Source organism: Rattus norvegicus, chromosome 19, assembly GCF_021556685.1.
Source record: "Rattus norvegicus strain SHRSP/BbbUtx chromosome 19, alternate assembly SHRSP_T2T, whole genome shotgun sequence".
Lineage (NCBI taxonomy): Eukaryota > Metazoa > Chordata > Mammalia > Rodentia > Muridae > Rattus > Rattus norvegicus.
This window is the reverse complement of record NC_141552.1, coordinates 14,467,075-14,755,432: the sequence shown is the minus strand read 5'-3', so window position 1 is coordinate 14,755,432 and position 288,358 is coordinate 14,467,075. Positions and strand designations below refer to the sequence as shown.

Sequence of the window (288,358 nt, the reverse complement as noted above, 5' to 3'; positions counted from 1 at the left end):
TTTGTATTCTAAGGACCTTGATCTGTCTTTCCTTAGGTCCACGTTAAGAACAAATGAAATGGGTATCACCATCTGAACAACTTAGTATCACCTACTCAGCATTTCTAGCCTAATCCTGTGCCTATGGCAATCTCAAGCTTCCCTGAGTGTTGCTGCCCCAGCAAGAAGAATAAAGAACTGAGGTCAAACCCCAGTGAACCATTCATGGGTTAGAAGAAAGCCATCAGAGATACTGCACTTCTTTGTCCTTAGATTAAATCAAGATGATACAACGTGAATCTATTGGGCTATTCAACTATACATCTTCCTCACAAACCCACCTATCTGAGTTCATTGCTTGGCAGAATTCATGCCCCACCATCCTAGATATTTCTTGATTCATTGCTGCCAAGGGCCAGGTTTCCTGAGTTTTGTTTTTTATAGAATTGGGTGTAGTCAATCATAGTTGCCCTCTGTAAGAAATGACAAATATCTATAATAACTGACCACACTGTACTTGTGTATACAAGTACAGTAGTGGAAAATTCAGCATAACTGAGGAGTGGTAAATCACCACTGTGTCCTGGCCTTTCTCTGCCCATATCACAGCTCACAGGCGGCTGGGGCAAACCTTGAGTTCCTCTGTAGAAACAGAGTGAGGTTGAATGGACACTGAGCAGGCAGAGCAACACAGCTGAGGCAACTCAATTCCAGCAACAAATGCATTATTTGTTTCCCATCTTAACAGCTCCTTTTGAGGACTTGTCCCCACACCTAGCTTAAACACAGCATTTTCATACATGCCCGCCTGCTATTTCATATTGTTGCTGTAATATGCCTCCACATCATAGATTTCAAAAAAATATATACCTAACACTGAGAAGGGTGATGCTTGTCAACAGCTAGTGCATTGGGGGCCCAGGTACGGTCACAAATAACCAGGACACAGGGGATGCAGAGCAAAGGCAGATGCAACTGCATGCAGCTACAAGCTTATTAACCCTTATATAGGCATGAATATGCATTACCTCACATTCCCTTTTGGCAAGATATAATAAGGTCGTTATTCCCATGATACCAGGAACGACTGAGGCAAGACTAGGCAAAGAAGTGAGAGTAAGCTAAGGCTTCTCCTTAAAATATCTGTATAGCAAATCACCCCTCTTCCTAGTATCACAATCTACTTGTCATAACCCAGAGAGCATGAGAGCTGCTTCCACAAAAAACAGACACAGTACAGCATAGTGTAAGGTAAAGTGAGAAAAACATTTCCTTCTCAAGGGCAGCGTTCCAGCCCCTGCTTGCATCTCTCAGCCATCTTTCCTTGATCCTGTCTGGGAAGTGTATCTCAGTGACTCCACAATTTCTCTCTTTGTCCTTTTGTTTTAAAAGTAACACTTTCTATAACATAGCTAATTGTCCTTGAAGGGGTTTAATCATGCAAAAAGAAAGCAATATAATATATAATGTATGCAACCTTTAATGAGTGTATCTATTTTCTTAGGGGTATTATTCAGATACCTTCCCAGATCTGGATTTAACTTTGGTAATTGTTATCTGTCTACAAAATCAACAATATCGAATAAATATTCCAGTTTTCTGGCGTAAAGTCCTCGGGAGTAAGAACTAATGATTTTGGAATTTGCTCGGTGTCTATTGTTATGTCCCTCATTTCATTTCTGATTTTTAATTCATGTATTGTCTCTCTTGTGCATTGTTAGTTTGAGGAAGGGGTTGTCTCTCTTGTGGATCTTCTCAAAAAAAAAAAAAGAGGAAGAAAAGAAAAAGACAGCTCTTGCTTTCCTTGACTTTGTATTTTTCTCTTTGTTTCTAAAGGCTTGATTTCAACCCTGAGTTTACTCCTTTCATCAGATCCTACCAGACTCTCTATGGGATGAGGCTTTGCCTCACTTGGTAACAGCAGCATGGAAAAAATGAAGCTTCTGCTGATCTCTGTTGTGGTGTTGCACATCACAATCTCACCGAAAACCATGCATAGCCTGGTTTTAGGCTCTATTAAAGCAGCCCAGTATTTCAGTGTTACCTGCAAGGTGCCATGGAACGGTAGTAACATAATTCTGCATGCACATCGACAGGTTTCTCCACGGTCTTCTGGGTCATTTGATAATAATTTATAGTGAGTTCATGGATGAACACACACACACACACACACACACACACACACACACACACACACTTTACTTACATGGTGCATATTCTTTGCACACCAAAAAGAAAGTGAGAATTACTGAAAATGCACCAATAGTGCAATCGATGCAGGGAGCTGTGGGGAAGCTGGGGCTTAGAGTTACTTAAAAGACTGGATGCAGATTCTCCTTCTATTGGAGGAGAAACTTGATAGACAATGTGGTTCTTTATTTTCTTTCTCTAGAGCACACAGGACTAGGGTGGCAGCTAGGGCTTTGAGCATGTTTGGCAAGTACTGTAGCACTGAATTAAATCCTAGGGCTGGAACCCTATTAATCATCTACAACAATTACAGGGCAGGCTGGATGACGACACTCAGCTGACAATGTGGACATCTCAACACAGTCACTGGACAATGGCTGACACACTTGTCTGAAGACTGGAAATGTTTCTCGATCTTGGAGAGGAAAGAAGGACCCTCCAACTACACAGTCCTCTAAGGAAGTTTATTCAGGTGAGGGATGACAGGGACTGTTTTGTCTCATGTCACACATGTCAGTAGAAAATATCCTAGGTATTGGATGCCGCTGTTAGCATTAACAGAACAAAGCCCATAGTGTTGGGAAGGATAATAAATTATGAGTAGGATTAGAAAACCCCAAGCCTCTTCCAGGTTCTAGGAGAGCAAAAAAAAAAAAAAAATACCACGAAATACAGCATTAATGTGATAGTTTGGTTAAATCTAGTTACTAGTTTCTATTGTGATACCTATTGTCAGTGCCTGTGCCAACAGTGTGTGAATATCAGGTGTAGGTTTGTGGGGTTGAAAGAAAACACTTACACGGGTCACCCCTTTTTAGCGAGTGCCACCAAGGCTTTACTGAGATCTCCTTATATACCAAAGGCAAAAGCCGTGGAAAATCAACAAGGCAGGTGAAAATCCCCAAACAGGAAAATAGGACAAGTCTGTGTGGTGAAAGTTCCAGCCCAATCAGGGGCATAAACAGCTTCTTAAAAACAAGAAGCAGGAAAGCTCAGTGGGGAGGAAGGGTGCCATGGAAAATCCCAGCCCCAAATCAGGGGCTAAGAGCAGCTGTCAAAGGTGTAAACAATTTCTTCCTATAGCAGGCTGAAAGGCTCAGTGAGGGGGGAGGGAAACACCAAGGTAGGGCCCAACAGGAGCCTTCACTGGTGGCTCTAATGTTTCACTTTCCTCTGCCAACTGGCCTCCACACTGTTTCTAGCACCATAATGATTTCAAGTCTTCCTCCTAAGGAATTTTGTGGCAACCGTTGAATGCTAAGCACAAGGCTTCATGAGTGTTCCCCTAACACACACCCATGTTGCAACCTTCCATGCAGGCTATTTCTTGATGTGATTTCAAGCACCTGTACATAATAAGACAGGAGAACATTTTGACTGCATATTCAAACTGGTATTATTTCTCAGGAATTTTTAATGGCTAATATTGGTGAAGAAGGATAATTTGAGTTAGGATGAGACATTTTTGGGCAGGATTTGGAAGGAAACATTCATTTAGATGCATAGGAATTACTAAGGTTTTTATAATCAAGCCTAGAGGAAAATTTGGCTTTGGAAGCAGGAGGTGTTCAGTGGCTCTGCCCCGGGAAAGTCTCCTGGAAAGGGCACCTCAGCTTATGCTCAGTACAGGGAGAACATTAGCAGGGAGGCAAAGTCCTCTCCCCATGACATCTGCTGTCCCTTCTTGGACATTCTATTGTCTCCTAGAGAGTTCTGGCATCCTCTGCTATGTCACCAATGTTGTAGTGACAACCAGTGCCCTAGTTTCTCTCAGTCCGAGTCTGGCAGATACATCCTAAGACATGTTTTCCAGTCTTAGAAGTGTTTTGGGAGGGGCGAATGTCAATTGTGGAGAGACTAGGGTGAAGGAGTCTGACCTTTCGTCTCAAGGAAATGATGGACAAAGAAAGTGGTTCTGGGAATGTGGAGTAAGTTCTGGGCAGTGTCTTTTGAGCTTTCTGTGGAGGTGGGGTGGGGGGAGGGATGGTGGGCGTCCTGCAAGCTTAAGCTGACCTTTCTAGCAATTGGCCACAACAACTGGAGCATCTGCAAAGGAATTGAATTTCAATGAATATCACAATTCCTGAAAGTCATGGATTTCAGAACATTAATTTTCCTATCCCCAAAGAAAGGATATGGTAAGGCCAATGCTACTATTCTGTGAACTTCTGGCCTTTACTTTTAAAGTGGATTGGTGGCTTGTTTTTTGTTTGTTTATTTATTTATTTAGTGGGTAATATTATTTATTGCCAAAGTCAAACATCTGGGTTACATCCTGGGACCCACATGACAGAAGGAGAGAAATGGCTCCTGAAAGTTGTTTGGTCATGTACTGCACACACACACACACACACACACACACACACACACACACACACACACTCACACACACACACAGACACTCACACTCATACACACACAAACTTTTACGCAATAGTAATTTTTCTTAGAGTCTGATATAATTGGTTCTAATACAAAGACAGCCTGAGTGTAGTTACTATATGATTAAATAGTACTCATGCTCTCAGGAACAGAGTTTAAAGTTTATAGGTACCTAATAAACTTGCATTGGGACATATAAAGAACATTTAAATGTTCAGCAGAAATACAAAGAACAACTAATTTAATTTGTTAAAAGTGAAAGCTTATACAATTCTGAAGGTTTTTATGCTGGTTTTATTATACATGTAACTATGAAAAGAAAACATACATACTTGATCAATGAAATGAGGAAGAGTGATTTAATGAACAGAAAAATGGATGGTACTTCAAAATTTCCATGATTACATATTATCTATTTAATTCCCTCCACAACAGCAAGAAACGGACATTATTATTTATGCGACATTACAGATACATAAACCGAGAAAATATTGTTTGGCCTGATTTTCTGAGCTTCCTTAAAGGTTTAGTTAATTGACAGAACTGTCCTTTAAAATTAGGGTCCATATTCTTCTGTTTTAAATGTGTGACACTTTTATCTTTTTTTCTCCATCTTTATTAAATTGGGTATTTCTTATTTATATTTCAATTGTTATTACCTTTCTGGGTTTCCAGGCAAACATCCCCCTTACCCCTCCCCCTCCCCTTCTCTATTGGTGTCCCCTCCCCATCCTCCTCCCATTACCACCCTCCCCCCAACAATCCCTTTCACTGGGGGTTCAGTCTTGGCAGGACCAAGGGCTTCCCTTTTATTTCTAGTGGGTGCTGCTCTCCCTGCTCCGTGGGAAGTGGATGGGGGAAGGCCCGGGCCTGAGCTGAGTTGGAACTGGGGTAGAAAGGCATAGGGCCTCCTAGGTGAGAATGCCAAACCACCACTGCTGCTGCAGCCACCATGGAGAAGCCCTTGTTCCTGCTGCAGGGAGGAGAGTCTGGTGCCCACAAGATGGCTGAAGGGGAGCTGAGAGTGGACAGCTTCATCACCCGCCTGCTGGAGGTATGAGGATATCGTCCGGGAAAAATTGTGCAGATGACTGAAGCAGAAGTCCAAGGGCTGTGTATCACGTCTCGTGAAATCTTTCTTAGCCAGCCAACAGCTGTGAACACAGGTTTCTTTTGGAGAGCAGGCCTGTGCAGGCCCAGAACCCAGGTGGGACAGTTCAAGCTACCCTTTTTCCATGGCCAATCTCAGATCATATTCAGAAAGTATTTCTTGGGCTAAAGAGATGGCTTAGTGGTTAAGAGCACTGACTGCTCTTCCAGAGGTCCTGAGTTCAAATCCCAGCAACCACATGATGGCTCACAACCATCTCTAATGAGATCTGATGCCCTCTTCTGGTGTGTCTAAAGACAGTCACGGTGTACTTGTATATAATAAATAAATAAATAAATAAATAAATAAATAAATAAATAAATCTTAAAAAAAAAGAGTATTTCTTCCAGGTGATGGATTTCCAATTTATGGAATTGAACTAACTTACTCATGGTGGAAGTGACACAGAGAGTTAAAGTACAGAAGGAATAATCCAGAATGTCCACCAACAGTTGCTGTCACACCAGGACTTTTAAAAGCTCAGCTGCTAGAGAAGCAATGTAGTCTTTGGTTATTCTCAAGCTTAGGTCTTCTAGTCATTATAAGCTGACCATGACACAAAAAGAGTCATCTATATCAAAATAGAGAATAGTAACTAGATTCACACCACACTATCACATCACTACTGTATTTGAGGTTCTCAGTTAATATCTAAGAACCTGGAAGAGGCCTGGGTCTTGCTACACATACTCATAATTTATGTCCCCATTGTCAACTGAGATTCTTCATGCAGCCTGGGGTCAAGGAGGTCATCCCACAAAGCACAAAACACCCATCTCAGATAAACATGTATGGTTTATTGAATCCAAAACATCCATGAATTTCAGGACACAATTAAATGTTGAAACCTAAGGATAATAGATAGAGAAGAGAATTAAGATTTCTAGTTCATAGATCCAGTAAACACCTTCAACAAATCATAGCAGCAAACTTCCATAAGGTAAAGAAAGAAAAGGCCATAAAGGTACAACAAGCCTACAGAACATCAAACTAATTGTACCAGAAAAATTCCTCCATTCACATAATAATTAAAACGCTAAATGCACAGATCAAGAAAGAACATTAAAAGGGGTAAGGTATAAATATCTAGTAACAAATAAATTCAGACGTATCTGAATTACACCAGACTTCTCAACAGAGATTCTAAAAGTCAGAAAATCTTGGGCAGATGTAATGCAGACACAGGCTCCTATATCCAGCATAATCCTCAATCACCATAAAAGGAGGAACCAGGATATTTCATGACAAAACCAAATTTAAACAATTCTTTTCTGTAAGAAAGCACAACTGAGGCTAATAGGAGGAAAACTCCAAGACAATGAACTAAACTATACCCAAGAAAAACCAAGAAATTAATCTTCTCTCAATAATTTAAAAAAAGAGAAGCACACAAACATAATTTCACCTATAACCAGAAAAAGAAGAGAAAGCAGCAATCATTGGCTTTAATATCTGACCAGATCCTCTTTCCCTAATCCCCAAGCTCCCAGGGGCCAAACTGCCAGCCAATGTGTATGCAAGGATGCTCTATAGTTCAAGGTGAGGCCTGTTGCCCACCAAAGGCAGATCCTAGAGGTGTGAGGTGGGAATGGATATGTGTGGGTGGGGGAGCACTGTCACATAGGCAAAGCTGAGCAGAAATGGGATGTAAATTTGAAGAGGGGAGTCTGGAAAGCAGGACAACAGTTGAAATGTAAATAAATAAAATAACCGATTAATAATAATAGCCAAAAATAAAATAACAAGTAAAAAGGTAAATGAAAATTAAACCAAACCAACCAAACAAACAAACAAAAATCCCTGTAGTGTATTGGTCTAATTCTGCTTGTATTTTAATGCTAATTTGTGGAACTCAGGACTGGTTAACCCCAAATAACTGACCCTGATCCAGTTAACTGTGATTATAAAGAAGCCAACAGCCAACAGCTACACAGCAGAGAGATGGGGGAGGTGAGCTTTGAGGGCTTTGCTAGAGAAGATCATGAGGAGGGAAGAAGGAAGAAGAAGCTGCCATAGAATAAAGGAAGAACGTGTGATGGAGAGGAGAGAGGAAGAGGACAGCAGCCATGGTTAAGGGAGAGGAGATCCTGGTCCTGAGGGCTGTCCAAGTGGAACAAAGAGCAGCCAAGATGCTACACAGCCTGTAAGAGTTAGCGTTATTGTTTGGAAAGTAGATCTGATACCATGGAGGGCAGGCAGCTGCCCAGCTACTGTGCTGACTAATGCACACTAAAATAAATTTAACACAATATGTATAACCAGTAAGACAGCTCTCTAGAGGATCCTAAAAGGAATACTTTAGTTTGAAGGGAAGGACAAAATACCAGAGAACACTAAACTCAATATCTAGGGTGGTGGGGCATGAATTCTGCCATGGTCTGAACTCAGAAAGGTGGGGTGGGAGAAACATATCTGGTTAAATAGTCCACCCACATTGTGTCAATGTGATTTAATCTAAGGACAAAGAAGTGGAGCATCTCTCACGGCTTTCTTCTAACCCCTTGAAAGGATCACTGGGGTGTGGCCTCAGTACTTCATACTTCTTGCTAGGTCAGGGAAACTCAGGGAAGCTTGAGATTGTCATAGCACAGCATTAGGCTAGATATACTGAGTAGATGATACTAAGTTGTTCAGATGGTGATATCCATTTGCATGTGTTCTTAATGTGGACCTAAGGAAAGAGAGATCAAGGTCCTTAGAATAGAAGGAACATTCCCAGTCCTTTTCTACCATTCCAGACTGAAAGGCTGGTAGGGAGAAAGTGGTAAATAATAAAGAATTAATAGATGATGCTTTGAATGAAGGGTTGGTTTTTGTGCTGGTTTTAGACAGGGTCTCACGTATCCATGTTGCCCTCACCCTGGCTGGCCCGGTTCACTTTGAAGTCAGTGCTTCCATTTCCAATAGACAGTCTTACAAGAGGGGCCTCCGAGGTCTCTGAGGACAGCATTAGCCTTTGACAGTTGAGGTGTGTAACCCACAACTATAGTTTTAGCCACTTTGTTCCATGTCTACCAGCTATTTCAGATTGTTGCTGTTCTATGCCTGACAATCAAGGACACATAAAAATAACCTGATAGAGAGCAAGGACATGGTGATCACATCCTTGCCTCTGCTGTATGTTCTGGATGAGGTTTGTTAAAATTCCAATATTGCAAAAAGCTTTATATAGGGCCCATCACATTAAGGGTCACTATGCACTGTTTCATCTAAAATGGCCTAATCAGAACTGACCGCCAGACAACACTTCCTGCGAAGTTCCTATGAGAAGCTTAAGTTTTTTGTGTTTTTTCTTCTTCCTTCCTTCCTTTCTTTCTTTCCTTCTTTCTTTCTTTCTTTCTTTCTTTCTTTCTTTCTTTCTTTCTTTCTTTCTTTGCTTTATAGGTTTAGAGGAATGTATTTTGGGCCACGGATCTGCCCCTAGTATCTTAGCTATGGATGTGATCAATCAGTGTTAGTGTATGCATTCAATAAAATGTCCATTTTTGACTAAGGTAGATGCTTCTGTGTTTTGTGGGGTGACCCATTGTCAATGTGTAGTGAGTTGGGGCCCTGGGTATGGTCGCATACCCCCAGGACACAGGGGGTGCAGAGCAAAGGCAGAAGAAACTGCACGCAGTTGCAAGCTTTATTAATCCTTATTAAGCTAAGAATATGCATTACTACAATTTTCATTGTGTCAAGATACCATAAGATTATTATTCCCAGGATACCAGGAACAATGAGGGAAGATTAAACAAAGAAAGACGAATAAACGAAAGCTTCTCCTAAAGATATTCATATAACAAATAACCTCTCTTATTATAATCAAAATATACTCACCATTACCAAGAGAGCGTTAGAACCACTTCCACAAAACGGGACACAGCAGAACATAATTTAAGGCCAAGTGAGAAAAACATTTTCTTTTCCAGGGCGGCATTCCAGACCCTACTTGAATCTGGCACCAGGCCTTTCTTGACCCTGCCTGGGAGCTGCATCTCTATGTCTTAACAATTCCTTCTTTTTTCTTTTGTTTTAAAGTAACACTTTACATAACATAGCTAAAGGTCCTTGTAGGGGTTTAGTCATGTAAAAATAAAGCAACATAATACATAATGTACATAAGATTATGGCAAAACTAGCTCCTCCCATGCTATGGAAAATCCTTTGAAGCCAAGCCTTGGGATCTAATCCTGTCAATTGATCAGCCAATAATTTCGCTATTTCCATAGGGGTAGTATCTTCTAGCTGTTTACCAAAAGACATTCGAACATCATATTTCAAGGCATTAATTACTTTTGAAGCACTTTCATTACCCTCTAAATAGGCTTGAATTAACTTCCAATCATGTTCTGTGTCATTATCCATATATTTACTAACACAAAATTGGTAGGATTTCATCATGATAAGCAATATAAACCCGATAACTGGCATTGGCTGCAGCAGAAGAAACCATGAGTAAAACACACATTGCTGAGAATAAGTGCTCAGCAGTAAAGGACTTTCCTGAAGGAGACAAAATTATTCCTTTCAGTGCTTAATCGCTTCACCTGACCCCACATAGGTAATAGGGTTGTCACTGCACGGATCCTTATCCATTGTTGTTTGTGGACACTAAGAGAAGCCAGGGCCTCAGTAATGGAGGACACCTCCTCATCTCCTGAGAACATCCATCAGGAGAAAATGTAGCTGGTTTAACTGGATTCCTTTGAGGGTAGGGAGCAGTTCTTATTATTCTGTGCTTGGATCCATCTCCCGGGTAACCAGAATAGTCTCCCATCCTGTAATGAGACAAAACCCTCTCCCCTACATACAATGATGTCCCTTCCTGTCATTCAGCATCCCGGGCAATTTTTATCCATACTGTCTGTTCCATGCCTTCTGGGGGGAAGTTCAACAAAGTGTCTATCTGCTCTTGATATAACTTCACCTTGTGGTAAATTAAGAAAATTAATAACGTATAATGCTTGTGCCATATAGCTCTGGGACTGCTCTGCAAACTCCATTCAGGTTGCATAAGGCCATCTCTTTTCCCCCGTTTTAATTTTATAATTTGTCATTTCAGGGTATGGTGAATTCTTTCAACAAAAGCTTGTCCTTGTGTATTGTGTTCTGTACCAGTAATATGTACAATATGATATCATTGACAAAATTGTTTATATTGATAAGAAATATATGTTGGTCCATTATCAATTTTAATTTTAGAAGGCAGTCCCATAACAGCAGAAGTTTCCAATAGATGCTGTATAACATGAGCAGTGCGTACTCCTGGCAATGGTGTAGCCCACACAAATTTTGAAAAATTATCTATGATTACATCTATATGTGAAAGGCGACCAAACTCAGAAATATGGGTTTTATCGATCTGACACGATGTATTAAGTTGCATCCTTCTGGGATTAATTTGAGATGGAACACATTTTATACGTGAAGACTGACACATAGGACAATTAGCAATAATTTGTTTGGCTTGAGAATAGGGAAGCTTATATTTAATATGTAAATATCCTGTATTGGCATGATTATGACTGTGTTCTTCTGGGGTAGCAAATGCCACTAATTGATCTACCATATGATTGCCAAGTGTTAAAGATTCTGGAAATTTTGAATGTGATCTAGTATGTGTAATGAATATTCTAGAGTTTCATAATAACAATAGTCCTTTAATATGTGAGAATAACATTTAATATAGGCTTAGATGTAGAAACAACAGCAGTCGCAATATTCTGTACTACTCCTACAACATAAGCGGACTCAGCTATAATATTTTTACGGCATGAGTAAAATCCTGGAATACATTAATTACCGCTAATAATTCATTTTGTTGTACTGACCCAAAAGAAGATTCTTGTCCCCAAAATTAATCTTTGGTCCAATAAGCCATCTTGGTGTTAGAGCCATCTGTAAACACAGTAAAGGCTGATGGTAATGGATCAACAGAAATTAGTGTATTTATCAATTTTTTTTTGTTTTTTAAAGCAATCCCACAATTTACTATGGGGAGGATGAAATTCAATATTTCCAGTGTAAGAAATCATGGCTAATTGAAAAACCTCAGACATCTGCATTAAATATTCCACTTTATCTTTGCTTAATGGGAAAACAATAGCAGCACAATCATATCCCCACAGAGTAACAGGTCTGTGTATGCCTTGCTGAATAATTAAAGAAATTTGTTCCTCATAATTTGTTAATGTTTGGTTAAAGTTTTATTTAATATATATCCATTCTAAAGGCAACTCATCCTGAGCGAAAGTGCCTGTAGGATATTCAAGAGTATTTAAACATATAATTTAATAACTCTATCTGGATCAATATGTGCCAACTATCCATCTTTCCATTTTCAGAAAAGATACCCTTGCATGCCTTCATATAAGCATTAATATCCCCAGCCTCCTTTATAAGTAATAACGCTCTCCTGTACTCTTCATTAGCATTTTCAAAAGCAAGCATTTGCAGCAGTTGTCCTCCAGCTTCCTCTCCTACCACTGTTCTTTCCAATATTAATTTTAATATACATAAAAACTTAATATATGGTTCATAGAAAGCTACTACCTTTTTCAACCAACCAGTATCATCCTTTATAATAAGTCGGTTGGGCCACACCTTGAATCGATGCTGGCCTAATTATAGGAAAAGAAAAAGCAGGTGAATTCGTCATTATCATCGTGTGAATCTAATGGTCAACATGCCATCCTCGGGAAAAGACTTAGAAAAACCTGCTTCAGGCAGTGGTGCAGAGGGCAAAACTTTTACTTTCGTTTTGTCTTAATGAAGCTGTAGCTTCTTGTTCTGTATCGTTATTACCCTGTCTGCATCCATGGCCTTGAACACAGTAAAAATTACAGCCCAAAGAGACCAGAAATTGGAATCTTTTTGCCCTGCCTGACAGCCTTTTTCTCCTTAACTTTCACTTTGACCCAGATATCAGAATCCCTGGAACCCTCATAAGGGAACCAAGGAGTGTACTCTTGCTGTCTCTAAACACTTTTCTAAACCAGACTGATAGACATGAATTCCCTGCACTCTTAAAGATGCTTAAGCATAGCCAGATGAAGAGAAGATTTATCTTGTCCCATTTCCTTGTAATAAAATGTACTTACCTTATCTGACTGTCCAGACTTACCTTCAGGGACCCTGTTCCAGTGCCATAGGTCGACGTCTAGGGTGTTGGGAGCCCTGCGTCCGGTCGCATTCCTTTCTGTGTTTCCTGATGCTCAGTGGCCATGCCACTCCAGCATGCTTTGAAATGAACCAGTCCGCAACCACCACCACCACCACCACCACCACCACCACCAGCACCACCACCACCACCACCACCACCACCACCACCAGCACCACCACCACCACCACCACCAGCACCACCACTAATTTGGTTTTGTAAATAAAGTTTTATTGACATCGCTATACTCAGCATTTACATCCTGTTCAGTGCTGCTTCTGGCTGCAGCTGCAGGGCTTAGGAACCACAGAGCCCTTTAAGCTCCCAGAGCTGAGAGCATTGACCTTTTGCCTTGTTTGTGAAAGAGGTGACTGACCCCTGTGCTCGAGGTTGCCTTTCCGTGCCCCTTAACCCATAGCATAGGTCTCTGTGCCATCCTCTCCCTTTGCTATGGTGTGCACTTCCTGGTACATTTCCATTAGCTCTTGACATTTCCAGAGCATTGGGTCTTGCAAATTGAATTTGCATGGCACCAGGAATAGACCTGATGGCAGGGTGTGGGACACTCCCTATGGGGACCCTGCCCAGGGGCATAGGCTTACTTTTCCAGTCAACTCCCTGAACAGTGAGCCTTTGTGGGACAAGGTACTTCACGACATGACTTGACCTCTCTGCAGTGCACCCAATCCCTGCTTGGCTCAGATGTCCCCCAGAGAGGTTGTGTGAGTGTCCCCAGTAGAGGCAGCACTCTGTGTGGTGGCATTGACATGGCATCCAGGAAAGTCAAAACCAGAGAGACATGTCGGGCAGTTGGAAGCAGATGTCTGCGTCCATGGAGAGAAGGATGGACTAGACACTCCTACAGGGGGTGAGCTGAGAAGCACTTCCTTGGCTTTTTCACAGCCGTGTAGGCTGCATGCCATGCTGTGTACCCATGCTGTGCTGAAGCCCCAGACTTTGAGTCTCCCACAGCTGCTGTGTCCTGGGGCCATGGTAGGATTAAGCAGACTTCAGCAGGAGAAAGGTGAAAACCCTGGTTGCAGGGTGGGGATGGCACAGTCATAACACTCCTGCACATGAGGCCCCTGACTTAGAGCCGTATAGCAGCTGTGACAAGCCAGCTCTGGTGACACTCATCTGCAATGCCATGCCATGGGGGGTAGAGGCAGTAGGATCAGTTGTTTAATTATCCTTGGCTACACGGCAAGTTCGAGGCCAGCCTGGGCAACATTGTCTATGAAAATAAGACAAAACTAGGTCTTGACTCTGAGCATCACTGCCTGTACCTGGCACGGTTGCCCCACCCCAGGTAAGAAACCCCTCTGTCCAGAGGCCATAACTGCAGGAGACTCCCTGTCCAAGTGTCTATACAGCGCCCTGCTTGACTGTTCTGTGCTGAGGCCCAACCACACTCTCCTCAACTGGAAGGACATGGGAGAGGCTGTTTCTGTGAGGTCCCGGGCCCTGAGACGGCCAAGAATAAACCCTGTCCTTGGGAAAGCCATGGAGACTAGGAAGCCACGGGATCTCTGCAAACACCAGGGCTGGCAGGGGACTCTCATCCTCTACAGCAGCTGCTCTCAATCTGTGGGTTCTACATCAGCGCTCCTGCACACCAGACATTTACACTACAGTTCCTCACAGTAACAAAGTGACACTCATGAAGTAGCTCTCCAATAAGTTTATGTTGGGATGACAACGACATGAGGAACTGAAATAAAGTGTCACAATTTTAGGAACGATAAGAACTGCCATTCTATAGGAACCCAGGCATCTGCACTCGGTATCTGGAAGTGTGATAGACTAGGCTTCACCCTCAGCGATGCCAGCATGTGGGCACCAAGCCCAGGTTCCACCCCAATGCTTCCTGGATATGTGCAGGCCTGGTTCCATCAAGAAGTAATAAAGGAACCCTTGGCAAAAAACACTGGGTACCAAACAGGTCAGGAAAAGACATCCCCTCTTCTGCAACTCCTCTCAGGACGGCTAGTCTTCCCAGGAGGCCCTGGCTATAACCAAACCTTGTCTCCCAGTGCTTGCCCATTGGTGTCTTGGCCATATTCAGATTTGAAGACTTTGAACAGAATAGCTTCCAGCAGATTTGCATCAATGAATCCAACAAGCAGTTGCAGTCGTACTTCACCCAGCACATCTTCAAGCTGGAGCAGGTGAGAGTGGACACCTATTCCCCAGCCCAGCCCAGCCATAACCCTGAATGTCAGCTGTGTCCCTCAGTATCAGCGGGATGGGGCCAGGGCACCCTAAGTTCCCCAGGACCTAAAGCTATGTCCTTGAACTCAGTGCCATGCTCAGCCCTTCCCGCCTCTTTCAACCCTTCTGGAAGCTCAACTGCTCCTGCAGCAAGGCAGCAGTGTGCACATTCTGTCACGTCATTTGTGTGTGTCTACAGGAGGTCAGAGCCTGTCCCCTCTGTTCCATTATTTTGCTTTATTTGCCTTTCTGAGGAGGCAGCACCCACAGGTATGGGAGGCAGCCACATGCATATTCTGCAGCCATGTCTGATTCCTCTGAGGCTCAGTCCCACTTACACACCTACCCTCCAACCTCCCCACCCCGTGTCACCCCTGGGGCTCTGTAAACCTTCCTGCTTTCTGTCTTTATATAATTGGTGACACTGCTGCCCTCAGTGGTGTCATACAGTATTAGTTTGTTTTTGCACTGCCTAGAGGTCTGACTTAGGAGAATGGCTACCATTCTCATTCCTGTTCAAGGGTCAAAATCTGAATCCTATGTAAGGCTGAATAATATTCCAGCACATGGCTGGGCCATGTTGAATTCACACAGTCACCTATGGATTTTATGTTTTGGCTTGTAAACACACACGTATAAGACTCAAGTGACACCCAAGTGGAGAATTGCTGGAGTCCTCCATGGCTTTCTGAACCGTCTGAGAGACCATCCTGTCCACAGTGTATAGGGCACCATCTACTCATAGCTCACACAGCATGAGGAGATTAGTGAGGGTTAACCTGGCTTCTCTGTCTCCTACTTTCTGCCACACTAGCCCTAGCATCTTTCTGTATTGCAGTGAATGTTTAGAACCCAGGAGGATGGCAGCTTCCTTGCTCAAATATAGCAAGTTCCTCCTTGCCTGCTTTGAGACTGAGTCTCATGCAGCCCAGGCTGGCTTTGAACTCACCATTAGTTAAGATGGCCATGAACTCCTGGTTCTTGGGCGTCAGACGTCTCTGAGTGCTGGGTGACAGGTATGCACCACTCTTAAGTCCTGCCACTGGGACAAGAGTGAGCAGAGCCAGCTCTGAAGCACACACTTTGCTGGTGTCAGTGATGACTGACTTATGATCCTGTCTTCCTTGCCCATGGACCTTCTCCTTGGTGCATGCCATCCTTCCTCCCTGTGACTCATGGGGACACCAAGCCTGAGGATGTCAGGAAGAAGTTTACTTACTTCACTGGTTTGGAGGCTGTTAGGTTCCTGCGTCAGTAGGTGAGATTCAAGCTAGAAGGTTTGTGGCATGAGAAACTGGAACAGAACTGGAATGGCAGGAACAATCGTCGCCTGGCTCTGAGAAGACCAGGTGGGCAGAAACTCATTGTTGGGCAGGTAGTGAGCTCAAGTCCAGGCTGGGCATTGCTCAGCACATGTGAACAGGTGTGCTTACATGGACATGTGTTTCCCCCACATGGTCACCACTTATCCAGGCACGGTGAATACTCCAAGGAGCTTTTTATGTTTTAACATTGTGTGTGTTTGTGTGTCCATACATACATATACACACATACATTCGTACATATACACGAATACACATACCTGAAAACACATGCATATACATGACCTTACACATTCATGCTCACACACACATATATACACACCTACATGCATACACACACATACACACATATACACACATACACACATACATGCATACACTCATACACATATACATACACACACACACACATACAATACATATACACACATACAAATACACCTATACACACATATAGACAGACATATACACACATATACATATACACGTATACACATACATGCATACACACATTCATATCCACACGTACATACAGACATATACATATATACTCACATACATGTAAGCACATGAGTGGAAGCCAGAGGACAGCTTGTCCCTTGGTTCTCTCCTTTTTACCACGTGGGTCCTGGGGATTGAGTCAAGCTCATCAGACTTGACAGCAAGCCCCTTTAACTGTAGAGCCCTCTTGTTGGCTGCCAGTCACCTCTTTCCACAAATTCTATCCATGGTGGGATGTTTAGAGTTGTTATTCTCATGATTCCTTCAGCAATAGCGCAGACATCATTTACACTGCATTAGGAGTTATAATTCATGTAGATGTCAGGAGAGCTGGAGGCGTGGATCAAGAAGAGAGCCCACTTTCAATGTCATTATGTGGTATTGCCTTAGGCCCTTTTATACACTCCCCTGGCTTTGTCTGAGTATATGTTTGAGGGCTCTCTATGACTGTGCAAAGAAGTAAGAGCTAGGGCTGGGCCACAAAATAGGAAAGTACTTGTTCATCCAAAAACAAAAACAAAAAACAAACAAACAAACAAACAAACAAAAATAGCTTAGGGGTGAAATATTGGTGCTAGTGCTGAACTACACAGCCAGTAGGTATTTTTCTAAGTAAATAACACAATATTAGGGATGACAATATGATCAAATATCCTACAACTTAAGTTTGCAATGTTACCTACATTTTATAAATCAAGTCTGACCACCGTTTTGGTTGTTTCCAATCATGTCTGAGTGCATCATCACGGGAATCCCAAGGAAAATCAGAAATGGGTTCTTGAAGCTGTTGCACAGGGCCAGTATAGACCTGAATACCACAGAGGAAACCTTGATTCTTATCACAAGGGATCATTCACCATCCCTCTTGTCACACAACTTATGACAAGACGTCACCTTTCCTAAACTTAGCCTTTTTCCCACGTGCTGCAGAAGGGAAGATCTGGTGTCAAGGGGTCTGGACTCAAACCACAGGAACACTGAATTCATTTAAATAGGTGTAGTTTATTAATGCAGGGAACCCTGAAATGGTGGCTACTTTAATACAGCCTAAACCGGGTGTGCATGGTTTCTGTAAGGTCACCACTACAGAGAGCGGGAAAAGCTTCAGTAGTCACATGGATGTGATCAATCAGTGTTAGTCATGCCCTTCCAGCATGGTAGACTGCAGGTTGTCTGTCCCCATCACTTTGCTCTCTTGTGCCCAAACAATGCCAAGGTCAGGGCCGTTGAGCCGTGAGGCAGAGGCTCACCACCCTCAGTGCTGCCTACGACCCCTAAGACTGTCTCTTTCGGGTGTGTGCGTGCTGGACACTCATGGATCCTGAGATCTCCGCAGCTGAGGGGAAACAGTACCGGAGCCATTGCAATGTGGGCACACATTTGGTTGTGGAGCTGGGCCACTCTTTGACTTTTGGTGAGTGGAGAGACAACTGTTGGCTGAGCCTTTGGTGAACCGGATGGCCCCTGGCCACGTCAGGAGTCAGCAGTATCAAAGCTGGCCAACCAGTGTTTTATGTTCCATTTTGTCATCGCTGTACAGTGTTCTGATGCCACAGCACATGGCTGGTCTCAATCTCCCCATGTGGCCACAATCCCGAATTGATATGGCCTCCACTTCCCAAGTGCCACTGGGATTTCTGTAGAACCCCTAAGGCAGCAGCAAGCAGGAGCTCCTGACTATTCCCTCCCTGCTCTCTGGATCTGCAAGTCGTTCTGTGTACATATGGCTATGTCCTCATATACTCTTGATGCCATGATACCTTAATAAACACTTGAATCATGCCCTGATGGCATGATGGCAGTTTTCAACTGCTACCTGACACCATCTATAATCGCCTGGGAAATGAGGGACTGTGTGGATCAGACTGGCCTTTGAGCATGACTATGCGTGACTGTCTTCGTTGCTGTGGGAGATGCCAGGCAACCTCTTTTCTGATCCTAGAGTCCCTATACCCAGCCACTTGTCCCCTCTACAGCCAGACCCTACTTCTGCTCCTAGGCACTGTCTTGGACTTCCTTCCCTCAGGTGGCTTCTCTCCTTTGGTTGCTACAGAAACCTGTTATGAGGAAAGGAACAGGGAGTTAAGAGTTCAAAGCCATCTTCCCACTGATGTTCTTTCTCAGAGGTCAGTGGGACACTTAAAGAGTTTTGTGTATACATTTTATTAAGCAAGGGACAATCATGCATCAGACACAGGAAACTAACAGCACATCTACCGGACCTCCTTCAACACCTGGGCATCTCTTCTGGCCTGTGCTTCTGTGTGCTGAAACCTGGGGACCAACTTCCTGTGGTGTTTCCCAGGATGACTATGCACATTACTACACTGGCGTAAATCCTCAAAACTCACAAACAGCAACAGGACCGCCACAGGAACGGTTCTACATCAACAGATACCACAGACCAGCAAGCAGAAGCATGGGAGGGTGGTGCTGTGGTTCACACACTTCTCTTTCATCACTAGGGCAGGTGACCCGCTGAAGAAACAAGGAGGCAGCAGGATGGAAGAGGAGAATTAAAACCCAGTCCTTGCATTAAACACTCAAGCACATTTAGACTAGAAGAGAGAAGTTTGCCAAGAATGAGGGCCACTTTGGACATCCATCATCAATAGCCCTGGCTGTCTAGGCCAGCATCAGATACAGCAGTCTCCAGGCAGCTTTCCGCCAGGCCCTCAAGGGCACTAAGAGCATTAACCATGAAAAATAGAACAAGATCTCTGCCTCTTGCCTGCCTGACAGCCAAGCATGTGTATGCCCTGGCTATGCTCACGCTGGGACCCCTGCTACATATTAAGATATAGAGACCTGATAGTTGATTAGGACCCTGTTCCAAAAGGAAGTCACCGGATATTTCCCTCTGGCATCCATATGTGCATGCATGGTTGTACAAGCTGGTAGAATCTCTCTCTCTCTCTCTCTCTCTCTCTCTCTCTCTCTCTCTCTCTCTCTCTCTCTCTCTCTCACACACACACACACACACACATTCAAGTTTTGAAGCACAGCAGAAGAATCTCTGGGACTCTAAGCCTGACCAGCCTCATCTGTGAGCCACAGCTTCTGTGTGAGTGCTCCTTTGTGTGAGAGGCATAGGGTGACTGAGGAAGGTTGCTGGTGTCCATCCCTGGCCTGCATGTGCATGCATACAGAGACATGGACACATGCACATGCTGAGTTCCCCTCATCCAATCCTGAAATCTGAAAACACTGAATTTCAAATCCAGGCATTCTCCTAACCTACACCTTCCCTCAGGAATTGGAGATGAGGCCTTGCAAGAATCCTCAACCAGTGAGACTGGCCCAGACCTTCTGAGATCCATTCTGCCCCAGGAGAACACAGCAGGTGGTATCAGGACAACACAGAAACTCAAGACTCCAGCCTGCTGCAGGGACCGCCTGCTGGGTTAGGAGAAGACTCAGCATCAGGTTCCTGAACGAAAACATCACCTCTGAACACACGGGGTCGCTGTGGTTATGCCTTCAAGGCATCTTCAGCAGCAGCTTAAATGGACTAGGGATGACTATGGGAATCTGCCTGCAGGGTGATGTGGGAATCCTTTTGCTAAGGCTTGATCGCTAGATGTTGCCACAGAAACCCTTGAACTCTTCTTGGAGTACAGTCCAGGCAGAGGCTGATCACAAAACATTCTGATTATGAACGGAGTTTAACAGATAATCTGGAACCTGAAGGCCACAGGCCCAAAGGTCTGCACTGCAGGGGTGAGGCATCACTGCAGGGATGACCACACAGTGCAGGGGTGAGGTGTCACTGCAGGAATGACCACACACTGCAGGAGTGAGGTGTCACTGCAGGAATGACCACACAGTGCAGGGGTGAGGTGTCACCGCAGGGATGACCACACACTGCAGGGGTGAGGCGTCACTCAGGGGATGACCACCCACTGTAGGGGTGAGGTGTCACTGCAGAGGTGACCACACACTGCAGGGGTGAGGTGTCACTGCGGGGATGACCACACACTGCAGTGGTGAGGTGTCACTGTGGGGATGACCACACTGCAGGGGTGAGGTGTCCCTGCAGGGATGACCAGGAAGCTGACTGAGCTCCTCAGGGCTCTCCCTGTCCTGAATGTGCTTCCCTTCTAGGTGAGCACTGCAGCTTTCAGGGAGCTGGAGGCCTGTGTGGGCAGCAGTAGAAACTGCTAGCCTTGTTATTCACAGCTGAAACTATCACACAGGACATTCCAGAAGTGAACGCCACCAAAGTGGGGCCTTTCACAGCATTCTGGGTAGGATGGCAAAAGCCCCATGACAATTTCGCCTGTGATCCATACCAAATGTCTGCTGTCAGTGCCTGTCTCTTGGGAGCCACTGGATGATTCAGGGGATGGTCCTGAAGAAAAGGCTTGGCAAAATTGAGGTCTCCAAAGCAAGAGGAGCAGTGAAGAGGTGCAGGGGCCGTAGACCATGGAGACTGACATAGGCTGATGCTAGATACCCAGACTCATCCCTGTGTCCAAGCCTGGATGTCACAGAGGCACCTGGTAAAGGCCCCAACAGTGTCCTCCAGGATTCCACTGTCTCCCTACTTGCCCTTCACCTCACCCACTTCCTGTGGTTCTGGGAGTCAAGGACTTCATCACCTTTTTCGTTTTCTTGTCATATTGCAGGTACTGTGACTCGACCACTCTTCCTCCTGCAGGAGACACATCGTGTGTCATAGGATACGACTGCTGCACCAGGAAGACCCATAGCATAACCAGGACCCTGCAGTGAAAAGCAGGACTGGCCCTTCATGCTGAATGACAGGAAAAGCACCCGGCCTTCTCTTTGTTGCAGACTGGATTCCTCAGCCTTCCTGTTATGAACAGGGCACTAGTACCCTTCACAGGATACTTAGTGTTTATAAGACATTTATAGAATTCATCTTGTATATAGGCCATTGGGCTAGGAGCCAGCATCAAGGCATCAAGTAGGAGGAAATACAGAAACATTCTAGGAAGGGAAAGCCAGGGGCCAGTGGAATGGCTCAGTGATTGAGGACCAGAGTTCAGATCCCAGCACATGGATGTTCACAGTCATCTGCAGAATCAGATCTAGGGGGTCCCATGACCTCCCCAGCTCCCAAGCAGCTACATGTGTGCGTCTTAGACACTTCTCACTCACCGTGAAACAACCTAAGCCACAAAACATCCCACACCTTCTTGGATGGGCCCATCCCTGGGGGAGTCTTGTGTGTTCTGGGCTTCAACTCTAGGAAGGCTTGGCCTTGTTTTATAGGATGTCTTATTCCTTATATCAGCAGAGAAAGAAAAAAAAAGATCCAGTCCTGGAACCCTAGAGGACACTGCCATGATGTCACTGCTGTGCTGGCATAGGCTTAGAGATCTCTCCATGATCCATCCGAGTCACCTAGAGCTCAGGGAATGATGGAAAAGTCCATGTGAGTTCGCCCAGAGCTTGCAACCATGAGAAAGCTTGGAAAACACAGGGCACATGTGGTGTTTGATCCTGGGTCAGTTCAACCCTCTTGAGCCTGCAGCTAAGACAAACAGTTACACGGGCCTGAGTGCACAGGCCAGATCTCAGAACCTGTTTGCCAACCATGGAACACTCTGGATCCCTCCTCTCAGCTGGACCTTCTTCCTCTACACCTCATCCACCCAAGCTTCTCAAGAAATGAAGCTACCAAGTTAATACAACAACTAACTGAAGGCAACAAGAGACTTCAGCCGCCCTGTGGCAATGAGGTCAGTCCATAGGTCTCCTGTCCCTGCACCATCAGTACCTGTGAGACCCATGGCCACCTATTCCCTTCCGAGGTGAGAACAATTATACCCACAACCTTGCTTTCAACAAATCCTGCCTTGGCCATTGGTGGGACCCTCATGAGACTCAATCTGATGCAGGCCTCCTCAGACACTTTGGCTTCCTTTCTGGCTGCTGGAGCTTCGGCCCTCTGGCCTGGCCTAATGTAGGATCAGCAACATCCAACTCTGTCGGGCCTCAGCCATCCCACATTGGGGGCCCTGCTTCACTCCTAGGTGCATTCTTTTCCCACATCTCTCCAGTCTCTCCCTCATCCCTAATTCCCCTCTCAGGCCCAGCCCTTCAGTCTCTGATGGAGACTGTCCTGGAGAGACAGGAGCCCCTCCCCGGAGATATTCCCCTACCCCATGCTGCTGGTCTCTGAAAACTCCTCCCTTGGGCTGACTATCTCTACAGGCACAGCCTGCTACTCCCCTGCCCCTGCAACCCATTTCCTAGCTCTGCTTCACACAAACACTCTGAGATCTTTACACTGGCTTCCCATTCTATTTTGCTCCCTCTCTGTCCTCCAGAAGTTCTGCTGCTCTCTCTCACCACAGCAGGACCCACCAAGACACTGCTCCTGACCCCAGCAGCCACCAGCAGCCCAGGTCATGGGGCTACTAACAGCTTTGGCCCAGGACTCAGGGCTCCTTCCTTCTTCAGTATCGAGTCCAGGCTGAGACCATCTGGCCTGCTGCTGGGTCCTTGAAACCCTCAGTCTCACAGCCTCTGGGCACTCTGAGCCCTAGTCCTTATGGCTAACAAGTAGCTGCCCAGTCAAGCAACATGGGCCTCACTGGCTTCCTGGTGTGCCATGATGCTTTCCCTGCATGGCCGGGGATGACTGCATGCTAGGATTATGTCTGGAACTAGACCTGCAGGTAACACCTGATGGGTTGGCCAGGCTGTCCTCCTACTCCTGTTCTCAGGAGATTCTCCTGACTAAGCCTCCCAAGTGTTGGGATGAGAAGTATGTGCCACCATGCCAGCTAGGGGTCTTCAGGTGTGATGAAAGACTGGGATCTGTGGTCCTGGTTACTTCCAACAGTGGGGACACCAGTGTTCTGAGCATTCTGTCATCTAGGACTTATATTCCATGTACTTCACACGAACACTGTGAGACTTCTGCACTGGTTACCTGTTCTCTTTGAAACCTGTCTTCAGGTATCTGACAGTGGGAGTCTCCATGAAGTTTTTGTCACCCTGAGGATGTGGCTATATTAATAAGCTCAGGCAGCATGCAAACACAGCAGAGGTTACAAAGATGACTACCAGGCTGGGGCCACTAAGTCATAGAGTGCTCCTTTGGCATGGTGAGGGCCCAAGTTCTCTTGCAACCAACATCTGCTGGGGATGTAGCTCAGTGATTAGGCACTTGCCTAGCATATGTGAGGTCCTGGGCTCCATCCCTAGGACTAAACCCTCATCCCCTACCCTGAACGCACCAGGTCCAGGCATCACTGTCAATCCTGAGAGCTTGAGTTTGATCCTCAGGCCCTCTCTGATACAAAAAGAGAAAAAACTCCCTTGATTTGTGTTTGACCCCCACATGTGTCATGCCCGCCCCACTTCGAGTGTACAATTAAGGAAAGCATGAGTAAGTGGTTGAGAGGCACTCACTGCCCTTGCAGGAGACCCCAGTTTGCTTCTCAGCACAACCTGCATGTGACTCAGCAGGTCTCAGGGTGGAACTGGATATGTGACCCTGTGCTATAGCACTGTCCAGAGTGGGGACTGCAGCTTCTGAAGAGGAATGCAGGCCTGGCCTCCAGACCTCCACCTTCAAGTCCTGTCTGGAGAACCTGATGCCCTGGCCAAAGAGACTCCATCTCTCCAGAGGAGTACTGCACTCAAATGACACCTCAGTGATGAAAACTATCTGTCCCCAAAGGCATGCCACTGAGCAGAGATAGCCTCAGTCATGCACCTCTGCCCATCCCCAGTTCCTCATGTCAATAACTCAACCTTTCATGAAGTAGATGGCAATGCTTGAGGTAGGATGATCAGTAGTTTACTGGCCAGTCTGGGCTCTATGAGATGCTCTCCCTGAAATCAGAGCCAGCAAGAAATTCAGCATGAAAGCTCTTTGTAAAGAAGCTCAATGACCCAGTTCAGAGCCTGGGACCCCGCATGGTAGGATAAAGTGACTCCCATGCTTTTTCTTCTACCTTCAACACTCATGCTTTGGAATGCACACCCCTACAATGAGATCAATACACATGGAATAAAAAATTAAACAGAAACATTAATGAAGACAATACATACAATGTTTTAAAGGATCCCGGGAACCCTCACTTAGCACTTTCCTTTCCTTTGTCTTGGGAACAGCACCTGCACCAGAGACTGGAGACTTCCTGCAAGAGAGAGAGGAGAGATGCACTGTTCATTCAGCTAGAGAGCTGTGCAAAGACCAGAGCCACCCTCCTTTTTCTGACACTGGGAGCTGGGCCCAAGTGTGGGCTGCTCCTACTAGAGGCACCACAAGAAGAGGACCACCTTCCTCAAACCTTCCTGGAAGTCAGAGCACTGGCTATGGACATCCCTCAATCCTCAGAGGACTCTCTTTCAGCGATGGCTCAGAGACTGTTAGGACAGAGAGGGACCAGAGCTTCCCCCCAAAGCAAGATCCCTGTCTCATCTGACAGGTATGAGAGCTTAGGGATGGGACAGAGGATGTGACAAGGTTACATGTAGCACAGGGCTAGGTTAGTAAGGCAATCAAAGAGGAAAGAATCCTGGAACATTCCTCATCTGTTCTTTTTGCTCTGTTCGTAGGGATGAGGGGCAGTGTGGGGTAGAGGACTAGGACACAGCACAGCCTTCTCTGCACATGGTGAGCTTTCTAGGCTGCCTGATCACTGTGACCAGCAACTTTTCAACTGTGCCATTCTACAACCAGGCTGACACAACTGGTGGACCATGTAGCAATAGGACTTTACTGACTTAGCGACATTTGGAATCACACAATGATCATGTGTCACAGAAGAGTTTTTTTTTTTTTTTAAGAAAAGGATTTTAAAAAACTATTTATTTTGTCCATCTGAGTACGCTGTCCCTGTTTTCAGACACAACAGTAGAGGGTAGTATATGAGAGTAGAAATGGTTAAGAGACACAATGCGTGGTTGCTGGGGATTGAACTCAGATCCTCTGGAAGAGCAGTCAGTGGTCTTAACCACTGAGCCATCCCTCCAGCCCCAGTATATTGTATTTTCAATGTTGTTTGTTTTTATTTCCTTTTTCACGTATGTCTGTATGGCGTTTCTGTGAGTACAGGTGCTCATGTGCCTGTGTAAAGGTCAGGGACAACCTGAGCACAGGTCCTCACCTTCTACCTTTCCTCCATGGCTGTGTATGCTAGGCTAGCCCTTCCCCCTAATCCTAGAGACTGTCCACTTTAGGCTCCTATCTCCCTGTGGGAAGTGCTGGATGACAGACACTACTGCATCCAGGTTTACGTGGCTTCTAGGGACCTAAACTGTTGTTGGGCTTGTTCAGCATGAAAATAAACACCATTTCACAGCCCTGGCTGGGCCAGGCAGCGCACAGGTCTTTGCTGCTCTTGCAGAAGACTTGAGTTCAGTCTCCAGCACCCGGGTCAGGTGGCTCACAACCACCTGAGACTCCAGGTCCAGGGACTTCCAAGCTCTTCTGGATAAAGTTACATGGCAAAAGCAGGGTTGGGAGCTGGAGGCTTCTGGTGTTGGCTTCTCCCTGCAGTAGGGGGCAAATCATGGGCATGTGAGGTAACATGGAACCCTGTAATTCTACAAAGTGCAGAAGCTCCTGATGTCCCTCATGGTACCCTAGAGCCTGCTCACCACTCATGGAGGCTTCAGGAACATGGCCTTTTCCTGACCTGTGTGCACTGTGCATCCTCACTCTCTACCCCCTGCTTTTGGGGGTTGGAAGTCTCAGGTGTAGGAGGCGCCTACCATAGGCCTCTTCTCTCAGCATTTCAGCATTTTACCCACTTGACCTTCACCAGGCATCCTCTGCTCTACACAGTTACCTCAGCCTGTGACCCTCATCCTCCAGACTCTTGTGAAGCAAACACCCATGGGTGTGCAGCTCTCATAGTTAGCCAGGCTAAAGGGGAAGGCAGCAAATCCTTCATGAACTCTACAGCTCCTGAGGCCTAGGAAAATGTCTATACCGGGGCTAAACTCATGCTGCCCTGTAAGACTACATTTTTCCTTTAAACAGAAGGATGTGTGGTGGTGGTGGCACAGGCCTTTGATCCTAACACTTGGGAGGCAGAGGCAGACAGATTTCTGAATTCTAGGCCAGCTTCCTCTACAGAGCTAATTCCAGGTCAGCTACACAAAAAACAACACTGTCTCCAAGAATAAAACAAAAAGAGAAAGGAAGAAAGAAAGAAAGAAAGAAAGAAAGAAAGAAAGAGAAGAAAAGGAAAGGAAAGAAAGAAAGAAAGAAAGAAAGAAAGAAAGGAGTGAAAGAAAGAAAGGAAGGAAGGAAGGATTCATATTTTGTATACAATGAGATGCCTGCCTGTCTATACCTGAACCACCATGTTAACTATAACTCTTGTCACATCTGTATTAATTCAAATACTGAAGGCCAAATGGTTAAATCTTAATGACCATACAATTGGGGGGTGGTGCTGAAGAGATGGTTGGTTTAGTGGCTAAGAGCAGAAGACCAAGGTTCAGTTCCCAGTGTCCACATGGTGGCTCCTATTAACCTGTAATTGCAATTCTAGGGAATCACTCTGGACTTCACGGGCACCAGACATACCACATGGTGCACAAGCATTTATTAGGTGAAACACTCAGGCCCATAAAAATAAGTAAATAAAATATATGGTTAACAGACACTGTGATTCAGGAAGTTCTTAGTGACTTTGGTTATCATTTCTCTCTCCCAGAGACCTGTCTTCCTCATGCTCAGCCTCCCTGGCTTCTAGGACATTTCCTAGCTCTGTGGAGCATGAAGTACTCAACACCATAAGCCAAGCGTTGCAAAGCCATCTGCACCTTCACTGCTACACCTTCTCCATGGCTGTGTCTAAAGGGAGACACTTGGAATCTCACAGATGCAAGGCCAAACCTGTTGGGCTATGTGAGCCCAGCCACCCAATAGTCAGATCTATTCCTGTCCTTGGCTATGGCATGAGGCTCTTAAGACAAATTAATCTGAAGGATCTCAACAGCTATGCTGTTAGACCTCTCATTGCTCTGCCCAACCTACAAGCTCCTTTACTGGCTCAAATTCACACCTGAACTCCTCTCCTGCCTCAGCCACCATCAGCTCTTCTACTCCTCTCCAGCTGTGCTCTGAATAATCCACACTAAGGTGGACGTTAACCTCTTGTGGACCTCCAGACATATGCTTGTGATTACTCTTCATTGGCTGTTTTGTATAGGTAGGCAGGTTCTTCTAGTCTCATGCAGAACACTGCTCACACATTTTGGATCTTACAACACCCTCTTGATTGAGAATCCTGACTAATGACTGACTGAGCCTTCCATGCCTGAAGTCACCCTCTGTCTCCCAGTCCAAGATGAGAATCCCCACCCTAACCCCATGGTGTCCAGTTTCATCTCAGAAGCTAGACTCTGCACTGCCCATTACCTTTTGGTTCTCTGCCTCTAATTCTGTTAAATAGTTCCTCTCTTCTTTAAAACAAATTCATTTTGTTGTTTATTTTTTGAGACAGGGTTTCTCTGTTTGGCCCTGGCTATTCTGACATGCTCTCTGTAGATCAGACTTGTCAGGAAGCCAGATATCTGCCTGCCTCGGCCTCTTAAGCACTGGGATTACTGGATTGTGCCAGCATGTTTAATTAAAAATTAATTAGTGGCAGTGCATGTTGGCACATGCCTTTAATTCCATCCCTTGGGAGGTAGAGGCATTGTGATTTCCAGGACAGCCAGGGCTATAAATTAACACCTTGTCTCAAAGAAAACAAGCCAAAAGTGAAACAAAAGTATTGCAATATTGTCTTAGGTATGTAACTGTGTCTGTTCTTGAACTCTGAATCCTCCCACTTTCACTCAGGTGCTAATCAGCAGGCTTCTGTCTTGACTTTCACTGAGCACTCAGGGCTGCCAGGACTGTTACCTCTCCCAGTGTAACTCCTGACTCTCTCATCAGCATCATCACAAAACTCCTGCTAAGAATTAAGGAAACCTGAATTCTAAGGAACAGTCGGAGCTCCAGTATTTCCAAAGCTCACTCTAATACAGATGGATCCTATGCTGCAGTAAAATGGTCACAGCTGGAGGTCTTAATTCCAGGACTTGGGACAGAGGGGTTGGAGGATCTTGAACTCAAGGTTATTTTTATGTTACATTGTTGCTCAAAGCGAGTTGGGCTGCTACAAGATACCCTGTCTCAAAACTATACCAAACACACCTAAAATGAAACAGAGGAGTTTGAGTGGGCACAGATGGGAAAGCTCGGCACTTTATGGCTAAGCCACCTGCTGCCAGCACCAAAGTCCATGCACAGCCCCAATTCTGAGCTGTGTCTGGGACCCCACTTAGGAGCACGCACCAAAGTAGCTCAGATCCAGGGCTTTTGGTCTAAGAGGAATTCAGGCAGTCACACTTTGGATGCCAGTTCTCCAGCTCAACTGCCTGTCAGCCCAGGATCTGGTCTTAGTCATGGCTTGGCATCCCTAAATTCCTCCCAGCTGTGCTCTGAACTCACCCTGTGCCCCGTTCTGATGAATCTGCCATTCTCCATGGGAGTAGCCTCAAGAAGTCCCTCACATCTGAAGCAACACTCTGAGTGCACTAAATACTGCAGGGGAGGGGCGTGGCCAGCAGAGCACCCACCCCTTTCAGCTGTAGAACATTTAGCTCTAGAGTGAGCACTGCTGTGCATTGTGGAACTTAAGCAGTATCCCAGCCTTGGCCTGGGAAGAGCCGTTGACACCCACACTTTCTGGAGTGACATTGTCTCCTGAGGATAGAGTCAGATCAGGAGCAGCAACTGATGTTCACGAGAGACAAACTTTCTTCACCACCTGCCCATGCTGACATCTGGGCTTTTTGGGTGACATGAATGCTGAGCCCCCCAGGTAGATGGGTTTTCAGGGGTCAGTTGGTTATTGTCACCAAAGGTATCCACAAGGATAAGTCATACTGTACTAATTCCCATATTAGATCCCTTCTCACGGGTCACAGAGGCCGTGCTGGGTCCTAAATGTGGACCCAGGTTCCTGCGCACTTTTGAGGAGACTGGTCAGTGCGCAGGCTTCAAGACATTTTGTTTGAATTATTTTGGGGGATTTTATTTTTACTGTTGGGGACAAACCTAGGGCTGCCATGTGCTGGGAAAAGGCTTTGCCACAGCTGTAGATCATCCCTAATCATAAACTCCTAAATTCTCCCAATCCTGGAACTTTCTAGGTCCTTCACATGATGCAACCTTTGGGGGATTCCTCACATAGAATCATGGGGTGGATTGCATCCCAAAGAGAGACAGTGGGAAATGTTCCCCAGTGTCTGCCTGTGGCTGTGGTGATGAGAGTGCTGACCAGTGGATGGCAAGGCCCATGTGAAACCCTTTTGTTTTCTACTTGAGTGGAATCTTCACCATGCCTTTTTTTTTTCTTGAAACACAGGTTGCCCTGGAACTTACAGTCTTCCATCACCCTGACTCAGTTTCCCATGACTGGGATCACTGGCTTAAATTATTATGCCCATCTTTCTTTTTTTGTATTTATAAATCTTCTAAAAGCCAGGAGGATCTAGAATTTAAAAATTTGCGGTCCAAGGCATTTCCAACAGGGGATTCTTGACCTAGGAGTATTCAGTCCAGTTTTTATTGTGTGGGCACTTCATTCCCATAACAGCTTATGCTTGACAAAGAGTTCCAAGGTGTGATGTCACTGGGCATCAGGCGGTGTCCCAAATAGCAGCACCGACTCAGGTTGTAATTTAGGCTGCAGAAACTTACTAGGACCCTGGTAATCCTAGCACCCTGGGGCCTTAGATGTCTTAGTCTGATCTAGCGATGAATCAACTGCTCTTGAGGGTGGATTGGAATTCTAGTCACTGTGAGGCAGGAGCATTAGGACCCTACGGCCACTCTGGGCTCCATAGGAAGATCCTGTTTCAATAGTAAAAGGTGTCACCTGCGACTTCTTACTGTCTTCCCTGAGGCCTTTCTGCTGGAGTTAGAATAGCTGTCTCACCAAGTTGAAGTAGAGGGCAGAATGTTGGTGCCTTCTATAATGAGGACTAATGACAGATAGTCTATGGAAATTCTAGAAAGATCTACAGGTATTTATGTCCTGTGCATGGGAATTGCTGGCTTCCCTGTGTCCTTTGCCTTTAATTTGCAGTCCATGGGGCACCTGGGAATGTCCCAAAACCAGGCTGCACACAGGGCTTGTCCCATGATTCTGACTTACACCAGTGCCTGCCTGATTGTCATAAGTCTCACAGAGCCACTGTATGCTCTCCTGACACCTGCAGAGAGCACTATATGGGACCCTACCATCCCCACACTGCCCATCAGGGTCTACAATGTCCCTATATGGCACTGAGATGGTCTAAGCTCCTTCCCGCCTATATGGTACATCAGAATCTGACCATTCCTAATTTCCTCCTCTCACACCCACACAAGAAGCCCTGTACCCACACTAGCCCCAGCTGGCCTGTTGCCTACTGACATCTCATGGACTCTGTCCCAATCCCCTGCCCTGCCCCGCCCCGCCCCGCCCCGCCCCAATGCCCTGCCCCGCCCCAATGCCCTGCCCTGCCCTGCCCTGCCCCGCCCCAATGCCCTGCCCCAATGCCCTGCCCTGCCCCGCCCCAATGCTCTGCCCCGCCCCAATGCTCTGCCCCAATGCCCTGCTGTGCCCTGCCCCAAACCCCTGCCCTGCCCCAAACCACTGCCCAGTCCTGCCCTGCCCTCCCCCAATCCCCTGCCCTGCCCTGCCCTGCCCTGCCCTCACTCAGCTGACATTGTGGACATCTCTAGACAGTCACTGGACAATGGCTGACACACTTGTCTGAAGACTGGAAATGTTTCTCGATCTTGGAGAGGAAAGAAGGACCCTCCAACTACACTGTCCGCTAAGGAAGTTTATTCAGGTGAGGGATGACAGGGACTGTTTTGTCTCACGTCACACATGTCAGTAGAAAATATCCTAGGTATTGGATGCCGCTGTTAGCATTAACAGAACAAAGCACATAGTGTTGGGAAGATTAAAAAATTATGAGTAGGATTAGAAAACCCCAAGCCTCTTCCAGGTCCTAAGAGGGCAAAAAATACCACCAAACATAGCATTAATGTGATAGTTTGGTTAAATCTAGTTACTAGTTTCTATTGTGATACCTGTTGTCAGTGCCTGCGCCGACAGTGTGTGAATATTGGGTGTAGGTTTGTGGGGTTGAAAGAAAACACGTACACGGGTCACCCCTTTTTAGCCAGTGCCACCAAGGCTTTACTGAGATCTCCTTATATACCAGAGGCAAAAGCTGTGGAAAAACAACAAGGCAGGTGAAAATCCCCAACCAGGAAAATAGGACAAGTCTGTGTGGTGAAAATTCCAGCCCAATCAGGGGCATAAACAGCTTCTTAAAAATAAGAAGCAGGAAAGCTCAGTGGGGAGGAAGGGTGCCATGGAAAATCCCAGCCCCAAATCAGGGGCTAAGAGCAGCTGTCAAAGGTGTAAACAATTTCTTGCTATAGCAGGCTGAAAGGCTCAGCGAGGCTGGAGGGAAACACCAAGGTAGGGCCCAACAGGAGCCTTCACTGGTGGCTCTAATGTTTCACTTTCCTCTGCCAACTGGCCTCCACACTGTTTCTAGCACCATAATGATTTCAAGTCTTCCTCCTAAGGAATTTTGTGGCAACCGTTGAATGCTAAGCACAAGGCTTCATGAGTGTTCCCCTAACACACACCCATATTGCAACCTTCCATGCAGTCTATTTCTTGATGTGATTTCAAGCACCTGTACATAATAAGACAGGAGAACATTTTGACTGCATATTCAAACTGGTATTATTTCTCAGGAATTTTTAATGGCTAATATTGGTGAAGGAGGATAATTTGAGTTAGGATGAGACATTTTTGGGCAGGATTTGGAAGGAAACATTCATTTAGATGCATAGGAATTACTAAGGTTTTTATAATCAAGCCTTGAGGAAAATTTGGCTTTGGAAGCAGGAGATGCTCAGTGGCTCTGCCCCGGGAAAGTCTCCTGGAAAGGACACCTCAGCTTATGCTCAGTACAGGGAGAACATTAGCAGGGAGGCAAAGTCTGCTCCCCGTGACATCAGCTGTCCCTTCTATGACACTCTATTGTCTCCTAGAGAGTTCTGGCATCCTCTGTGATGTCACCAGTGTTGTAGTGACAACCAGTGCCCTAGTTTGTCTCAGCCCGAGTCTGGCAGATACATCCTAAGACATGTTTTCCAGTCTTAGAAGTGTTTTGGGAGGGGGGATGTCGATTGTGGAGAGACTAGGGTGAAGGAGTCTGACCTTTCATCTCAAAGAAATGATGGACAAAGAAAGTGGTTCTCAGGAATGTGGAGTAAGTTCTGGGCAGTGTCTTTTGAGCTTTCTGTGGAGGCGGGGGGAGGGATGGTGGGGGTCCTGCAAGCTTAAGTTGACCTTTCTAGCAATTGGCCACAACAACTGAAGCATCTGCAAAGGAATTGAATTTCCATGAATATCACAATTCCTGAAAGTCATGGATTTCAGAACATTAATTTTCCCATCCCCAAAGAAAGGATATGGTAAGGCCAATGCTACTATTCTGTGAACTTCTGGCCTTTACTTTTAAAGTTGATTGGTGGCTTGTTTTTTGTTTGTTTATTTATTTATTTAGTTGGTAATATTATTTATTGCCAAAGTCAAACATCTGGGTTACATCCTGGGACCCACATGACAGAAGGAGAGAAATGGCTCCTGAAAGTTGTTTGGTCATGTGCTGCACACACACACACACACACACACAGACACACACACTCACACACACACAGACACTCACACTCATACACACACAAACTTTTACGCAATAGTAATTTTTCTTAGAGTCTGTTATAATTGGTTCTAATACAAAGACAGCCTGAATGTAGTTACTATATAATTAAATAGTACTCCTGCTCTCAGGCAAAGAGTTTAAAGTTTATAGGTACCTAATAAACTCGCATTGGGACATATAAAGAACATTTAAATGTTCAGCAGAAATACAAAGAAGAACTAATTTAATTTGTTAAAGTGAAAGCTTATACAATTCTGAAGGTTTTTATGCTGGTTTTATTATACATGTAATTATGAAAAGAAAACATACATACTTGATCAATGAAATGAGGAAGATTGATTTAATGAACAGAAAAATGGATGGTACTTGAAAATTTCCATGATTACATATTAACTATTTAACTCCCCCCACAATAGCAAGAAACGAAGATTATTATTTATGTGACATTACAGATACATAAACCGAGAAAATATTGTTTGGCCTGATTTTCTGAGCTTCCTTAAAGATATAGTTAATTGACAGAGCTGTGCTTTAAAATTAGGGTCCATATTCTTCTGTTTTAAATGTGTGACACTTTTCTCTTTTTTCTCCATCTTTATTAAATGGGTATTTCTTATTTACATTTCAATTGTTATTACCTTTCTGGGTTTCCAGGGAAACATCCCCCTAACCCCCCCTCCCCTTCTCTATGGGTGTTCCCCTCCTCATCCTCCTCCCATTACCGCCCTCCCCCCACAATCCCTTTCACTGGGGGTTCACTCTTGGCAGGACCAAGGGCTTCCCATTTATTTCTAGTGGGTGCTTCTCTCCCTGCTCCGTGGGAAGTGGATGGGGGGAAGGCCCGGGCCTGAGGTGAGTTGGAACTGGGGTAGAAAGGCATAGGCTCTCCTAGGTGAGAATGTCAAACCACCACTGCTGCTAATTTGTAAAACCAAGACTGGTTAACCCCAAATAACTGACCCTGCTCCCAGTTAACTGTGATTATAAAGAAGCCAAAGCCAACAGCTGCACAGCAGAGAGATGGGGGAGGTGAGTTTCTGAGGGCTTTGCTAGAGAGGATCATGAGGAGGGAAGAAGGAGGAAGAAGCTACCAGAGAATAAAGGAAGAACGTGTGTGATGGAGAGGAGAGAGGAAGAGGACAGCAGCCATGGTTAAGGGAGAGGAGAGCCTGGTCCTGAGGGCTGTCCAAGGGGAACAAAGAGCAGCCAAGATGCTACACAGCCTGTAAGAGTTAGCGTTATTGTTTGGAAAGTAGATCTGGTACCATGGAGGGCAGGCAGCTGCACAGCTACTGTGCTGACTAATGCACACTAAAAATAAATTTAACAAAATATGAGTAACCAGTAAGACAGCTCTGTAGAGGATCCTAAAAGGAATACTTTAGTTTGAAGGGAAGGACAAAATACCAGAGAACACAGGGGATAAATTAATAAAACTTGGAAAGTTAATCAAAGAAGACTGTGAAAACCACAAAAATTAACAAAATGACAAAATTTAATACATAGGTTTAAATAATAATTACATATCACTAAACTCAATATCTAGGTTGGTGGGGCATGAATTCTGCCATGATCTGAACTCAGAAAGGTGGGGTTGGGAGAAACATGTCTGGTTAAATAGTCCACCCACATTGTGACAATGTGATTTAATCTAAGGACAAAGAAGTGGAGCATCTCTCATGGCTTTCTTCTAACCCCTTGAAAGGATCACTGGGGTTGGCCTCAGTACTTCATACTTCTTGCTAGGTCAGCGAAACTCAAGGAAGCTTGAGATTGTCATAGCACAGTGTTAGGCTAGATATACTGAGTAGATGATACTAAGTTGTTCATATGGTGATACCCATTTGCATGTGTTCTTAATGTGGACCTAAGGAAAGAGAGATCAAGGTCCTTAGAATAGAAGGAACATTCCCAGTCCTTTTCTACCATTCCAGACTGAAAGGCTGGTAGGGAGAAAGTGGTAAATAATAAAGAATTAATAGATGATGCTTTGAATGAAGGGTTGGTTTTTGTGCTGGTTTTAGACAGGGTTTCACGTATCCATGTTGCCCTCTCCCTGGCTGGCCCGGTTCACTTTGAAGTCAGTGCTTCCATTTCCAATAGACAGTCTTACAAGAGGGGCCTCCGAGGTCTCTAGGACAGCATTAGCCATTGACAGTTGAGGTGTGCAACCCACAACTATAGTTTTAGCCACTTTGTTCCATGTCTACCAGCTATTTCAGATTGTTGCTGTCTATGCCTGACAATCAAGGACACAGAAAAATAACCTGATAGAGAGCAAGGACATGGTGATCACATCCTTGCCTCTGCTGTATGTTCTGGATGAGGTTTGTTAAAATTCCAATATTGCAAAAAGCTTTATATAGGGCCCATCACATTAAGGGTCACTATGCACTGTTTCATCTAAAATGGCCTAATCAGAACTGACCGCCAGACAACACTTCCTGCGAAGTTCCTATAAGAAGCTTAAGTTTTTTGTGTTTTTTCTTCTTCCTTCCTTTCTTTCTTTCTTTCTTTCTTTCTTTCTTTCTTTCTTTCTTTCTTTCTTTATAGGTTTAGAGGAATGTGTTTTGGGCCACGGATCTGCCCCTAGTACCTTAGCTATGGATGTGATCAATCAGTGTTAGTGTATGCATTCAATAAAATGTCCATTTTTGACTAAGGTAGATGCTTCTGTGTTTTGTGGGGTGACCCATTGTCAATGTCTAGTGAGTTGGGGCCCTGGGTATGGTCGCATACCCCCAGGACAGGGGGTGCAGAGCAAAGGCAGAAGAAACTACACGCAGTTGCAAGCTTTATCAATCCTTATTAAGCTAAGAATATGCATTACTACAATTTTCATTGTGTCAAGATACCATAAGATCATTATTCCCAGGATACCAGGAAAAATGAGGGAAGATTAAACAAAGAAAGATGAATAAACAAAAGCTTCTTCTCAAAATATTCATATAACAAATCACCTCTCTAATTATAATCAAAATATACTCACCATTACCAAGAGAGCATTAAAACCACTTCCACAGAAACGGGACACAGCAGAACATAATTTAAGGCCAAGTGAGAAAAACATTTTCTTCTCCAGGGCGGCATTCCAGCCCCTACTTGAATCTGTCACCAGGCCTTTCTTGACCCTGCCTGGGAGCTGCATCTCTATGTATTAACAATTCCTTCTTTTTTCTTTTGTTTTAAAGTAACACTTTACATAACATAGCTAAAGGTCCTTGTAGGACCTCATGTAAAAATAAAGCAACATAATACATAATGTACATAAGATTATGGCAAAACTAGCTCCTCCCATGCTATGGAAAATCCTTTGAAGCCAAGCCTTGGGATCTAATCCTGTCAATTGATCAGCCAATAATTTCGCTATTTCCATAGGGGTAGTATCTTCTAGCTGTTTACCAAAAGACATTCGAACATCATATTTCAAGGCATTAATTACTTTTGAAGCACTTCATTACCCTCTAAATAGGCTTGAATTAACTTCCAATCATGTTCTGTGTCATTTTCCATATATTTACTAACACAAAAGTAGTAGGATTTCATCATGATAAGCAATATAAGCCCGATAACTGGCATTGGCCGCAGCAGAAGAAACCATGAGTAAAACACACATTGCTAAGAATAAGTGCTCAGCAGTAAAGGACTTTCCTGAAGGGGACAAAATTATTCCTTTCAGTGCTTAATCGCTTCACCTGACCCCACAGGTAATAGGGTTGTCACTGCACAGATCCTTATCCATTGTTGTTTGTGGACACTAAGAGAAGCCAGGGCCTCAGTAATGGAGGACACCTCCTCATCTCCTGAGAACATCCATCAGGAGAAAATGTAGCTGGTTTAACTGGATTCCTTTGAGGGTAGGGAGCAGTTCTTATTATTCTGTGCTTGGATCCATCTCCCGGGTAACCAGAATAGTCTCCCATCCTGTAATGAGACAAAACCCTCTCCCCTATATACAATGATGTCCCTTCCTGCCATTCAGCATCCCGGACAATTTTTATCCATACTGTCTGTTCCATGCCTTCTGGGGGGAAGTTCAACAAAGTGTCTATCGGCTATTGATATAACTTCACCTTGTGGTAAATTAAGAAAATTAATAACGTATAATGCTTGTGCCAATATAGCTCTGGGACTGGTCTGCAAACTCCATTCAGGTTGAATAAGGCCATCTCTTTTCCCCCTTTTTAATTTTATAATTTGTCATTTCAGGGTATGGTGAATTCTTTCAACAAAAGCTTGTCCTTGTGTATTGTGTTCTGTACCAGTAATATGTACAATATGATATCATTGACAAAATTGTTTATATTGATAAGAAATATATGTTGGTCCATTATCAATTTTAATTTTAGAAGGCGGTCCCATAACAGCAGACGTTTCCAATAGATGCTGTATAACATGAGCAGTGCGTACTCCTGGCAATGGTGTAGCCCACACAAATTTTGAAAAATTATCTATGCTTACATCTATATGTGAAAGGCGACCAAACTCAGAAATATGGGTTATATCGATCTGACAAGATGTATTAAGTTGCATCCTTCTGGGATTAATTTGAGATGGAATACATTTTATACGTGAAGACTGACACATAGGACAATTAGCAATAATTTGTTTGGCTTGAGAATAGGGAAGCTTATATTTAATATGTAAATATCCTGTATTGGCATGATTATGACTGTGTTCTTCTAGGGTAGCAAATGCCACTAATTGATCTACCATATGATTGCCAAGTGTTAAAGATTCTGGAAATTTTGAATGTGATCTAGTATGTGTAATGAATATTCTAGAGTTTCATAATAACAATAGGCCTTTAATATGTGAGAATAAGATTTAATATAGGCTTAGATGTAGAAACAATAGCAGTCTCAATATTCTGTACTACTCCTACAACATAAGCGGACTCAGCTATAATATTTTTACATCATGAGTAAAATCCTGGAATACATTAATTACCGCTAATAATTCATTTTGTTGTACTGACCCAAAAGAAGATTCTTGTCCCCAAAATTAATCTTTGGTCCAATAAGCCATCTTGGTCTTAGAGCCGTCTGTAAACACAGTAAAGGCTGATGGTAATGGATCAACAGAAATTAGTGTATTTATCAAAATTTTTTTTTGTTTTTTAAAGCAATCCCACAATTTACTATGGGGAGGATGAAATTCAATATTTCCAGTGTAAGAAATCATGGCTAATTGAAAAACCTCAGACATCTGCATTAAATATTCCCCTTTATCTTTGCTTAATGGGAAAACAATAGCAGCACAATCATATCCCCACAGAGTAACAGGTCTTTGTATGCCTTGCTGAATAATTAAAGAAATTTGTTCCTCATAATTTGTTAATGTTTGGTTAAAGTTTTATTTAATATAAACCCATTCTAAAGGCAACTCATCCTGAGCGAAAGTGCCTGTAGGATATTCAAGAGTATTTAAACATAATTTAATAACTCTATCTGGATCAATACATGCCAAATATGCATCTTTCCATTTTCAGAAAAGATACCCTTGCATGCTTTCATATAAGCATTAATATCCCCAGCCTCCTTTATAGGTAATAATGCTCTCCTGTACTCTTCATTAGCATTTTCAAAAGCAAGCATTTGCAGCAGTTGTCCTCCAGCTTCCTCTCCTACCATTGTTCTTTCCAATGTTAATTTTAATATACATAAAAACTTAATACATGGTTCATAGAAAGCTACTACCTTTTTCAACCAACCAGTATCATCCTTTATAATAAGTCGGTTGGGCCACACCTTGAATCGATGCTAGCCTAAGTATAGGAAAAGAAAAAGCAGGTGAATTTGTCATCATCATCGTGTGAATCTAATGGTCAACATGCCATCCTCAGGAAACGACTTAGAAAAACCTGCTTCAGGCAGTGGTGCAGAGGGCAAAACTTTTACTTTCGTTTTGTCTTAATGAAGCTCTAGCTTCTTGTTCTGTTTTCGTTATTACCCTGTGTGCATTCATGGCCTTGAACACAGTAAAAATTAAAGCCCAAAGAGACCAGAAATTGGAATCTTTTTGCCCTGCCTGACAGCCTTTTTCACCTTAACTTTCACTTTGACCCAGATATCAGAATCCCTGGAACCCTCGTCAGGGAACCAAGGAGTGTACTCTTGCTGTCTCTAAACACTTTTCTAAACCAGACTGATAGACATGAATTCCCTGCACTCTTAAAGATGCTTAAGCATAGCAAGATGAAAAGAAGATTTATCTTGTCCCATTTCCTTGTAATAAAATGTACTTACCTTATCTGACTGTCCAGACTTACCTTCAGGGACCCTGTTCCAGTGCCAAAGGTCAACGTCCAGTGTGTTGGGAGCCCTTCGTCCGGTCGCATTCCTTTCTGTGTTTCCCGATGCTCAGTGGCCATGCCACTCCAGCATGCTTTGAAATGAACCAGTCCGCAACCACCACCACCACCACCACCACCACCACCACCACCACCACCACCACCACCAGCACCACCACCAATTTGGTTTTGTAAATAAAGTTTTATTGACATCGCCATCCTCAGCATTTACATCCTGTTCAGTGCTGCTTCTGGCTGCAGCTGCAGGGCTTAGGAGCCACAGAGCCCTTTAGGCTCCCAGAGCTGAGAGCATTGACCTTTTGCCTTGTTTGTGAAAGAGGTGACTGACCCCTGTGCTCGAGGTGGCCTTTCTGTGCCCCTTAACCCATAGCATAGGTCTCTGTGCCATCCTCTCCCTTTGCTATGGTGTGCACTTCCTGGTACATTTCCGTTAGCTCTTGACATTTCCAGAGCATTGGGTCTTGCAAATTGAATTTGCATGGCACCAGGAATAGACCTGATAGCAGGGTGTGGGACACTCCCTATGGGGACCCTGCCCAGGGGCATAAGCTTACTTTTCCAGTCAACTCACTGAACAGTGAGCCTTTGTGGGACAAGGTACTTCATGACATGACTTGACCTCTCTGCAGTGCACCCAATCCCTGCTTGGCTCAGATGTCCCCCAGAGAGGTTGTGTGAGTGTCCCCAGTAGAGGCAGCACTCTGTGTGGTGGCATTGACATGGCATCCAGGAAAGTCAAAACCAGAGAGACATGTCGGGCAGTTGGAAGCAGATGTCTGTGTCCATGGAGAGAAGGATGGACTAGACACTCCTGCAGGGGGTGAGCTGAGAAGCACTTCCTTGGCTTTTTCACAACCATACATCCTGCATGCCATGCTGTGTACCCATGCTGAGCTGAAGCCCCAGGCTTTGAGTCTCCCACAGCTGCTGTGTCCTGGGTCCAGGGTAGGATTAAGCAGACTTCAGCAGGAGAAAGGTGAAAACCCTGGTTGCGGGGTGGGGATAGCACAGTCATAACACACCTGCGCATGAGGCCCCTGACTTAGAGCCGTATAGCAGCTGTGACAAGCCATCTCTGGTGACACTCATCTGCAATCTCAGCCCATGGTGGGTAGAGGCAGTAGGATCAGTTGTTTAATTATCCTTGGCTACACGGCAAGTTCGAGGCCAGCCTGGGCAACTTTGTCTATGAAAATAAGACAAAATGAGGTCTTGACTCTGAGCATCACAGTCTGTACCTGGCACAGTTGCCCCACCCAGGTAAGAAACCCCTCTGTCCAGAGGCCATAACTGCAGGAGACCCCTGGCCAAGTGTCTATACAGGGCCCTGTTTGACTGGACTGTGCTGAGGACCAACCACGCTCTCCTCAACAGGAAGGACATGGGAGAGGCTGTTACTGTGAGATTCCGGGCCCTGAGAAGGCCAATAATAAACCCTGTCCTTGGGAAAAGCCATGGAGACTGGGAACCCACGGGATCTCTGCAAACACCAGGGCTGGCAGAGAACTCTGATCCTCTACGGCAGCTGCTCTCAATCTGTGGGTTCTACATCAGAGCTCCTGCACACCAGACATTTACACTACAGTTCCTCACAGTAACAAAGTTACACTCATGAAGTAGCTCTCCAATAAGTTTATGTTGGGATGACAACGACATGAGGAACTGAAATAAAGAGTCACAGTGTTAGGAAGGGTAAGAACCGCCATTCTATAGGAACCCAGGCATCTGCACTCGGTGTCTGGAAGTGTGGTAGGCTAGGCTTCACCCTCAGCGATGCCAGCATGTGGGCACCAAGCCCAGGTTCCACCCCAATGCTTCCTGGATATGTGCAGGCCTGGTTCCATCAAGAAGTAATAAAGGGACCCTTGGCAAAAAAACACTGGGTACCAAACAGGTCAGGAAAACACACCCCCTCTTCTGCAACTCCTCTCAGGAGGGCTGGTCTTCCCAGGAGGCCCCGGCTATAACCAAACCTTGTCTCACAGTGCTTGCCCATTGGTGTCTTGGCCATACTCAGATTTGAGGACTTTGAACAGAATAGCTTCCAGCAGATTTGCATCAATGAATCCAACAAGTAGTTGCAGTCCTACTTCACCCAGCGCATCTTCAAGCTGAGGCAGGTGAGAGTGGACACCTATTCCCCAGCCCAGCCCAGCCATCACCATGTATGTGAGCTGTGTCCCTCAGTATCAGCAGGATGGGGCCTGGGCTCCGTAGGTTCCCCAGGACCTAAAGCTATGTCCTTGAACTCAGTGCCATGCTCAGCCCTTCCAGCCTCTTTCAACCCTTCTGGAAGCTCAACTGCTCCTGCAGCAAGGCAGCAGTGTGCACATTCTGTCACGTCATTTGTGTGTGTCTACAGGAGGTCAGAGCCTGTCCCCTCTGGTCCTTTCTTTTGCTGTATTTGCCTTTCTGAGGAGGCAGGACCCACAGGTATGGGAGGCAGCCACATGCATATTCTCCAGCCATGTCTGATTCCTCTGAGGCTCAGTCCCACTTACACACCTACCCTCCAACCTCCCAACCCCCTGTCACCCCTGGAGCTCTATAGACCTTCCTGCTTTCTGTTTTTATATAATTGGTGACACGGCAGCCCTCAGTGGTGTCATACAGTGTTAGTTTGTCTTTGCACTGCCTGGAGGTCTGACTTAGGAGAATGGCTACCATTCTCATTCCTGTTCAAGTGTCAGAATCTGAATCCTATGTAAGGCTGAATAATACTCCAGCACATGGCTGGACCATGTTGAATTTACACAGTCACCTATGGATTTTATATTTTGGCTTGTAAACACACATGTATAATACTCAAGTCACACCCAAGTGGAGAATTGCTGGAGGCCACCATTGCTTTCTGAACCGTCTGAGAGACCATCCTGTCCACAGTGTATAGGGCACCTTCTCCTCATTGCTCACACAGCATGAGGAGAATAGTGGGGGTTAACCTGGCTTCTCTGTCTCCTACTTTCTGCCACACTAGCCCTAGCATCTTTCTTTGAGACTGAGTCTCATGCAGCCCAGGCTGGCTTTGATCTCACCATTAGTTAAGATGGCCATGAACTCCTGGTTCTCATGCCTCAGACGTCTCTGAGTGCTGGGTGACAGGTATGCACCACTCTTAAGTCCTGCCACTGGGACAAGAATGAGCAGAGCCAGCTCTGAAGCACACACTTTGCTGGTGTCAGTGATGACTGACTTATGATCCTGTCTTCCTTGCCCATGGCCCTTCTCCTTGGTGCATGCCATCCTTCCTCCCTGTGACTCATGGGGACACCAAGCCTGAGGATGTCAGGAAGAAGTTTACTTACTTCACTGGGTTGGAGGCTGTTAGGTTCCTGCATCAGTAGGTGAGATTCAAGCTAGAAGGTTTGCGGCATGAGAAACTGGAACAGAACTGGAATGGCAGGAACAATCGTCGCCTGGCTCTGAGAAGACCAGGTGGGCAGAAACTCATTGTTGGGCAGGTAGTGAGCTCAAGACCAGGCTGGGCATTGCTCAGCGCATGTGAACAGGTGTGCTTACATGGACATGTGTTTCCCCCACATGGTCACCACTTATCCAGGCACGGTGAATACTCCAAGGAGCTTTTTATGTTTTAACATTGTGTGTGTTTGTGTGTCTATACATACATATACACACATACATTCGTACATAAACACGAATACACGTACATGAAAACACATGCATATACATGACTATACATTCATGCTCACATACACATATATACACACCTACATGCATACACACATACACACACATACACACACATACACACATACATGCATACACACATACACATATACATACACACATACACACACATACAATACATATACACACATACAAATACACCTATACACACATATAGACAGACATATACACACATATACATATACACGTATACACATACATGCATACACACATTCATATCCACACGTACATAAGACATATACATACATACTCACATACATGTAAGCACATGAGTGGAAGCCAGAGGACAGCTTGGCCCTTGGTTCTCTCCTTTTTACCACGTGGGTCCTGGTGATTGAGTCAAGCTCATCACATTTGACAGCAAGCCCCTTTAACTGTAGAGCCCTCTTGTTGGCTGCCAGTCACCTCTTTCCACAAATTCTATCCATGGTGGAATGTTTACAGTTGTTATTCTCATGATTCCTTCAGCAATAGCGCAGACATCATTTACACTGCATTAGGAGTTATAATTCATGTAGATGTCAGGAGAGCTGGAGGCGTGGATCAAGAAGAGAGCCCACTTTCAATGTCATTATGTGGTATTGCCTTAGGCCCTTTTATACACTCCCCTGGCTTTGTCTGAGTATATGTTTGAGGGCTCTCTATGACTGTGCAAAGAAGTAAGAGCTAGGGCTGGGCCACAAAATAGGAAAGTACTTGTTCATCCAAAAACAAAAACAAAAAACAAACAAACAAACAAAAATAGCTCTAGGGTGAAATATTGGTGCTAGTGCTGAACTACACAGCCAGAAGGTATTTTTCTAAGTAAATAACACAATATTGGGGATGACAATATGATCAAATATCCTACAACATAAGTTTGCAATGTTACCTACATTTTATAAATCAAGTCTGACCACCGTTTTGGTTGTTTCCAATCATGTCTGAGTGCATCATCACGGGAATCCCAAGGAAAATCAGAAATGGGTTCTTGAAGCTGTTGCACAGGGCCAGTATAGACCTAAATACCACAGAGGAAACCTTGATTCTTATCTCAAGGGATCATTCACCATCCCTCTTGTCACATAACTTATGACAAGACGTCACCTTTCCTAAACTTAGCCTTTTTCCCAAGTGCTACAGAAGGGAAGATCTGGTGTCAAGGGGTCTAGATTCAAACTACAGGAACACTGAATTCATTTAAATAGGTGTAGTTTATTAACGCACACACCAATACAGTTCAACCAGAGCAACAGCTCACAACTGTGTACTGGACATTGCTAGGCCCAGCTCATTGCAAAATCCACATGGGCTCATGCACAAGTGTTGGAAATGTTTCGGTCTATGGGCCCTGACTCAGGCCATTTTACACATAATTGTTCCTATTTTCCTTGAATCTATTGGGTCCTATGTGAAGAATACACTTGGGGAACTTGTTAAGATTAACAAACCTCATAACATACAGAACATAACAGGGTATGTGACCAGCACCACACAGTTCAACGTCAGAGTTTTTTGTTCTTTGTTAGTGTTTTTCTTGGCATCCATGATGTGGAGGCGTATTACAGAGCAATAGGAAAGAGCTGGCTGCTGTGTAACAAATTCGCTGCTATTAAGGTAGGTACAGGGGCAAGACCTCAGCAGTAGCCCTTAAGATGGGAAGGAGATGATGTGTTTGATAACTGAAAGGAGCTGCCTCAGCTGTGTTTCTCTGCCTGCTCATTGCCCATTCAACATCACTCTGTCCCTTCAGAGGAACTCAAGGTCTGTCCCCTGCTGCCTGTGAGCCAGGAAGAGGCACAGAAAGGCAAGGTCACAGCACTGGTTTCCAATCCCTCAGTAATGCTGGATTTCCAATAATGTACTTGTATACACAAATACACTGTGGTAAGTTGCAATAGATACTAATCATTTCTCACATAGGGCAGCAGTTGATTGACTACAACTAATTCTATTAAAAAAAAAGAAACCTGGCTCTTGTAGAAATATACAAAGAAATATATAGGATGGTGGAGGATGAATTCTGCCATGGACTGAACTCAGAAAAGAGGGGTTGGGAGAAAGATGCATGGTTAAATAGCCCACCAGGTTCACATTGTGTCAACTTGATTTAATCTAAGGACAAAGAAGTGGAGTATCTCTGATGGCTTTCTTCTAGTCCCTTTAAAGCATCACTGGGGTTTGAACTCAGAACTTCACACTTCTTGATGGGGCAACTACACTCAAGGAAGCTTAAGACTGTCATAGGCACAGTATTATGCTATATATACAGAGTAGATAATACTAAGATGTTCAGATGGTGATGTCCATTTGTATGCACTCTTAATGTGCACCTAAAAAAAGAGAGATCAAGGTCCTTAAAATAGAAAGATCAGTTCCAGTTGTTTTCTACCATTCCAAACAGAACGACTGGTAGGGAGAGAATGGTAAATAATCGAGAATTCGTAGATGATGCTTTGAATGAAGTGTGGATTTCTGTGCTCCTTTAAAACAGGGTCTCAAGTATCACATGTTGCCCTCTACCTGGCTGGCCAGGATCACTTTGAGCTCAGATAAACCTCCTTTCACTTTGTAATTAATAGGCTTAAAAGAGTGGCCTCCAAGGACTGTGCAGACAGCATTAGCCTTTCACAGTTGAGGTGTGTAACCCACAACTATAGTTTTAGCCATGTTTTTCCATGTCTACCAGCTATTTCCGATTGTTGCTGTTATATGCCTGACAATCAAGGATGCAGAAAAATAACCTGATACAGAGTAAGGACATGGTGATCACATGCTGATCACATGGTGCCTCTTCCGTACATTCTGGATGAGGTTTGTTAAAATTCCAATATTGCAAAAAGCTTTATATAGGGCCCATCACAGTAAGGGTCACTATGCACTGGTCCATCTAAAATGGCCTAATCAGAACTGACTCCCATATAACACTTCCTGCAATCCTCATATGAGAAGCTTGAGCTTTTAGTTTCGACTTTTTCTTTTCTCGTTCTTTCTTATTTTTTGCTATATAAGTTGAGACAAAGATAGTTAAGGCCATGAATTTGCCCCCAAAATTTGAACTACAGATGTGATCAATCAGTGTTAGTGGGTGCATTCTATAAAGTATTCATTTTTTACTATGATAGATGCTTTTGTGTTTGGTGGGGTGGCCATTTCCCAGTGTACAGGTGCTGGGACCTTGCTCTATACACTTAATGATGTTTATAGCCTCATTTTAGACGTTTCTGTGCCACCCTCTATATCTCTTGTGTATTTTATTTCTCTGATAAAAGCTCATGGTATATATTACTCAGGCCTGTGAGCAGTGCTCCTTTGGCGACATTGGTGCAAAGAGCAGCACCCCACAAGCAGCATGAGGTTCCCTTCACTGGTGTCTCCAATATTGCATTTTCCTCTGCCAACTGGTCTCCACACTTTTCCTAGCACCATAAAGACTTCAACTCTTTCTCCTAAGGAATTTTCTGGCAATTGTCGACTGCTAAGCACACGACTTCATGAGTGTTCCCCTAATACACACGCATGTTGTAACCTACCATGCAGACTATTTCTTGATGTGATATAAAGCACCTGTACATAATGAGACAGGAGAACTTTTGACTGCATATTCAAGCTGGTATGAAATCTCAGGAAGTTTTAATGGCTAACATTGGTGAATGTGGACAATTTGAGTTAGGATGAGACATTTTTTGGGCAAGATTTGAAAGGAAACATTCATTTAGATGCATAGGAATTACTAAGGTTTTTTATAATCAAGCCTTGAGGAAAATTTGGCTTTGGAAGCAGGAGATGCTCAGTGGCTCTGCCCCAGGAAAGTCTCCTGGAAAGGGCACCTCTGCTTATGCTCAGTACAGGGAGAACATTAGCAGGGATGCAAAGTCTGCTCCCCATGACATCTGCTGTCCCTTCTTGGACATTCTATTGTCTCCTAGAGAGTTCTGGCATCCTCTGTGATGTCACCAGTGTTGTCGTGACAACCAGTGCCCTAGTTTCTCTCAGTCTGAGTCTGGCTGTTACAAGCTAAGACATGTTTTCCCATCTTCGCAAGCGTTTTGGGAGGGGGAACGTCGATTCTGGAGAGACTAGAGTGAAGGAGTCTGGCCTTTCGTCTCAAAGTAATGATGGAGAAAGACAGCACTTCTAGGGAATGTGGAGTAAGTTCTGGGCAGTGTATTTTGAGCTTCCTGCCAGGGTGGCTGAAGGCTTAAGCTGACCTTTCTAGCAATGGGCCACAGCAACTGGAGCATCTGAAAAGGAATTGAATATCCACGAATATCACAATTCCTTAAAGTCAGGATTTCAGAACTTTAGTTTCCCCATCCCCACTGGGAGGATATGGTAAGGCCAATGCTATTATACTGTGAACTTCTGGTCTTTACTTTTCAGTTCATTTGTTCTGTTACATTGATATAATAACACCATCAGTAGTCATGGAGGGTCCAAATTTTCTGAGTTTAGACAGGGCAGCAATGTATTTCACTATCATTGCTTCTTTAAATACAGTGGATATCTGACAGTAGTAACAGGGAGAGATTGTGCTCCAGGCAATAACCTTATGTTCTTAGACCTTCTCCGATTTCTTCTAACTGGCAGGGTCATCGTTTGCTTTATATATTAGAGGTTGTATGTTACAAAAATTTTTCTACAATACCAAAACTATTTGGAAAGTGTAGAACAAGATTCAGCCTGTAACCTATTCGCACTTCTGGGGCATTTGGTATTTCACATAGCGACACTGATAAGTCTGTTGAACATATCCTCCCTGGAAATGCGTTTTAAATCCAAAGTTGTTGGCTTAGAGTATCAGGGTCGGACATCTGAGTGTCTCCAATCACTCAAGTTTTGTGGATGGTGAATTTATCATCTGAGTTCTGAAGCCACAGGGGTGAGGGTCCTGAAACCAAGCTGTACCCTGTTCAGCTGATAATAATCCTGGAGAAGCCATCTCCGTGGTACATGTAAGCACGTGATGTCCGGCATAGGGAACACATGGCTGCTTACATCTCTTGGTCTCTATAGAGTAGTGGGAGAACTGAGATCCACTGAGGAGGCCTCTTAAGCATAGACCAATCGCCTAGCAGTGACACTGGGTTCCTGGCTTGTTCTCCTGTTTAGGCCTCACTGAGGTCTATGAACACTCTATGCATTCTCCCCATGCAGGTTCACTTGTGTTCTTCTACCTACAGACGTTGGGAGAGAAACATCATCCCCTGGCACTGACCTAAGCAAGAATCAGGCCATGAAGGAAAAGGAGAGGCTGATTAAAGAGCTGCAGCTCATTACCGAGGAGAGAAATGACCTGAGAGATCGCCTGAAGTTTCTAACCGAGAGATCCATGAAGAACAGGTATGAATCGCTCCAAATGCTCCTGTTTCATTCCTGGGTCTGCAAAGTCACCTTCTTCTTATCCTATTAAGGTTTTGGGTTCTAGAAAGCTGTGCCTCCCGAACCACCCTGTGCTAAACCTCACCTCCCATATAGTGGAGATTCAGAACCTGACCCTTCCTGAGGAGTGAGATTGAAAATGGACTCATCTGCTTCCATTTATTGAAAAGCAGAACTTGTGGTCTGAATAAAGAATTCAGGGATAAAGTCAGGGAGAGTGAGTTCCCAGTGTGCATTTGCAAAGCCCTTGACAGCTGGTGGCTTTGCAAGATTGTAATTGCAGTGAGTTTATGGTGAGTCTCTGTACTTGCTAGGCAGGGGACTGAGTGCTGGAAGATCCAGGCAGCAGCCTGGGGTAATATAGGACCCACCCTGAGTTCATATATTCCTAAATGCCGATGTTCATTGTATTCTATCATTTGGGGCCAGGCCACACTTCAGGCCAAATCCATATTATGAAGACCTGGAGAGAATGGAGGAGGCGGTCATATCAATTCTGCACAACTTAGAGATGGAGAACACTGAGGTCCATGAGAACAACCATAAGCTGAAGAAGGAGATGACCTTCTCTAGGTAAGTCCTGGTCAGAAAGGCTATCACTTGTGGAATGGCCATTTCTGACTTTCTTTGTTCTGGATTGGACGGTCTTCAGCTCTGGTTCTATCTCTTGTGCTATTTACCCATCAGTGTGCCAGGGTCATTAGGACTCAGTTTTCAGTTCCACAAAAGACTGTTACTCATCCCAGGATTGTCTAGGCATCTTCAGAAGGCTCTAGAGAGAACAGTACTGATTGAAGTCAGCAGAAGGTTATTAGGCTGACCTGGACCTATGGTGTCACACCAGGTTTTACAAAACTCAGTGCGTGGACCACATGGTTAGCATGACCTTCTCTTGGTTCTACTGACCTCCTTTGAGGGTCTTGGCCCACTACTAATTGATGTTGGCCCCATGCATTGGGCTTTCATGGATAGTTGTAGATCCATGTTCTTTCTCAGAGGTGTGGACACTAATTGGTGTCAGGCCAAGCAAACAATTTATTCTTCCCCGAATTAACTCTTTATGGTTTGTGCAGCAGCCTTATATGTATCAAGATGCATTTTATTAAGTCTTCCTGGGTATCTGGGACCTGGTAGAGTTAGTGGGACTTGGGAGTAGGAATGGGAGAAAGGGGCAGCATGATCTTACTATGCAGACTGTATTTCCAGAAACCTGCTCAGCCAGCTCCTGATGGAGAACACATGTAGGAAGAAGTTGTTCCCACTGAAGGAGGAGAGCAAGGAGGTACATCTTGATTGTGCACTGAACCAGAAATATTTGGTTTACTTCAACAAGAAAGATAAAGACCATCAACGGCCAGAACCAGCATTATCAGGTAGGGACGAGCAGATGTGTTAGATTAACAATATCTGATAAAATTTGCCAATTTGATACATCTTTGCTTCTCTTACCACCTTTCTAATTTACACTCACAACCAGCCAACCACCTCATGTAGTGGAATTGTTCATTGCTCTGCCTATGCACAAGTATTCTGGGAAGTTAACCACTTTTCAGAAACTGAATTATTGTGCAAGCATATTTTGCTGCTCTTTTTGAAGCTGCAGTCTAGAAATGGTGACAGATGAATAACATACCTCATTATTGCATATCCATGTGATACATTGGATCCTATGTAGAGTTTTGAACAATTTCTTGGTTCTTTGACAAATGACACTCTGTGGTCATGTGACCTCTTGTGTAGGAAGCACCTTTGGGATAAGAACCAAGTGCAAATGTCAAATTAGTACTTGTCATTGGCTTTATCCTTGTTGACATATGGACATCTCCTTTCTTCCTGCAACCCGATGAGGTCTCTTGCCATTGCCCTGTTCTTGGTTTGCACTGGTATAAGTCTGGTCCCATATTGGCAGCCCACATTACTGTGAGGCTCTCTGGAGATTTTGCCCTGCCCACAGAGTTAGCAAAAATGATATCACTTAAACTGTCCATGTCGACTGTCCAATAGAACTGAGGTGGTAGAAGGCAGCATTCTGACAGCTGGCTTGCATTTCCCCACCAAATCAGTGTCTGAAAAACTCCCTTCCTCTCCCAGGTCTCAGAAAGTGCAAGAGAGCTGGAATTGGACACACCCCAGTAAGAGAGCTTCCTGAAGAATAAGTTGCTTTCTCAGGAGTCCCTGATGACAAATATCCTGAATGGTAACAACATTTTTTGGATGAGTATTCTTCCTCAGAGTTAATTTGTCATTTCTTAGAGACCCTAAGTTTATATACCACTAAGCCAGCCTGACTGATTGAGGTCTTACTTTCTTCTCAGAAAACAGCACTTGAGAGACAACTTGGGGGACCGCCTTTCATTATGTGTGCTAGAGGAGAAACAGCAATATGTCTGTGCTTCTAAATGTTCGTTAAGAATATGCTTTTAGAAATATTTTTGTTATGATTTTAATTGAAGTTTTCTTTTTGTTGTTTCATATTTATATGTTCTTGTTACTATTTTTACTTTCAAATATTTTTAAATATTTTTATTCATTTTAATCCTGTTTTGTTGTAAAAATGTATTTGTTATGAATAAAAATTGAATTCTATCTCTTGACTCTTAAGACCATCATTCTTACACAAGGGTTCTGTCCCTTCCTGTGGACCTAGAACTGACAGCTACAGATGGATCTCTGCATGTTCCATGGAGCCTGGGCTAATAAGTGAATTCAAAGTCACCAAGGGGTACCCAGTGTGATAGTGTCTTTTGTGTGGAGAATGTGGCTGTGTCTCGGACACACAATTTGTGATATAATCACTGACACACTTTACCCAATTATTAGGGTCCATGTGGTTCTTCTGAGAGAGCAGCAGATGCTCTACCCTGTGAGTCATCACCACAGCTCCTGCAGGTGGCTTTTGTTATTCCACATGATGTGCTGTATTAGGTGGACAGGATCACCTCCAATTAAATAGAGAGATCTCAGGAGATGTGTATTCACAGGTAACTTACTGAGCCGCGCGTGCTCAATGTGTTAGCTTGCCAGGCATCCCTACAGGGCTCTGGTGTTCCCACTGCTCAGTGTGGGTCAGGATCATCCTCCAGCATCACTTAGTGTCCCTATTAGAGCAGAACTTTCACCTAATATCAATGATGACCATATGTATTATACACATCTGATAAAATACAGAATAGAAACTAGCTTCTTGTAGGCCAAATTGGCATAATCAGTTTTTTGATTGCTAGCAAGAAAATTATTTTAATCTAAGCAGTTTAGGAAGGAACCTCCAGAGCATCCATAGTAAATGTACCCTGCAGCTGTGAACACAGGTTTCTTTTGGAGAGCAGGCCTGTGCAATCCCAGAACCTAGGTGGGACAGTTCACGCTACCCTTTTTCCATGGCCAATCTGGGATCGTATTGAGAATGTATTTTTTCCAGGTGACTGATTTCCAATTTGTCGAATTGATCTAACCTGCTGAGAGTGGAGGTGACTCAGAGAGTTAAAGTACAGAAGGACCAATCCAGAATGTCCACAAAAGCTTGCTGTCACCCCAGGGCTTTTAAAAGCTTAGCAGCTTGAGAAGCAATGTAGTCTTTGCTTATTCTCAAGCTTAGGTATAGTCATTCATTATAAGCTGACCATGACACAAAAAGTGTCATCTGTGTCACAATAGAAACTAGTTGTAACTAGATTTACACCACACTATCACATCACTACCGCATTTGAGGTTCTCAGTTACTATCTAAGACCCTGGAAGAGGCCTGGGTCTTGCTACACAAACTCATGATTTATGTCTTCATGACACTGTGTGCTTTGTTCTGTTAATGCTACCATTGGCATACAATACCTTGGATACTTTGTGCTGACATCTGTCACATGAGACAATAGTTCATGTCATCCTAACCTGAATAAACTGTCCTTAGAGTACAGTGTTGTAGGAGGGGCCTTCTTTTCCTATGAGATAGCAAAACATTTCCAGCCTTCAGTCAAGTCTGTCAGCCATTGTCAGTGCCTGTCTTGAGATGTCCACCTTTTCAGCTGAGAGTCTTCATCCAGGCTGCTCTATAATTCTGTAGAAGATTAATAGGTTCCAGCCCTAGGATTTAATTCAGTGTGACTGCACTTGCCAAACATGCTCAAAGCCCTATGTTTCACCCTAGCCCTCTGTGCTTTAGAGAAAGAAAATAAAGAACCACATTGCACTTGAAGTTTCTCCTCCAACAAAAGGAGAGCCTGCACAGGGCCTTTAAGTAACTCTAAGCCCCAGCTTCCCCACAACTCCCTCCATCAATTCCATTATTGGTGTGTTTTCATTACTACTCACTTTCTTCTTTGTGTGCAAAGAATGTGCACCATGTCAGTAAAGTGTGTGTGTGTGTGTGTGTGTGTGTGTGTGTGTGTGTGTGTGTGTACTCCCTAGTGAAAACTGTCCAGGTGCATGCAGACTCATGCTACTACTGTCCCATAGCACCTTGCGGGGAACACTGAATTGGTGGGCTACTTTATGACAGCCTAAACCAGGCTATGCATGGTTTTCAGTAAGATTTTGATGTCATCACCACTACAGAGAGCAGAAACAGCTCAGCAGTTACACGTTGCTGTTAACAAGATGAGGCCAAACCTCATCCCATAGAATGTCAGGTACGACTTAATGGCAGGAAATTAACTCAGGGCTCAAATCAAATCATTCAATTACAAATAAAATGAAAAATACAAAGAGTCAAGAGAACCAAGTCCTGTGTGTTGGGTTTTTTGTTTGTTTTATTTTTTTTGTTTCTTTTTTTGTATTTTTGTTCAGAAGATCCACCAGAGAGGCAACCCCTTCCTCAAACAAACTGCACACCAGAGACAATACCTAAATTGACACAACTAGAAATGAATGGGGGAATCTAACATGAGGCAATGAACAAATTCAACAACCATTAGGTCTTACCTCAGAGGCCTTTACTCCAGAAAACTGAAAATCTATTTGATATTGGTATTTTCTAGACAGATAACAATTACCAACATAAACACAGATCTGGGAAGGTACATGGATAATTCTCAGAAGAAAATAGGTACTGTCAGTATAGTTTGCCCCTCCCAAAATTAAAAAGCAAAATTTCTGGGCCATATGGCTTTAACGCAGAATGCTATCAGACTTTTAATGAAGACCTAATAACAATAGTGCTTCAATTATTCCACTATATTGGACGAGATGGAACATTGTTAGACTCCTTCTCTGAGGCCGTAATCAACCTGGTGTCTAAACCACACAAGGAGCTCCCTACAGAGAGTGTAAGCCAGCCAGGGGGCCAGGGTGAGTGCTCATGGTGGGAGGGACTAGCAGAGGTGCTGTGGCCTTGGTGTGCACAGGCTTAGGGCTGGGGCAGGGTGCGTGGTGAGTGTCTGTGGCCACTTGAGCTGGGTCCCAGTGGGTGCCCAGGGAGGTCACAGGCCAGTTGTGCATCTTCTACCTGTCTGCGGGGCTTCTGGCCCAGCCAAGCAGAGCCTTCATCCTGGACATCCACAAGGACAATGAAATCAGGAAATGGGGGGATCCCCTAAGCATCTCTGGCTTCTTTCGCCCTGCACTTGCAGTTGCAGCCAGAGGAAAAGCAGCTGTGAGTTCCCCAACTCTTCCCAACCACTCAGGTCTCCATGCCTTCCCACTCCAGAGAGGAGGAGGGCAGGGCGAGCTCTGCTGCTGCCTGTTCCATGGATCCAAAGCCTATCTTTTGGCTGGAGGTCACAGCTTGCCCCTGACCCTGCCCCTGACCATGAACTTACCCCTCCCCCTTCTCCTGACCCTGCCTCTGCCCTAGGCACCTAGGGGAAGTGAGGAGAGCCTAAGGGACAGATTCCAGGCCAGGACCCCCAGACGCTTGTGTCTCCCTTTTCCTAGAAGTGTTATCCTCAATTCTCCAGACTGGGTTTCATTTGCAGGGAACTGGCAGGTGGAGGGCTTTGCTGAGCCTGGGATAGTGGTGGGACTTATGATTGAGGGAAGTCTTTCAGGGAGATGGAGGCCTTTCTCAAACTCTCTGAAATCAGGTACCCTCCCTGGTTTGAGAGCCCTGGGAAAGTTGGGAAGCCACTTTTCCCTGTCCTGTGTGACTTTCCCTGCAGGGTGGGCTCTCCTGCAGGAGATACTTTCACATGCTTCTTTAAAAGCACCTGTTCCTCAGATCTAGCTCAGCTGCGAAAACAGGCTTCTTCAAGTCAGGGTGAGACCTGCCCCTCCCAGCTCAGAGCTACAACTCCATAGGATCCTCCAGTCACAATGCTGGGTGGGTACCAAGGAGGAGTTAGAGCAAAGTGCCCCTTCTGAGAGGTGACTTTGGAGAAGAACAGACCAGAGAGAACAGGGGGCATCCCAGGGGCGAAAAGAGGCCTGAATGATTTTAAATTGGAGAAAACCCCATATCCACCATCTGACAACGTTAGGGTTTGTGCATGTGTGGACTTCAGAACCTTAAGGTCAGATTTTCTGATAACAGCTGCTAGGTGAAGCTGAAGTCTGCTGTGGGTGGGATTGTCCCAGGCAGGGAGGGGATCTGACTCTGCAGGCCTGGCCAGCTTCTTCATTCTCCTGAAACTAAGTGTTGGTCAGCTGTAAATCTGAAGTGAGAGTTGGTTTTTGTCAAGTCAAATGGATAACATTTCAAGTATCACACATTATGTGAGACACACATTTACCCACAGGGGATTTGAACTTACTTCTATAGAAGTGACTGGGAGCCAACAGAGGGAAAACATTCTTGCCTTTAGCATTCTGTCTGTATTAGAGGCTACGGGGACTGGCTTCCTGGACAGACATGGCCAAGCAGACACACTGTATAATGGGGAAAACTGAGGTAAGAAATGTCCTGGGGACAGTGATTTCAGATTGTGCCTTTAGCCAGGAATCTCTGTTGCCATTAAGGCAAGTGGCCTTGGGCCTCCTAACTTGTCACTACGTCAGGGTGTCTCTGCTCATACACCTGCATCAGGACCTTCTTAGATGAAGGCCTCACTTTAAAAAAATAAATAAATAAAAGTGTATATAATGCAATGTTTCTCAAACTCTGGGCCACGACCACTCACAAAGATTGTATATCAGATACCTTGCATATTATGACTTATAAGAGTAGCAATATTAGTTATGAAGTAGTACTGAAATAATTTTATGGTGGGAGTCATCACAGCATGAAGCGCTGTATTACAGGTGTGCAGCAGTAGAAGTGTTGAGAACCACTGCCATAGAATCTGACAGATGGGAGCAGACCAGAAAATATTCCTCCATTCACATAATAATTAAAACCCTAAATGCACAGATCAAAGAAAGAATATTAAAAGGGGTAAGGTATAAATATGCAGTAACAAATGAATTCAGACCTATCTGAATTACACCAGACTTCTCAACAGAGACTCCAAAAGCCAGGAAATCCTGGACAGATGTAATGCAGACCCAGGATCCTATACCCAGCATAATTCTCAATCATCATGAATGGAGAAACCAAGATATTTCATGACAAATCCAAATTTAAACAATATTTTTCTCTAAGACACCATAACAGATGATAATAGGAGGAAAACTCAAAGACAATGAGCTAAACTATACCCCCAAAAAGCAAGAAATTAATCACCTCGAAATAATTTCAAAAAGAAAAAAAGACAAGCACACAAACATAATTTCACCCACAATCAGAAAAAGAAGGGAAAGCAGCAATCATTGGTCTTTAATATTTAACTAGTCTGTCTGTCACCAATCCCCCAGCTCCTAGGGACCACTTTTGCCAGCCAAAGTGTATACAAGGATGGGTCTATGGTTCTAGGTCACTGTGTAGAAGAGGATTGATTGACTTCCCTGGCATTAATGCAGTGGTAGGCCCTTGGCTCTTGTGAAACCTGTTGCCCACCAAATAGGGATCCTAGAGGTGTGAGGTGGGAATGGATATGTGTGGTCGGGGAGCACTGTCACATAGGCAAAGCTGAGCAGAAATGGGAAGTACGGTTTGATGAGGGGATACTGGAAAGGGGGCCACAGTTGAAATATAAGTAAATAAAATAACAAATTAATAAAATAGCCAAAAATAAAATAAATAGTAAAAAGGTAAAAGAAAAATTAAACCAAAACAAAACAAAAGAATCCCCTGTAGTGTATTGGCCTAATTCTTGTATTTTAATTCTAATTTGGAGAACTCACTACTGGCTAACCCCCCAAAACTGACCCTGCTCCCGGTTAACTGTGATTATAAAGAAGCCAACAGCCAACAGCTGCACAGCAGAGATGGGGGAGGTGAGCTTTGAGGGCTTTGCTAGAGAGGATCATGAGGAGGGAAGAAGGAGGAAGAAGCTGCCAGAGAATAAAGGAAGAACATGTGTGATGGAGAGGAGAGAGGAAGAGGACAGCAGCCATGGTTAAGGGAGAGGAGAGCCTGGTCCTGAGGGCTGTCCAAGGGGAACAAAGAGCAGCCAAGATGCTACAGTCAGTAAGAGTTGAGTGCTATTGTTTGGAAAGTAGATCTGATACCATGGAGGGCAGGCAGCTGCCCAGCTACTGTGCTGACTAATGCATACTAAAAATAAATTTAACAAAATATGTATAACCAGTAAGGCAGCTCTGTAGAGAATCCTAAAAGGAATACTTTAGTTTGAAGGGAAGGATAAAATACCACAGAACACAGGAGATAAATTAATAAAACTAGGAAAGTTAATCAAAGAAGACTGTGAAAACCACAAAAATTAACAAAATTACAAAATTTAATACATAGGTTTAAATAATAATTACATATCACTAAACTCAATATCTAGGGTGGTGTGGCATGAATTCTGCCATGGTGTGAACTCAGAAAGGTGGGGTTGGGAGAAAGATGTCTGGTTAAATAGTCCACCCACATTGTGTCAATGTGATTTAATCTAAGGACAAAGAAGTGGAGCATCTCTCATGGCTTTCTTCTAACCCCTTGAAAGGATCCCTGGGGTGTGACCTCAGTACTTCATACTTCTTGCTAGGTCAGCGAAACTCAAGGAAGCTTGAGATTGTCATAGCACAGTGTTAGGCTAGATATACTGAGTAGATGATACTAAGTTGTTCAGATGGTGATACCCGTTTGCATGCATTCTTAATGTGCACCTAAGGAAAGAGAGATCAAGGTCATTAGAATTGAAAATCATTCCCAGTTCTTTTCTACCATTCCAGACCGAAAGACTGGTAGGGAGAAAGTGGTAAATAATAAAGAATTAATAGATGATGCTTTGAATGAAGGGTTGGTTTTTATGCTGGTTTAAGAGAGGGTCTCAAGTATCCCATGTTGCCCTCTCCCTGGCTGGCCAGGTTCACCTTGAGCTCAGATAAACCTGCTTCCACTTTCCAATAGATAGGCTTATAAGAGGAGCCTCCGAGGACTCTGAGGACAGCATTAGCCATTGTTGAGGTGTGTAACCCACAACTATAATTTTAGTCAATTTTTTCCATGTCTACCAGCTATTTCAGATTGTTGCTGTTCTATGCCGGACAATCATGGACACAGAAAAATAACCTGATAGAGAGGAAGGACATGGTGATCACATCCTTTCCTGTTCTCTGTGTTCTGTATGAGTTTCATTAAAATTCCTATATTGCAGAAAGCTTTCTATAGGACCCAACATATTAAGTGTCACTATGCACTGTTCTATCTAAAATGGCCCAATCAGAACTGATCACCAGACAACACTTCCTGTGAAGTTCCTATGAGAAGCTAAAGTTTTTTGTGTTTTTTCTTTTTCTTTTCTCTTTCTTTCTTCGTTTCTTCCTTTCTTCCTTCCTTTCTTTCTTTCTCTCGCTTTATAAGTTTAGAGGAATGTACTTTGGGCCACAGTTTTGCCCATAATATCTTAGCTATGGATATGATCAATCAGTATTAGTGTATGCATTCAATAAAATGTACATTTTTGACTAAGGTAGATGCTTCTGTGTTTTGTGGGGTGACCCATTGTCAATGTGTAGTGAGTTGGGGCCCTGGGTATGGTCGCATACCCCCAGGACACAGGGGGTGCAGAGCAAAGGCATAAGAAACTGCACGCAGTTGCAAGCTTTATTAATCCTTATAAAGCTAGGAATATGAATAACTACTATTTTCATCTTGCCAAGATACCATAAGATCATTATTCCCAGGATAACAGGAACAACTGAGGGAAGATTAAACAAAGAAATACGAATAAACAAAAGCTTCTTCTCAAAATATTCATATAACAAATCACCTCTCTTATTATAATCAAAATATACTCACCATTACCAAGACAGCGTTAAAACCACTTGCACAGAAACAGGACACAGCAGAACATAGCTTAAGTCCAAGTGAGAGAAACATTTTCTTCTCTAGGGCGGCATTCCAGCCCCTACTTGCACCTGTCTCCAGGCCTTTCTTGACCCTGCCTGGGAGCTGCATCTCTATGTCTTAACAATTCCTTCTTTTTTCTTTTGTTTTAAAGTAACACTTTCCATAACATAGCCAAATGTCCTTGTAGGGGTTTAATCATGTAAAAATAAAGCAACATAATACATAATGTACATAAGATTATGGCAAAACTAGCTCCTCCCAAGCTATGGAAAATCCTTTGAAGCCAAGCCTTGGGATCTAATCCTGTCAATTGATCAGCCAATAATTTAGCTATTTCCATAGGTGTAGTATCTTCTAGCTGTTTACCAAAAGACATTCGCACATCATATTTCAAGGCATTACTTACTTTTGTAGCACTTTCATTACCTTCTATATAGGCTTGAATTCACTTCCAATCATGTTCTGTATCATTATCCATATATTTATTGACACAAAAGTAGTGGAATTTCAATCATATCTTAAATCCTCATATTTTTCAATAGATAACATCATTCGACCCAGCCATTCTACTGTTTGTTTTGAAGCATCTACTTGATGTGGAAGTCTAGTATCAATTTTAGTTTGCTCTATCCATAACTCATGTGAATCTTTAAGCCAGTCTTCAACAAAACGCTTTGTCTCAATAAGTGTTTTTAATGCTATGCTGGAAATCGCTGCCAAAGTAGCAACAGAAATAAGGCTTAAAATAGTCGCTACAATGACTCCAAGAATTCTTTTACTTCTCTTCAGCAGATTATTAAAAAAAAAAATAATCACATGATTAAGAGGCTCTTGAGACCAATGACGTCCCAAATTAACAGGCATCCATAGATATATTTTTGTTGCATATATTAATAGAATTTTGTTTCATGTTAAACTGAACAGATGAATTAATACATGAATACAAATGACAGTTAATATAAGGAAATCCATTATTAAAATTAAATCTACCTATTAAAAACAAATATGGCATAGGAATACAAGTAGTAACCTTTTCTTTCTTAAACATCATAAAATTATACTGAGAGGCAGATTGAGCAGTCCCAGAAAAGCTTTCATTAGCAACACAACTTCTTTTAATGCAGTGGCAGTCTTCCACAAATGAACTTGAAACGCAGTAGGATCTTCCACAGAGGCCAGTCGGTTATCACCAATGCCTCCATCTCCACATTCCATCAGCAAGCATCCATTAAGGCGTTCATTCTCCTCTCAGTTCATCCTGGTAACATTTGACAAATCACAAGTGGTAACATTCCATTCTGAACATGTATTAATAATTGGCCATAAGGACCCCAATTTATTCATTTATCTTGAATAATTTTTCGAAATATGCCAGGGCAGTATTTCCAATTGCATGGGAGATATTTTAAGCCTACATAAGTAAACCAAGCACAAATAGGATATACTGGCTCGCTAACAAATGTAATGTTATTCCAATTTTGGTTATAGACCAAGCTGTCAATCCTGGAGACTGTAACAATTATTCCTGGTAATCGCCAATTTTAATAACCCATTTGTAGGCCTGGTCTCTTTCCTAAACACAAAGGCATCTTTAATCCAGCATAAGGAAAATTATACAAAGCTCCATCACGTCTATTCAAAAGGTCAAATTATTCCAAAGAGATGATAAAATGCTTGGGGTGGTGTATAAAACCACATCTGTTTCCCCGCCAAGTAGCAGGTTCAAATAAAGGTGGACAAGGATTATAAGCCTGAAAACTCGCATTGGCCGCAACAGAAGAAACCGTGAGTAAAGCACACACTGCTAAGAATACGTGCTCAGCAGTAAAGGACTTCCTGTAGGAGACAACATAGTTTTCCTTTCAGTACTTAATTGCCTCACCTAGGTAATGGGGTTGTCACTGCATCGATCCTTCTCCGTTGTCGTAGGTCGACACTAAGAGAAGCCAGGGCCTCAGTAATGGAGGACACCTCCTTCATCTCCGGAGAACATCCATCAGGAGAAAATGTAGCTGGTTTAACTGGATTCCTCTGAGGGTAGGGAGCGGTTCTTATCATTCTGTGCTTGGATCTGTCTCCCGGGTAACCAGAATAGTCTCCCATCCTGTAAGGAGACAAAACCCTCTCCCCTACATACAGTAATGTCCCTTCCTGTCATTCAGCATCTCGGGCAATTTTTATCCATATTGTCTGTTCCATGCCTTCAGAGAGAAGTCCAATAAAGAGTCTATCTGCTCTGCATATAACTTCACCTTGTGGTAAATTAAGAAGATTAATAAAAAATAATGCTTATGCCAATATTACTCTGGGACTGGTATGCCAACTCCATTCAGGCTGTGTAAGGTCATCTCTTTTCCTCCTTTTTAATTTTATAATTTGTCATTTCAGGGTATGGTGAACTCTTTCAACAAAAGCTTGTCCTTGTGCATGGCGTTCTATGCCAGTAATATGTACAGTATGATATCATTGACAAAATGGTTTTTTTTTTTTTGCTCTGATTGGTATTTTATTTCTCCTTTACAAGTTCCACATAATAGACAAAGGCTTTTTGATAACATTGTTATCTTTGCTGGAAATGATCATATAATCATTTTAAAAAGCACAAATGTGCACATACAGGACTGAGGTTTCTACAGCCTGTAAACACCTCTGTGGGTTTAACAAGGAAAAAAAGCAATATACTGACAATTCAACTGTAACTCTTAGAAAAACACCGGTTTCCTTACCAAGCACGAGTGTCCTGTACAGGGACCTATCATCCCAGATGGCAATGAGTTCAAGCCTAGGGCAGCCAGGAGCAGTTCCCCACACCAGCTCAGAAGACCCTCCCCACCCAGCACTTCTTCCAAGTGCTCCTTAACCTCATCACAGGTGACAGCAGTCGCCCCAAGAGAGGACAGAGCAGCAGACACAGTGGTGGTGGTTCCCGAGTGTTGTTTGCGGCATTTCACATCCAGTGTCTCAGGAATGTGTCCATGCAAGCATGCGTACCATTCTTTAGACTGTTCCCCTCATTTCTCGAGTGAGGGGACCAGGCCTTCCTAATTCACTTTAGGTGCCTGGGATAACAAAGTATTTCACCAGAAGGGGTGTAAGCAGTACTATCTGATAAGAATACGAAGAAGGAAAAAGCAGATATCTTAAAGAAAACGTGTGTTCTACTCACACTAAAATATCAGACCAATGCACAATATACTGCAAAACTGTAACACAATACGGCCAAACACAATGTTCAAATATTGAACTGTTCAAGCATGTGAAGATCATCTTCTGAAAGACAAACTGGGTTCTTATTTTGTAGCTACCTTTGTGTAACTTGAACTACTGTCCCTCAACAAGGTCTGACACTCTTGGTACTTGTTAGGAAGTTTGATGAGACAATGTAAGCTCAACAGTCAACTCCCGGGATCTCCCAGCGCTCATTTTCAGCATTCGTCCGAGGACTGGGCATCATCTTCATCCCTCACTTCTCGGTATCTCCCTGAAGACTCCCCTTCTGGATTGTAGCTCTGGATTGTAATATTCAGTCTCTCGGATAGTTTCTGTGCTGCGAGCTTTGCCCGCATCTCCTCATAAATCTGCTTCTGCACTTTCTGCAGAGCCAGCTACTCTTCTACGGAGAGCAGCTGTGCAGGCAGGTGGTGGAGCAGAAGAAGGCGAGCTGCTGTGACATCATCAAGATGCTGCCTACCCCTGTGTCGCTGCTCTTCTGAGGAAGCAGGAGACTGAGCCCTCTGACAATGACTTGGTGAGTCACTCTGTTGTGTGGGTAACACATTGGTCTTAAACTTATGAGGAGGGGGCACTGGGTTTCTAGCTCGCATTTCTATCACTGTCATGTAATGAGGCTTCTTAGGAGTCTCACTCTGCAGTTCTGGAAAGTTCTCAGTGCTGGTGTTTTCTTCTGAGGGTTCAGTCTGGTCTGCAGTTGTGATCTTTTGCAATTTAGTGATAAACAGACTGTTGACGCTGCTGGAAACCTCTTCCGCTTGACTTGAATGCTGGGGGAGATGTTCATTAACTTCAGATGGGGGAGCCTGGGCTGTGATGCGGACAGATGGGCTGGTACTCACTGTGCAGCTAGTCTCCAAAGTCTCTTCATTGCCTTTGTGAGTGAGCTGTGTAGGTTCCTGTGTTTCTGAGGTTGTTTTAGATGATTCAATGTCTACTGACAAACATTCAGGAACTAATGATGAAGTATCAAGCATCAGGTCAGAATTCTGGGCCTTGTCTATGTCGGTATCAACTCTTGTGGATGCTTTATGCCTTAGCTTACAGTCAACACTGACGGGATGAAGTAGTTCCGTTCTCCCTCTGACCTCTTCACTTTCTGAAATGGCAGCTTTCAGTTTGGCAGTGGTGTCTGAGATCTTTTTACCTTTGTCGGGCAATTTGCAAATGAATTTTTCTTTGCCCAAAAGTCTCTCCTGGCGCCTCAACCTCTCCCACAGCTCCGCCAAACTCTGCCGCCCCACGTCCTCAGGAACTGGGGGCTCAAAGCCACGGGGCAGGGAGCACATTGTGCATGGGCTGAGGCTGGCCCCGCAGGCAGGGTTCCCCAGCAGGGCCCATGGAGGTCGCAGGCTCCATGGAGGCAGCAACTCTGGAGCACCTGCAGGAGTCGCCATTTTCCCGGAAGAGCCGACAAAATTGTTTAAATTGATAAGAAATATATGTTGGTCCATAATCAGTTTTAATTTTAGAAGGCGGTCCCATAACAGCAGAAGTTTCCAATAGATGCTGTATAACATGAGTAGTGCGTACTCCTGGCAATGGTGTAGCCCATACAAATTTTGAAAAATTATCTATGCTTACATGTATATATGAAAGGCGACCAAACTCAGAAATATGGGTTCCATCCATCTGCCACGATGTATTAGGTTGCATTCTTCTGGGATTAATTTCAGATGCAATACATTTTATAAGTGAAGGCTTACAAATAAGACAATTAGCAGTAATTTGTTTGGCTTCAGAATAGGGAACCTTATATTTAATATGCAAATATCCTGTATTGGCATGATTATGACTGTTTTCTTCTGGGGTAGCAAATGCCACTAATTGATCTACCATATGATTGCCATGTGTTAAAGATGCTGGCAATCTTGAATGTGATCTAATATGTGTAAAAAATATTCTGGAGCTTCAGAATAACAATAGTCCTTTAATATGTGAGAATAACATTTAATATAGGCTTAGATGTAGAAACAACAGCAGTTGCAATATTCTGTACTACTCCTACAACATAAGCTGACTCGGCTATAATATTTTTACATCATGAGTAAAATCCGGCAATACATTACTTACTGCTAATACTTCATTTTGTTGTACTGACCCAAAAGAAGATTCTTGTCCCCAAAATTAATCTTTGGTCCAATAAGCCATCTGTCTTAGATCTTTGGTCTTGGAGCCATCTGTAAACACAGTAAGGGCAGATGGTAATGGGTCAACAGAAATTAGTGTATTTATCACATTTTTTTTTGTTTTCTTAAGCAATCCCAGAATTTACTATGGGGAAAATGAAATTCAGTATTTCTAGTGTAAGAAATCATGGCTAATTGAAAAACTTCAGACGTCTGCATTAAATATTCCACTTTATTTTTGCTTAATGAGAAAACAAAAGCAGCACAATCATATCCCCACATTGTAACAGGTCTTTGTATGCCTTGCTGAATAATTAAAGAAATTTGTTCCTCATATGTTGTTAATGTTTTGTTAAAGTTAAATTTAATATATATCCATTCTAAAGGCAGCTCATCTTGAGCTAAAGTGCCTATAGGATATTCAAGAGTATTTCAATATATAATTTAATAACTCTATCTGGATCAATACGTGCCAAAAATGCATCTTTCCATTTTCAGAGAAGATATACTTACATGCCTTCATATAAGCATTAATATCCCCAGTCTCCTTTATAGGTAATTATGCTCTCCTATACTCTTTATTAGCATTTTCAAAAGCAAGCATTTTCAGCAGTTGTCCTCTAGCTTCCACTCCTACCACTGTTCTTTCCATTGTTAATTTTAGTATACATAAAAACTTAATATATGGTTCATAGAAAGTTACTGCCTTTTTCAACCAACCACTATCATCCTTTATAATAAGTTGGTTGGGCCACACCTTGAACCGATGATAGACATTGTCCCAGGATAGACATTCTTTATCAGCAGGTCTCAGGGTAGAACTGGATATGTGACCCTGTGCTATAGCACTGTCCAGAGTGGTAAATGCAGCTTCTGAAGAGGAATGCAGGCCTGGCCTCTAGACCTCCACCTTCCAGGCCTGTCTGGAGAGCCTGATGCCCTGGCAAAAGAGACTCCTTCTCTCCAGAGGAGCATTGCAGTCAAATGACATCTCAGTGATGAAAACTATCAGTCCCCAAAGGCATGCCACTGAGCAGAGATAGCCTCAGTCATGCACCTCGGGCCATCCCCAGTTCCTCATGTCAATAACTCAACCTTTCATGAACTAGATGGCAATGCTTGAGGCAGGATGATCAGTAGTTTACTGGCCAATCTGGTCTCTATGACACACTCTCCCTGAAATCGGAGCCAGTAGGAAATTCAGTATGAAAGCTCTTTGTAGCCAAGCTCAACAACCCGGTTCAGAGCCTGGGACCCCACACGGTAGGATAAAGTGACTCCCATGCTTTTTCCTCTACCTTCAATATTCATGCTTTGGAATGCACACCCCTACAATGAGATCAATACACATGGAATAAAAATTAAACATAAAAATTAATGAAGACAATGCAGACAAGGTTTAAAGGATCCTGGGAGTCCTCACTCTGCACTTCCCTTTCCTTTGCCTTGGGAACAGCACCTGCACCAGAGACTGGAGACTTCCTCCAAGAGAGAGAGGAGAGATGCACTGTTCATTCAGCTGGAGAGCTGTGCAAATACCAGAGCCACCCACCTTTTCCTGACAGTGGGAGCTGGGCCCAAGTGTGGGCTGCTCCTACTAGAGGCACCACAAGAAGAGGACCACCTTCCTCAAACCTTCCTGGAAGTCAGAGCACTGGCTATGGACTTCCCTCAATCCTCAGAGGACTCTCTTTCAGCGATGGCTCAGAGCCTCTTAGGACAGAGAGGGACCAGAGCTTCCCCCCAAAGCAAGATCCCTGTCTTATCTGACAGGTATGAGGGCTTAGGAATGGGACAGAAGATGTGACAAGGTTACATGTAGCACAGGGGCTAGGTTAATAAAGAAATCAAAGAGGAAAGAAACCTGGACGATTCCTCATCTGTTCTTTATTGCTCTATTCATAGGGATGAGGTGGCAGTGTGGGGTAGAGGACTTGGACACAGCACAGCCTTCTCTGCTCATTGTTAGCTTTGTAGGCTGCCTGGTCACTGTGACCAGCATATTTTCAACTGTGCCATTCTACTACCAAGACTGACACAACTGGTGACCATGTAGCAATAGTACTGTACTGACTTAGGGACATTTGGAATCACACAATGATCATGTGTCACAGATGGGTTTCTTTTTTTAGAAAAGGATTAAAACAAAAACTATTTATTTTGTCCATATGAGTGAGTACACTGTCCCTGTTTTCAGACACAACAGTAGAGGGTAGAAGATGAGATTAGAAATGGTTATAAGACACAGTGTTGTTGCTGGGAATTGAACTCAGATCCCCTGGAAGAGCAGTCAGTGGTCTTAACCACTGAGCCATCCCTCCAGCCCCAGTATATTGTATTTTCAATATTGTTTGTTTTTATTTCTTTTCTCACCTATGACTGTATGGCGTTTCTGTGAGTACAGGTACTCATGTGCTTGTGTAAAGGTCAGGGACAACCTGAGCACAAGTCCTCACCTTCTACCTCTCGTCCATGGCTGTGTATGCTAGGCTAGCCCTTCCCCCTAACCCTAGAGACTGTCCACTTTAGGCTCCTATCTCCCTGTGGGAAGTGCTGGATGACAGACACTACTGCATCCAGGTTTATGTGGCTTCTAGGGACCTAAACTGTTGTTGGGCTTGTTCAGATGAAAATAAACACCATTTCACAGCCCTGGCTGGGCCAGGCAGCGCACGGGTCTTTGCTGCTCTTGCAGAAGACTTGAGTTCAGTCTCCAGCACCAGGGTCAGGTGGCTCACAACCACCTGAGACTCCAGGTCCAGGGACTTCCAAGCTCTTCTGGATCAACCTACATGGCAAAAGCAGGGCTGGGAGCTGGAGGCTTCTGGTGTTGGCTTCTCCCTGCAGTAGGGGGCAAATCATGGGCATGTGAGGTAACATGGAACCCTGTAATTCTACAAAGTCCAGAGGCTCCTGATTTCCCTCATGGTGCCCCAGAGCCTGCTCACCACACATGGAGGCTTCAGTAACATGGCCTTGTCCTGACCTGTGTGCACTCTGCATCCTCACTCTCTACCCCCTGCTTTTCGTGGTTGGAAGTCTCAGGAGTAGGAGGTGCCTACCATAGGCCTCTTCTCTCAGCATTTCAGCATTTTACATTTTATGTAGTTTGTGGTGTTCCTGTGCCATGATATGCACATGGAGAGCAGAGGACACAATGTGGACTCAGTTCTCTGCTTTCACCCATGATCAAACTGAGGCCATGAGGCTGGGTGGCAGAGCATCTACCTGCTGATCTGTACCCACTTGACCTTCACCAAGCATCCTTTGCTGTACACAGATATATCAGCCTGTGACCCTCATCATCCAGACTCTTATGAAGCAAACCCCAGAGGTGTGGAGCTCTCACAGTTAGCCAGGGCTAAAGGGGAAGGCAGCAAGCCCTTCAGGAACTCTAGAAAAATGTCTATACTGGGACTAAACTCGTGCTGCCATGTAGGGCTACATTTTTCCTTTAAAACAGAAGGATGTGTGATGGTGGTGGCACAGGCCTTTGATCCTAACACTTGGGAGGCAGAGGCAGACAGATCTCTGTGAATTCTAGGCCAGCTCCCTCTACAGAGCTAGTTCCAGGTCAGCTACACAAAAGAAACCCTGTTTCCAAGAGTAAAACAAAGAAAGATAAAGAAAGAAAGAAGGGAAGAAAGAAAGAAAGAATTTATATTTTGTATACAATGAGATGCCTGCCTGTCTATGCCTGAACCATCATGGTAACTATAACTCTTGTCACATCTTCATTAATTCAAATACTGAAGGCCAAATGGTTAAATCTTAATGACAATACAATGAGGTGGGGGTGCTGAAGAGATGGTTGGTTTAGTGGCTAAGAGCAGAAGACCAGGGTTCAGTTCCCAGTGCCCACATGGTGGCTCCTATTAGCCTGTAATTGCAGTTCAATGGAACGTTCTGGACTTCATGGGCACCAGACATACCACATGGTGCACAAGCATGTATTAGGTGAAACACTCAGGCCCATAAAAATAAGTAAATAAAATATATGGTTAACAGACACTGTGATTCAGGAAATTCTTAGTGACTTTGGTTATCATTTCTCTCTCCTGGAGACCTGTCCTAATCATGGCTCAGCCTCCCTGGCTTCTAGGACATTTCCTAGCTCTGTGGAGCATGAAGTACTCAACACCATAAGCCAAGCATTGCAAATTCACTGCTACACCTTCTCCATGGCTGTGTCTAAAGGGAGAGACTTGGAATCCCACAGATGCAAGGCCAAACCTGTTGGGCTATGTGAGCCCAGCCACCCAATAGTCAGATCTACTCCTGTCCTTGGCTATGGCATGAGGATCTTAAGACAAATTAATCTGAAGGATCTCAACAGCTATGCTGTTACACCTCTCATTGCTCTGCCCAACCTACAAGCTCCTTTACTGGCTCAAATTCACACCCGAACTCCTCTCCTGCCTCAGCCACCATCAGCTCTTCTACTCCTCTCCACCTGTGCTCTGAATAATCCACACTAAGGTGGACCATAACCTCTTGTGGACTTCCAGACGTATAGTTGTGATTACTCTTCATTTGCTGTTTTGTATGGGTAGGCGGGTTCCTCTAGTCTCATGCAGAAGAACACTGCTCACACATTTTGGATCTTACAACACCCTCTTGATTGAGAATCCTGACTAATGATTGACTGAGCCTTCCATGCCTGAAGTCACCCTCTGTCTCCCAGTCCAAGATGAGAATCCCCACCCTAATCCCATTGTGTCCAGTTTCATCTCAGAAGCTAGGCTCTGCACTACTCAATATCATTTGTATCTTTGTCTCTAATTTTCTGTTAAATCGTTCCTCTCTTCTTTAAAACAAGTTCATTTTGTTGTTTATTTTTTGAGAAAGGGTTTCTCTGTTTGGCCCTGGCTATTCTGACATACTCTCTGTAGATCAGACTTGTCAGGAAACCATATATCTGCCTGCCTCGGCCTCTTAAGCACTGGGATTACTGGATTGTGCCAGCATGTTTAATTAAAAATTAATTAGTGGCAGTGCATGTTGGCACATGCCTTTAATTCCATCCGTTGGGATGGTAGAGGCATTGTGAGTTCCAGGACAGCCAGGGCTATAAATTAACACCTTGTCTCAAAGAAAACAAGCCAAAAATGAAACAAAAATGTTGCAATATGGTCTTCAGTATGTAACTGAGTCTGTTCTTGAACTCTGAATCCTCCCACTTTCACTCAGGTGCTAATCAGCAGGCTTCTGTCTTGACTTTCACTGCGCACTCAGGGCTGCCAGGACTGTTACCTCTCCCAGTCTAACTCCTGACTCTCTCATCAGCATCATCACAAAACTCCTGCTAAGAATTAAGGAAACCTGAATTCTAAGGAACAGTCGGAGCTCCAGTATTTCCAAAGCTCACTCTAATAGAGATGGATCCTATGCTACAGTAAAATGGTCATAGCTGGAGGTCTTAATTCCAGGACTTGGGACAGAGGGGTCGGAGGATCTTGAATTCAAGGTTATTTTTCTGTTACATTGTTGCTCAAAGCGAGTTGGGCTGCTACAAGATAACCTGTCTCAAAACTATACCAAACACACCTAAAATGAAACAGAGGAGTTTGAGTGGGCACAGATGGGAAAGCTCCGCACTTTATGGCTAAGCCACCTGCTGCCAGCACCAAAGTCCATGCACAGCCCCGATTCTGAGCTGCCTCTGGGACCCTGCTCAGGAGAATGCACCAAAGTAGCTCAGATCCAGGGCTTTTGGTCTAAGAGGAATTCAGGCAGTCACACTTTGGATGCCAGTTCTCCAGCTCAACTGCCTGTCAGCCCAGGATCTGGTCTTAGTCATGGCTTGGCACCCCTAAATTCCTCCCAGCTGTGCTCTGAACTCACCCTGTGCCCCGTTCTGATGAATCTGCCATTCTCCATGGGAGTAGCCTCAAGAAGTCCCTCACATCTGAAGCACCACTCTGAGTGCACTAAATACTGCAGGGGAGGGGTGTGGCCAGCAGAGCACCCAACCCTTTCAGCTGTAGAACATTTAGAGTTCTAGAGTGAGCACTGCTGTGCATTGTGGAACTTAAGCAGTATCCCAGCCTTGGCCTGGGAAGAGCCGCTGACACCCACACTTTCTGGAGTGACATTGTCTCCTGAGGATAGAGTCAGATCAGGAGCAGCAACTGATGTTCACCAGAGACAAACTTTCTTCACCACCTGCCCATGCTGGCCCTAGGATCTGGGCTTTTTGGCTGACATGAGTGCTGAGCCCCCCAGGTAGATGGGTTTTCAGGGGTCAGGTGGTTATTGTCACCAAAGGTATCCACAAGGATAAGTCATACTGTACTAATTCCCATATTAGATCCCTTCTCACGGGTCACAGAGGCCGTGCTGGGTCCTAATTGTGGACCCAGGTTCCTGCGCACTTTTGAGGAGACTGGTCAGGGAGCAGGCTTCATGACATTTTGTTTGAATTATTTTGGGGGATTTTATTTTTACTGTTGGGGACAAACCTAGGGCTGCCATGTGCTGGGAAAAGACTTTGCCACAGCTGTAGATCATCCCTAATTATAAACTCCTAAATTCTCCCAATCCTGGAACTTTCTAGGTCCCTCACATGATGTAACCTTTGGGGGATTCCTCACATAGAATCATGGGGTGGATTGCATCCCAAAGAGAGACAGTGGGAAATGTTCCCCAGTGTCTGCCTGTGGCTGTGGTGATGAGAGTGCTGACCAGTGGATGGCAGGGCCCATGTGAAACCCTTTTGGTTTCCACTTGAGTGGAATTTTCACCATGCTTTTTTTTTTTTTCTTGAAACACAGGTTGCCCTGGAACTTACAGTCTTCCATCACTCTGACTCAGTTTCCCATGACTGGGCTCACGGGCTTAAATTACTATGCCCATCTTTGTTTTTTTTTGTTTTTTTTTTTTTGTATTTATAAATCTTCTAAAAGCCAGAAGGATCTAGAATTTAAAATTTTGCGGTCCAAGGCATTTCCAACAGGGGATTCTTGACCTAGGAGTATCCAGACCAGTTTTTATTGTGTGGGTACTTCATTCCCAGAACAGCTTATGTTTGACAAAGAGTTCCAAGGTGTGATGTCAGTGGGCATCAGGCGGTGTACCAAAGAGCAGCACCAACTCAGGTTGTAATTCAGGCTGGAGAAACTTACTAGGACCCTGGTAATCCTAGCACCCTGGGGCCTCACATGTCCTTAATCAGATCTGGCTATGAATCAACTGCTCTTGAGGGTGGATTGGAATTCTAGTCACTGTGAGGCAAGAGCATTAGGATCCTACAGCCACTCTAGGCTCCATAGGAAGACCCTGTTTCAATAGTAAAAGGGGTCACCTGCGAGTTCTTACTGTCTTCCCTGAGGCCTTCCTACTGGAGTTAGAATAGCTGTCTCACCAAGTTGAAGTAGAGGGCAGAATGTTGGTGCCTTCTATAATGAGGACTAGTGACAGATAGTCTATGGAAATTCTAGAAAGATCTACAGGTATTTATGTCCTGTGCATGGGAATTGCTGGCTTCCCTGTGTCCTTTGCCTTTACTTTGCAGTCCATGGGGCACCTGGGAATGTCCCAAAACCAGGCTGCACACAGGGCTTGTCCCATGATTCTCACTTGCACCCAGTGCCTGCCTGATTGTCATAAGTCTGACAGAGCCACTGTATGCTCTCCTGACACCTGCAGAGAGCAGTATATGGGACCCTACAATCCCCACACTGCCCATCAGTGTCTACAATGTCCCTATATGGCACTGAGATGGTCTAAGCTCCTTCCCGCCTATATGCTGCATCAGAATCTGACCATTCCTAATTTCCTCCTCTCACACCCACACTAGAAGCCCTGTACCCACACTAGCCCCAGCTGGCCTGTTGCCTACTGACATCTCATGGACTCTGTCCCAATCCCCTGCCCAGCCCTGACCTGCCCTGCCCCAGTCCCCTGCCCAGCCCTGCCCTGCCCTCACTCAGCTGACATTGTGGAAATCTCAAGACAGTCACTGGACAATGGCTGACACACTTGTCTGAAGACTGGAAATGTTTCTCGATCTTGGAGAGGAAAGAAGGACCCTCCAACTACACTGAACTCTAAGGAAGTTTATTCAGGTGAGGGATGACAGGGACTGTTTTGTCTCATGTCACACATGACAGTAGAAAATATCCTAGGTATTGGATGCCGCTGTTAGCATTAACAGAACAAAACACATAGTGTTGAGTAGGATAATAAATTATGAGTAGGATTAGAAAACCCCAAGCCTCTTCCAGGTCCTAAGAGGGCAAAAACTACCACCAAACATAGCATTAATGGGATAGGTTGGTTAAATCTAGTTACTAGATTCTAGTGTGATACCTATGACCCTTTTTGTGTCATGCTCAGCTTACAATGACTAGAGGACCTAAGCCTGAGAGTCACCAATGCCTCTCCCTTGCTTCTCCAGCTGCTGAGCATTGAAAAGCCCTAATGGGACAGCATCTGTTTGCAGACATACTGGATTATTCTTCTTCACTTTATCTCTCTGAGTCACCTCCACTCACAGTAAGTATGTTTAATTCCATAAATTGGAAATGAGGCACGTGGAACATATACTTTCTCAATACAATCACAGATTTCCATGTAAAAGGTGAAACTGAACTGTCCCACCTAAGTCCTGGGCTTGCACAGACCTGCTCTGGAAAAGAAACATGTGGTCACAGCTGCAGTCTGCATTCACTATGGATGGTCTTGAGGTCCTCCCTAAGCTGCATAGATTGAGATAATTATCTTGCTTTCTATCAAAAGAATTCATTATGCCAAGTTGGCCTGTAGAAGGATGCTAGTCTCTTCTGTATTTCAAGAGATGTGCTTAATGTATATAATCATCGATAGTAAGTGAAAGATCAGTTTGGAATTGAAACCGAGTGATGCTGGAGGGTGATCCTGAATGCACAATGAGCAGTGGAGGCACCAGAGCCCGGTGTGGATGCCTAGCAGGCTGCCACATTGAGCAGGCACTGCTCAACCACCTGTACATACACATCTCCTGAGATCTCTCTCCTTAATTGAAGGTGATCGTGTCCATCTAGTATAGCACATGCCCTGGACGGACAAAAGCTACCTACAGGAGCTGTGGTGATGAATCACAGGTTAGAGCATCTGCTGCTCTCTCAGAAGAACCACATGGTCCCTAACAATCATCTACAATGGGGAATGCTATTCCCTCTTTTGGATCATAAGGGAAATGCACTCAGGAGTGGCCCAGACATACATTTGAAAAAAAAAAGATCCATTGAGTTAAATGATAAAAATAAATATAATCAGCAACAATAAAAAACACAGCATATGAATGATCAAGTGAAACAGCACCTATAAAAACCTATTTCCCAAAATGACGTTGATGGTCATTATCTTTGTGGTTTAATACTAATGCTGTATTGTAAGAAAAACTGAGGCACATGGTTCTCCATTAGGATTATTCTATATTCCTTTGTGAAAGTTGTCATTTTTCTGCAGCTCTACAGGCATGAGTGTGTGTTACTCAATATCTGGTGCACACAGTCAATAAGGAATGTGTGTTGTAGACTGATATAGACTAGGATGAGCAGAAGACATGACAGCATGGATGCAGTATGGCAGTGATTACATCATAAAGTGTGTGTCCATAAAAAAAGTCACATTATCCACACAAAAGACACTATCACACTGTGTACCCCTTGGTGGCTTTGAATTCACTGGACCATGTAAAGTTCTATATATATAGCTGTTAGTTCTAAGTCTACAGGAGGGGAAAGGACCCTTGAATAAGATGGTCTTAAGAGTCAAGAGTTACAAATCAATTTTTATTCATAAGGAATACATTTAACAAAAAACAGGCATAAAATGAACAACTAAAATGGTATAAAAATGAAAAACAGTAACAAGAATATATAACTATGAAATAACAAAAAGAAAACTTCAATGAAAATCATAACCAAAAACATTTCTTAACAGCATTTTCTTAATGAACATTTAGAAACACAGTTGTAGTGCTGTTTCTCCTCTAGGACGTGAGATGTCCAGGTAGTCCCCTCAGTTGTCTCTCAAATGGTGTTGTCGGTATGAGAAAGGAGAAAGACCTCAAGGAGATAGGCTGGCATACGGATACATAAATTTAGGGTCTCTATACATTGAGGAAATTATCTGAGAAGAAGAATATTCCCCCAAAAAGTCTTTGACTGTGAGGATTGTCGTCACAGGGAACTCTTGAGAGAGAAACTCATTCCTCAGGGGGCTGTCTTCCTGGGATCCATGCTATGCCATGTCTCCTGCAGTTCCTGAGACCTGGGAGGAGAAGGCAGCTATTAAGACACTGATTTGGTGGGGACATGCATACCAGCTGTCAAGTTGCTGCCTTCTGTCCCCTCAGCTGCATTGGACAGACAGCACTGATCTTTTCACTGAAATCATTGCTGATATCTCTGCAGGCTGAGGAACATCACCAGCAACCCTCACAGCACTGTGGGAGAACAAGCTGCTCCTCAGACTCTACCAGTGCAAACCAAGAATGGGGAAATGGGGAGAGACCTAATTGGGGTGCAGGAAGAAAGGAGATGGCCACATGATACCCAGATCAAAGCCAATGACCAGGACTCATTTGCCATTTGCACTTGGTTCTTATCCCTACAAGGTGCTTCCAACCATCACATGACCCCTGTATGACCTTTGTCACACGACCAAGAACTCGTTCAAAACTCTTCATAGCATCCAATCTGTGATAGGGAGATGCAGTCATGTGATATGTTATTCCTCTGTCACCATTTCTGGACTGCAGTTTCAAAAAGGGCAGAGAAGTATAATTGCCCATAATTCAGTTTCTGAAGAGTGGTTAACATCCCAGAATACTTGTGCATAGACAGAGCAATGAATAACTCTATCACATGAGGTGGGTGACTGACTGGGTGTGGGGAGATTAGAAAGGTGATAGGGGAAGCAAAGATGTATCCAATAGGCAAATGGTATCAGACATTGTTAATCTGACTCAGCTGCTTGTTCCTACCACATTTTGCTGGGTCTGGAGGTTGCTGGTCTTCTCCTGTTCGTCTTCATCATTCGGGTTCAACTCAAACAAATATCGCTGTACCTCCTTGCTCTCCTGCTTCAATGTGACCAACTTCTTCTTCATACATGCCTGGTCCATCAGGAGCCGGCTGTGCAGGTTGCTGGAAACACACTCTGCATAGTAAGATACTGAAGCCTCTTCCTCCCATTCCAACTGCCAAATCCCACAAACTCCACCAGGACCCAGATTCCCATAAAGACTTCATAGAATACATCTCCATACATGTAAGGCTGCTGCACAAACAGCAAACGGCCAATCCAGGGAAGAATAAATTGTTTCTGTGACCCAAGCACGAATAAGAGTCCATGTCTGTCCAAAAGAACAAGGGATCTACAACTACCCATGAGAGCCCAATGCATCGGGACAGCATCAATTAGTAGGCAGTAAACAACCACAAGAGGACAGTAGAACCAAGGGAGGTCATGCAAACCATGTGGTCCCCACATTGAGCTTTGTTAAACCTGGTATGACCCCAGAGGCCCAGGTTGGCCTAATAACACTCTGATGCCTGAATCTGTGTAGTTCTATCCAGAGCCTTCTAAAGATGCATAGACACTGTGGTGATAAATGACAGTCTCATATGGAACTGAAACTGAGTCCAAAAGACCCACGGCACAGTGATATTTAAACAGCAGAAGAGATGGGCCCAGAGCTGCAGACCCCCCGGTCCAGAACAAAGAGAGGCAGACATGGCCATTCCACAAGTGATGGGCCCTTCTGACCAGTACTTACCGATAGAAGTTAATCTCCTTCTTGAGCTCCTGAAATTTCTCACGATGTTCAATATTCTTTGTGTCTAAGTTGTGCAGTAATGACATGACCTCTTTCTCCTTTATCTTCAAGTTTTCATAAAATGGATTTGGCCTGAAGTAGGGGCTGGCCCCAGGAAGATAGAACCCAATGAACATCGAGGTTTAGGATTATATGAACTCAGGCTGTGTCCTGTACTACCCCAGCCCTGGAAGGACACTTTCTGAATTCTACATATTTGGATCTTCTTCAGCTTCAGAAACTTGGAATTGTGTGCCCAGGACAACAGAAGCTAAGCACCCAGATAAAGGGTTCCCTGGCTCACTTTTTTCAATCAGGAGGGCTGGATCTGCATTCAAACCTGTTATGCGGTCAAGAGCCTAGGCCACAGAGCTTACCCAACCACACACACACACACATACATCCAGAAACCTCTGATTTCATTTTTCCTGTTTTGACAAGTGGAATGCTACAAGCCGAATAACTAATATTCTAGAGGCAGACAGTAATCATAATTCTGGAGATGAGACCAGATATTGCCACAAACTTATAATCTGCTCAAGGCATACAAATGTATAGACAAATGTGACCACACAGGCAAAGAACTGTACTGTTGAAAGTGGGGCTTCCAAAATAACGCACTTACACCTCCATGAAACTATTATAAAGGTAAATCCTGAGGTCAAAAAACAGACCCCTAAATTCCAAGTGTGCAGGGACATAGAAACATATAAAAGTTGTACATAGGCATGCAGACCTGTGCACACACAGACACACAAACTGGGACACACCCACAAGAAAAGAAAATTAAACAGACTCAGAGAATGAGAAAGAGAGACAAATATGGAAAGAGCACAATGAGAATCATTAGAAATGTATGCACCATTACTGTCTCAGTGTTTAAGGCACACAGACAAGAAGGAACAGGCCAGAGCCTCAGGCCTTCTAGTTAAGCATGGAGATGAACAATGTGGGACCTGTTACCTAAGGGTGCTGCCATGAGATGATAGCGTTCAGTCACCTTCCTAGCAAGTACAAACACTCTCCACAAACTCACAACACCTAGAACCTTGCAAAGCTACCACCTGTCAAGGGCTATCAAATTGTACACTGGGAACTCATGCTCCAGTGACTTTATCCCTGAAATCTTCACTCAGATCACAAGTTCAGATTTTCAACAGGCTGAATCAGAGAGTCCATTTTCAATCTCACTCCTCAGTAAGGGTCAGGTTCTGAATCTCCTCTCTATGGGAGATGAGGTTTAGAACAAGGTCTTTGTTTGGAGCAATGCATACCTCTTACTCATGGATCCCCCTGTCACATAAAGGAGGCGATCTGTCAGCTCATTTCTCTCCTTGGTAGTTAGCTCCAGTTCTCTATTCAGCCTCTCCTCTTCCTCGTTGGCCTGCACCTTGTTTAGGACATTTTCAGGGGATGACGTCTGTCTGCGGGCCTCTGTAGGTAGAAGAACACAAGTGAACCCGCATGGGGCGAATGCATAGAGCATACACAGACCACAGTGAGGTCCAAACAGGAGAACATGCTTGGAAGCCAGTGTCACTGCAAGGAGTTTGGTCTATGTGTAAGAGGCATCCTAAGTGGATCACAGTTCCCCCACTACTATATAGAGACCAAGAGATGTAAGCAGCCAGGTGTTCCCCATGCCTGTCCACACAGGCTTACAAGTACCAGAGAGATGCCTTCTCCAGGATTATTATCAGGTAAGCAGGCTACAACCTGGTTTCAGGACCCTCACCCCTCTGGTTTCAGAAGTCAGATCATCAATTCAGCATCCACAATGACTTGATTGATCAGGGATACTCAGATATCCTACACTGTTACTCTAGTCCAATAACTTTGCATTAAAAAGTCATGTAGGGGGAGGACATGGTCAACAGACTTATTAATTCCCCCTACTGAAATGACAAATGCCCCAGAAGTGCCAATAGGTTACAGGCTCTTTCTCTACCTGCTCCATATAGTTTGGCTACTGTAGAAAAATATCTGCCACACAGAACCTCTATTATATGAAGGTAAGATTGGCCCCGTCACCCGGAGGTATTCAGAGGAGTTCTAAGAATATAAGGTCATGCCAGGAGCACAGTTCTCTCCCTCTTACGACTGTCAGATATTCACTGAATTTAAAGAAGCAATGAAAGTGAAGTACATTGATGCCCTGTTTAATTCAGAAAAGTTATACCCTCCATGCCTCCTGATGGTGTTATTATATCAATTTAACATACCAAATGCACTGTAAAAGTAAAGACTAGAAGTTCACCCAATAATAGCATAGGCATTGCCATATCCTCCATGTGGTTATGGAGAAACTAATGATGTGAAAACCTTGACTTTCAGGAATTGTGATAATCATGGAATTCAATATCTGTGGAGATGTTCCAGTGGTTGTGGCCCATTACTAAGAAGGCCAGCAGAAGACCCCCACACACACCCCTGACAGGAAGCTCAACATACACTGCCCAGAACTTACTCCACATTCCCCATGTCCTGTGTCCATCATTACCTTTAGGTTTCGTTTGCTTCACTCTAGACTCTTCTCTATCAACATCAACTCTCCCAAAGTGCCTACAAAGACGGGCAAACATGTCTGTGGATATATCCTTTGGACACTAAGAGAAAAAGTAGGGAATTGGTTGTCACAACAATACTGGTGACATCACAGGGATTCCAAGAAGTCTCTAGGAGACAATAGAATGTCCACGAAGGGACGGCTGATGTCATGGATAAGAGACTTTGCCTTCTTGCTAATGTTCTCCCTGTACTGAGCAAAAGCTGATGTGCCCTTTTCAGGGGACTTCCCTGTGGCATAGCCACTGAGCACCACATGATTCCAAAGCCAAATTTGGCTCTAGGCTTGATTGGAAAAACCTAAGTCATTGCTATGTATCTAAATGAGTGCTTCCTCCCCAATCCCTGCACAGAAATGTTTCATCCTACCTCAAATTCTCCTCAGTCAGCAATATTACCCATTAATGATTACTGAGAAATCACACCAGTTCCTATAAGTAGTCAAAGAGGTCTCCTGTCTCATCATGTGCAGGTGCATGAAATCAAACCCAGAAATAGCCTGTAGGGTAGGTTGTAATGTGGGTGTGTGTTATAGGTACAACCTGAAGCCTTGTGCTTAACATTTGACAGTTGCCACCAGATTCTTCAGGAGAAAGAATTGCATTCATTATGGTCCTGGCAACAATGTGGTGATCTGTTAGGAGAGGAAACTGAAATATTGGATCCACCAGTGAATGCACCCTCAGGCTGAGTGTGGGGCTCTCCTCTTTGCACTTAAGTTACCAAAGTAGGATTGCTTACAGGCCTCTCTAAGCTATAACGTGTGATTTCATCTGAAAAATAAAAAGGTCAGCAGATGTGTGGGGGGGGATGCAGCCAAAGGAGTAGGACAAGCCTAGAGACATAACTCAGTGGACAGAGTAAGAAACAAGCATCTTCACTCCTGTTTCATGGATCACCCCACAAAACACAAAAGCATCTATCGTACTAAAAAAAAAAACCAGTTATTTTATTGAATGCATACACTAATACTGTTTACAGTATTAGTAGCAAAGCTCAGATTTTGGGGGCAGATCCATGACTTGAACTATCTTCCGGAAAACATATAAAGCAATAAATAAATAAATAAATAAATAAATAAATAAGAAAAAAACAGAAAAATAAAAAAACACAAAAAGCACAAGCCTCTCATGTGAAGTTACAGAAGAGTGATCCAGTGGTCGCTTCTGACCAGGCCATTTTAGCTATGACAGTGCATAGTGACCCTTAATTTGATGGGTCTTATATAAAGCTTTGTGCAATATTGTCATTTTAACAAACCTCATCCAGAACATACATAACGACACAGGATATGATTGCCATGTCCTTGCTGTGTATCAAGTTATTTTTCTGTGTCCTTGATTGTCAGGCATATTACAGCAACAATCTGAGATGGCTGGTAGACTTGGAAGAAAGTGGATATGAAAGATCCCCGTTTGATATCAGTACAGCCATTTCTTAAGAATGAGAATCCTTTAAGCTGGCCCTCACTTAGCCCCGTGACATTAGACAATAGACCAGAAAGTACAGAAAGCACATTCCCACCCACTCTCTAGGAAGCTGCCCGACCATAAGAACAGAGGGTACAGAACATATTTACTGCAGGGCAATTACAAGACAGGAAACATCTCTGGGAAGCTGACTGACCACTATAGAAGTAAGATGTCCTTGGTACTGAATGCAGCTGTGCTATAGGCTGACATCGCTATAACCTTGTCCTGGGAACTCCAGAAGAGAAACACCTGCCAAGACAGATATCCTTGATCCTTGTCCTGGGAACCCCAGGATAAGAAAACATATATCAAGTCAGACGTCCTTCCTACAGAAATAGCTACATTGATGTGGTTAAGGCCTTATCCCAGGAATTCCAGTATGAGAAACATCTGCCTAGTTATCCTTGGCACCGAAATAGCTGAGCTAATGAAACTGTGTGATCGTAAATGACTGTTTAAGCTGTACATTTCTGTTGTTCGAGGCTCCTCACATCCCTCCTGCGTGTGGACCGTGTCGAGCCCCAGTGCATTGGTATCCCAAAGTAAACCTCTTGTTTTTACATCAAGACTGAGTCCTGTGTGTTCATGGGGTGGTGATTGTCCTCAGGACTGGAGCGAGAGTCTCCTCTGTCTGAGGGTCTTTCAGATAAAGCTATAGTTGTGGGTTACACACCTCAGCTCTCATTGGCTAATGCTGTCCTCACAGTCCTTGGAGGCCCCTTTGTAAGACGACCTGTTGGAAAGTGGAAGCAGCTTTATTTGAGCTCAAAGTGAACCTGACGAGCAACGTAGAGAACAAGATGGGGTAACTGAGAACCTGTCTAAAACCAGCACAGAAACCCACCCTTCATTCAAAGCATCATCTACCAATTCTTGAATTTTTACCATTCTCTGCCAACCAGTCTTTCATTCAGGAAAGGTAGAAAAGAACTGGAAATGATCTTTGTATTCTAAGGACCTCGATCTGTCTTTCCTTAGGTCCACGTTAAGAACAAATGAAATGGGTATCACCATCTGAATAACTTAGTATCACCTACTCAGCATTTCTAGCCTAATACTGTGCCTATGGCAATCTCAAGCTTCCCTGAGTGTTGCTGCCCCAGCAAGAAGAATGAAGAACTGAGGTCAAACCCCAGTGAACCTTTCAAGGGGTTAGAAGAAAGCCATCAGAGATACTGCACTTCTTTGTCCTTAGATTAAATCAAGATGATACAACGTGAATCTATTGGGCTATTCAACCATACATCTTCCTCACAACCCCACCTATCTGAGTTCATTGCTTGGCAGAATTCATGCCCCACCATCCTAGATATTTCTTGATTCATTGCTGCCAAGGGCCAGGTTTCCTGAGTTTTGTTTTTTATAGAATTGGGTGTAGGCAATCATAGTTGCCCTCTGTAAGAAATGACAAATATCTATAATAACTGACCACACTGGACTTGTGTATACAAGTACAGTAGTGGAAAATTCAGCATAACTGAGGAGTGGGAAATCACCACTGTGTCCTGGCCTTTCTCTGCCCATATCACAGCTCACAGGCAGCTGGGGCAAACCTTGAGTTCCTCTGTAGAAACAGAGTGATGTTGAATGGACACTGAGCAGGCAGAGCAACACAGCTGAGGCAACTCAATTCCAGCAACAAATGCATTATTTGTTTCCCATCTTAACAGCTCCCTTTGAGGACTTGTCCCCACACCTAGCTTAAACACAGCAATTTTCATACATGCCCGCCTGCTATTTCATATTGTTGCTGTAATACGCCTCCACATCATAGATTCCAAAAAAGAAAGAAAATAAACCTGACACTGAGAAGGGTGATGCGTGTCAACATCTAGTGTGTTGGGGGCCCAGGTACGGTCACAAATAACCAGGACACAGGGGATGCAGAGCAAAGGCAGATGCAACTGCATGCAGCTGCAAGCTTATTAACCCTTATATAGGCATGAATATGCATTACCTCACTTTCCCTTTTGGCAAGATATAATAAGTTCGTTATTCCCATGATACCAGGAACGACTGAGGCAAGACTAGGCAAAGAAGTGAGACTAAGCAAAGGCTTCTCCTTAAAATATCTGTATAGCAAATCACCCCTCTTCCTAGTATCACAATATACTTGTCATAACCCAGAGAGCATGAGAGCCGCTTCCACAAAAAACGGACACAGTACAGCATAGAGTAAGGTAAAGTGAGAAAAACATTTCCTTCTCAAGGGCAGCATTGCAGCCCCTGCTTGCATCTCTCAGCCGTCTTTCCTTGATCCTGTCTGGGAAGTGTCTCTCAGTGACTCCTCAATTTCACTCTTTGTCCTTTTGTTTTAAAAGTAACACTTTCTATAACATAGCTAAATGTCCTTGAAGGGGTTTAATCATGCAAAAAGAAAGCAATATAATATATAATGTATGCAACCTTTAATGAGTGTATCTATTTTCTTAGGGGTATTTTTCAGATACCTTCCCAGATCTGGATTTAAATTTGGTAATTGTTATCTGGAATATATATTGGTTATATATTCCAGTTTTCTGGCGTAAAGTCCTCGGGAGTAAGAACTAATGATTTTGGAATTTGCTCGGTGTCTATTGTTATGGCCCTCATTTCATTTCTGATTTTTAAGTCATGTATTGTCTCTCTTGTGCATTGTTAGTTTGAGGAAGGGGTTGTCTCTCTTGTGGATCTTCTCAAAAAAAAAAGAGGAAGAAAAGAAAAAGACAGCTCTTGCTTTCCTTGACTTTGTATTTTTCTCTTTGTTTCTAAAGGCTTGATTTCAACCCTGAGTTTATTGCCCTTCATCAGATCCTACCAGACTGTCTATGGGATGAGGCTTTGCCTCCTCTTGGTAACAGCAGCATGGAATAAATGAAGCTTCTGCTGATCTCTGTTGTGGTGTTGCACATCACAATCTCACCGAAAACCATGCATAGCCTGGTTTTAGGCTCTATTAAAGCAGCCAACTAATTCAGTGTTCCCTGCAAGGTGCCATGGAACAGTAGTAACATAATTCTGCATGCACATCGACAGGTTTCTCCACGGTCTTCTGGGTCATCTGATAATAATTTATAGTGAGTTCATGGATGAACACACACACAAACATACACACACACTTTAATGACATGGTGCATATTCTTTGCACACCAAAAATAAAGTGAGCGTTACTGAAAATGCACCAATAATGGAATCGATGGAGGGAGCTGTGGGGAAGCTGGGGCTTAGAGTTACTTAAAAGACCAGATGCAGATTCGCAGATTCTCCTTCTATTGGAGGAGAAACTTGATAGACAATGTGGTTCTTTATTTTCTTTCTCTAGAGCACACAGGACTAGGGTGGCAGCTAGGGCTTTGAGCATGTTTGGCAAGTACTGTAGCACTGAATTAAATCCTAGGGCTGGAACCCTATTAATCGTCTACAACAATTACAGGGCAGGCTAGATGACGACACTCAGCTGACAATGTGGACATCTCAAGACAGTCACTGGACAATGGCTGACACACTTGTCTGAAGACTGGAAATGTTTCTCGATCTTGGAGAGGAAAGAAGGACCCTCCAACTACACTGTCCTCTAAGGAAGTTTATTCAGGTGAGGGATGACAGGGACTGTTTTGTCTCACGTCACACATGTCAGTAGAAAATATCCTAGGTATTGGATGCCGCTGTTAGCATTAACAGAACAAAGCCCATAGTGTTGGGAAGATTAATAAATTATGAGTAGGATTAGAAAACCCCAAGCCTCTTCCAGGTTCTAGGAGAGCAAAAAAAAAAAAAAATACCACGAAATACGGCATTAATGTGATAGTTTGGTTAAATCTAGTTACTAGTTTCTATTGTGATACCTATTGTCAGTGCCTGCGCTGACAGTGTGTGAATATCGGGTGTAGGTTTGTGGGGTTGAAAGAAAACACGTACACGGGTCACCCCTTTTTAGCGAGTGCCACCAAGGCTTTACTGAGATCTCCTTATATACCAGAGGCAAAAGCCATGGAAAAACAACAAGGCAGGTGAAAATCCCCAACCAGGAAATTAGGACAAGTCTGTGAGGTGAAAGTTCCAGCCCAATCAGGGGCATAAACAGCTTCTTAAAAACAAGAAGCAAGAAAGCTCAGTGGGGAGGAAGGGTGCCATGGAAAATCCCAGCCCCAAATCAGGGGCTAAAAGCAGCTGTCAAAGGTGTAAACAATTTCTTGCTATAGCAGGCTGAAAGGCTCAGCGAGGGGGGAGGGAAACACCAAGGTAGAGCCCAACAGGAGCCTTCACTGGTGGCTCTAATGTTTCACTTTCCTCTGCCAACTGGCCTCCACACTGTTTCTAGGACCATAATGATTGCAAGTCTTCCTCCTAAGGAATTTTGTGTCAACCATTGAATGCTAAGCACAAGGCTTCATGGGTGTTCCCCTAACACACACCCATGTTGCAACCTTCCATGCAGGCTATTTCTTGATGTGATTTCAAGCACCTGTACATAATAAGACAGGAGAACATTTTGACTGCATATTCAAACTCGTATTATTTCTCAGGAATTTTTAATGGCTAATATTGGTGAAGAAGGATAATTTGAGTTAGGATGAGACATTTTTTGGGCAGGATTTGGAAGGAAACATTCATTTAGATGCATAGGAATTACTAAGGTTTTTATAATCAACCCTTGAGGAAAATTTGGCTTCGGAAGCAGGAGGTGCTCAGTGGCTCTGCCCCGGGAAAGTCTCCTGGTAAGGCCACCTCAGCTTATGCTCAGTACAGGGAGAACATTAGCAGGGAGGCAAAGTCTGCTCCCCACGACATCAGCTGTCCCTTCTTGGACATTCTATTGTCTCCTAGAGAGTTCTTGGCGTCCTGTGCTATGTCACCAATGTTGTAGTGACAACCAGTGCCCTAGATTGTCTCAGTCCGAGTCTGGCAGATACATCCTAAGACATATTTTCCAGTCTTAGAAGTGTTTTGGGAGGGGGGATGTCGATTGTGGAGAGACTAGGGTGAAGGAGTCTGACCTTTCATCTCAAAGAAATGATGGACATAGAAAGTGGTTCTGGGGAATGTGGAGTAAGTTCTGGGCAGTGTCTTTTGAGCATCTGTGGAGGCGGGGGGGAGGGATGGTTGGGGTCCTGCAAGCTTAAGCTGACCTTTCTAGCAATTGGCCATAACAACTGGAGCATCTGCAAAGGAATTGAATTTCCATGAATATCACAATTCCTGAAAGTCATGGATTTCAGAACATTAATTTTCCCATCCCCAAAGAAAGGATATGGTAAGGCCAATGCTACTATTCTGTGAACTTCTGGCCTTTACTTTTAAAGTGGATTGGTGGCTTGCTTTTTGTTTGTTTATTTATTTATTTAGTTGGTAATATTATTTATTGCCAAAGTCAAACATCTGGGTTACATCCTGGGACCCACATGACAGAAGGAGAGAAATGGCTCCTGAAAGTTGTTTGGTCATGTGCTGCACACACACACACACACACACACAGACACACACACACACACACACACACTCACACACACACACTCACACACACACAGACACTCACACTCATCACACACAAACTTTTACGCAATAGTAATTTTTCTTAGAGTCTGATATAATTGGTTCTAATACAAAGACAGCCTGAGTGTAGTTACTATATAATTAAATTGTACTCATGCTCTCAGGCAAAGAGTTTAAAGTTTATAGGTACCTAATAAACTCGCATTGGGACATATAAAGAACATTTAAATGTTCAGCAGAAATACAAAGAACAACTAATTTAATTTGTTAAAAGTGAAAGCTTATACAATTCTGAAGGTTTTTATGCTGGTTTTATTATACATGTAATTATGAAAAGAAAACATACATACTTGATCAATGAAATGAGGAAGATTGATTTAATGAACAGAAAAATGGATGGTACTTCAAAATTTCCATGATTACATATTAACTATTTAATTCCCTCCACAATAGCAAGAAACGGACATTATTATTTATGCGACATTACAGATACATAAACCGAGAAAATATTGTTTGGCCTGATTTTCTGAGTTTTTTAAAGGTTTAGTTAATTGACAGAGCTGTGCTTTAAAATTAGGGTCCATATTCTTCTGTTTTAAATGTGTGACACTTTTCTCTTTTTTTCTCCATCTTTATTAAATGGGTATTTCTTATTTACATTTCAATTGTTATTACCTTTCTGGGTTTCCAGGCAAACATCCCCCTAACCCCCCCTCCCCTTCTCTATTGGTGTTCCCTCCCCATCCTCCTCCCATTACCGTCCTCCCCCCAACAATCCCTTTCACTGGGGGTTCACTCTTGGCAAGACCAAGGGCTTCCCTTTTATTTCTAGTGGGTGCTGCTCTCCCTGCTCCGTGGGAAGTGGATGGGGGGAAGGCCCGGGCCTGAGGTGAGTTGGAACTGGGGTAGAAAGGCATAGGGCCTCCTAGGTGAGAATGCCAAACCACCACTGCTGCTGCAGCCACCATGGAGAAGCCCTTGTTCCTGCTGCAGGGAGGAGAGTCTGGTGGCCACAAGATGGCTGAAGGGGAGCTGAGAGTGGACAGTTTCATCACCCGCCTGCTGGAGGTATGAGGATATCGTCCGGGAAAAATTGTGCAGATGACTGGAGCAGAAGTCCGAGGGCTGTGTATCACGTCTCGTGAAATCTTTCTTAGCCAGCCAACAGCTGTGAACACAGGTTTCTTTTGGAGAGCAGGCCTGTGCAGGCCCAGAACCTAGGTGGGACAGTTCAAGCTACCCTTTTTCCATGGCCAATCTCAGATCATATTCAGAAAGTATTTCTTGGGCTAAAGAGATGGCTTAGTGGTTAAGAGCACTGACAGCTCTTCCAGAGGTCCTGAGTTCAAATCCCAGCAACCACATGGTGGCTCACAACCATCTGTAATGAGATCTGATGCCCTCTTCTGGTGTGTCTGAAGACAGTCACGGTGTACTTGTATATAATAAATGAATAAATAAATCTTTAAAAAAAAAAGAGTATTTCTTCCAGGTTTTGGATTTCCAATTTATGGAATTGAACTAACTTAGTGATGGTGGAAGTGACACAGAGAGTTAAAGTACAGAAGGAATAATCCAGAATGTCCACCAACAGTTGCTGTCACACCAGGGCTTTTAAAAGCTCAGTTGCTAGAGAAGCAATGTAGTCTTTGGTTATTCTCAAGCTTAGGTCTTCTAGTCATTATAAGCTGACCATGACACAAAAAGAGTCATCTATATCAAAATAGAGAATAGTAACTAGATTCACACCACACTATCACATTACTACTGTATTTGACGTTCTCTTTTAATATCTAAGAACCCGGAAGAGGCCTGGGTCTTGCTACACATACTTATAATTTATGTCCCCACTGTCAGCTGAGATTCTTCATGCAGCCTGGGGTCAAGGAGGTCATCCCACAAAGCACAAAACACCCATCTCAGATAAACATGTATGGTTTATTGAATCCAAAACATCCAAGAATTTCAGGACACAATTAAATGTTGAAACCTAAGGATAATAGATAGAGAAGAGAATTAAGATTTCTAGTTCATAGATCCAGTAAACATCTTCAACAAATCATAGCAGCAAACTTCCATAAGGTAAAGAAAGAAAAGGCCATAAAGGTACAACAAGCCTACAGAACATCAAACTAATTGTACCAGAAAAATTCCTCCATTCACGTAATAATTAAAACGCTAAAAGCACAGATCAAGAAAGAACATTAAAAGGGGTAAGGTATAAATATCTAGTAACAAATAAATTCAGACGTATCTGAATTACACCAGACTTCTCAACAGAGATTCTAAAAGTCAGAAAATCTTGGGCAGATGTAATGCAGACACAGGCCCCTATATCCAGCATAATCCTCCATCATCATAAAAGGAAGAACCAGGATATTTCATGAGAAAACCAAATTTAAACAATTCTTTTCTGTAAGAAAGCACAACAGAGGCTAATAGGAGGAAAACTCCAAGACAATGAACTAAACTATAACCAAGAAAAACCAAGACATTAATCTTCTCTCAATAATTTATAAAAAGATAAGCACACAAACATAATTTCACCTATAACCAGAAAAAGAAGAGAAAGCAGCAATCGTTGGATTTAATATCTGACCAGATCTTCTTTCCCTAATCCCAAAGCTCCCAGGGGCCAAACTGCCAGCCAAAGTGTATGCAAGGATGCTCTATGGTTCAAGGTGAGGCCTATTGCCCCACCAAATGCAGATCCTAGAGGTGTGAGGTGGGGATGGATATGTGTGGGTGCAGGAGCACTGTCACATAGGCAAAGCTGAGCAGAAATGGGATGTAAGGTTTGATGAGGGGAGTGTGGAAAGCAGGACAACAGTTGAAATGTAAATAAATAAAATAACCGATTAATAAAAAATAGCGAAAAATAAAATTTCAAGTAAAAAGGTAAATGAAAATTAAACCAAACCAAACAAACAAACAAACAAAAACCCCTGTAGTGTATTGGCCTAATGCTGCTTGTATTTTAATGCTAATTTGTTGAACTCAACACTGGTTAACCCTGAAAAACTGACCCTGCTCCCAGTTAACTGTGATTATAAAGAAGCCAACAGCCAACAGCTGCACAGCAGAGAGATGGGGGAGGGGAGCTTTGAGGGCTTTGCTAGAGAGGATCATGAGGAGGGAAGAAGGAGGAAGAAGCTGCCAGAGAATAAAGGAAGAACATGTGTGATGGAGAGGAGAGAGGAAGAGGACAGCAGCCATGGTTAAGGGAGAGGAGCGCCTGGTCCTGAGGGCTGTCCAAGGGGAACAAAGAGCAGCCAAGATGCTACACAGTCAGTAAGAGCAGCTCTCAGGCGAGCAGAGATCAGCAGAGACCCCAGACCAACAAGCTACGCAAGCATAACTCCATCCAAACTCCCTCTCAATATCCCGTGTCCTCCGTGGGCCTGGCCTCAGCGTGTGTCCTGTGTCAGCACATGTGTCTGTCTCAGCTGACATCACTCTGTCCATCAGCACGAGTCCAAGGAAACAGTGAGAAACTACACAGCCCACCAGAAGGGTTTTTGCTGTGGTTCTATGAAGTCCCAACAAATGCAGCTCAACTACAGAATGCAAGGCAGACCAATGCATGTGTGTTCTTAGTGCAGAACCCTTCATCACGTGTCCTTTCACATGTGTGCTTTAGCAGAACATCCTTTTACCTGCGTCTGCCTCAGTGAAACGTTCCTTCACACATCTGCCTTAGCCTTTCACCTGTGTCCACTTCAGAGAACCAATCCTTCAGGTGTAGAATTTCTCTAGATTAGCAAACCGCATACAGAACATTCAGAACAAAACAAGGTGTGTGGTCAGCATGTCCTTGAGCCAAGTCCCTTCTCCTCGTCAGTGACAGCAGGCGTGTTACAGCAACAATATGAAATGGCTGGCAGGCATGGAACAAAATGGCAAAGGTATTCTGGGGGATGTCACACCGTACCAGCCAGCAGCTCAACTGAATTTTTAAGTTTTGATGGTACAAGTGAATATACTTGACCTTCAAACGCTGAGAGAGCCCATCATAATATGAACTATATAATCTGGGCCAAGACCGCCTCTAGGGCAAAGGCCCTCAGCCTGGGGGTCGTGACCCACACAGGGTCTCCTATCAAATAGTTTACACTACAATAAAGATTCATTACAGTAGCAAATTTACAGTTGTGAAGTAGCGACAAAATAATTTGTAGTTGGGGGTCACCACAGCTTGAGGAACTGTTCTAAAGGGTTGAGGCCATAGGAAGGTTGAGAAACACTGCTCTAGGAATTTATGTTTTCTTTCTCTTTCATATTTTTCAGACAGAATCTCAAACTGTAGCTGAGATTGGCTTGGCTTGGAACACGTGTGTAGTTCATGCTGGCATCAGACTTATGGCAATTCTCCTGCTTCAGCCTCCTACTCAGGAGCCTACCAGGGTGAGATCACAACCACGTAATGGGATTGCTGTTCTTGGTTGTCAACTTGAGTGTACCTGGAATTAACTAATGCCAAATGGCTTGACGCCCTGTGAGGGGGATCTCTCTCTCTCTCTCTCTCTCTCTCTCTCTCTCTCTCTCTCTCTCTCTCTCCCCTCTCTCTCTCTCCTTCCTTCTTTCTGTTTTCCTCTCTTCAACCCCCTCCTCTTGGTCCTCCTCCTCTTCTTTGGTTTTTTTGAGACAGGGTTTCCCTGTGTAGCTCTGGCTGTCCTAGAATTCATATTGTAGACCAGGCTGGCCTTGAACTCAGAGATCCACCTGCCTCTACCTCCTGGATGCTGAGGCTAAAGGCATTAGCACCATTGGATTTTTTTTTCTTAATTAAATTTTCTGAAGCAAGAAGACCTACTTGTAATCCAAATCTTGGAGATCAGAAGATAAATCTTTAATTCAGATCTTTTGAGATGGAAAGGCCCACCTCTAATCTGGACCACACCTTCTTTTTTCTTTTTATTTTTTTTTCATCTTTATTAACTTGAGTATTTCTTATTTACATTTCGATTGTTATTCCCCTTCCCGATTTCCAGGCCAAAATCCCTCAACCCTTTCCCCTCCCCTTCTATTTGGGTGATCCCCTCCTCATCCTTCCCCGATAAGCGCCCTCCCCCCAACAATCATGATCACTGGGGGTTCAGTCTTGGCAGGACCAAGGGTTTCCCTTTCCGCTGGTGTTCTTACTAGGCTATTCATTGCTACGTATGCAGTTGGAGTCCACCGTCAGTCCATGTATAGTCTTTGGGTAGTGGCTTAGTCCCTGGAAGCTCTGGTTGGTTGGAATTCTTGTTCATATGGGGTCTCAACCCCCTTCAAGCTCTTCCAGTCCTTTCTCTGATTACATCAACGGGGGCCCAGTTCTCAGTTCAGTGGTTTAATGATGGCATTCGGCTACGTATTTGCTGTATTCTGGCTGTGTCTCTCAGGAGAGATCTACATCCAGTTCCTGTCGGCTTGCACTTCTTTGCTTCATCCATCTTATCTAATATCTGTATAGGTATGGACCACATGTGGGGCAGGCTCTGAATCGGTGTTCCTTCTGCCTCTGTTCTAAACTTTGCCTCCCTATTCCCTGCCAAGGGTATTCTTGTTCCCCTTTTAAAGAAGGAGTGAAGCATCTGCATTTTGGTCATCCTTCTTGATTTTCATGTGTTCTGTGCATCTAGGGTAATTCGAGCATTTGGGCTAATATCCACTTATCAATGAGTGCATACCATGTGTGTTTTCCTGTGATTGGGTTACCTCACACAGGATGATATTTTCTAGTTCCATCCATTTGCCTATGAATTTCATAAAGTCATTGTTTTTGATAGCTGATTAATATACATTGTGTAGACGTACCACATTTTCTGTATCCATTCCTCTCTTTAAGGGCATCTGGGTTCTTTCCAGCTTCTGGCTATTATAAATAAGGCTGCTATGAACATAGTGGAGCATGTGTCTTTGTTATATGTTGGGGCGTCTTTTGGGTATATGCCCAAGAGAGGTATAGCTGGATCCTCAGGTAGTTCAATGTCCAATTTTCTGAGGAATCTCCAGACTGATTTCCAGAATGGTTGTACCAGTCTGCAATCCCACCAACAATGGAGGAGTGTTCCTCTTTCTCTACATCCTCTCCAGCATTTGCTGTCACCTGAGTTTTTGATCTTAGCCATTCTGACTGGTGTGAGGTGAAATCTAAGGGTTGTTTTGATTTGCATTTCCCTTGTGACTAAAGATGTTGAGCATTTCTTTTGGTGTTTCTCAGCCATTCGGCATTCCTCAGCTGTGAATTCTTTGTTTACCTCTGAGCCCCATTTTTTAAATAGGGTTATTTGTCTCCCTGCGGTCTAACTTCTTGAGTTCGGTGTATATTTTGGATATAAGCCCTCTATCTGTTGTAGGATTGATAAAGATCTTTACCCAATCCGTTGGTTGTTGTTTAGACCACACCTTCTGCTGGCAGCTCATATCAAGGACATGGAAGAAGGAAGTTTGCTTTATTAATTTGCCTACTTCTTCAGGATTCCTGCATGTACTGAAGAGCAGCTGAAATATCCAGCCTTATGGACAAAACCGTTGGGGTCCAGGAGTTGCCCCATAAACCACACAAACTCTGACCTCACTTAGAGAGGGATGGTTTTTTGAATGCCCACCCTAAGACTGATCATCAGAGACGTAGCTGAGAATTTGTCAGGCTAGGACCCTGGACATTTTTCTATGTCAGTTTATAAAGCCTAAAACTGTGAGCTCATAGGCAGGTGCTGGAAGGGCTGTCTGTTTGTCAGCCCTGACTCAAGCCATTTTAGACAACAAAGGTTCATACTGACTTTTTATCTGTTTAAAGATTTATTTATTTATATATAAGTACACTGTAGCTGTCTGCAGACACACCAGAAGAGGGCATCAGGTCTCATTACAGATGGTTGTGAGCCACCACGTGGTTGCTGGGATTTGAACTCAGGACCTCTGGAAGAGCAGTCAGTGCTCTTAACCATGGAGCCATCTCTGCAGCCCTCATATTGACCTTTAATTTTTTGGTCCTACATGAAGCTTATAATTATGAAATTTAAGATTAAGAAACCTGACAACATAAAGTATTTCCTTCCAGTATTTCGGGAATGGGTGGGTGGGGGAGCACCCTCGAGGAGGCTGGGGAAGGGGGTGGAATGCAGGGTTATTGTAGGGGAAACTGGAAAGGGGTTAACATTTGAAATATAAATAAACAAAATAACCGATAAAAAAAAAACATACACAAGTTATGTGATCATTCCTGACCCTGCTGTGTTAAATTATTTTCAGACAACAATGATATGTGACATATTACAGCAAGAATATGAAGTATCTAGCCGGCATGGAACAAAATGGCTACAGCTATGCTAGGGGGATTGGCTTCAACAGGGGTAACTACTGCGTTTTAGACCTTCCATTCCTTGTTGAATTAGCTGTACCACAGCCTATAAGCCATTCTAATAAATTTTCTTTCTCTATATACAGAATCATTCTAGGAGGGATGATTGGTTATGCATTGTTAAATGCAATGCTGATCACGAAACCCCATCACTTCCACAGCAATATGCAAGTGTATGTAAGTTACTGAACAATTGAACAGAAATTAAAATTTACTGCATTTATTGCGTGTGTCAGCAGGCATAGGGAACACCTGGCTGCTTACATCTCTGGGTCTCTATAGAGTAGAGGGAGAACTGAGACCCACTGAGGAGGTCTCTTAAGCGAAGACCAAACTCCTTGCAGTGACACTGGATTCCAGGCTTGTTGTCCTCTTTAGGCCTCACTGTGGTCTATGTACACTCTATGCATTCTCCGCATGCAGGTTCACATGGACTGAATTCAGAAAGGTGGGGTTGGCAGAAAGATGCATGGTTAAATAGCCCACCAGGTTCACATTGTATCAGCTTGATTTAATCTAAGGACAAAGAAGTGGAGTTTCTCTGATGGCTTTCTTCTAAACCCTTGAAAGGATCACTGGGGTTTGACCTCAGTACTTCATACTTCTTGCTGGGTCAGCAAAACTCAAGGAAGCTTGAGATTGCCATAGGCACAGTATTATGCTGGATATACTGAGTAGATGATACTAAGATGTTCAGATAGTCATACCCATTTGCATGAGTTCTTAATGTGCACCTAAGGAAAGAGAGATCAAGGTCTTCAGAATAGGAAGATCATTTCCAGTTCTTTTCTACAATTCCAGTCTGAAAGACTGGTAGGGAGAGAATGGTAGATAATCAAGAATTCATAGATGATGCTTTGAAGGAAGTGTGGGTTTCTGTGCTGGTTTAGACAGGGTCTCAAGTATCCCATGTTGCCCTCTTCCTACCTGGCCAGGTTCACTTTGAGCTCAGATAAACCTGCTTCTACTTTCCAGTAGACAGTCTTACAAGAGGGGCCTCCAGGGACTGTGAGGACAGCATTAGCCTTTGACAGTTGAGGTGTGTAACCCACAACTATAGTTTTAGCCACGTTTTCCCATGTCTACCAGCTATTTCAGATTGTTGCTGTCTATGGCTGACAATCACGGACACAGAAAAATAACCTGATAGAGAGCAAGGACATGGTGATCACATCCTTTCCTGTTCTGTATGTTCTGGATGAGGCTTGTTAAAATTCCAATATTGCAGAAAGCTTTATATAGGACCCATCACATTAAGCATCACTGTGCACTGTTCTATCTAAAATGGCCTAATCAGAACTGACCACCAGATCACACTTCCTGCAATCCTCATATGAGAAGCTTGAGCTTTTTGTTTTGACTTTTTCTTTCTTTCTTATTTTTTGCTGTATAAGTTGAGAGGAAGATATTTGGGGCCATGGATCTGCCCCCAAAATCTGGGGTATGGATCTGATCAATCAGTGTTAGTGTGTGCACTCAATACAGTATCCATTTTTTACTGTGACAGATGCTTTTGTGTTTGTGGGGAAGCCCATGACCCAGAGCACAAGTGCTGGGTCCTTGCTCTATCCACGTAGTGATATGTATAGCCTCGTCCTACACCTTTATCTGCACCCCCTATATCTCTTGACTATTTTATTTTTCTGATAGAAGCTCAGCTTCTGATAGAAGGCCTGTCAGCAGTGCTCCTTTGGCGACATTGGCGCAGAGATGAGAACCCCACAAGCAGCATGAGGTTCCCTTCATTGGTGGGTCCAATATTGCACTTTCCTCTGCCAACTGGTCTCCACACTGTTCCTAGCACCGTAAAGACTTCAACTCTTTCAACTAAGGAATTTTCTGGCAATTGTCAATTGCTAAGCACATGACTTCATGAGTGTTCCCCTAACACACGCCCATGTTGTAACCTACCATGCAGACTATTTCTTGATGTGATATAAAGCACCCGTACATAATGAGACAAGAGAACTTTTGACTGCATATTCAAACTGGTGTGAAATCTCAGGAAGGTTTAATGGCTAACATTGGTGAATGAAGACAATTTGAGTTAGGATGAGACATTTTGGGGCAAGATATGGAAGGAACCATTCATTTAGATGCATAAGAATTACTAAGGTTTTATAATCAAGCCTTGAGGAAAATTTGGCTTTGGAAGCAGGAGATGCTCAGTGGCTCTGCCCCAGGAAAGTCTCCTGGAAAGGGCACCTCTGCTTATGCTCAGTACAGGGAGAACATTAGCAGGGAGGCAAAGTCTGCTCTCCATGACATCTGCTGTCCCTTCTTGGACATTCTATTGTCTCCTAGAGAGTTCTGGCATCCTCTGTGATGTCACCAGTGTTGTAGTGACAACCAGTGCCCTAGTTTCTCTCAGTCTGAGTCTGGCGGTTACAAGCTAAGACATGTTTTCCCGTCTTCGCAAGCATTTTGGGAAGGGGAACGTCGATTCTGGAGAGACTAAAGTGAAGGAGTCTAGCCTTTCGTCTCAAAGTAATGATGGACAAAGACAGCACTTCTGGGGAATATTGAGTAAGTTCTGGGTAGTGTATTTTGAGCTTCCTGCCAGGGGGGCTGCAGGCTTAAGCTGACCTTTCTAGCAATGGGCCACAACAACTGGAGCATCTGAAAAGAAATTGAATTTCCATGAATATCACAATTCCTGAAAGTCAGGATTTCAGAACTTTAGTTTCCCCATCCCCACTGGGAGGATATGGTAAGGCCAATGCTATTATTCTGTGAACTTCTGGTCCTTACTTTTACAGTGCATTTGTTATGTTACATTGTATAATAACACCATCAGGAGTCATGGAGGGTCAACCTTTTCTGAGTTTAGACAGGGCAGCAATGTACTTCACTATCATTGCTTCTTTAAATACAGTGGATATCTGACAGTAGGAACAGGGGGAGAATTGTGCTCCAGGCAATAACCTTATGTTCTTCGACCTCCTCTGATTTCTTCTAACTGGCAGGGTCATCGTTAGCTTTATATATTAGAGGTTGTGTGTTACAAACATGTTTCTAAAATACCAAAAGTATTTGGAACATGTGGACCAAGATTCATCCTGTAACCTATTGGAACTTCTCGGGCATTTGGTATTTCAAATAGGGGAACTGATAAGTCTGTTGAACATGTCCTCCATGGAAATGTGTTTTTAATCCAAAGTTGTTGGCCTAGAGTATCAGGGTAGGTCATCTGAGTGTCTCCAATCACTCAAGTCTTGTGGATGGTGAATTTATCATCTGAGTTCGAACCCACAGGGGTGAGGGTCCTGAAACCAAGCTGTACCCTGTTCAGCTGATGATAATCCTGGAGAAGCCATCTCCGTGGTCCATGTAAGCACCTGATGTCCGGAATAGGGAACACCTGGATGCTTACATCTCTTGGTCTCTATAGAGTAGTGGGAGAACTATGATCCACTGAGGAGGCCTCTTAAGCATAGACCAATCGCCTAGCAGTGACACTGGGTCCAGGCTTGTTCTCCTGTTTAGGCCTAACTGTGGTCTATGTACACTCTATGCATTCTCCCCATGCAGGTTCACTTGTGTTCTTCTACCTACAGACGCTGGGAGAGAAACATCATCCCCTGGCACTGAACTAAGCGAGAATCAGGCCAAGAAGGAAAAGGAGAAGCTGATTAAAGAGCTGCAGCTCATTACCGAGGAGAGAAATGACCTGAGAGATCGCCTGAGGTTTCTGACAGAGAGATCCATGAAGAACAGGTATGAATCGCTCCAAATGCTCTTGTTTCATTCCTGGGCCTGCAAGGTCACCTTCTTCTTATCCTATTAAGGTTTTGGGTTCTAGAAAGCTGTGCCTCCCTAACCACCCTGTGCTAAACCTCACCTCCCATATAGAGGAGATTCAGAACCTTGACCCTTCCTGAGGAGCAAGATGGAAAATGGACTCATCTGCTTAATTTATTGAAAAGCAGATCTTGTGGTCTGAATGAAGAATTCGGGGATAAAGTCAGGGAGAGTGAGTGTCTAGTGTGCATTTGCAAAGTCCTTGACAGATGGTGGCTTTGCAAGATTGTAATTGCAGTGAGTTTATGGTGAGTCTCTGTACTTGCTAGGCAGGGGACTGAGTGCTGGAAGATCCAGGCAGCAGCCCGAGGGGCCTGTTCCCAAACTGTTCATCTCAATGCTTGACTAGAAGGTCTCAGGCTCAGGCCTGTTTGTTATTGTCTGTGTGTCTTGCACTTTGAGACAGCAATGGTGCATGCATTTCTCCTGGTTCTCACAGTACTCTCTGTTTCCATATTTGTTTTTCTCTTTCTCTGATTCTGTTAACTTTTCTCTTTTTTTTGTGGGTGTGTCTCAGTCTGTGAGTCTGTGTGTGCATACATCCAAATGCATATGCACAACTTTTATATGTTTATATTTCCCTCCACACATGGAATATAGGGGTCTATGTCTTGGCCTGAGTATTTACCTGTAACACTTTCATGGTCATGTGAATGCTTTGTTCTGGGAGCCCCACTGTCAACAGTACAGTTCTTTGCCTATGTGGACACGTTTGTCTGTATATTTGTATACCTTGTGCAGATTATAATTTTGTGTTGATATGTGGTCTCTTGTCAAAACAGGAGAAAAGAAATCACAGGTTTCTGGCTGTGTTGGGTGGGGGAGCATGGAGATGTGTGGCCTAGGCTCTTGATAGCTCAACTGGCTTGACTGCAGATTTCCTCTTGATTGAACAAAGGGAGCCAGGGAAGCCTCCATCTGGATGCCGAGATTCTGGTGTCCTGGACGCAGAAAAACACGTTTCTGAAGCTGAAGAAGATCCAATATGTAGAATTCAGAAGGTGTCCTTCCAGGACTGGGGTAGTACAGGACCCACCCTGAGCTCATATATTCCTAAATGCTGATGTTCATTGTATTCTATCATTTGGGGCCAGGCCACACTTCAGGCCAAATCCATATTATGAAGACCTGGAGAGAATGGAGGAGGCGGTCATGTCAATTCTGCACAACTTAGAGATGGAGAACACTGAGATCCATGAGAACAGCCATAAGCTGAAGAAGGAGATTACCTTCTCTAGGTAAGTCCTGGTCAGAAATGCTATCACCTGTGGAATGGCCATTTCTGACTTTCTTTGTTCTGGATTGGACGGTCTTCAGCTCTGGTTCTATCTCTTGTGCTGTTTACACATCAGTGTGCCAGGATCATTAGGACTCAGTTTTCAGTTCCACAAAAGACTGTTACTCATCCCAGGATTGTCTAGGCATCTTCAGAAGGCTCTAGATAGAACAGCACTGATTGAAGTCAGCAGGTTATTAGGCTGACCTGGACCTATGGTGTCATACCAGGTTTTACAAAACTCAGTGTGTGGACCACATGGTTAGCATGACCTTCTCTTGGTTCTACTGACCTCCTTTGAGGGTGTTTGCCCACTACTAATTGATGTTGCCCCCATGCATTGGGCTTTCATGGATAGTTGTAGATCCATGTTCTTTTTGAGAGATGTGGACACTAATTGGTGCTCGGGCCAAACAAACAATTTATTCTTCCCGGAATTTACTCTTTGTGGTTTGTGCAGCAGCCTTATATGTATCGAAATGAATTCTGTTAAGTCTTCATGGGTATCTGGGTCCTGGTGGAGTTAGTGGCACTCGGGAGTGGGAATGGGAGAAAGGGGCAGCATGATCTTACTATGCAGACTGTATTTCCAGAAACCTGCTCAGCCAGCTCCTGATGGAGAACACATGTATGAAGAAGTTGTTCCCACTGAAGCAGGAGAGCAAGGAGGTACATCTTGATTGTGCACTGAACCAGAAAAATTTGGTTGACTTCAACAAGAAAGATAAAGACCAGCAACGTCCAGACCCAGCATCATCTGGTAGGGTTGAACAGCTGTGTTAGCTTAAAAATATCTGATAAAGTTTGCCAATTTGATACATCTTTGCTCTCTCCTACCACCTTTCTAATTTACACTCACAACCAGCCAACCACCTCATGTAATGGAATTGTTCATTGCTCTGCCTATGCACAAGTATTCTGGGAAGCCAACCACTTTTCAGAAACTGAATTATTGTGCAAGCATATTTTGCTGCTCTTTTTGAAGCTGCAGTATAGAAATGGTGACAGATTAATAACATACCTCATTATTGCATATCCACGTGATAGATTGGATGCTCTGTAGAGTTTTGAACAAGTTCTTGGTTCTTTGACAAATGACACTCTGTGGTCATGTGACTTCTTGTGTGGGAAGCACCTTTGCGGGATAAGAAAAAAGTGCAAATGTCAAATTAGAACTTGTCATTGGTTTTAACCTTGGTGACATATGGACATCTACTTTCTTCCTGCAACCCAATGAGGTTCCTTCCATTGCCCTGTTCTTGGTTTGCACTGGTATAAGTCTGGGTCCCATATTGGCAGCCCATATTACTTTGAGGCTCTCTGGAGATTTTGCCCTTCCCAAAGAGTAGCAACAATGATATCAGTTAAAAGGTCCATGTTGACTGTCCAATAGAACTGAGATGGTAGAAGGCAGCCTTCCGACAGCTGCCTTGCATTTCACCACCAAATCAGTGTCTGAAAAACTGCCTTCCTCTCCCAGGTCTCAGAAAGTGCAAGAGAGCTGGAATTGGACACACAGCAGTAAGAGAGCTTCCTGAAGAATAAGTTGCTTTCTCAGGAGTCCCTGATGACAAACATCCTGAATGGTAACAAATTTTTTGGATGAGTATTCTTCCTCAGAGTTAATTTGTCATTGCTTAGAGACCCTAAATTTATATAACACTAAGCCAGCCAAACTGATTGAGGTCTTACTTTCTTCTCAGAAAAAAGCACCTGAGAGACAACTTGGGGGACCGCCTTTCATTATGTGTGCAAGAGGAGAAACAGTAATACATCTGTGCTTCCAAATGTTCGTTAAGATTGTGGTGTTTAGAAATATTTTTGTTATGATTTTAATTGAAATTTTCTTTTTGTTGTTTCATATTTATATGTTCTTGTTACTGTTTTTATCTTTTCAAATATTTTTAAATATTTTAATTTATTTGTTTTAATCCTGTTTTGTTGTAAAAATGAATTCCTTATGAATAAAAATTGAATTCTATCTCTTGACTCTTAAGACCATCATTCTTATTCAAGGGTTCTGTCCCCTCCTGTGGACTTAGAACTGACAGGTGGAGATGGATCTCTGCATGTTCCATGGATCCTGGGCTAATAAGTGAATTCAAAGTCACCAAGGGGTACCCAGTGTGACAGTGTCTTTTGTGTGGAAAATGTGGCTGTTTCTCGGACACACACTTTATGAAGTAATCACTGACATGCTTTACCCAATTGTTAGGGTCCATGTGGTTCTTCTGAGAGAGTAGCAGATGCTCTATCCTGTGAGTCATCACCACAGCTCCTGCAGGTGCTTTTGTCCTTCCACATCATGTACTGTATTAGGTGGACAGGATCACCTCCAATCAAATAGAGAGATCTCAGGAGATGAGTATTCACAGGAAATTTACTGAGCTGTGCATGCTCAATGTGTTAGCTTGCCAGCCATCCCTACAGGGCTCTGGTGTTCCCACTCCTCATTGTGGGTCAGGATCATCCTCCAGTACCACTTAGTGTCCATATTAGAGCAGATCTTTCACCTATTATCAATGATGACCATATGTATTCTGCACATCTGACAAAATACAGAATAGAAATTAGCTTCCTGTTGGCCAGATTGGCATAATGAGTTTTTTGATTGTTAGCATGAAAATTATTTTAATCTAGGCAGTTTAGGGAAGAACCTCAAGGACACCCATAGTGAATGCAGCCTGCAGCTGTGAACACAGGTTTCTGTTGGAGAGCAGGCCTGTGCAGGCCCAGAACCTAGGTGGGACAGTTCAAGCTACCCTTTTTCCATGGCCAATCTGGGATCATATTGAGAATGTATTTTTTCCAGGTGACTGATTTCCAATTTATGGAATTGAACTAACTTACTGAGAGTGGAGGTGACTCAGAGAGTTAAAGTACACAAGGACCAATCCAGTATGTCCACAAAAGCTTGCTGTCACCCCAGGGCTTTAAAAGCTCAGCAGCTAGAGAAGCAATGTAGTATTTGGTTATTCTCATGCTTAGGTCTAGTCATTCATTATAAGCTGACCATGACACAAAAAGAGTCATCTGTGTCACAATAGAAGCTAGTTGTAACTAGATTCACCCCCACACTATCACATCACTACCGTATTTGAGGTTCTCAGTTACTATCTAAGAACCTGGAAGAGGCCTGGGTCTTGCTACACAAACTCATAATTTATGTCTTCATGACACTGTGTGCTTTGTTCTGTTGATGCTACCATTGGCATACAATACCTTGGATACTTTGTGCTGACATCTGTCACATGAGACAATAGTTCATGCCATGCCTAACCTGCATAAACTGTCCTTAGAGTACGGTGTAGTCAGAGGGTCCTTTTTTTTCTCTCTGAATTTTCAAAATATTTCCAGTCTTCAGACAAGTCTTCAGCCATTGTCCAGTGCCTGTCTTGAGATGTCCACCTTTTCAGCTGAGTGTCTTCATCCAGGCTGCTCTGTAATTCTGTAGAAGATTAATAGGGTTCCAGCCCTAGGATTTAATTCAGTGTGATTGTACTTTCCAAACATGCTCAAAGCCCTACATTCCACCATAGCCTGTGTGCTTTAGAGATAGAAAATAAAGAACCACATTGCACTTGCAATTTCTCCTCCAACAGAAGGAGAGCCTGCATAGGGCCTTTAAGTAACTCTAAGTCCCAGCTTCCGCATAACTCCCTTCATCGACTCCATTATTGGTGTATTTTCATTACTGCTCACTTTATTTTTGGTGTGCAAAGAATGTGTACCATGTCAGTAAAGTGTGTGTGTGTGTGTGTGAGAGAGAGAGAGAGAGAGAGAGAGAGAGAGAGAGAGAGAGAGAGAGAGAGAGAGAGAGTTTGTGTTTGTTTGTGTTTCTGTGCAGGTGTTTGTGTATGTTCATCCATGAACTCACTATCAATTTTCATAAAATGACTTAGAAGACTGTAATGAAAACTGTCGAGGTGCATGCAGACGTGTGTTACTAGTGTCCCACGGCACCTGGCAGGTAACACTGAAATGGTGGTCTACTATAATACAGCCTAAAAACAGGCTGTGGATGGTTTACACAGAGATTGTGACGTCATCACCACTAGAGAGAGCAGCAAAAGCTTCATTTATCACATGCTGCTGTTACCAAGATGAGGCAAAGCCTTATCCTACAGAGAGTCTGGTATGATTTGATGGCAGGAAATAAACTTAGTACTAAAATCATTCAATTACAAACAAAGAGGATAATACAAAGAGTCATAAGATTATTCTCATAAGAAAATAGATAGTATTTAGACGATGCCACTACAAAAATTAAAAAATATATATGAGGGCCACTAGGCTTTAATGCAGCCTTTCTACCAGAAGTTTAATGACGACCTAATAACAATAGTGCTTCAATTATTCCTCTGATTTGAAAGAGAAGGAACATTGCCAAACCCCTTCTCTGAGTTTCTCTTTTTACCTAGAATTCCTGAGTCTGTTGCTTCTTCCATTGTCACCCCATCAATAGAGCTGCAGGGCGAGTCTGTCCAGCCCCAGAGTCTTTCTGCCAGCTGACAGGGCTGGGTTTTGCTCTGCTTGCCCCTGCTCCTGCCCCCGCCCCTGCTCTTGCCCCTGCCCACGCCCCCGCCTCACACTCGCACTCGACATCGCCTCCGACCCATCCCCCCCTCCCAGTCCCACCACCGCCCTCGACTCAGACCCGTCCCAACCCCCGCCCCCAGCCTGCCCTCGCCCCTACCCTGCCCCCGCCCCGACCCCCCCACACCCGTCCTCTCCTTCGCCCCCCCCCCTCCGCCTGTGCCCTCACCGCTGCTGCTTGCGTTGCTAGCATTCTGTCTTCGACTCCCCTGTCGACCCCACCGCCACTGCTGCTACCTTCTCCCACTTCTTCAGCCCAAGACTTTGAGATCAGGGCTTGCAGCACTCTGCACTAGGAGGCTAATGGAGGTGAGGAGAGCCTAAGGGACAGACCCCAGGCCTGGCCCCAGAGACTTGTGTCTCCCCCTCCCCGGAAGTGCTTTCCCGCAGTTCTCCATTCTGGGTTCAGTTTGTGGGGACCCCAGCAGGTGGCAGGCTTTGCTGATCCTCAGGTGTGAGTCTGGGACAGTGGTGGGACTTATGGTTGAGGGAAGTCTTTCAGGCAAATGCAGGCTTTTCTCAAACTCTTGGACCATCTGGTGCCCTCCCTGGGGTCACAGGACCTGTGGACATTGGGAAGCCACTTTTCCCTGTCCTGTGTGACTTTCCCTGCAGAGTGAGCTCTCCTGCAGGAGGTACTCTCACATGCTTCTTTAAAAGCACTTGCTCCTCAGATCCAGATCAGTTGTGAAAACAGGCTTCTCCCTGTCAGTGTGCCAGCTCCCCCTCCCAGCTCAGAGCAGCCACACCTAAGGATCCTCCAGCCCCAGGACTGGTTGGGTCTCATGGAGGAGTTAGAGCAAAGTGCCCCTTCTGAGAAGTGACTCAGAACAGAAGGTTCCTACAACCCAATGAGGTCTCTTCCAGTTGCCCTGTTCTTGGATTGCACTGGTATAATTCTGAGTCCCAGATTGGCAGCCCACATTGCTGGGAGGGTTGCTGGAGATTTTGCCCTGCCCACAGAACAGAAGGTTCAGAAGAAAGGCCAGTTTGGCATAATGAATTCTTTTGATAGATGGCAACAAAATTATCTTAATCTAAGCAGTTTAGGGAGGAACCTCAAGAGCATCCATAGTGAATGCAGCCTGCAGCTGTGAACACACGTTTCTTTTGGAGAGCAGGCCTGTGCAAGCCCAGGACCTAGGTGGGACAGTTCAAGCTGCCCTTTTTCCATGGCCAATCTGTGTTTGTATTGAGAAAGTATTTTTTTTCCAGTTGACTGATTTCCAACTTATGGAATGGAACTGACTTACTCAGAGTGGGGTTGACTTAGAGAGTTAAAGTACAGAAGGAATAATCCAGATGTCCACAAAAGCTTGCTGTCATACCAGGGCTTTTAAAAGCTCAGCAGCTAGAGAAGCAATGTAGTATTTGGTTATTCTCATGCTTAGGTCTAGTCATTCATTATAAGCTGACCATGACACAAAAAGAGTCATCTGTGTCACAATAGAAACTAGTTGTAACTAGACTTATACCACATTATCACATTATTACTATATTTGAGGTTCTCAGGTATGATCTTAGAAACTAGAAGAGGCCTGGTTCTTGCTACATATAGTCATATTCTATATCTTCACAGCACTGTGTGATTTGTTCTGTTAATGCTACCATTGGCATACAATACCTAGGATATTTTGTGCTGACATCTGTGACATGAGACAATAGTTCATGTCATCCCTTACCTGAATAAACTGTCCTTAGAGTACAGTGTAGTCGGAGGGGCCTTCTTTTCCTCTGAGATAGCAAAACATTTCCAGTCTTCATACAAGTCTGTCAGCCATTGTCCAGTGCCTGTCTTGAGATGTCCACATTGTCAGCTGAGAGTCTTCATCCAGCCTGCCCTGTAATTCTGTAGAACATTAATAGGGTTCCAGCCCTAGGAATTAATTCAGTGTTCTAGTACTTGCCAAATATGCTCAAAAACTAGTTTCCACCCTAGCTCTGTGTGCTATACAGAAAGAAAATAAAGAACCCCATTGCACTTGAAGTTTAGCCTCCAACAGAAGGAGAGCCTGCACAGGGCCTTTAAATAACTCTAAGCCCCAGCTTCCCCACAACCCCGTCCATCGATTCCTTTATTGGTGTGTTTTCATTAATACTCACTTTCTTCTTTGTGTGGAAAGAATGTGCACCATGCCAGTAAAGTGTGTGTGTGCGTTTGTGTTTGTGCATGTTCATCCATGAACTCACTATAAATTTTCATAAAATCACTTAGAAGTCCCTAGTGAAAACTGTCGAGGTGCAGGCAGACTCATGTTACTACTGTCTCATGGCACCTTGCAGGGAGCACTGAAATCGTGGGCTACTTTAATACAGTCTAAAACGAGGCTGTGCATGGTTTTCAGTGAAATTGTGACGTCGTCCCCACTACAGAGAGCAGCAAAAGCTTCATGTATCACATGCTGCTGTTACCAAGGTGAGGCAAAGCCTCATCCCATAGAGAGTCTGGTAGGATTTGATGGCAGGAAATAAACTCAGAACTAAAATCAATCAATTACAAACAAAGAGAATGATACAAAGAGCCAAGCAAAGCAAGAGCTGGCTTTTTTTTTTTTTTTTTTTTTTTTTGAGAAGATCCACAAGACAGACAAACCACAGAGCCTATATCTAAAGTACCAAATCAGAAATGAAAAGGGGGATATAACAAAGGACACTGAGTGAATTCAACAATCATTAGGGCTTACTTCAGAGGCCTTTACTACAGAAAAGTGAAAAATCTATTTGATACTGGTGATTTTTCTAACAGATAACAAATACCAAGTTAAATACAGATCTGGGAAGGTAATGAATAATTCCCATAAGAAAATAGATACAGTCATTAAAGGCTGCCACTCCAAAAATTAAAAATAATAATAATCAGGGCCACATGGCTTTAATGCATCCTTTCTACCAGACTTTTAATGAAGACCCAATAACAATAGTGCTTCAATTATTCCACTGAATTGAAAGAGAAGGAACATTGCCAAACTCCTTCCCTGAGTTTCTACCTTTACCTAGAATTCCTGAGTCTGTTGCTTCTTCCATTGTCATCCCATCAATAGAACCATTTAAAATGGGATGTAATCGATGTCTGGAGCCTCATTCTTTCCCTTGACCTCCATGCGGTGTCCAGAAGGCATGCCTGTTCTCATGGACATGGACTCATCTCTTTTTGCTGCAGCAAGAAGAAAGCCAGCAGAGAGGGCAGGAGCTTACAAAGAATCAGTAGGATTTCTAGAAAAGAAGCCATCCAGATGTCCATTCTCAGAAAACCCCTGGCTTGCTCTCATGTGACTGGGTCCTCAGACACCAGCAGCCTTAGATGAGACCAAGGAAAGCTGTGCAGAGTCCTGGGTCCCCAGGTTCTTGACCTCCTGAGTGACAGCTGTAGACACGTCCTCCAGGGAATCCTTACAGCTGGTGACATCTGGACAAGGTGAACCAGATGCCAAAATGAGACATGGGAGAGAAATCCTAGGCTGTTTGGAAGGAATCAGTCTCTGCTATTGCTTCTGTCTCTGTGTGCCCTGCTGCTATGATGTTCATGAGGAGCTCTCATGCCAGTGGGTCTCCTCCTAATGTGTTTGTTGTTGCAGATGTCCTGGATGTTCTGGACCCCATCAGAACTCAGCCCGTGCTCAGTCACGGAGGTCAGCACCTTCCTGTCCATCAGGTCATGAGACCTGAGACAGTTGAGGTAACGGCAGTTGGCCTGGGTGAAGTGCTCACAGACTTGGACTCTCTTGCATGGCTGTGGCTTCAAGCAGATCTGTTTGTGGCTGTCTCCTTTGTAGTAACTTTTGCAGGAGAAAAGCATCCCCCTGTACCAGGAAGAAGGCCGGCTCCTCTTGGTTAAGCCCAGAAAGCTCATGATTCTTCAGGACCTGGAAGCTCTGTTCCTAAAAACTTGGTGTGGATATTTGCAGAGGTTTCTCTGGGATTTTGCATAATGACTCTGTCCCAGAAGTTTGAGCTTGCAGAGGCTTGGGCAATCTGTAGCATGGTCCCTGGATGCACTTGAGATTGAAGCCACAGGCTTCAGTAGTAGCCGCCACCTACAGCGTGATCCCTGCCTGATCTCCAGTCTCCAATAGGAATAAGCAGTCTTGCCCAGCAGCTCATAGAGCTCTGCCTCTGGAGCCTGCTCCTACTCTGCAGTTCCTTTAAGGTCATGCAGCCCCTGTGGGTCCACAGGATCTTGGTGATGAAACAGTCTGCCCCAGGATCCCCCATGGTGCACTATGGCTGCAGCTGCTCAGGCTTGTGAGCTGGACTCTGCTTCGTGGAGAAAGGAAACTGGAAAAGGGGATAACACATGAAATGGAAATGAAGAAAATAACCAGTAAAAATTAAAAGAATTAAAGTCATCATCTCAGGAGAATGAGTGGGAAGCCAGGTCCTTAAGCAGGCAGGTTCTCCACAACAATGCATGCTGGGTTCAAGACTGGACATGAGGTGCCCTGAGCTTGGGACTGCCAGGCTCCTACTGGGAAGAGAGCTTTCTTCTTCATTTCCGTAAGTCTCTCTAGTTTTCTTTTAAGGCTTTCATCTCATCATTGACTTTCCCAATGACCTTTTATGACAAGCCATTATGGTTAACAAGAATTAAGTAAGGGCTCATTGAGCTGTTGGTAGTTGGAGGTCTGGGGGAAGCCCTGGACAGAGAGATCTTGCCTGCCAGGGGTGGGATGTGCATGGTGGGAGGGACTAGTGGAGTGTCATTGGCCTCAGTATGCACAGGCTTGGGGCTGGTGCCTGGCTGCCTGGTGCGCCTCTGTGGCTACTTGGCCTGGGTCCCACCGCAGATGCCCATGGTGGTTGCTGGCCAGTTGTGCTTGCTCTCCCTGTCCTCGGGGCTTCTGGCGGGGCTGACCACAGCCTTGAACATGGACAACCATGGACAAAGTGGGCCGGAAATCGGAGGATCATGGGAGCATCTTCAACTTCCCCCTCCCCAAGCACTGGCAGTTGCAGCTGGAGGACAAGCCACTGTGAGTTTCCCCACATCCAGGCAGGTGTTCTGCACCACCAGGAGAGCAAGGGCAAGCACTGCTGCCACCAGTCCCACATGCGCAAGGCCTATTTGCTGACTGGCAGGGCTTCACTTTGCTCTGCCTGGCTCTGCTTTGCCTTGCTCTGCCCTGTGGGCTCTCACTTCTTTGGCCAAAGACTGTTGAGATCCCGGCTTGCCTCACCTTTCAATAGGCACCTCTGTGAAGTGAGGAGAACCAAAGGGACAGAAGGCTGACCTGGCCCTGGAGACTTGTGTCTCCCCCTCCACCAAAGTGCTTTCCTCAGTTCTCCACTGTGGTTTTAATTTGCAGGGATCCCAGCAGGTGGCAGGCTTTGCTGAGCCTCCCCTGTGAGAAGGGGACAGTGGTGGGACTTATGGTTGTGGGAAGTCTTTCAGGGAGATGCAGGCTTTCTCAAACTCTCTGACCATCCATCCAGTGCCCTCCCTGGTTCCCATTCCCTGTGTTTGTTGCGAAGTCACTTTTCACTGTCCTGTGTGACTTTCCCTGCAGACTGGGCTGTCCTGCAGGAGATACTCTCACATGCTTCTTTAAAAGCCCCTGTTCCTCAGATCTAGATCAGCTGTGAAAACAGGCTTCTCCATGCCAGGGTGAGAGCTACCCCTCCCAGCTCAGAGCTGCAACACCATAGGATCCTCAGGCCCCAGTGCTGGGTGGGTCCCATGGAAGAGTTAGAGGAAAGCTTCCCTTCTGAGAAGTGACTTAACACAGAAGGTTCACAAGTGACAGTCAACCCCCAAGTATTTCTTCCAGGAGAAAGCACTCAGCTCTCCCCTTTAAACAGTTTAGGCTCCCACATGGCCCAGTTTTGTGATTGGGGAAGATTTTCTGGAGCTTAGTTGGCCAGTCAGAGTGGGGCTACATTCTTTTTTTTTTTTTTTTCTTTATTAACTTGAGTATTTCTTATTTACATTTTGATTGTATGCTCTTTCCCGGTTTCCGGGCCAACATCCTCCTAACCCCTCCTCTTCTATATGGCTGTTCCCCTCCCCATCCTCCCTCCATTACCACCCTCCCCCTAACAATCACGTTCACTGGGGGTTCAGTCTTGGCAGGACCAAGGGCTTCCCCTTCCACTGGTGCTCTGACTAGGCTATTCATTGCTACGTATGCAGTTGGAGCCCAGGGTCAGTCTTTGGGTAGTGGCTTAGTCCCTGGAAGCTCTGGTTGGTTGGAATTGTTTTTCATATGCGGTCTTAACCCCCTTGAGCTCTTTCAGTCCTTTCTAAGATTCCTTCAACGGGGTTCCTATTCTCAGTTCAGTGGTTTGCTGCTGGCATTCGCCTCTGTATTTGCTGTATTCTGGCTGTGTCTCTCAGGAGCAATCTACATCCGGCTCCTGTCAGCCTGCACTTCTTTGCTTCATCCATCTTATCTAATTGGGTGGCTGTATATGTATGGGCCACATGTGGGGCAGGCTCTGAATGGGTGTTCCTTCTGCCTCTGTTTTAATCTTTGCCTCTCTATTCCCTGCCAAGGGTATTCTTGTTCCTCTTTTAAAGAAGGAGTGAAGCATCTGCATTTTGGTCATCCTTCTTGATTTTCATGTGTTCTGTGCATCTAGGGTAATTCAAGCATTTGGGCTAATAGCCACTTATCAATGAATGCATACCATGTGTGTTTTTCTGTGATTGGGTTACCTCACTCTGGATGATATTTTCCAGTTCCATCCATTTGCCTATGAATTTCATAAAATCATTGTTTTTGATAGCCGAGTAATATTCCATTGTGTAGATGTACCACATTTTCTGTATCCATTCCTCTGTTGGGTTCTTTCCAGCTTCTGGCTATTATAAGTAAGGCTGCTATGAACATAGTGGAGCACGTGTCTTTTTTATATGTTGGGGCATCTTTTGGGTATATGCCCAAGAGAGGTATAGCTCAGTCCTCAGGTAGTTCAATATCCAATTTTCTGAGAAACCTCCAACTGATTTCCAGAATGGTTGTACCAGTCTGCCGCCCACCAACATTGGAGGAGTGTTCCTCTTTCTCCACATCCTGGCCAGCATTTGCTGTCACCTGAGTTCTTGATCTTAGCCATTCTCACTGGTGTGAGTTGAAATATCAGGGTTGTTTTGATTTGCATTTCCCTTATGACTAAAGATGTTGAACATTTCTTTCGGTGTTTCTCAGCCATTCGGCATTCCTCAGCTGTGAATTCTTTGTTTACCTCTGAACTCCATTTTTTAATAGGGTTATTTGACTCCCTGCGGTCTAACTTCTTGAGTTCTTTGTATATTTTGGATATAAGCCCTCTATCTGTTGTAGAATTGGTAAAGATCTTTTCCCAATCTGTTGGTGGGGCTACATTCTTAATCCATACTCATTCACACAACAGAACATCTTCCTCCCCACCCACGAGGCCTTGACTTGAACCCAGGTCCTTCCAGGATCAACAGACCTGAGAGAACAGATTGCAGCACAAGAGAGAAAAGAAGCCAGAATAGTTTAAACTGGAGAAAACCCCCATATAGGCCGTTTATCAACTTTAGGGGTTTGCATATTGTGGACTTCAGAATCTTACGGTCAGATTTTTCTGATTACACCTTATAGGTGAAGCTGAAGTCTACTGAGGGTGGGATCATCCCAGGCAGGGAGGGGATCTGACTCTGCAGGCCTGGCCACCCTCTGCATTCTCCCAAAAATAATTTTTAGTCAGCTGTAAATCTGAAGTGAAATTTGTTTTTTTTCAACTCAAACGGTTGACATTTCAAGTCTCACACACCATGTGAGAGACACACATTTATCCACAGGGGATTTGAACTTACTTCTATAGAAATGACTGTGGGCCAACAGAGGGAAAGCATTCTTGCCTTTAGCATTCTGTCTGTATCAGAGACTACATGGACTGGCTTCCTGGACAGACATGTCCAAGCAGACAGACATTGTAATGAGGGAAAACTTAGGCAAGAAATGACCTGGGGACAGTGATTTCAGATTGTGCCTTTAGCCAGGAATCTCTGTTGTCATTAAGGCAAGCAGTCTTGGGCCTGCCAAAACTTGTCAGTATTTCAGGGCTCTTACAACTGCTCCAGGTACTTCTGAGGTGAAAGCCTTTCATTAAAAAAAAAAAGTTTATAGAGCAATATTTCTCCACCTGTGGGTGGCAACTGCTTCACAGAGATTGCATATCAGATACCTTGTACATTATGACTCATAAGAGTAGCAATATTATTTATGAAGTAGCAATGAAATAATTTTATGGAGGGGATCATCACAGTATGAAGAGTTGTATTAAAGGGTTGCAGCAGTAGGACTGTTGAGAACCACTGCCATAGAAGCTGACAGATGGGAGCAGACTCCTCAGCTGAGTAGAGACCCACGACAAGGGATACTGTGTCCCACCCTAGAACCCAGAGGCAGAATCTATCCCGGGAATCTGTGGGTCACCTTGTCTTAAATTCTCCCAGGGTCAAGAATAGCATTGATCATCTCAGCAGAATCAGCTTGCACAGCCACATCAGGCCCATGGCTTCCCTGTACAGAGAAGGATGTGGGTCTGAGTGACAGTCAGTGAGACTGAGGGGACCCTGATACTCATTTGCTTTGAGCTGTGGTTTCTTCACCTGTAAACTGGAGGTGTTTCTGCTGAATTGGGTTGTAGTGGAGATTAACAGAACATACAACCTGCTCAGTGTCTGCCTGGCATGGACCCTGCTGGTTAAATGGAAGCTGTTGATGCTGACGAGATTAAAAGTAGAATTTCTAGCCAGATAGTGTTAGTTGTGGGGCGCCATACAAGTGTTCTAAGCATTTTCTGATTCTAAGACCGCCTCACCTTACAACCTAAGGCTCTTGATTTAAATTTTAAAAAAAGAATAAATATAAAATACCAATATGAAAAAATCATAATCAGAAATGAGCTAATTCCTGTGAAGTCATTTAGCTTTACATTTTCTGCTTCTATTTCCAAGGCATCTAGAGTAGCACTATCCGAGATCCTAAAGCCTTCTATTATGGTGCTACCCATTCATTCCTCTCTCCTTGAGGACTTCTCAGGTGACTTACTAGAATCAGATGGCTTTTAAGATTGTTCCCATCAGGTGCGATCTCTCTGTCCATGGGCCTTGCCCAAAGCTGCAGGGCCAACCTGTTGTTTTACAATCCAAAATTCCAGACATTAATTTTACCAATGAAGTTTCAGGAGTCAGATGCTGAAGTCAAGTAAAGCTCCCAACTGTCTTTCCTGATTCACTGACCTCCCAGAAGAAGAGCAGTCCTGTTCCCTCTGAACACTTTCTTAAAAATCCTTTAACTCAAAAACTTTCCATTGGTTTAGTTATCTAGATTTCCTTTCACGTTGTGTCTTGATCTGCTGGACCTAAGTGCACTTTTTACCTTTGCCATAAATGTGTGTGGTAGGTGAGCCATACCGTAATTAAGTCCATGTTTACATGAATAAACAACTCTTGCTTTAAATGTCTGTGCCATGGCCCTGCTATACCACACACTAGTTTTTCAGTAAATAATACATTCTTGGAGATCACAGTGTGATCAAATATTTTGTAACATGACTTAGTAACGTTCCCTCGATTTTATAAATCGATTTCTTTGACGAGGATTCTGGGTGTTGTCTGTCAGGTCTGAGTGCATCATCTTGGGAATCCCAAGGAACATCAAACTTGGGCTTTTGAAACTGTTGCATATGGCCAACCCGGAGCAAAAACCACCCAGGAATCTACTGATACTTGACACACATTCATTCACCTGCCTTTTTCATATAGTTTATGGCAAGAGGTCACCATTCTTGACCTTGTTTCACTATAAAACGTGGTGCTAAGTGTAAGAGTTGGGGTCAAGGAGATCACCCCACAAATCACAAAATACCCATCTCAGATAACCATGTATGGTTTATTGAATACAAAACATCCATGAATTTCAGGACAGAATTAAAAGTCCAAACCTAAGGATAATAGAATAGAAGAGAATTTAGATTTCCAGTTCACAGGTCCAGTAAGCATATTCAGTAAATCATAGCAGAAAACATCCATAAGGTAAGGGAAGAAAAGGCCATGAAGGTACAACAAGCCTACAGAACGCCAATTTAATCATACCAGAAAAAATTCCTCCATTAACATAATAATTAAAACACTGAATGCACAGATCAAAGAAAGATCATTAAAAGGGGTAAGGTACAAATAACCAGTAACAAATAAGTTCAGACTCATCTGAATTACACCAGACTTCTCAACAGAGACTCCAAAAGCCAGAAAATCTTGGGCAGATGTAATGCGGACCAAGGATCCTATACCCAGCATAATTCTCAATCACCATAAATGGAGAAACCAAAATATTTCATGACAAAACCAAATTTAAACAATATTTTTCTCTAAGAAAGCACAACAGAGGATTGTAGTAGGGAAACTCCAAGACAATGAGCTAAACTATACCCAAGAAAAACCAAGAAATAAATCATCTCTCAATAATTTCAAAAAATGAAGCACACAATCACCATTTCACCCATAACCAGAAAAAGAAGAGAAAGCAGCAACTATTGGTCTTTAATATCTAACCAGACCCTCTGTCACCAATCCCCCAGCTCCTAAGGAATAAACTGCCAGCCAAAGTATATACAGGGTCTATGGTTCTAGGTAACTGTGTAGAAGGGAACTAATTTAAGTGGCACCCATGTGGCGGGAGGCCATTGTCTACGCTGAGGCCTGATGCCCAACAAAAGTAGATGCTGGAGTTGTGAGGTAGGAATGGATATGTGTAGGTGGGGGAACACTGTCATATAGGCAAAGCTGAGCAGAAATGGGATGTAAGATATGATGATGGGAGTGTGGAAAGCAGGACAACAGTTGAAATGTAAATAAATAAAATAACCAATTAATAAAAAAATAGCCAAAAATAAAATAAAAAGTGAAAAGGTAAAAGAAAACTTACACCAAAACAAAACAAAAGAAATCCTTGTAGTGGATTGGCCTAATTCTGCTTGTATTTTAATGCTAATATGTAGAACTCAAGACTGGTTAACCTCCAAAAACTGACCCTGCTCCCAGTTAACTGTGATTATAAAGAAGCCAACAGCCAACAGCTGCACAGCAGAGAGATGGGGGAGGTGAGCTTTGAGGGCTTTGCTAGAGAGGATCATGAGGAGGGAAGAAGGAGGAAGAAGCTGCCAGAGAATAAAGGAAGAACATGTGTGATGGAGAGGAGAGAGGAAGAGGACAGCAGCCATGGTTAAGGGAGAGGAGAGCCTGGTCCTGAGGGCTGTCCAAGTGCAACAAAGAGCAGCCAAGATGCTACACAGTCAGTAAGAGTTGAGCGTTATTGTTTGGAAAGTAGATCTGATGCCATGGAGGGCAGGCAGCTGCCCAGCTACTGTGCTGATTAAGGCATATGATGAATAAATTTACAAAATATGTATAACCAGTAAGGAGCTCTATAGAGGATCCTAAAAGGAATACTTTAGTTTGAAGAGAAGGATAAAATACCAGAGGAAACAGGAAATAATTTAACAAAACTAGAACAGTCAATCAAAAGAAGACAATAAAACCCACAAAAATTAACAAAATTAAATACATAGGTTTAAATAATATTTGCACGTCACTAAACTCAATTCCCCAGTGAACAGACATTATTTAGCCAGAAACAGGATCACCATCATGAGATGTAGAGGATATACTAGGGAAACAGACCTAAGACACAGGTCCCTATCGCAATTCTATGCAGTTTCTCTATCCAGCTGACAGAATAGATTTCAAACCAATCCTGTCCCGAAGATGTAAGGACATTCATTTCATATTTTGCAATTACCAAAAGATACTACAATTCTAAATATATACATATTAAACACTGCAGTCACAAATTTAAATATATAATTATCACATAGTTGTGAAATTACCCATTAGCTATAATAGTGGTTGTGATTGTTTTTAATAGTCTATTCTGACCACTTGGCAGATCACATGCAAATAAACAAAAGAGGAGGAGCAGAATTCAGTGACATCATCAGTCAAATGGACCTAACAAACTACACTGAACTATACATATATTTTCTATCAGCCTGTGGATCTGTATCCAAAATTGACCACGGATTAGGACACAGAAGAGCCCTCAGGAAAGATAAGAAAGCTGAAGTAGTGTCACGCATTCTATCTAAGCACAAAGGAATCAAACTGGTATCACACAATAGAAAGTGCAGTCAGGACACACTCTCGTGGAAGGTCAGCAACACAAACAACACACTACTGAAAGGGCCAAGGGAGAAACACATAAGGAAAAATTAAAATTCCTAGAAATGAGTGACAATGAAAACACATCCACCACAGATCTATGCGATACAACATAGTTTTAGGATTTATGTTGCAGTCAGTAAAGCCAGAGCAGTGGACCCATCTAATCCCTTTGTCATGCATCAGAAGTAGAGAATGTGGACTGTGCCCTGTTGGGTTAATGCCTTGAACTGGCTCACCACATTCCCAATTTCCCTTTGCAATGATAACATATTTTTGGCATTACACATTGGATGTATGCAATTTGCCTTTTGATTTCATAGGGGAATAATTAAGGGACTTCCTGGAGGGTCGAAAAGCACTGTGGATAAACTGTGTAGAGACTGAAAGACTACAGGGGTTTTGGAAGCTGAGCTAATGTATTTTTATTATGATATGTTTAAGAACCTATGGGGAATTGGGAGTGGAATATGGTGATTTGAATGATAATGGCCCCCATAAACTCACATATATGAATGTTTGTTGCTGGTTAGTGGAAATATTCGGGAAGAATTATAAGATACGGATTTGTTGGAGGAGTGTATGGGATTGGGCTTTGAGGTTTCCAAATTCAACACCATCTATAGTTAACACTAACTTTCTCTGTCTCTGACTTGCACATATGATGTAAGCTCTCAGCCAGTTCTCTAGAAACATGGTGTCCTACCTGCTGCCGTGTACCCCAGCATAATATTCATAGACTCATGATCCTTGAAACTGTAAGCTGAAATAAACTCTTTCTTCTACAAGTTCCCTTGCTCATGGTGTCTCTTCACAGCATAGAAAAGAAACTAAGATTGGAAGGAACAGTTAAGTGAAAAATTTCTCAATAATATCCTGGAAAATAAAATTCAGACATTTACCAAAAGTGTCAGGTACCGTGATCAAGCTGGCTTGACTGCAGAGGTGCAAGAATGTTTCAACAAATACAAATGAATAAACAATTCACCACAGAAAACCAAGAACAGGAAACACATGATCACTGCAGTAGAGGCAGACAATCTCTTTGGCAAAATCCCACAGTGATTAATGCAAAAGTCCTGGAGAATCTGGGATATGGAGAAGACATACCTTAACATTATAAAGGCGATATGCAAGGCCAACAGCATCCTAACTGGAGGAAATCATAATGGATTTCCACTAAAATCAGGAATAAGTCACAGATGTTCATTCTTTTCATCTAATTCAACTAGTATGTGAAGTCTTATCCAAACAATATGACAATAGAGAGATGGAAAGGCATGTTAATATGAAAGAAAGCAGTCAGAGTATTCTCATTTGCCGGCGATATGATCCATATATAAAGACCACTACGAAACCACTAGCAAACTCCTATGGCTCATGGACACATTCACTAAAATCACAGTAAAATCAATAGAACTCCTGTATACCAACAATAAATATGACGAAAGAAGCCAAGAAAACAAACCCATTCAGAATAAAAATCTTGTAATATCTAAGGAAGTAAAGACTTGTTAAAATGAAATCATTAGGAAAAATAAAAAAAACAGAAGAAACCAGAAAATGAAGAGACCTCTCCTTTTCATGTATCAGTATGATTTATATTATTATATCGAATCCTACCAGAGTCATCTACAGGTTTAAATCCATCCCATTATAATCCCAATACAGATCTTCATGGGGATGAAAAAAAAATCTCAGAACTCACATGAAAGCACAACTGAGCAGGGCAGTCAGACACTGCTAACTAATAAGACAGTAAAGCACTGCGGGAGGCATCACCTTTAATGATTTCACCTTCATTTTGGGGAATAGTAAAAAAGAAAAACCAGCATGTTAATATCATGAGAGCAGACACAGTGCCTAATGGAATAAAATTGAAGAGCCTGATATTGGCCTATGTTCTTATCAGCATTTGGGTTTTGAGAAAAAGGAAAACAAACAAACAAAACAAAAAACTCACAACCACCCCTCCCACCACCACACACAAGTGCAGTTTTCAACCTGTGGGTTGCAAGCCCTTCAGGGAACAACCACATATGAGACATACTTTATACATGCTATTTACATTACACTTCAAAACAGTAGCCACCTTACATTTATGACTTAGCAATGAAATAATTTGGTAGTTGGGGTTGGTTACCACAATGTGAAGAACTGTATTCCTTGAGTTGTTCTTGGTCATAGTATTTTTCTGCAGTAACAGAAATGTGACTGATATATAAACTGGTACCGAAGTGAGTGGAGATGTTTGTGAGGAATCTCTTGATTTTTTGGAGGAGGGTGGGAGACTTTGGATTGGGAAAACTGTTGAATTATTTAAGGAGATCTTAACAGTTCTTTTAGTTTGCCACATGGGAGACATAAGTATTGTGAGTCTGTGCAAAATAGAGCCTCTCTGATGAAACTTCAAAGGATGGCAGGAACTCAATTGGTGACTGGCTTAGAAGCAATTGATATAATTTTGGCAAACAATCTGTCTCTTTACTGCCTGTTTACTAAGAAGTGACCTGAAGATAAATAAAAAGCTAATTGACTAATTGTTTTGAGCAAACTTCAAGGGGTAGATATCCGGTGACCTTCCTCATATGGTAAGAATGTATGTTTGTATTTTTCATTGTTAATGTAGCCAGGACTTCAGTTAATCCCGCCACATTCAGGGTCTAGACGCATAGGAAACTGCAAGATCTCCCAGGATTTGGAAAATGTCCCAATTGTTGTAAGGTCCCCAAAACATGTTGTCACCCCACATACATTGGGAAGCAACTTAAAGGAACATGACCCCCTCATTCTCAAGAGGAAGGGTGGGTGGGTGGTTATTTGTCTGCCGTGGGCTGTAGATGATTATTGTCAGTTAGGGGGTTGGTTGCAAGTTCTTACTGGCCATGATCAGGAAGGAAACAGTAAAGCAGATTCGAATCAGGGGTGTCTTTCTTCCTTTCTCTTTCTCTCCTCAATTCTCTGTCTAATGTTGTGGGAAATCAGGAGAAGGGACTAAAATGACAAAATCATAGATCACTGTATCTCTATTTATACTAGAAAGCAATACCAAGTCTCAAATATTTTAGGATGGCATGGATTTTTGAATGATGATAGAATTTAAAATTGTACTTGCATAAATGATTCAATTCATTTTTAAGATATAAGTATATGCAACTTATTCACAATGTGGTGTAAAATTCTAATTTTATAAAATTACTACTGCACACTGCCGTGGATAATTACGGAATTCAAGCTAGTACTTTCCAACTATAAATAATCAGTCTTCCAGTCATGTTAGGTACTGCTTTAGTTAGGTACAGAAATAAGCTTTATTTAACTTCCTGTGTATGTTTTTAAAGTTAAGTAGGAAGTAAATCCCTTGGGAAAAAAAGCCACATTTGTCCACTGAGATAGACATTACATACAAAGGTGGTTCTCAAATCCTTTAGAGATCTGAAGAATCTGCCATTTCAGATGTCCTAATAGTTAAAGGCTTTTCACAGTGGGAGAGACCTCAACTCCTGGTAGTGTCCCCAATCTATTCTGAAAAAGATGATGGGCTCTAAAGAACCATTGGGTGAAATACTACCTACTTCCCTCTACTGCTGCCAGAAAGCTGTCCAGACTGTGCAGAAGTTGATCATGGGGAAGTCTGTGTCCCAGTTTTTGGAAAAAAAAATAGGATAGTCCTTCAAGTGACCTGCTTCAAAGGATTGTTGTCAGATCTCCTGGCCCAGTGAGTTGAAGGTGGATGCCACAGTGACACAGGAATATTTGCTGACTGACTCCCAGGGTAGCCAACCATTTCTGTTATTTCTTAGGTTTGGAAGCTGTTTGCTCTGAATTTCCTTTTTTTCAGGCAATATTTCTCCTCCTCAGATCTTGGATGGGGTTGAAGATTAGATAGTTTAGTCTTAACCTTTTCTTGTTATGAGAATCAGAAAAACAAACTTGTTCACCATCGTGCAGAAATGTGACAGCCAGGAACCTGGACAGGAACAGGGTGGACATGGGAGGCTCAGAAAGCAGGGCTCTATGGACAGTCCACAGCAGTATCAAAACTCCTGTGATAACCGCTCTGGCACCATAAGTCCTGAGAGAGGATGGGGATGCCAGGAGAGTGTGCGTGGTCTGCCCACTGCCTGGGACTTTTAAAAGCTTGTACCACCCCCGAGCACATAGAAGAGCTTGAGCAGAAAGAGGCCGATGCCCAGAAGCCGCTGCTGTGGTAGGAGGCAGTTATGGCGGTTGGAGGTGGGGGTAGAGGTGGAGGAGGGATGGGAGAAGACCGAGGAGTTTCCCCAAAAGACAAGAACAGACACCATCCTTACTACTCCAGAACCCACGCCAATCCCACACCACCCCTAAAATGCCCAGTCCACTGCCAAACCTCCCCATGCCAAGCATTCACAGCTTCATCCCCACTGTGCTTATTTCTTATTTTTTTTAACTTCTTATTTATTCTCTTTGAACCTCACATCCTGCAGCTCAACTCCATTCATCTGCCCTTCCCTCAGGTCTGCACTTCACCCTTGCATCCTGCTCTAAATCAGAGCAAAAATAATCTTCATGTGGAAGCTGAATAAAGAAAAAGAAAAAGAAAATTTGTATGCAAAAAATGTGTCAAATTTTAAGGATGAAAGACATAAACGCTTAAATTGTTTGGAATTAATGAAAGTACATTTGGTCTCAGAAGACTTATTATGGTTAATAAATGCAAGTTATGATAGATAAGGGATACAAAGCTTAAAAAGTGATAGAAAATGATTTAGGTACAAAATTTTAGACTAACATAATTTAGATAATGAAGTACCTTCTCCAATTTTGCAAAATACGAATGGACAGAATATTGTGACAGTAATTCTTACCTGATGCATCTCATAAGTTTTCTTATTTTATCTAGCTTATTAATGTTAAATTAAAGGTATTTCTTGGAGTAAAATGGGAAATGCTGAGGTGACCTCCCTTTGTACTAAGGTGTGTCAACTTTCAATTGTTAGTTCTGTACTGGCAGTGAGCTAAGTGCTGGCAGGATTTCTCTTGTCATTTCTATGTCCCATCATCAGGTTTGCTATTTTGTGGATGTTTGTCCTTCTCACCAGCTCAACACAAGCTAAGAGATGTATCAGGTGTTGTCTCACTGCCGATTGGATGTAATAAAGATCTGATGGCCAAGAGCTGCGTCAGGAAGTATGTGGGCAGAACTTCCGGGCATAGAGAGGGACATAGGCAGAGGCAAGCTGAAGCAGGAGATTCAGAATAGACATGGGCAGGAAGAGATATGGAACAGACCACGGCAGAGGGGTAAAGAGCTAAGCAGCAGGTGGGTCTCAATGGTAGAAAAATGGGGTTAATTTTTAGAGAAGATGAGGGACTGCCCAGTGAAAGGCCTAAGATTCAAACTATGTTCGAATTCTCCATGTCCCATTTACATCTCAGGCAGCTCTGTGAAAATAGTACACAATACAGTATTAACATGGCTTTGAGCCTGTGGTTTGGTTACTTTTGGTCACTGTTCCTCAAGACTGCAGGAGAAGGAACAACACACAGGGCAAACACATGAAAACCATGTGCAGCTTAGAGTGGAAAAGATCACTAAGAAGTTTAATGTCACAGCAAAGTCATGTGCTGAAGAGGAGGGTGACATAGTTAAGGAGATGAATGTTATTAACGATAAGCCTCCTGCCTCTGTGCTGGAGAGAAGTGGAAGGTGTCCTCAAGGCAAGACTCTTACCAATTAAAGTTCCAACTTGGAAAAGGGAGCTCAATAGATTTCGTGCTCCTACAAAGCAAGTGCATAGGGAAGCTGCTGCAGTTGTCATCCAAGCAGGCAGCTGACAGGTCAGTGCACCTCATGTGGCACAGAATTTGGAGGAAAAAAGATTTTAAGATTCAGGATGACATGAACAGGACCAGGCGACTCTCGCATTTATGTTTTTATTATTTGAGGCTTGAATTAGAATGATACTCATAGTCTCATGTTTTTTAGTTTTCTTTCATTATTTTATCTACATTTCCAATTTATCTCCCACTCCATGTTCCTCTACATGACCCCCTCTTCTGTCCCCCCACACCCTCTCCCTATGAGATTGCTCCTCCACCCGCCAATTCACTCCCACCTCAGAGGCCTAAGTTCCAATATCATGGTTCATGAAGCTTCCTCAGAAACAAGGTTCTCCCGTCCCAGTGATCCCAGATAAGCTAGTCCTCTGCTACATATCTACCTGGAGACATGGGCACACCCTGATTCTTTTATTAGTTACCTTAGTTAAGGTGTCTCTTCACAGCAATAGAGCAGTGACTGACAGGCTTAAATTCACTTTGCATCCCAATTGCTGTCCTTTCTCTTGTTACTTCTCTCCCACAGTTCCTCCCCAATGTCCTCACACCATCTCCTCTGAGAGAGTAGAGGAATATCCCTCAGAGTGTGCCTCCACCAAGACACATCAAGTTTTTGTAGGGCTGGTGCACCTTCTCCCACTGAGGCCAGGGAAGACACCTGAGTTAGGGTATCAGATTTCACAGACAGGCAAACCTTTGGGGATAGCCTCGGCTCCAGTTTCTTACAACAGGGTATGTAATACTGTATTAAACTTAGTAAGGTTTATTTATCTTCACCTAGCAACTCATCCTGAGAAACAGTGCTCTGGCCTGATGCTTTTGTTTTCAGCCGTATCTTCCTCTTTCTTCTGTGCTTACCACTGTAACACAGGAGAAGCTTCTAATATTAATGTTGCCAGATCTTTCCGGTCTTGGGGGATAATTCTATTCTGAGTTGTATATGGATGTAATATCTTCGTTACGTATGATGAATATATACTTCAGGAAAGGACTGCTTCCTTGTTTCTATTAAGATCTAATATGACGAAAGGATTCTGATTAATATTCCAGAATCGTAGGCCACCAGGTTGGTATGTCATCAGTCACTGAAGTGAGGTGAATTTTATAACACATTTTGGCCACCCACTTTCAATGTCATTATGTGGTATTGCCTTAGGCTCTTTTCTACATTCCCCTGCCTTTGGCTGAGTATATGTTTGAGGTCTCTCTGTGACTGTGCAAAGGAGTAAGAGCTAGGGCTGGGCCACAAAATAAGAATGTACTTGTTCATCCAGAAACAAAAACAAAAAACAAACAAACAACCAAAAAAAGCTCTAGGGTAAAATATCGGTGCTAGTGCTGAACTGAACTGTCAGAGGTAATTTTTTAAAGTAAATAACACTATCTTGGGGCTGATAATATGAATCAAATATCCTGCAACATAAGTTTGCAATGTTGCCTGCATTTTATAAATCAAGTCTGACCACCGTTTTGGTTCTTTCCAATCATGTCTGAGTGCATCATCACGGGAACCCCAAAGAAAATCAGAAATGGGTCCTTGAAGCTGATGCACAGGGCCAGTATAGACCTGAATATTACAGAGGACACCTTGATTCTTAACACAAGGGATCATTTCTCCATCCCTCTTGTCACATAATTTATGACAAGATGTCACCTTTCCTAACCTTAGCTTCTTTTCCTAAGTGCTGCTGAAGGGAAGATTTGGTGTCAAGAGGTCTGGACTCAGACCACAGGAACACTGAATTCATTTAAATAGGTGTAGTTTATTGAATGCACACACCAATACAGTTCAACCAGAGCAACAGCTCACAACTGTGTACTGGACATTGCTAGGCCCAGCTCATTGCAAAATCCACATGGGCTAAAGCACAAGTGCTGGAAATGCTGCTGTCTATGGGCCCTGACTCGGGTCATTTTACACATAATTGTTCCTATTTTCCTTGAATCTAATGGGTCCTATGTGAAGCTCATAGTTGGGGAACTTGTTAAGATTAACAAACCTCGTAACATACAGAACATAACAGGGTATGTGACCAGTACCACACAGTTCAATGTCAGGTTTTTTTGTTTTTTGTTAGTTTGTTTGTTGGCATCCATGATGTGGAGGCGTATTACAGAACAATAGGAAAGAGCTGGCTGCTGTGTAACAAATTTGCTGCTATTAAGGTAGGTACGGGGTCAAGACCTCAGCAACAGCCCTTAAGATGGAAAGGAGATGATGTGTTTGATACCTGAAAGGAGCTGCCTCAGCTGTGTTTCTCTGCCTGCTCAGTGCCCATTCACCATCACTCTGTCCCTGAAGAGGACCTCAAGGTCTGCCCCCTGCTGCCTGTGAGCCAGGACTAGGCACAGAAAGGCAAGGCCACAGCACTGGTTTCCAATTCCTCAGTAATGCTGGATTTCCAATAATGTACTTGTATACACAAATACAGTGTGGTAAGTTACAATATATACTAATCATTTCTTACATAGGACAACAGTTGATTGACTAAAACTAATTCTATTTTAAAAAAAGAAAAGAATCCTGGCTCTTGTGGAAATATACAAAGAAATATCTACGATGGTGGGCAATGAATTCTGCCATGGACTGAACTCAGAAAGGTGGGGTTGTGAGAAAGATGCATGGTCAAATAGCCCACCAGGTTCACATTGTGTCAACTTGATTTAATCTAATGACAAAGAAGTGGAGTATCTCTGATGGCTTCCTTCTAATCCCTTGAAAGGATCCCTGGGGATTGGCCTCAGTACATCACACTTCTTGATGGGGCAACAACACTCAAGGAAGCTTGAGATTGTCATAGGCACAGTATTATGCTACATATACAAAGTAGATAATACTACGATGTCCAGATGATGATATCCATTTGTATGCACTCTTAAGGTGAACCTAAGGAAAGAGAGATCAAGGTCCTTAGAATGGAAAGATCAGTCCCAGTTTTTTTTTTTTTCTACCATTCCAAACTGAACGACTGGTAGGGAGAGAATGGTAGATAATCGAGAATTGGTGGATGATGCTTTGAATGCAGGGTGGGTTTCTGTGCTGGTTTTAGACAGGGTCTCAAGTATCCCATGTTGCCCTCTCCCTGGATGGCCAGGTTCACTTTGAGCTCAGATAAACCTCCTTCCACTTTCCAATAGATAGGCTTACAAGAGTGGCTTCCAAGGACTGTGAGGACAGCATTAGCCTTTGACAGTTGAGGTGTGTAACCCACAACTATAGTTTTAGCCACGTTTTCCCATGTCTACCAGCTATTTCAGATTGTTGCTTTTCTATGCCTGACAATCGGGGACACAGAAAAAAAAACTGATAGAGAGCAAGGACATGGTGATCACATCCTTACCTCTTCTGTACGTTCTGGATGAGGTTTGTTAAAATTCCAATATTGCAAAAAGCTTTATATAGGGCCCATCTCATCAAGGGTCACTGTGTACTGTTCTATCTAAAATGTCTAATCAGAACTGACTACCATATAACACTTCCTGCAGTCCTCATATGAGAAACTTGGGATTTTGTTTTGACTTTTTCTTTTCTCTGTCTCTCTTATTTTTTGCTATATAAGTTGAGAGAAAGATAGTTAGGGCCATAAATTTGCCCCCAAAATTTGAACTATGGATGTGATCAATCAATGTTAGTGTGTGCATTCTGTAAAGTATTCATTTTTCACTATGATAGATGCTTTTGTGTTTGATGTGGTGGCCATTTCCCAGTGTACAGGTGCTGGGACCTTGCTCTATCCACTTAATGATGTTTATAGCCTCATTTTAGACCTTTCTGTGCACCCCCTATATCTCTTGACTATTTTATTTTTCTGATAGAAGCTCATGGTATATCTTACTCAGGCCTGTGAGCAGTGCTCCTTTGGCGACATTGGTGCACAGAGGAGAACCCCACCACCAGCATGAGGTTCCCTTCACTGGTGGCTCCAATATTGCACTTTCCTCTGCCAACTGGTCTCCACACTTTTCCTAGCACCATAAAGATTTCAACTCTTTCTCCTAAGGAATATTCTGGCAATTGTCGATTGTTAAGCACATGACTTCATGAGTGTTCCCCTAACACACACCCATGTTGTAACCTACATGCAGACTATTTCTTGATGTGATATAAAGCACCTGTACATAATGAGACAGGAGAACTTTTGACTGCATATTCAAGCTGGTATGAAATCTCAGGAAGTTTTAATGGCTAACATTGGTGAATGAGGAAATTTGAGTTAGGATGAGACATTTTGGGGCAAGATATAGAAGGAAACATTCATTTAGATGCATAGGAATTACTAAGGTTTTTTTATAATCAAGCCTTGAAGAAAATTTGGCTTTGGAAGCAGGAGATGCTCAGTGACTCTGCCCCAGGAAAGTCTCCTGGAAAGGGCACCTCTGCTTATGCTCAGTACAGGGAGAACATTAGCAGGAGGCAAAGTCTGCTCCCCATGACATCAGCTGTCCCTTCTATGACACTCTATTGTCTCCTAGAGAGTTCTGGCATCCTCTGTGATGTCACCAGACATCAGTGACAACCAGTGCCCTAGTTTCTCTCAGTCTGAGTCTGGCAGTTACAAGCTAAGACATGTTTTCCCATCTTCGCAAGCGTTTTGGGAGGGGGAACGTCGATTGTGGACAGACTAGAGTGAAGGAATCTGGCCTTTCGTCTCAAAGTAATGATGGACAGAGACAGCACTTCTGGGGAATGTTTAGTAAGTTCTGGGCAATATATTTTGAGTTCCCTGTCAGGGGGGCTGCAGGCTTAAGCTGACCTTTCTAGCAATGGGCCACAACAACTGGAGCATCTGAAAAGGAATTGAATTTTCATGAATATCACAATTCCTTAAAGTCAGGATTTCAGAACTTTAGTTTCCCCAACCCCACAGGGAGTATATGGTAAGGCCAATGCTATTATCCTGTGAATTTCTGGCCTTTACTTTTACAGTGAATTTGTTAGGTTACATTGATATAATAACATGATCAGGAGTCATGGAGGGTCCACCTTTTCTGAGTTTAGACAGGGCAGCAATGTATTTCACTCTCATTGCTTCTTTAAATACAGTGGATATCTGACAATAGTAACAGGGAGAAAATTGTGCTCCAGGCAATAAGCTTATGTTCTTAGACGACCTCTGATTTCTTCTAACTGGCAGGGTCATCATTAGCTTTATATATTAGAGGTTGTGTGTTACAAACATTTTTCTAAAATACCAAAACTGTTTGGAACATGTGGACCAAGATTCAGCCTGTAACCTATTGGAACTTCTGGGGCATTTGTTATTTCATATAGGGGAATTGATAAGTCTATTGAACATGTCCTTCCTGGAAATGTGTTTTAAATCCAAAGTTGTTGGCCTAGAGTATCAGGGTAGGACATCTGAGTGTCTCCAATCACTCAAGTTTAGTGGATGGTGAATTTATCATCTGAGTTCTGAAACCACAGGGGTGAGGGTCCTGAAATAAAGCTGTACCCTGTTCAGTTGATGATAATCCTGGAGAAGCCATCTCCATGGTACATGTAAGCACGTGATTTCCGGCATAGGGAACACCTGGCTGCTTACATCTCTTGGTCTCTATAGAGTAGTGGGAGAACTGAGATCCACTGAGGATGCCTCTTAAGGATAGACCAATCGCCTAGCAGTGACACTGGGTTCCAGGCTTGTTCTCCTGTTTAGGCCTAACTGTGGTCTATGTACACTCTATGCATTCTCCCCATGCAGGTTCACGTGTGTTCTTCTACCTACAGACACTGGGAGAGAAACATCATCCCCTGGCACTGAACTAAGCGAGAATCAGGCCAAGAAGGAAAAGGAGAGGCTGATTAAAGAGCTGCAGCTCATTACCGAGGAGAGAAATGACCTGAGAGATCGCCTGAGGTTTCTGACAGAGAGATCCATGAAGAACAGGTATGAATCGCTCCAAATGCTCTTGTTTCATTCCTGGGTCTGCAAGGTCACCTTCATCTTATCCTATTAAGGTTTTGGGTTCTAGAAAGCTGTGCATCCCTAACCACCCTGTGCTAAACCTCACCTCCCATATAGAGGAGATTCAGAACCTTGACCCTTCCTGAGGAGCAAGATGGAAAATGGACTCATCTGCTTCCATTTATTGAAAAGCAGAACTTGTGGTCTGAATGAAGAATTCGGGGATAAAGTCAGGGAGAGTGAGTGTCTAGTGTGCATTTGCAAAGCCCTTGACAGCTGGTGGCTTTGCAAGATTGTAATTGCAGTGAGTTTATGGTGAGTCTTGCTCTGTACTTGCTAGGCAGGGACTGAGTGCTGGAAGATCCAGGCAGCAACCTGAGGGGCCTGGTCCCAAACAGTTCATCTCAATGCTTGACTAGAAGTTGTCAGGCTCAGGCCTGTTTGTTATTGTCTGTGTGTCTGTGGGAGCCCCTCGGACACAGCAATGGTGCATGCATTTCTCCTGGTTCTCACAGTACTCTCTGTTTCCATATTTGCTTTTCTCTTTCTCTGACTCTGTTTACATTTCTCTTTGTTTTGTGGGTGTGTCTCAGTCTGTGAGTCTGTGTGTGCATACATCCAAATGCATATGCACAACTGTTATATGTTTATATTTCCCTCCACACCCGGAATATAGGAGTCTATGTCTTGGCCTAAGTATTTTTTTTTTATTCTACTCAAAAATATTCTTTTTCTTTCTTTTTTTTTCTTTTTTTTTATTAACTTGAGTATTTCTTATATACATTTCAAGTGTTATTCCCTTTCCCGGTTTCCGGACAAACATCACCCTCCCCCCTCCCCTTCCTTATGGGTGTTCCCCTCCCAAACCTCCCCCCATTGCCACCCTCCCCGCATAGTCTAGTTCACTGGGGGTTCAGTCTTAGCAGGACCCAGGGCTTCCCCTTCCACTGGTGCTCTTACTAGGATATTCATTGCTACCTATGGGGACAGAGTCCAGGGTCAGTCCATGTATAGTCTTTAGGTAGTGGCTTAGTCCCTGGAAGCTCTGGTTGCTTGACATTGTTGTACTTTTGGGGTCTCGAGCACCTTCAAGCTCTTCCAGTTCTTTCTCTGATTCCTTCAACTGGGGACCTATTCTCAGTTCAGTGGTTTGCTGCTGGCATTCGCCTCTGTATTTGCTGTATTCTGGCTGTGTCTCTCAGGAGCGATCTACATCCGGCTCCTGTCGGTCTGCACTTCTTTGCTTCATCCATCTTGTCTAATTGGGTGGCTGTATATGTATGGGGCACCTGTGGGGCAGGCTCTGAATGGGTGTTCCTTCAGTCTCTGTTTTAATCTTTGCCTCTCCCTTCCCTGCCAAGGGTATTCTTTTTCCTCATTTAAAGAAGGAGTGAAGCATTCACATTTTGATCATCCGTCTTGAGTTTCCTTTGTTCTAGGGATCTAGGGTAATTCAAGCATTTGGGCTAATAGCCACTTATCAATGAGTGCATACCATGTATGTCTTTCTGTGAGTGGGTTAGCTCACTCAGGATGATATTTTCCAGTTCCAACCATTTGCCTACGAATTTCATAAACTCGTTGTTTTTGATAGCTGAGTAATATTCCATTGTGTAGATGTACCACATTTTCTGTATCCATTCCTCTGTTGAAGGGCATCTGGGTTCTTTCCAGTTTCTGGCTATTATAAATAAGGCTGCGATGAACATAGTGGAGCACGTGTCTCTTTTATATGTTGAGGCATCTTTTGGGTATATGCCCAAGAGAGGTATGGCTGGATCCTCAGGCAGTTCAATGTCCAATTTTCTGAGGAACCTCCAGACTGATTTCCAGAATGGTTTTACCAGTCTGCAATCCCACCAACAATGGAGGAGTGTTCCTCTTTCTCCACATCCTCTTGGCCTAAGTATTTACCTGTAACACTTTCATGGTGATGTGAATGCTTTGTTCTGGGAGCCCCAAGGTCAACAGCACAGTTCTTTGCTTATGTGGCCACGTTTGCCTGTATATTTGTATTCGTTGTGCAGATTATAATTTTGGGATGATATATGGTCTGTTATCAGGACAGGAAAAAGTAAATCACAGGATTCTGGGTGCATTGGGGGTGGGGGAGCATGGAGAGGTGTGGCCTAGGCTCTTGATAGCTTACTGGCTGGACTGCAGATTTCCTCTTGATTGAATAAAGGGAGCCAGGGAACCCTCCATCTGGATGCCGAGATTCTGGTGTGCTGGACGCAGAAAAACATGTTTCTGAAGCTGAAGAAGGTCCAATATGTAGAATTCAGAAGGTGTCCTTCCAGGACTGGTGTAGTACAGGACCCACCCTGAGTTCATATCTTCCTAAATGCTGATGTTCATTGTATTCTATCATTTGGGGCCAGGCCACACTTCAGGCCAAATCCATATTATGAAGACCTGGAGAGAATGGAGGAGGCGGTCATGTCAATTCTGCACAACTTAGAGATGGAGAACACTGAGATCCATGAGAACAACCGTAAGCTGAAGAAGGAGATTACCTTCTCTAGGTAAGTCCTGGTCAGAAAGGCTGTCACCTGTGGAATGGCTATTTCTGATTTCTTTGTTCTGGATTGGACGGTCTTCAGCTCTGGTTCTATCTCTTGTGCTGTTTACACATCAGTGTGCCAGGGTCATCACGACTCAGTTTTCAGTTCCATAAAAGACTGTTACTCATCCCAGGATTGTCTAGGCATCTGCAGAAGGCTCTAGATAGAACAGCACTGATTGACGTCAGCAGAATGTTATTAGGCTGACCTGGGCCTCTGGGGTCATACCAGGTTTTACAACACTCAGTGCGTGGACCACAGGGTTAGCATGACCTTCTCTTGGTTCTACTGACCTCTTTTGCGGGTGTTTGCCAACTACTAATTGATGTTGGCCCCATGCATTGGGCTTTCATGGATAGTTATAGATCCATGTTCTTTTTGAGAGATGTGGACACTAATTGGTACTCAGGCCAAGCAAACAATTTATTCTTCCCCGAATTAACTCTTTGTGGTTTGTGCAGCAGCATTATGTGTATCGAGATGTATTTTATTAAGTCTTCATGGGTATCTGGGACCTGGTAGAGTTAGTGGGACTTGGGAGTAGGAATGGGAGAAAGGGGCAGCATGATCTTACTATGCAGACTGTATTTCCAGAAACCTGCTCAGCCAGCTCCTGATGGAGAACACATGTAGGAAGAAGTTGCTCCCACTGAAGCAGGAGAGCAAGGAGGGACATCTTGAGTGTGCAATGAACCAGAAATATTTGGTTGACTTCAACAAGAAAGATAAAGACCAGCAACCTCCAGACCCAGCATCATCAGGTACGGAGGAGCAGCTGTTAGCTTAACAATATCTGTTAAAATTTGCCAATTTGATACATCTTTGCTCTCTCCTACCACCTTTCTAATTTACACACACAACCTGCCAACCACCTCATGTAATGGAATTTTTCATTTCTCTGCCTATGCACAAGTATTCTGGGAAGTCAACCACTTTTCAGAAACTGAATTATTTTGCAAGTATATTTTGCTGCCACTTTTGAAGCTGCATTATAGAAATGGTGACAGATCAATAACATATCACATTATTGCACATGCACGTGATAGATTGGATGCTATGTAGAGTTTTGAACATGTTCTTGGTTCTTGAGAAATGACAAGTGGTCATGTGACTTCTTGTGTAGGAAGCACCTTTCCGGGATAAGAACCAAGTGCAAATGTCAAATTAGTACTTGTCATTGGCTTTAACCTTGGTGACATATGGACATCTCCTTTCTTCCTGCAACCCAATGAGGTCCCTTCCATTGCCCTGTTCTTGGTTTGCACTGGTATAAGTCTGGGTCCCATATTGGCAGCCCACATTACTGTGAGGGTTGCTGGAGATTTTCCCTGCCCACAGAGTTAGCAACAATGATATCAGTTAAAAGGTCCATGTTGACTGTCCAATAGAACTGAGGTGGTAGAAGGCAGCATTCTGACAGCTGGCTTGCTTTTCAACACCAAATCAGTGTCTGAAAAACTGCCTTCCTCTCCCAGGTCTCAGAAAGTGCAAGAGAGCTGGAATTGGACACACAGCAGTAAGAGAGCTTCCTGAAGAATAAGTTGTTTTCTCACGAGTCCCTGATGACAAACATCCTGAACGGTAACAACATTTTTTGGATGAGTATTTTTCCTCAGAGTTAATTTGTCATTTCTTAGAGACCCTAAATTTATATAACACTAAGCCAGCCTGACTGATTGAGGTCTTACTCACATTCTTCTTCAGAAAACATCACTTGAGAGACAACTTGGGGGACCGCCTTTCATTATGTGTGCTAGAGGAGAAACAGCAATACATCTGTGCTTCTAAATGTTCGTTAAGAATATGCTGTTTAGAAATATTTTTGTTATGATTTTAATTGAAGTTTTCTTTTTGTTGTTTCATATTTATATGTTCTTGTTACTATTTTTACTTTCAAATATTTTTAAATATTTTTATTCATTCATTTTAATCCTGTTTTGTTGTAAAAATGTATTCAATATGAATAAATATTGATTTCTATCTCTTGACTCTTAAGACCATCATTCTTATTCAAGGGTTCTGTCCCCTCCTGAGGGCTTAGAACTGGCAGCTAGAGATGGATCTCTGCATGTTCCATGGAGCCTGGGCTAATAAGTGAATTCAGAGTCACCAAGGGGTACTCAGTGTGACAGTGTCTTTTGTGTGGACAATGTGGCTTTTTCTCAGCACACACTTTATGATATAATCACTGACATGCTTTACCCAATTGTTAGGGTCCATGTGGTTCTTCTAAGAGAGCAGCAGATGCTCTATCCTGTGAGTCATCACCGCAGCTCCTGCAGGTGGCTTCTGTTATTCCACATGAGGTCCTGTATTAGGTGGACAGCATCACCTCCAATTAAATAGAGAGATCTCAGGAGATGTGTGTTCACAGGGAACTTACTGAGCCGTGCGTGCTCAACGTGTTAGGTTGCCAGGCATCCGTACAGGGCTCTGGTGTTCCCACTGCTCATTGTGGGTCAGGATCATCCTCCAGCATCACTTAGTTTCCATATTAGAGCAGATCTTTCAACTGTTATCAATGATGACCATATGTATTGTGCACAACTGATAAAATACAGAAAAGAAGCTAGCTTCTTCTAGGCCAGCTTGGCATAATCAGTTTTTTGATTTTTAGCAAGAAAATTATTTTAATCTGAGCCATTTAGGGAGGAACCTCAAGAGCATCCATAGTGAATGTAGCCTGCAGCTGTGAACACAGGTTTCTTCTGGAGAGCAGGCCTGTGGAAGCCCAGAACCTAGGTGGGACAGTTCAAGGTACCCTTTTTCCATGGCCAATCTGGGATCGTATTGAGAATGTATTTTTTCCAGTGACTGATTTCGAATTCATGGAATTGAACTAACTTACTGAGAGTGGAGGTGACTCAGAGAGTTAAAGTACAGAAGGAATAATCCAGAATGTCCACAAAAGCTTGCTGTCACCCCAGGGCTTTTAAAAGCTCAGCAGCTAGAGAAGCAATGTAGTATTTGGTTATTCTCATGCTTAGGTCTAGTCATTCATTTTAAGCTGACCATGACACAAAAAGTGTCCTCTGTGACATGATAGAAAGTAGTTGTAACTAGATTCACCCCACACTATCACATCACTACCGTATTTGAGGTTCTCAGTTACTATCTAAGAACCTGGAAGAGGACTGGGTCTTGCTACACAAACTCATGATTTATGTCTTCATGACACTGTGTGCTTTGTTCTGTTAATGCTACCTTTGGCATACAACACCTTGGATACTTTGTACTGACATCTGTGACATGAGACAATAGTTCATGTCATGCCTAACCTAATAAACTGTCCTTAGAGTACAGTGTAGACAGAGGGGCTTTCTTTTCCTATGAGATAGCAAACCATTTCCAGTCTTCAGTCAAGACTGACAGCCATTGTCCAGTGCCTGCCTTGAGATGTCCACATTTTCACCTGAGAATCTTCATCCAGGCTGCTCTGTAATCTTGTAGAAGATTAATTGTGTTCCATCCCTAGGATTTAATTCAGTGTCCCTGTACTTACCCGACATGCTCAAATCTGTAGGTCCTACCCTAACCCTGTGTTCCTTAGAGAGAAAGAAAATAAAGAACCACATTGCACTTGAAGTTTCTCCTCCAACAAAAGTTGAGCCTGCATAGGGCCTTTAAGTAACTCTAAGCCCCAGCTTCCCCACAACTCCCTCCATTGATTCCATTATTGATGTGTTTCATATATGCTCACTTTATTTTTGGTGTGTAAAGAATGTGCACCATGTCAGTAAAGGCGGTGTGCGTTTGTGTGTGTGTGTGTGTGTGTGTGTGTAGTCCCTAGTGAAAACTGTCCAGGTGCAGGGAGACTCATGTTACTACTGTCTCATGGCACGCAGGGAGCACTGAAATCGTGGGCTACTTTAATACAGCCTAAACCGCGCTGTGCATGGTTTGCAGTGAGATTGTGATGTCATCCCCACTACAGAGAACAGCATAAGCTTCATTTATTACATGTTGCTCTTACCAAGGTGAGGCAAAGCCTCATCTTATAGAGTGTGTGGTAGGATTTGATGGCAGGAAATTAATTCAAGGCTCAAATCAAATCAATCAATTACAAACAAGGAGAAAAATACAAAGAGTCAAGGGAACCACGAGCTGTTTGTAGGGTTTTTGTTTCTTTGTTGGTTTGTTTGCTTGCTTTTTTTTTTTGTTTCCTTTTTCATTTCTTTTTTTTTTTTTTGTTGAGAATATCCACCAGACACACAACCTGTTCCTGAAACAAACTGCACACCAGAGAGACAATACCAAAACTGACAAAATTAGAAATGAAAAGGGGGATATAACAATAGACAATGAACAAATTCAACAATCCTCCCTGGTTTGAGTGCCCTGGGGAAGTTGGGAAGCCACTTTTCCCTGTCCTGTGTGACTTTCCCTGCATAGTGAGCTCTCCTGCAGGAGACACTGTCACATGCTTCTTTAAAAGCACCTGTTTCTCAGATCTAGCTCAGCTGTGAAAACAGGTTGGGGGGAGGGCGGCAATGGGGGAGGGTTGGGAGGGGAACACCCATAAGGAAGGGGAGGGGGGAGGGGGATGTTTGCCCGGAAACCAAAGAATTATTATTAAGTATTAAATAAACTTAGAAAAAAAAGAAAGAAATGTCCTGGGGACAGTGATTTCAGATTGTGCCTTCAGCCAGGAATCTCTGTTGCCATTAAGGCAAGCAGCCTTGGGCCTGCTAACTTGTCACTACTTCAGGGTGTCTCTGCTCTCACACCTGCATCAGGTCCTCCTCAGATGAAGGCTTCTCAAAAAAAAAGTATATAAAGCAATGTTTCTCAACCTGTGGGGAGCAACCACTCAAAAAGATTGTATATAAGATACCTTGCACATTATAACTTATAAGAGTAGCAATATTAGTTATGAAGTAGCAATGGAATAATTTTGTGATGGGAGTCACCACAGCATGAAGAGCTGCATTAAAGGGTTACATCATTAGGAGGGATTTGAACCACTGCCATAGAAGTTGACACATGGGAGCAGACTCCTCATGTGAGTAGAGACCCATGGCAAGGAATACCATGTCACACCCTAGAACCCAGAGGCAGAATCTACCCCAGGAGTCTGTGGGTCACCTTGTCTTAAATTCTTCCAGGGTCAAGAATAGCATTGATCATCTCAGGGGAGTCAGCTTGCACAGCTCACATCAGGCCCATGGCTTCCCTGTACAGAGAAGGATGTGGGTCTAAGTGACAGCCAGTGAGACTGAGGGGACCCTGATACTCATTTGCTTTGAGCTGTGGTTTCTTCAGGTGTAAATTGGAGGTGTTTCTGCTGAATTGGGTTGTTGTGGAGATTAACAGGACATACAACCTGCTCAGTGTCTGCCTGGCATGGACCCCTGCTGGTTAAATGGAAGCTGTCGATGGTGACGAAGGTAAAAGTAGAATATCTAGCCCAGTAGTGTTAGATGCCGGGCGCCAGGCAGGGTTTGTAAGGATTTTGTGATGCTAAGACAGCCTAGTATTAAAACAGAAGGCTCTTATGTTAAATTTTTAAAAAATGAATCCAGTATAAATTACCAATATGAAATAATCATACTCAGAATTGAGCTAATTCCTGTGAAGTCATTTAGTTTTTCATTTTCTGCTTCTATTTTCAAGGCATATAGAGTAGCACTATACGAAATCCTAAAGCCTTCTCTTATGGTGCTACCCATTCATTCCTCTCTCCTTGAGGACTTCTCAGGTGACTTAAGAAAACCTGATTTCCTTTCAGATTGTTCCGAGCTGGTGTGATCTCTCTGTTCATGGGCCTTGCCAAAAGCTGCAGAGCCAATGTGTTGTTTTACAACACAAATTTCCAGACATCAATTTTACCAATGAATTCTCAGGAGTCAGATGCTGAATTCAAGTAAAGCTCCCAACCGTCCTTCCTAATTCACTGTTCCCCCAGAAGAAGAGCATTGTAGCTCCCTCTGCACGCTTTCTTAAAAATCCTACCACTGAAAGACTTTCCATTGCCCTAGTCATCTTCATTTCCTATCAAGTTGTGCCTTGATCTGCTCTAGACCTAAGTGCCCTTTAGCTTTGCAGTAAAGGTGTGAGGTAGGTGAGCTGAACAGTAATAAAGTCCATGTTCACAGTAAACAAAGAGCTCTTGCATTAAATGTCTGTGCCCTGGCGATGCTATACCACACATAGTTTTTCATGAAATAATACATTCATGAAGATCAGAGTGTGATCAAATATTTTGTAACATAACTTAGTAATGTTCTCTCTATTACATAAGTCAAGTACTATCCTGTGTATTCTGGCCTTTTTCTGTCATGTCTGTGTGCATCACCATGGGAATCCCAAAGAACATCAATCCTGGGCTTTTGAAACTGTTGCATACAGCCAACCGGGGACCAAAACTACCCAGAAGACTACTGATACTTGACGCACATAAAGTCACCTCCCTATTTTCATATAATTTATGGCAAGAAGTCACCATTGCTGACCATGTCTCATTATCCAACATGCTACTAAATGGAAGAGTTGGGGTAAAGGAGGTCACCAACAAAGCACAAAATTAAGCTCATCTCAGATAAACATGTATGGTTTATAGAATCCAAACATCCGTGGATTTCAGGACACAATTAAAAGTCCAAACACAAGGATAAGAGATATAGAAGAGAATTGAGATTTCCAGTTCATAGGTCCAGTAAACATCTTCAACATATCATAGCAGAAAACTTCCATAAGGTAAAGAAATTAAAGGCCATAAAGGTACAGGAAGCCTACAGAACGCAAATTAATTTAACCAGAAAAATTTCACCATTCACATAATAATTAAAACACTAAATACACAGATAAAAGAAAGAATATTATACAGGGTAAGGTATAAATATCTAGTAAGAAATGAATTCAGACCTATCTGAATTACACCAGACTGCTCAACGGAGACTGAAAGAGCCAAAAAATCCTGGACAGATGTAATGCAGACCCAGGTTCTTATACGCAGCATAATTCGCAATCACCATGAATGGAGAAACCAAGATATTTTATGACAAATACAAATTTAAACTCAGAAGCATAACCGAGGATAATAGGAGGAAAACTCCAAGACAATGAGCTAAACTATACCCAAGAAAAAACAAGAAATTAATCACCTCACAATAATTTCAAAAATAAGAAGAGAAGCACCCAAACATAATTTCACCTACAACCAGAAAAAGAAGAGACAGCAGCAACCATTGGTCTTTAATATCTAACCAGACCCTCTGTCACCAATCCCCCAGTTCCTAGGGACAAAACTGCCAGCAAAAGTGTATACAAGGATGGGTTTATGGTTCTAGGTAACTGTGTAGAAGAGGACTGACTTAAGAGGCATCCATGTGGGGAGAGGCCATTGACTACACAGAGGCCTGTTGCCCCACCAAAAGGAGATCCTGGAGTTGTGAGGTGGGAATGGATATGTGTGGGTGGGGGAGCACTGTGATATGGGCAAAGCTGAGCAGAAATGGGATTTAAGATTTGATGAGGGCAGTCTGGAAAGCAGGAAAACATTTGAAATATAAATAAATAAAATAACCAATTAATAAAAAAAATAGCCTAAAATAAAGTAGAAAGTGAAAAGATAAAAGAAAACTTACACCAAAACAAAACTAAAGAAATCCCTGTAGTGTATTAGTCTAATTCTGCTTTTATTTAATGCTAATTTGTAGAACTCAAGACTGGTTAACCCCCAAACGCTGACCCTGCTCCCAGTTAACTGTGATTATAAAGAAGCCAACAGCCAACAGCCGCAGAGCAGAGAGATGGGGGAGGTGAGCCTTGAGGGCTTTGCTAGAGAGGATCTTGAGGAGGGAAGAAGGAGGAAGAAGCTGCCAGAGAATAAAGGAAGAACGTGTGTGATGGAGAGGAGAGAGGAAGAGGACAGCAGCCATGGTTAAGGGAGAGGAGAGCCTGGTCCTGAGGGCTGTCCAAGGGGAACAAAGAGCAGCCAAGATGCTACACAGTCAGTAAGAGTTGAGCGTTAGTGTTTGGAAAGTAGATCTGATACCATGGAGGGCAGGCAGCTGCCCAGCTACTGTGCTGACTAATGCACACTAAAAATAAATTTAACACAATATGTATAACCAGTAAGACAGCTCTGTAGAGGATCCTAAAAGGAATACTTTAGCTTGACGGGAAGCATAAACTATTAGAGAAAACAGGAAATGATTTAATAAAACTACGACAGTCAATCAAAAGAATCCAATAAAAACCACAAAAATTAACAAAATGACAACATTTAATACATAGGTTTAAATAATATTTGCACGTCACTAAACTCATTTCCCCAGTAAACACACATACATTTAGCCAGAAACATGATCACCATCATGATAGATATAGAGGATATACTAGGGAAACAGACCTAAGACACAGGTCCCTATGGCGATTCTATGCAATTTCTCTATCAATAAAAACCACCAAGCTCTAGAGGTAAATGTCTGTGTTAGTGCTGACCTACACCACCAGACGTACATTTTTTTAAGTAAATAACAAATCTTGGGGCTTACAATGTAATCAAATATCCTGAAACATGAGTTTGCAGTGTTCCCTACATTTTTTAAATCAAGCACTTTGACTACCATTTTGGTTGTTTCCAATCCTGACTGAGTGCATCATCACGGGAATCCCAAGGGAAATCAGAAATGGGTTATTGAAGCTGTTGCACAGGACCAGTATAGACCTAAGTACCACAGAGGAAACCTTGATTCTTGTCACAAGGGATCATTTCACCATCCCTCTTGTCACATAACTTATGGCAAGATGTCACCTCTCCTGACCTTAGCTTCTTCTCCTAAATGCTGCCAAAGGGAAGATTTGGTGTCAAGGGGTCTGGATTCAAACCACACCAACACTGAATTCATTTAAATAGGTGTAGTTCATTGAATGCACACACCAATACAGTTCAACCAGAACAACAGCTCACAACTGTGTCCTGGACATTGAGGGCCAGCTCATTGCAAGATCCACGTGGGCTCACGCACAAGTGCTGGATGCTGCTGTCTATGTCCCTGACTCAGGCCATTTTCCTCATAATTGTTCCTATTTTCCTTGAATCTCATGGGTCCTATGTGAAGCTTATAGTTGGGGAATTTGTTAATAATAACAAACCTCATAACATAGAGAACAAAACAGGGTATGTGACCAGCACCACACAGTTCAGTGTCAGGTTTTTTTTGTTTTTCTTTTGTTAGTTTGTTTCTTGGCATCCATGATGTGGAGGCATATTACAGCACAATAGGAAAGAGTGGCTGCTGTGTAACAAATTCGCTGCTGTTAAGGTAGCTATGGGGGCAAGACCTCAGCAGTAGCCCTTAAGATGGGAAGGAGATGATGTGTTTGATAACTGAAAGGAGCTGCCTCAACTGTGTTGCTCTGCCTGCTCAGAGCCCTTTCAACATCACTCTGTCCCTGAAGAGGAACTCAAGGTCTGCCCCCTTCTGCCTGTGAGCCAGGACTAGGCACAGAAAGGCAAGGCCAAAGCGCTGGTTTCCAATTCCTCAATAATGCTGGATTGCCAATAATGTACTTGTATACACAAATACAGTGTGGTAAGTTACAATAGATACTAATCATTTCTTACATGCGGCAGCAGTTGATTGACTACAACTAATTCCAATTAAAAAAAAAAAAAGAAACCTGGCTCTAGTGGAAATATACCAAGAAATATCTAGGATGGTGGGGAACGAATTCTGCCATGGACTGAACTCAGAAAAGAGGGATTGGGAGAAAGATGCATGGTTAAATAGCCCACCAGGTTCACATTGTGTCAACTTGATTTAATCTAAGGACAAAGGAGTGGAGTATCTCTGATGGCTTTCTTCTAATCCCTCGAAAGGATCCCTGAGGATTGGCCTCAGTTCTTCACACTTCTTGATGGGGCAACAACACTCAAGGAATCTTGAGACTGTCATAGGCACAGTATTATGCTACATATACAGAGTAGATAATACTAAGATGTTCAGATGGTGATATCCATTTGTATGCACTCTTAATGTGGACCTAAGGAAATAGAGATCAATGTCCTTAGAATAGAAAGATCAGTTCCAGTTTTTTTCTACCATTCAAAACTGAAAAACTGGTAGGGAGAGAATGGTAAATAATCGAGAATTTGTAGATGATGCTTGGAAAGAAGTGTGGGTTTCTGTGCTGGTTTTAGACGGGTCTCAAGTATCACAAGTTGCCCTCTACCTAGCTGGCCAGATGCACTTTAAGCTCAGATAAACCTCCTTCCACTTTTCAATACATAGGCTTACAAGAGTGGCCTCCAAGGACTGTGAGTACAGCATTGGCCTTTGACAGTTGAGGTGTGTAACCCACAACTATAGTTTCACCCACGATTCTCAGTGTCTACCAGCTATTTCAGATTGTTGCTGTTATATGCTTGACAATCAAGGACGCAGAAAAATACCCTGATAGAGAGCAAGGACATGGTGATCACATCCTTGCCTCTTCTGTATGTTCTGGATGAGGTTTGTTAAAATTCCAATATTGCAAAGATCTTTATATAGGGCCCAGCACATTAAGGGTCACTATGCACTGTTCTATCTAAAATGGTCTAATCAAAACTGACTCCCATATAACACTTCCTGCAATCCTCATATGAGAAGCTTGAGCTTTTTGTTTTGACTTTTTCTTTTCTCTTTCTTAATTATTTTTTGCTATATAAGTTGAGAGAAAGATAGTTAGGGCCATGAATTTGCCCCCAAAATTTGAACTAAGGAGGAGATCAATCAGTGTTAGTGTGTGCATTCTATAAAGTATTCATTTTTTACTATGATAGATGCTTTTGTGTTTGGTGGGGTGGCCATTTCCCAGTGTACAGGTGCTGGGACCTTGCTCTATCCACTTAATCATGTTTATAGCCTCATTTTAGACGTTTATGTGCACCCCCTATATCTCTTGACTATTTTATTTTTCTGATAGAAGCTCATGGTATATCTTACTCAGGCCTGTGAGCAGCGCTCCTTTGGCGACATTGGTGCAGAGACAAGAACCCCACAAGCAGCATGAGCCCTATCTCTTTCTCTCAACTTATATAGCAAAACATAAGAAAGAAAAAGAAAAAGTCAGTCAAAAATCTCAAGCTTCTCATATGAAGATTGTAGGAAGTGTTATATGGCAGTCAGTTCTGATTAGCATGAGGTTCCCTTCACTGGTGGCTCCAATATTGCACTTTCCTCTGCCAACTGGTCTCCACACTTTTCCTAGCACCATAAAGATTTCAACTCTTTCTCCTAAGGAATATTCTGGCAATTGAAGATTGTTAAGCACATGACTTCATGAGTGTTCCCCTAACACACACGCATGTTGTAACCTACCATGCAGACTATTTCTGATGTGATATAAAGCACCTGTACATAATGAGACAGGAGAACTTTTGACTGCATATTCAAGCTGGTGTGAAATCTCAGGACGTTTTAATGGCTAACATTGGTGAATGTGGACAATTTGAGTTAGTGAGACATTTTTTGGGAAAGATTTGAAAGGAAACATTCATTTAGATGCATAGGAATTACTAAGGTTTTTATAATCAAGCCTTGAGGAAAATTTGGCTTTGGAAGCAGGAGATGCTCAGTGGCTCTGCCCCAGGAAAGTCTCCTGGAAAGGGCACCTCTGCTTATGCTCAGTACAGGGAGAACATTAGCAGGGAGGCAAAGTCTGCTCCCCATGACATCAGCTGTCCCTTCTTGGACATTCTATTGTCTCCTAGAGAGTTCTGGCATCCTCTGTGATGTCACCAGTGTTGTAGTGACAACCAGTGCCCTAGTTTCTCTCAGTCTGAGTCTGGCGGTTACAAGCTAAGACATGTTTTCCCGTCTTCGCAAGCGTTTTGGGAGGGGGAATGTCGATTCTGGAGAGACTAAAGTGAAGGAGTCTAGCCTTTCGTCTCAAAGTAATGATGGACAAAGACAGCACTTCTGGGGAATGTTGAGTAAGTTCTGGGCAGTGTATTTTGAGCTTCCTGCCAGGGGGGCTGCAGGCTTATGCTGACCTTTCTAGCAATGGGCCACAACAACTGGAGCATCTGAAAAGGAATTGAATTTCCATGAATATCACAATTCCTGAAAGTCAGGATTTCAGACCTTTAGTTTCCCCATCTCCACTGGGAGGCTATGGTAAGGCCAATGCTATTATACTGTGAAGTTCTGGTCTTTACTTTTACAGTGCATTTGTTATGTTACATTGTATAATAACACCATCAGGAGTCATGGAGGGTCCACCTTTTCTGAGTTTAGACAGGGCAGCAATGTATTTCACTATCATTGCTTCTTTAAATACAGTGGATATCTGACAGTAGGAACAGGGGGAGAATTGTGCTCCAGGCAATAACCTTATGTTCTTAGACCTCCTCTGATTTCTTCTAACTGGAAGGGTCATCGTTAGCTTTATATATTAGAGGTTGTGTGTTACAAACATGTTTCTAAAATACCAAAACTGTTTGGAACATGTGGACCAAGATTCAGCCTGTAACCTACTGGAACTTCTCGGGCATTTGGTATTTCAAATAGGGGAACTGATAAGTCTGTTGACCATGTCCTCCATGGAAATGTGTTTTTATCCAAAGTTGTTGGCCTAGACTATCAGGGTAGGACATCTGAGTGTCTCCAATCACTCAAGTCTTGTGGGTGGTGAATTTATCATCTGAGTTCTGAAACCACAGGGGTGAGGAAACCAAGCTGTACCCTGTTCAGATGATGATAATCCTGGAGTAGCCATCTCCGTGGTACATGTGAGTACGTGATGTCCGGCATAGGGAACACCTGGCTGCTTACATCTCTTGGTCTCTATAGAGTAGTGGGAAAACTGAGATCCACTGAGGAGGCCTCTTAAGCATAGACCAATCGCCTAGCAGTGACACTGGGTTCCAGGCTTGTTCTCCTGTTTAGGCCTCACTGTGGTCTATGTACACTCTATGCATTCTCCCCATGCAGGTTCACTTGTGTTCTTCTACCTACAGACGCTGGGAGAGAAACATCATCCCCTGGCACTGAACTAAGCGTGAATCAGGCCAAGACGGAAAAGGAGAGGCTGATTGAAGAGCTGCAGCTCATTACCGAGGAGAGAAATGACCTGAGAGATCGCCTGAGGTTTCTGACAGAGAGATCCATGAAGAACAGGTATGAATCGCTCCAAATGCTCTTGTTTCATTCCTGGGTCTGCAAGGTCACCTTCATCTTATCCTATTAAGGTTTTGGGTTCTAGAAAGCTGTGCCTCCCTAACCACCCTGTGCTAAACCTCACCTCCCATATAGAGGAGATTCAGAACCTTGACCCTTCCTGAGGAGCGAGATGGAAAATGGACTCATCTGCTTCCATTTATTGAAAAGCAGATCTTGTGGTCTGAATGAAGAATTCGGGGATAAAGTCAGGGAGAGTGAGTGTCTAGTGTGCATTTGCAAAGCCCTTGACAGATGGTGGCTTTGCAAGATTGTAATTGCAGTGAGTTTACGGTGAGTCTCTGTACTTGCTAGGCAGGGGACTGAGTGCTGGAAGATCCAGGCAGCAGCCTGAGGGGCCTGGTACCAAACTGTTCATCTCAATGCTTGACTACAAGGTCTCAGGCTCAGGCCTGTTTGTTATTGTCTGTGTGTCTTGCCCTCTGAGACAGCAATGGTGGATGCATTTCTCCTGGTTTTCACAGTACTCTCTGTTTCCATATTTCTCTTTCTCTTTCTCTGACTCTGTTTTTACATTTCTCTTTTTTTGTGGGTATTTTTCCGTCTGTGAGTCTGTATGTGCATACATCCAAATGCATATGGACAACTTTTATATGTTTATATTTCCCTCCACACTTGGAATCTAGGGGTCTATGTCTTGGCCTGATTATTTACCTGTAACACATTCATGGTGATGTGAATGCTTTGTTCTGGGAGCCCCACTGTCAACAGCACAGTTCTTTGCCTATGTGGCCACGTTTGTCTGTTTATTTGTATTCCTTGTGCAGATTATAATTTTGTGTTGATATATGGTCTGTTATCAAAACAGGAGAAAAGAAATCACCGGTTTCTGGCTGTGTTGGGTGGGGGAGCATGGAGAGGTGTGGCCTAGGCTCTTGATAGCTTAACTGGCTTGACTGCAGATTTCCTCTTGATTGAACAAAGGGAGCCAGGGAAGCCTCCATCTGGATGCCGAGATTCTGGTGTCCTGGACGCAGAAAAACACGTTTCTGAAGCTGAAGAAGATCCAATATGTAGAATTCAGAAGGTGTCCTTCCAGGGCTGGGGTAGTACAGGACCCACCCTGAGTTCATATATTCCTAAATGCCGATGTTCATTGTATTCTATCATTTGGGGCCAGGCCACACTTCAGGCCAAATCCATATTATGAAGACCTGGAGAGAATGGAGGAGGCGGTCATGTCAATTCTGCACAACTTAGAGATGGAGAACACTGAGATCCATGAGAACAGCCATAAGCTGAAGAAGGAGATTACCTTCTCTAGGTAAGTCCTGGTCAGAAAGGCTATCACCTGTGGAATGGCCATTTCTGACTTTCTTTGTTCTGGATTGGACGGTCTTCAGCTCTGGTTCTATCTCTTGTGTTGTTTACACATCAGTGTGCCAGGGTCATTAGGACTCAGTTTTCAGTTCCATAAAATACTGTTACTCATCCCAGGATTGTCTAGGCATCTTCAGAAGGCTCTAGATAGAACAGCACTGATTGAAGTTAGCAGAAGGTTATTAGGCTGACCTGGACCTATGGTGTCATACCAGGTTTTACAAAACTCAGTGTGTAGACCACATGGTTAGCATGACCTTCTCTTGGTTCTACTGACCTCCTTTGAGGGTGTTGGCCCACTACTAATTGATGTTGCCCCCATGCATTAGGCTTTCATGGATAGTTGTAGATCCATGTTCTTTTTGAGAGATGTGGACACTAATTGGTGCTCGGGCCAAACAAACAATTTATTCTTCCCGGAATTTATTCTTTGTGGTTTGTGCAGCAGCCTTATATGTATCGAAATGAATTCTATTAAGTCTTCATGGGTATCTGGGACCTGGTAGACTTAGTGGGACTTACGAGTAGGAATGGGAGAAAGGGGCAGCATGATCTTACTATGCAGACTGTATTTCCAGAAACCTGCTCAGCCAGCTCCTGATGGAGAACACATGTAGGAAGAAGTTGGTCCCACTGAAGCAGGAGAGCAAGGAGGTACATCTTGATTGTGCACTGAACCAGAAATATTTGGTTGACTTCAACAAGAAAGATAAAGACCAGCAACGTCCAGACCCAGCATCATCTGGTAGGGATGAGCAGCTGTGTTAGCTTAAAAATATCTGATAAAGTTTGCCAATTTGATACATCTTTGCTCTCTCCTACCACCTTTCTAATTTACACTCACAACCAGCCAACCTCCTCATGTAGTGGAATTGTTCATTGCTCTGCCTATGCACAAGTATTCTGGAGAGCCAACCACTTTTCAGAAACTGAATTATTTTGCAAGTATATTTGTCTGCTCTTTTTGAAGCTGCAGTATAGAAATGGTGACAGATTAATAACATACCTCATTATTGCATATCCACGTGATAGATTGGATGCTCTGTAGAGTTTTGAACAAGTTCTTGGTTCTTTGACAAATGACACTCTGTGGTCATGTGACTTCTTGTGTAGGAAGCACCTTTGCGGGATAAGAACAAAGTGCAAATGTCAAATTAGAACTTGTCATTGGTTTTAACCTTGGTGACATATGGACATCTCCTTTCTTCCTGCAACCCAATGAGGTTCCTTCCATTGCCCTGTCCTTGGTTTGCACTGGTATAAGTCTGGGTCCCATATTGGCAGCTCACATTACTTTGAGGCTCTCTGGAGATTTTGCCCTTCCCAAAGAGTTAGCAACCATTATATCAGTTAAAAGGTCCATGTCGACTGTCCAATAGAACTGAGGTGGTAGAAGGCAGCCTTCCGACATCTGCCTTGCATTTCACCACCAAATCAGTGTCTGAAAAACTGCCTTCCTCTCCCAGGTCTCAGAAAGTGCAAGAGAGCTGGAATTGGACACACCCCAGTAAGAGAGCTTCCTGAAGAATAAGTTGCTTTCTCAGGAGTCCCTGATGACAAACATCCTGAATGGTAACAAATTTTTTGGATGAGTATTCTTCCTCAGAGTTAATTTGTCATTGCTTAGAGACCCTAAATTTATATAACACTAAGCCAGCCAAACTGATTGAGGTCTTACTTTCTTCTCAGAAAACAGCACCTGAGAGACAACTTGGGGGACAGCCTTTCATTATGTGTGCAAGAGGAGAAACAGCAATACATCTGTGCTTCTAAATGTTCCTTAAGAATGTGCTGTTTAGAAATATTTTTGTTATGATTTTAATTGAAATTTTCTTTTTGTTGTTTCATATTTATATGTTCTTGTTACTGTTTTTATCTTTTCACATACTTTTAAATATTTTAATTTATTTGTTTTAATCTTGTTTTGTTGTAAAAATGAATTCCTTATGAATAAATATTGAATTCTATCTCTTGACTCTTAAGACCATCATTCTTATTAAAGGGTTCTGTCCCCTCCTGTGGACTTAGAACTGACAGCTGGAGATGGATCTCTGCATGTTCCATGGATACTGGGCTAATAAGTGAATTCAAAGTCACCAAGGGGTACCCAGTGTGACAGTGTCTTTTGTGTGGATAATGTGGCTGTTTCTCAGACACACACTCTATGATGTAATCACTGACATGCTTTACTCAATTGTTAGGGTCCATATGGTTCTTCTGAGAGAGCAGCAGATGCTCTATCCTGTGAGTCATCGCCACAGCTCCTGCAGGTGGCTTTTGTTATTCCACATCATGTACTGTATTAGGTGGACAGGATCACCTCCAATCAAATAGACAGATCTCAGGAGATGTGTGTTCACAGGGAACTTACTGAGCTGTGCGTGCTCAATGTGTTAGCTTGCCAGGCATCCCTACAGGGCTCTGGTGTTCCCACTGCTCATTGTGGGCAGGATCATCCTCCAGCACCACTTAGTGTCCATATTAGAGCAGATCTTTCACCTGTTATCAATGATGACCATATGTATTATGCACATCTGACAAAATACAGAATAGAAATTAGCTTCCTGTTGGCCAGATTGGCATAATGAGTGTTTTGATTGTTAGCATGAAAATTATTTTAATCCAAGCAGTTTAGGGAGGAACCTCAAGAGCATACATAGTGAATGCTGCCTATAGCTGTGAACACAGGTTTCTTTTTGAGAGCAGGCCTGTGCAGGCCCAGAACCTAGGTTGGGCAGTTCAAGCTACCCTTTTTCCATGGCCAATCTGGGATCGTATTGAGAATGTATTTTTTCCAGGTGACAGATTTCCAATTTATGGAATTGAATTAACTTACTGAGAGTGCAGGTGACTCAGAGAGTTAAAGTACAGAAGGAATAATCCAGAATGTCCACAAAAGCTTGCTGTCTCCCCAGGGCTTTTTAAAGCTCAGCAGCTAGGGAAGCAATGTAGTATTTGGTTATTCTCATGCTTAGGTCTAGTCATTCATTATAAGCTGCCCATGACACAAAAAGAGTCATCTGTGTCACAATAGAAACAAGTTGTAACTAGATTCACCCCCACACTATCACATCACTACTGTGTTTGAGGTTCTCAGTTACTAAGAACCTGGATGAGGCCTGGGTCTTTCTACACAAACTCATAATTTATGTCTTCATGACACTGTGTGCTTTGTTCTGTTGATGCTACCATTGGCATACAATACCTTGGATACTTTGTACTGACATCTGTGACCTGAGACAATAGTTCATGTCATCCTAACCTGAATAAACTGTCCTTAGAGTACAGTGTTGTAGGAGGGGCCTTCTTTTCCTGTGAGATAGCAAAACATTTCCAGTCTTCAGTCAAGTCTGTCAGCCATTGTCAGTGCCTGTCTTGAGATGTCCACCTTTTCAGCTATGAGTCTTCATCCAGGCTGCTCTGTAATTTTGTAGAAGATTAATAGGTTCCAGCCCTAGGATTTAATTCATTGTGACTGTACTTGCCAAACATGCTCAAAGCCCTATGTTTCACCCTAGCCCTCTGTGCTTTAGAGAAAGAAAATAAAGAACCACATTGCAGTTGAAGTTTCTCCTCCAACAAAAGGAGAGCCTGCATAGGGCCTTTAAGTACCTCTAAGCCCCAGCTTCCCCACAGCTCCCTCCATCAATTCCATGATTGGTGTGTTTTCATTACTGCTCACTTTCTTCCTTGTGTGCAAAGAATGTGCACCATGTCAGTAAAGTGTGTGTGTGTGTAGTCCCTAGTGAAACCTGTCGAGGTGCATGCAGACTCATGCTACTGCTGTCTCATGGCACCTTGCAGGGAGCACTGAAATCGTGGGCTACTTTAATACAACCTAAACCGGGTGTGCATGGTTTTCAGTAAGATTTTGACGTCATCACCGCTACAGAGAGCAGAAAAAGCTTCAGTAGTTACATGGATGTGATCAATCAGTGTTAGTGTGTGCATTCAATAAAATATCCATTTTTGACTAAGGTAGATGCTTCTGTGTTTTGTGGGGTGACCCACTGTCAATGTCTAGTGAATTGGGGGCCCTGGGTATGGTTGCATACCCCCAGGACACAGGGGGTGCAGAGCAAAGGCAGAAGCAACTGCACACAGTTGCAAGCTTTATTAATCCCTATGTAGCTGGGAATATGAATAACTACAATTTTCATTTTGTCAAGATACCATAAGATCATTATTCCCAGGATACCAGGAACAACTGAGGGAAGACTAAACAAAGAAATACGAATAAACAAAGGCTTCTTCTCAAAATATTCATATAACAAATCACCTATCTTATTATAATCAAAATATACTCACCATTACCGAGAGAGCGTTAGAACCACTTCCACAGAAACAGGACACAGAAGAAGATAGCTTAAGGCCAAGTGAGGAAAACATTTTCTTCTCCAGGGTGGAATTCCAGCCCCTACTTGTATCTGTCACCAGGCCTTTCTTGACCCTGCCTGGGAGCTGCATCTCTATGTCTTAACAATTCCTCCTTTTTTCTTTTGTTTTAAAAGATACACTTTCCATAACATAGCAAAAGTCTTTGTAGGGGTTTAATCATGTAAAAATAAAGCAACATAATACATAATGTACATAAGATTATGGCAAAACTAGCTCCTCCCAAGCTATGGAAAATCCTTTGAAGCCAAGCCTTGGGATCTAATCCTGTCAATTGATCATCCAATAATTTAGCTATTTACATAGGGGTAGTATCTTCTAGCTGTTTACCAAAAGACATTCGAGCATCGTATTTCAAGGCATTAATTACTTTTGTAGCACTTTCATTACCTTCCAAATGGGCTTGAATTAACTTCCAATCATGTTCTGTATCATTATCCATATATTTATTAACACAAAAGTAGTAGGATTTCAATCATATCTTAAATCCTCATATTTTTCAATGAATAACTTCTTTCGACCCAACCATTCTACTGTTTGTTTTGAAACATCTACTTGATGTTGAAGTCTAGTATCAGTTTTAGTTTGCTCTATCCATAACTCATGTGAATCTTTATGCCAGTCTTCAACAAAATGCTTTGTCTCAATAGATGTTTTTAATGCTATGCTGGAAATGGCTGCCAAAGTAGCAAAAGAAATAAGACTTAAAATAGTAGGTACAAACTCCAATAATTCTTTTACTGTTCCTCAGCAGATTATTAAAAAAATCAATAATCATATAATTAAGAGGATCTTGAGACCAATGATGTCTCAAATTAACAGGCATCCATACATATATTTTTTGCTGAATATCATAATAGAATATTGATTTATATTAAACTAAATAGATGAATTAATACATGAATACTAATGACAATTAGTACAAGCAAATCCATTAGCAAAATTAAATCTACCTATTAAAAAGAAATATGGCATAGGAATACAAGTAGTAACCTTTTCTTTCTTAAATGTTGTAAAATTATACTGAGAGGCAGATTGAGCAGTCCCAGAAAAGCTTCCATTAGCAAGCACAGCTTCTTTTAATGCAGTGACAGTCTTCCACAAATGAGCTTGAAACACAGTAGGATCTTCCACAGAGGCCAGTCGGTTATCAGCAATGCCTCCATCTCCACACTCCATCAGCAAGCATCCATTAAGGCGTTCATTCTCCTCTCAGTTCATCCTGGTAACATTTGACAAATCACAAGTGGTAACATTCCATTCTGAACATGTATTAATAATTGGCCATAAGGACCCCAATTTATTCATTTATCTTGAATAATTTTTCGAAACATGCCAGGGCAGTATTTCCAATTGCATGGGAGATATTTTAAGCCTACATAAGTAAACCAAGCACAAATAGGATATACTGGCTCGCTAACAAATGTAATGTTATTCCAATTTTGGTTATAGACCAAGCTGTCAATCCTGGAGACTGTAACAATTTTTCCTGGTAATCGCCAATTTTAATAACCCATTTGTAGGCCTGGTCTCTTTCCTAAACACAAAGGCATCTTTAATCCAGCATAAGGAAAATTATACAAAGCTCCATCACGTCTATTCAAAAGGTCAAATTATTCCAAAGAGATGACAAAATGCTTGGGGTGGTGTATAAAACCACATCTGTTTCCCCGCCAAGTAGCAGGTTCAAATAAAGGTGGACAAGGAATATAAGCCTGATAACTCGCATTGGCCACAACAGAAGAAACCGTGAGTAAAGCACACACTGCTAACAATACGTGCTCAGCAGTAAAGGACTTTCCTGTAGGAGACAACATAGTTTTCCTTTCAGTGCTTAATCGCCTCACCTAGGTAATGGGGTTGTCACTGCATCGATCCTTCTCCGTTGTCGTTTGGCGACACTAAGAGAAGCCAGGGCCTCAGTAATGGAGGACACCTCCTTCATCTCCGGAGAACATCCATCAGGAGAGAATGTAGCTGGTTTAACTGGATTCTTCTGAGGGTAGGGAGCGGTTCTTATCATTCTGTGCTTGGATCCGTCTCCTGGGTAACCAGAATAGTCTCCCATCCTGTAAGGAGACAAAATCCTCTCCCCTACATACAGTAAAGTCCCTTCCTGTCAATCAGCATCTCGGGCAATTTTTATCCATATTGTCTGTTCCATGCCTTCAGGGAGAAGTCCAATAAAGTGTCTATCTGCTCTGCATATAACTTCACCTTGTGGTAAATTAAGAAGAGTAATAAAAAATAATGCTTATGCCAATATTACTCTGGGACTGGTATGCCAACTCCATTCAGGCTGTGTAAGGTCATCTCTTTTCCTCCTTTTTAATTTTATAATTTGTCATTTCAGGGTATGGTGAACTCTTTCAACAAAAGCTTGTCCTTGTGGATGGCATTCTATACCAGTAATATGTACAATATGATATCATTGACAAAATGGTTTTTTTTTTTTTGCTCTGATTGGTATTTTATTTCTCCTTTACAAGTTCCACATAATAGACAAAGGCTTATGGTAACATTGTTATCTTTGCTGGAAATGATCATATAATCATTTTAAAAAGCACAAATGTGCACATACAGGACTGAGGTTTCTGCAGCCTGTAAACACCTCTGTGGGTTTAACAAGGAAAAAAAGCAATATACTGACAATTCAACTGTAACTCTTAGAAAAACACCGGTTTCCTTACCAATCACGAGTGTCCTGTACAGGGACCTATCATCCCAGATGGCAATGAGTTCAAGCCTAGGGCAGCCAGGAGCAGCTCCCCATACCGGGTCAGAAGACCCTCCCCACCCAGCACTTCTTCAAGTGCTCCTTAACCTCATCACAGGTGACAGCAGTCACCCCAAGAGAGGACAGAGCAGCAGACACAGTGGTGGTGGTTCCCAAGTGTTGTATGCGGCATTTCACATCCAGCGTCTCAGGAACGTGTCCATGCAAGCATGCGTACCATTCTTTAGACTGCTCCCCTCATTTCTTGAGTGAGGGGACCAGGCCTTCCTAATTCACTTTTGGTGCCTGGAATAACAAAATATTTCACCAGAAGGGGTGCAAGCAGTGCTATCTGATAAGAATACGAAGAAGGAAAAAGCAGATATCTTAAAGAAAACATGTGTTCTACTCACACTAAAATGTCAGACCAATGCATAATATACTGCAAAGCTGTAACACAATACGGCCAAACACAATGTTCAAATATTGAACTGTTCAAGCATGTGAAGATCATCTTCTGAAAGACAAACTGGGTTCTTATTTTGTAGCTACCTTTGTGTAACTTCAACTGCTGTACCTCAACAAGGTCTGACACTGTCTTGGTACTTGTTTGGAAGTTGGATGAGACAATGTAAGCTCAACAGTCAACTCCCGGGATCTCCCAGCGCTCATTTTCAGCATTCATCCGAGGACTGGGCATCATCTTCATCCCTCACTTCTCGGTATCTCCCTGAAGACTCCCCTTCTGGATTGTAGCTCTGCATTGTAATATTCAGTCTCTCAGCTAGTTTCTGTGCTGCGAGCTTTGCCCGCATCTTCTCATAATTCTGCTTCTGCTCTTTCTGCAAAGCCAGTGACTCTTCTATGGAGAGCAGCTGTGCAGGCAGGGGGTGGAGCAGAAGAAGGTGAGCTGCTGTGACATCATCAAGATGCTGCCTAGCCCTGCATAGCTGCTCTTCTGAGGAAGCAGGAGACTGAACCCTCTGACAATGACTTGGTGAGTCACTCTGTTGTGTGGGTAACACATTGGTCTTAAACTTATGAGGAGGGGGCACTGGGTTTCTAGCTCGCAGTTCTATCACTGTCATGTAATGAGGCTTCTTAGGAGTCTCACTCTGCAGTTCTGGAAAGTTCTCAGTGCTGGTGTTTTCTTCTGAGGGTTCAGTCTGGTCTGCAGTTGTGATCTTTTGCAATTTAGTGATAAACAGACTGTCGACGCTGCTGGAAACCTCTTCCACTTGACTTGAATGCTGGGGGAGTTGTTCATTAACTTAAGATGGGGGAGCCTGGGCTGTGATGCGGACAGACGGGCTGGTACTCACTGTGCAGCCAGTCTCCAAAGTCTCTTCATTGCCTTTGTGAGTGAGCTGTGTAGGTCCCTGAGTTTCTGAGGTTGTTTTAGATGATTCAATGTCTACTGACGAACATTCAGGAACTAATGATGAAGTATCAAGCATCAGGTCAGAATTCTGGGCCTTGTCTATGTCGGTATCAACTCTTGTGGTTGCTTTATGCCTTAGCTTACAGTCAACACTAACAGGATGAAGTAGTTCAGTTCTCCCTCTGACCTCTTCACTTTCTGAAATGGCAGCTTTCAGTTTGGCAGTGGTGTCTGAGATCTTTTTACCTTTGTCGGGCAATTTGCAAATGAATTTTTCTTTGCGCAAAAGTCTCTCCTGGCGCCTCAACCTCTCCTGCAGCTCAGCCAAACTCTGCCGCCCCACGTCCTCAGGAACTGGGGGCTCGAAGCCTCAGGGCAGGGAGCACATTGTGCATGGGCTGAGGCTGGCCCCGCAGGCAGGGTTCCCCAGCAGGGCCCATGGTGGTCGCAGGTTTCGTGGGGGCCGCAACTCTGGAGCACGTGCAGGAGTCGCCATTTTCCTGGAAGAGCCGACAAAATTGTTTAAATTGATAAGAAATATATGTTGGTCCATAATCAGTTTTAATTTTAGAAGGCGGTCCCATAACAGCAGAAGTTTCCAATAGATGCTGTATAACATGAGCAGTGCGTACTCCTGGCAATGGTGTAGCCCATACAAATTTTGAAAAATTATCTATGCTTACATGTGTATATGAAAGGCGACCAAACTCAGAAATATGGGTTCCATCCATCTGCCACGATGTATTAGGTTGCATTCTTCTGGGATTAATTTCAGATGGAATACATTTTATAAGTGAAGGCTCACAAATACGACAATTAGCAATAATTTGTTTGGCTTCAGAATAGGGAACCTTATATTTAATATGCAAATATCCTGTATTGGCATGATTATGACTGTTTTCTTCTGGGGTAGCAAATGCCACTAATTGATCTACCATATGATTGCCATGTGTTAAAGATGCTGGCAATCTTGAATGTAATCTAATATTTGTAATAAATATTCTAGAGTTTCAGAATAACAATAGTCCTTTAATATGTGAGAATAACATTTAATATCGGCTTAGATGTAGAAACAACAGCAGTCGCAATATTCTGTACTACTACAACATAAGCTGACTCGGCTTTAATATTTTTACATCATGAGTAAAATCCAGCAATACATTAATTACTTCTAATACTTCATTTTGTTGAACTGACCCAAAAGAAGATTCTTGTCCCCAAAATTTATCTTTGGTCCAATAAGCCATCTGTCTTAGATGTTTGGTCTTAGAGCCATCTGTAAACACAGTAAGGGCAGATGGTAATGGATCAACAGAAATTAGTGTATTTATCACATTTTTTTTGTTTTCTTAAGCAATCCCAGAATTTACTATGGGGAAAATGAAATTCAGTATTTCTAGTGTAAGAAATCATGGCTAATTGAAAAACTTCAGACGTCTGCATTAAATATTCCACTTTATTTTTGCTTAATGAGAAAACAAAAGCAGCACAATCATATCCCCACAGTGTAACAGGTCTTTGTATGCCTTGCTGAATAATTAAAGAAATTTGTTCCTCATATGTTGTTAATGTTTTGTTAAAGATAAATTTAATATGTATCCATTCTAAAGGCAACTCATCTTGAGCTAAAGTGCCTATAGGATATTCAAGAGTATTTCAATGTATGTTAATAACTCTATCTGGATCAATATGTGCCAAATATGCATCTTTCCATTTTCAGAAAAGATATCCTCTTCCATGCCTTCATATAAGCATTAATATCCCCAGTTTCCTTTCTAGGTAATAATGCTCTCCTGTACTCTTCATTAGCATTTTCAAAAGCAAGCATTTTCAGCAGTTGTCCTCTAGCTTCCTCTCCTACCACTGTTCTTTCCATTGTTAATTTTAGTATACATAAAAACTTAATATATGGTTCATAGAAAGTTACTGCCTTTTTCAACCAACTACTATCTTCCTTTATAATAAGTTGGTTGGGCCACACCTTGAACCGATGATAGACATTGTCCCAGGATAGACATTCTTTATCAGCAGGTCTCAGGGTAGGACTGGATAAGTGACCCTGTGCTATAGCACTGTCCAGAGTGGTAAATGCAGCTTCTGAAGAGGAATGCAGGCCTGGCCTCTAGACCTCCATCTTCCAGGCCTGTCTGGAGAGCCTGATGCCCTGGCAAAAGAGACTCCTTCTCTCCAGAGGAGCACTGCAGTCAAATGACATCTCAGTGATGAAAACTACCAGTCCCCAAAGGCATGCCACTGAGCAGAGATAGCCTCAGTCATGCACCTCTGCCCATCCCCAGTTCCTCGTGTCAGTAACTCAACCCTTTCATGAACTAGATGGCAATACTTGAGGCAGGATGATCAGTAGTTTACTGGCCAATCTGGGCTCTATGAGATGCTCTCCCTGAAATCAGAGCCAGCAGGAAATTCAGTATGAAAGCTCTTTGTAGCCAAGCTCAACAACCCGGTTCAGAGCCTGGGACCCCACACGGTAGGATAAAGTGACTCCCATGGCTTTTTCCTCTACCTTCAACACTCATGCTTTGGAATGCACACCCCTACAGTGAGATCAATACACATGGAATAAAAGTTAAACAGAAAAATTAATGAAGACAATGCAGACAATGTTTTAAAGGATCCTGGGAGTCCTCACTCTGCACTTCCCTTTCCTTTGCCTTGGGAACATCACCTGCACCAGAGGCTGAGACTTCCTGCAAGAGAGAGAGGAGAGATGCACTGTTCATTCCACTGGAGCTGTGCAAAGACCAGAGCCACCTGTCTTTTCCTGATAGTGGGAGCTGGGCCCAAGTGTGGGCTACTCCTACTAGAGGCACCACAAGAAGAGGACCACCTTCCTCAAACCTTCCAGCAGGGCTGGGAGCTGGAGGCTTCTGGTATTGGCTTCTCCCTGCAGCAGGGGGCAAAACGTGGGCATATGAGGTAACATGGAACCCTGTAATTCTACAAAGTGCAGAAGATCCTGATGTCCCTCATGGTGCCCCAGAGCCTGCTCACCACACATGGAGGCTTCAGTAACATGGCCTTGTCCTGACCTGTGTGCACTCTGCATCCTCACTCTCTACCCCCTGCTTTTCGGCGTTGGAAGTCTCAGGTGTAGGAGGCGCCTACCATAGGCCTCTTCTCTCAGCATTTCAGCATTTTACATTTTATGTAGTTTGTGGTGTTCCTGTGCCATGATATGCACATGGAGAGCAGAGGACACAATGTGGACTCAGTTCTCTACTTTCACCAGATGATCAAACTGAGGCCATGAGGCTGGGTGGCAGAGCCTTTACCTGCTGAGCTGTGATACCCACTTGACCTTCACCAAGCATCCTTTGCTGTACACAGTTACATCAGCCTGTGACCCTCATCCTCCAGACTCTTATGAAGCAAACCCCATAGGTGTGGAGCTCTCATGTTAGCCAGGCCTAAAGGGGAAGGCAGCAAGCCCTTCAGGAACTCTAGAAAAATGTCTATACTGGGACTAAACTGGTGCTGCCATGTAGGGCTACATTTTTCCTTTAAAACAGGAGGATTTGTGGTGGTGGTGGTGTACACCTTTGATCCTAACACTTGGGAGGCAGAGGCAGACAGATCTCTGTGAATTCTAGGCCAGCTCCCTCTATAGAGCTAGTTCCAGGTCAGCTACACAAAAGAAACCCTGTTTCCATGAGTAAAACAAAGAAAGAGAAAGAAAGAAAGAAAGAAAGAAAGAAAGAAAGAAAGAAAAAAAGAAAGAAAGAAAGGATTTATATTTTGTATACAATGAGATGCCTGCATGTCTATACCTGAACCATCATGTTAACTATAACTCTTGTCACATCTGCATTAATTCAAATACTGAGGGCTAAATGGTTAAATATTAATGACAATACAATTGGGGGTGGTGCTGAAGAGATGGATGGTTTAGTGGCTAAGAGCAGAAGACCAGGGTTCAGTTCCCAGTGCCCACATGGTGGCTCGTATTAGCCTGTAATTGCAGTTCAGTGGAATCGTTCTGGACTTCATGGGCACCAGACATACCACATGGTGCACAAGCATTTATTAGGTGAAACACTCAGGCCCATAAAAATAAGTAAATAAAATATATGGTTAACAGACACTGTGATTCAGGAAGTTCTTAGTGACTTTGGTTATCATTTCTCTCTCACGGAGAAATGTCTTCCTCATGGCTCGGCCTCCCTGGCTTCTAGGACATTCCCTAGCTCTGTGGAGCATGAAGTACTCAACACCATAAGCCAAGCATTGCAAAGCCATCTGCACCTTCACTGCTACACCTTCACCATGGCTGTGTCTAAAGGGAGAGACTTGGAATCCCACAGATGCAAGGCCAAACCTGTTGGGCTATGTGAGCCCACCCACCCAATAGTCAGATCTACTCCTGTCCTTGGCTATGGCATGAGGCTCTTAAGACAAATTAATCTGAAGGATCTCAACAGCTATGCTGTTAGACCTCTCATTGCTCTGCCCGACCTACAAGCTCCTTTCCTGGCTGAAATTCACACCCGAACTCCTCTCCTGCCTCAGCCACCATCAGCTCTTCTACTCCTCTCCACCTGTGCTCTGAATAATCCACACTAAGGTGGACGTTAACCTCTTGTGGACCTCCAGACGTATGCTTGTGATTACTCTTCATTGGCTGTTTTGTATGGGTAGGCGGGTTCTTCTAGTCTCATGCAGAACACTGCTCACACATTTTGGATCTTACAACACCCTCTTGATTGAGAATCCTGACTAATGACTGACTGACCTTCCATGCCTGAAGTCACCCTCTGTCTCCCAGTCCAAGATGAGAATCCCCACCCTAACCCCATGGTGTCCAGTTTCATCTCAGAAGCTAGACTCTGCACTACCCAATATCATTTGGATCTCGGCCACTAATTCTCTGTTAAATCGTTCCTCTCTTCTTTAAAACAAATTCATTTTGTTGTTTATTTTTTGAGACAGGGTTTCTCTGTTTGGCCCTGGCTATTCTGACATGCTCTCTGTAGATCAGACTTGTCAGGAAACCAGATATCGGCCTGCCTCTGCCTCTTAAGCACTGGGATTACTGGATTGTGCCAGCATGTTTAATTAAAAATTAATTAGTGGCAGTGCATGTTGGCACATGCCTTTAATTCCATCCGTTGGGAGGTAGAGGCATTGTGAGTTCCAGGACAGCCAGGGCTATAAATTAACACCTTGTCTCAAAGAAAACAAGCCAAAAATGAAACAAAAATGTTGCAATATGGTCTTAGGAATGTAACTGAGTCTGTTCTTGAACTCTGAATCCTCCCACTTTCACTCAGGTGCTAATCAGCAGGCTTCTGTCTTGACTTTCACTGTGCACTCAGGGCTGCCAGGACTGTTACCTCTCCCGGTGTAACTCCTGACTCTCTCATCAGCATCATCACAAAACTCCTACTAAGAATTAAGGAAACCTGAATTCTAAGGAACAGTCGGAGCTCCAGTATTTCCAAAGCTCACTCTAATACAGATGGATCCTATGCTGCAGTAAAATGGTCACAGCTGGAGGTCTTAATTCCAGGACTTGGGACAGAGGGGTTGGAGGATCTTGAACTCAAGGTTATTTTTATGTTACATTGTTGCTCAAAGCGAGTTGGGCTGCTACAAGATACCCTGTCTCAAAACTATACCAAACACACCTAAAATGAAACAGAGGAGTTTGAGTGGGCACAGATGGGAAAGCTCGGCACTTTATGGCTAAGCCACCTGCTGCCAGCACCAAAGTCCATGCACAGCCCCAATTCTGAGCTGTGTCTGGGACCCCACTTAGGAGCACGCACCAAAGTAGCTCAGATCCAGGGCTTTTGGTCTAAGAGGAATTTAGGCAGTCACACTTTGGATGCCAGTTCTCCAGCTCAACTGCCTGTCAGCCCAGGATCTGGTCTTAGTCATGGCTTGGCATCCCTAAATTCCTCCCAGCTGTGCTCCGAACTCACCCTGTGCCCCGTTCTGATGAATCTGCCATTCTCCATGGGAGTAGCCTCAAGAAGTCCCTCACATCTGAAGCACCACTCTGAGTGCACTAAATACTGCAGGGGAGGGGCGTGGCCAGCAGAGCACCCACCCCTTTCAGCTGTAGAACATTTAGCTCTAGAGTGAGCACTGCTGTGCATTGTGGATCTTAAGCAGTATTCCAGCCTTGGCCTGGGAAGAGCCGTTGACACCCACACTTTCTGGGGTGACATTGTCTCCTGAGGATAGAGTCAGGTGAGGAGCGGCAACTGATGTTCATGAGAGACAAACTTTCTTCACCACCTGCCCATGCTGGCCCTAGGATCTGGGCTTTTTGGGTGACATGAGTGTTGAGCCCCCCAGGTAGATGGGTTTTCAGGGGTCAGGTGGTTATTGTCACCAAAGGTATCCACAAGGATAAGTCATACTGTACTAATTCCCATATTAGATCCCTTCTCATGGGTCACAGAGGTCGTGCTGGGTCCTAAATGTGGACCCAGGTTCCTGGCACTTTTGAAGAGACTGGTCACGGCGCAGGCTTCAGGACATTTTGTTTGAATTATTTTGGGGGATTTTATTTTTACTGTTGGGGGCAAACCTAGGGCTGCCATGTGCTGGGAAAAGGCTTTGCCACAGCTGTAGATCATCCCTAATTATAAACTCCTAAATTCTCCCAATCCTGGAACTTTCTAGGTCCCTCACATGATGCAACCTTTGGGGGATTCCTCACATAGAATCATGGGGTGGATTGCATCCCAAAGAGAGACAGTGGGAAATGTTCCCCAGTGTCTGCCTGTGGCTGTGGTGATGAGAGTGGATGTAGTGACCAGTGGATGGCAGGGCCCATGTGAAACCCTTTTGGTTTCCACTTGAGTGGAATCTTCACCATGCCTTTTTTTTTTCTTGAAACACAGGTTGGCCTGGAACTTACAGTCTTCCATCACTCTGACTCAGTTTCCCATGACTGGGATCACAGGCTTAAATTACTATGCCCATCTTTCTTTTTTTGTATTTATAAATGTTCTAAAAGCCAGAAGGATATAGAATTTAAAATTTTGCGGTCCAAGGCATTTCCAACAGGGGATTCTTGACCTAGGAGTGTCCAGACCAGTGTTTATTGTGTGGCTACTTCATTCCCATAACAGCTTATTTTTGACAAAGAGTTTCAAGGTGTGATGTCACTGGGCATCAGGCGGTGTCCCAAATAGCAGCACTGACTCAGGTTGTAATTTAGGCTGGAGAAACTTACTAGGACCCTGGTAATCCTAGCACCCTGGGGCCTCACATGTCCTTAGTCTGATCTAGTGATGAATCAACTGCTCTTGAGGGTGGATTGGAATTCTAGTCACTGTGAGGCAGGAGCATTAGTATCCTACAGCCACTCTGGGCTCCATAGGAAGACCCTGTTTCAATATAAAAGGGGTTACCTGCTAGTTCTTACTGTCTTCCCTGAGGCCTTCCTGCTGGAGTTAGAATAGCTGTCTCACCAAGTTGAAGTAGAGGGCAGAATGTTGGTGCCTTCTATAATGAGGACTAGTAACAGATAGTCTATGGAAATTCTAGAAAGTTCTACAGGTATTTATGTCCTGTGCATGGGAATTGCTGGCTTCCCTGTGTCCTTTGCCTTTAATTTGCAGTCCATGGGGCACCTGGGAATGTCCCAAAACCAGGCTGCACACAGGGCTTGTCCCATGATTCTCACTTGCACCCAGTGCCTGCCTGATTGTCATAAGTCTGACAGAGCCACTGTATGCTCTCCTGACACCTGCAGAGAGCACTATATGGGGCCCTACCATCCCCACACTGCCCATCAGTGTCTACAATGTCCCTATATGGCACTGAGATGATCTAAGCTGCTTCCGGCCTATATGCTGCATCAGAATCTGACCATTCCTAATTTCCTCCTCTCACACCTACACTAGAAGCCCTGTACCCACACTAGCCCCAGCTGGCCTGTTGCCTACTGACATCTCATGGACTCTGCCCCAGTCCCCTGCCCTGCCCTGCCCTGCCCCAATCCCCTGCCCTGCCCTGCCCATCCCTGCCCTGCCCTTCCCTGCCTTGCCCTGCTGTGCCCTGCCCCAAACCCCTGCCCGGCCCCAATGCCCTGCCCTGCCCTGCCCTGCCCTCACTCAGCTGACAATGTGGACATCTCAAGACAGTCACTGGACAATGGCTGACACACTTGTCTGAAGACTGGAAATGTTTCTCGATCTTGGAGAGGAAAGAAGGACCCTCCAACTACACTGGCCTCTAAGGAAGTTTATTCAGGTGAGGGATGACAGGGACTGTTTTGTCTCACGTCACACATGTCAGTAGACAATATCCTAGGTATTGGATGCCGCTGTTAGCATTAACAGAACAAAGCCCATAGTGTTGGGAAGGATAATAAATTATGAGTAGGATTAGAAAACCTCAAGCCTCTTCCAGGTCCTAAGAGAGCAAAAAATACCACCAAACACAGCATTAATGTGATAGGTTGGTTAAATCTAGTTACTAGATTCTAGTGTGATACCTATGACTTTTTGTGTCATGCTCAGCTTATAATGACTAGAGGACCTAAGCTTGAGAGTCACCAATGCCTCTCCCTTGCTTCTCCAGCTGCTGAGCATTGAAAAGCCCTAATGAGACAGCATCTGTTTGCAGACATACTGAATAAGTCTTCTGCACTTTATCTCTCTGAGTCACCTCCACTCTCAGTAAGTCAGTTTAATTCCATAAATTGTAAATGAGTCACGTGGAAAATATACTTTCTCAATACGATCACAGATTTCCATGTAAAAGGTGAAACATGAACTATCCCACCTAAGTTCTGGGCTTGCACAGACCTGCTCTGCAAAAGAAACATGTGGTCACAGCTGCAGTCTGCATTCACTATGGATGCTCTTGAGGACCTCCCTAAACTGCATAGATTAAGATAATTATCTTGCTTTCTATCAAAAGAATTCATTATGCCAAGTTGGCCTGTAGAAGGAGGCTAGTCTCTTCTGTATTTTATCAGATGTGCATAATCTATATGATCATCGATAGTAAGTGAAAGCTCTGTTTGGAATTGAAACTGAGTGATGCTGGAGGATGATGCTGAATGCACAATGAGCAGTGGAGGCACCAGAGCCCGGTGTGGATGCCTAGCAGGCTACCACATTGAGCAGGCACCCCTCAACCACCTGTACATACAAATCTCCTGAGATCTCTCTCCTTAATGGGAGATGATGGCGTCCATCTAGTATAGCACATGCCCTGGAAGGACAAAAGCTACCTACAGGAGCTGTGGTGATGGCTCACAGGTTAGAGCATCTGCTGCTCTCTCAGAAGAACCACATGGTCCCTAACAATCATCTACAATGGGGAATGCTATTCCCTCTTTTGGATCATGAGGGAAATGCACTCAGGAGTGGCCCAGACATACATTTGAAAAAAAAAGATCCATTGAGTTACATGATAAAAATAAATATAATCAGCAACAATAAAAAACACAGCATATGAATGATCAAATGAAACAGCACCTATAAAAACCTATTTCCCAAAATGACGTTGATGGTCATTATCTTTGTGGTTTAATACTAATGCTGTATTGTAAGAAAAACCGAGGCACATGGTTCTCGATTAGGATTATTCTATATTCCTTTGTGAAAGTTGTCATTTTTTCTGCAGCTCTACAGGCATGAGTGTGTGTTACTCAATATCTGGGCAAACAGTCAATAAGGAATGGGTGTTGTAGACTGATATAGATTAGGATGAGCAGAACACATGACAGCATGGATACAGTATGTCAGTGATTACATCATAAAGTGTGTGTCCATAAAAAAAGTCACATTATCCACACAAAAGACACTATCACCCTGTGTACAGCTTGGTGGCTTTAAATTCCCTATTTACTCATGCTGCCTGGACCATGCAAAGATCCATATCCAGCTGTCAGTTCTAAGTCTACAGGAGGGGAAAGGACCCTTGAATAAGATGGTCTTAAGAGTCAAGAGTTACAAATCAATTTTTATTCATAAGGAATACAATTTACAAAAAAAGGCATAAAATGAACAACTAAAATGGTATAAAAAATGAAAAACAGTAACAAGAATATATAACTATGAAATAACAAAAAGAAAACTTCAATGAAAATCATAACCAAAAATATTTCTTAACAGCATTTTCTTAATGAACATTTAGAAACACAGTTGTAGTGCTGTTTCTCCTCTAGGACGTGAGATGTCAAGGCAGTCCCCTCAGATGTCTCTCAAATGGTGTTGTCGATATGAGAGAGGAGAAAGACCTCAATGAGACAGGCTGGCATACGGATACATAAATTTAGGGTCTCTATACAATGAGGAAATTAACTGAGAAGAAGAATATTCTCCCCAAAAAAGTCTTTGACTGTTGAGGATTGTCTTCAGCAGGGAACTCCTGACAGAGAAACTCACTCTTCAGGAGGCTGTCTTCTTGGGATCTGTCCTATTCCATGTCTCCTGCAGTTCCTGAGACCTGGGAGGAGAAGGCAGCTATTAAGACACTGATTTAGTGGGGACACGCATACCAGGTGTCAAGTTGCTGCCTTCTGTCCCTTCAGCTGCATTGGACAGACAGCACTGATCTTTTCACTGAAATCATTGCTGATATCTCTGCAGCCTGGGGAAAGTCACCAACAAGCCTCACAGTACTGTGGGAGAACAAGCTGCTCCTCAAACTTCTACCAGTGAAAACCAAGAACGGGGAAAGGAGAAGAGACCTAACTGGGTTGCAGGAAGAAAGTAGAAGGCCACATGATACTGAGATCAAAGCCAATGACCAGGACTCATTTGCCATTTGCACTTGGTTCTTATCCCTACAAGGTGCTTCCAACCATCACATGACCCCTGTATGACCTTTGTCACACGACCAAGAACTCGTTCAAAACTCTTCATAGCATCCAATCTATGACAGGGAGATGCAGTCATGTGATATGTTATTCCTCTGTCACCATTTCTGGACTGCAGTTTCAAAAAGGGCAGAGAAGTGTACTTGCCCATAATTCAGTTTCTGAAAAGTGGTTAACATCCCAGAATACTTGTGCATAGACAGAGCAATGAATAACTCTATCACATGAGGTGGGTGACTGATTGGGTGTGGGGAGATTAGAAAGATGATAGGGGAAGCAAAGATGTATCCAATAGGCAAATGGTATCAGACATTGTTAATCTGACTCAGCTGCTTGTTCCTACCAAATTTTGCTGGGTCTGGAGGTTGCTGGTCTTCTCCTGTTCGTCTTCAGCATTCGGGTTCCACTCAAACAAATATCGCTCTAACTCCTTGCTCTCCTGCTTCAATGTGACCAACTTCTTCTTCATACATGCCTGGTCCATCAGGAGCCGGCTGTGCAGGTTGCTGGAAACACACTCTGCATAGTAAGATCCTGAAGCCTCTTCCTCCCATTCCAACTGCCAAATCCCACAAACTCCACCAGGACCCAGATACCCATAAAGACTTCATAGAATACATCTCCATACATGTAAGGCTGCTCCACAAACAGCAAACGGCCAATCCAGGGAAGAATAAATTGTTTCTGTGACCCAAGCACCTAACAGTCCATGTCTCTCCAAAAGAACAAGGAATCTACAACTATCCATGAAAGCCCAATGCATCTGGGCAACATCAATTAGTAGGCAGTAAACAACCACAAGAGGACAGTAGAACCAAGGGAGGTCATGCTAACCATGTGGTCCCCACATTGAGCTTTGTTAAACCTGGTATGACCCCAGAGGCCCAGGTCGGCCTAATAACACTCTGATGCCTGAATCAGTATAGTTCTATCCAGAGCCTTCTAAAGATGCATAGACACTGTGCTGAGAAGTCACAGTCTCTTATGGAACTGAAACTGAGTCCAAAAGACCCACGGCACAGTGATATTTAAACAGCAGAAGACATGGACCCAGAGCTGCAGGCTCTCCACTCCAGAACAAAGAGAGGCAGCAATGGATATTCCACAAGTGATGGGCCCTTTTGACCAGTACTTACCAATAGAAGTTAATCTCCTTCTTGAGCTCCTGAAATTTCTCACGATGTTCAATGTTCTTTGTGTCTAAGTTGTGCAGTAATGACATGACCTCTTTCTCCTTTATCTTCAAGTTTTCATAAAATGGATTTGGCCTGAAGTAGGGGCTGGCCCCAGGAAGATAGAACCCAATGAACATCAAGGTTTAGGATTATATGAACTCAGGCTATGTCTTGTATTACCCCAGCCCTGGAAGGACACTTTCTGAATTCTACATATTTGGATCTTCTTCAGCTTCAGAAACTTGGAATTGTGTGCCCAGGACAACAGAAGCTAAGCACCCAGATAAAGGGTTCCCTGGCTCACTTTTTTCAATCAGGAGGGCTGGATCTGCATTCAAACCTGTTATGCTGTGAAGAGCCTAGGCCACAGAGCTTACCCAACCACACACACACACACACACACACACACACACACACACACACACACACACACACATCCAGAAACCTCTGATTTCATTTTTCCTGTTTTGACAAGTGGAATGCTACAAGCCGAATAACTAATATTCTAGAGGCAGACAGTACACATAATTCTGGAGATGAGACCAGATATTGCCACAAACTTATAATCTGCCCAAGGCATACAAATGTATAGACAAATGTGACTACACAGGCAAAGAACTGTGCTGTTGAAAGTGGGGCTTCCAAAATAAAGCACTTACACCTCCATGAAACTATTATAAAGGTAAATCCTGAGGTCAAAAAACAGACCCCTAAATTCCAAAGGTGGAGGGATAGAGAAACATATAAAGGTTGTGCACATGCATGCAGAGCTGTGCACACACAGACACACAAGCTGGGGCACACCCACAAGAAAAGAAAAGTAAGGTCTCCAGCTCTGAAAAAAAGAACCAAAAAAAAAAAAGAAAAAGAAAAGAAAAGTAAACAGACTCAGAGAATGAGAAAGAGAGACAAATATGGAAAGAGCACAATGAGAATCAGTAGAAATGCATGCACCATTACTGTCTCAGAGTGTAAGGCACAGAGACAAGAAGGAGCAGGCCAGAGCCTCAGGCCTTCTACTTAAGCATTGATATGAACACTGTGGGACCTGTCACCTAAGGCTGCTGCCAGGAGATGATAGCGTTCAGTCACCTTCCTAGTAAGCACAAACACTCTCCACAAACTCACAGCACCCAGAACCTTGCAAAACTACCCCCTTCAAGGGCTTTCCAATTGTACACTGGGAACTCATGCTCCAGTGACTTTATCCCTGAAATCTTCACTCAGATTGCAAGTTCAGATTTTCAACAGGCAGAATCAGAGAGTCCATTTTCAATCTCACTCCTCAGTAAGGGTCAGGTTCTGAATCTCCTATCTATGGGAGATGAGGTTTAGAACAAGGTCGTTTGTTTGGAGCAATGCATACCTCTTGCTCATGGATCCACCTGTCACATAAAGGAGGCGATCTGTCAGCTCATTTCTCTCCTTGGTAGATAGCTCCAGTTCTCTATTCAGCCTCTCCTCTTCCTCGTTGGCCTGCACCTTGTTTAGGACATTTTCAGGTGATGACGTCTGTCTGCAGGCCGCTGTAGGTAGAAGAACACAAGTGAACCCGCATGGGGTGAATGCATAGAGCATACACAGACCACAGTGAGGTCCAAACAGGAGAACATGCTTGGAAGCCAGTGTGACTGCAAGGAGTTTGGTCTATGTGTAAGAGGCATCCTAAGTGGATCACAGTTCCCCCACTACTATATAGAGACCAAGAGATGTAAGCAGCCAGGTGTTCCCTATGCCCGCCCACACAGGCTTACAAGTACCAGAGAGATGCCTTCTCCAGGATTATTATCAGGTACGCAGGCTACAACCTGGTTTCAGGACCCTCACCCCTCTGGTTTCAGAAGTCAGATCATCAATTCAGCATCCACAATGACTTGATTGATCAGGGATACTCAGATATCCTACACTGTTACTCTAGTCCAATAACTTTGCATTAAAAAGTCATGTAGGGGGAGGACATGGTCAACAGATTTATTAATTCCCCCTACTGAAATGACAAATGCCCCAGAAGTGCCAATAGGTTACAGGCTCTTTCTCTACCTGCTCCATATAGTTTGGCTACTGTAGAAAAATATCTGCCACACAGAACCTCTAATATATGAAGGTAAGATTGGCCCCGTCAGCCAGAGGTAGTCAGAGGAGTTCTAAGAATATAAGGTCATGGCCAGGAGCACAATTCTCTCCCTCTTACTACTGTCAGATAGTCACTGAATTTAAAGAAGCAATGAAAGTGAAGTACATTGATGCCCTGTTTAATTCAGAAAAGTTATACCCTCCATGACTACTTATGGTGTTATTATATCAATTTAACATACCGAATGCACTGTAAAAGTAAAGACTAGAAGTTCACCCAATAATAGCATAGGCATTGCCATATCCTCCATGTGGTTATGGAGAAACTAATAATGTGAAAACCTTGACTTTCAGGAATTGTGATAATCATGGAATTCAATATCTGTGGAGATGTTCCAGTGGTTGTGGCCCATTACTAAAAAGGCCAGCTGAAGGCCCCCACACACACCCCTGACAGGAAGCTCAACATACACTGCCCAGAACTTACTCCACATTCCCCATGTCCTGTGTCCATCATTACCTTTAGGTTTCGTTTGCTTCACTCTAGACTCTTCTCTATCAACATCAACTCTCCCAAAGCGCCTACAAAGACGGGCAAACATGTCTGTGGATATATCCTTTGGACACTAAGAGAAAAAGTAGGGAATTGGTTGTCACAACGATACTGGTGACATCACAGGGATTCCAAGGTCTCTCTAGGAGACAATAGAATGTCCACGAAGGGACGGCTGATGTCACGGAGAACAGACTTTGCCTCCCTGCTAATGTTCTCCCTGTACTGAGCAAAAGCTGATGTGCCCTTTTCAGGAGACTTCCCTGTGGCATAGCCACTGAGCACCACATGCTTCCAAAGCCAAATTTGGCTCTAGGCTTGATTGGAAAAACCTAAGTCATTGCTATATATCTAAATGAGTGCTTCCTCCCCAATCCCTGCACAGAAATGTTTCATCCTACCTCAAATTCTCCTCAGTCAGCAATATTACCCATTAAAGATTACTGAGAAATCACACCAGTTACTATAAGTAGCCAAAGAGGTCTCCTGTCTCATCATGTGCAGGTGCATGAAATCACACCCAGAAATAGCCTGTAGGGTAGGTTGCGATGTGGGTGTTTATTATAGGTACAACCTGAAGCTTTGTGCTTAACATTTAACAGTTGCCACTGGATTCCTTAGGAGAAAGAATTGCATTCATTATGGTCCTGGCAACAATGTGGTGATCTGTTAGCAGAGGAAACTGAAATATTGGATCCACCAGTGAATGCACCCTCAGGCTGAGTGTGGGGCTCTCCTCTCTGCACCTAAGTTACCAAAGCAGGATTGCTTACAGGCCTCTCTAAGCTATAACGTCTGATTTCATCTGAAAAATAAAATAGTCAGCAATGTGTGTGTGTGTGGGGGGGTACAGCCAAAGGAGTTGGACAAGCCTAGAGACATAACTCAGTGGACAGAGTAAGAAACAAGCATCTTCACTCCTGTTTCATGGATCACCCCACAAAACACAAACACATCTATCCTACTAAAAAAAAAACAAGTTATTTTATTGAATGCATACACTAATACTGTTTACAGTATTGGTAGCAAAGCTCAGATTTTGGGGGCAGATCCATGACTTGAACTATCTTCCTGACAACATATAAAACAATAAATAAATAAATAAATAAATAAATAAATAAATAAATAAATAAGAAAAAACAGAAAAATAAAAAAACACAAAAAGCACAAGCCTTTCATGTGAAGTTACAGAAGAATGATCCAGTGGTCACTTCTGACCAGGCCATTTTAGCTATGACAGTGCATAGTGAACCTTAATTTGATGGGTCCTATATAAAGCTTTGTGCAATATTGTCATTTTAACCAACCTCATCTAGAACATACATAACAACACAGGATATGATCACAATGTCCTTGCTGTGTATCAAGTTATTTTTCTATGTCCTTCATTGTCAGGCATATTACAGCAACAATCTGAGATGGCTGGTAGACTTGGAAGAAAGTGGATATGAAAGATCCCCGTTTGATATCAGTACAGCCATTTCTTACGAATGAGAATCTTTTAAGCTGGCCCTCGCTTAGCCCCTACACATTAGACAATAGACCAGAAAGTACGGAAAGCACATTCCCACCCACTCTCTAGGAAGCTGCCTGACCATAAGAACAGAGGGTACAGAACATATTTACTGCAGGGCAATTAGAAGACAGGAAACATCTCTGGGAAGCTGACTGACCACTATAGAAGTGAGATATCCTTGGTACTGAATGCAGCTGTGCTATAGGCTGACATAGCTATAGCCTTGTCCTGGGAACTCCAGAAGAGAAACACCTGCCAAGACAGATATCCTTGGTCCTTGTCCTGGGAACCCCAGGATAAGAAAACATATATCAAGTCAGACGTCCTTCATACTGAAATAGCTGCATTGATGTGGTTACGGCCTTATCCCAGGAATTCCAGGACGAGAAACATCTGCCTAGTTATCCTTGGCACGAAATAGCTGAGCTAAGGAAACTGTGTAATCTTAACTGACATTTTAAGCTGTATATTTCTGTTGTTTGAGGCTCCTCACATCCCTCCTGCGTGAGGACCGTGTCGAGCCCCAGTGCATTGGTATCCCAAAGTAAACCTCTTGTTTTTACATCAAGACTGAGTCCTGTGTGTTCATGGGGTGGTGATTGTCCTCAGGACTGGAGCGAGAGTCTCCTCTGTCTGAGGGTCTTTCAGATAAAGCTATAGTTTTGGGTTACACACCTCAGCTCTCATTGGCTAATGCTGTCCTCACAGTCCTTGGAGGCCCCTTTGTAAGACTACCTGTTGGAAAGTGGAAGCAGCTTTATTTGAGCTCAAAGTGAACAGGACGAGCAACGTAGAGAACAAGATGGGGTAATTGAGAACCTGTCTAAAACCAGCACTGAAACCCACCCTCCATTCAAAGCATCATCTACCAATTCTTGAATTTTTACCATTCTCTGCCAACCAGTCTTTCATTCAGGAAAGGTAGAAAAGAACTGGAAATGATCTTTGTATTCTAAGGACCTCGATCTGTCTTTCCTTAGGTCCACGTGAAGAACAAATGAAATGGGTATCACCATCTGAACAACTTAGTATCACCTACTCAGCATTTCTAGCCTAATACTGTTCCTATGGCAATCTCAAGCTTCCCTGAGTGTTGCTGCCCCAGCAAGAAGAATGAAGTTCTATGGTCAATCCCCAGTGAACCTTTCAAGGGGTTAGAAGAAAGCCATCAGAGATACTGCACTTCTTTGTCCTTCGATTAAATCAAGATGATACAACGTGAATCTAGTGTGCTATTCCACCACACATCTTCCTCACAACCCCACCTATCTGAGGTCATTGCTTGGCAGAATTCATGCCCCACCATCTGAGATATTTCTTGATTCATTGCTGCCAAGGGCCAGGTTTCCTGAGTTTTGTTTTTTATAGAATTGGGTGTAGTCAATCATAGTTGCCCTCTGTAAGAAATGACAAATATCTATAATAACTGAATATTCTGAAGGTTTTTATACTGGTTTTATTATACATATAACTGTGAAACGGAAAACATACATATTTCATCAATGAAATGAGTAAGATTGATTTAATGAACAGAAAAATGGATGGTACTTCAAAACTTCCATGATTACATATTATCTATTTAATTCCCTCCACAATAGCAAGAAACGGACATTATTATTTACTTAAACCGAGAAAATATTAATTGTTTGGCCTGCTTTTCTGAGCTTCCTTAAGGTTTAGTTAATTGACAGAGCTGTGGTTTAAAATTAGGGTCCATATTCTTCTGTTTTAAATGTGTGCCTTTTCTTTCTATTTTTTTCTCCATCTTTATTAAATTGGGTATTTATTATTTACATTTCAATTGTTATTACCTTTCTGGGTTTCCAGGCAAACATCCCCCTAACACCTCCCCCTCCCCTTCTATATGGGTGTTCCCCTCCTCATCCTCCCACCATTACCACCCTCCCCCCCCAACAAGCCCCTTCACTGGGGGTTCACTCTTGGCAGGACCAAGGGCTTCCCTTTTATTTCTAGTGGGTGCTGCTCTCCCTGCTCCGTGGGAAGTGGATGGGGGGAAGGCCCGGGCCTGAGGTGAGTTGGAACTGGGGTAGAAAGGCATAGGGCCTCCTAGGTGAGAATGCCAAACCACCACTGCTGCTGCAGCCACCATGGAGAAGCCTTTGTTCCTGCTGCAGGGAGGAGAGTCTGGTGCCCACAAGATGGCTGAAGGGGAGCTGAGAGTGGACAGCTTCATCACCCGCCTGCTGGAGGTATGAGGATATCGTCCGGGAAAAATTGTGCAGATGACTGGAGCAGAAGTCCGAGGGCTGTGTATCAAGTCTCGTGAAATCTTTCTTAGCCAGCCAACAGCTGTGAACACAGGTTTCTTTTGGAGAGCAGGCCTGTGCAGGCCCAGAACCTAGGTGGGACAGTTCAAGCTACCCTTTTTCCATGGCCAATCTCAGATCATATTCAGAAAGTATTTCTTGGGCTAAAGAGATGGCTTAGTGGTTAAGAGCACTGACAGCTCTTCCAGAGGTCCTGAGTTCAAATCCCAGCAACCACATGGTGGCTCACAACCATCTGTAATGAGATCTGATGCCCTCTTCTGGTGTGTCTGAAGACAGTCACGGTGTACTTGTATATGATAAATAAATAAATAAATCTTTAAAAAAAAGAGTATTTCTTCCAGGTGATGGATTTTCAATTTATGGAATTGAACTAACTTACTCATGGTGGAAGTGACACAGAGAGTTAAAGTACAGAAGGAATAATCCAGAATGTCCACCAAAAGTTGCTGTCACACCAGGGCTTTTAAAAGCTCAGCTGCTAGAGAAGCAATGTAGTCTTTGGTTATTCTCAAGCTTAGGTCTTCTAGTCATTATAAGCTGACCATGACACAAAAAGAGTCATCTATATCAAAATAGAGAAGAGTAACTAGATTCACACCACACTATCACATTACTACTGTATTTGAGGTTCTCAGTTAATATCTAAGAACCTGGAAGAGGCCTGGGTCTTGCTACACAAACTCATGATTTATGTCCCCATTGTCAGCTGAGATTCTTCATGCAGCCTGGGGTCAAGGAGGTCATCCCACAAAGCACAAAACACCCATCTCAGAGAAACATGTATGGTTTACTGAATCCAAAACATCCATGAATTTCAGGACACAATTAAATGTTGAAACCTAAGGATAATAGATAGAGAAGAGAATTAAGATTTCTAGTTCATAGATCCAGTAAACACCTTCAACAAATCATAGCAGCAAACTTTCATAAGGTAAAGAAAGAAAAGGCAATAAAGGTACAACAAGCCTACAGAACATCAAACTACTTGTACCAGAAAAATTCCTCCATTCACATAATAATTAAAACGCTAAATGCACAGATCAAGAAAGAACATTAAAAGGGGTAAGGTATAAATATCTAGTAACAAATAAATTCAGACGTATCTGAATTACACCAGACTTCTCAACAGAGATTCTAAAAGTCAGAAAATCTTGGGCAGATGTAATACAGACACAGGCTCCTATATCCAGCATAATCATCAATCACCATAAAAGGAGGAACCAGGATATTTCATGACAAAACCAAATTTAAAGAATTCTTTTCTGTAAGAAAGAACAACAGAGGCTAATAGGAGGAAAACTCCAAGACAATGAACTAAACTATACCCAAGAAAAACCAAGAAATTAATCTTCTCTCAATAATTTAAAAAAAGAGAAGCACACAAACATAATTTCACCTATAACCAGAAAAAGAAGAGAATGCAGCAAACATTGGCTTTAATATCTGAACAGATCTTCTTTCCCTAATCCCCAAGCTCCCAGGGGCCATACTGCCAGCCAAACTGTATGCAAGGATGCTCTATGGTTCAAGGTGAGGCCTGTAGCCCCACCAAAGGCAGATCCTAGAGGTGTGAGGTGGGGATGGATATTTGTGGGTGCAGGAGCACTGTCACATAGGCAAAGCTGAGCAGAAACGGGATGTAAGGTTTGATGAGGGGAGTCTGGAAAGCAGGACAACAGTTGAAATGTAAATAAATAAAATAACCGATTAATAAAAAATAGCCAAAAATAAAATAACAAGTAAAAAGGTAAATGAAAATTAAACCAAACCAACCAAACAAACAAACAAAAATCCCTGTAGTGGATTGGCCTAATTCTGCTTGTATTTTAATGCTAATTTGTGGAACTCAGGACTGGTTAACCCCAAATAACTGACCCTGTTCCCAGTTAACTGTGATTATAAAGAAGCCAACAGCCAACAGCTGCACAGCAGAGAGATGGGGGAGGGGAGCTTTGAGGGCTTTGCTAGAGAGGATCATGAGGAGGGAAGAAGGAAGAAGAAGCTGCCAGAGAATAAAGGAAGAACATGTGTGATGGAGAGAAGAGAGGAAGAGGACAGCAGCCATGGTTAAGGGAGAGGAGAGCCTGGTCCTGAGGGCTGTCCAAGTGGAACAAAAACAGTCAAGATGCTACACAGCCTGTAAGAGTTGAGCGTTATTGTTTGGAAAGTAGATCTGATACCATGGAGGGCAGGCAGCTGCCCAGCTACTGTGCTGACGAATGCATACTAAAAATAAATTTAACAAAATATGAGTAACCAGTAAGACAGCTCTGTAGAGGATCCTAAAAGGAATACTTTAGTTTGAAGGGAAGGACAAAATACCAGAGAACACAGGGGATAAATTAATAAAACTAGGAAAGTTAATCAAAGAAGACTGTGAAAACCACAAAAATTAACAAAATGACAAAATTTAATACATAGGTTTAAATAATAATTACATATCACAAAACTCAATATCTAGGGTGGTGGGGCATGAATTCTGCCATGGTCTGAACTCAGAAAGGTGGGGTTGGGAGAAACATGTCTGGTTAAATAGTCCACCCACATTGTGTCAATGTGATTTAATCTAAGGACAAAGAAGTGGAGCATCTCTCATGGTTTTCTTCTAACCCCTTGAAAGGATCACTGGGGTGTGGCCTCAGTACTTCATACTTCTTGCTAGTTCAGCGAAACTCAAGGAAGCTTGAGATTGTCACAGCACAGTATTAGGCTAGATATACTGAGTAGATGATACTAAGTTGTTCAGATGGTGATACACATTTGCATGTGTTCTTAATGTGGACCTAAGGAAAGAGAGATCAAGGTCCTTAGAATAGAAGGAACATTCCCAGTCCTTTTCTACCATTCCAGACTGAAAGGCTGGTAGGGAGAAAGTGGTAAATAATAAAGAATTAATAGATGATGCTTTGAATGAAGGGTTGGTTTTTGTGCTGGTTTTAGACAGGGTCTCAAGTATCCCATGTTGCCCTCTCCCTGGCTGGCCCGGTTCACTTTGAACTCAGATAAACCTGCTTCCACTTTCCAATAGATAGTCTTACAAGAGGGGCCTCCGAGGTCTCTAGGACAGCATTAGCCTTTGACAGTTGAGGTGTGTAACCCACAACTATAGTTTTAGCCACTTTGTTCCATGTCTACCAGCTATTTCAGATTGTTGCTGTTCTATGCCTGACAATCAAGGACACATAAAAATAACCTGATAGAGAGCAAGGACATGGTGATCACATCCTTGCCTCTGCTGTATGTTCTGGATGAGGTTTGTTAAAATTCCAATATTGCAAAAAGCTTTATATAGGGCCCATCACATTAAGGGTCACTATGCACTGTTTCATCTAAAATGGCCTAATCAGAACTGACCGCCAGACAACACTTCCTGCGAAGTTCCTATGAGAAGCTTAAGTTTTTTGTGTTTTTTCTTCTTCCTTCCTTCCTTCCTTCCTTTCTTTCTTTCTTTCTTTCTTTCTTTCTTTCTTTCTTTCTTTCTTTCTTTCTTTCGCTTCATAGGTTTAGAAGAATGTATTTTGGGCCACGGATCTGCCCCTAGTATCTTAGCTATGGATGTGATCAATCAGTGTTAGTGTGTGCATTCAATAAAATGTCCATTTTTGACTAAGGTAGATGCTTCTGTGTTTTCTGCGGTGACCCATTGTCAATGTGTAGTGAGTTGGGGCCCTGGGTATGGTCGCATACCCCCAGGACACAGGGGGTGCAGAGCAAAGGCATAAGAAACTGCACGCAGTTGTAAGCTTTATTAATCCTTATTAAGCTAAGAATATGCATTACTACAATTTTCATTGTGTCAAGATACCATAAGATCATTATTCCCAGGATACCAGGAACAATGAGGGAAGATTAAACAAAGAAAGACGAATAAACGAAAGCTTCTTCTAAAAATATTCATATAACAAATCACCTCTCTTATTATAATCAAAATATACTCACCATTACCAAGAGAGCGTTAGAACCACTTCCACAAAACGGGACACAGCAGAACATAATTTAAGGCCAAGTGAGAAAAACATTTTCTTCTCCAGGGCGGCATTCCAGCCCCTACTTGAATCTGGCACCAGGCCTTTCTTGACCCTGCCTGGGAGCTGCATCTCTATGTCTTAACAATTCCTTCTTTTTTCTTTTGTTTTAAAGTAACACTTTACATAACATAGCTAAAGGTCCTTGTAGGGGTTTAGTCATGTAAAAATAAAGCAACATAATACATAATGTACATAAGATTATGGCAAAACTAGCTCCTCCCATGCTATGGAAAATCCTTTGAAGCCAAGCCTAGGGATCTAATCCTGTCAATTGATCAGCCAATAATTTCGCTATTCCATATCTTCTAGCTGTTTACCAAAAGACATTCGAACATCATATTTCAAGGCATTAATTACTTTTGAAGCACTTTCATTACCCTCTAAATAGGCTTGAATTAACTTCCAATCATGTTCTGTGTCATTATCCATATATTTACTAACAGAAAAGTAGTAGGATTTCATCATGATAAGCAATATAAGCCCGATAACTGGCATTGTCCGCAGCAGAAGAAACCATGAGTAAAACACACATTGCTAAGAATAAGTGCTCAGCCGTAAAGGACTTTCCTGAAGGAGACAAAATTATTCCTTTCAGTGCTTAATCGCTTCACCTGACCCCACAGGTAATAGGGTTGTCACTACACGGATCCTTATCCATTGTTGTTTGTGGACACTAAGAGAAGCCAGGGCCTCAGTAATGGAGGACACCTCCTCATCTCCTGAGAACATCCATCAGGAGAAAATGTAGCTGGTTTAACTGGATTCCTTTGAGGGTAGGGAGCAGTTCTTATTATTCTGTGCTTGGATCCATCTCCCGGGTAACCAGAATAGTCTCCCATCCTGTAATGAGACAAAACCCTCTCCCCTATATACAATGATGTCCTTTCCTGCCATTCAGCATCCCGGGCAATTTTTATCCATACTGTCTTTTCCATGCCTTCTTGGGGGAAGTTCAACAAAGTGTCTATTGGCTCTTGATATAACATCACCTTGTGGTAAATTAAGAAAATTAATAACGTATAATGCTTGTGCCAATATAGCCCTGGGACTGGTCTGCAAACTCCATTCAGGTTGCATAAGGCCATCTCTTTTCCCCCTTTTTAATTTTATAATTTGTCATTTCAGGGTATGGTGAATTCTTTCAAAAAAAGCTTGTCCTTGTGTATTGTGTTCTGTACCAGTGATATGTACAATATGATATCGTTGACAAAATTGTTTATATTGATAAGAAATATATGTTGTCCATTATCAATTTTAATTTTAGAAGGCAGTCCCATAACAGCAAAAGTTTCCAATAGATGCTGTATAACATGAGCAGTGCGTACTCCTGTCAATGGTGTAGCCCACACAAATTTTGAAAAATTATCTATGCTTACATCTATATGTGAAAGGCGACCAAACTCAGAAATATGGGTTATATCGATCTGACACGATGTATTAAGTTGCATCCTTCTGGGATTAATTTGAGATGGAATACATTTTATACGTGAAGACTGACACATAGGCAATTAGCAATAATTTGTTTGGCTTGAGAATAGGGAATCTTATATTTAATATGTAAATATCCTGTATTGGCATGATTATGACTGTGTTCTTCTGGGGTAGCAAATGCCACTAATTGATCTACCATATGATTGCCAAGTGTTAAAGATTCTGGAAATTTTGAATGTGATCTAGTATGTGTAATGAATATTCTAGAGTTTCATAATAACAATAGTCCTTTAATATGTGAGAATAACATTTAATATAGGCTTAGATGTAGAAACAACAGCAGTCGCAATATTCTGTACTACTCCTACAACATAAGCGGACTCAGCTATAATATTTTTACATCATGAGTAAAATCCTGGAATACATTAATTACCGCTAATAATTCATTTTGTTGTACTGACCCAAAAGAAGATTCTTGTCCCCAAAATTAATCTTTGGTCCAATAAGCCATCTTGGTCTTAGAGCCATCTGTAAACACAGTAAGGGCTGATGTTAATGGATCAACAGAAATTAGTGTATTTATCAAATTTTTTTTGTTTTTTAAAGCAATCCCACAATTTACTATGGAGAGGATGAAATTCAACATTTCCAGTGTAAGAAATCATGGCTAATTGAAAAACCTCAGACATCTGCATTAAATATTCCCCTTTATCTTTGCTTAATGGGAAAACAATAGCAGCACAATCATATCCCCACAGAGTAACAGGTCTTTGTATGCCTTGCTGAATAATTAAAGAAATTTGTTCCTCATTAATTGTTAATGTTTGGTTAAAGTTTTATTTAATATAAACCCATTCTAAAGGCAACTCATCCTGAGCGAAAGTGCCTGTAGGATATTCAAGAGTATTTAAACATATAATTTAATAACTCTATCTGGATTAATACGTGCCAAATATGCATCTTTCCATTTGCAGAAAAGATACCCTTGCATGCCTTCATATAAGCATTAATATCCCCAGCCTCCTTTATAGGTAATAATGCTCTCCTGTACTCTTAATTAGCATTTTCAAAAGCAAGCATTTGCAGCAGTTGTCCTCCAGCTACCTCTCCTACCATTGTTCTTTCCAATGTTAATTTTAATATACATAAAAACTTAATATATGGTTCATAGAAAGCTACTACCTTTTTCAACCAACCAGTATCATCCTTTATAATAAGTCGGTTGGGCCACACCTTGAATCGATGCTGGCCTAATTATAGGAAAAGAAAAAGCAGGTGAATTCGTCATTATCGTCTTGTGAATCTAATGGTCAACATGCCATCCTCGGGAAAAGACTTAGAAAAACCTGCTTCAGGCAGTGGTGCAGAGGGCAAAACTTTTACTTTCGTTTTGTCTTAATGAAGCTCTAGCTTCTTGTTCTGTATTCGTTATTACCCTGTCTGCATTCATGGCCTTGAACACAGTAAAAATTACAGCCCAAAGAGACCAGAAATTGGAATCTTTTTGCCCTGCCTGACAGCCTTTTTCTCCTTAACTTTCACTTTGACCCAGATATCAGAATCCCTGGAACCCTCGTAAGGGAACCATGGAGTGTACTCTTGCTGTCTCTAAACACTTTTCTAAACCAGACTGATAGACATGAATTCCCTGCACTCTTAAAGATGCTTAAGCATAGCGAGATGAAGAGAAGATTTATCTTGTCCCATTTCCTTGTAATAAATTGTACTTACCTTATCTGACTGTCCAGACTTACCTTCAGGGACCCTGTTCCAGTGCCATAGGTCGACGTCTAGGGTGTTGGGAGCCCTGCGTCCGGTCGCATTCCTTTCTGTGTTTCCCGATGCTCAGTGGCCATGCCACTCCAGCATGCTTTGAAATGAACCAGTCCGCCCACACCACCACCACCATCACCACCACCACCACCACCACCACCACCACCACTACCAACAATTTGGTTTTGTAAATAAAGTTTTATTGACATCGCCATACTCAGCATTTACATCCTGTTCAGTGCTGCTTCTGGCTGCAGCTGCAGGGCTTAGGAGCCACAGAGCCCTTTAGGCTCCCAGAGCTGAGAGCATTGACCTTTGCCTTGTTTGTGAAAGAGGTGACTGACCCCTGTGCTCAAGGTGGCCTTTCCGTGCCCTTTAACCCATAGCATAGGTCTCTGTGCCATCCTCTCCCTTTGCTGTGGTGTGCACTTCCTGGTACATTTCCGTTAGCTCTTGACATTTCCAGAGCATTGGGTCTTGCAAATTGAATTTGCATGGCACCAGGAATAGACCTGATGGCAGGGTGTAGGACACTCCCTATGGGGACCCTGCCCAGGGGCATAAGCTTACTTTTCCAGTCAACTCCCTGAACAGTGAGCCTTTGTGGGACAAGGTACTTCACGACATGACTTGACCTCTCTGCAGTGCACCCAATCCCTGCTTGGCTCAGATGTCCCCCAGAGAGGTTGTGTGAGTGTCCCCAGTAGAGGCAGCACTCTGTGTGGTGGCATTGACATGGCATCCAGGAAAGTCAAAACCAGAGGGACATGTCGGGCAGTTGGAAGCAGATGTCTGCGTCCATGGAGAGAAGGATGGGCTAGACACTCCTACAGGGGGTGAGCTGAGAAGCACTTCCTTGGCTTTTTCACAGCCGTGTAGGCTGCATGCCATGCTGTGTACCCATGCTGTGCTGAAGCCCCAGACTTTGAGTCTCCCACAGCTGCTGTGTCCTGGGGCCATGGTAGGATTAAGCAGACTTAAGCAGGAGAAAGGTGAAAACCCTGGTTGCGGGGTTGGGATGGCACAGTCATAAAACTCCTGCACATGAGGCCCCTGACTTAGAGCTGTATAGCAGCTGTGACAAGCCAGCTCTGGTGACACTCATCTGCAATGCCAGGCCATGGGGGGTAGAGGCAGTAGGATCAGTTGTTTAATTATCCTTGGCTACACGGCAAGTTCGACGCCAGCCTGGGCAACTTTGTCTATGAAAATAAGACAAAACTAGGTCTTGACTCTGAGCATCACTGCCTGTACCTGGCACGGTTGCCCCACCCCAGGTAAGAAACCCCTCTGTCCAGAGGCCATAACTGCAGGAGACCCCTGGCCAAGTGTCTATACAGCGCCTTGTTTGACTGGACTGTGCTGAGGACCAACCACACTCTCAACAGGAAGGACATGGGAGAGGCTGTTTCTGTGAGGTCCCAGGCCCTGAGATGGCCAAGAATAAACCCTGTCCTTGGGAAAGCCATGGAGACTAGGAACCCACGGGATCTCTGCAAACACCAGGGCTGGCAGGGGACTCTCATCCTCTACAGCAGCTGCTCTCAATCTGTGGGTTCTACATCAGAGCTCCTGCACACCAGACATTTACATTACAGTTCCTCACAGTAACAAAGTGACACTCATGAAGTAGCTCTCCAATAAGTTTATGTTGGGATGACAACGACATGAGGAACTGAAATAAAATGTCACAGTGTTAGGAAGGGTAAGAATCGCCATTATATAGGAACCCAGGCATCTGCACTCGGTGTCTGGAAGTGTGGTAGGCTAGACTTCACCCTCAGCGATGCCAGCATGTGGGCACCAAGCCTAGGTTCCACCCCAATGCTTACTGGATATGTGCAGGCCTGGTTCCATCAAGAAGTAATAAAGGAACCCTTGGCAAACAAACACTGGGTACCAAACAGGTCAGGAAAACACACCCCTCTGCTGCAACTCCTCTCAGGACGGCTAGTCTTCCGAGGAAGCCCGGGCTATAACCAAACCTTGTCTCCCAGTGCTTGCCCATTGGTGTCTTGGCCATTTTCAGATTTGAGGACTTTGAACAGAATAGCTTCCAGCAGATTTGCATCAATGAATCCAACAAGTAGTTGCAGTCCTACTTCACCCAGCACATCTTCAAGCTGGAGCAGGTGAGAGTGGACACCTATTCCCCAGCCCAGCCCAGCCATCACCCTGAATGTCAGCTGTGTCCCTCAGTATCAGCAGGATGGGGCCTGGGCACCGTAGGTTCCCCAGGACCTAAAGCTATGTCCTTGAACTCAGTGCCATGCTCAGCCCTTCCAGCCTCTTTCAACCCTTCTGGAAGCTCAACTGCTCCTGCAGCAAGGCAGCAGTGTGCACATTCTGTCACGTCATTTGTGTGTGTCTACAGGAGGTCAGAGCCTGTCCCCTCTGGTCCTTTCTTTTGCTGTATTTGCCTTTCTGAGGAGGCAGGACCCACAGGTATGGGAGGCAACCACATGCATATTCTGCAGCCATGTCTGATTCCTCTGAGGCTCAGTCCCACTTACACACCTACCCTCCAACCTCCCCCCTCCATGTCACCCCTGGGGCTCTGTAAACCTTCCTGCTTTCTGTCTTTATATAACTGGTGACACTGCAGCCCTCAGTGGTGTCATACAGTGTTAGTTTGTCTTTGCACTGCCTGGAGGTCTGACTTAGGAGAATGGCTACCATTCTCATTCCTGTTCAAGGATCAGAATCTGAATCCTATGTAAGGCTGAATAATATTCCAGCACATGGCTGGGCCATGTTGAATTTACACAGTCACCTATGGATTTTATGTTTTGGCTTGTAAACACACACATATAAGACTCAAGTGACACCCAAGTGGAGAATTGCTGGAGTCCTCCATGGCTTTCTGAACTGTCTGAGAGACCATCCTGTCCACAGTGTATAGGGCACCATCTACTCATAGCTCACACAGCATGAGAAGATTAGTGAGGGTTAACCTGGCTTCTCTGTCTCCTACTTTCTGCCACACTAGCCCTAGCATCTTTCTGTATTGCAGTGAATGTTTAGAACCCAGGAGGATGGAAGCTTCCTTGCTCAAATATAGCAAGTTCCTCCTTGCCTGCTTTGAGACTGAGTCTCATGCAGCCCAGGCTGGCTTAGATCTCACCATTAGTTACGATGGCCATGAACTCCTGGTTCTCATGCCTCAGACGTCTCTGAGCGCTGGGTGACAGGTATGCACCACTCTTAAGTCCTGCCACTGGGACAAGAGTGAGCAGAGCCAGCTCTGAAGCACACACTTTGCTGGTGTCAGGGATGACTGACTTATGATCCTGTCTTCCTTGCCCATGGCCCTTCTCCTTGGTGCATGCCAACCTTCCTCCCTGTGACTCATGGGGGACACCAAGCCTGAGGATGTCAGGAAGAAGTTTACTTACTTCACTGGGTTGGAGGCTGTTAGGTTCCTGCGTCAGTAGGTGCGATTCAAGCTAGAAGGTTTGTGGCATGAGAAACTGGAACAGAACTGGAATGGCAGGAACAATCGTCGCCTGGCTCTGAGAAGACCAGGTGGGCAGAAACTCATCGTTGGGCAGGTAGTGAGCTCAAGACCAGGCTGGGCATTGCTCAGTGCACGTGAACAGGTGTGCTTACATGGACATGTGTTTCCCCCACATGGTCACCACTTATCCAGGCACGGTGAATACTCCAAGGAGCTTTTTATGTTTTAACATTGTGTGTGTTTGTGTGTCCATACATACATATACACACATACATTCGTACATAAACACGAATACACGTACCTGAAAACACATGCATATACATGACTATACACATTCATGCTCATGCACAGATATATACACACCTACATGCATACACACATACATACACACACATACACACATACACACATACATGCATACACACATACACATATACATACACACATACACACACATACAATACATATACACACATACAAATACACCTATACACACATATAGACAGACATATACACACATATACATATACACGTATACACATACATGCATACACACATTCATATCCACACGTACATACAGACATATACATATATACTCACATACATGTAAGCACATGAGTGCAAGCCAGAGGACAGCTTGTCCCTTGGTTCTCTCCTTTTTACCACGTAGGTCCTGGGGATTGAGTCAAGCTCATCAGACTTGACAGCAAGCCCCTTTAACTGTAGAGCCCTCTCATTGGCTGCCAGTTGCCTCTTTCCACAAATTCTATCCATGGTGGTATGTTTAGGGTTGTTATTCTCATGATTCCTTCAGCAATAGCGCAGACATCATTTACACTGCATTAGGAGTTATAATTCATGTAGATGTCAGGAGAGCTGGAGGCGTGGATCAAGAAGAGAGCCCACTTTCAATGTCATTATGTGGTATTGCCTTAGGCCCTTTTATACACTCCCCTGGCTTTGTCTGAGTATATGTTTGAGGTCTCTCTATGACTGTGCAAAGAAGTAAGAGATAGGGCTGGGCCACAAAATAGGAAAGTACTTGTTCATCCAAAAACAAAAACAAAAAACAAACAAACAAACAAAAATAGCTCTAGGGTTAAATATTGGTGCTAGTACTGAACTACACAGCCAGAAGATATTTTTCTAAGTAAATAACACAATATTGGGGATGACAATATGATCAAATATCCTACAACATAAGTTTGCAATGTTACCTACATTTTATAAATCAAGTCTGACCACCGTTTTGGTTGTTTCCAATCCTGTCTGAGTGCATCATCACGGGAATCCCAAGGAAAATCAGAAATGGGTTCTTGAAGCTGTTGCACAGGGCCAGTATAGACCTAAATACCACAGAGGAAACCTTGATTCTTATCACAAGGGATCATTCACCATCCCTCTTGTCACATAACTTATGACAAGAGGTCACCTTTCCTAAACTTAGCCTTTTTCCCGAGTGCTGCAGAAGGGAAGACCTGGTGTCAAGGGGTCTGGATTCAAACCACAGGACACTGAATTCATTTAAATAGGTGTAGTTTATTAATTCACACACCAATACAGTTCAACCAGAGCAACAGCTCACAACTGTGTACTGGACATTGCTAGGCCCCGCTCATTGCAAAATCCACATGGGCTGGTGCACAAGTGTTGGAAATGCTTCGGTCTGTGGGCCCTGACTCAGGCCATTTTACACATAATTGTTCCTATTTTCCTTGAATCTATTGGGTCCTATGTGAAGAATACACTTGGGGAACTTGTTAAGATTAACAAACCTCATAACATACAGAACATGACAGGGTATGTGACCAGCACCACACAGTTCAACGTCAGAGTTTTTTGTTCTTTGTTAGTGTTTTTCTTGGCATCCATGATGTGGAGGCGTATTACAGAACTATAGGAAAGAGCTGGCTGCTGTGTAACAAATTCACTGCTATTAAGGTAGGTATGGGGGCAAGACCTCAGCAATAGCCCTTAAGATCGGAAGGAGATGATGTGTTTAATAACTGAAAGGAGCTGCCTCAGCTGTGTTTCTCTGCCTGCTCAGTGCCCATTCAACATCACTCTGTCCCTGAAGAGGAACTCAAGGTCTGCCCCCTGCTGCCTGTGAGCCAGGAAGAGGCACAGAAAGGCAAGGCCACAGCACTGGTTTCCAATCCCTCAGTAATGCTGGATTTCCAATAATGTACTTGTATACACAAATACACTGTGGTAAGTTGCAATAGATACTAATCATTTCTCACATAGGGCAGCAGTTGATTGCCTACAACTAATTCTATTAAAAAAAAAGAAACCTGGCTCTTGTAGAAATATATAAAGAAATATTTAGGATGTTGGGGGATGAATTCTGCCATGGACTGAACTTGTGGAAGTGGGGTTGGGAGAAAGATGCATGGTTAAATAGCCCACCAGGTTCACATTGTGTCAATTGATTTAATCTAAGGACAAAGAAGTGGAGTATCTCTGATGGCTTTCTTCTAGTCCCTTTAAAGCATCACTGGGGTTTGAACTCAGAACTTCACACTTCTTGATGGGGCAACTACACTCAAGGAAGCTTAAGACTGTCATAGGCACAGTATTATGCTATATATACAGAGTAGATAATACTAAGATGTTCAGATGGTGATGTCCATTTGTATGCACTCTTAATGTGGACCTAAAAAAAGAGAGATCAAGGTCCTTAAAATAGAAAGATCAGTTCCAGTTGTTTTCTACCATTCCAAACAGAACGACTGGTAGGGAGAGAATGGTAAATAATCGAGAATTCGTAGATGATGCTTTGAATGAAGTGTGGATTTCTGTGCTGGTTTAAAACAGGGTCTCAAGTATCACATGTTGCCCTCTACCTGGCTGGCCAGGATCACCTTGAGCTCAGATAAACCTCCTTTCAGTTTGAAATAATTAGGCTTAAAAGAGTGGCCTCCAAGGACTGTGCACACAGCATTAGCCTTTCACAGTTGAGGTGTGTAACCCACAACTATAGTTTTAGCCATGTTTTTCCATGTCTACCAGCTATTTCAGATTGTTGCTGTTCTATGCCTGACAATCAAGGATGCAGAAAAATAACCTGATACAGAGTAAGGACATGGTGATCACATCTTTGCCTCTTCCGTACATCCTGGATGAGGTTTGTTAAAATTCCAATATTGCAAAAAGCTTTATATAGGGCCCATCACATTAAGGGTCACTATGCACTGTTCTATCTAAAATGGCCTAATCAGAACTGACTCCCATATAACACTTCCTGCAATCCTCATATGAGAAGCTTGAGCTTTTAGTTTTGACTTTGTCCTTTCTCGTTCTTTCTTATTTTTTGCTATATAAGTTGAGACAAAGGTAGTTAAGGCCATGAATTTGCCCCCAAAATTTGAACTACGGATGTGATCAATCAGTGTTAGTGGGTGCATTCTATAAAGTATTCATTTTTTACTATGATAAATGTGTTACTACTTTTGTGTTTGGTGTGGTGGCCATTTCCCAGTGTACAGGTGCTGGGACCTTGCTCTATCCACTTAATGATGTTTATAGCCTCATTTTAGACATTTCTGTGCACCCTCTATATCTCTTGTTTATTTTATTTTTCTGATAGAAGCTCATGGTACATCTTACTCAGGCCTGTGATCAGTGCTCCTTTAGCGACGTTGGTGCAGAGAGCAGAACCCCACAAGCAGCATGAGGTTCCCTTCACTGGTGTCTCCAATATTGCATTTTCCTCTGCCAACTGGTCTCCACACTTTTCCTAGCACCTTAAAGACTTCAACTCTTTCTCCTAAGGAATTTTCTGGCAATTGTCGATTGCTAAGCACATGACTTCATGAGTGTTCCCCTAATACACACGCATGTTGTAACCTACCATGCAGACTATTTCTTGATGTGATATAAAGCACCTGTACATAATGAGTCAAGAGAACTTTTGACTGCATATTCAAGCTGGTATGAAATCTCAGGAAGTTTTAATGGCTAACATTGGTGAATGAGGACAATTTGAGTTAGTGAGACATTTTTTGGGAAAGATTTGAAAGGAAACAGTCATTTAGATGCATAGGAATTACTAAGGTTTTTATAATCAAGCCTTGAGGAAAATTTGGCTTTGGAAGCAGGAGATGCTCAGTGGCTCTGCCCCAGGAAAGTCTCCTGGAAAGGGCACCTCAGCTTATGCTCAGTACAGGGAGAACATTAGCAGGAGGCAAAGTCTGCTCCCCATGACATCAGCTGTCCCTTCTTGGACATTCTATTGTCTCCTAGAGAGTTCTGGCATCCTCTGTGATGTCACCAGTGTTGTAGTGACGACCAGTGCCCTAGTTTCTCTCAGTCTGAGTCTGGCAGTTACAAGCTAAGACATGTTTTCCTGTCTTCGCAAGCATTTTGAGAGGGGGAACGTCGATTCTGGAGAGACTAGAGTGAAGGAGTCTGGCCTTTCATCTCAAAGTAATGATGGACAAAGACAGCACTTCTGGGGAATGTGGAGTAAGTTCTGGGCAGTGTATTTTGAGCTTCCTGCCAGGGTGACTCAGGCTTAAGCTGACCTTTCTAGCAATGGGCCACAACAACTGGAGCATCTGAAAAGGAATTGAATTTCCATGAATATCACAATTCCTGAAAGTCAGGATTTCAGAACTTTAGTTTCCCCATCCCCACTGGGAGGATATGGTAAGGCCAATGCTATTATACTGTGGACTTCTGGTCTTTACTTTTCAGTTCATTTGTTATGTTACATTGATATAATAACCTCATCAGTAGTCATGGAGGGTCCACCTTTTCTGAGTTTAGACAGGGCAGCAATGTATTTCACTATCATTGCTTCTTTAAATACAGTGGGTATCTGACAGTAGTAACAGGGAGAGATTGTGCTCCAGGCAATTACCTTATGTTCTTAGACCTTCTCTGATTTCTTCTAACTGGCAGGGTCATCGTTAGCTTTATATATTAGAGTGTGTGTTACAAACATGTTTCTAAAATACCAAAACTATTTGGATCGTGTACACCAAGATTCAGCCTGTAACCTATTCGCACTTCTGGGGCATTTGGTATTTCACATAGGGACACTGATAAGTCTGTTGAACATATCCTCCCCGGAAATGCGTTTTAAATCCAAAGTTGTTGGCTTAGAGTATCAGGGTAGGGCATCTGAGTGTCTCCAATCACTCAAGTTTTCTGGATGGTGAATTTATCATCTGAGTTCTGAAGCCACAGGAGTGAGGGTCCTGAAACCAAGCTGTACCCTGTTCAGCTGATGATAATCCTGGAGAAGCCATCTCCGTGGTACATGTAAGCACGTAATGTCCGGCATAGGGAACACCTGGCTGCTTATGTCTCTTGGTATCTATAGAGTAGTGGGAGAACTGAGATCCACTGAGGAGGCCTCTTAAGCATAGACCAATCGCCTAGCAGTGACACTGGGTTCCTGGCTTATTCTCCTGTTTAGGCCTCACTGAGGTCTATGAACACTCTATGCATTCTCCCCATGCAGGTTCACTTGTGTTCTTCTACCTACAGACGCTGGGAGAGAAACATCATTACCTGGCACTGAACTAAGCGAGAATCAGGCCAAGAAGGAAAAGGAGAGGCTGATTAAAGAGCTGCAGCTCATTACCGAGGAGAGAAATGACCTGAGAGATCGCCTGAGGTTTCTGACAGAGAGATCCATGAAGAACAGGTATGAATCGCTCCAAATGCTCTTGTTTCATTCCTGGGTCTGCAAGGTCACCTTCTTATCCTATTAAGGTTTTGGGTTCTAGAAAGCTGTGCCTCCCTAACCACCCTGTGCTAAACCTCACCTCCCATATAGTGGAGATTCAGAACCTGACCCTTCCTGAGGAGTGAGATTGAAAATGGACTCATCTGCTTCCATTTATTTTAAAGCAGAACTTGTGGTCTGAATGAAGAATACAGGGATAAAGTCAGGGAGAGTGAGTTCCCAGTATGCATTTGCAAAGCCCTTGACAGCTGGTGGCTTTGCAAGATTGTAATTGCAGTGAGTTTATGGTGAGTCTCTGTACTTGCTAGGCAGGGGACTGAGTGCTGGAAGATCCAGGCAGCAGCCTGGGGTAATTTAGGACCCACCCTGAGTTCATATATTCCTAAATGCCGATGTTCATTGTATTCTATCATTTGGGGCCAGGTCACACTTCAGGCCAAATCCATATTATGAAGACCTGGAGAGAATGGAGGAGGCGGTCATGTCAATTCTGCACAACTTAGAGATGGAGAACACTGAGGTCCATGAGAACAACCATAAGCTGAAGAAGGAGATTACCTTCTCTAGGTAAGTCCTGGTCAGAAAGGCTATCACTTGTGGAATGGCCATTTCTGACTTTCTTTGTTCTGGATTGGACGGTCTTCAGCTCTGGTTCTATCTCTTGTGCTATTTACCCATCAGTGTTCCAGGGTCATTAGGACTCAGTTTTCAGTTCCATAAAAGACTGTTCCTCATCCCAGGATTGTCGAGGCATCTTCAAAAGGCTCTAGAGAGAACAGCATTGATTGAAGGCAGCAGAAGTTTATTAGGCTGACCTGGACCTATGGTGTCACACCAGGTTTTACAACACTCAGTGCGTGGACCACATGGTTAGCATGACCTTCTCTTGGTTCTACTGACCTCTTTTGAGGGTGTTGGCCCAGTACTAATTCATGTTGCCCCCATGCATTGGGCTTTCATGGATAGTTGTGGATCCATTTTCTTTCTCAGAGGTGTGGACACTAATTGGTGTCAGGCCAAGCAAACAATTTATTCTTCCCCGAATTAACTCTTTATGTTTTGTGCAGCAGCCTTATATGTATCAAGATGCATTTTGTTAAGTCTTCATGTGTATCTGGGACCTGGTAGAGTTAGTGGGACTTGGGAGTAGGAATGGGAGAAAGGGCCAGCATGATCTTACTATGCAGACTGTATTTCCAGAAACCTGCTCAGCCAGCTCCTGATGGAGAACACATGTAGGAAGAAGTTGGTCCCACTGAAGCAGGAGAGCAAGGAGGTACATCTTGATTGTGCACTGAACCAGAAATATTTGGTTGACTTTAACAAGAAAGATAAAGACCATCAACGGCCAGAACCAGCATTATCAGGTAGGGACCTGTTAGCTTAACAATATCTGATAAAATTTGCCAATTTGATACATCTTTGCTTCTCTTACCACCTTTCTAATTTACACTCACAACCAGCCAACCACCTCATGTAATGGAATTGTTCATTGCTCTGCCTATGCACAAGTATTCTGGGAAGTTAACCACTTTTCAGAAACTGAATTATTGTGCAAGCATATTTTGCTGCTCTTTTTGAAGCTGCAGTCTAGAAATGGTGACAGATGAATAACATATCATATTATTGCATATCCATGTGATACATTGGATCCTATGTAGAGTTTTGAACAAGTTCTTGGTTCTTTGACAAATGACACTCTGTGGTCATGTGATCTCTTGTGTAGGAAGCACCTTTGGGATAAGAACCAAGTGCAAATGTCAAATTAGTACTTGTCATTGGCTTTATCTTTGGTGACATATGGACATCTCCTTTCTTCCTGCAACCTGATGAGGTCTCTTGCCATTGCCCTGTTCTTGTTTTGCACTGGTATAAGTCTGGGTCCCATATTGTCAACCCACATTACTGTGAGGCTCTCTGGAGATTTTGCCCTGCCCACAGAGTTAGCAACAATGATATCACTTAAAATGTCCATGTCGACTGTCCAATAGAACTGAGGTGGTAGAAGGCAGCATTCTGACAGCTGGCTTGCATTTCCCCACCAAATCAGTGTCTGAAAAACTGCCTTCCTCTCCCAGGTCTCAGAAAGTGCAAGAGAGCTGGAATTGGACACACAGCAGTAAGAGAGCTTCCTGAAGAATAAGTTGCTTTCTCAGGAGTCCCTGATGACCAACATCCTGAATGGTAACAACATTTTTTGGATGAGTATTCATCCTCTGAGTTAATTTGTCATTTCTTTGAGACGCTAAATTTATATACCACTAAGCCAGCCTGACTGATTGAAGTCTTACTTTCTTCTCAGAAAACAGCACTTGAGAGACAACTTGGGGGACCGCCTTTCATTATGTGGGCTAGAGGAGAAACAGCAATACATCTGTGCTTCTAAATGTTCCTTAAGAATATGCTTTTAGAAATATTTTTGTTATGATTTTAATTGAAGTTTTCTTTTTGTTGTTTCATATTTATATGTTCTTGTTACTATTTTTACTTTCAAATATTTTTAAATATTTTTATTCATTTTAATCCTGTTTTGTTGTAAAAATGTATTTGTTATGAATAAAAATTGAATTCTATCTCTTGACTCTTAAGACCATCATTCTTACTCAAGGGTTCTGTCCCCTCCTGTGGACTTAGAACTGACAGCTACACATGGATCTCTGCATGTTCCATGGATCCTGGGCTAATAAGTGAATTCAAAGTCACCAAGGGGTACTCAGTGTGACAGTGTCTTTTGTGTGGAGAATGTGGCTGTTCCTCGGACACACACTTTATGATGTAATCACTGACACACTTTACCCAATTGTTAGGGTCCATGTGGTTCTTCTGAGAGAGCAGCAGGTGCTCTACCCTGTGAGTCATCACCACATCTCCTGCAGGTGGCTTTTGTTATTCCACATGAGGTGCTGTATTAGGTGGACAGGATCACCTATGATTATATAGAGAGATCTCAGGAGATGTGTGTTCACAGGGAACTTACTGAGCTGTGCATGCTCAACGTGTTAGGTTGCCAGGCATCCCTACAGGGCTCTGGTGTCCCCACTGTTCATTGTGGGTCAGGATCGTCCTCCAGCATCACTTAGTGTCCATATTAGAGCAGATCATTCAACTGTTATCAATGATGACCATATGTATTCTGCACATCTGATAAAATACAGAATAGAAACAAGCTTCTTGTAGGCCAGCTTGGCATAATCAGTTTTTTGATTGTTAGCAAGAAAATTATTGTAATCTAAGCAGTTTAGGGAGGAACCTCAAGAGCATCCATAGTGAGTGTAGCTTGCAGCTGTGAACACAGGTTTCTTTTGGAGAGCAAGCCTGTGCAAGCCCAACCTAGGTGGGACAGTTCAAGCTACCCTTTTTCCATGGCCAATCTGGGATCGTATTGAGAATGTATTTTTTCCAGGTGACTGATTTCCAATTTGTGGAATTCATCTAACTTGCTGAGAGTGCAGGTGACTCAGAGAGTTAAAGTACAGAAGAACCAATCCAGTATGTCCACAAAAGCTTGCTGTCACCCCAGGGCTTTTAGAAGCTCAGCAGCTAGAGAAGCAATGTAGTATTTGGTTATTCTCATGCTTAGGTCTAGTCATTCACTATAAGCTGACCATGACACAAAAAGTGTCATCTGTGTCAAAACTAGTTGTAACTAGATTTACACCACACTATCACATCACTACCGTATTTGAGGTTCTCAGTTACTATCTAAGAACCTGGAAGAGGCCTGGGTCTTGCTACACAAACTCATAATTTATGTCTTCATGACACTGTGTGCTTTGTTCTGTTGATGCTACCATTGGCATACAATACCTTGGATACTTTGTGCTGACATCTGTGACATGAGACAATAGTTCATGTCATCCTATCCTGAATAAAATGTCCTTAGAGTACAGTGTAGTGGGAGGGGCCTTCTTTTCCTGTGAGATAGCAAAACATTTCCAGTCTTCAGTCAAGTCTGACAGCCATTGTCCAGTACCTGTCTTGAGTTGTCCACATTTTCAGCTGAGAGTCTTCATCCAGGCTGCTCTATAATTCTGTAGAAGATTAATAGGGTTCCAGCCCTAGGATTTAATTCAGTGTGACTGCACTTGCCGAACATGCTCAAAGCCCTGAGATCCACCCTAGCCCTCTGTGCTTTAGAGAAAGAAAATAAAGAACCACATTGCAGTTGAAGTTTCTCATCCAACAAAAGGAGAGCCTGCATAGGGCCTTTAAGTAACTCTAAACCCCAGCTTCTGCCCACAGCTCCCTCCATCAATTCCATGATTGGTGTGTTTTCACTACTACTCACTTTCTTCTGTGTGCAAAGAATGTGCACCATGTCAGTAAGTGTGTGTGTATGTGTGTGTTTGTGTGTGTGTGTGTGTGTGTGTGTGTGTGTGTGTGTGTAGTCCCTAGTGAAAACTGTCGAGATACATGCAGACTCATGCTACTACTGTCCCATGGCACCTTGCAGGGAACCCTGAAATGGTGGCTACTTTAATACAGTCTAAACCGGGTGTGCATGGTTTCTGTAAGGTCACCACTACAGAGAGCAGGAAAAGCTTCAGTAGTCACATGGATGTGATCAATCAGTGTTAGTCATGCCCTTCCAGCATGGTAGACTGCAGGTTGTCTGTCCCCAGCACTTTGCTCTCTTGTGCCCAAACAATGCCAAGGTCAGGGCCGTTGAGCCGTGAGGCAGAGGCTCACCACCCTCAGTGCTGCCTAAGACCCCTAAGACTGTCTCTTTTGGGTGTGTGCGTGCTGGACACTCATGGATCCTGAGATCTCCGCAGCTGAGGTGAAACAGTACCGGAGCCATTGCAATGTGGGCACACATTTGGTTTTGGAGCTGGGCCACTCTTTGACTTTTATTGAGTGGAGAGACAACTGTTGGCTGAGCCTTTGGTGAACCGGATGGCCCCTGGCCACGTCAGCAGTCAGCAGTATCAAAGCTGAGCAACCAGTGTTTTATGTTTCATTTTGTCATCGCTGGTCAGTGTTCTGATGCCACAGCACATGGCTGGTCTCAATCTCCCCATGTGGCCACAATCCCTAATTGATATTGCCTCCACTTCCCAAGTGCCACTGGGATTTCTGTAGAACCCCTAAGGCAGCAGCAAGCAGGAGCTCCTGACTATTCCCTCCCTGCTCTCTGGATCTGCAAGTCGTTCTGTGTACATATGGCTATTCCCTCATATACTCTTGATGCCATGATACCTTAATAAACACTTGAATCATGCCCTGATGGCCAGTTTTCAACTGCTACCTGACACCATCTATAATCGCCTGGGAAATGAGGGACAGTCTGGATCAGACTGGCCTTTGAGCATGACTATGCGTGACTGTCTTCGTTGCTGTGGGAGATGCCAGGCAACCTCTTTTCTGATCCTAGAGTCCCTATACCCAGCCACTTGTCCCCTCTACAGCCAGACCCTACTTCTGCTCCTAGGCACTGTCTTGGACTTCCTTCCCTCAGGTGGCTTCTCTCCTTTGGTTGCTACAGAAACCTGTTATGAGGAAAGGAACAGGGAGTTAAGAGTTCAAAGCCATCTTCCCACTGATGTTCTTTCTCAGAGGTCAGTGGGACACTTAAAGAGTTTTGTGTATACATTTTATTAAGCAAGGGACAATCATGCATCAGACACAGGAAACTAACAGCACATCTACTGGACCTCCTTCAACACCTGGGCATCTCTTATGGCCTGTGCTTCTGTGTGCTGAAACCTGGGGACCAACTTCCTGTGGGGTTTCCCAGGGTGACTATGCACATTACTACACTGGCGTAAATCCTCAAAACTCACAAACATCAACAGGACTGCCACAGGAACGGTTCTACATCAACAGATACCACAGATCAGCAAGCAGAAGCATGGGAGGGTGGTGCTGTGGCTCACACACTTCTCTTTCGTCACTAGGGCAGGTGACCTGCTGAAGAAAACAAGGGGGCAGCAGGATAGAACAGGAAAACTACAACCCAGTCCTTGCATTAAACACCCAAGCACATTTAGACTAGAAGAGAGAAGTTTGCCAAGAATGAGGGCCACTTTGGACATCCATCATCAATAGCCCTGGCTGTCTAGGCCAGCATCAGATCCAGCAGTCTCCAGGCAGGTGTCAGCCAGGCCCTCAAGGGCACTAAGAGCATTAACCATGAAAAATAGAACAAGATCTCTGCCTCTTGCCTGCCTGACAGCCAAGCATGCGTATGCCCTGGCTATGCTCACGCTGGGACCCCTGCTAGATATTAAGATATAGAGACCTGATAGTTCATTAGGACCCTGTTCGAAAGGAAGACACCAGATATTTCCCTCTGGCATCCATATGTGCATGCGTGGTTGTACAAGCTGGTAGAATCTCTCTCTCTCTCTCTCTCTCTCTCTCTCTCTCTCTCTCTCTCTCTCTCTCAAAGTTTTGAAGCACAGCAGAAGAATCTCTGGGACTCTAAGCCTGAGCAACCTCATCTGTGAGCCACAGCTTCTGTGTGAGAGCTCCTTTGTGTGAGAGGCGTAGGGTGACTGAGGAAGGTTGCTGGTGTCCATCCCTGGCCTGCATGTGCATGCATACAGACACATGGACACATGCACATGCTGAGTTCCCCTTATCCAATCCTGAAATCTGAAAACACTGAATTTCAAATCCAGGCGTTCTCCTAACCTACACCTTCCCTCAGGAATTGGAGATGAGGCCTTGCAAGAATCCTCAACCAGTGAGACTGGCCCAGACCTTCTGAGATCTATTCTGCCCCAGGAGGAAACAGCAGGTGTTATCAGGACAACACAGAAACTCAAAACTCCAGCCTGATGCAGGGACCACCTGCTGGGTTAGGAGAAGACTCTGCATCAGGGTTCCTGAATGAAAACATCACCCCTTAACACACAGGGTCGCTGTGGCTATGCCTTCAAGGCACCTTCAGCAGCAGCTTAAATGGACTAGGGATGACTATGGGAATCTGCCTGCAGGGTGATGTGAGAATCCTTCTGCTAAGGCTTGGTCGCTAGATGTTGCCACAGAAACCCTTGAACTCTTCTTGGAGTACAGTCCAGGCAGAGGCTGAACACAAAACATTCTGATTATGAACTGAGTTTAACAGATAATCCGGATCCTGAAGGCCACAGGCCCAAAGGTCTGCACTGTAGGGGTGAGGCATCATTGCAGGGATGACCACACAGTGCAGGGGTGAGGAGTCACTGCAGGGATGACCACACACTGCAGGGGTGAGGTATCACTGCGGGGATGACCACACACTGCAGGGGTGAGGTGTCACTGCAGGGATGACCACACACTGCAGGGGTGAGGTATCACTGCAGGGATGACCACACACTGCAGGGGTGAGGTATCACTGCAGGGATGACCACACACTGCAGGGGTGAGATGTCACTGTGGGGATGACCACACACTGCAGGGGTGAGATGTCACTGCAGGGATGACCACACACTGCAGGGGTGAGGAGTCACTGCAGGGATGACCACACACTGCAGGGGTGAGGTATCACTGCAGGGATGACCACACACTGCAGGGGTGAGATGTCACTGTGGGGATGACCACACACTGCAGGGGTGAGATGTCACTGCAGGGATGACCACACACTGCAGGGGTGAGGAGTCACTGCAGGGATGACCACACACTGCAGGGGTGAGGAGTCACTGCAGGGATGACCACACAGTGCAGGGGTGAGGTGTCACTGCAGGGATGACCACACACTGCAGGGGTGAGGTGTCACTGCAGGGATGACCACACACTGCAGGGGTGAGGTATCACTGCAGGGATGACCACACACTGCAGGGGTGAGATGTCACTGTGGGGATGACCACACACTGCAGGGGTGAGATGTCACTGCAGGGATGACCACACACTGCAGGGGTGAGGAGTCACTGCAGGGATGACCACACACTGCAGGGGTGAGGTATCACTGCAGGGATGACCACACACTGCAGGGGTGAGATGTCACTGTGGGGATGACCACACACTGCAGGGGTGAGATGTCACTGCAGGGATGACCACACACTGCAGGGGTGAGGAGTCACTGCAGGGATGACCACACACTGCAGGGGTGAGGAGTCACTGCAGGGATGACCACACAGTGCAGGGGTGAGGTGTCACTGCAGGGATGACCACACACTGCAGGGGTGAGGTGTCACTGCAGGGATGACCACACACTGCAGGGGTGAGGTATCACTGCAGGGATGACCACACACTGCAGGGGTGAGATGTCACTGTGGGGATGACCACACACTGCAGGGGTGAGATGTCACTGCAGGGATGACCACACACTGCAGGGGTGAGGTGTCACTGCGAGGATGACCACACAGTGCAGGGGTGAGGTGTCACTGCAGGGATGACCACACACTGCAGGGGTGAGGTGTCACTGCGGGGATGACCACACACTGCAGGGGTGAGGTGTCACTGCAGGGATGACCACACACTGCAGGGGTGAGGTGTCACTGCGGGGATGACCATACACTGCAGGGGTGAGGTGTCACTGCGGGGATGACCACACAATGCAGGGGTGAGGTGTCACTGCGGGGATGACCAGCAGTATCCCAGCCTTGGCCTGGGAATAGCCATTGACACCTACACTTTCTGGGGCAACATTGTCTCCTGAGGATAGAGTCAGGCCAGGAGCAGCAACTGATGTTCACGAGGGACAAACTTTCTTCACCTCCTGCCCATGCTGGCCCTAGGATCTGGGCTTTTTTGGTGACATGAGTGCTGAGCCTCCCAGGTAGATGGGTTTTCAGGGGTCAGGTGGTGATTGTCACCAAAGATATCCATAAGGATAAGTCATACTGTACTAATTCCCATATTAGATCCCTTCTCACAGGTCACAGAGGCCATAGTGGGTCCTAAATGTGGAGTCAGGTTCCTGTGCACTTTTGAGGAGACTGGTCAGACATTTAGGCTTCGTGATATTTTGTTGGCATTATTTTGGGGGGATTTTATTTTTACTGTTGGGGCCAAACCTGGGGCTGCCATGTGGAGGGAAAAGCTTTGCCGAAGCTGTAGATCATCCCTAATAATAAACTCCTGAATTCTCCCAATCCTGGAACTATCTAGGTCCCTCACATGATGCAACCTTTGGGGCATTCCTCACATAGAATCATGGGGTGGACTGCATCCCAAAGAGAGACAGTGGGAAAAATTCCCCAGTGTCTCCCTGTGGCTGTGACGATGGGAGTGCTGACCAGTGGAATGCAGGCCCCATGTGAAAGCCTTTTGGTTTCTACTTGAGTGGAATCTTCACCATGCCTTTTTTTTTTTTTCTGGAAACACAGGTTGTCCTGGAACTTACAGTCTTCCATCACCCTGACTCAGTTTCCCATGACTGGGATCATAGGCTTAAATTACTATGCCCATTTTTCTTTTTTGTATTTATAAATCTGCTAAAAAGCCAGAAGGATCCAGAATGTAAAATGGTGCGGTCCAAGGCATTTCCAACAGGGGATTCTTGACCTAGGAGTATCCAGACCAGTGTTTATTGTGTGGGTACTTCATTCCCATAACAGCTTATATTTGACAAAGAATTCCAAGTTGTGATATCACTGGGCAGCAGGTGATATCCCATACAGCAGGACTGACTCAGGTTGTAATTAAGGCTGGAGAAACTTACTAGGACCCTGGTAATCCTACCACACTGGGGCCTTTAGATAGCCTTAATCTGATCTTCCCCCCTGTGCTATTAATCAATTGCTCTTGAAGGTAGATTTGAATTTACAGTCACTGTGAGGCAGGAGAATTAGGACCCTACAGTCACTCTGGGCTCCATAGGAAGAGCCTGTTTCAATAGTAAAAGAGGTCACCTGTGAGTTCTTATTGTCTTCCCTGAGGCCTTACTGCTGGAGTTAGACTAGCTGTCTCACCAATTGAAGTAGAGGGCAGAATGCTGGTGCCTTCTATAGTGAGGACTAGTGACAGATGGTCTATGGAAATTCTAGAAAGGTCTACAAGTATTTATGTCCTGTGCATGGGAACTGCTGGCTTCCCTGTGTCCTTTGCCTTTATTTTGCAGTCCATGGGGCACCTGGAAATGTCCCCAAACCAGGCTGTACACAGGGCCTGTCCCGTGACTCTCACTTGCGCTCAGAGCCTGCCTGATAGTCATAGGTCTGACAGAGCCCTGACACCTGCAGAGACCACTATAAGGGACCCTGCAATCCCCATACTGCCCATCAGTGTCTATAATGTCCCTATACGACACTGAGACGGTCTAAGCTCCTTCCAATCTTTATGCTGCATCAGAATCTGACCATTGCTACTTTTGCTCCTCTCATACCCACACTAGAAGCCCTGTACCCACACTAGTCCCAGCTGGCCTGTTGCCTACTGACATCTCATGGACTCTGCCCCAATATTCCCTCTTTGCCTGGGTCCCTGCAACTGTGTCCAGTTCTGCCTGCTTCCCTGCCTCCCCACTTCCATTTTCCAAATGGCCACATTGACACATGGGTTTCTGGGTCTCCCACTCCTCGGATGCTGGGAACAGGTTCCTTCTTTGCTGTTTGAATGGTTGTCCTAACACTGGAGGACCTTGCTTCAAGTAGTGGCAGTCAAACCTGGTGCTGATCGTGTCAGATCTGTCCAGGCTGTCTGTGTGACTGTGGCAATGCGCCTCTGTTTTGGCTGAGTGTTATTTACCTCGCTCATGGCCATGTGATAACCAGACCATGAGCATGTTCATTGTTTGGAAAGAAGGGTGTGGAGGACATATGCTCCTCATCCTAGCATTAGTGGAAAAAAGACATAGGTAGATGATGCATTCTAGACCATCCTGGGCTATAGAAACTCTGCCTCGAAGAATGCAGGTGGAGCAGGGCTGGGGTTCAGTAGGTTGCCTAGCAGCCTACCACATTGAGCAGGCACTGCTCAACCACCTGTACATACACATCTCCTGAGATCTCTCTCCTAAATGGGAGGTGATCGTGTCCACCTAGTACAGCACATGCCCTGGAAGGACAAAAGCTGCCTACAGGAGCTGTGGTGATGACTCCCAGGTTAGAGCATCTGCTGCTCTCTCAGAAGAACCATATGGTCCCTAACAATCATCTACAATGGGGAATGCTATACCCTCTTTTGGATCATGAGGGAAATGTACTCAGGAGTGGCCCAGACATACATTTGAAAAAAAAAAGATCCATTGAGTTACATGATAAAAATAAATATAATCAGCAACAATAAAAAACACAGCATATGAATGATCAAGTGAAACAGCACCTATAAAAACCTATTTCCCAAAATGACGTTGATGGTCATTATCTTTGTGGTTTAATAATAATGCTGTATTGTAAGAAAAACTGAGGCACATGGTTCTCCATTAGGATTATTCTATATTCCTTTGTGTAAGTTGTCATTTTTTTCTGCAGCTCTACAGGCATGAGTGTGTGTTACTCAATATCTGGTGCACACAGTCAATAAGGAATGTGTGTTGTAGACTGATATAGACTAGGATGAGCAGAACACATGACAGCATGGATACAGTATGTCAGTGATTACATCATAAAGTGTGTGTCCATAAAAAAAGTCACATTATCCACACAAAAGACACTATCACCCTGTGTACCCCTTGGTGGCTTTGAATTCACTGGATCATGCAAAGATCCATATCCAGCTGTCAGTTCTAAGTCTACAGGAGGGGAAAGGACCCTTGAATAAGATGGTCTTAAGAGTCAAGAGTTACAAATCAATTTTTATTCATAAGGAATACAATTTACAAAAAATAGGCATAAAATGAACAACTAAAATGGTATAAAAAATGAAAAATAGTAACAAGAATATATAACTATGAAATAACAAAAAGAAAACTTCAATGAAAATCATAACCAAAAACATTTCTTAACAGCATTTTCTTAATGAACATTTAGAAACACAGTTGTAGTGCTGTTTCTCCTCTAGGACGTGAGATGTCAAGGCAGTCCCCTTAGTTGTCTCTCAAATGGTGTTGTCGGTATGAGAAGGGAGAAATACCTCAATGAGACAGGCTGGCATACGGATACATAAATTTAGGGTCTCTATACATTGAGGCAATTAACTGAGAAGAAGAATATTCCCCCAAAAAGTCTTTGACTGTGAGGATTGTCGTCACAGGGAACTCCTGAGAGAGAAACTCATTCCTCAGGGGGCTGTCTTCCTGGGATCCGTCCTATGCCATGTCTCGTGCAGTTCCTGAGACCTGGGAGGAGAAGGCAGCTATTAAGACACTGATTTGGTGGGGACATGCATACCAGCTGTCAAGTTGCTGCCTTCTGTCCCCTCAGCTGCATTGGACAGACAGCACTGATCTTTTCACTGAAAACATTGCTGATATCTCTGCAGGCTGGGAACATCACCAGCAACCCTCACAGTACTGTGGGAGAACAAGCTGCTCCTCAGACTCTACCAGTGCAAACCAAGAATGGGGAAATGGGGAGAGACCTAATTGGGGTGAAGGAAGAAAGGAGAAGACCACATGATACCCAGATCAAAGCCAATGACCAGGACTCATTTGCCATTTGCACTTGGTTCTTATCCCTACAAGGTGCTTCCAACCATCACATGACCCCTGTATGACCTTTGTCACACGACCAAGAACTCGTTCAAAACTCTTCATAGCATCCAATCTGTGATAGGGAGATGCAGTCATGTGATATGTTATTCCTCTGTCACCATTTCTGGACTGCAGTTTCAAAAAGGGCAGAGAAGTATAATTGCCCATAATTCAGTTTCTGAAGAGTGGTTAACATCCCAGAATACTTGTGCATAGACAGAGCAATGAATAACTCTATCACATGAGGTGGGTGACTGACTGGGTGTGGGGAGATTAGAAAGATGATAGGGGAAACAAAGATGTATCCAATAGGCAAATGGTATCAGACATTGTTAATCTGACTCAGCTGCTTGTTCCTACCAAATTTTGCTGGGTCTGGAGGTTGCTGGTCTTCTCCTGTTCGTCTTCATCATTCGGGTTCAACTCAAACAAATATCGCTGTAACTCCTTGCTCTCATGCTTCAATGTGACCAACTTCTTCTTCATACATGCCTGGTCCATCAGGAGCCAGCTGTGCAGGTTGCTGGAAACACACTCTGCATAGTAAGATCCTGAAGCCTCTTCCTCCCATTCCAACTGCCAAATCCCACAAACTCCACCAGGACCCAGATACCCATAAAGACTTCATAGAATACATCTCCATATATGTAAGGCTGCTGCACAAACAGCAAACGGCCAATCCAGGGAAGAATAAATTGTTTCTGTGACCCAAGCACGAATAAGAGTCCATGTCTGTCCAAAAGAACAAGAGATCTACAACTATCCATGAAAGCCCAATGCATCGGGACAGCATCAATTAGTAGGCAGTAAACAACCACAAGAGGACAGTAGAACCAAGGGAGGTCATGCTAACCATGTGGTCCACACATTGAGCTTTGTTAAACCTGGTATGACCCTAGAGCCGCAGGTTGGCCTAATAACACTCTGATGCCTGAATCAGTGTAGTTCTATCCAGAGCCTTCTAAAGATGCATAGACACTGTGGTGATAACTGACAGTCCCTTATGGAACTGAATCTGAGTCCAAAAGACCCACGGCACAGTGATATTTAAACAGCAGAAGAGATGGACCCAGAGCTGCAGACCCTCCGGTCCAGAACAAAGAGAGGCAGACATGGCCATTCCACAATGATGGGCCCTTCTGACCAGTACTTACCGATAGAAGTTAATCTCCTTCTTGAGCTCCTGAAATTTCTCACGATGTTCAATGTTCTTTGTGTCTAAGTTGTGCAGTAATGACATGACCTCTTTCTCCTTTATCTTCAAGTTTTCATAAAATGGATTTGGCCTGAAGTAGGGGCTGGCCCCAGGAAGATAGAACCCAATGAACATCGAGGTTTAGGATTATATGAACTCAGGCTGTGTCCTGTACTACCAAAGCCCTGGAAGGACACTTTCTGAATTCTACATATTTGGATCTTCTTCAGCTTCAGAAACTTGGAATTGTGTGCCCAGGACAACAGAAGCTAAGCACCCAGATAAAGGGTTCCCTGGCTCACTTTTTTCAATCAGGAGGGCTGGATCTGCATTCAAACCTGTTATGCTCTCAAGAGCCTAGGCCACAGCTCTTACACTAACACACACACACACACACACACACACACACACACACACACACATCCAGAAACCTCTGATTTCATTTTTCCTGTTTTGACAAGTGGAATGCTACAAGCCGAATAACTAATATTCTAGAGGCAGACAGTACACATAATTCTGGAGATGAGACCAGATATTGCCACTAACTTATAATCTGCCCAAGGCATACAAATGTATAGACAAATGTGACCACACAGGCAAAGAACTGTACTGTTGAAAGTGGGGCTTCCAAAATAAAGCACTTACACCTCCATGAAACTATTATACAGGTAAATCCTGAGGTCAAAAAACAGACCCCTAAATTCCAAGTGTGCAGGGACATAGAAACATATATAAGTTGTGCATATGCATGCAGACCTGTGCACACCCAGACACACAAACTGGGACACACCCACAAGAAAAGAAAAGTAAACAGACTCAGAGAATGAGAAAGAGAGACAAATATGGAAAGAGCACAATGAGAATCAGTAGAAATGCATGCACCATTACTTTCTCAGAGTGTAAGGCACACAGACAAGAAGGACCAGGCCAGAGTCTCAGGACTTCTAGTTAAGCATTGATATGAACACTGTGGGACCTGTCACCTAAGGCTGCTGCCAGGAGATGATAGCATTCAGTCACCTTCCTAGCAAGTACAAACACTCTCCACAAACTCACAGCACCTAGTACCTTGCAAAGCTACCACCTGTCAAGGGCTTTCCAATTGTACACTGGGAACTCATGCTCCAGTGACTTTATCCCTGAAATCTTCACTCAGATCACAAGTTCAGATTTTCAACAGGCGGAATCAGAGAGTCCATTTCCAATCTCACTCCTCAGTAAGGGTCAGGTTCTGAATCTCCTCTCTATGGGAGATGAGGTTTAGAACAAGGTCGTTTGTTTGGAGCAATGCATACCTCTTGCTCACGGATCCACCTGTCACATAAAGGAGGCGATCTGTCAGCTCATTTCTCTCCTTGGTAGTTAGCTCCAGTTCTCTGTTCAGCCTCTCCTCATCCTCGTTGGCCTGCACCTTGTTTAGGACATTTTCAGGGGATGACGTCTGTCTGCAGGCCTCTGTAGGTAGAAGAACACAAGTGAACCCGCATGGGGCGAATGCATAGAGCATACACAGACCACAGTGAGGTCCAAACAGGAGAACATGCTTGGAAGCCAGTGTCACTGCAAGGAGTTTGGTCTATATGTAAGAGGCCTCCTAAGTGGATCACAGTTCCCCCACTACTATATAGAGACCAAGAGATGTAAGCAGCCAGGTGTTCCCTATGCCCGCCCACACAGGCTTACAAGTACCAGAGAGATGCCTTCTCCAGGATTATTATCAGGTACGCAGGCTACAACCTGGTTTCAGGACCCTCACCCCTCTGGTTTCAGAAGTCAGATCATCAGTTCAGCATCCACAATGACTTGATTGGTCAGGGATACTCAGATATCCTACACTGTTACTCTAGTCCAATAACTTTGCATTAAAAAGACATGTAGGGGGAGGACATCGTCAACAGACTTATTAATTCCCCCTACTGAAATGACAAATGCCCCAGAAGTGCCAGTAGGTTACAGGCTCTTTCTCTACCTGCCCCATATAGTTTGGCTACTGTAGAAAAATATCTGCCACACAGAACCTCTAATGTATGAAGGTAAGATTGGCCCCGTCAGCCAGAGGTAGTCAGAGGAGTTCTAAGAATATAAGGTCATGGCCAGGAGCACAATTCTCTCCCTCTTACTACTGTCAGATAGTCACTGAATTTAAAGAAGCAATGAAAGTGAAGTACATTGATGCCCTGTTTAATTCAGAAAAGTTATACCCTCCATGACTCCTGTTGGTGTTATTATATCAATTTAACATACCGAATGCACTGTAAAAGTAAAGACTAGAAGTTCACCCAATAATAGCATAGGCATTGCCATATCCTCCATGTGGTTATGGAGAAACTAATGATGTGAAAACCTTGACTTTCAGGAATTGTCATAATCAAGGGATTCAATATCTGTGGAGATTTCCAGTGGTTGTGGCCCATTACTAAAAAGGCCAGCGGAAGACCCCCACACACACCCCTGACAGGAAGCTCAACATACACTGCCCAGAACTTACTCCACATTCTCCATGTCCTGTGTCCATCATTACCTTTAGGTTTCATTTGCGTCACTCTAGACTCTTCTCTATCAACACCAACTCTCCCAAAGCACCTACAAAGACGGGCAAACATGTCTGTGGATATATCCTTTGGACACTAAGAGAAAAAGTAGGGAATTGGTTGTCACAACGATACTGGTGACATCACAGGGATTCCAAGGTCTCTCTAGGAGACAATAGAATGTCCACGAAGGGTCGGCTGATGTCACGGAGAACAGACTTTGCCTCCCTGCTAATGTTCTCCCTGTACTGAGAAAAAGCTGATGGACCCTTTTCAGGGGACTTCCCTGTGGCATAGCCATTGAGCACCACATGCTTCCAAAGTCAAATTTGGCTCTAGGCTTGATTGGAAAAACCTAAGTCATTGCTATGTATCTAAATGAGTGCTTCCTCCCCAATCCCTGCACAGAAATGTTTCATCCTACCTCAAATTCTCCTCAGTCAGCAATATTACCCATTAAAGATTACTGAGAAATCACACCAGTTCCTATAAGTAGCCAAAGAGGTCTCCTGTCTCATCATGTGCAGGCGCATGAAATCACACCCAGAAATAGCCTGTCGGGTAGGTTGCAATGTGGGTGTGTGTTATAGGTACAACCTGAAGCTTTGTGCTTAACATTTGACAGTTGCCACCAGATTCCTTAGGAGAAAGAATTGCATTCATTATGGTCCTGGCAACAATGTGGTGAGCTGTTAGCAGAGGAAACTGAAATATTGGATCCACCAGTGAATGCACCCTCAGGCTGAGTGTGGGGCTCTCCTCTTTGCACTTAAGTTACCAAAGTAGGAATGCTTACAAGCCTCTCTAAGCTATAACGTGTGATTTCATCTGAAAAATAAAATAGTCAGCAGATGTGGGGGGGGGATGCAGCCAAAGGAGTAGGACAAGCCTAGAGACATAACTCAGTGGACAGAGTAAGAAACAAGCATCTTTACTCCTGTTTCATGGATCACCCCACAAAACACAAAAGCATCTATCGTACTAAAAAAAAACAGTTATTTTATTGAATGCATACACTAATACTGTTTACAGTATTAGTGGCAAAGCTCAGATTTTGGGGGCAGATCCATGACTTGAACTATCTTCTTGACAACATATAAAGCAATAAATAAATAAATAAATAAATAAATAAATAAATAAATAATAAGAAAAAAACAGAAAAATAAGAAACACAAAAAGCACAAGCCTCTCATGTGAAGTTACAGAAGAGTGGTCCAGTGGTCACTTCTGACCAGGCCATTTTAGCTATGACAGTGCATAGTGACCCTTAATTTGATGGGTCCTATATAAAGCTTTGTGCAATATTGTCATTTTAACAAACCTCATCCATAACATACATAACGACACAGGATATGATTGCCATGTCCTTGCTGTGTATCAAGTTATTTTTCTGTGTCCTTGATTGTCAGGCATATTACAGCAACAATCTGAGATGGCTGGTAGACTTTGAAGAAAGTGGATATGAAAGATCCCTGTTTGATATCAGTACAGCCAGTTCTTAAGTATGAGAATCTTTTAAGCTGGCCCTCGCTTAGGCCCTAGACGTTAGACAATAGACCAGAAAGTACAGAAAGCACATTCCCACCCACTCTCTAGGAAGCTACCCGACCATAAGAACAGAGGGTATAGAACATATTTACTGCAGGGCAATTACAAGACAGGAAACATCTCTGGGAAGCTGACTGACCACTATAGAAGTGAGATGTCCTGGGTACTGAATGCAGCTGTGCTATAGGCTGACATCGCTATAGCCTTGTCCTGGGAACTCCAGAAGAGAAACACCTGCCAAGACAGATATCCTTGGTCCTTGTCCTGGAAACCCCAGGATAAGAAAACATATATCAAGTCAGACGTCCTTCATACTGAAATAGCTACATTGATGTGGTTAAGGCCTTATCCCAGGATGAGAAACATCTGCCTAGTTATCCTTGGCACCGAAATAGCTGAGCTAATGAAACTGTGTGATCGTAAATGACTGTTTAAGCTGTACATTTCTGTTGTTCGAGGCTCCTCACATCCCTCCTGCGTGTGGACCATGTCGAGCCCCAGTGCATTGGTGTCCCAAAGTAAACCTCTTGTTTTTACATCAAGACTGAGTCCTGTGTGTTCATGGGGTGGTGATTGTCCTCAGGACTGGAGCGAGAGTCTCCTCTCTCTGAGGGTCTTTCAGATAAAGCTATAGTTGTGGGTTACACACCTCAATTCTCATTGGCTAATGCTGTCCTCACAGTCCTTGGAAGCCCCTTTGTAAGACTACCTGTTGGAAAGAAGAAGCAGCTTTATTTGAGCTCATAGTGAACCTGACAAGCAACGTAGAGAACAAGATGGGGTAATTGAGAACCTGTCTAAAACCAGCACAGAAACCCACCCTTCATTCAAAGCATCATCTACCAATTCTTGAATTTTTACCATTCTCTGCCAACCAGTCTTTCATTCAGGAAAGGTAGAAAAAAACTGGAAATGATCTTTCTATTCTAAGGACCTTGATCTGTCTTTCCTTAGGTCCACGTTAAGAACAAATGAAATGGGTATCACCATCTGAACAACTTAGTATCACCTACTCAGCATTTCTAGCCTAATACTGTGCCTATGGAAATCTCAAGCTTCCCTGAGTGTTGCTGCCCCAGCAAGAAGAATGAAGAACTGAGGTCAAACCCCAGCGAACCTTTCAAGGGGTTAGAAGAAAGCCATCAGAGATACTGCACTTCTTTGTCCTTAGATTAAATCAAGATGATACAACGTGAATCTATTGGGCTATTCAACGATACATCTTCCTCACAACCCCACCTATCTGAGTTCATTGCTTGGCAGAATTCATGCCCCACCATCCTAGATATTTCTTGATTCATTGCTGCCAAGGGCCAGGTTTCCTGAGTTTTTTTTTTTTTTTTTTTTTTTTTGTTCTATTTTTCGGAGCTGGGGATCGAACCCAGGGCCTTGCGCTTCCTAGGCAAGCGCTCTACCACTGAGCTAAATCCCCAACCCCGTGTAGTCAATCATAGTTGCCCTCTGTAAGAAATGACAAATATCTATAATAACTGACCACACTGTACTTGTGTATACAAGTACAGTAGTGGAAAATTCAGCATAACTGAGGAGTGGGAAATCACCACTGTGTCCTGGCCTTTCTCTGCCCATATCACAGCTCACAGGCAGCTGGGGCAAACCTTGAGTTCCTCTGTAGAAACAGAGTGATGTTGAATGGACACTGAGCAGGCAGAGCAACACAGCTGAGGCAACTCAATTCCAGCAAGAAATGCATTATGTGTTTCCCATCTTAACAGCTCCTTTTGAGGACTTGTCCCCACACCAAGCTTAAACACAGCAATTTTCATACATGCCCGCCTGCTGTTTCATATTGTCGCTGTAATACGCCTCCACATCATAGATTTCAAAAAAGAAAGAAAATAAACCTGACACTGAGAAGGGTGATGCTTGTCAACATCTATTGTGTTGGGGGCCCAGGTATGGTCACAAATAACCAGGACACAGGGGATGCAAAGCAAAGGCAGATGCAACTGCAGCTTATTAACCCTTATATAGGCATGAATATGGATTACCTCACTTTCCCTTTTGGCAAGATATAATAAGATCGTTATTCCCATGATACCAGGAACGACTGAGGCAAGACTAGGCAAAGAAGTGAGACTAAGCAAAGGCTTCTCCTTAAAATATCTGTATAGCAAATCACCCCTCTTCCTAGTATCACAATATACTTGTCATAACCCAGAGAGCATGAGAGCCGCTTCCACAAAATGGGACATAGTACAACATAGTGTAAGGTAAAGTGAGAAAAACATTTTCTTCTCAAGGGCAGCGTTCCAGCCCCTGCTTGCATCTCTCAGCCGTCTTTCCTTGATCCTGTCTGGGAAGTGTCTCTCAGTGACTCCACAATTTCTCTCTTTGTCCTTTTGTTTTGAAAGTAACCCTTTCTATAACACAGCTAAATGTCCTTGAAGGGGTTTAATCATGCAAAATAAAGCAATATAATATATAATGTATGCAACCTTTAATGAGTGTATCTATTTTCTTAGGGGTATTATTCAGATACCTTCCCAGATCTGGATTTAACTTTGGTAATTGTTATCTGTCTACAAAATCAACAATATCGAATAAATATTCCAGTTTTCTGGCGTAAAGTCCTCGGGAGTAAGAACTAATGATTTTGGTATTTGCTCGGTGTCTATTGTTATGTCTCTCATTTCATTTCTGATTTTTAATTCATGTATTGTCTCTCTTGTGCATTGTTAGTTTGAGGAAGGGATTGTCTCTCTTGTGGATCTTCTCAAAAAAAAAAAAAAGAGGAAGAAAAGACAGCTCTTGCTTTCCTTGACTTTGTATTTTTCTCTTTGTTTCTAAAGGCTTGATTTCAACCCTGAGTTTATTTCCTTTCATCAGATCCTACCAGACTCTCTATGGGATGAGGCTTTGCCTCACTTGGTAACAGCAGCATGGAATAAATGAAGCTTCTGCTGATCTCTGTTGTGGTGTTGCACATCACAATCTCACCGAAAACCATGCATAGACTGGTTTTAGGCTCTATTAAAGCAGCCCAGTATTTCAGTGTTACCTGCAAGGTGCCATGGAACGGTAGTAACATAATTCTGCATGCACATCGACAGGTTTCTCCACGGTCTTCTGGGTCATTTGATAATAATTTATAGTGAGTTCATGGATGAACACACACACACACATACACACACACATACACACACACTTTACTGACATGGTGCATATTCTTTGCACACCAAAAATAAAGTGAGCGTTACTGAAAATGCACCAATAATGGAATCGATGGATGGAGCTGTGGGGAAGGTGGGGCTTAGAGTTACTTAAAAGACCTGATGCAGATTCGCAGATTCTCCTTCTATTGGAGGAGAAACTTGATAGACAATGTGGTTCTTTATTTTCTTTCTCTAGAGCACACAGGACTAGGGTGGCAGCGAGGGCTTTGAGCATGTTTGGCAAGTACTGTAGCACTGAATTAAATCCTAGGGCTGGAACCCTATTAATCATCTACAACAATTACAGGGCAGGCTGGATGACGACACTCAGCTGACAATGTGGACATCTCAAGACAGTCACTGGACAATGGCTGACACACTTGTCTGAAGACTGGAAATGTTTCTCGATCTTGGAGAGGAAAGAAGGACCCTCCAACTACACTGTCCTCTAAGGAAGTTTATTCAGGTGAGGGATGACAGGGACTGTTTTGTCTCACGTCACACATGTCAGTAGAAAATATCCTAGGTATTGGATGGCGCTGTTAGCATTAACAGAACAAAGCCCATAGTGTTGGGAAGGATAATAAATTATGAGTAGGATTAGAAAACCCCAAGCCTCTTCCAGGTTCTAGGAGAGCAAAAAAAAAATACCATGAAATACAGCATTAATGTGATAGTTGGTTAAATCTAGTTACTAGTTTCTATTGTGATACCTATTGTCAGTGCCTGCGCCGACAGTGTGTGAATATCGGGTGTAGGTTTGTGGGGGTGAAAGAAAACACGTACACGGGTCACCCTTTTTAGCGAGTGCCACCAAGGCTTTACTGAGATCTCCTTATATACCAGAGGCAAAAGCAGTGGAAAAACAACAAGGCAGGTGAAAATCCCCAACCAGGAAAATAGGACAAGTCTGTGTGGTGAAAGTTCCAGCCCAATCAGGGGCATAAACAGCTTCATAAAAACAAGAAGCAGGAAAGCTCAGTGGGGAGGAAGGGTGCCATGGAAAATCCCAGCCCCAAATCAGGGGCTAAGAGCAGCTTCAAAGGTGTAAACAATTTCTTGCTATAGCAGGCTGAAAGGCTCAGCGAGGGGGGAGGGAAACACCAAGGTAGGGCCCAACAGGAGCCTTCACTGGTGGCTCTAATGTTTCACTTTCCTCTGCCAACTGGCCTCCACACTGTTTCTAGCACCATAATGATTTCAAGTCTTCCTTATAAGGAATTTTGTGGCAACCCTTGAATGCTAAGCACAAGGCTTCATGAGTGTTCCCCTAACACACACCCATGTTGCAACCTTCCAGGCAGGCTATTTCTTGATGTGATTTCAAGCAGCTGTACATAATAAGACAGGAGAACATTTTGACTGCATATTCAAACTGGTATTATTTCTCAGGAATTTTTAATGGCTAATATTCGTGAAGGAGGATAATTTGAGTTAGGATGAGACATTTTTGGGCAGGATTTGGAAGGAAACATTCATTTAGATGCATAGGAATTACTAAGGTTTTTATAATCAAGCCTTGAAGTAAATTTGGCTTTGGAAGCAGGAGGTGCTCAGTGGCTCTGCCCCGGGAAAGTCTCCTGGAAAGGGCACCTCAGCTTATGCTCAGTACAGGGAGAACATTAGCAGGGAGGCAAAGTCTGCTCCCCATGACATCTGCTGTCCCTTCTTGGACATTCTATTGTCTCCTAGAGAGTTCTGGCATCCTCTGCTATGTCACCAGTGTTGTAGTGACAACCAGTGCCCTAGTTTCTCTCAGTCCGAGTCTGGCAGATACATCCTAAGACATGTTTTCCAGTCTTAGAAGTGTTTTGGGAGGGGGGATGTTGATTGTGGAGAGACTAGGGTGAAGGAGTCTGACCTTTCGTCTCACAGAAATGATGGACAAAGAAAGTGGTTCTGGGGAATGTGGAGTAAGTTCTGGGCAGTGTCTTTTGAGCTTTCTGTGGAGGCGGGGGGGAGGAATAGTGGGGGTCCTGCAAGCTTAAGCTGACCTTTCTAGCAATTGGCCACAACAACTGGAGCATCTGCAAAGGAATTGAATTTCCATGAATATCACAATTCCTGAAAGTCATGGATTTCAGAACATTAATTTTCCCATCCCCAAAGAAAGGATATGGTAAGGCCAATGCTACTATTCTGTGAACTTCTGGCCTTTACTTTTAAAGTTGATTTGTGGCTTGTTTTTTGTTTGTTTATTTATTTATTTAGTTGGTAATATTATTTATTGCCTAAGTCAAATATCTGGGTTACATCCTGGGACCCATTTGACAGAAGGAGAGAAATGGCTCCTAAAAGTTGTTTGGTCATGTGCTGCACACACACACACACACACACACACACACACACACACACACACACTCACACAGACACTCATACTCATACTCACACTCATACGCATACAAACTTTTACGCAATAGTAATTTTTCTTAGAGTCTGATATAATTGGTTCTAATACAAGGACAGCCTGAGTGTAGTTACTATATAATTAAATAGTACTCATGCTCTCAGGCAAAGAATTTAAAGTTTATAGGTACCTAATAAACTCGCATTGGGACATATAAAGAACATTTAAATGTTCAGCAGAAATACAAAGAACAACTAATTTAATTTGTTAAAAGTGAAAGCTTATACAATTCTGAAGGTTTTTATGCTGGTTTTATTATACATGTAATTATGAAAAGAAAACATATATACTTGATCAATGAAATGAGGAAGATTGATTTAATGAACATAAAAATGGATGGTACTTCAAAATTTCCATGATTACATATTAACTATTTAATTCCCTCCACAAGAGCAAGAAACGGACATTATTATTTATGCAACATTACAGATACATAAACCGAGAAAATATTGTTTGGCCTGATTTTCTGAGCTTCCTTAAAGATATAGTTAATTGACAGAGCTGTGCTTTAAAATTAGGGTCCATATTCTTCTGTTTTAAATGTGTGACACTTTTCTCTTTTTTTCTCCATCTTTATTAAATGGGTATTTCTTATTTACATTTCAATTGTTATTACCTTTCTGGGTTTCCAGGCAAACATCCCCCTAACCCCCCCTCCCCTTCCCCTCCTCATCCTCCTCCCATTACCCCCCCCCAACAATCCCTTTCACTGGGGGTTCACTCTTGGCAGGACCAAGGGCTTCCCTTTTATTTCTAGTGGGTGCTTCTCTCCCTGCTCCATGGGAAGTGGATGGGGCGAAGGCCCGGGCCTGAGGTGAGTTGGAACTGGGGAAAGGCATAGGGCCTCCTAGGTGAGAATGCCAAACCACCACTGATGCTGCAGCCACCATGGAGAAGCCCTTGTTCCTGATGCAGGGAGGAGAGTCTGGTGCCCACAAGATGGCTGAAGGGGAGCTGAGAGTGGACAGCTTCATCACCCGCCTGCTGGAGGTATGAGGATATCGTCCGGGAAAAATTGTGCAGATGACTGGAGCAGAAGTCCGAGGGCTGTGTATCACGTCTCCTGAAATCTTTCTTAGCCAGCCAACAGCTGTGAACACAGGTTTCTTTTGGAGAGCAGGCCTGTGCAGGCCCAGAACCTAGCTGGGACAGTTCAAGCTACCCTTTTTCCATGGCCAATCTCAGATCATATTCAGAAAGTATTTCTTGGGCTAAAGAGATGGCTTAGTGGTTAAGAGCACTGACAGCTCTTCCAGAGGTCCTGAGTTCAAATCCCAACAACCACATGGTGGCTCACAACCATCTGTAATGAGATATGATGCCCTCTTCTGGTGTGTCTGAAGACAGTCACGGTGTACTTGTATATAATAAATAAATAAATAAATAAATAAATAAATAAATCTTTAAAAAAAAGAGTATTTCTTCCAGGTGATGGATTTCCAATTTATGGAATTGAACTAACTTATTGATGGTGGAAGTGACACAGAGAGTTAAAGTACAGAAGGAATAATCCAGAATGTCCAGCAACAGTTGCTGTCACACCAGGCCTTTTAAAAGCTCAGCTGCTAGAGAAGCAATGTAGTCTTTGGTTATTCTCAAGCTTAGGTCTTCTAGTCATTATAAGCTGACCATGACACAAAAAGAGTCATCTATATCAAAATAGAGAATAGTAACTAGATTCACACCACACAATCACATTACTACTGTGCTTGAGGTTCTCATTTAATATCTAAGAACCTGGAAGAGGCCTGGGTCTTGCTACACATACTCATAATTTATGTCCCCATTGTCAGCTGAGATTCTTCATGCAGCCTGGGGTCAAGGAGGACATCCCACGAAGCACAAAACACCCATCTCAGATAAACATGTATGGTTTATTGAATCCAAAACATCCATGATTTCAGGACACACTTAAATGTTGAAACCTAAGGATAATAGATAGAGAAGAGAATTAAGATTTCTAGTTCATAGATCCAGTAAACACCTTCAACAAATCATAGCAGCAAACTTCCATAAGGTAAAGAAAGAAAAGGCCATAAAGATACAACAAGCCTACAGAACATCAAACTAATTGGACCAGAAAAATTCCTCCATTCACATAATAATTAAAACGCTAAATGCACAGATCAAGAAAGAACATTAAAAGGGGTAAGGTATAAATATCTAGTAACAAATAAATTCAGACGTATCTGAATTACACCAGACTTCTCAACAGTGATTCTAAAAGTCAGAAAATCTTGGTAGATGTAATGCAGACACAGGCTCCTATAGCCAGCATAATCCTCAATCACCATAAAAGGAGGAACCAGGATATTTCATGACAAAACCAAATTTAAACAATTCTTTTCTCTAAGAAAGCACAACTGAGGCTAATAGGAGGAAAACTCCAAGACAATGAACTAAACTATACCCAAGAAAAACCAAGAAATTAATCTTCTCTCAATAATTTAAAAAAAGAGAAGCACACAAACATAATTTCACCTATAACCAGAAAAAGAAGAGAATGCAGCAAACATTGGCTTTAATATCTGAACAGATCTTCTTTCCCTAATCCCCAAGCTCCCAGGGGCCATACTGCCAGCCAAACTGTATGCAAGGATGCTCTATGGTTCAAGGTGAGGCCTGTAGCCCCACCAAAGGCAGATCCTAGAGGTGTGAGGTGGGGATGGATATTTGTGGGTGCAGGAGCACTGTCACATAGGCAAAGCTGAGCAGAAACGGGATGTAAGGTTTGATGAGGGGAGTCTGGAAAGCAGGACAACAGTTGAAATGTAAATAAATAAAATAACCGATTAATAAAAAATAGCCAAAAATAAAATAACAAGTAAAAAGGTAAATGAAAATTAAACCAAACCAACCAAACAAACAAACAAAAATCCCTGTAGTGGATTGGCCTAATTCTGCTTGTATTTTAATGCTAATTTGTGGAACTCAGGACTGGTTAACCCCAAATAACTGACCCTGTTCCCAGTTAACTGTGATTATAAAGAAGCCAACAGCCAACAGCTGCACAGCAGAGAGATGGGGGAGGGGAGCTTTGAGGGCTTTGCTAGAGAGGATCATGAGGAGGGAAGAAGGAAGAAGAAGCTGCCATAGAATAAAGGAAGAACGTGTGTGATGGAGAGGAGAGAGGAAGAGGACAGCAGCCATGGGTTAAGGGAGAGGAGAGCCTGGTCCTGAGGGCTGTCCAAGTGGAACAAAGAGCAGCCAAGATGCTACACAGCCTGTAAGAGTTAGCGTTATTGTTTGGAAAGTAGATCTGGTACCATGGAGGGCAGGCAGCTGCACAGCTACTGTGCTGACTAATGCACACTAAAAATAAATTTAACACAATATGAGTAACCAGTAAGACAGCTCTGTAGAGGATCCTAAAAGGAATACTTTAGTTTGAAGGGAAGGACAAAATACCAGAGAACACAGGGGATAAATTAATAAAACTAGGAAATTTAATCAAAGAAGACTGTGAAAACCACAAAAATTAACAAAATGACAAAATTTAATACACAGGTTTAAATAATATTTACATATCACTAAACTCAATATCTAGGGTGGTGGGGCATGAATTCTGCCATGATCTGAACTCAGAAAGGTGGGGTTGGGAGAAACATGTCTGGATAAATAGTCCACCCACATTGTGTCAATGTGATTTAATCTAAGGACAAAGAAGTGGAGCATCTCTCATGGCTTTCTTCTAACCCCTTGAAAGGATCACTGGGGTGTGACCTCAGTACTTCATACTTCTTGCTGGGTCAGCGAAACTCAGGGAAGCTTGAGATTCTCATAGCACAGTATTAGGCTAGATATACTGAGTAGATGATACTAAGTTGTTCAGATGGTGATACCCATTTGCATGTGTTCTTAATGTGGACCTAAGGAAAGAGAGATCAAGGTCCTTAGAATAGAAGGAACATTCCCAGTCCTTTTCTACCATTCCAGACTGAAAGGCTGGTAGGGAGAAAGTGGTAAATAATAAAGAATTAATAGATGATGCTTTAAATGAAGGGTTGGTTTTTGTGCTGGTTTTAGACAGGGTCTCACGTATCCATGTTGCCCTCTCCCTGGCTGGCCCGGTTCACTTTGAAGTCAGTGCTTCCACTTTCCAATAGACAGTCTTACAAGAGGGGCCTCCGAGGTCTCTAGGACAGCATTAGCCATTGACAGTTGAGGTGTGCAACCCACAACTATAGTTTTAGCCACTTTGTTCCATGTCTACCAGCTATTTCAGATTGTTGCTGTTCTATGCCTGACAATCAAGGACACAGAAAAATAACCTGATAGAGAGCAAGGACATGGTGATCACATCCTTGCCTCTGCTGTATGTTCTGGATGAGGTTTGTTAAAATTCCAATATTGCAAAAAGCTTTATATAGGGCCCATCACATTAAGGGTCACTATGCACTGTTTCATCTAAAATGGCCTAATCAGAACTGACCGCCAGACAACACTTCCTGCGAAGTTCCTATGAGAAGCTTAAGTTTTTTGTGTTTTTTCTTCTTCCTTCCTCTCTTTCTTTCTTTCTTTCTTTCTTTCTTTCTTTCTTTCTTTCTTTCTTTCTTTCTTTCTTTATAGGTTTAGAGGAATGTATTTTGGGCCACGGATCTGCCCCTAGTATCTTAGCTATGGATGCGATCAATCAGTGTTAGTGTATGCATTCAATAAAATGTCCATTTTTGACTAAGGTAGATGCTTCTGTGTTTTGTGGGGTGACCCATTGTCAATGTCTAGTGAGTTGGGGCCCTGGGTATGGTCGCATACCCCAGGACACAGGGGATGCAGAGCAAAGGCAGAAGAAACTGCACGCAGTTGCGAGCTTTATTAATCCTTATTAAGCTAAGAATATGCATTACTACAATTTTCATTGTGTCAAGATACCATAAGATCATTATTCCCAGGATACCAGGAACAATGAGGGAAGATTAAACAAAGAAAGACGAATAAACGAAATCTTCTTCTAAAAATATTCATATAACAAATCACCTCTCATATTATAATCAAAATATACTCACCATTACCAAGAGAGCGTTAGAATCACTTCCACAGAAACGGGACACAGCAGAACATAATTTAAGGCCAAGTGAGAAAAACATTTTCTTCTCCAGGGCGGCATTCCAGCCCCTACTTGAATCTGTCACCAGGCCTTTCTTGACCCTGCCTGGGAGCTGCAATTCTATGTCTTAACAATTCCTCCTTTTTTCTTTTGTTTTAAAGTAACACTTTACATAACATAGCTAAAGGTCCTTGTAGGGGTTTAATCATGAAAAAATAAAGCAACATAATACATAATGTACATAAGATTATGGCAAAACTAGCTCCTCCCATGCTATGGAAAATCCTTTGAAGCCAAGCCTTGGGATCTAATCCTGTCAATTGAACAGCCAATAATTTCGCTATTTCCATAGGGGTAGTATCTTCTAGCTGTTTACCAAAAGACATTCGAACATCATATTTCAAGGCATTAATTACTTTTGAAGCACTTTCATTAACCTCTAAATAGGCTTGAATTAACTTCCAATCATGTTCTGTGTCATTATCCATATATTTACTAACAGAAAAGTAGTAGGATTTCATCATGATAAGCAATATAAGCCGGATAACTGGCATTGGCCGCAGCAGAAGAAACCATGAGTAAAACACACATTGCTAAGAGTAAGTGCTCAGCAGTAAAGGACTTTCCTGAAGGAGACAAAATTATTCCTTTAGTGCTTAATCGCTTCACCTGACCCCACATAGGTAATAGGGTTGTCACTGCACGGATCCTTATCCATTGTTGTTTGTGGACACTAAGAGAAGCCAGGGCCTCAGTAATGGAGGACACCTCCTCATCTCCTGAGAACATCCATCAGGAGAAAATGTAGCTGGTTTAACTGGATTCCTTTGAGGGTAGGGAGCAGTTCTTATCATTCTGTGCTTGGATCCATCTCCTGGGTAACCAGAATAGTCTCCCATCCTGTAATGAGACAAAACGCTCTCCCCTATATACAATGATGTCCCTTCCTGCCATTCAGCATCCCGGGCAATTTTTATCCATACTGTCTGTTCCATGCCTTCTGGGGGGAAGTTCAACAAAGTGTCTATCGGCTCATGATATAACTTCACCTTGTGGTAAATTAAGAAAATTAATAACGTATAATGCTTGTGCCAATATAGCTCTGGGACTGGTCTGCAAACTCCATTTAGGTTGCATAAGGCCATCTCTTTTCCCCCTTTTTAATTTTATAATTTGTCATTTCAGGGTATGGTGAATTCTTTTAACAAAAGCTTGTCCTTGTGTATTGTGTTCTGTACCAGTAATATGTACAATATGATATCGTTGACAAAATTGTTTATATTGATAAGAAATATATGTTGGTCCATTATCAATTTTAATTTTAGAAGGCAGTCCCATAACAGCAAAAGTTTCCAATAGATGCTGTATAACATGAGCAGTGCGTACTCCTGGCAATGGTGTAGCCCACACAAATTTTGAAAAATTATCTATGCTTACATCTATATGTGAAAGGCGACCAAACTCAGAAATATGGGTTATATCGATCTGACACGATGTATTAAGTTGCATCCTTCTGGGATTAATTTGAGATGGAACACATTTTATACGTGAAGACTGACACATAGGACAATTAGCAATAATTTGTTTGGCTTGAGAATAGGGAAGCTTATATTTAATATGTAAATATCCTGTATTGGCATGATTATGACTGTGTTCTTCTGGGGTAGCAAATGCCACTAATTAATTTACCATATGATTGCCAAGTGTTAAAGATTCTGGAAATTTTGAATGTGATCTAGTATGTGTAATGAATATTCTAGAGTTTCATAATAACAATAGTCCTTTAATATGTGAGAATAACATTTAATATCGGCTTAGATGTAGAAACAACAGCAGTCGCAATATTCTGTACTACTCCTACAACATAAGCGGACTCAGCTATAATATTTTTACATCATGAGTAAAATCCTGGAATACATTAATTACAGCTAATAATTCATTTTGTTGTACTGACCCAAAAGAAGATTCTTGTCCCCAAAATTAATCTTTGGTCCAATAAGCCATCTTGGTGTTAGAGCCATTTGTAAACACAGTAAAGGCTGATGGTAATGGATCAACAGATATTAGTGTATTTATCAAATTTTTTTTTGTTTTTTAAAGCAATCCCACAATTTACTATGGGGAGGATGAAATTCAATATTTCCAGTGTAAGAAATCATGGCTAATTGAAAAACCTCAGACATCTGCATTAAATATTCCCCTTTATCTTTGCTTAATGGGAAAACAATAGCAGCACAATCATATCCCCACAGAGTAACAGGTCTTTGTATGCCTTGCTGAATAATTAAAGAAATTTGTTCCTCATAATTTGTTAATGTTTGATTAAAGTTTTATTTAATATAAACCCATTCTAAAGGCAACTCATCCTGAGCGAAAGTGCCTGTAGGATATTCAAGAGTATTTAAACATATAATTTAATAACTCTATCTGGATCAATACATGCCAAATATGCATCTTTCCATTTTCAGAAAAGATACCCTTGCATGCCTTCATATAAGCATTAATATCCCCAGTTTCCTTTATAGGTAATAATGCTCTTTTGTACTCTTCATTAGCATTTTCAAAAGCAAGCATTTGCAGCAGTTGTCCTCCAGCTTCCTCTCCTACCATTGTTCTTTCCAATGTTAATTTTAATATACCTAAAAACTTAATACATGGTTCATAGAAAGCTACTACATTTTTCAACCAACCGGTATCATCCTTTATAATAAGTCGGTTGGGCCACACCTTGAATCGATGCTGGCCTTATTATAGGCAAAGAAAAAGCAGGTGAATTTGTCATCATCATCGTGTGAATCTAATGGTCAACATGCCATCCTCGGGAAACAACTTAGAAAAACCTGCTTCAGGCAGTGGTGCAGAGGGCAAAACTTTTACTTTCGTTTTGTCTTAATGAAGCTCTAGCTTCTTGTTCTGTATTCGTTATTACCCTGTCTGCATTCATGGCCTTGAACACAGTAAAAATTACAGCCCAAAGAGACCAGAAATTGGAATCTTTTTGCCCTGCCTAACAGCCTTTTTCACCTTAACTTTCACTTTGACCCAGATATCAGAATCCCTGGAACCCTCGTCAGGGAACCATGGAGTTTACTCTTGCTGTCTCTAAACACTTTTCTAAACCAGACTGATAGACATGAATTCCCTGTACTCTTAAAGATGCTTAAGCATAGCGAGATGAAGAGAAGATTTATCTTGTCCCATTTCCTTGTAATAAAATGTACTTACCTTATCTGACTGTCCAGACTTACCTTCAGGGACCCTGTTCCAGTGCCATAGGTCGACGTCTAGGGTGTTGGGAGCCCTGTGTCCGGTTGCATTCCTTTCTGTGTTTCCCGATGCTCAGTGGCCATGCCACTCCAGCATGCTTTGAAATGAACCAGTCCGCAAACACCACCACAACCACCACCACCACCACCACCACCACCACCACCACCACCACCACCACCGCTACCACCACCACCACCACCACCACCAGCACCACCACCAATTTGGTTTTGTAAATAAAGTTTTATTGACATCGCCATACTCAGCATTTACATCCTGTTCAGTGCTGCTTCTGGCTGCAGCTGCAGGGCTTAGGAGCCACAGAGCCCTTTAGACTCCCAGAGCTGAGAGCATTGACCTTTTGCCTTGTTTGTGAAAGAGGTGACTGACCCCTGTGCTCGAGGTGGCCTTTCCGTGCCCCTTAACCCATAGCATACGTCTCTGTGCCATCCTCTCCCTTTGCTGTGGTGTGCACTTCCTGGTACATTTCTGTTAGCTCTTGACATTTCCAGAGCATTGGGTCTTGCAAATTGAATTTGCATGGCACCAGGAATAGACCTGATAGCAGGGTGTGGGACACTCCCTATGGGGACCCTGCCCAGGGGCATAAGCTTACTTTTCCAGTCAACTCCCTGAACAGTGAGCCTTTGTGGGACAAGGTACTTCAGGACATGACTTGACCTCTCTGCAGTGCACCCAATCCCTGCTTGGCTCAGATGTCCCCCAGAGAGGTTATGTGAGTGTCCCCAGTAGAGGCAGCACTCTGTGTGGTGGCATTGACATGGCATCCAGGAAAGTCAAAACCAGAAAGGCATGTCGGGCAGTTGGAAGCAGATGTCTGCGTCCATGGGGAGAAGGATGGACTAGACACTCCTGCAGGGGGTGAGCTGAGAAGCACTTCCTTGGCTTTTTCACAACCATACATCCTGCATGCCATGCTGTGTACCCATGCTGAGCTGAAGCCCCAGGCTTTGAGTCTCCCACAGCTGCTGTGTCCTGGGGCCAGAGTAGGATTAAGCACACTTCAGCAGGAGAAAGTTGAAAACCCTGGTTGCGGGGTGGGGATGGCACAGTCATAACACTCCTGCACATGAGGCCCCTGACTTAGAGCCTTATAGCAGCTGTGACAAGCCAGCTCTGGTGACACTCATCTGCAATCTCAGCCCATGGGGGGTAGAGGCAGTAGGATCAGTTGTTTAATTATCCTTGGCTACACGGCAAGTTCGAGGCCAGCCTGGGCAACTTTGTCTATGAAAATAAGACAAAATGAGGTCTTGACTCTGAGCATCACAGTCTGTACCTGGCACAGTTGCCCCACCCAGGTAAGAAACCCCTCTGTCCAGAGGCCATAACTGCAGGAGACCCCTGGCCAAGTGTCTATACAGCGCCCTGTTTGACTGGACTGTGCTGAGGACCAACCACGCTCTCCTCAACAGGAAGGACATGGGAGAGGCTGTTTCTGTGAGATTCCGGGCCCTGAGACGGCCAAGAATAAACCCTGTCCTTGGGAAAAGCCATGGAGACTAGGAACCCAGGGGATCTCTGCAAACACCAGGGCTGGCAGAGGACTCTGATCCTCTACAGCAGCTGCTCTCAATCTGTGGGTTCTACATCAGCGCTCCTGCACACCAGACATTTACATTACAGTTCCTCACAGTAACAAAGTTACACTCATGAAGTAGCTCTCCAGTAAGTTTATGTTGGGATGACAACGACATGAGGAACTGAAATAAAGAGTCACAGTGTTAGGAAGGGTAAGAACCGCCATTCTATAGGAACCCAGGCATCTGCACTCGGTGTCTGGAAGTGTGATAGGCTAGACTTCACCCTCAACGATGCCAGCATGTGGGCACCAAGCCCAGGTTCCACCCCAATGCTTCCTGGATATGTGCAGGCCTGGTTCCATCAAGAAGTAATAAAGGGACCCTTGGCAAAAAACACTGGGTACCAAACTGGTCAGGAAAACACACCCCCTTAGCTGCAACTCCTCTCAGGAGGGCTAGTCTTTCCAGGAGACCCCGGCTATAACCACACCTTGTCTCCCAGTGCTTGCCCATTGGTGTCTTGGCCATTTTCAGATTTGAGGACTTTGAACAGAATAGCTTCCAGCAGATTTGCAACAATGAATCCAACAAGTAGTTGCAGTTCTACTTCATCCAGAGCACCTTCAAGCTGGAGCAAGTGAGAGTGGACACCTATTCCCCAGCCCAGCCCAGCCATCACCCTGAATGTCAGCTGTGTCCCTCAGTATCAGCAGGATGGGGCTTGGGCACCGTAGGTTCCCCAGGACCTAAAGCTATGTCCTTGAACTCAGTGCCATGCTCAGCCCTTCCAGCCTCTTTCAACCCTTCTGGATGCTCAACTGCTCCTGCAGCAAGGCAGCAGTGTGCACATTCTGTCAAGTCGTTTGTGTGTGTGTCTACAGGAGGTCAGAGCCTGTCCCCTCTGTTCATTTCTTTTGTTGTATTTGCCTTTCTGAGGAGGCAGGACCCACAGGTATGGGAGGCAGCCACATGCATATTCTGCAGCCATGTCTGATTCCTCTGAGCCTCAGTCCCACTTACACACCTACCCTCCAACCTCCCCACTCCATGTCACCCCTGGGGCTCTGTAAACCTTCCTGCTTTCTGTCTTTATATAACTGGTGACACTGCAGCCCTCAGTGGTGTCATACAGTGTTAGTTTGTCTTTGCACTGCCTGGAGGTCTGACTTAGGAGAATGGCTACCATTCTCATTCCTGTTCAAGGGTCAGAATCTGAATTCTATGTAAGGCTGAATAATATTCCATCACATGGCTGGACCATGTTGAATTTACACAGTCACCTATGGATCTTATATTTTGGCTTGTAAACACACACATATAAGACTCAAGTGACACCCAAGTGGAGAATTGCTGGAGTCCTCCATGGCTTTCTGAACCGTCTGATAGACCATCCTGTACACAGTGTATAGGGCACCATCTACTGATAGCTCACACAGCATGAGAAGATTAGGGAGGGTTAACCTGGCTTCTCTGTCTCCTACTTTCTGCCACAATAGCCCTAGCATCTTTCTGTATTGCAGTGAATGTTTAGAACCCAGGAGGATTCCAGCTTCCTTGCTCAAATATAGCAAGTTCCTCCTTGCCTGCTTTGAGACTGAGTCTCATGCAGCCCAGGCTGTCTCTGATCTCACCGTTAGTTAAGATGGCCATGAACTCCTGGTTCTCATGCCTCAGACGTCTCTGAGTGCTAGGTGACAGGTATGCACCACTCTTAAGTCCTGCCACTGGGACAAGAATGAGCAGAGCCAGCTCTGAAGCACACACTTTGCTGGTGTCAGTGATGACTGACTTATGTTTCCTGTCTTCCTTGCCCATGGCCCTTCTCCTTGGTGCATGCCATCCTTCCTCCCTGTGACTCATGGGGACACCAAGCCTGAGGATGTTAGGAAGAAGTTGACTTACTTCACTGGGTTGGAGGCTGTTAGGTTCCTGCGTCAGTAGGTGAGATTCAAGCTAGAAGGTTTGTGGCATGAGAAACGGGAACAGAACTGGAATGGCAGGAACAATCGTCGCCTGGCTCTGAGAAGACCAGGTGGGCAGAAACTCATCGTTGGGCAGGTAGTGAGCTCAAGACCAGGCTGGGCATTGCTCAGCACATGTGAACAGGTGTGCTTACATGGACATGTGTTTCCCCCACATGGTCACCACTTATCCAGGCACGGTGAATACTCCAAGGAGCTTTTTATGTTTTAACATTGTGTGTGTTTGTGTGTCCATACATACATATACACACATACATTCGTACATATACACGAATACACGTACATGAAAACACATGCATATACATGACTATACACATTCATGCTCACACACACATATATACACACCTACATGCATACACACATGCACACACACACATACACACACATACACACATTCATGCATACACACATACACATATACATACACACATACACACACATACAATACATATACACACATACAAATACACCTATACACACATATAGACAGACATATACACACATATACATATACATATATACGTATACACATACATGCATACACACATTCATAACCACACGTACATACAGACATATACATATATACTCACATACATGTAAGCACATGAGTGGAAGCCAGAGGACAGCTTGGCCCTTGGTTCTCTCCTTTTTACCACGTGGGTCCTGGGGATTGAGTCAAGCTCATCAGACTTGACAGCAAGTCCCTTTAACTGTAGAGCCCTCTCACATTGGCTGCCAGTTGCCTCTTTCCACAAATTCTATCCATGGTGGGATGTTTAGAGTTGTTATTCTCATGATTCCTTCAGCAATAGCGCAGACATCATTTACACTGCATTAGGAGTTATAATTCATGTAGATGTCAGGAGAGCTGGAGGCGTGGATCAAGAAGAGAGCCCACTTTCAATGTCATTATGTGGTATTGCCTTAGGCCCTTTTATACACTCCCCTGGCTTTGTTGAGTATATATTTGAGGGCTCTCTATGACTGTGCAAAGAAGTAAGAGATAGGGCTGGGCCACAAAATAGGAAAGTACTTGTTCATCCAAAAACAAAAACAAAAAACAAACAAAGAAACAAACAAAAATAGCTCTAGGGTTAAATATTGGTGCTAGTGCTGAACTACACAGCCAGAAGGTATTTTTCTAAGTAAATAACACAATATTGGGGATGACAATATGATCAAATATCCTACAACATAAGTTTGCAATGTTACCTACATTTTATAAATCAAGTCTGACCACCGTTTTGGTTGTTTCCAATCATGTCTGAGTGCATCATCACGGGAATCCCAAGGAAAATCAGAAATGGGTTGTTGAAGCTGTTGCACAGGGCCAGTATAGACCTAAATACCACAGAGGAAACCTTGATTCTTATCTCAAGGGATCATTCACCATCCCTCTTGTCACATAACTTATGACAAGACGTCACCTTTCCTAAACTTAGCCTTTTTCCCAAGTGCTGCAGAAGGGAAGACCTGGTGCAAAGGGGTCTGGATTCAAACCACAGGACACTGAATTCATTTAAATAGGTGTAGTTTATTAATGCACACACCAATACAGTTCAACCAGAGCAACAGCTCACAACTGTGTACTGGACATTGCTAGGCCCTGCTCATTGCAAGATCCACATGGGCTCATGCACAAGTGCTGGAAATGCTTCGGTCTATGGCCCTGACTCAGGCCATTTTACACATAATTGTTCCTATTTTCCTTGAATCTATTGGATCCTATGTGAAGAATACACTTGGGGAACTTGTTAAGATTAACAAACCTCATAACATACAGAACATAACAGGGTATGTGACCAGCACCACACAGTTCAACGTCAGAGTTTTTTGTTCTTTGTTAGTGTTTTTCTTGGCATCCATGATGTGGAGGCATATTACAGAACAATAGGAAAGAGCTGGCTGCTGTGTAACAAATTCGCTGCTATTAAGGTAGGTATGGGGGCAAGACCTCAGCAGTAGCCCTTAAGATGGGAAGGAGATGATGTGTTTGATAACTGAAAGGAGCTGCCTCAGCTGTGTTTCTCTGCTTGCTCAGTGCCCATTCAACATCACTCTGTCCCTGAAGAGGAACTCAAGGTCTGCCCCCTGCTGCCTGTGAGCCAGGAAGAGGCACAGAAAGGCAAGGCCACAGCACTGGTTTCCAATCCCTCAGTAATGCTGGATTTCCAATAATGTACTTGTATACACAAATACAGTGTGGTAAGTTGCAATAGATACTAATCATTTCTCACAAAGGGCAGCAGTTGATTGACTACAACTAATTCTATTAAAAAAAAGAAACCTGGCTCTTGTAGAAATATACAAAGAAATATCTAGGATGGTGGGGGAAGAATTCTGCCATGGACTGAACTCGTGGAAGTGGGGTTGGGAGAAAGATGCTGGTTAAATAGCCCACCAGGTTCACATTGTGTCAACTTGATTTAATCTAAGGACAAAGAAGTGGAGTATCTCTGATGGCTTTCTTCTAGTACCTTTAAAGCATCACTGGGGTTTGAACTCAGAACTTCACACTTCTTGATGGGGCAACTACACTCAAGGAAGCTTAAGATTTTCATAGGCACAGTATTATGCTACATATACAGAGTAGATAATACTAAGATGTTCAGATGGTGATGTCCATTTGTATGCACTCTTAATGTGGACCTAAAAAAAGAGAGATCAAGGTCCTTAAAATAGAAAGATCAGTTCCAGTTGTTTTCTACCATTCCAAACAGAACGACTGGTAGGGAGAGCATAGTAAATAATCGAGAATTCGTAGATGATGCTTTGAATGAAGTGTGGATTTCTGTGCTGGTTTAAAACAGGGTCTCAAGTATCACATGTTGCCCTCTACCTGGCTGGCCAGGATCACTTTGAGCCTTGATAAACCTCCTTTCACTTTGCAATGAATAGGCTTATAAGAGTGGCCTCGAAGGACTGTGCAGACAGCATTAGCCTTTCACAGTTGAGGTGTGTAACCCACAACTATAGTTTTAGCCATGTTTTTCCATGTCTACCAGCTATTTCAGATTGTTGCTGTTATATGCCTGACAATCAAGGATGCAGAAAAATAACCTGATACAGAGTAAGGATATGGTGATCACATCTTTGCCTCTTGCGTACGTTCTGGATGAGGTTTGTTAAAATTCCAATATTGCAAAAAGCTGTATATAGGGCCCATCACATTAAGGGTCACTCCCATATAACACTTCCTGCAGTCCTCATATGAGAATCTTGAGCTTTTAGTTTTGACTTTTTCTTTTCTCGTTCTTTCTTATTTTTTGCTATATAAGTTGAGACAAAGATAGTTAAGGCCATGAATTTGCCCCCAAAATTTGAACTCGGATGTGATCAATCAGTGTTAGTGGGTGCATTCTATAAAGTATTCATTTTTTACTATGATAAATGTGTTTTACTATGATAAATGTGTTACTACTTTTGTGTTTGCTGGGGTGGCCATTTCCCAGTGTACAGGTGCAGGGACCTTGCTCTATCCACTTAATGATGTTTATAGCCTCATTTTAAACGTTTCTGTGCACCCTCTATATCTCTTGTGTATTTTATTTTTCTGATAAAAGCTCATGGTACATCTTACTCAGGCCTGTGAGCAGTGCTCCTTTAGCAACATTGGTGCAGAGAGCAGAACCCCACAAGCAGCCTGAGGTTCCCTTCACTGGTGGCTCTAATATTGCATTTTCCTCTGCCAACTGGTCTCCACACTTTTCCTAGCACCTTAAAGACTTCAACTCTTTCAACTAAGGAATTTTCTGGCAATTGTCGATTGCTAAGCACATGACTTCATGAGTGTTCCCCTAACACACACCCATGTTGTAACCTACCATGCAGACTATTTCTTGATGTGATATAAAGCACCTGTACAGAATGAGACAGGAGAACTTTTGACTGCATATTCAAGCTGGTGTGAAATCTCAGGAAGTTTTAATGGCTAACATTGGTGAATGAGGACAATTTGAGTTAGGATGAGACATTTTGGGGCAAGATATGGAAGGAAACATTCATTTAGATGCATAAGAATTACTAAGGTTTTTATAATCAAGCCTTGAGGAAAATTTGGCTTTGGAAGCAGGAGATGCTCAGTGGCTCTGCCCCAGGAAAGTCTCCTGGAAAGGGCACCTCTGCTTATGCTCAGTACAGGGAGATTATTAGCAGGGAGGCAAAGTCTGCTCCCCATGACATCAGCTGTCCCTTCTTGGACATTCTATTGTCTCCTAGAGAGTTCTGGCATCCTCTGTGATGTCACCAGACATCAGTGACAACCAGTGCCCTAGTTTCTCTCAGTCTGAGTCTGGCGGTTACAAGCTAAGACATGTTTTCCCGTCTTCGCAAGCGTTTTGGGAGGGGGAACGTCGATTGTGGAGAGACTAGAGTGAAGGAGTCTGGCCTTTCGTCTCAAAGTAATGATGGACAAAGACAGCACTTCTGGGGAATGTGGAGTAAGTTCTGGGCAGTGTATTTTGAGCTTCCTGCCAGGGTGACTCAGGCTTAAGCTGACCTTTCTAGCAATGGGCCACAGCAACTGGAGCATCTGAAAAGGAATTGAATTTCCAGGAATATCACAATTCCTTAAAGTCAAGGATTTCAGAACTTTAGTTTCCCCATCCCCACTGGGAGGATATGGTAAGGCCAATGCTATTATACTGTGAACTTCTGGTCTTTACTTTTCAGTTCATTTGTTCTGTTACATTGATATAATATCACCATCAGTAGTCATGGAGGGTCCACCTTTTCTGAGTTTAAACAGGGCAGCAATGTATTTCACTATCATTGCTTCTTTAAATACAGTGTGTATCTGACAGTAGTAACAGGGAGAGATTGTGCTCCAGGCAATAACCTTATGTTCTTAGACCTTCTCTGATTTCTTCTAACTGGCAGGGTCATTGTTTGCTTTATATATTAGAGGTTGTATGTTACAAAAATTTTTCTACAATACCAAAACTGTTTGGAACGTGTAGACCAAGATTCAGCCTGTAACCTATTCGCACTTCTGGGGCATTTGGTATTTCACATAGGGACACTGATAAGTCTGTTGAACATATCCTCCCTGGAAATGTGTTTTAAATCCAAAGTTGTTGGCTTAGAGTATCAGGGTAGGACATCTGAGTGTCTCCAATCACTCAAGTTTTGTGGATGGTGAATTTTTCATCTGAGTTCTGAAGCCACAGGGGTGAGGGTCCTGAAACCAAGCTGTACCCTGTTCAGCTGATAATAATCCTGGAGAAGCCATCTCCGTGGTACATGTAAGCACGTGATGTCCGGCATAGGGAACACCTGGCTGCTTACGTCTCTTGGTCTCTATAGAGTAGTGGGAGAACTGAGATCCACTGAGGAGGTCTCTTAAGCATAGACCAATCGCCTAGCAGTGACACTGGGTTCCTGACTTGTTCTCCTGTTTAGGCCTCACTGAGGTCTATGAACACTCTATGCATTCTCCCCATGCAGGTTCACTTGTGTTCTTCTACCTACAGACGCTGGGAGAGAAACATCATCCCCTGGCACTGACCTAAGCAAGAATCAGGCCATGAAGGAAAAGGAGAGGCTGATTAAAGAGCTGCAGATCATTACCGAGGAGAGAAATGACCTGAGAGATCGCCTGAGGTTTCTGACAGAGAGATCCATGAAGAACAGGTATGAATCGCTCAAAATGCTCTTGTTTCATTCCTGGGTCTGCAAGGTCACCTTCATCTTATCCTATTAAGGTTTTGGTTCTAGAAAGCTGTGACTCCCTAACCACCCTGTGCTAAACCTCACCTCCCATATAGTGGAGATTCAGAACCTGACCCTTCCTGAGGAGTGAGATTGAAAATGGACTCATCTGCTTCCATTTATTTAAAAGCAGAACTTGTGGTCTGAATGAAGATTTCAGGGATAAAGTCAGGGAGAGTGAGTTCCCAGTGTGCATTTGCAAAGCCCTTGACAGCTGGTGGCTTTGCAAGATTGTAATTGCAGTGAGTTTCTGGTGAGTCTCTGTACTTGCTAGGCAGGGGACTGAGTGCTGGAAGATCCAGGCAGCAGCCTGGGGTAATGTAGGACCCACCCTGAGTTCATATATTCCTAAATGCCGATGTTCAGTGTATTCTATCATTTGGGTCCAGGCCACACTTCAGGCCAAATCCATATTATGAAGACCTGGAGAGAATGGAGGAGGTGGTCATGTCAATTCTGCACAACTTAGAGATGGAGAACACTGAGGTCCATGAGAACAACCATAAGCTGAAGAAGGAGATTACCTTCTCTAGGTAAGTCCTGGTCAGAAAGGCTATCACTTGTGGAATGGCCATTTCTGACTTTCTTTGTTCTGGATTGGATGGTCTTCAGCTCTGGTTCTATCTCTTGTGCTATTTACACATCAGTGTTCCAGGGTCATTAGGACTCAGTTTTCAGTTCCATAAAAGACTGTTCCTCATCCCAGGATTGTCTAGGCATCTTCAGAAGGCTCTAGATAGAACAGAACTGATTGAAGTCAACAGAAGGTTATTAGGCTGACCTGGGCCTCTGGTGTCACACCAGGTTTTACAAAACTGAGTGGGTGGACCACATGGTTAGCATGACCTTCTCTTGGTTCTACTGACCTCTTTTGAGGGTGTTGGCCCACTACTAATTGATGTTGGCCCCATGCATTGGGCTTTCATGGATTGTTGTAGATCCATGTTCTTTCTCAGAGGTGTGGACACTAATTGGTGTCAGGCCAAGCAAACAATTTATTCTTCCCCGAATTAACGCTTTATGGTGTGTGCAGCAGCCTTATATGTATGAAGATGCATTTTATTAAGTCTTCATGGGTATCTGGGACCTGGTAGAGTTAGTGGGACTTGGTAGTAGGAATGGGAGAAAGGAGCAGCATGATCTTACTATGCAGACTGTATTTCCAGAAACCTGCTCAGCCAGCTCCTGATGGAGAACACATGTAGGAAGAAGTTGGTCCCACTGAAGCAGGAGAGCAAGGAGGTACATCTTGATTGTGCACTGAACCAGAAATATTTGGTTGAGTTCAACAAGAAAGATAAAGACCATCAAGGGCCAGACCCAGCATCATCTGGTATGGACAAACAGCTGTGTTAGCTTAACAATATCTGATAAAATTTGCCAATTTGATACATCTTTGCTTCTCTTACCACCTTTCTAATTTACACTCACAACCAGCCAACCACCTCATGTAATGGAATTGTTCATTGCTCTGCCTATGCACAAGTATTCTGGGAAGTTAACCACTTTTCAGAAACTGAATTATTGTGCAAGCATATTTTGCTGCTCTTTTTGAAGCTGCAGTCTAGAAATGGTGACAGATGAATAACATACCTCATTATTGCATATCCATGTGATATATTGGATCCTATGTAGAGTTTTGAACAATTTCTTGGTTCTTTGACAAATGACACTCTGTGGTCATGTGACCTCTTGTGTAGGAAGCACCTTTGGGATAAGAACCAAGTGCAAATGTCAAATTAGTACTTGTCATTGGCATTATCCTTGGTGACATATGGACATCTCCTTTCTTCCTGCAACCCGATGAGGTCTCTTGCCATTGCCCTGTTCTTGGTTTGCACTGGTATAAGTCTGGGTCCCATATTGGCAGCCCACATTACTGTGATGCTCTCTGGAGATTTTGCCCTGCCCACAGAGTTAGCAACAATGATATCAGTTAAAAGGTCCATCTCAACTGTCCAATAGAACTGAGGTGGTAGAAGGCAGCATTCTGACAGGTGGCTTGCATTTCCCCACCAAATCAGTGTCTGAATAACTGCCTTCCTCTCCCAGGTCTCAGAAAGTGCAAGAGAGCTGGAATTGGACACATCCCAGTAAGAGAGCTTCCTGAAGAATAAGTTGCTTTCTCAGGAGTCCCTGATGACAAACATCCTGAATGGTAACAACATTTTTTGGATGAGTATTCTTCCTCAGAGTTAATTTGTCATTTCTTAGAGACCCTAAGTTTATATACCACTAAGCCAGCCTGACTGATTGAGGTCTTACTTTCTTCTCAGAAAACAGCACTTGAGAGACAACTGGGGGACCGCCTTTCATTATGTGTGCTAGAGGAGGAACAGCAATACGTCTGTGCTTCTAAATGTTCATTAAGAATATGCTTTTAGAAATATTTTTGTTATGATTTTAATTGAAGTTTTCTTTTTGTTGTTTCATATTTATATGTTCTTGTTACTATGTACATACTGAGGTATGTTTCAAATATTTTTAAATATTTTTATTCATTTTAATCCTGTTGTGTTGTAAAAATGTATATGTTATGAATAAAAATTGAATTCTATCTCTTGACTCTTAAGACCATCATTCTTACTCAAGGGTTCTGTCCCCTCCTGTGGACCTAGAACTGACAGCAACAGATGGATCTCTGCATGTTCCATGGAGCCTGGGCTAATAAGTGAATTCAAAGTCACCAAGGGTACCCAGTGTGATAGTATCTTTTGTGAGGATAATGTGGCTGTGTCTCCGACACACACTTTGTGATGTAATCACTGACATGCTTTACCCAATTGTTAGGGTCCATGTGGTTCTTCTGAGAGAGAAGAAGATGCTCTAACCTGTGAGTCATCACCACAGCTCCTGCAGGTGGCTTTTGTTATTCCACATGAGGTGCTGTATTAGGTGGACAGGATCACCTCCAATTAAATAGAGAGATCTCAGGAGATGTGTGTTCACAGGGAACTTACTGAGCCGTGCGTGCTCACCGTGTTAGATTGCCAGGCATCCCTACAGGGCTCTGGTGTCCCAACTGCTCATTGTGGGTCAGGATCATCCTCCAGCATCACTTAGTTTCCATATTAGAGCAGAACTTTCACCTATTATCAGTGATGACTACATGTATTGTGCACATCTGATAAAATACAGAATAGAAACTAGCTTCTTGTAGGCAAGATTGGCATAATCAGTTTTTTGACTGTTAGCAAGAAAATTATTTTAATCTAAGCATTTTAGGAAGGAACCTCCAGAGCATCCATAGTGAATGTAGCCTGCAGCTGTGAACACAGGTTTCTTTTGGAGAGCTGGCCTGTGCAAGCCCAGAACCTAGGTGGGACAGTTCAAGCTACCCTTTTTCCATGGCCAATCTGGGATCGTATTGAGAATGTATTTTTTCCAGGTGACTGATTTCCAATTTGTGGAATTGATCTAACTTGCTGAGAGTGGAGGTGACTCAGAGAGTTAAAGTACAGAGGAACCAATCCAGTATGTCCACAAAAGCTTGCTGTCACGCCAGGGCTTTTAAAAGCTCAGCAGCTAGAGAAGCAATGTGGTATTTGGTTATTCTTATGCTTAGGTCTAGTCATTCATTATAAGCTGACCATGACACAAAAAGAGTCATCTGTGTCACAATAGAAACTAGTTGTCACTAGATTCACCGCACACTATCACATCACTACCGTATTTGAGGTTCTCCATTACTATCTAAGAACCTGGAAGAGGTCTTGCTACACAAACTCATGATTTATGTCTACATGACACTGTGTGCTTTGTCCAATACCTTGGATATTTTGTGCTGACATCTGTCACATGAGACAATAGTTCATGTCATCCTAACCTGAATAAACTGTCCTTAGAATACAGTATAGTGGGAGGGGCCTTCTTTTCCTGTGAGATAGCAAAACATTTCCAGTCTTCAGTCAAGTCTGACAGCCATTGTCCAGTACCTGTCTTGAGATGTCCACATTTTCAGCTGAGAGTCTTCATCCAGGCTGCTCTATAATTCTGTAGAAGATTAATAGGGTTCCTGTCCTAGGATTTAATTCTGCATGACTGTACTTGCTGAACATACTCAAAGCTCTGTGATCCACCCTAGCCCTCTGTGCTTTAGAGAAAGAAAATAAAGAACCACATTGCACTTGAAGTTTCTCCTCCAACAAAAGGAGAGCCTGCATAGGGCCTTTAAGTAACTCTAAACCCCTGCTTCCCCACAGCTCCCTCCATCAATTCCATGATTGGTGTGTTTTCACTACTACTCACTTTCTTCTGTGTGCAAAGAATGTGCACCATGTCAGTAAAGTGTGTGTGTGTGTGTGTGTGTGTGTGTGTGTGTGTGTGTGTGTGTGTGTAGTCCCTAGTGAAATGTGTCGAGGTGCATGCAGACTCATGCTACTACTGTCCCATGGTACCTTGCAGGGAACCCTGAAATGGTGGCTACTTTAATACAGTCTAACCCGGGTGTGCATGGTTTCTGTAAGGTCACCACTACAGAGAGCAGGAAAAGCTTCAGTAGTCACATGGATGTGATCAATCAGTGTTAGTCATGCCCTTCCAGCATGGTAGACTGCAGGTTGTCTGTCCCCAGCACTTTGCTCTCTTGTGCCCAAACAATGCCAAGGTCAGGGCCATTGAGCCGTGAGGCAGAGGCTCACCACCCTCAGTGCTGCCTAAGACCCCTAAGACTGTCTCTTTCGGGTGTGTGCGTGCTGGACACTCATGGATCCTGAGATCTCCGCAGCTGAGGTGAAACAGTACCGGAGCCATTGCAATGTGGGCACACATTTGGTTGTGGAGCTGGGCCACTCTTTGACTTTTGGTGAGTGGAGAGACAACTGTTGGCTGAGCCTTGGTGAACCAGATGGCCCCTGGCCACGTCAGCAGTCAGCAGTATCAAAGCTGAGCAACCAGTGTTTTATGTTCCATTTTGTCATCGCTGGTCAGTGTTCTGATGCCACAGCACATGGCTGGCCTCAATCTCCCCATGTGGCCACAATCCCTAATTGATATGGCCTCCACTTCCCAAGTGCCACTGGGATTTCTGTAGAACCCCTAAGGCAGCAGCAAGCAGGAGCTCCTGGCTATTCCCTCCCTGCTCTCTGGATCTGCAATTCGTTCTGTGTACATATGGCTATGTCCTCATATACCCTTGATGCCATGATACCTTAATAAACACTTGAATCATGTCCTGATGGCCAGTTTTCAACTGCTACCTGACACCATCTATAATCGCCTGGGAAATGAGGGACAGTCTGGATCAGACTGGCCTTTGAGCATGACTATGCGTGACTGTCTTCATTGCTGTGGGAGATGCCAGGCAACCTCTTTTCTGATCCTAGAGTCCCTATACCCAGCCACTTGTCCCCTCTACAGCCAGACCCTACTTCTGCTCCTAGGCACTGTCTTGGACTCCTTCCCTCAGGTGGCTTCTCTCCTTTGGTTGCTACAGAAACCTGTTATGAGGACAGGAACAGGGAGTTAAGAGTTCAAAGCCATCTTCCCATTGATGTTCTTTCTCAGAGGTCAGTGGGACACTTAAAGATTTTTGTGTATACATTTTATTAAGCAAGGGACAATCATGCATCAGACACAGGAAACTAACATCACATCTACCGGACCTCCTTCAACACCTGGGCATCTCTTCTGGCCTGTGCTTCTGTGTGCTGAAACCTGGGGACCAACTTCCTGTGGTGTTTCCCAGGATGACTATGCACATTACTACACTGGCGTAAATCCTCAAAACTCACAAACAGCAAGTGGACCGACCGCCACAGGAATGGTTCTCCATCAACAGATACCACAGACCAGCAAGCAGAAGCATGGGAGGGTGGTGCTGTGGTTCACACACTTCTCTTTCCTCACTAGGGCAGGTGACCCGCTGGAGAAAACAAGGAGGCAGCAGGATGGAAGAGGAAAACTACAACCCAGTCCTTGCATTAAACACCCAAGCACATTTAGACTAGAAGAGAGAAGTTTGCCAAGAATGAGGGCCACTTTGGACATCCATCATCAATAGCCCTGGCTGTCTAGGCCAGCATCAGATCCAGCAGTCTCCAGGCAGGTGTCAGCCAGGCCCTCAAGGGCACTAAGAGCATTAACCATGAAAAATAGAACAAGATCTCTGCCTCTTGCCTGCCTGACAGCCAAGCATGCGTATGCCCTGGCTATGCTCACGCTGGGACCCCTGCTAGATATTAAGATATAGAGACCTGATAGTTCATTAGGACCCTGTTCGAAAGGAAGACACCAGATATTTCCCTCTGGCATCCATATGTGCATGCGTGGTTGTACAAGCTGGTAGAATCTCTCTCTCTCTCTCTCTCTCTCTCTCTCTCTCTCTCTCTCTCTCTCTCTCTCTCTCAAAGTTTTGAAGCACAGCAGAAGAATCTCTGGGACTCTAAGCCTGAGCAACCTCATCTGTGAGCCACAGCTTCTGTGTGAGAGCTCCTTTGTGTGAGAGGCATAGGGTGACTGAGGAAGGTTGCTGGTGTCCATCCCTGGCCTGCATGTGCATGCATACAGACACATGGACACATGCACATGCTGAGTTCCCCTTATCCAATCCTGAAATCTGAAAACACTGAATTTCAAATCCAGGCGTTCTCCTAACCTACACCTTCCCTCAGGAATTGGAGATGAGGCCTTGCAAGAATCCTCAACCAGTGAGACTGGCCCAGACCTTCTGAGATCTATTCTGCCCCAGGAGGAAACAGCAGGTGTTATCAGGACAACACAGAAACTCAAAACTCCAGCCTGATGCAGGGACCACCTGCTGGGTTAGGAGAAGACTCTGCATCAGGGTTCCTGAATGAAAACATCACCCCTTAACACACAGGGTCGCTGTGGCTATGCCTTCAAGGCACCTTCAGCAGCAGCTTAAATGGTCTAGGGATGACTATGGGAATCTGCCTGCAGGGTGATGTGAGAATCCTTCTGCTAAGGCTTGGTCGCTAGATGTTGCCACAGAAACCCTTGAACTCTTCTTGGAGTACAGTCCAGGCAGAGGCTGAACACAAAACATTCTGATTATGAACTGAGTTTAACAGATAATCCGGAACCTGAAGGCCACAGGCCCAAAGGTCTGCACTGCAGGGGTGAGGCATCACTGCAGGGATGACCGCACAGTGCAGGGGTGAGGCATCACTCAGGGGATGACCATACACTGCAGGGGTGAGGTGTCACTGCAGGGATGACCACATAATGCAGGGGTGAGGCATCACCCCAGGGATGACCACACACTGCAGGGGTGAGATGTCACTGCAGAGGTGACCACACACTGCAGGGCTGAGGTGTCCCTGCAGGGATGACCCTGAAGCTGACTGAGCTCCTCAGGGCTCTCCCTGTCCTGTATGTGCTTCCCTTCTAGGTGAGCACTGCAGCTTTCAGGGTGCTGGAGGCCTGTGTGGGCAGCAGTAGGAACTGCTAGCCTTGTTATTCACAGCTGAAAACATCACACAGGATATTCCAGAAGTGAACACCACCAAAGTGGGGCCTTTCACAGCATTCTGGGTAGTTTGGCACAAAGCCACATGACAATTTCGCCTGTGATCCATACCAAATGTCTGCTGTCAGTGCCTGTCTCTTAGGAGCCACCTGGATGATCCAGGGGATGGTCCTGAAGAAAAGGCTTGGCAAAATTGAGGTCCCCAAAGCCAGAGGAGCAGTGAGGAGGTGCAGGGGCCGTAGACCATGGAGACTGACATATGCTGATGTTAGATACCCAGACTCATCCCTGTGTCCAAGTCTGGATGTCACAGAGTCACCTGGCAAAGGTCCCAACAGTGTCCTTCAGGATTCAGCTGTCTCCCTACTTGCCCTCCACCTCACCCACTTCCTGTGGTTCTGGGAGTCAAGGACTTCATCACCTTTTTCGTTTTCTTGTCATATTGCAGGTACTGTAACTCGACCACTCTTCCTCCTGCAGGAGACACATCGTTTGTCACAGAGCAGGACTGCTGCACCAGGAAGACCCATAGCATAACCAGGACGCTACAATGAAACATGACTGGCCCTTCATGCTGAATGACCGGAAAAGCACCCGGCCTTCTCTTTGTTGCAGACTGGATTCCTCAGCCTTCCTGTTATGAACAGGGCACTAGTACCCTTCACAGGATACTTAGTGTTTATAAGACATTTATAGAATTCTTCTTGTATATAGGCCATTGAGCTAGGAGCCAGCAACAAGGCATAAAGTAGGAGGAAATACAGAAACATTCTAGGAAGGGAAAGCCAGGGGCCAGTGGGATGGCTCAGTGATTGAGGACCAGAGTTCAGATCCCAGCACATGGATGTTCACAGTCATCTGCAGAATCAGATCTAGGGGGTCCTATGACCTCCCCAGCTCCCAAGCAGCTACATGTGTGCATCTTAGACACTTCTCACTCACCGTGAAACAACCTAAGCCACAAAACATCCCACACCTTCTTGGATGGGCCCATCCCTGGGGGAGTCTTGTGTGTTCTGGGCTTCAACTCTAGGAAAGCTTGGCCTTGTTTTATAGGATGTCTTATTCCTTATATCAGCAGAGAAAGAAAAAAAAAGATCCAGTCCTGGAACCCTAGAGGACACTGCCATGATGTCACTGCTGTGCTGGCATAGGCTTAGAGAGATCTCCATGATCCATCCAAGTCACCTAGAGCTCAGGGAATGATGGAAAAATTTATGTGAGTTCGCCCAGCGCTTGCAACCATGAGAAAGCTTGGAAAACACAGGGCACATGTGGTGTTTGATCCTGGGTCAATTCAACCCTCTTGAGCCTGCAGCTAAGACAAACAGATACACTGGCCTGAGTGCACAGGCCAGACCTCAGAACCTGTTTGCCAACCATGGAACACTCTGGATTCCTCCTCTTAGCTGGACCTTGTTCCTCTACACCTCATCCACCCAAGCTTCTCAAGAAATGAAGCTACCAGGTTAATACAACAACTAACTGAAGGCAACAAGAGCCTTCAGCCGCCCTGTGGCAGTAAGGTCAGTCCATAGGTCTCCTGTCCCTGCACTGTCAGTACCTGTGAGAGCCATGGCCACTTATTCCCTTCCGAGGTGAGAACAATTATACCCACAACCTTGCTTTCAACAAATCCTGCCTTGGCCATTGGTGGGACCCTCATGAGACTCAATCTGATGCAGGCCTCCTCAGACACTTTGGCTTCCTTTCTGGCTGCTGGAGCTTGGGCCCTCTGGCCTGGCCTAATGTAGGATCAGCAACATCCAACTCTGTCGGGCCTCAGCCATCCCACATTGGGGGCCCTGCTTCACTCCTAGGTGCATTCTTTTCCCACATCTCTCCAGTCTCTCCCTCATCCCTAATTCCCCTCACCTCTCAGGCCCAGCCCTTCAGTCTCTGATGGAGACTGTTCTGGAGGGACAGGAGCCCCTCCCCTGAGATACTCTCCCACCCCATGCTGCTGGGCTCTGACAACTCTGCCCTTGGGCTGACTCATTTCTACAGGCACAGCCTGCTGCTCCCCTGCCACAGCAACCCACTTCCTAGCTCTGCTTCACACAAACACTCTGAGATCTCTATACTGGTTTCCCATTCTATTTTGCTCCCTCTCTGTCCTCCAGAAGTTCTGCTGCTCTCTCTCACCACAGCAGGACCCACCAAGACACTGCTCCTGACCCCAGCAGCCACCAGCAGCCCAGGTCATGGGGCTACTAACAGCTTTGGCCCAGGACTCAGGGCTCCTTCCTTCTTCAGTATCGAGTCCAGGCTGAGACCATCTGGCCTGCTGCTGGGTCCTTGAAACCCTCAGTCTCACAGCCTCTGGGCACTCTGAGCCCTAGTCCTTATGGCTAACAAGTAGCTGCCCAGTCAAGCAACATGGGCCTCACTGGCTTCCTGGTGTGCCATGATGCTTTCCCTGCATGGCTGGGGATGACTGCATGCTAGGAATATGTCTGGAACTAGACCTGCAGGTAACACCTGATGGGTTGGCCAGGCTGTCCTCCTACTCCTGTTCTCAGGAGATTCTCCTGACTAAGTGTCCCAAGTGCTGGGATGAGAAGTATGTGCCACCATGCCAGCTAGGAGTCTTCAAGTGTGATGAAAGACTGGGATCTGTGGTCCTGGTTACTTCCAACAGTGGGGACACCAGTGTTCTGAGCATTCTGTCATCTAGGACTTATATTCCATGTACTTCACACGAACACTGTGAGACTTCTGCATTGGTTACCTGTTCTCTTTGAAACCTGTCTTCAGGTATCTGACAGTGGGAGTCTCCATGAAGTTTATGTCACCCTGAGGATGTGGATATATTAATAAGCTCAGGCAGCATGCAAACACAGCAGAGGTTACAAACAAGACTACCAGGCTGGGGCCACTAATTGATAGAGTGCTCCTTTGGCATGGTGAGGGCCCAAGTTCTCTTGCAACCAACATCTGCTGGGGATGTAGCTCAGTGATTAGGCACTTGCCTAGCGTATGTGAGGTCCTGGGCTCCATCCCTAGGACTAAACCCTCATCCCCTACCCTGAACGCACCAGGTCCAGGCATCACTGTCAATCCTGAGGGCTTGAGTTTGATCCTCAGGCCCTCTCTGATACAAAAAGAGAAAAAACTCCCTTGATTTGTGTTTGACCCCTACATATGTCATGCCCACCCCACTTCGAGTGTACAATTAAGGAAAGCATGAGTAAGTGGTTGAGAGGCACTCACTGCCCTTGCAGGAGACCCCAGTTTGCTTCCCAGCACAAACTGCATGTGACTCAGCAGGTCTCAGGGTAGAACTGGATATGTGACCCTGTGCTAAAGCACTGTCCTGAGTGGGGACTGCAGCTTCTGAAGAGGAATGCAGGCCTGGCCTCCAGAACTCCACCTTCAGGTCCTGTCTTGATGCCCTGGCAAAAGAAACTCCTTCTCTCCAGAGGAGCACTGCACTCAAATGACACCTCAGTGATGAAAACTATCTGTCCCCAAAGGCATGTCACTGAGCAGAGATAGCTTCCGTCATGCACCTCTGCCCATCCCCAGTTCCTCATGTCAATAAGTCAACCTTTCATGAAGTAGATGGCAATGCATGAGGTAGGATGATCAGTAGTTTACTGGCCAGTCTGGGCTGGGCTCTATGAGATGCTCTCCCTGAAATCAGAGCCAGCAAGAAATTCAGCATGAAAGCTCTTTGTAAAGAAGCTCAATGACGCAGAGCAGAGCCTGGGACCCCGCACGGTAGGAAAGTGACTCCCATGGATTTTCCTCTACCTTCAACACTCATGCATTGGCATGCACACCCCTACAAGGAGATCAATACACATGGAATAAAAAATTAAACAGAAACATTAATGAAGACAATGCATACAATGTATTAAAGGATCCCGGGAACACTCACTTAGCACTTTCCTTTCCTTTGTCTTGGGAACAGCACCTGCACCAGAGACTGGAGACTTCCTGCAAGAGAGAGAGGACAGATGCACTGTTCATTCAGCTGGAGAGCTGTGCAAAGACCAGAGCCACCCACCTTTTTCTGACAGTGGGAGCTGGGCCCAAGTGTGGGCTGTTCCTACTAGAGGCACCACAAGAAGAGGACCACCTTCCTCAAACCTTCCTGGAAGTCAGAGCACTGGCTATGGACGTCCCTCAATCCTCAGATGACTCTCTTTCAGCGGTGGCTCAGAGCCTCTTAGGACAGAGAGGGACCAGAGCTTCCCCCCAAAGCAAGATCCCTATCTTATCTGACAGTTATGAGGGCTTAGGAATGGGACAGATGATGTGACAAGGTTACATGTAGCACAGGGCTAGGTTAGTAAGGCAATCAAAGAGGAAAGAGACCTGGAACATTCCTCATCTGTTCTTTTTGCTCTGTACGTAGGGATGAGGGGCAGTGTGTGGTAGAGGACTAGGACACAGCACAGCCTTCTCTGCACATGGTTAGCTTTCTAGGCTGCCTGGTCACTGTGACCAGCAACTTTTCAACTGTGCCACTCTACTACCAAGACTGACACAACTGGTGACCATGTAGCAATAGGACTTTACTGACTTAGCAACATTTGGAATCACACAATGAGCATGTGTCACAGAAGAGTTTTTTTTTTTTTTTAAGAAAAGGATTTTAAAAAACTATTTATTTTGTCCATCTGAGTACGCTGTCCCTGTTTTCAGACACAACAGTAAAGGGTAGTATATGAGAGTAGAAATGGTTATGAGACACAATGTGTGGTTGCTGGGGATTGAACTCAGATCCTCTGGAAGAGCAGTCAGTGGTCTTAACCACTGAGCCTTCCCTCCAGCCCCAGTATATTGTATTTTCAATGTTGTTTGTTTTTATTTCCTTTTTCACGTATGTATGTATAGCGTTTCTGTGAGTACAGGTGTGTGTGTGCCTGTGTAAAGGTCAGGGACAACCTGAGCACAGGTCCTCACCTTCTACCTCTCCTCCATGGCTGTGTATGCTAGGCTAGCCCTTCCCCCTAATCCTGGAGACTGTCCACTTTAGGCTCCTATCTCCCTGTGGGAAGTGCTGGATGACAGACACTACTGCATCCAGGTTTATGTGGCTTCTAGGGACCTAAACTGTTGTTGGGCTTGTTCAGCATGAAAATAAACACCATTTCACAGCCCTGGCTGGGCCAGGCAGTGCACAGGTCTTTGCTGCTCTTGCAGAAGACTTGGGTTCAGTCTCCAGCACCCGGGTCAGTTGGCTCACAACCACCTGAGACTCTAGGTCCAGGGACTTCCAAGCTCTTTCTGGATAAACCTACATGGCAAAAGCAGGGCTGGGAGCTGGAAGACTCTGGTGTTGGCTTCTCCCTGTAGCAGGGGGCAAAACGTGGGCATGTGAGGTAACATGGAACCCTGTTATTCTACAAAGTGCAGAAGCTCCTGATGTCCCTCATGGTGCCCCAGAGCCTGTCCACCACTCATGGAGGCTTCAGGAACATGGCCTTTTCCTGACCTGTGTGCACTCTGCATCCTCACTCTCTACCCCCTGCTTTTCTGGGTTGGAAGTCTCAGGTGTAGGAAGCGCCAACCATAGGCCTCTTCCCTTAGCATTTCAGCATTTTACCCACTTGACCTTCACCAGGCATCCTTTGCTCTACACAGTTACCTCAGCCTGTGACCCTCATCCTCCAGACTCTAATGAAGCAAACACCCATGTGTGTGGAGCTCTCATAGTTAGCCAGGGCTAAAGGGGAAGGCAGCAAATCCTTCATGAACTCTAGAGCTCCTGAGGCCTAGGAAAATTTCTATATCGGGGCTAAACTCATGCTGCCCTGTAAGACTACATTTTTCCTTTAAACAGAAGGATGTGTGGTGGTGGTGGCACAGGCCTTTGATCCTAACACTTGGGAGACAGAGGCAGACAGATTTCTGAATTCTAGGCCAGCTTCCTCTACAGAGCTAATTCCAGGTCAGCTACACAAAAAACAACACTGTCTCCAAGAGTAAAACAAAAAGAGAAAGAAAGAAAGAAAGAAAGAAAGAAAGAAAGAAAGAAAAGAAAGAAAGGAAGAAAGAAGTGAAAGAAAGAAAGGAAGGAAGGAAGGATTCATATTTTGTATACAATGAGATGCCTGCCTGTCTATACCTGAACCACCATGTTAACTATAACTCTTGTCACATCTGTATTAATTCAAATACTGAAGGCCAAATGGTTAAATCTTAATGACTATACAATTGGGGGGTGGTGCTGAAGAGATGGTTGGTTTAGTGGCTAAGAGCAGAAGACCAAGGTTCAGTTCCCAGTGTCCACATGGTTGCTCCTATTAACCTGTAATTGCAATTCTAGGGAATCAGTCTGGACTTCACGGGCACCACACATACCACATGGTGCACAAGCATTTATTAGGTGAAACAGTCAGGCACATAAAATAAGTAAATAAAATATATGGTTAACAGAAACTGTGATTCAGGAAGTTCTTAGTGACTTTGGTTATCATTTCTCTCTCCGAGAGACCTGTCTTCCTCATGGCTCAGCCTCCCTGGCTTCTAGGACATTCCCTAGCTCTGTGGAGCATGAAGTACTCAACACCATAAGCCAAGCATTGCAAAGCCATCTGCACCTTCATTGCTACACCTTCACCATGGCTGTGTCTAAAGGGAGAGACTTGGAATCCCACAGAGGCAAGGCCAAATCTGTTGGGCTATGTGAGCCCAGCCACTCAATAGTCAGATCTATTCCTGTCCTTGGCTATGGAATGAGGCTCTTAAGACAAATTAATCTGAAGGATATCAACAGCTATGCTGTTAGACCTCTCATTGCTCTGCCCGACCCCCAAGCTCCGTTTTACTGGCTCAAATTCACACCTGAACTCCTCTCCTGCCTCAGCCACCATCAGCTCTTCTACTCCTCTCCACCTGTGCTCTGACTAATCCACACTAAGGTGGACATTAACCTCTTGTGGACCTCCAGACGTATGCTTGTGATTACTCTTCATTGGCTGTTTTGTATGGGTAGGCGGGTTCTTCTAGTCTCATGCAGAACACTGCTCACACATTTTGGATCTTACAACATCCTCTTGATTGAGAATCCTGACTAATGACTGACTGAGCCTTCCATCCCTGAAGCCACCCTCTGTCTCCCAGTCCAAGATGAGAATCCTCACCCTAACCCCATGGTGTCCAGTTTCATCTCAGAAGCTAGACTCTGAACTGCCCAATATCTTTTGGATCTCTTCCTCTAATTCTCTGACAATTCGTTCCTATTTTTTTTTTTTTGGTTCTTTTTTTTTTTTTTTTTCCGGAGCTGGGGACCGAACCCAGGGCCTTGTGCTTCCTAGGCAAGCGCTCTACCACTGAGCTAAATCCCCAACCCCCACACCCCCGTCCTCTTTTCTTTAAAAAAAAAAAAACACATTTTGTTGTTTATTTTTTGAGACAGGGTTTCTCTGTTCGGCCCTGGCAGTTCTGATATGCTCTCTGTAGACCAGACTTGTCAGGAAACCAGATGTCTCCCTGCCTTGGCCTCTTAAGCACTGGGATTACTGGATTTTGCCCGAAAGTTTAATTAAAAATTATTTAGTGGCAGTGCATGTTGGCACATGCCTTTAACTCAATCCATTGGGAGGTAGAGGCATTGTGAGTTCCAGGACAGCCAGGGCTATATATTAACACCTTGTCTCAAAGAAAACAAGCCAAAAATGAAACAAATTGTTGCAATATGGTCTTAGGTATGTAACTGAGTCTGTTCTTGAACTCTGAATCCTCCCACTTTCACTCAGGTGCTAATCAGCAGGCTTCTGTCTTGACTTTCACTGTGCACTCAGGGCTGCCATGACTGTTACCTCTCCCAGTGTTAACTCATGACTCTCTCATCAGCATCATCACAAAACTCCTGTCAAGAATTAAGAAAACCTGAATTCTAAGGAACTCCAGTATTTCCAAAGCTCACTCTAACACAGATGTATCCTATGCTGAAGTAAAATGGTGACAGCTGGAGGTCTTAATTGCAGGACTTGGGACAGAGGGGTTGGAGGATCTTGAATTCAGGGTTGCTTTTACCTTACAGTGTTGGTTAAAGCAGGTTTGTGCTGCTACAAGATACCCTGTCTAAAACTATACCAAACACACCTAAAATGAGACAGAGGAGTTTGAGTGGGCACAGATGGGAAAGCTGGGCACTTTGTGGCTAAGCCACCTGCTGCCAGCACCAAAGTCCATGCACAACCCCGATTCTGAGCTGCGTCTGGGACCCTGCTCAGGAGAATGCAGCAAAGTAGCTCAGATCCAGGGCTTTTGGTCTAAGAGGAATTCAGGCAGTCACTCTTTGGATGCCAGTTCTCCAGCTCAACTGCCTGTCAGCCCAGGATCTGGTCTTAGTCATGGCTTGACACCCCTAAATTCCTCCCAGGTGTGCTCTGAACTCACCCTGTTCCGTGTTCTGATGAATCTGCCATTCTCCACAGGAGTAGCCTCAAGAAGTCCCTCTCATTTGAAACTCCACTCAGAGTGCACTAAACACTGCTGGGGAGGGGCGTGGCCAACAGAGCACCCACCCCTTTCAGCTGTAGAACATTTAGCTCTAGAGTGAGCACTGCTGTGCATTGCGGAACTTAAGCAGTATCCCAGTCTTGGCCTGGGAAGAGCCATTGACACCCACACTTTCTGGGGTGACATTGTCTCCTGAGGATAGAGTCAGGCCAGGAGCAGCAACTGATGTTCCCGAGAGACAAACTTTCTTCACCTCCTGCCCATGCTGGCCCTAGGATCTGGGCTTTTTTGGTGACATGAGTGCTGAGCCTCCCAGGTAGATGGGTTTTCAGGGGTCAGGTGGTGATTGTCACCAAAGATATCCATAAGGATAAGTCATACTGTACTAATTCCCATATTAGATTCCTTCTCACAGGTCACAGAGGCCATAGTGGGTCCTAAATGTGGAGTCAGGTTCCTGTGCACTTTTGAGGAGACTGGTCAGACGTTTAGGCTTCGTGATATTTTGTTGGCATTATTTTGGGGGGATTTTATTTTTACAATTGGGGCCAAACCTGGGGCTGCCATGTGGAGGGAAAAGGCTTTGCCATAGCTGTAGATCATCCCTAATTATAAACTCCTGAATTCTCCCAATCCTGGAACTATCTAGGTCCCTCACATGATGCAACCTTTGGGGCATTCCTCACATAGAATCATGGGGTGGACTGCATCCCAAAGAGAGACAGTGGGAAAAATTCCCCAGTGTCTCCCTGTGGCTGTGATGATGGGAGTGCTGACCAGTGGATGGCAGGCCCCATGTGAAAGCCTTTTGGTTTCTACTTGAGTGGAATCTTCACCATGCCTTTTTTTTTTTTTCTCTTGAAACACAGGTTGCCCTGGAACTTACAGTCTTCCATCACCCTGACTCAGTTTCCCCTGACTGGGATCATAGGCTTAAACTACTATGCCCATTTTTCTTTTTTGTATTTATAAATCTGCTAAAAAGCCAGAAGGATCCGGAATGTAAAATGGTGCGGTCCAAGGCATTTCCAACAGGGGATTCTTGACCTAGGAGTATCCAGACCAGTGTTTATTGTGTGGCTACTTCATTCCCATAACAGCTTATATTTGACAAAGAATTCCAAGTTGTGATATCACTGGGCATCAGGCGATATCCCACACAGCAGGACTGACACAGGTTGTAATTAAGGCTGGAGAAACTTACTAGGACCCTGGTAATCCTACCACCCTGGGGCCTTTAGATAGCCTTAATCTGATCTTCCCCCTGTGCTATGAATCAATTGCTCTTAAAGGTAGATTTGAATTTACAGTCACTGTGAGGCAGGAGAATTAGGACCCTATGATCTCTCTGGGCTCCATAGGAAGAGCCTGTTTCAATAGTAAAAGAGGTCACCTGTGAGTTCTTACTGTCTTCCCTGAGGCCTTCCTGCTGGAGTTAGACTAGCTGTCTCACCAATTGAAGTAGAGGGCAGAATGCTGGTGCCTTCTATAGTGAGGATTAGTGACAGATGGTCTATGGAAATTCTAGAAAGGTCTACTAGTATTTATGTCCTGTGCATGGGACCTGCTGGCTTCCCTGTGTCCTTTGCCTTTATTTTGCAGTCCATGGGGCACCTGGAAATGTCCCCAAACCAGGCTGTACACGGGGCCTGTCCCGTGACTCTCACTTGCACTCAGAGCCTGCCTGATAGTCATAGGTCTGACAGAGCCCTGACACCTGCAGAGACCACTATAAGGGACCCTGCAATCCCCACACTGCCCATCAGTGTCTATAATGTCCCTATACGACACTGAGACGATCTAAGCTCCTTCCAATCTTTATGCTGCATCAGAATCTGACCATTGCTACTTTTGCTCCTCTCATACCCACACTAGAAGCCCTGTACCCACACTAGTCCCAGCTGGCCTGTTGCCTACTGACATCTCATGGACTCTGCCCCAATATTCCCTCTTTGCCTGGGTCCCTGCAACTGTGTCCAGTTCTGGCTGCTTCCCTGCCTCCCCACTTCCATTTTCCAAATGGCCACATTGACACATGGGTTTCTGGGTCTCCCACTCCTCGGATGCTGGGAACAGGTTCCTTCTTTGCTGTTTGAATGGTTGTCCTAACACTGGAGGACCTTGCTTCAAGTAGTGGCAGTCAAACCTGGTGCTGATCGTGTCAGATCTGTCCAGGCTGTCTGTGTGACTGTGGCAATGCGCCTCTGTTTTGGCTGAGTGTTATTTACCTCCCTCATGGCCATGTGATAACCAGACCATGAGCATGTTCATTGTTTGGAAAGAAGGGTGTGGAGGACATATGCTCCTCATCCTAGCATTAGTGGAAAAAAGACATAGGTAGATGATGCATTCTAGACCATCCTGGGCTATAGAAACTCTGCCTCGAAGAATGCAGGTGGAGCAGGGCTGGGGTTCAGTTGGTTGCCTAGCAGCCTACCACATTGAGCAGGCACTGCTCAACCACCTGTACATACACATCTCCTGAGATCTCTCTCCTAAATGGGAGGTGATCGTGTCCACCTAGTACAGCACATGCCCTGGAAGGACAAAAGCTACCTACAGGAGCTGTGGTGATGACTCCCAGGTTAGAGCATCTGCTGCTCTCTCAGAAGAGCCACATGGTCCCTAACAATCATCTACAATGGGGAATGCTATTCCCTCTTTTGGATCATGAGGGAAATGCACTCAGGAGTGGCCCAGACATACATTTGAAAAAAAAAGATCGTTTGAGTTAAATGATAAAAATAAATATAATCAGCAACAATAAAAAACACAGCATATGAATGATCAAGTGAAACAGCACCTATAAAAACCTATTTCCCAAAATGACGTTGATGGTCATTATCTTTGTGGTTTAATACTAGTGCTGTATTGTAAGAAAAACTGAGGCACATGGTTCTCGATTAGGATTATTCTATAATCCTTTGTGAAAGTTGTCATTTTTTCTGCAGCTCTACAGGCATGAGTGTGTGTTACTCAATATCTGGTGCACACAGTCAATAAGGAATGTGTGTTGTAGACTGATATAGACTAGGATGAGCAGAAGACAATACAGCATGGATACAGTATGTCAGTGATTACATCATACAGTGTGTGTCCATAAAAAAAGTCACATTATCCACACAAAAGACACTATCACCCTGTGTACACCTTGGTGGCTTTGAATTCACTGGACCATGCAAAGATCCATATCTAGCTGTCAGTTCTAAGTCTACAGGAGGGGAAAGGACCCTTGAATAAGATAGTCTTAAGAGTCAAGAGTTACAAATCAATTTTTCTTCATAAGGAATACAATTTACAAAAAACAGGCATAAAATGAACAACTAAAATGGTATAAAAAAAGAAAAACAGTAACAAGAATATATAACTATGAAATAACAAAAAGAGAACTTCAATGAAAATCATAACCAAAAACATTTCTTAACAGCATTTTCTTAATGAACATTTAGAAACACAGTTGTAGTGCTGTTTCTCCTCTAGGACGTGAGATGCCAAGGTAGTCCCCTCAGTTGTCTCTCAAATGGTGTTGTCGGTATGAGAGAGGAGAAAGACCTCAACCAGACAGGCTGGCATACGGATACATAAATGTAGGGTCTCTATACATTGAGGAAATTATCTGAGAAGAAGAATATTCCCCCAAAAAGTCTTTGACTGTGAGGATTGTCGTCACAGGGAACTCCTGAGAGAGAAACTCATTCCTCAGGGGGCTGTCTTCCTGGGATCCGTCCTATGCCATGTCTCCTGCAGTTCCTGAGACCTGGGAGGAGAAGGCAGCTATTAAGACACTGATTTGGTGGGGACATGCATACCAGCTGTCAAGTTGCTGCCTTCTGTCCCCTCAGCTGCATTGGACAGACAGCACTGATCTTTTCACTGAAATCATTGCTGATATCTCTGCAGGCTGGGAACATCACCAGCAACCCTCACAGTACTGTGGGAGAACAAGCTGCTCCTCAGACTCTACCAGTGCAAACCAAGAATGGGGAAATGGGGAGAGACCTAATTGGGGTGCAGGAAGAAAGGAGAAGGCCACATGATACCCAGATCAAAGCCAATGACCAGGACTCATTTGCCATTTGCACTTGGTTCTTATCCCTACAAGGTGCTTCCAACCATCACATGACCCCTGTATGACCTTTGTCACACGACCAAGAACTCGTTCAAAACTCTTCATAGCATCCAATCTGTGATAGGGATATGCAGTCATGTGATATGTTATTCCTCTGTCACCATTTCTGGACTGCAGTTTCAAAAAGGGCAGAGAAGTATAATTGCCCATAATTCAGTTTCTGAAGAGTGGTTAACATCCCAGAATACTTGTGCATAGACAGAGCAATGAATAATTCTATCACATGAGGTGGGTGACTGACTGGGTGTGGGGAGATTAGAAAGGTGATAGGGGAAGCAAAGATGTATCCAATAGGCAAATGGTATCAGACATTGTTAATCTGACTCAGCTGCTTGTTCCTACCACATTTTGCTGGGTCTGGAGGTTGCTGGTCTTCTCCTGTTCGTCTTCATCCTTCGGGTTCAACTCAAACAAATATCGCTGTAACTCCTTGCACTCCTGCTTCAATGTGACCAACTTCTTCTTCATACATGCCTGGTCCATCAGGAGCTGGCTGTGCAGGTTGCTGGAAACACACTCTGCATAGTAAGATCCTGAAGCCTCTTCCTCCCATTCCAACTGCCAAATCCCACAAACTCTACCAGGACCCAGATACCTATAAAGACTTCATAGAATACATTGCCATACATGTAAGACTGCTGCACAAACAGCAAACGGCCAATCCAGGGAAACATAAATTGTTTCTGTGATCCAAGCACAAATAAGAGTCCATGTCTCTCCAAAAGAACTACAACTATCCATGAAAGCCCAATGCATCGAGGCAACATCAATTAGTAGTCAGCAAATAACCACAAGAGGACAGTAGAACCAAGGGAGCTCATGCTAACCATGTGGTCCACACATTGAGCTTTGTTAAACCTGGTATGACCCCAGAGGCCCAGGTCGGCCTAATAACACTCTGATGCCTGAATCAGTGTAGTTCTATCCAGAGCCTTCTAAAGATGCATAGACACTGTGGTGATGAGTCACAGTCTCTTATGGAACTGAAACTGAGTCCAAAAGACCCACGGCACAGTGATATTTAAACAGCAGAAGAGATGGGCCCAGAGCTGCAGACCCTCCGGTCCATAACAAAGAGAGGCAGACATGGCCATTCCACAAGTGATGGGCCCTTCTGACCAGTACTTACTGATAGAAGTTAATCTCCTTCTTGAGCTCCTGAAATTTCTCACGATGTTCAATGTTCTTTGTGTCTAAGTTGTGCAGTAATGACATGACCTCTTTCTCCTTTATCTTCAAGTTTTCATAAAATGGATTTGGCCTGAAGTAGGAGCTGGCCCCAGGAAGATAGAACCCAGTGAACATCGAGGTTTAGGATTATAGGAACTCAGGCTGTGTCCTGTACTACCCCAGCCCTGGAAGGACACTTTCTGAATTCTACATATTTGGATCTTCTTCAGCTTCAGAAACTTGGAATTGTGTGCCCAGGACAACAGAGCTAAGCACCCAGATAAAGGGTTCCCTGGCTCAGTTTTTTCAATCAGGAGGGCAGGATCTGCATTCTAACCTGTTATGCTGTCAAGAGCCTAGGCCACAGAGCTTACCCAAACACACACACACACACACACACACACACACACACACACACACACACACACATACATCCAGAAACCTCTGATTTCATTTTTCCTGTTTTGACAAGTGGAATGCTACAAGCCGAATAACTAATATTCTAGAGGCAGACAGTACACATAATTCTGGAGATGAGACCAGATATTGCCACAAACTTAAATCTGCCCAAGGCATACAAATGTATAGACAAATGTGACCACACAGGCAATGTACTGTGCTGTTGAAAGTGGGGCTTCCAAAATAAAGCACTTACACCTCCATGAAACTATTATACAGGTAAATCCTGAGGTCAAAAAACAGACCCCTAAATTCCAAGTGTGCAGGGACATAGAAACATATAAAAGTTGTGCATACGCATGCAGACCTGTGCACACACAGACACACAAACTGGGACACACCCACAAGAAAAGAAAAGTAAACAGACTCAGAGAATGAGAAAGAGAGATAAATATGGAAAGAGCACAATGAGAATCAGTAGAAATATATGCACCATTACTGTCTCAGAGTTTAAGGCACACAGACAAGAAAGAATAAGCCAGAGCCTCAGGCCTTCTAGTTAAACATTGATATGAACAATGTGGGACCTGTCACCTAAGGCTGCTGCCAGGAGATGATAGCATTCAGTCACCTTCCTAGCAAGTGCAAAGACTCTCCACAAACTCACAGCACCTAGAACCTTGCAAAGCTGCCACCTTTCAAGGGCTTTCCAATTGTACACTGGGAACTCATGCTTCAGTGACTTTATCCCTGAAATCTTCACTCAGATCACAAGTTCAGATTTTCTACAGGCGGAATCAGAGAGTCCATTTCCAAACTCACTGCTCAGTAAGGGTCAGGTTCTGAATCTCCTCTCTATGGGAGATGAGGTTTAGAACAAGGTCGTTTGTTTGGAGCAATGCATACCTCTTGCTCATGGATCCACCTGTCACATAAAGGAGGCGTTCTGTCAGCTCATTTCTCTCCTTGGTAGTTAGCTCCAGTTCTCTATTCAGCCTCTCCTCTTCCTCGTTGGCCTACATCTTGTTTAGGACATTTTCAGGGGATGATGTCTGTCTGCAGGCCTCTGTGGGTAGAAGAACACAAGTGAACCCGCATGGGGCGAATGCATAGAGCATACACAGACCACAGTGAGGTCCAAACAGGAAAACATGCTTGGAAGCCAGTGTCACTGCAAGGAGTTTGGTCTGTGTTACTGGCATCCTAAGTGGATCACAGTTCCCCCACTACTATATAGAGACCAAGAGATGTAAGCAGCCAGGTGTTCCCTATGCCCGCCCACACAGGCTTACAAGTACCAGAGAGATGCCTTCTCCAGGATTATTATCAGGTACGCAGGCTACAACCTGGTTTCAGGACCCTCACCCCTCTGGTTTCAGAAGTCAGATCATCAATTCAGCATCCACAATGACTTGATTGATCAGGGATACTCAGATATCCTACACTGTTACTCTAGTCCAATAACTTTGCATTAAAGAGTCATGTAGGGGGAGGACATGGTCAACAGACTTATTAATTCCCCCTACTGAAATGACAAATGCCCCAGAAGTGCCAATAGGTTACAGGCTCTTTCTCTACCTGCTCCATATAGTTTGGCTACTGTAGAAAAATATCTGCCACACAGAACCTCTAATATATGAAGGTAAGATTGGCCCCGTCTGCCAGAGGTAGTCAGAGGAGTTCTAAGAATATAAGGTCATGGCCAGGAGCACAGTTCTCTCCCTCTTACTACTGTCAGATAGTCACTGATTTTAAAGAAGCAATGAAAGTGAAGTACATTGATGCCCTGTTTAATTCAGAAAAGTTATACCCTAAATGACTCCTGATGGTGTTATTATATCAATTTAACATACTGAATGCACTGTAAAAGTAAAGACTAGAAGTTCACCCAATAATAGCATAGGCATTGCCATATCCTCCATGTGGTTATGGAGAAACTAATGATGTGAAAACCTTGACTTTCAGGAATTGTGATAATCATGGAATTCAATATCTGTGGAGATGTTCCAGTGGTTGTGGCCCATTGCTATAAAGGCCAGCGGAAGACCCCCACACACACCCCTGACAGGAAGCTCAACATACACTGCCCAGAACTTACTCCACATTCCCCATGTCCTGTGTCCATCATTACCTTTAGGTTTCATTTGCTTCACTCTAGACTCTTCTCTATCAACATCAACTCTCCCAAAGTGCCTACAAAGACGGGCAAACATGTCTGTGGATATATCCTTTGGACACTAAGAGAAAAAGTAGGGAATTGGTTGTCACAACGATACTGGTGACATCACAGGGATTCCAAGGTCTCTCTAGGAGATAATAGAATGTCCACGAAGGGACGGCTGATGTCACGGATAACAGACTTTGCCTCCTTGCTAATGTTCTCCCTGTACTGAGCAAAAGCTGATGTGCCCTTTTCAGGGGACTTCCCTGTGGCATAGCCACTGAGCACCACATGCTTCCAAAGCCAAATTTGGCTCTAGGCTTGATTGGAAAAACCTAAGTCATTGTTATGTATCTAAATGAGTGCTTCCTCCCCAATCCCTGCACAGAAATGTTTCATCCTACCTCAAATTCTCCTCAGTCAGCAATATTACCCATTAAAGATTACTGAGAAATCACACCAGTTCCTGTAAGTAGCCAAAGAGGTCTCCTGTCTCATCATGTGCAGGTGCATGAAATCACACCCAGAAATAGCCTGTCGGGTAGGTTGCGATGTGGGTGTGTGTTATAGGTACAACCTGAAGCTTTGTGCTTAATATTTGACAGTTGCCACCAGATTCCTTAGGAGAAAGAATTGCATTCATTATGGTCCTGGCAACAACGTGGTGATCTGTTAGGAGAGGAAACTGAAATATTGGATCCACCAGTGAATGCACCCTCAGGCTGAGTGTGGGGCTCTCCTCTTTGCACTTAAGTTACCAAAGTAGGATTGCTTACAGGCCTCTCTAAGCTATAACGTGTGATTTCATCTGAAAAAAAAATAGTCAGCAGATGTGGGGGGGGGGGATGCAGCCAAAGGAGTAGGACAAGCCTAGAGACATAACTCAGTGGACAGAGTAAGAAACAAGCATCTTCACTCCTGTTTCATGGATCACCCCACAAAACACAAAAGCATCTATCATACTAAAAAAAAAAAACCAGTTATTTTATTGAATGCATACACTAATACTGTTTACAGTATTAGTAGCAAAGCTCAGATTTTGGGGGCAGATCAATGACTTGAACTATCTTCCGGACAACATATAAAGCAATAAATAAATAAATAAATAAATAAATAAATAAATAAATAAATAAAAAATAAGAAAAAAAACACAAAAATAAAAAAACACAAAAAGCACAAGCCTCTCATGTGAAGTTACAGAAGAGTGATCCAGTGGTCACTTCTGAGCAGGCAACTTTAGCTATGACAGTGCATAGTGACCCTTAATTTGATGGGTCCTATATAAAGCTTTGTGCAATATTGTCATTTGAACAAACCTCATCCAGAACCTACATAACGACACAGGATATGATTGCCATGTCCTTGCTGCGTATCAAGTTATTTTTCTGTGTCCTTGATTGTCAGGCATATTACAGCAACAATCTGAGATGGCTGGTAGACTTGGAAGAAAGTGGATATGAAAGATCCCCGTTTGATATCAGTACAGCCATTTCTTAAGCATGAGAATCTTTTAAGCTGGCCCTCGCTTAGCCCCTAGACGTTAGACAATAGACCAGAAAGTACAGAAAGCACATTCCCACCCACTCTCTAGGAAGCTGCCTGACCATAAGAACAGAGGGTATAGAACATATTTACTGCAGGGCAATTACAAGACAGGAAACATCTCTGGGAAGCTGACTGACCACTATAGAAGTGAGATGTCTTTGGTACTGAATGCAGCTGTGCTATAGGCTGACATAGCTATAGCCTTGTCCTGGGAACTCCAGAAGAGAAACAACTGCCAAGACAGATATCCTTGGTCCTTGTCCTGGAAACCCCAGGATAAGAAAACATATATTAAGTCAGACGTCCTTCCTACTGAAATAGCTACATTGATATGGTTAAGGCCTTATCCCAGAAATTCCAGGATGAGAAACATCTGCCTAGTTATCCTTGGCACGAAATAGCTGAGCTAATGAAACTGTGTAATCTTAACTGACTGTTTAAGCTGTACATTTCTGTTGTTTGAGGCTCCTCACATCCCTCCTGCGTGAGGACCATGTCGAGCCCCAGTGCATTGGTATCCCAAAGTAAACCTCTTGTTTTTACATCAAGACTGAGTCCTGTGTGTTCATGGGACGGTGATTGTCCTCAGGACTGGAGCGAGAGTCTCCTCTGTCTGAGGGTCTTTCAGATAAAGCTATAGTTGTGGGTTACACACCTCAATTCTCATTGGCTAATGCTGTCCTCACAGTCCTTGGAGGCCCCTTTGTAAGACTACCTGTTGGAAAGTGGAAGCAGCTTTATTTGAGCTCAAAGTGAACCTGACGAGCAACGTAGAGAACAAGATGGGGTAATTGAGACCCTGTCTAAAACCAGCACAGAAACCCACCCTTCATTCAAAGCATCATCTACCAATTCTTGAATTTTTACCATTCTCTACCAACCAGTCTTTCATTCAGGAAAGGTAGAAAAGAACTGGAAATGATCTTTGTATTCTAAGGACCTTGATCTGTCTTTCCTTAGGTCCACGTTAAGAACAAATGAAATGGGTATCACCATCTGAACAACTTAGTATCACCTACTCAGCATTTCTAGCCTAGTACTGTGCCTATGGAAATCTCAAGCTTCCCTGAGTGTTGCTGCCCCAGCAAGAAGAATGAAGAACTGAGGTCAAACCCCAGTGAACCTTTCAAGGGGTTAGAAGAAAGCCATCAGAGATACTGCACTTCATTGTCCTTAGATTAAATCAAGATGATACAACGTGAACCTATTGGGATATTCAACCATACATCTTCCTCACAACCCCACCTATCTGAGTTCATTGCTTGGCAGAATTCATGCCCCACCATCCTAGATATCTCTTGATTCATTGCTGCCAAGGGCCAGGTTTCTTGAGTTTTGTTTTTTATAGAATTGGGTGTAGTCAATCATAGTTGCCCTCTGTAAGAAATGACAAATATCTATAATAACTGACCACACTGTACTTGTGTATACAAGTACAGTAGTGGAAAATTCAGCATAACTGAGGAGTGGGAAATCACCACTGTGTCCTGGCCTTTCTCTGCCCATATCACAGCTCACAGGCGGCTGGGGCAAACCTTGAGTTCCTCTGTAGAAACAGAGTGATGTTGAATGGACACTGAGCAGGCAGAGCAATACAGCTGAGGCAACTCAATTCCAGCAACAAATGCATTATGTGTTTCCCATCTTAACAGCTCCTTTTGAGGACTTGTCCCCACACCCAGCTTAAACACAGCAATTTTCATACATGCCCGCCTGCTATTTCATATTGTTGCTGTAATACGCCTCCACATCATAGATTTCAAAAAAGAAAGAAAATAAACCTGACAGTGAGAAGGGTGATGCTTGTCAACATCTAGTGGGTTGGGGGCCCAGGTACGGTCACAAATAACCAGGACACAGGGGATGCAGAGCAAAGGCAGATGCAACTGCATGCAGCTGCAAGTTTATTAACCCTTATATAGGCATGAATATGGATTACCTCACTTTCCCTTTTGGCAAGATATAATAAGATCGTTATTCCCATGATACCAGGAATGACTGAGGCAAGACTAGGCAAAGAAGTGAGACTAAGCAAATCCTTCTTCTTAAAATATCTGTATAGCAAATCACCCCTCTTCCTAGTATCACAATATCTTTGTCATAACCCAGAGAGCATGAGAGCCGCTTCCACAAAAAACGGACACAGTACAGCATAGTGTAAGGTAAAGTGAGAAAAACATTTTCTTCTCAAGGGCAGCATTGCAGCCCCTGCTTGCATCTCTCAGCCGTCTTTCCTTGATCCTGTCTGGGAAGTGTCTCTCAGTGACTCCTCAATTTCTCTCTTTGTCCTTTTGTTTTAAAAGTAACACTTTCTATAACATAGCTAAATGTCCTTGAAGGGGTTTATTCATGCAAAAAGAAAGCAATATAATATATAATGTATGCAACCTTTAATGAGTGTATCTATTTTCTTAGGGGTATTATTCAGATACCTTCTCAGATCTGGATTTAACTTTGGTAATTGTTATCTGTCTACAAATTCAACAATATCGAATAAATATTCCAGTTTTCTGGCGTAAAGTCCTCGGGAGTAAGAACTAATGATTTTAGAATTTGCTCGGTGTCTATTGTTATGTCCCTCATTTCATTTCTGATTTTTAATTCATGTATTGTCTCTCTTGTGCATTGTTAGTTTGAGGAAGGGGTTGTCTCTCTTGTGGATCTTCTCAAAAAAAAGAGGAAGAAAAGAAAAAGACAGCTCTTGCTTTCCTTGATTTGTATTTTTCTCTTTGTTTCTAAAGGCTTGATTTCAACCCTGAGTTTATTGCCCTTCATCAGATCCTACCAGACTCTCTATGGGATGAGGCTTTGCCTCCTCTTGGTAACAGCAGCATGGAATAAATGAAGCTTCTGCTGATCTCTGTTGTGGTGTTGCACATCACAATATCACCGAAAACCATGCATAGCCTGGTTTTAGGCTCTATTAAAGCGGCCCACTATTTCAGTGTTCCCTGCAAGGTGCCATGGAACAGTAGTAACATAATTCTGCATGCACATCGACAGGTTTCTCCACGGTCTTCTGGGTCATTTGATAATAATTTATAGTGAGTTCATGGATGAACACACACACACACACATACACACACACTTTACTGACATGGTGCATATTCTTTGCACACCAAAAATAAAGTGAGCGTTACTGAAAATGCACCAATAATGGAATCGATGGAGGGAGCTGTGGGGAAGCTGGGGCTTAGAGTTACTTAAAAGACCTGATGCAGATTCGCAGATTCTCCTTCTATTGGAAGAGAAACTTGATAGACAATGGGGATCTTTATTTTCTTTCTCTAGAGCACACAGGACTAGGGTGGCAGCTAGGGCTTTGAGTGTGTTTGGCAAGTACTGTAGCACTGAATTAAATCCTAGGGCTGGAACCCTATTAATCATCTACAACAATTACAGGGCAGGCTGGATGACGACACTCAGCTGACAATGTGGACATCTCAAGACAGTCACTGGACAATGGCTGACACACTTGTCTGGAGACTGGAAATGTTTCTCGATCTTGGAGAGGAAAGAAGGACCCTCCAACTACACTGTCCTCTAAGGAAGTTTATTCAGGTGAGGGATGACAGGGACTGTTTTGTCTCATGTCACACATGTCAGTAGAAAATATCCTAGGTATTGGATGCCGCTGTTAGCATTAACAGAACAAAGCACATAGTGTTGGGAAGATTAATAAATTATGAGTAGGATGGAAAACCCCAAGCCTCTTTCGGATTCTAGGAGAGCAAAAAAAAAATAAATAAAAATAAAAAATAAATAAATAAATAAATAAATAAATAAATAAATAAAAATGCCACGAAATACAGCATTAATGGGATAGTTTGGTTAAATCTAGTTACTAGTTTCTATTGTGATACCTATTGTCAGTGCCTGCGCTGACTGTGTGTGAATATCGGGTGTAGGTTTGTGGGGTTGAAAGAAAACACGTACACGGGTCACCCCTTTTTAGCCAGTGCCACCAAGGCTTTACTGAGATCTCCTTATATACCAGAGGCAAAAGCTGTGGAAAAACAACAAGGCAGGTGAAAATCCCCAACCAGGATAATAGGACAAGTCTGTGTGGTGAAAGTTCCAGCCCAATCAGGGGCATAAACAGCTTCTTAAAAACAAGAAGCAGGAAAGCTGAGTGGGGAGGAAGGGTGCCATGGAAAATCCCAGCCCCAAATCAGGGCTAAGAGCAGCTGTCAAAGGTGTAAACAATTTCTTGCTATAGCAGGCTGAAAGGCTCAGTGAGGGGGGAGGGAAACACCAAGGTAGGGCCCAACAGGAGCCTTCAGTGGTGGCTCTAATGTTTCACTTTCCTCTGCCAACTGGCCTCCACACTGTTTCTAGCACCATAATGATTTCAAGTCTTCCTCCTAAGGAATTTTGTGGCAACCGTTGAATGCTAAGCACAAGGCTTCATGGTGTTCCCCAAACACACACCCATGTTGCAACCTTCCATGCAGGCTATTTCTTGATGTGATTTCAAGCACCTGTACATAATAAGACAGGAGAACATTTTGACTGCATATTCAAACTGGTATTATTTCTCAGGAATTTTTAATGGCTAATATTGGTGAAGGAGGATAATTTGAGTTAGGATAAGACATTTTTGGGCAGGACTTGGAAGGAAACATTCATTTAGATGCATAGGAATTACTAAGGTTTTTATAATCAAGCCTTGAGGAAAATTTGGCTTTGGAAGCAGGAGATGCTCAGTGGCTCTACCCCAGGAAAGTCTCCTGGAAAGGGCACCTCAGCTTATGCTCAGTACAGGGAGAACATTAGCAGGAGGCAAAGTCTGTTCCCCATGACATCAGCTGTCCCTTCTTGGACATTCTATTGTCTCCTAGAGAGTTCTTGGCGTCCTCTACTATGTCACCAGTGTTGTAGTGACAACCAGTGCCCTAGTTTCTCTCAGTCCGAGTCTGGCAGATACATCCTAAGACATGTTTTCCAGTCTTAGAAGTGTTTTGGGAGGGGGGATGTCGATTGTGGAGAGACTAGGGTGAAGGATTCTGACCTTTCGTCTCACAGAAATGATGGACAAAGAAAGTGGTTCTGGGGAATGTGGAGTAAGTTCTGGGCAGTGTCTTTTGAGCTTTCTGTGGAGGCGGGGGGAGGGATGGTGGGGGTCCTGCAAGCTTAAGTTGACCTTTCTAGCAATTAGCCACAACAACTGGAGCATCTGCAAAGGAATTGAATTTCCATGAATATCACAATTCCTGAACGTCATGGATTTCAGAACATTAACTTTCCCATCCCCAAAGAAAGGATATGGTAAGGCCAATGCTACTATTCTGTGAACTTCTGGCCTTTACTTTTAAAGTTGATCTGTGGCTTGTTTTTTGTTTGTTTATTTATTTATTTAGTTGGTAATATTATTTATTGCCAAAGCCAAACATCTGGGTTACATCCTCGGACCCACATGACAGAAGGAGAGAAAGGGCTCCTGAAAGTTGTTTGGTCATGTGCTGCGCGCGCACACACACACACACACACACACACACAGACACTCATACTCATACTCTCACTCATACACACACAAACTTTAAAGCAATAGTAATTTTTCTTAGAGTCTGATATAATTGGTTCTAATACAAAGACAGCCTGAGTGTAGTTACTATATAATTAAATAGTACTCATGCTCTTAGGCAAAGAGTTTAAAGTTTATAGGTACCTAATAAACTCGCATTGGGACATATAAAGAACATTTAAATGTTCAGCAGAAATACAAAGAACAACTAATTTAATTTGTTAAAAGTGAAAGCTTATACAATTCTGAAGGTTTTTATGCTGGTTTTATTATACATGTAACTATGAAAAGAAAACATACATACTTGATCAATGAAATGAGGAAGATTGATTTAATGAACAGAAAAATGGATGGTACTTCAAAATTTCCATGATTACATATTATCTATTTAATTCCCTCCACAATAGCAAGAAACGGACATTATTATTTATGCGACATTACAGATACATAAACCGAGAAAATATTGTTTGGCCTGATTATCTGAGCTTTTTAAAGGTTTAGTTAATTGACAGAGCTGTGGTTTAAAATTAGGGTCCATATTCTTCTGTTTTAAATGTGTGACACTTTTCTCTTTTTTTCTCCATCTTTATTAAATTGGGTATTTCTTATTTATATTTCAATTGTTATTACCTTTCTGGGTTTCCAGGCAAACATCCCCCTAACCCCCCCTCCCCTCTCTATGGGTGTCCCCTCCCCATCCTCCTCCCATTGCCACCCTCCCCCCCAACAAGCCCCTTCACTGGGGGTTCACTCTTGGCAGGACCAAGGGCTTCCCTTTTATTTCTAGTGGGTGCTGCTCTCCCTGCTCCGTGGGAAGTGGATGGGGGGAAGGCCCGGGCCTGAGGTGAGTTGGAACTGGGGTAGAAAGGCATAGGGCCTCCTAGGTGAGAATGCCAAACCACCACTGCTGCTGCAGCCACCATGGAGAAGCCCTTGTTCCTGCTGCAGGGAGGAGAGTCTGGTGCCCACAAGATGGCTGAAGGGGAGCTGAGAGTGGACAGCTTCATCACCGGCCTGCTGGAGGTATGAGGGTATCGTCCGGGAATAATTGTGCAGATGACTGAAGCAGAAGTCCGAGGGCTGTGTATCACGTCTCGTGAAATCTTTCTTAGCCAGCCAACAGCTGTGAACACAGGTTTCTTTTGGAGAGCAGGCCTGTGCAGGCCCAGAACCTAGGTGGGACAGTTCAAGCTACCCTTTTTCCATGGCCAATCTCAGATCATATTCAGAAAGTATTTCTTGGGCTAAAGAGATGGCTTAGTGGTTAAGAGCACTGACAGCTCTTCCAGAGGTCCTGAGTTCAAATCCCAGCAACCACATGGTGGCTCACAACCATCTCTAATCAGATATGATGCCCTCTTCTGGTGTGTCTGAAGACAGTCACGGTGTACTTGTATATGATAAATAAATAAATAAATAAATCATTAAAAAAAAAGAGTATTTCTTCCAGGTGATGGATTTCCAATTTATGGAATTGAACTAACTTACTGATGGTGGAAGTGACACAGAGAGTTAAAGTACAGAAGGAATAATCCAGAATGTCCACCAACAGTTGCTGTCACCCCAGCGCTTTTAAAAGCTCAGCTGCTAGAGAAGCAAGGTAGTCTTTGGTTATTCTCAAGCTTAGGTCTTCTAGTCATTATAAGCTGACCATGACACAAAAAGAGTCATCTATATCAAAATAGAGAAGAGTAACTAGATTCACACCACACTATCACATTACTACTGTATTTGAGGTTCTCAGTTAATATCTAAGAACCTGGAAGAGGCCTGGGTCTTGCTACACATACTTATAATTTATGTCCCCATTGTCAGCTGAGATTCTTCATGCAGCCTGGGGTCAAGGAGGTCATCCCACAAAGCACAAAACACCCATCTCAGATAAACATGTATGGTTTATTGAATCCAAAACATCCATGAATTTCAGGACACAATTAAATGTTGAAACCTAAGGATAATAGATAGAGAAGAGAATTAAGATTTCTAGTTCATAGATCCAGTAAACACCTTCAACAAATCATAGCAGCAAACTTCCATAAGGTAAAGAAAGAAAAGGCCATAAAGGTACAACAAGCCTACAGAACATCAAACTAATTGTACCAGAAAAATTCCTCCATTCACATAATAATTAAAAACCTAATGCACAGATCAAGAAAGAACATTAAAAGGGGTAAGGTATAAATATCTAGTAACAAATAAATTCAGACGTATCTGAATTACACCAGACTTCTCAACAGAGATTCTAAAAGTCAGAAAATCTTGGGCAGATGTAATGCAGTCACAGGCTCCTATATCCAGCATAATCCTCAATCACCATAAAAGGAGGAACCAGGATATTTCATGACAAAACCAAATTTAAAGAATTCTTTTCTGTAAGAAAGCACAACAGAGGCTAATAGGAGGAAAACTCCAAGACAATGAACTAAACTATACCCAAGAAAAACCAAGAAATTAATCTTCTCTCAATAAGTTAAAAAAAGAGAAGCACACAAACATAATTTCACCTATAACCAGAAAAAGAAGAGAATGCAGCAATCATTGGCTTTAATATCTGACCAGATCTTCTTTCCCTAATCCCCAAGCTCCCAGGGACCAAACTGCCAGCCAAAGTGTATGCAAGGATGGCTCTATGGTTCAAGGTGAGGCCTGTAGCCCCACCAAAGGGAGATCCTAGAGGTGTGAGGTGGGGATGGATATGTGTGGGTGGGGGAGCACTGTCACATAGGCAAAGCTGAGCAGAAATGGAATGTAAGGTTTGATGAGGGGAGTGTGGAAAGCAGGACAACAGTTGAAATGTAAATAAATAAAATAACCGATTAATAAAAAATAGCCAAAAATAAAATAACAAGTAAAAAGGTAAATGAAAATTAAACCAAACCAACCAACCAAACGAACAAAAATCCCTGTAGTGGATTGGCCTAATGCTGCTTGTATTTTAATGCTAATTTGTGGAACTCAGGACTGGTTAACCCCAAATAACTGACCCTGTTCCCAGTTAAGTGTGATTATAAAGAAGCCAACAGCCAACAGCTGCACAGCAGAGAGATGGGGGAGGGGAGCTTTGAGGGCTTTGCTAGAGAAGATCATGAGGAGGGAAGAAGGAAGAAGAAGCTGCCAAAGAATAAAGGAAGAACGTGTGTTATGGAGAGGAGAGAGGAAGAGGACAGCAGCCATGGTTAACGGAGAGGAGAGCCTGGTCCTGAGGGCTGTCCAAGTGGAACAAAGAGCAGCCAAGATGCTACACAGCCAGTAAGAGTTGAGCGTTATTGTTTGGAAAGTAGATCTGATACCATGGAGGGGAGGCAGCTGCACAGCTACTGTGCTGACTAATGTACACTAAAATAAATTTAACAAAATATGTATAACCAGTAAGACAGCTCTGTAGAGGATCCTAAAAGGAGTAATTTAGTTTGAAGGGAAGGACAAAATACCAGAGAACACAGGGGATAAATTAATAAAACTAGGAAAGTTAATCAAAGAAGACTGTGAAAACCACAAAAATTAACAAAATGACAAAATTTAATACATAGGTTTAAATAATAATTATATATCACTAAACTCAATATCTAGGGTGGTGGGGCATGAATTCTGCCATGGTCTGAACTCAGAAAGGTGGGGTTGGGAGAAACATGTCTGGTTAAATAGTCCACCCACATTGTGTCAATGTGATTTAATCTAAGGACAAAGAAGTGGAGCATCTCTCACAGCTTTCTTCTAACCCCTTGAAAGGATCACTGGGGTGTGGCCTCAGTACTTCATACTTCTTGCTGGGTCAGCGAAACTCAGGGAAGCTTGAGATTCTCATAGCACAGTATTAGGCTAGATATACTGAGTAGATGATACTAAGTTGTTCAGATGGTGATACCCATTTGCATGTGTTCTTAATGTGGACCTAAGGAAAGAGAGATCAAGGTCCTTAGAATAGAAGGAACATTCCCAGTCCTTTTCTACCATTCCAGACTGAAAGGCTGGTAGGGAGAAAGTGGTAAATAATAAAGAATTAATAGATGATGCTTTGAATGAAGGGTTGGTTTTTGTGCTGGTTTTAGACAGGGTCTCACGTATCCCATGTTGCCCTCTCCCTGGCTGGCCCGGTTCACTTTGAAGTCAGTGCTTCCATTTCCAATAGACAGTCTTCCAAGAGGGGCCTCCGAGGTCTCTAGGACAGCATTAGCCATTGACAGTTGAGGTGTGCAACCCACAACTATAGTTTTAGCCACTTTGTTCCATGTCTACCAGCTATTTCAGATTGTTGCTGTTCTATGCCTGACAATCAAGGACACAGAAAAATAACCTGATAGAGAGCAAGGACATGGTGATCACATCCTTGCCTCTGCTGTATGTTCTGGATGAGGTTTGTTAAAATTCCAATATTGCAAAAAGCTTTATATAGGGCCCGTCACATTAAGGGTCACTATGCACTGTTTCATCTAAAATGGCCTAATCAGAACTGACCGCCAGACAACACTTCCTGCGAAGTTCCTATGAGAAGCTTAAGTTTTTGTGTTTTTTCTTCTTCCTTCCTTCCTTTCTTTCTTTCTTTCTTTCTTTCTTTCTTTCTTTCTTTCTTCCTTTCTTTCTTTCTTTCTTTCTTTCTTTCCTTCACTTTATAGGTTTAGAGGAATGTATTTTGGGCCACGGATCTGCCCCTAGTATCTTAGCTATGGATGTGATCAATCAGTGTTAGTGTATGCATTCAATAAAATGTCCATTTTTGACTAAGGTAGATGCTTCTGTGTTTTGTGGGGTGACCCATTGTCAATGTCTAGTGAGTTGGGGCCCTGGGTATGGTCGCATACCCCAGGACACAGGGGGTGCAGAGCAAAGGCAGAAGAAACTGTATCCAGTTGCAAGCTTTATTAATCCTTATTAAGCTAAGAATATGCATTACTACAATTTTCATTGTGTCAAGATACCATAAGATCATTATTCCCAGGATACCAGGAACAATGAGGGAAGATTAAACAAAGAAAGACGAATAAACAAAAGCTTCTTCTAAAAATATTCATATAACAAATAACCTCTCTTATTATAATCAAAATATACTCACCATTACCAAGAGAGCTTTAGAACCACTTCCACAGAAACGGGACACAGCAGAACATAATTTAAGGCCAAGTGAGAAAAACATTTTATTCTCCAGGGCGGCATTCCAGCCCCTACTTGAATCTGTCACCAGGCCTTTCTTGACCCTGCCTGGGAGCTGCATCTCTATGTCTTAACAATTCCTTCTTTTTTCTTTGTTTTAAAGTAACACTTTACATAACATAGCTAAAGGTCCTTGTAGTGGTTTAGTCAGGTAAAAATAAAGCAACATAATACATAATGTACATAAGATTATGGCAAAACTAGCTCCTCCCATGCTATGGAAAATCCTTTGAAGCCAAGCCTTGGGATCTAATCCTGTCAATTGATCAGCCAATAATTTCGCTATTTCCATAGGGGTAGTATCTTCTAGCTGTTTACCGAAAGACATTCGAACATCATATTTCAAGGCATTAATTACTTTTGAAGCACTTTCATTACCTTCTAAATAGGCTTGAATTAACTTCCAGTCATGTTCTGTGTCATTATCCATATATTTACTAACAGAAAAGTAGTAGGATTTCATCATGATAAGCAATATAAGCCCGATAACTGGCATTGGCCACAGCAGAAGAAACCATGAGTAAAACACACATTGCTAAGAATAAGTGCTCAGTAGTAAAGGACTTTCCTGAAGGAGACAAAATTATTCCTTTCAGTGCTTACTCACTTCACCTGACCCCACATAGGTAATAGGGTTGTCACTGCACGGATCCTTATCCATTGTTGTTTGTGGACACTAAGAGAAGCCAGGGCCTCAGTAATGGAGGACACCTCCTCATCTCCTGAGAACATCCATCAGGAGAAAATGTAGCTGGTTTAACTGGATTCCTTTGAGGGTAGGGAGCAGTTCTTATTATTCTGTGCTTGGATCCATCTCCCGGCTAACCAGAATAGTCTCCCATCCTGTAATGAGAAAAAACCCTCTCCCCTATATACAATGATGTCCCTTCCTGCCATTCAGCATCCCAGGCAATTTTTATCCATACTGTCTGTTCCATGCCTTCTGGGGGGAAGTTCAACAAAGTGTCTATCTGCTCTTGATATAACTTCACCTTGTGGTAAATTAAGAAAATTAATAACGTATAATGCTTGTGCCAATAGAGCTCTGGGACTGGTCTGCAAACTCCATTCAGGTTGCATAAGGCCATCTCTTTCCCCCCTTTTTAATTTTATAATTTGTCATTTCAGGGTATGGTGAATTTTTTCAACAAAAGCTTGTCCTTGTCTATTGTGTTCTATACCAGTAATATGTACAATATGATATCGTTGACAAAATTGTTTATATTGATAAGAAATATATGTTGGTCCATTATCAATTTTAATTTTAGAAGGCAGTCCCATAACAGCAAAAGTTTCCAATAGATGCTGTATAACATGAGCAGTGCGTACTGCTGGCAATGGTGTAGCCCACACAAATTTTGAAAAATTATCTATGCTTACATCTATATGTGAAAGGCGACCAAACTCAGAAATATGGGTTATATCGATCTGACACGATGTATTAAGTTGCATCTTTCTGGGATTAATTTGAGATGGAACACATTTTATACGTGAAGACTGACACATAGGACAATTAGCAATAATTCGTTTGGCTTGAGAATACGGAAGCTTATATTTAATATGTAAATATCCTGTATTGGCATGATTATGACTGTGTTCTTCTGGGGTAGCAAATGCCACTAATTGATCTACCATATGATTGCCAAGTGTTAAAGATTCTGGAAATTTTGAATGTGATCTAGTATGTGTAATGAATATTCTAGAGTTTCATAATAACAATAGTCCTTTAATATGTGAGAATAACATTTAATATAGGCTTAGATGTAGAAACAACAGCAGTCTCAATATTCTGTACTACTCCTACAACATAAGCGGACTCAGCTATAATATTTTTACATCATGAGTAAAATCCTGGAATACATTAATTACCGCTAATAATTCATTTTGTTGTACTGACCCAAAAGAAGATTCTTGTCCCCAAAATTCATCTTTGGTCCAATAAGCCATCTTGGTGTTAGAGCCATCTGTAAACACAGTAAAGTGTGATGGTAATGGATCAACAGAAATTAGTGTATTTATCAATTTTTTTTTTTGTTTTTTAAAGCAATCCCACAATTTACTATGGGGAGGATGAAATTCAATATTTCCAGTGTAAGAAATCATGGCTAATTGAAAAACCTCAGACATCTGCATTAAATATTCCACTTTATCTTTGCTTAATGGGAGAACAAGAGCAGCACAATCATATCCCCACAGAGTAACAGGTCTTTGTATGCCTTGCTGAATATAAAGAAATTTGTTCCTCATATTTTGTTAATGTTTGGTTAAAGTTTTATTTAATGTAAACCCACTCTAAAGGCAACTCATCCTGAGAGAAAGTGCCTGTAGGATATTCAAGAGTATTTAAACATATAATTTAATAACTCTATCTGGATCAATACGTGCCAAATATGCATCTTTCCATTTTCAGAAAAGATACCCTTGCATGCCTTCATATAAGCATTAATAACCCCCGTCTCCTTTATAGGTAATAATGCTCTCCTGTACTCCTCATTAGCATTTTCAAAAGCAAGCATTTGCAGCAGTTGTCCTCTAGCTTCCACTCCTACCACTGTTCTTTCCAATGTTAATTTTAATATACATAAAAACTTAATATATGGTTCATAGAAAGCTACTACCTTTTTCAACCAACCAGTATCATCCTTTATAATAAGTCGGTTGGGCCACACCTTGAATCGATGCTGGCCTAATGATAGGAAAAGAAAAAGCAGGTGAATTCCTCATCATCATCTTGTGAATCTAATGGTCAGCATGCCATCCTCGGGAAACGACTTAGAAAAACCTGCTTCAGGCAGTGGAGCAGAGGGCAAAACTTTTACTTTCGTTTTGTCTTAAAGAAGCTCTAGCTTCTTGTTCTGTATTCGTTATTACCCTGTCTGCATTCATGGCCTTGAACACAGTAAAAATTACAGCCCAAAGAGACCAGAAATTGGAATCTTTTTGCCCTGCCTGACAGCCTTTTTCACCTTAACTTTCACTTTGACCCAGATTTCAGAATCCCTGGAACCCTCGTCAGGGAACCATGGAGTTTACTCTTGCTGTCTCTAAACACTTTTCTAAACCAGACTGAGAGACATGAATTCCCTGCACTCTTAAAGATGCTTAAGCATAGCGAGATGAAGAGAAGATTTATCTTGTCCCATTTCCTTGTAATAAAATGTACTTACCTTATCTGACTGTCCAGACTTACCTTCAGGGACCCTGTTCCAGTGCCATAGGTCGACGTCTAGGGTGTTGGGAGCCCTGCGTCCGGTCACATTCCTTTCTGTGTTTCCAGATGATCAGTGGCCATGCCACTCCAGCATGCTTTGAAATGAACCAGTCTGCAACCACCACCACCAACACCACCAAAACCACCACCACCACCACCACCACCACCACCACCACCACCACCACCACCAGCACCATCACCAATTTGGTTTTGTAAATAAAGTTTTATTGACATCGCCATCCTCAGCATTTACATCCTGTTCAGTGCTGCTTCTGGCTGCAGCTGCAGGGCTTAGGAGCCACAGAGCCCTTTAGGCTCCCAGAGCTGAGAGCATTGACCTTTGCCTTGTTTGTGAAAGAGGTGACTGACCCCTGTGCTCAAGGTGGCCTTTCCGTGCCCCTTAACCCATAGCATAGGTCTCTGTGCCATCCTCTCCCTTTGCTGTGGTGTGCACTTCCTGGTACATTTCCGTTAGCTCTTGACATTTCCAGAGCATTGGGTCTTGCAAATTGAATTTGCATGGCACCAGGAATAGACCTGATAGCAGGGTGTGGGACACTCCCTATGGGGACCCTGCCCAGGGGCATAAGCTTACTTTTCCAGTCAACTCCCTGAACAGTGAGCATTTGTGGGACAAGGTACTTCACGACATGACTTGACCTCTCTGCAGTGCACCCAATCCCTGCTTGGCTCAGATGTCCCCCAGAGAGGTTGTGTGAGTGTCCCCAGTAGAGGCAGCACTCTGTGTGGTGGCATTGACATGGCATCCAGGAAAGTCAAAACCAGAGGGACATGTCGGGCAGTTGGAAGCAGATGTCTGCGTCCATGGAGAGAAGGATGGACTAGACACTCCTACAGGGGGTGAGCTGAGAAGCACTTCCTTGGCTTTTTCACAGCCGTGTAGGCTGCATGCCATGCTGTGTATCCATGCTGTGCTGAAGCCCCAGGCTTTGAGTCTCCCACAGCTGCTGTGTCCTAGGTCCAGGGTAGGATTAAGCAGACTTCAGCAGGAGAAAGGTGAAAACCCTGGTTGCAGGGTGGGGATGGCACAGTCATAACACTCCTGCACATGAGGCCCCTGACTTAGAGCCATATAGCAGCTGTGACAAGCCAGCTCTGGTGACACTCATCTGCAATGCCAGGCCATGGGGGGTAGAGGCAGTAGGATCAGTTGTTTAATTATCCTTGGCTACACGGCAAGTTCGAGGCCAGCCTGGGCAACTTTGTCTATGACAATAAGACAAAACTAGGTCTTGACTCTGAGCATCACTGCCTGTACCTGGCATGTTGCCCCACCCCAGGTAAGAAACCCCTCTGTCCAGAGGCCATAACTGCAGGAGACCCCTGGCCAAGTGTCTATACAGCGCCCTGTTTGATTGGACTGTGCTGAGGGCCAACCACGCTCTCCTCAACAGGAAGGACATGGGAGAGGCTGTTTCTGTGAGGTCCCGGGCACTGAGACGGCCATTATAAACCCTGTCCTTGGGAAAGCCATGGAGACTAGGAACCCAGGGGATCTCTGCAAACACCAGGGCTGGAAGGGGACTCTGATCCTCTACAGCAGCTGCTCTCAATCTGTGGGTTCTACATCAGAGCTCCTGCACACCAGACATTTACACTACAGTTCCTCACAGTAACAAAGTTACACTCATGAAGTAGCTCTCCAATAAGTTTATGCTGGGATGACAACGACATGAGGAACTGAAATAAAGAGTCACAGTGTTAGGAAGGGTAAGAACCGCCATTGTATAGGAACCCAGGCATCTGCACTCGGTGTCTGGAAGTGTGATAGGCTAGACTTCACCCTCAGCGATGCCAGCATGTGGGCACCAAGCCCAGGTTCCACCCCAATGCTTACTGGATATGTGCAGGCCTGGTTCCATCAAGAAGTAATAAAGGGACCCTTGGTAAAAAAACACTGGGTACCAAACAGGTCAGGAAAACACACCCCCTCTGCTGCAACTCCTCTCAGGAGGGCTAGTCTTTCCAGGAGGCCCCGGCTATAACCAAACCTTGTCTCCCAGTGCTTGCCCATTGGTGTCTTGGCCATATTCAGATTTGAGGACTTTGAACAGAATAGCTTCCAGCAGATTTGCATCAATGAATCCAACAAGTAGTTGCAGTCGTACTTCACCCAGCACACCTTCAAGCTGGAGCAGGTGAGAGTGGACACCTATTCCCCAGCCCAGCCCAGCCATCACCCTGAATGTCAGCTGTGTCCCTCAGTATCAGCGGGATGGGGCCTGGGCACCATAGGTTCCCCAGGACCTAAAGCTATGTCCTTGAACTCAGTGCCATGCTCAGCCCTTCCAGCCTCTTTCAACCCTTCTGGAAGCTCAATTGCTCCTGCAGCAAGGCAGCAGTGTGCACATTCTGTCACGTCATTTGTGTGTGTCTACAGGAGGTCAGAGCCTGTCTCCTCTGTTCCTTTCTTTTGCTGTATTTGCCTTTCTGAGGAGGCAGCACCCACAGGTATGGGAGGCAGCCACATGCATATTCTGCAGCCATGTCTGATTCCTCTGAGGCTCAGTCCCACTTACACACCTACCCTCCAACCTCCCCACTCCATGTCACCCCTGGGGCTCTGTAAACCTTCCTGCTTTCTGTCTTTATATAATTGGTGACACTGCAGCCCTCAGTGGTGTCATACAGTGTTAGTTTGTCTTTGCACTGCCTGGAGGTCTGACTTAGGAGAATGGCTACCATTCTCATTCCTGTTCAAGGGTCAGAATCTGAATCCTATGTAAGGCTGAATAATATTCCAGCACATGGCTGGGCCATGTTGAATTTACACAGTCACCTATGGATCTTATATTTTGGCTTGTAAACACACACATATAAGACTCAAGTGACACCCAAGTGGGGAATTGCTGGAGTCCTCCATGGCTTTCTGAACTGTCTGAGAGACCATCCTGTCCACAGTATATAGGGCACCATCTACTCATAGCTCACACAGCATGAGAAGATTAGGGAGGGTTAACCTGGCTTCTCTGTCTCCTACTTTCTGCCACACTAGCCCTAACATCTTTCTGTATTGCAGTGAATGTTTAGAACCCAGGAGGATGGCAGCTTCCTTGCTCAAATATACCAAGTTCCTCCTTGCCTGCTTTGAGACTGAGTCTCATGCAGCCCAGGCTGGCTTTGATCTCACCATTAGTTAAGATGGCCATGAACTCCTGGTTCCCATGCCTCATACGTCTCTGAGTGCTGGGTGACAGGTATGCACCACTCTTAAGTCCTGCCACTGGGACAAGAGTGAGCAGAGCCAGCTCTGAAGCACACACTTTGCTGGTGTCAGTGATGACTGACTTATGATCCTGTCTTCCTTGCACATGGCCCTTCTCCTTGGTGCATGCCATCCTTCCTCCCTGTGACTCATGGGGGACACCAAGCCTGAGGATGTTAGGAAGAAGTTTACTTACTTCACTGGGTTGGAGGCTGTTAGATTCCTGCGTCAGTAGGTGAGATTCAAGCTAGAAAGTTTGTGGCATGAGAAACGGGAACAGAACTGGAATGGCAGGAACAATCGTCGCCTGGCTCTGAGAAGACCAGGTGGGCAGAAACTCATCGTTGGGCAGGTAGTGAGCTCAAGACCAGGCTGGGCATTGCTTAGCACATGTGAACAGGTGTGCTTACATGGACATGTGTTTCCCCCACATGGTCACCACTTATCCAGGCACGGTGAATACTCCAAGGAGCTTTTTATGTTTTAATATTGTGTGTGTTTGTGTGTCCATACATACATATACACACATACATTCGTACATATACACGAATACACGTACATGAAAGCACATGCATATACATGACTATACACATTCATGCTCACACACACATATATACACACCTACATGCATACACACATACACACACACATACACACACATACACACATACACACATACATGCATACACACATACACATATACATACACACATACACACACATACAATACATATACACACATACAAATACACCTATACACACATATAGACAGACATATACACACATATACATATACACGTATACACATACATGGATACACACATTCATATCCACACGTACATACAGACATATACATATATACTCACATACATGTAAGCACATGAGTGGAAGCCAGAGGACAGCTTGTCCCTTGGTTCTCTCCTTTTTACCACGTGGGTCCTGGGGATTGAGTCAAGCTCATCAGACTTGACAGCAAGCCCCTTTAACTGTAGAGCCCTCTTGTTGGCTGCCAGTCACCTCTTTCCACAAATTCTATCCATGGTGGGATGTTTAGAGTTGTTATTCTCATGATTCCTTCAGCAATAGCGCAGACATCATTTACACTGCATTAGGAGTTATAATTCACGTAGATGTCAGGAGAGCTGGAGGCGTGGATCAAGAAGAGAGCCCACTTTCAATGTCATTATGTGGTATTGCCTTAGGCCCTTTCATACACTCCCCTGGCTTTGTCTGAGTATATGTTTGAGGGATCTGTATGACTGTGCAAAGAAGTAAGAGATAGGGCTGGGCCACAAAATAGGAAAGTACTTGTTCATCCAAAAACAAAAACAAAAAACAAACAATCAAACAAACAAAAATAGCTCTAGGGTTAAATATTGGTGCTAGTACTGAACTACACAGCCAGAAGGTATTTTTCTAAGTAAATAACACAATATTGGGGATGACAATATGATCAAATATCCTACAACATAAGTTTGCAATATTACCTACATTCTATAAATCAAGTCTGACCACCGTTTTGGTTGTTTCCAATCATGTCTGAGTGCATCATCTCGGGAATCCCAAGGAAAATCAGAAATGGGTTCTTGAACCTGTTGCACAGGGCCAGTATAGACCTAAATACCACAGAGGAAACCTTGATTCTTATCACAAGGGATCATTCACCATCCCTCTTGTCACATAACTTATGACAAGACGTCACCTTTCCTAAACTTAGCCTTTTTCCCAAGTGCTGCAGAAAGGAAGATCTGGTGTCAAGGGGTCTGGATTCAAACCACAGGAACACTGAATTCATTTAAATAGGTGTAGTTTATTAATGCACACACCAATGCAGTTCAACCAGAGCAACAGCTCACAACTGTGTACTGGACATTGCTAGGCCCAGCTCATTGCAAAATCCACATGGGCTCATGCACAAGTGTTGGAAATGCTTCGGTCTATGGCCCTGACTCAGGCCATTTTACACATAATTGTTCCTATTTTCCTTGAATCTATTGGGTCCTATGTGAAGAATACACTTGGGGAACTTGTTAAGATTAACAAACCTCATAACATACAAAACATAACAGGGTATGTGACCAGCACCACACAGTTCAATGTCAGAGTTTTTTGTTCTTTGTTAGTGTTTTTCTTGGCATCCATGATGTGGAGGCGTATTACAGAACAATAGGAAAGAGCTGGCTGCTGTGTAACAAATTCGCTGCTATTAAGGTAGGTATGGGGGCAAGACCTCAGCAGTAGCCCTTAAGATGGGAAGGAGATGATGTGTTTGATAACTGAAAGGAGCTGCCTCAGCTGTGTTTCTCTGCCTGCTCAGTGCCCATTCAACATCACTCTGTCCCTGAAGAGGAATTCAAGGTCTGCCCCCTGCTGCCTGTGAGCCAGGACTAGGCACAGAAAGGCAAGGCCACAGCACTGGTTTCCAATCCCTCAGTAATGCTGGATTTCCAATAATGTACTTGTATACACAAATACAGTGTGGTAAGTTGCAATAGATACTAATCATTTCTCACATAGGGCAGCAGTTGATTAACTACAACTAATTCTATTAAAAAAAAGAAACCTGGCTCTTGTAGAAATGTACAAAGAAATATCTAGGATGGTGGGGGATGAATTCTGCCATGGACTGAACTCGTGGAAGTGGGGTTGGGAGAAAGATGCATGGTTAAATAGCCCACCAGGTTCACATTGTGTCAACTTGATTTAATCTAAGGACAAAGAAGTGGAGTATCTCTGATGGCTTCCTTCTAGTCCCTTTAAAGCATCACTGGGGTTTGAACTCAGAACTTCACACTTCTTGATGGGGCAACTACACTCAAGGAAGCTTAAGACTGTCATAGGCACAGTATTATGCTATATATACAGAGTAGATAATACTAAGATGTTCAGATGGTGATGTCCATTTGTATGCACTCTTAATGTGGACCTAAAAAAAGAGAGATCAAGGTCCTTAAAATAGAAAGATCACTTCCAGTTGTTTTCTACCATTCCAAACAGAACGACTGGTAGGGAGAGAATGGTAAATAATCGAGAATTCGTAGATGATGCTTTGAATGAAGTGTGGATTTCTGTGGTGGTTTAAAACAGGGTCTCAAGTATCACATGTTGCCCTCTACCTGGCTGGCCAGGATCACCTTGAGCTCAGATAAACCTCCTTTCAGTTTGAAATAATTAGGCTTAAAAGAGTGGCCTCCAAGGACTGTGCACACAGCATTAGCCTTTCACAGTTGAGGTGTGTAACCCACAACTATAGTTTTAGCCATGTTTTTCCATGTCTACCAGCTATTTCAGATTGTTGCTGTTCTATGCCTGACAATCAAGGATGCAGAAAAATAACCTGATACAGAGTAAGGACATGGTGATCACATCTTTGCCTCTTCCGTACATACTGGATGAGGTTTGTTAAAATTCCAATATTGCAAAAAGCTTTATATAGGGCCCATCACATTAAGGGTCACTATGCACTGTTCTATCTAAAATGGCCTAATCAGAACTGACTCCCATATAACACTTCCTGCAATCCTCATATGAGAAGCTTGAGCTTTTAGTTTTGACTTTGTCTTTTCTCGTTCTTTCTTATTTTTTGCTATATAAGTTGAGACAAAGGTAGTTAAGGCCATGAACTTGCCCCCAAAATTTGAACTACGGATGTGATCAATCAGTGTTAGTGGGTGCATTCTATAAAGTATTCATTTTTTACTATTATAAATGTGTTTTACTATGATAAATGTGTTACTACTTTTGTGTTTGGTGTGGTGGCCATTTCCCAGTGTACAGGTGCTGGGACCTTGCTCTATCCACTTAATGATGTTTATAGCCTCATTTTAGACATTTCTGTGCACCCTCTATATCTCTTGTTTATTTTATTTTTCTGATAGAAGCTCATGGTACATCTTACTCAGGCCTGTGATCAGTGCTCCTTTAGCGACATTGGTGCAGAGAGCAGAACTCCACAAGCAGCATGAGGTTCCCTTCACTGGTGTCTCCAATATTGCATTTTCCTCTGCCAACTGGTCTCCACACTTTTCCTAGCACCTTAAAGACTTCAACTCTTTCTCCTAAGGAATTTTCTGGCAATTGTTGATTGCTAAGCACATGACTTCATGAGTGTTCCCCTAATACACACGCATGTTGTAACCTACCATGTAGACTATTTCTTGATGTGATATAAAGCACCTGTACATAATGAGACAGGAGAACTTTTGACTGCATATTCAAGCTGGTGTGAAATCTCAGGAAGGTTTAATGGCTAACATTGGTGAATGAGGACAATTTGAGTTAGGATGAGACATTTTTTGGGAAAGATTTGAAAGGAAACATTCATTTAGATGCATAGGAATTACTAAGGTTTTTATATTCAAGCCTTGAGGAAAATTTGGCTTTGGAAGCAGGAGATGCTCAGTGGCTCTGCCCCAGGAAAGTCTCCTGGAAAGGGCCCCTCTGCTTATGCTCAGTACAGGGAGAACATTAGCAGGGAGGGAAAGTCTGCTCCCCATGACATCTGCTGTCCCTTCTTGGACATTCTATTGTCTCCTAGAGAGTTCTGGAATCCTCTGTGATGTCACCAGTGTTGTAGTGACAACCAGTGCCCTAGTTTCTCTCAGTCTGAGTCTGGCAGTTACAAGCTAAGACATGTTTTCCTGTCTTCGCAAGCGTTTTGGGAGGGGGAACGTCGATTCTGGAGAGACTAGAGTGAAGGAGTCTGGCCTTTCATCTCAAAGTAATGATGGACAAAGACAGCACTTCTGGGGAATGTGGAGTAAGTTCTGGGCAGTGTATTTTGAGCTTCCTGCCAGGGTGGCTGCAGGCTTACGCTGACCTTTCTAGCAATGGGCCACAACAACTGGAGCATCTGAAAAGGAATTGAATTTCCATGAATATCACAATTCCTGAAAGTCAGGATTTCAGAACTTTAGTTTCCCCATCCCCACTGGGAGGATATGGTAAGGCCAATGCTATTATACTGTGGACTTCTGGTCTTTACTTTTCAGTTCATTTGTTCTGTTACATTGATATAATAACACCATCAGTGGTCTTGGAGGGTCCACCTTTTCTGAGTTTAGACAGGGCAGCAATGTATTTAACTATCATTGCTTCTTTAAATACAGTGGGTATCTGACAGTAGTAACAGGGAGAGATTGTGCTCCAGGCAATAACCTTATGTTCTTAGACCTTCTCTGATTTCTTCTAACTGGCAGGGTCATCGTTAGCTTTATATATTAGAGTGTGTGTTACAAACATGTTTCTAAAATACCAAAACTATTTGGATCGTGTAGACAAAGATTCAGCCTGTAACCTATTCGCACTTCTGGGGCATTTGGTATTTCACATAGAGACACTGATAAGTCTGTTGAACATATCCTCCCCGGAAATGCGTTTTAAATCCAAAGTTGTTGGCTTAGAGTATCAGGGTAGGGCATCTGAGTGTCTCCAATCACTCAAGTTTTCTGGATGGTGAATTTATCATCTGAGTTCTGAAGCCACAGGAGTGAGGGTCCTGAAACCAAGCTGTACCCTGTTCAGCTGATGATAATCCTGGAGAAGCCATCTCCGTGGTACATGTAAGCACGTGATGTCCGGCATAGGGAACACCTGGCTGCTTATGTCTCTTGGTATCTATAGAGTAGTGGGAGAACTGAGATCCACTGAGGAGGCCTCTTAAGCATAGACCAATCGCCTAGCAGTGACACTGGGTTCCTGGCTTATTCTCCTGTTTAGGCCTCACTGAGGTCTATGAACACTCTATGCATTCTCCCCATGCAGGTTCACTTGTGTTCTTCTACCTACAGACGCTGGGAGAGAAACATCATCCCCTGGCACTGAACTAAGCGAGAATCAGGCCAAGAAGGAAAAGGAGAGGCTGATTAAAGAGCTGCAGCTCATTACCGAGGAGAGAAATGACCTGAGAGATCGCCTGAGGTTTCTGACAGAGAGATCCATGAAGAACAGGTATGAATCGCTCCAAATGCTCTTGTTTCATTCCTGGGTCTGCAAGGTCACCTTCTTATCCTATTAAGGTTTTGGGTTCTAGAAAGCTGTGCCTCCCTAACCACCCTGTGCTAAACCTCACCTCCCATATAGTGGAGATTCAGAACCTGACCCTTCCTGAGGAGTGAGATTGAAAATGGACTCATCTGCTTCCATTTATTTTAAAGCAGAACTTGTGGTCTGAATGAAGAATTCAGGGATAAAGTCAGGGAGAGTGAGTTCCCAGTGTGCATTTGCAAAGCCCTTGACAGCTGGTGGCTTTGCAAGATTGTAATTGCAGTGAGTTTATGGTGAGTCTCTGTACTTGCTAGGCAGGTGACTGAGTGCTGGAAGATCCAGGCAGCAGCCTGGGGTAATTTAGGACCCACCCTGAGTTCATATATTCCTAAATGCCGATGTTCATTGTATTCTATCATTTGGGGCCAGGTCACACTTCAGGCCAAATCCATATTATGAAGACCTGGAGAGAATGGAGGAGGCGGTCATGTCAATTCTGCACAACTTAGAGATGGAGAACACTGAGGTCCATGAGAACAACCATAAGCTGAAGAAGGAGATTACCTTCTCTAGGTAAGTCCTGGTCAGAAAGGCTATCACTTGTGGAATGGCCATTTCTGACTTTCTTTGTTCTGGATTGGACGGTCTTCAGCTCTGGTTCTATCTCTTGTGCTATTTACCCATCAGTGTTCCAGGGTCATTAGGACTCAGTTTTCAGTTCCATAAAAGACTGTTCCTCATCCCAGGATTGTCGAGGCATCTTCAAAAGGCTCTAGAGAGAACAGCACTGATTGAAGTCAGCAGAAGTTTATTAGGCTGACCTGGACCTATGGTGTCACACCAGGTTTTACAACACTCAGTGCGTGGACCACATGGTTAGCATGACCTTCTCTTGGTTCTACTGACCTCTTTTGAGGGTGTTGGCCCAGTACTAATTCATGTTGCCCCCATGCATTGGGCTTTCATGGATAGTTGTGGATCCATGTTCTTTCTCAGAGGTGTGGACACTAATTGGTGTCAGGCCAAGCAAACAATTTATTCTTCCCCGAATTAACTCTTTATGTTTTGTGCAGCAGCCTTATATGTATCAAGATGCATTTTATTAAGTCTTCATGGGTATCTGGGACCTGGTAGAGTTAGTGGGACTTGGGAGTAGGAATGGGAGAAAGGGGCAGCATGATCTTACTATGCAGACTGTATTTCCAGAAACCTGCTCAGCCAGCTCCTGATGGAGAACACAGGTAGGAAGAAGTTGGTCCTACTGAAGCAGGAGAGCAAGGAGGTACATCTTGATTGTGCACTGAACCAGAAATATTTGGTTGACTTTAACAAGAAAGATAAAGACCATCAACGGCCAGAACCAGCATTATCAGATAGGGACCTGTTACCTTAACAATATCTGATAAAATTTGCCAATTTGATACATCTTTGCTTCTCTTACCACCTTTCTAATTTACACTCACAACCAGCCAACCACCTCATGTAATGGAATTGTTCATTGCTCTGCCTATGCACAAGTATTCTGGGAAGTTAACCACTTTTCAGAAACTGAATTATTGTGCAAGCATATTTTGCTGCTCTTTTTGAAGCTGCAGTCTAGAAATGGTGACAGATGAATAACATATCATATTATTGCATATCCATGTGATACATTGGATCCTATGTAGAGTTTTGAACAAGTTCTTGGTTCTTTGACAAATGACACTCTGTGGTCATGTGATCTCTTGTGTAGGAAGCACCTTTGGGATAAGAACCAAGTGCAAATGTCAAATTAGTACTTGTCATTGGCTTTATCCTTGGTGACATATGGACATCTCCTTTCTTCCTGCAACCTGATGAGGTCTCTTGCCATTGCCCTGTTCTTGTTTTGCACTGGTATAAGTCTGGGTCCCATATTGTCAGCCCACATTACTGTGAGGCTCTCTGGAGATTTTGCCCTGCCCACAGAGTTAGCAACAATGATATCACTTAAAATGTCCATGTCGACTGTCCAATAGAACTGAGGTGGTAGAAGGCAGCATTCTGACAGCTGGCTTGCATTTCCCCACCAAATCAGTGTCTGAAAAACTGCCTTCCTCTCCCAGGTCTCAGAAAGTGCAAGAGAGCTGGAATTGGACACACAGCAGTAAGAGAGCTTCCCGAAGAATAAGTTGCTTTCTCAGGAGTCCCTGATGACCAACATCCTGAATGGTAACAACATTTTTTGGATGAGTATTCATCCTCTGAGTTAATTTGTCATTTCTTAGAGACGCTAAATTTATATACCACTAAGCCAGCCTGACTGATTGAAGTCTTACTTTCTTCTCAGAAAACAGCACTTGAGAGACAACTTGGGGGACTGCCTTTCATTATGTGGGCTAGAGGAGAAACAGCAATACATCTGTGCTTCTAAATGTTCCTTAAGAATATGCTTTTAGAAATATTTTTGTTATGATTTTAATTGAAGTTTTCTTTTTGTTGTTTCATATTTATATGTTCTTGTTACTATTTTTACTTTCAAAGATTTTTAAATATTTTTATTCATTTTAATCCTGTTTTGTTGTAAAAATGTATTTGTTATGAATAAAAATTGAATTCTATCTCTTGACTCTTAAGACCATCATTCTTACTCAAGGATTCTGTCCCCTCCTGTGGACTTAGAACTGACAGCTACACATGGATCTCTGCATGTTCCATGGATCCTGGGCTAATAAGTGAATTCAAAGTCACCAAGGGGTACTCAGTGTGACAGTGTCTTTTGTGTGGAGAATGTGGCTGTTCCTCGGACACACACTTTATGATGTAATCACTGACACACTTTACCCAATTGTTAGGGTCCATGTGGTTCTTCTGAGAGAGCAGCAGGTGCTCTACCCTGTGAGTCATCACCACATCTCCTGCAGGTGGCTTTTGTTATTCCACATGAGGTGCTGTATTAGGTGGACAGGATCACCTATGATTAAATAGAGAGATCTCAGGAGATGTGTGTTCACAGGGAACTTACTGAGCTGTGCGTGCTCAACGTGTTAGGTTGCCAGGCATCCCTACAGGGCTCTGGTGTCCCCACTGCTCATTGTGGGTCAGGATCGTCCTCCAGCATCACTTAGTGTCCATATTAGAGCAGATCATTCACCTGTTATCAATGATGACCATATGTATTCTGCACATCTGATAAAATACAGAATAGAAACTAGCTTCTTGTAGGCCAGCTTGGCATAATCAGTTTTTTGATTGTTAGCAAGAAAATTATTGTAATCTAAGCAGTTTAGGAAGGAACCTCAAGAGCATCCATAGTGAATGTAGCCTGCAGCTGTGAACACAGGTTTCTTTTGGAGAGCAGGCCTGTGCAAGCCCAACCTAGGTGGGACAGTTCAAGCTACCCTTTTTCCATGGCCAATCTGGGATCGTATTGAGAATGTATTTTTTCCAGGTGACTGATTTCCAATTTGTGGAATTCATCTAACTTGCTCAGAGTGCAGGTGACTCAGAGAGTTAAAGTACAGAAGAACCAATCCAGTGTGTCCACAAAAGCTTGCTGTCACCCCAGGGCTTTTAGAAGCTCAGCAGCTAGAGAAGCAATGTAGTATTTGGTTATTCTCATGCTTAGGTCTAGTCATTCACTATAAGCTGACCATGACACAAAAAGTGTCATCTGTGTCAAAACTAGTTGTAACTAGATTTACACCACACTATCACATCACTACCGTATTTGAGGTTCTCAGTTACTATCTAAGAACCTGGAAGAAGCCTGGGTCTTGCTACACAAACTCATAATTTATGTCTTCATGACACTGTGTGCTTTGTTCTGTTGATGCTACCATTGGCATACAATACCTTGGATACTTTGTGCTGACATCTGTGACATGAGACAATAGTTCATGTCATCCTATCCTGAATAAAATGTCCTTAGAGTACAGTGTAGTGGAAGGGGCCTTCTTTTCCTGTGAGATAGCAAAACATTTCCAGTCTTCAGTCAAGTCTGACAGCCATTGTCCAGTACCTGTCTTGAGTTGTCCACATTTTCAGCTGAGAGTCTTCATCCAGGCTGCTCTATAATTCTGTAGAAGATTAATAGGGTTCCAGCCCTAGGATTTAATTCAGTGTGACTGCACTTGCCGAACATGCTCAAAGCCCTGAGATCCACCCTAGCCCTCTGTGCTTTAGAGAAAGAAAATAAAGAACCACATTGCAGTTGAAGTTTCTCATCCAACAAAAGGAGAGCCTGCATAGGGCCTTTAAGTAACTCTAAACCCCAGCTTCTGCCCACAGCTCCCTCCATCAATTCCATGATTGGTGTGTTTTCACTACTACTCACTTTCTTCTGTGTGCAAAGAATGTGCACCATGTCAGTAAGTGTGTGTGTATGTGTGTGTTTGTGTGTGTGTGTGTGTGTGTGTGTGTGTGTAGTCCCTAGTGAAAACTGTCGAGATACATGCAGACTCATGCTACTACTGTCCCATGGCACCTTGCAGGGAACCCTGAAATGGTGGCTACTTTAATACAGTCTAAACCGGTGTGCATGGTTTCTGTAAGGTCACCACTACAGAGAGCAGGAAAAGCTTCAGTAGTCACATGGATGTGATCAATCAGTGTTAGTCATGCCCTTCCAGCATGGTAGACTGCAGGTTGTCTGTCCCCAGCACTTTGCTCTCTTGTGCCCAAACAATGCCAAGGTCAGGGCCGTTGAGCCGTGAGGCAGAGGCTCACCACCCTCAGTGCTGCCTAAGACCCCTAAGACTGTCTCTTTTGGGTGTGTGCGTGCTGGACACTCATGGATCCTGAGATCTCCGCAGCTGAGGTGAAACAGTACCGGAGCCATTGCAATGTGGGCACACATTTGGTTGTGGAGCTGGGCCACTCTTTGACTTTTGGTGAGTGGAGAGACAACTGTTGGCTGAGCCTTTGGTGAACCGGATGGCCCCTGGCCACGTCAGCAGTCAGCAGTATCAAAGCTGAGCAACCAGTGTTCTATGTTCCATTTTGTCATCGCTGGTCAGTGTTCTGATGCCACAGCACATGGCTGGTCTCAATCTCCCCATGTGACCACAATCCCTAATTGATATGGCCTCCACTTCCCAAGTGCCACTGGGATTTCTGTAGAACCCCTAAGGCAGCAGCAAGCAGGAGTTCCTGGCTATTCCCTCCCTGCTCTCTGGATCTGCAAGTCGTTCTGTGTACATATGGCTATTCCCTCATAAACCCTTGATGCCATGATACCTTAATAAACACTTGAATCACGCCCTTTCTTACAGAGACCCCATAATGGCCAGTTTTCAACTGCTACCTGACACAATCTATAATCACCTGGGAAATGAGGGACTGTGTGGATCAGACTGGCCTTTGAGCATGACTATGCGTGGCTGTGTTCACTGCTCTGGGAGATGCCAGACAGCCTCTTTTCTGATCCTAGAGTCCCTATACCCAGTCACTTGTCCCCTCTACAGCCAGACCCTACTTCTGCTCCTAGGCACTGTCTTGGACTTCCTTCCCTCAGGTGGCTTCTCTCCTTTGGTTGCTACAGAAACCTGTTATGAGGAAAGGAACAGGGAGTTAAGAGTTCAAAGCCATCTTCCCACTGATGTTCTTTCTCAGAGGTCAGTGGGACACTTAAAGAGTTTTGTGTATACATTTTATTAAGCAAGGGACAATCATGCATCAGATACCGGAAACTAACAGCACATCTACCGGACCTCCTTCAACACCTGGGCATCTCTTCTGGCCTGTGCTTCTGTGTGCTGAAACCTGGGGACCAACTTCCTGTGGGGTTTCCCAGGATGACTATGCACATTACTACACTGGTGTAAATCCTCAAAACTCACAAGCAGCAACAGGACCACCACAGGAACGGTTCTACATCAACAGATACCACCGACCAGCAAGCAGAAGCATGGGAGGGTGGTGCTGTGGCTCACACACTTCTCTTTCATCACTAGGGCAGGTGAGCCGCTGAAGAAAACAAGGAGGCAGCAGGATGGAAGAGGAAAACTAAAACCCAGTCCTTGTATTAAACACCCAAGCACATTCAGACTAGAAGAGAGAAGTTTGCCAAGAATGAGGGCCACTTTGGACATCCATCATCAATAGCCCTGGCTGTCTAGGCCAGCATCAGATCCAGCAGTCTCCAGGCAGCTTTCCGCCAGGCCCTCAAGGGTGCTAAGAGCATTAACCATGAAAAATAGAACAAGATCTCGGCCTCTTGCCTGACTGACAGCCAAGCATGTGTATGCCCTGGCTATGCTCACGCTGGGACCCCTTCTAGATATTAAGATATAGAGACCTGATAGTTGATTAGGACCCTGTTCGAAAAGGAAGACACCGGATATTTCCCTCTGGCATCCATATGTGCATGCATGGTTGTACAAGCTGGTAGAATCTCTCTCTCTCTCTCTCTCTCTCTCTCTCTCTCTCTCTCTCTCTCTCTCAAAGTTTTGAAGCACAGCAGAAGAATCTCTGGGACTCTAAGCCTGAGCAACCTCATCTGTGAGCCACAGCTTCTGTGTGAGAGCTCCTTTGTGTGAGAGGGGTAGGGTGACTGAGGAAGTTTGCTGGTGTCCATCCCTGGCCTGCATGTGCATGCATACAGAGACATGGACACATGCACATGCTGAGTACCCCTCATCCAATCCTGAAATCTGAAAACATTGAATTTCAAATCCAGGCGTTCTCCTAACCTACACCTTCCCTCAGGAATTGGAAATGAGGCCTTGCAAGAATCCTCAACCAGTGAGACTGGCCCAGACCTTCTGAGATCCATTCTGCCCCAGGAGAACACAGCAGGTGGTATCAGGACAACACAGAAACTCAAGACTCCAGCCTGATGCAGGGACCGCCTGCTGGGTTAGAAGACTCAGCATCAGGTTCCTGAAGGAAAACATCACCTCTGAACACACAGGGTCGCTGTGGCTATGCCTTCAAGGCATCTTCAGCAGCAGCTTAAATGGGCTAGAAATGACTATGGGAATCTGCCTGCAGGGTGATGTGAGAATCCTTTTGCTCAGGCTTGATCGCTAGATGTTGCCACAGAAAACCTTGAACTCTTCTTGGAGTACAGTCCAGGCAGAGGCTGAACACAAAACATTCTGATTATGAACTGAGTTTAACAGGTAATCCGGATCCTGAAGGCCACAGGCCCAAAGGTCTGCACTGCAGGGGTGAGGCATCACTGCAGGGATGACCACACAGTGCAGGGGTGAGGAGTCACTGCAGGGATGACCACACAGTGCAGGGGTGAGGAGTCACTGCAGGGATGACCACACACTGCAGGGGTGAGGTGTCACTGCGGGGATGACCACACACTGCAGGGGTGAGGTGTCACTGCAGGGATGACCACACACTGCAGGGGTGAGATGTCACTGTGGGGATGACCACACACTGCAGGGGTGAGATGTCACTGCAGGGATGACCACACAGTGCAGGGGTGAGTTGTCACTGCGGGGATGACCACACACTGCAGGGGTGAGGTGTCACTGCAGGGATGACCACACACTGCAGGGGTGAGGTATCACTGCAGGGATGACCACACACTGCAGGGGTGAGGTGTCACTGCGAGGATGACCACACAGTGCAGGGGTGAGGTGTCACTGCAGGGATGACCACACACTGCAGGGGTGAGGTGTCACTGCGGGGATGACCACACACTGCAGGGGTGAGGTGTCACTGCAGGGATGACCACACACTGCAGGGGTGAGGTGTCACTGCGGGGATGACCACACACTGCAGGGGTGAGGTGTCACTGCGGGGATGACCACACAATGCAGGGGTGAGGTGTCACTGCGGGGATGACCAGCAGTATCCCAGCCTTGGCCTGGGAATAGCCATTGACACCCACACTTTCTGGGGCAACATTGTCTCCTGAGGATAGAGTCAGGCCAGGAGCAGCAACTGATGTTCACGAGGGACAAACTTTCTTCACCTCCTGCCCATGCTGGCCCTAGGATCTGGGCTTTTTTGGTGACATGAGTGCTGAGCCTCCCAGGTAGATGGGTTTTCAGGGGTCAGGTGGTGATTGTCACCAAAGATATCCATAAGGATAAGTCATACTGTACTAATTCCCATATTAGATCCCTTCTCACAGGTCACAGAGGCCATAGTGGGTCCTAAATGTGGAGTCAGGTTCCTGTGCACTTTTGAGGAGACTGGTCAAACATTTAGGCTTCGTGATATTTTGTTGGCATTATTTTGGGGGGATTTTATTTTTACTGTTGGGGCCAAACCTGGGGCTGCCATGTGGAGGGAAAACTTTGCCAAAGCTGTAGATCATCCCTAATAATAAACTCCTGAATTCTCCCAATCCTGGAACTATCTAGGTCCCTCACATGATGCAACCTTTGGGGCATTCCTCACATAGAATCATGGGGTGGACTGCATCCCAAAGAGAGACAGTGGGAAAAATTCCCCAGTGTCTCCCTGTGGCTGTGACGATGGGAGTGCTGACCAGTGGAATGCAGGCCCCATGTGAAAGCCTTTTGGTTTCTACTTGAGTGGAATCTTCACCATGCCTTTTTTTTTTTCTAGAAACACAGGTTGCCCTGGAACTTACAGTCTTCCATCACCCTGACTCAGTTTCCCATGACTGGGATCATAGGCTTAAATTACTATGCCCATTTTTCTTTTTTGTATTTATAAATCTGCTAAAAAGCCAGAAGGATCCAGAATGTAAAATGGTGCGGTCCAAGGCATTTCCAACAGGGGATTCTTGACCTAGGAGTATCCAGACTAGTGTTTATTGAGTGGCTACTTCATTCCCATAACAGCTTATATTTGACAAAGAATTCCAAGTTGTGATATGACTGGGCAGCAGGTGATATCCCATACAGCAGGACTGACTCAGGTTGTAATTAAGGCTGGAGAAACTTACTAGGACCCTGGTAATCCTACCACCCTGGGGCCTTTAGATAGCCTTAATCTGATCTTCCCCTCTGTGCTATTAATCAATTGCTCTTGAAGGTAGATTTGAATTTACAGTCACTGTGAGGCAGGAGAATTAGGACCCTACAGTCACTCTGGCCTCCATAGGAAGAGCCTGTTTCAATAGTAAAAGAGGTCACCTGTGAGTTCTTACTGTCTTCCCTGAGGCCTTACTGCTGGAGTTAGACTAGCTGTCTCACCAATTGAAGTAGAGAGCAGAATGCTGGTGCCTTCTATAGTGAGGACTAGTGACAGATGGTCTATGGAAATTCTAGAAAGGTCTACAAGTATTTATGTCCTGTGCATGGGAACTGCTGGCTTCCCTGTGTCCTTTGCCTTTATTTTGCAGTCCATGGGGCACCTGGAAATGTCCCCAAACCAGGCTGTACACAGGGCCTGTCCCGTGACTCTCACTTGCGCTCAGAGCCTGCCTGATAGTCATAGGTCTGACAGAGCCCTGACACCTGCAGAGACCACTATAAGGGACCCTGCAATCCCCATACTGCCCATCAGTGTCTATAATGTCCCTATACGACACTGAGACGGTCTAAGCTCCTTCCCATCTTTATGCTGCATCAGAATCTGACCATTGCTACTTTTGCTCCTCTCATACCCACACTAGAAGCCCTGTACCCACACTAGTCCCAGCTGGCCTGTTGCCTACTGACATCTCATGGACTCTGCCCCAATATTCCCTCTTTGCCTGGGTCCCTGCAACTGTGTCCAGTTCTGGCTGCTTCCCTGCCTCCCCACTTCCATTTTCCAAATGGCCACATTGACACATGGGTTTCTGGGTGTCCCACTCCTCGGATGCTGGGAACAGGTTCCTTCTTTGCTGTTTGAATGGTTGTCCTAACACTGGAGGACCTTGCTTCAAGTAGTGGCAGTCAAACCTGGTGCTGATCGCGTCAGATCTGTCCAGGCTGTCTGTGTGACTGTGGCAATGCGCCTCTGTTTTGGCTGAGTGTTATTTACCTCCCTCATGGCCATGTGATAACCAGACCATGAGCATGTTCATTGTTTGGAAAGAAGGGTGTGGAGGACATATGCTCCTCATCCTAGCATTAGTGGAAAAAAGACATAGGCAGATGATGCATTCTAGACCATCCTGGGCTATAGAAACTCTGCCTCGAAGAATGCAGGTGGAGCAGGGCTGGGGTTCAGTTGGTTGCCTAGCAGCCTACCACATTGAGCAGGCACTGCTCAACCACCTGTACATACACATCTCCTGAGACTCTCTCCTAAATGGGAGGTGACCGTGTCCACCTAGTACAGCACATGCCCTGGAAGGACAAAAGCTACCTACAGGACCTGTGGTGATGACTCCCAGGTTAGAGCATCTGCTGCTCTCTCAGAAGAGCCACATGGTCCCTAACAATCATCTACAATGGGGAATGCTATTCCCTCTTTTGGATCATGAGGGAAATGCACTCAGGAGTGGCCCAGACATACATTTGAAAAAAAAAGATCCATTGAGTTAAATGATAAAAATAAATATAATCAGCAACAATAAAAAACACAGCATATGAATGATCAAGTGAAACAGCACCTATAAAAACCTATTTCCCAAAATGACGTTGATGGTCATTATCTTTGTGGTTTAATACTAATGCTGTATTGTAAGAAAAACTGAGGCACATGGTTCTCGATTAGGATTATTCTATATTCCTTTGTGAAAGTTGTCATTTTTTCTGCAGCTCTACAGGCATGAGTGTGTGTTACTCAATATCTGGTGCACACAGTCAATAAGGAATGTGTGTTGTAGACTGATATAGACTAGGATGAGCAGAACACATGACAGCATGGATACAGTATGTCAGTGATTACATCATAAAGTGTGTGTCCATAAAAAAAGTCACATTATCCACACAAAAGACACTATCACCCTGTGTACACTTTGGTGGCTTTGAATTCCCTATTTACCCATGCTGCCTGGACCATGCAAAGATCCATATCTAGCTGTCAGTTCTAAGTCTACAGGAGGGGAAAGGACCCTTGAATAAGATGGTCTTAAGAGTCAAGAGTTACAAATCAATTTTTATTCATAAGGAATACAATTTACAAAAAACAGGCATAAAATGAACAACTAAAATGGTATAAAAAATGAAAAACAGTAACAAGAATATATAAGTATGAAATAACAAAAAGAAAACTTCAATGAAAATCATAACCAAAAACATTTCTTAACAGCATTTTCTTAATGAACATTTAGAAACACAGTTGTAGTGCTGTTTCTCCTCTAGGACAAGACGTCAAGGCAGTCCCCTCAGATGTCTCTCAAATGGTGTTGTCCGTATGAGAAAGGAGAAGGACCTCAACCAGACAGGCTGGCATACGGATACATAAATTTAGGGTCTCTATACACTGAGAAAATTATCTGAGAAGAAGAATATTCCCCCAAAAAGTCTTTGACTGTGAGGATTGTCGTCACAGGGAACTCCTGAGGAAGAAACTCACTCTTCAGGGGGCTGTCTTCCTGGGATCCGTCCTATGCCATGTCTCCTGCAGTTTCTGAGACGTGGGAGGAGAAGGCAGCTATTAAGACACTGATTTGGTGGGGACATGCATACCAGCTGTCAAGTTGCTGCCTTCTGTCCCCTCAGCTGCATTGGACAGAAAGCACTGATCTTTTCACTGAAATCATTGCTGATATCTCTGCAGGCTGGGAACATCACCAGCAACCCTCACAGTACTGTGGGAGAACAAGCTGCTCCTCAGACTCTACCAGTGCAAACCAAGAATGGGGAAATGGGGAGAGACCTAATTGGGGTGCAGGAAGAAAGGAGAAGGCCACATGATACCCAGATCAAAGCCAATGACCAGGACTCATTTGCCATTTGCACTTGGTTCTTATCCCTACAAGGTGCTTCCAACCATAACATGACCCCTGTATGACCTTTGTCACACGACCAAGAACTCGTTCAAAACTCTTCATAGCATCCAATCTGTGATAGGGAGATGCAGTCATATGATATGTTATTCCTCTGTCACCATT

General features: G+C 43.7%; 9 protein-coding genes and 3 pseudogenes across 26 annotated transcripts in view; 6 read left to right on the top strand and 6 right to left on the bottom strand.

The window, feature by feature from the left end:
- The window catches only part of LOC147998832 (disks large homolog 5-like), a 98,154-nt gene extending 85,140 nt beyond the window's left edge, over positions 1-13,014 (bottom strand). The window contains exons 1-3 of one of the 3 annotated variants that reach the window (XM_087595514.1): positions 12,810-13,001; positions 12,239-12,306; positions 11,518-11,584 (exon numbers count right to left, since the gene is read on the bottom strand). The gene's annotated coding sequence lies outside the window, so the exon portion shown is untranslated. Of the gene's footprint in view, positions 1-11,517; positions 11,585-12,238; positions 12,307-12,809 lie in introns of all 3 variants that reach the window. The other 2 variants (XM_087595515.1, XM_087595517.1) reach the window with 2 other exon arrangements.
- Positions 13,015-47,662: 34,648 nt separating this feature from the next.
- On the top strand, positions 47,663-51,589 carry LOC134483122 (uncharacterized). Its single transcript, XM_087596702.1, has 6 exons — positions 47,663-47,767; positions 48,800-48,959; positions 49,428-49,571; positions 50,205-50,371; positions 51,090-51,195; positions 51,314-51,589. Exons 1-5 carry the CDS (start codon positions 47,761-47,763, stop codon positions 51,152-51,154), a joined length of 543 nt encoding a protein of 180 aa, XP_087452828.1. The 5' UTR covers positions 47,663-47,760; the 3' UTR covers positions 51,155-51,195; positions 51,314-51,589.
- Positions 51,590-62,657: 11,068 nt separating this feature from the next.
- Positions 62,658-63,782, bottom strand: LOC147998831 (DNA-directed RNA polymerase II subunit GRINL1A pseudogene; annotated as a pseudogene).
- Positions 62,966-100,343, top strand: LOC134483120 (uncharacterized). 8 transcript variants are annotated; one of them, XM_087595454.1, is made up of 11 exons: positions 62,966-63,010; positions 83,878-84,036; positions 86,629-87,005; positions 93,177-93,277; positions 93,372-93,462; positions 94,936-95,033; positions 96,843-97,002; positions 98,181-98,324; positions 98,956-99,122; positions 99,843-99,948; positions 100,066-100,343. In XM_087595454.1, exons 7-10 carry the CDS (start codon positions 96,992-96,994, stop codon positions 99,905-99,907), a joined length of 387 nt encoding a protein of 128 aa, XP_087451580.1. In that variant the 5' UTR covers positions 62,966-63,010; positions 83,878-84,036; positions 86,629-87,005; positions 93,177-93,277; positions 93,372-93,462; positions 94,936-95,033; positions 96,843-96,991; the 3' UTR covers positions 99,908-99,948; positions 100,066-100,343. The 8 variants fall into 8 exon arrangements, with proteins under 8 accessions (XP_087451580.1, XP_087451578.1, XP_087451582.1 ...); XM_087595452.1 differs by lacking the exons at positions 86,629-87,005; positions 94,936-95,033 and adding an exon at positions 90,225-90,341; XM_087595456.1 differs by lacking the exon at positions 94,936-95,033 and having other exon boundaries at positions 93,372-93,458.
- Positions 74,385-119,359, bottom strand: LOC134483118 (disks large homolog 5-like). 3 transcript variants are annotated; one of them, XM_087595508.1, is made up of 9 exons: positions 118,724-119,359; positions 111,979-112,060; positions 104,641-104,807; positions 101,643-101,810; positions 99,384-99,497; positions 77,703-77,862; positions 76,390-76,533; positions 75,595-75,757; positions 74,385-74,879 (listed from the first exon to the last, which is right to left on the bottom strand). In XM_087595508.1, exons 6-9 carry the CDS (start codon positions 77,711-77,713, stop codon positions 74,850-74,852), a joined length of 348 nt encoding a protein of 115 aa, XP_087451634.1. In that variant the 5' UTR covers positions 77,714-77,862; positions 99,384-99,497; positions 101,643-101,810; positions 104,641-104,807; positions 111,979-112,060; positions 118,724-119,359; the 3' UTR covers positions 74,385-74,849. The 3 variants fall into 3 exon arrangements, 2 of the variants coding, with proteins under 2 accessions (XP_087451634.1, XP_087451632.1); XM_087595506.1 differs by lacking the exons at positions 104,641-104,807; positions 111,979-112,060; positions 118,724-119,359 and adding an exon at positions 103,128-103,381; XR_015643771.1 differs by lacking the exons at positions 74,385-74,879; positions 75,595-75,757; positions 76,390-76,533; ... (2 more) ...; positions 111,979-112,060; positions 118,724-119,359 and adding exons at positions 97,558-98,214; positions 98,316-98,523; positions 103,128-103,381.
- Positions 105,884-107,170, bottom strand: LOC147998830 (zinc finger CCCH-type antiviral protein 1 pseudogene; annotated as a pseudogene). The gene has a single exon (XR_015643704.1). The product of XR_015643704.1 is annotated as a zinc finger CCCH-type antiviral protein 1 pseudogene, transcript variant X2 (transcript).
- Positions 119,360-125,508: 6,149 nt separating the features above from the next.
- Positions 125,509-131,283, top strand: LOC147998829 (disks large homolog 5-like). Of its 2 annotated transcripts, none has more exons than XM_087595468.1 (6): positions 125,509-125,665; positions 126,700-126,859; positions 129,271-129,402; positions 130,036-130,202; positions 130,917-131,022; positions 131,146-131,283. In XM_087595468.1, exons 1-5 carry the CDS (start codon positions 125,539-125,541, stop codon positions 130,979-130,981), a joined length of 651 nt encoding a protein of 216 aa, XP_087451594.1. In that variant the 5' UTR covers positions 125,509-125,538; the 3' UTR covers positions 130,982-131,022; positions 131,146-131,283. The 2 variants fall into 2 exon arrangements, with proteins under 2 accessions (XP_087451594.1, XP_087451592.1); XM_087595466.1 differs by having other exon boundaries at positions 129,259-129,402.
- Positions 131,284-141,212: 9,929 nt separating this feature from the next.
- Positions 141,213-145,897, top strand: LOC147998828 (disks large homolog 5-like). Its single transcript, XM_087595470.1, has 6 exons — positions 141,213-141,364; positions 142,391-142,550; positions 143,731-143,874; positions 144,509-144,675; positions 145,397-145,502; positions 145,620-145,897. The coding sequence occupies exons 1-5, from the start codon at positions 141,238-141,240 to the stop codon at positions 145,459-145,461; spliced, it is 663 nt and encodes a 220-aa protein (XP_087451596.1). The 5' UTR covers positions 141,213-141,237; the 3' UTR covers positions 145,462-145,502; positions 145,620-145,897.
- Positions 145,898-148,466: 2,569 nt separating this feature from the next.
- LOC147998827 (DNA-directed RNA polymerase II subunit GRINL1A pseudogene) lies at positions 148,467-152,810 on the bottom strand (annotated as a pseudogene). Its single transcript, XR_015643769.1, has 2 exons — positions 150,173-152,810; positions 148,467-149,547 (listed from the first exon to the last, which is right to left on the bottom strand). The product of XR_015643769.1 is annotated as a DNA-directed RNA polymerase II subunit GRINL1A pseudogene (transcript).
- Positions 151,976-279,056, top strand: LOC147998825 (uncharacterized). Of its 4 annotated transcripts, none has more exons than XM_087595481.1 (9): positions 151,976-152,038; positions 208,484-208,642; positions 224,268-224,355; positions 224,462-224,625; positions 227,892-228,051; positions 228,519-228,662; positions 229,296-229,462; positions 230,182-230,287; positions 278,786-279,056. In XM_087595481.1, the coding sequence occupies exons 4-8, from the start codon at positions 224,598-224,600 to the stop codon at positions 230,244-230,246; spliced, it is 564 nt and encodes a 187-aa protein (XP_087451607.1). In that variant the 5' UTR covers positions 151,976-152,038; positions 208,484-208,642; positions 224,268-224,355; positions 224,462-224,597; the 3' UTR covers positions 230,247-230,287; positions 278,786-279,056. The 4 variants fall into 4 exon arrangements, 3 of the variants coding, with proteins under 3 accessions (XP_087451607.1, XP_087451608.1, XP_087451606.1); XM_087595482.1 differs by lacking the exon at positions 224,268-224,355 and adding an exon at positions 211,499-211,573; XM_087595480.1 differs by lacking the exons at positions 151,976-152,038; positions 208,484-208,642; positions 224,268-224,355; positions 224,462-224,625; positions 278,786-279,056 and adding exons at positions 226,708-226,859; positions 230,406-230,685.
- On the top strand, positions 185,840-189,804 carry LOC134483114 (uncharacterized). Its single transcript, XM_087595479.1, has 6 exons — positions 185,840-185,996; positions 187,026-187,185; positions 187,651-187,794; positions 188,428-188,594; positions 189,306-189,411; positions 189,530-189,804. The coding sequence occupies exons 1-5, from the start codon at positions 185,870-185,872 to the stop codon at positions 189,368-189,370; spliced, it is 663 nt and encodes a 220-aa protein (XP_087451605.1). The 5' UTR covers positions 185,840-185,869; the 3' UTR covers positions 189,371-189,411; positions 189,530-189,804.
- LOC147998826 (disks large homolog 5-like) lies at positions 198,880-221,114 on the bottom strand. The gene is made up of 6 exons (XM_087595377.1): positions 220,929-221,114; positions 203,443-203,548; positions 202,217-202,376; positions 200,881-201,024; positions 200,087-200,249; positions 198,880-199,372 (listed from the first exon to the last, which is right to left on the bottom strand). The coding sequence occupies exons 1-6, from the start codon at positions 221,112-221,114 to the stop codon at positions 199,343-199,345; spliced, it is 789 nt and encodes a 262-aa protein (XP_087451503.1). The 3' UTR covers positions 198,880-199,342.
- Positions 279,057-288,358: the final 9,302 nt, after the last annotated feature.

Coding starts and splice junctions, on each gene's coding strand:
- LOC134483120 (XM_087595452.1), top strand. CDS start 93,239: ATGGCTACAGCTATGCTAGGGGGATTGGCTTCAACAGGG. Junction 93,463..96,842: donor ACAGCAATATGCAAGTGTAT/GTAAGTTACTGA, acceptor TTCTACCTACAG/ACGCTGGGAGAGAAACATCA. Junction 97,003..98,180: donor GAGAGATCCATGAAGAACAG/GTATGAATCGCT, acceptor ATTTGGGGCCAG/GCCACACTTCAGGCCAAATC.
- LOC134483118 (XM_087595508.1), bottom strand. Junction 75,758..76,389: donor AAGGAGATTAACTTCTATCG/GTAAGTACTGGT, acceptor GTGTGTTTCCAG/CAACCTGCACAGCCGGCTCC. Junction 74,880..75,594: donor TCCAGACCCAGCAAAATGTG/GTAGGAACAAGC, acceptor TTCTCCTCCCAG/GTCTCAGGAACTGCAGGAGA.
- LOC147998828 (XM_087595470.1), top strand. CDS start 141,238: ATGTTTTCCCGTCTTCGCAAGCGTTTTGGGAGGGGGAATGTCGATTCT. Junction 141,365..142,390: donor GCACTTCTGGGGAATGTTGA/GTAAGTTCTGGG, acceptor TTCTACCTACAG/ACGCTGGGAGAGAAACATCA. Junction 143,875..144,508: donor AAGGAGATTACCTTCTCTAG/GTAAGTCCTGGT, acceptor CTGTATTTCCAG/AAACCTGCTCAGCCAGCTCC.
- LOC147998825 (XM_087595480.1), top strand. CDS start 226,733: ATGTTTTCCCGTCTTCGCAAGCGTTTTGGGAGGGGGAACGTCGATTGT. Junction 228,663..229,295: donor AAGGAGATTACCTTCTCTAG/GTAAGTCCTGGT, acceptor CTGTATTTCCAG/AAACCTGCTCAGCCAGCTCC. Junction 229,463..230,181: donor GCCAGACCCAGCATCATCTG/GTATGGACAAAC, acceptor TTCCTCTCCCAG/GTCTCAGAAAGTGCAAGAGA.
- LOC134483122 (XM_087596702.1), top strand. Junction 49,572..50,204: donor AAGGAGATGACCTTCTCTAG/GTAAGTCCTGGT, acceptor CTGTATTTCCAG/AAACCTGCTCAGCCAGCTCC. Junction 50,372..51,089: donor GCCAGAACCAGCATTATCAG/GTAGGGACGAGC, acceptor TTCCTCTCCCAG/GTCTCAGAAAGTGCAAGAGA.
- LOC147998829 (XM_087595466.1), top strand. CDS start 125,539: ATGTTTTCCCATCTTCGCAAGCGTTTTGGGAGGGGGAACGTCGATTGT. Junction 125,666..126,699: donor GCACTTCTGGGGAATGTTTA/GTAAGTTCTGGG, acceptor TTCTACCTACAG/ACACTGGGAGAGAAACATCA. Junction 126,860..129,258: donor GAGAGATCCATGAAGAACAG/GTATGAATCGCT, acceptor ATTTGGGGCCAG/GCCACACTTCAGGCCAAATC.
- LOC134483114 (XM_087595479.1), top strand. CDS start 185,870: ATGTTTTCCTGTCTTCGCAAGCATTTTGAGAGGGGGAACGTCGATTCT. Junction 185,997..187,025: donor GCACTTCTGGGGAATGTGGA/GTAAGTTCTGGG, acceptor TTCTACCTACAG/ACGCTGGGAGAGAAACATCA. Junction 187,186..187,650: donor GAGAGATCCATGAAGAACAG/GTATGAATCGCT, acceptor ATTTGGGGCCAG/GTCACACTTCAGGCCAAATC.
- LOC147998826 (XM_087595377.1), bottom strand. CDS start 221,114: ATGGCTGGGCTGGGCTGGGGAATAGGTGTCCACTCTCACTTGCTCCAG. Junction 201,025..202,216: donor GGTGGATCCGTGAGCAAGAG/GTATGCATTGCT, acceptor TCCTGGGGCCAG/CCCCTACTTCAGGCCAAATC. Junction 200,250..200,880: donor AAGGAGATTAACTTCTATCG/GTAAGTACTGGT, acceptor GTGTGTTTCCAG/CAACCTGCACAGCTGGCTCC.